Raw genomic sequence first — 288358 nt, forward strand, 5'->3', positions numbered from 1 at the left:
ATCCATAAATTGGAAATAACCATTTACTAACTTTCTTATCTCAAGGAGTTATTGTCAGGCTTGTGGGTAAACATTCCTTGTAAATTGTAAAGTGCTTTATAAATATGAGTTATTTTAATGTGCTGGTATTAAAACACTGGCTTAGGTTGGCTTTTTTTTGGCTCTTAATTGGCAATTGGCAGTTAGCACATAAAAAGCCCTTGAGTAGTTTACATTTAGGAGAAGGAAAATTGATCCCTTTCTACTTTAGCTCTCTCAGTAGACACAGAAAAGCAAGTCGGGGGTGGGAGGGGTCTCCCGTGAAATAACTGCTTTCTGCCAGAGTCCCAGCAGCACAGCAAAATGCCTACAGCCTTTTTCTTAATTGGGAAAAGAAAAGCGTGAAACAGTCCCAAAGAGTGAATATGTACAACAGTTGCATAAACGATGACAAAGCATTTTTTAGTAAAGTCTTAAACGAAAAGCCTTTTTCTATGTTAACTCTTAAATCATGTTATCTATTTTTATTAATAAAGATATCAATTGACCAGCGGTTATGTCTTAAATATTTAGCAATGACTAGATAAGGAGCAAGGATCCGCTGTAGTGTACTTCATTTATTTCAGGCTTGCTTTAAATTTGTTTTATGAGTCTGATAACATTAAAATAACTTGAACACGAACGTTTTAAAACACATTAAAAGCTCGATGAAGAAATCTGTAAACAGAGATAAATAAATATGTGAAGATCTTGTGAGCGGCTCCTCTGTCATTTATAGTTCTATACTCAAAAAAAAGGACACTCTTTGCAGTTGTGCCAGTGCCCTCTAGCGGTCAGTGTGATGTCTACAGTTTTTTTTAAGTCACTCCCGGCCTTCAAAACGTGCTGACCACTTCCCATTCTACCAGCCAGCCAAGAGGAAAAAAAAAATCAGCCAACCAATAGAATAGTCAATCTTTTATAATGCTAGAGACTTAGAAAAAAACACACAGAATAAAATAAAGAAAAATCATACATCATGGTTAGAAATACAGCTTTGTAAGTTAATGGAATCTCAACGTTTTGAAGAAAGAAGATTCCATCTCGTGGTTCTTTCCTTTTATGGTCAAAGATGGAGTTGAGAATTTTATAAAAGCTGTGGACTTTCTTCTCAGAAAAAAAAAAAAATGTGCCACCTGTAATCTCAGCACTTTGGGAGGCCAAGGCACGAGGTCAGGAGTTTGAGACCAGCCTGACCAACACGGTGAAACCCCCATCTCTACTAAAAAATACAAAAATTAGCTGGGCATAGTGGTGCATGCCTGTAATCCCACCTACTCAGGAGGCTGAGGCAGGAGAATCGCTTGAACCCAGGAGGCAGAGGTTGCAGTGAGCTGAGATCGCACCACTGCACTCCAGCCTGGGCAACAGAGTGAGACTCCATCTCAAAAAAAAAAAAAAAAAAGTGCATGTACCTATAATTTCAGTGGTTCATGTAACACCTGAAGGACTTGCATCCCAAATTAAAGGCTTGGGGTTTTATATACCTCTACACATCCCAGGTTCCATAGGTTAAAAATCCTGTCTGAAATGGTGAGTTTAAAAATCAATTGGGAGAAGGACGTGTACAGAATGACTGTATGCAAAATAATACTGTATAGTTTCTATGTATATATAGTAAAAATATGCAAACTATGGAATAATGAACATTGAATTCATGAGAGTTGTTACCCCTCAGAGCAAGAAAGGGTAATGAGATGGGGAAAAATGAAGGTGGCCTCAGTTATGCTTATACTGCATCATTTATTCAAAAACTATTGAAGCATATACGGCATATTATTTTAATAAAGCTTGGAGGCAGATGTATAATGAATTTTCATTATTTTATTTTCCATTCTTATCTATAAAGTTGGTATATGCCCCAATATTAAAAGGTTTTATTCAAAAAAGTGAAATTATTATAAGATCCAATTCCATTGTCATGTAAAAAAGGTTATTTTTCCAAAACATCCAAATGTAAGTTCATGTTCGGAGAAACATATTTAATTCTCTTGTATAAAATCACCCAAGCTTATTTTCAAATACAAGCTAAAATATTAAAAAGCAAACCATTGTTCTCTTCACAGAGTCCTCAAGTAGAAAAGCCTTTATTTTTATGGCCATAATTTGATTTCTTGATAGGGAAAGAAGAAAAGGAGAAAATTCTTCTGAAACTAATGTTATATTGGAACAAAATTTATTATCGATCCATATTCATTCTACTACCAGATATAATGAAAGTTTGGATAAGGTATTATTCTTTCTGGGGATTTTATGTATAGCAAAGTCAGTGTGAAGCCGACTATGTCATTGCTTGAGAGTCTGAACCTAATCGCCACTTAATTGATTCATGCTTGTAGCTGCACTGCTGCATAGCATCCCAGAGTGCTCAGATGCTACCTGTCAGATGCGTCCCATCACAATGCAAAGCAGCAGGTCTTGTGCCTGCCTTGATTTAAATGGAATGCTGGAGGAATGAGGCAGCCCAGCCAATCTGGAAGGCTGGTAGGGAAGAGGATCAGCTTCTGTTTCACCTCCCCATTGATAAAACTGACAGATCCCAGACAGGCCTGAGGAGGTAAATTATGACCATAACATTAGCTAACTGTGGGGTAATATACACTGCTGGCCTATGGGGTCAGATCAAAGCTCCAGTCCTCCCTGTCCTCGACACCTAAGGAGAAGCAGCATTAATATCTGAGGATATTTATTGGGCCACAGTGTGGAGGCAGAGCATGGAACTTTTAATGTCATGGTAAGAAAAGGAGGCAAAAGCTTATTCTCTGGCTATGCTCTCCATTTGGATTAGGGATTTTAGAGACTCTGCAGTTTTGGACTTGTCTTATTAAAATGATGTCTCCACCAGCTGCCGCTCTAGCAATTAAGACAGGCCTGCTTTCCACCTAGTAATGAACTACTCCAACGGCCTTTTCTCACCAACCACCCACACCCCACTTCCTATTGCCACAGGAAGGCCTAGCCTGGGGTTGAGTGTCTAGGTTTTGGGGGTGGGGAACCATCCCACCCATATTCTTTTTTTCTCTGGATTTCTCTTTTTTTTTTTTTTTTGCCACTAGAGTGAGATCTGGAGGAACTTCATTTAGGCCTTTGACAAAAGACACATAAGAATGTTTTCAGCCCTATGTAGTCCAGCACAATTTGCCAGGTCTAGGAATTCCAAAAAGGATTTTGGCACCAAACCCAAACAAGTAATAAGCAGTGTGCACAGGCCAGGCCTCACCATCAAGGCATGTATTGTGTCTCTTATGGGGAATCTAGTAGACATGGTTGTGACTATAAGTGTTTTTTTAGGGATTTGGTGATCTTGAGTCCTGGCCTAATATCAATTCAGAAATGACTGGCATATACCCTTGGAACAGTGTAGAACTGGGGGAAGGATAATAGGCAAAATGAAGATGGAGACATCTTGTATGAATCACCATCTCACGGCGTAGAACTATCAAGTTGGCTTTTCCAAATACATGATGTTTCTGAAACCTCTGAGTTACATCTCTGAATATTTGGATATTTAAGCTATTTTTATGCCTTGCTTACATTTAAGCTACCTTTCAAAGCAAATTCTATCCATCCTAATTTCTTTCAAACCAATCTTGTCTTAAAAATATTCCCACAAATCAACTGGTGTTGAATATTGATATAAGTAAATACTCTCCTTTAGACTAGAAAACCAGCATGTTTCATCACCAAATTTTTAAAAAGCAAATAATCTTCTCTTACCCATATTGAATAAGAATTCACTTTAGAATTTCCTTCTCATGAGGCAGAGCTTGACATTTAACAATTCTCACATTTCATTTTCAGAAGTAAATGAGTATGCTGCAGCTAACCTGAGAGTTGATTCGTAGTTAGGAATACAGGGAGTAACATGGGGGAAATACCTCCTTTCTTTAGCTCAGGGGAACACACTGAGTGGCTGTAAAGTTACCCACAGTGCCATCCATATCAACTAGATTGTCTTTAGTCAAGTAAGGGCATACGATCAAGGTGCCATCAGGGCCTAAGCAATATTCATGATCTCTGACAATATGGATCATGCACTGAAATTCTACAGTTGTCCTTAGAGAAAATCAAAAGTTTATAGCACCACTTTTACCATAGAACATTTTTTCTTTTGGAATGGGGACAAAAAAAAAAAAGATTCGTGAAAAGGATTTGGTCTCTGAATGCAGGTGAACCTGAATTTGAATCCTAGTGTTTGTAAGCCCTGACTATGTAATTTTGCGCATGGCCTGGTGCCTAGCAGGTGCTCAACAAGTCTTTGTTTTCTCTGAAACAGATCTGTATTCGTATCCTTTTTTTTTTTTTTTTTTTTGAGATGGAGTCTCACTCTGTTGCCCAGGCTGGAGTGCAATAGCATGGTCTTGGCTCATTGCAACCTCCGCCTCCCTGGTTCAAGGGATTCTCCTGCCTCAGCCTCCCAAGCAGCTGGGATTACAGGTGTCCGCCACCGTGCCTGGCTTTTTTTTTAATTTTATTTTTAGTAGAAACAGGGTTTTACCATGTTGGCCAGGCTGGTCTTGAACTCCTGACCTCAGGTGATCTGCCTGCCTTGGCCTCCCAAAGTGCTGGGATTACAGGTGTGAGCCACCGCACCTGGCCTATATTCAGGGCCTATTGTGGCTGTAACAAATTACCAAAAGCTTCAAGGCTTAAAACAACACAGATTTATTACATTTCTGAAGGTCAGAATTCCTTCAGCATCTTGAGCAAGACTGCGTTTCCTCTGGGCACTCCAGAGGAGAATGTTTCCTTGCCACGGCATGGCCCCACTACTATAGCATTTTGGACGCTATAAAAAGGAAAATCTCCTAGGCCAAATTGCCTCTACATTTCATTGTAAACACAATTAACTAAATTTAAAATTCTACAGCAGTGATTTTCAAACTTTTTGGTCTCAAAACCCCTTTATACTCTTAAAAAGTATTAAAGACTCCGAACGGCTATAGTTTACGCAGGCTATATCTGTCAATATTTATCATATTTGAAATTAAGACTGGTATTACAAGAATACACGAAGAGCACAGAAGCACACATTCCATTAAGCATCGGAACAATGATATCATTACACGTTATGGAGCCACTGTAAACCCCATTCGTGAAAGAATGGGACTGAAAAAAGCAAATAACGTTAGTACTACTATGAAAAGATTTTTTTACCTTGCAGACCTCCTGAAATCATTGTAGGAGTCTCTGGGCCACATTTTAAGAACTGTTGTTCAGCTGGTGTGAGAGAAGGCGCAACAGCTACAGAAATGCCAATTCTCAAAGCAATCATCATGCTGACTAAGCCCAGAACAGCACAGCAGCCACTGTTGCCTTCTGCTGATAGAAAAGACTGAGCAGTCAGACTCTATCCTTTCCCTAAAGACTCTGGCTATGGGCAGCCTCCATTCCCCGTGGTGTTGGAATCAACCAACGAGGAGGGGAGAAAACGCTTAGAAATAGAGTTTGTACAAAACTCAGTGTCAGCAGTTATAGTTGGTTCTAACATATTTTTAAAACTCCATTGTTATGATTCTGATGATCATACACAGTGCGGGAACTACTAGCTATTTCACCTATATATGAGTAAAACATTTGGGGAAATTTCCCTCTGGTTCAGCTGGGTATGCTGTTCACGGACGGCCTTGACATTTGCCCAGTGGAGTCATCACCTGAAACCATGGGCAGCTGAACCCTGGGAACTCGCCTCGGTGTTTATAAATACTGCAGTTGCATCAGGACCCTACAGGTGAAAGATCTTGATACCACACAGGTATAATTACAATCTGCAAACCTACTCAAGGGGAGTTGCAGGTGAAGATAATGAAGTCAGCCTCATTCCATTCCCTAATCAGATTCTCAGCCAAAGACAAACAGCAACATATGGGACTTTAAGGTGAGCAGGGAGCCGACAGCAGGGCTACTCAAAATGTGGTCCGTGATCTGCATGGCTCTGAGAATTGTTTGTTATTGGTTCATGGCAAGTAAAGCACAGAAAATGAGAGTAAGGATTTAAAACATTTGGAAAAGTTTGACAATAGTTGTATATCTGTTGAAACTAATCATTTATAAATGTGTTTCTATTTTGCATGACTTTTTCATTTTCCATTGTTCTGCTTCTTCAGTTTTATCAAAGTATTGGTCTGCAACAAATTGTGTGTGTTTTGTCGGAGACTGATCCATCAGTAATTTGTCTAGCACTGATTTAGAGGTTAAGGCCCTTTGGTCTGTTGGTTGAAATGTAATAACTAATTTTTTTAGACAAAAGAACTGATTTTACCTGGATATGATCTTTCTTAAAGTTTATTTCAAGTTTGATTAATCTCAATGAAACTCTGAAGTCTAAATTTAATGTCAAGATTTAGATTTGGGCCGGGAGTGGTGGCTCACGTCTGTAATCCCAGCAGTTTGGGAGGCTGAGGCGGGTGGATCATTTGAGGTCAGGAGTTCGAGACCAGCCTGGCCAACGTAGTGAAATCCCGTCATCTACCAAAAATACAAAAAATTAACCAAGCATGGTGGCACACACCTGTAATCCCAGCTACTCAGGAGGCTAAGGCGGGAGAATTGCTTGAACCCGGGAGACGGCGGTTCCAGTGAGCCGAGATCGCACCAATGCTTGGGAGACAGAGACTCTGTCCCCTGTCAAAATACACACACACACACACACACACACATACATATATATACATATTTAACTGGGCATGGTGGCATACACTCATAGTCCCAGCTACTCAGAAGGTTGAAGTGGGAGGATTGCTTAATACTGGAAGTTTGAAGCCACAGTAAGCTATGATTGAGCTACTGCACTCCAGCATGGGTGACAGAGCAAGACCCTGTCTCAAAAAAAAAAAAAGCAGATTTAGGTTTGACAATTTCAGGGCTAAATAATAAATTAATTAGCAGTTATTATGTTCATCAGACATAAGGCCATTTAACATCATTTCTTTTGCCTGATTCAAGGTTTCCAGGCTTTCAGGAAGCAGTACTATTTAATCAAATACCAACGGCATACTTGTTTCATGCAATGTTACGTTCCATAGGCAATAATAAAAATGCTATCAAGGCAAAAGTCAAGAGAAGTGGCTGTGGTCTAGATAAATGAAATACAATGTAATTAAGAATATGGATCAGAAAACTTAATTTTAAAAAAGCAATTTTCTCCTTTAGGTTTGTCCTATCTTTATAGTTCTATGTAAATTTTTAACATCCAATACAGATCTCATAGTGTTATTATCGAAGCTCACAGTTGAAAGTGCTTGTTTACAAGTGTTTATCTTGCCAAACAGATAAACATTAAGGTGCCCTGTAATGGGTTTTTGTTTTGAGTTCATTCATTGATTTGTAAAATTCTGAGTGAGTAGATCCCCTGTGTAAAAGGCTTTTAAATTTGCAAGCACAGGAGTTCAATCAATTCCAATTGTTGGAGTGGGACTAACATCCTTAGGTGAAAGAAAACATTACTTGGTAACTCCTTTTATCTTTTTTAAGCTGAGAAAAGTGGCAGTCTCATTCAAATGCCAACTTCCCAATGAGAAACACACACTTTCTACTTTATCTCCAACATAAGGCAGAAAGAATAAGAGAATTCAGCAAGCAAGAGAATATTACTTTGTATCTGAGTATCTGATAGCCATCATGTCAGAAACAGATAGCAAATTGAAGGTTTTGCACCTTGTTCACGGATACAGCAGTTATTAAATGGACTTATTCCTCTAATCATAAAAACCAAGTCTTTATATTTCCTCCGTCATATTGTAAGTATTAAAGATTTCTGTTATCTTTTCCCTGATTATAAAAGTAATACATGTTCATTACAGAAATATGTAATAAGAAATATGTAAAATCATTCATAGTCATACCACATTTAAATATAAGCAATCCTAATATTTGTATATACTATTTCCCATTTTTTCTATGGGTATTCATATATGTTTATATTTCTTTTTTTTTTTTTTTTTTTTTGAGACAGAGTCTCACTGTGTTGCCCAGGCTGGAGTGCAGTGGCGCAATCTCAGCTCACTGCAAGCTCCACCTCCTGGGTTCACACCATTCTCCTGCCTCAGCCTCCTGAGTAGCTGGGACTACAGGTGCCTGCCACCACGCCTGGCTAATTTTTTGTATTTTTAGTAGAGATGGGGTTTCACCATTTTAGCCAGGATGGTCTCGATCTCCTGACCTCGTGATCTGCCTGCCTTGGCCTCCCAAAGTGCTGGAATTACAGGCATGAGCCACCGCACCCGGCTCATAAATGTTTATATTTCTACATAGCTGAGATAATAATGTATGCATTAGTGTGAATCTTATTTTTTTGTTTGTTTGCTTTTGAGACAGGGTCTCGCTCTGTCACCCAGGCTGGAGTTCACTGGCATGATCATGGCTCACTGCATCCTCCATCTCCCGGACTCAGGTGATCCTCCCACCTCACCCTCTGGAATAGCTGGGACTTCAGGCATGTACCACTACGCCCAGCTAATTTTTTTTATCTTTTGTAGAGACAGAGCTTCACCGTGTTGCCCAGTCTGGTCTTGAACATCTGGACTCAAGTTATCTGTCACCTTGGCCTCCCAAAGTGCTGGGATTACAGGCATGAGCCAAAGCACCTTGCTTATTCTTTTGTTTACTATTAAAATATAAGCATTTTCTAGTCAATAAAAATTAACCAAGAACATAATTTGCAATGGCTGCATAATATTCTGTTATATTGAAGTTATAATAGATGTGAGGAGTTTCCTATTGTTGAATATTTACTTTTTCTAGAGGTTAAGAAGAGCTTTTAGAGTCAGAAAGACTTGACTTGTTGACTCTAAAGTCCTGGCTGGGGGTGGGTGCAGTGACTCACGCCTGTAATCCCAACACTTTGGGAGGTCGAGGTGGGTAGATCACTTGAGGTCAGGAGTTTGAGACAAGCCTGGTCAACATGGCGAAACCCTGTCTCTGCTAAAAATATAAAAATTCTGGGTGTGGTAGTGCATGCCTGTAGTCCTAGCTACTTGGGAGGCTGAGGTATGAGAATTGCTTGAACCCAGGAGGCAGAGGTTGCAGTGAGGCAAGACTGCACCACTGCACTCCAGCCTGGGAGACAGAATGAGTCTTTGTCTTAAAAAAAAAAAAAAATCTATCTATCTATCTATCTATCTATCTATCTATCTATCTATCTATCTATCAAGTCCTGGGCCAGGCGCAGTGGCTCATGCCTGTAATCCCAGTACTTTGGGAGGCCGAGGCAGGTGGATCACTTGAGGTCAGGGGTTTGAAACCAGCCTGACCAACATGGTGAAATCCTGTCTCTACTAAAAATACAAAAAAAAAAAAAAAAAATTAGCTGGGCGTGGTGGCGTGTGTCTGTAATCCCAGCCACTCCGGAGGCTGAGGCAGGGGAATCGCTTGAACCTAGGAGGCAGAGGTTGCAGTGAGCAGAGATTGTGCCACTGCACTCCAGTCTGAGCCACAGAACAAGACCCTGTCTCAAACAAACAAACAAAAGAAAAAGAGTCCTGGCTGGCTCTGCCACTTATTAGCTGCGTGACTTTAGTCAAGTTACGTACTCTCTCTAAAGTGCAATTTTCTCATCTGTAAAAATTGGGATTATAATACAAGCTACTTCATAGGGTTGTTGTGATAGTAAATAAAGATTATGCATATAAAACAGTGCATCACAGTGTCTGACTTTTCTCAGTAAATGTTAATTATTTTGATACTGTGATAAATATCTTAGCTCACACAGCTTTGGTCTAGTTTTATGAAATTATTTAATTTAGACAAATGCCAAGAAGACTTGAAATAAACATAGAGATCTATATTTTAAAGATTATTTTTCAGCTTTCAGTTTGACCAAGAGAATAACGACTGTTAGATTCCTGTAAGCGAACTATTAGGTTGGTGCAAAAGTAATTGCGGTTTTTGACATTGAAAGTTATGGCAAAAACCGCAATTACTTTTGCACCAACATAATAAGACAACATGGAAAAGTTTGGATTTAAATGACGGAAGAACAAAAACATTTTATGAATGTCTACGTCACTTGGAATTATTCATATTCCTCAGATGTGTTAAAAATTGAAAGATGAGGCCAGCGCGGGAGGCTCAAGCCTGTAATCCCGGCACTTTGGGAGGCCGAGGCGGGCGGATCACGAGGTCCGGAAATCGAGACCATCCTGGCTAACATGGTGAAACCCCGTCTCTACTAAAAATACAAAAAAAATTAGCCAGGCGTGTTGGCGGGCCCCTGTAGTCCCAGCTACTCAGGAGGCTGAGGCAGGAGAATGGCGTGAACCCGGGAGGCGGAGCTTGCAGTGAGCCTAGATCGCACCACTGCACTCCAGCCTGGGCGACAGAGCGAGACTCCGTCTCAAAAGAAAAAAAAAAAACAAAACTGAAAGATGACTGGTTCACTTGGTAAAAGATAGAAGAAAGGAAGGAGGGGAAGGAGGGAAGGAAAAAGGGAGGAAGGGAGGGAAGGAAAAAGGGAGGAAGGGAGGGAAGGAAGGAAGGAGGGAAGAAGGGAGGGAGGGAAGAAAAGAAGGAAGGAGGGAAGGAGGGACGGAGGGAGGGAGGGAGGGGAGGAGAAGGGAAGGGAGGTGGGAAGGGAAGGGAGGAAAGGAAAGGAAAGGAGGAAGGAAAGGGAAGGAAGGAAGAAGGGAAGGGAAGGAGGGAAGGAAGAAAAGGGAAGGGAGGGAGGGAAGGAAGGAAGGAGGGAAGGAGGGACGGAGGGAAGGAGGGAGGGAGGGGAGGGGAGGGGAAGGGAAGGGAGGTGGGAAGGGAAGGGAGGAAAGGAAAGGAAAAGAGGAAGGAAAGGGAAGGAAGGAAGAAGGAAAGGGAAGGAAGGAAGAAAAGGGAAGGGAAGGAGGGAAGGAAGGAAGAAAAGGGAAGGGAGGGAGGGAGTAAGGAGGGAAGGAGGGAAGGAAAGAAGGAAGGAAGGGAAGGAAGGAGGGACGGAAGGAAAAAAGAAAGGAAAGGAAAAGGAAGAAAGAAAGGCAAGGAAAGAAGGAAACACTTTGCACATGTCTTCCAAGAAATTAAACCTTTAGTATGCATTGCTCTGACCTGCCCAGGTTCACCATCCATTTTGACCTTTTCCCCTTTGTTCATCTGTTACTCCACAACTAACCTAGAAAAGTAGCTGCTGATGGCCAGTCTTCTGTAGAGGTGATGACTATACTGAAAAATACTTTCATATTCACAAATCTGGTTGTTCCTTATATCACCAAAGATGAGAGAGAGGAAAAGAGAGGAGATGAGAACCTGAGACATGCTTATGCGTGCTATGGACTGAATCATGTCCCCTCAAAATCTCTGTGTCGAAGCCCTAACCCCCAACATGACTGTATTTAGAGACAGGGTTTTTAGAAGGTAATTAAGGCTAAAGGAGGTCATATAGGCTCCTAATCCCATAGAACTTATAGCTTTATAAGAAGAGAAAGAGAGAGGAAAGAGTTCTTATTCTCTCTCTTCATACATGTGCACCAAGGAAAGGCCAATATGGGGCATAGCGAGAAGCTGGCTGGCTGCAAGCCGGGAAGAGAGTCCTCACCAAAACTCAATCATGCTGGCATCCTGTTCTCAGACTTGCAACTTTCAGAACTGTGAGAAAATAAATTTATGTTGTTTTAGGAACCTAGTCTGTGGTATTTTGTTATGGCAGCCCAAGCAGACTAAAACAACATATGCAGCCACTTTTACAATCTTAAATACATGACTTCTGAAGTTCTAATCAATATTCTTATAAGTATATTTAAGAAGGCACTCATATAGAGACAGGGGTAAAACAAACTATGATAATTATCCAAATCCATTTACTTCCAAAAACATCTGAAACACTGGTAAGCAATACAAGTTGCCGATCCTAAAATCAATTAATTACATTTTCCATTATTCCTAGTAATAAACTACTAAGAATTTATATGAATAAACTAGGAATAAACTAATAAATATACCTAGGAGTAAACTAGGAATTTATTATTCCTAATATTAAACCTAACACAAATGTATACATATGTGCACCCAAAAAAATGAACAAAAATATTGATAACCAAAAACAGAGAATGTATTCCATTAGAATACACATGTATTAAATGAATAATCTTTCTTCAAGCTCATTCTTGATGGTAAAGAATTTTTAGGCTGGGTGCAGTGGCTCACGCCTATATTCTCAGCACTTTGGGAGGCTGAGGTGGGCAGATCACTTGAGGTTAGGAGTTCGAGACCAGCCTGGCCAACATGGTGAAACTTTGTCTCTACTAAAAATACAAAAATTAGCCAGGTATGGTGGTATGCACCTGTAATCCCAGCTACTTGGGAGGCTGAGGCAGGTGAATCGCTTGAACCCAGGAGGTGGAGGTTTCAGCGAGCTGGGATCGTGCCACTGCACTCTAGCCTGGCCAACAGACTGATTGAGACTGTCTCAAAAAACATAATTTTTAAAAAGTGTAATTTTCCTTCTATTTACATTTTTAAAAGAGCTTGGGCAATGAAGTTTATAATGACAATTGTAGCAGCTAATCCCCAACATGGCCCTTGTGTAGTTTTCTTCCCATATTCAGTAAGGTTAACCTGTGTAGCCAATGGGATACTGGGAAAATGATGTAGTATGGCCTCTAAGGCTAGGTCATAAAATGCATTGCAGCTGCTACCTTGCTCTCTCTTGGGTCACTCACTCTAGTGGACGCCTACCACCGTGTCATGAGGACACTCAAGCAGCTCTGTGGAGAGAGCCATGTGGTAAGAAGCAGAGGCTTCCTGCCAACAGCCAGCATCAACTTACCAGCCATGTGAGTTGGCCATCTTGAAGCAAGTCCTCCAGCCCCTCTCAAATGTCCCAGCTGGCATCTTGACTGTTAACCTCATGAGAGATCCTGAGCCAGAATGACCTAACTAACGTGCCCCCAAATTCTTCACCTTCAGGAAATTTGTGCTATCATAAATGTTTATTATTGTTTGAAGCCAGTAAGTTTTGGAGTAATTTGTTCTGTGTGCAGTGATAAATAGATAACTAAAACAACTGATGCTGGTACAGTTACAGCATAGTTCATCTCTCCCAAGTAAAACTTTATTTATTTCATGATGTATATGAAGAATTTAGAATAATAAATTTAAAAAATTAACTCTGGGGCCAAGTAAGGATATTTAAAATCTAGCACTTCACAAGCACGTCCCAAAAGAGGATATTCAAGTAGTGCGTAAGTATATAAAAGGATACTCAACCTCATTAGCCATAGGGTATTCAAATTAAAACAACAATGAGGCTGGGCATGGTGGCTCAAGCCTGTAATCCCAGCACTTTTGGAGGCTGAGGCAGGTGGATCACCTGAGGTCAGGAGTTCAAGACCAGTCAATGTGGTGAAACCCTGTCTCTACTAAAATACAAAAATTAGCTGGGCATGATGGTGGGTGCCTGTAATCCCAGCTACTCGGGAGGCTGAGATGGGGGAATCACTTGAACCCGGGAGATGGTGGTTGCAGTGAGCCAAGACTGAGCCACTGCACTCCAGCCTGGGCAGCTGAGCGAGACTCTTGTCTCAAAAAAAAAAAAAAAAAAAGAAAAGAAAATAAAAGAAAAAAGAAAACAACAAGAAAAACTGTTCGCCCACCAGAGGGCTAGAATAAAAAATAATGATAACATTTAGTGCTGGTAAAGATACGAGGCAAATGAAACTCTCATATACTGCTGAAGATCGTGTACAATCACTTTGGGGAATTATTTGGCAGTACAGGAGGTACTAAAGCTAAACTGCATATACCTTGTCACATAACCATTCCACTTCTAGTAATAAACCCAACAAAAATGTATACACATGTGCACCAAAAAAGTACAAAAATATTGATAGCCAAAAACAGAAAATGATCCATATGTCCAATAGCAGTAGAAAGGATAAATTGGGATGTGTTCACACAAGAAATACTATATAGCAATGAAAAATAAACAAATTACAGATATTTCCAGCAATAATAATAGATCTCACATATGTAATATTGAGTGGAAAAAACTGTTTTTTAAAGCAAAAAGGGGGGGCCGGGCATGGTGGCTCATGCCTGTAATCCCAGCAATTTGGGAGGCTGAGGTGGGCAGATCACCTGAGGTTGGGAGTTCGAGACCAGCCTGACCAACATGGAGAAACCCCATCTCTACTAAAAATACAAAATTAGCCAGGCGTGGTGGCACATGCCTGTAATCCCAGCTACTCAGGAGGCTGAGGCAGGAGAATGGCTTGAACCCGGGAGGCAAGCCGAGATGGTGCCATTGCACTGCAGCCTGGGCAACAAGAGCGAAACGCCATCTAAAAAAAAAGGGGGGGGTACATAGTATGTAATTCCATTCATATAAAGTTCAAAAGCAGGCAACGCTAATTTATGGTGATGGAAATCAGGATAAAGGTCACCTCTGAAGAGGAGGAGGAAGCAACTAAGATGGGACATAGGGTGGGGAGCTTTTGGGTATTGATAATAATCTATTTCCTCATTTGTCTGCTGGTTACGCAAGTGTGTTCACTTGCTGGATATTCCTTCAGATGTATACTTATGATTTGTGCACTTGTCTGTATGTATGTTATTCTCAGATAAAAATTTACAAAAAAAAACACCCAACATGGTAAGGTATAAACCCCAATTTTCTCATTTTCATGGTTGAACTCTCATTAGGTGGGAGAGTACTCTTGTTGTTAGAAGCTACATACTGAATTATCAAAAGGTAATAGGGCATGTTTGTAATTCTCAAATGGCTTAGGGGTAAAAATATAAAATATGTGTTATATATGAATATACAGTATATATGATACATCTATGAAATGAATATATATGTATATGTGTGTATATGTGTGTGTGTGTGTGTGTGTATATATATATATAGAGAGAGAGAGAGAGAGTGCCAATGATGAAGCAAATATGTTTTTTTTTTTTTTAAATTGCCAGATGCAGTGGCATGCACCTGTAATCTCAGCTACTTAGGAGGCTAAGGCAGGAGGATCACTTGAGTCCAGGAGTTTGAGACCAGCCTAGGCAACACAGTGAGATGCTGTCACACACACACAAACAAAACCCAAACAGGTCAGGTGCAGTGGCTCATGCCTGTAGTGCTTGTAATCCCAGCAATTTGGGAGGCCGAGGTGGGTGGATCACCTGAGGTCAGGAGTTCGAGACCAGCCTGGCCAATGTAGGGAAATGCTGTCTCTACTAAAAATACAAAAATTAGCCAGGTGTGGTGGTGCGTGCCTGTAGTCCAGCTAACTGGGAGGCTGAGGCACGAGAATCGCTTGAATCCAGGAGGCAGAGGTTGCAGTGAGCCAAGATCATGCCAATTTGATCGTTTCAAAACAATTGGGGAGTTTGAGTGAAGGGTATGTGAGAGTTAATTGTGTTTTTCTTGTATTTTTTCTGAAAATTTGAAACTCTTTCAAAATAATTAAAACATTTTAAAAGCACCTGTTAGCTGGATGTGGTGGCACACAACTGTAGTCTTAGCTACTCAGGAGGCTGAGGCAGGAGGATTACTTGAGTCCAGAAGTTGGAGGGTTTAAAAAAAAAATCCAACTGTTCCACTTACTAACTGTATTTCCATGGGCAAACGGTGAACTTCTCTATGTCTCAGAAGACTCTTGTCTTAAGTGGGGATATTAGGCCAGGAATGCTGGCTCACACCTATAATCTGAGCACTTTGAGAGGCCAAGGTTGGGGGATCACTTGAGCCCAGGAGTTTGAGGTTACAATGAGCTATGGTTGCACCACTGCACTCCAACCTCAGTGACACAGCAAGACCTCGTCTCCAAAACAAAACAAAAAAAAAAGAGTGGGGATATTAATATCTACCTTTCAGGACTATTCTAATGATTTGACAAAATAATCAAAATAATAGGTAACAGTTATATAACTTGCCCTAGGTCACACACCTAGTTTTTTGTTGTTGTTGTTAGTTAGTTAGATTTTGTTTTTGTTTTTGTTTTGAGACAGAGTCTCACTGTGTCACCCAGGCTAGAGTGTAGTAGTGTGATCTCGGCTCACTGCAACCTCCCCCTTACCAGTCAAGCAACTCTCCTGCCTCACCCTCTTAAGTTGCTGGGACTGCAGGCGTACACCACCACACCCAGCTAATTTTTGTATTTTTAGTAGAGAAGGGGTTTTGCCATGTTGGCCAGGCTGGTCTCGAACTCCTGACCTCAGGTGATTCACCCGCCTTGGCCTCCTAACCTGCTGCAATTATAAGCGTGAGTCACCGTGCCCGGCCCACAGGCCTAGCTTTTATGAGCCAGGATTTAAACCCAGGAATTCTGACTCCAAAACCTACACTTTCATCTAATGCACAAATCAATCAAGTGAATGTCATGTAGCAGGCCATTAGTGGTACCTAGAATGATGACAATGTTTGTATTAGTTTCCCAGGGTTGCTGTGACAAAATATCACAAACTGGCTGGCTTAAAACAATAGTATTTTATTCCTTTTCCTCCTCCTTCTCATCCTAATAACACTAGTGTTATCCTCACCTGACCTCCTAAGCGACCCAGACAACTATACCCTGACTAACCCCCTAAACACCCCACCCCACATTAAACCCGAAGGATACTTCCTATTTGCCTATGCAATTCTACGATCCATCCCCAACAAGCTAGGAGGCGTCCTAGCCCTCCTACTATCTATCCTTATCCTAGCGGCAATTCCCACACTCCACATGTCCAAGCAACAAAGCATAATATTCCACCCACTGAGCCAATCCCTATATTGACTCCTAATCGCGGATCTCCTCATTCTCACATGAATTGGAGGACAGCCGGTAAGTTACTCCTTCATTACTATTGGACAAGTAGCATCCATATTATACTTCACTACAATTCCAATCCTCATACCAATCGCCTCCTTGATCGAAAATAAGATACTCAAATGAACATAGTCTGCAGGGCAGAAGTACAAAATCAAGGTGCTGCCCACGGTATCCAGCCTTTGATGCATCTTGGGAAGGCTCTTTCCTTGCCTCCTACACCTTATTGTAGTCTCAGGTGTGCCTTGGCTTGATGGCAACATAATTCCATTCTGTGCCTCTGCCTTAATGTGGCTTTCTTGTGTGTGTGTGTGTGTGTGTGTGTGTGTGTGTGTGTCTCCGTGTCTCTTCTCCGCTTCTTACAAGGACACCAGTCATATTGGATTCCGGCCCTCTGTAATTCAGTATGACCTTGTCTTAATTTGGTTACATCTGCAAACACCTTATTTTTAAATAAAGTCACATTCAAGGGTACTGGGGATTAGGACGTCAACATATCTTTTGGGGGAACACAATTCAACCGGTACCAATGCTTATGAACTTTCTGTCCTTTTCTTGCCAAATAGAATAAGTTTAACTGGAAGGACTCCCCCTGGGAAGAGAAGAGACGAAGCTTGGACATGAAAAAAAAAAAAAGAAAAAAAATCACTTCACGGCTTGTCCCTCTGCTTAAAGATGGGGAAATGAAGATGCTGCATTTTGTTCTCAGAAACATGGTCATTTCAAAGTTCATCCAGATCCTTCAGTGTTAAAGGGTACTGACCAAGGGTAGATGGCTCAACAGTGCTTGAAAAAGGCCCAGGTTAGAGGAATAATGAAGGGTTATCAGTGACCACTCAGGGTAATAAATGTAAAGTGTCACATACACCTGAGCAGGGGACCCTGGAAAATTGTTATATCTAGGTAAAAGTTTCTCTTCCTCTCTGAAAAGTATCTTTGCTCGGGGGGAATATAATTATCTATGTAAGTATTGGATTTGAGAGTTGGAAGTTTCTAATGAGAGAGTATATCGCCAGTTAACATTGGAGCAGGGGTGGGAAAGACAGAATCAAGATTTGACTTGGAGTCTAGTGTTCATCTTACACCATCATGTGGAAGCCCTCAGGGATGATATTCTACCTTCAATAACTTAGATTTTCAGAAATGTCATGCTGTGAATTATTATGTCTAGAGGAAGATCAGACGTATCCCTGTGAATAGGGAAGTGATTTTCCCAAAAGAGAATTCGAGGCTCAGTGTGGGTATGAGTAAGAAAGCAATTACTGAGAAATGCAGGATTGAGGGCAGGAGATCAAGGAAAGAAACTGAGTTTTATACACGAAGGGAATTATTCTCAAAGGTTCTAACTTTTGGGAGCTTTCCCTTTGGGCAATGGGAGTAATGACATGTAGCATGCAGTTTATTATTTTTTGCATGTCATAATTCTATTTACTCTCAGCATGGTCGGTGAATCAGATACATCTGCACAGTCTAGTGTGGGACGGGCATGGAATTAAAGGACGGAGTAACAAAGGGAAATGTGGTTGGATGTTGCTTCCTCCGCATCCGATCACGGGAAGCCTCTTTTCCGGGATAGGTAAGTATTGTTAGCATCAAAAAAAGCAGTGATCAGTCCCAAAGCAGAACAACACGAGATAGGGAAGAGCACAAGGCCAGAAAGGCAACACTCATGGGGATTACCCAGGAGCTGGTGTAAAATAAACCCATTTCCTTAATATTCTATGAAAAAGTGATTTTAGGAGATCCATGTATAGGGAAAGGGAGTTTGATGACATAAACAAGTGTAAAAGCTTAGCCAAGAAAACCCCACCACTTCACCATTTACCATTTCATAGCATATATTCACATTTTTATAACTTGTATTAAGAAAAATTACCAGGCCGGGCACAGTGGCTCATGCCTATAATCCCAGCACTTTGGGAGGCTGGGGCAGGTGGATCACCTGAGGTCAGGAGTTCGAGACCAGCCTGACCAACATGGAGAAACCTCATCTCTACTAAAAATACAAAATCAGCTGGGCGTGGTGGCAAGTGCCTGTAATCCTAGCTACTTGGGAGGCTGAGGCAGGAGAATTGCTTGAACCCAGGAGGCGGAGGTTTCAGTGAGCCGAGATCACGCCATTGCACTACAGCCTGGGCAACAGAGAGAGACTCCATCTCAAAAAAAAGAAAGAAAAATTACCAGAAATTTTGAGAAAAGGAAAAACAATGATTCTGTTATTTTTAAATATTATAAAAATAAATTCACCTTGGGGCTATCTGACTTACTATTCACTACCAATTAGGATGTGAAGTCTGTGAAGTTGGATGTTTAACTTGGAGAAACTGATAACTGCAAATGATTTGAAAGAAAGAAGAGTCCACCTTTCTTTCCTTTCTTTATTCTTCAACTTTTCACTTCTCAAAGAAGGAGAGACAGACATATACTTATAATGTCTGTCCAAAAGAGAAACTAACTGAAGGTTATGGTTTATTGCCATGTAGAAACATTAATTAGATTTGCAAATAATTTAACAATCTAATTTCTGTTTTTATTTATTGTTTTACTTACCGTATATATCAGTCTGATATTCTTACTTGCACTGGTTTTATTAACCTCCTGGTTAAATAAAAGTTTAATTCATGCTAACATCTCGTATACAAATTACACTTATATTTTGAAATTATACATTAATGCCTGCATAACTTGTAGGAAATCATATCAAAGGACATATGCTTTCCATTTTTAGCCTGGTTTGTTTCAGATTGAGTGGGAAAAAGGAGAAGGGCAGGAAGAAAACATTTCAGGAAGTATATTTGTAGTTTGAAGAAGCAAACTTAATATTATAATATTTTAAATTTGACTGCCATGAATAAGCTTCATAGATTTACTTTAGCTGCTGGGAATATGTAGGTGACAGCAATGATTTTCAGTAGGAGCAGGAGAATTTTATGTTTATTAAAAAAGCAGTTATGGATTCAAAAAAATTGCAAAACATTCCTTTAGGAAATTGTTCAGTATTGTAAACCTGAAAGCATGATGCAATGTTCTGTTTATATTTGCTTTATTTTTAAAATGTAAATAAAACAAAATGTCCTTGCCACAAATATACTTCAAGACTTTATCTTTTGGTGTACTATAAATGAGAATTTTGTAGTTACTGTGATGTGTGACCAATTAACTCAGCTTGTTATTTACTGTTCTCATGAGGCCAAAGCCTTGGATCTGATCCCCAAATGATCAAGCTAGTCTTGCAAATTCATGCTGTGTCATTAGTCATAAGAGGGACCTGATAAGTGAGAATCTCGATGAAATAGCACAAATCCATTGGCCCCAAAGTAACTGCAGTTGAATACCCCAAAGTTCAAACGTTGATCACATTCTTTATCATGGTACGGCAGCTACGGAAACATGTTAAACCTGTAGCTGATGATAACCAATGATTTCTTTCTTGTGCTTTTTATTCTTTTTTTAAAAAAAGAATGAAAGATAAGAATGTTCATCATCAATTTCATAGAATACTTTAGTTTTAATAATCCATTCACCAGGATACAAGGAATCAGAGGTGTGGGAAAATTTAAAATAGGATGATCAGGCCCGGCGCAGTGGCTCAAACCAGTAATCCCAGCACTTTGGGAGGCCAAGCAGGGGTGGATCACCTGAGGTCAGGAGTTCGAGCCCAGCCTGGCCAACATGACGAAACCCTGTCTCTACTAAAAACACAAAACTAGCAGGGCATGGTGGCGAATGCCTGTAGTTCCAGCTACTTGAGAGGCTGAGGCAAGAGAATTGCTTGGACCTGGGAGGTGGAGGTTGCAGTGAGCTGAGATCAGGCTACTGCATTCCAGCCTGGAAGACAGAGTGAGACCCCATCTCAAACAAAACAAAACAAAACAAAAAAACAACAACGAAAAAACCAGAAATAGGATGGTCAGAGCAGACATCACCAAGAAAGTACCATTTAAAGAAAGCAAGTGAATTAGCCATGCAAGTGTCTGGAGAAAGCACTGTTTGACCAGAAGGGGCAGTCACTGTGTAGTTTTTAGGTGGGTGTGAGCACAGAGAGTCCCTTCCTTCCTTCCTTCCTTCCTTCCTTCCTTCCTTCCTTCCTTCCTTCCTTCCTTCCTTTCTTCCTTTCTTTCTTCTTTCTCTCTCTCTCTCTTTCTTCCTTTCCTTTCTTTCTCTCTTTTCCTTCCTTCCTTTCTCTCTCTCTTTCTTTCTCTTTTTTTTGAGACGCAGTCTCCCTCTGTCGCCCAGGCTGGAGTGCAGTGGCGCCATCTCGGCTCACTGCAAGCTCTGCCTCCCGGGTTTGCGCCATTCTCCTGCCTCAGCCTGCCTGCCTTCCTGCCTTCCTTCCTTCGTTCCTTTCTTCCTTTCTTCCTTTCTTTCTCTCTCTCTCTCTCTCTGTCACACACACACACTCTCTTTTTCTTTCTTTCTTTCTCTCTCTCTTTCTTTCTTTCCTTTTCTTTCCGATGGAGTCTTGCTCTGTTGCCCACACTAGAGTGCATTGACATGATCTCGGCTCACTGACCTCACTCCTAACCTCAGGTTGTCCGCCCACCTCAGCCTCTCAAAGTGCTGGGATTACAGGTGTGAGCCACTGTGCCTGGCCTATAAATCTTAAATTGTGCTTTTTGTCCTTTTTTACTCATCTTTAGGAAGGTATAATTGACAAACATTGTATATACTTGTGGTATAAAATAAGTAAATAAAATTACAAAAACAATTCACCAAAATATTAATTATTAATATCAGGTAAGCTAGATCTTCTCTTGTATAGAAAAATTGTTTGTGCTCTGTCACTTGTTATAAATTGTAGCTTTATCTGACACTGACCTACCCTCAGGCTTCTTTTTAACTCACTCTGACTTATTTGTCTTATCCAGAGATTGTGGATTCCCTGTCATCAAAGCAGTCTAAAGGGTGTTGAAACACCTGTGGCCCTTATTTCTTTGCCATAGGCTTTAGGTGACTTAAAAAAAAATGTACTGTCCTCTCACTATCTAAGAACTACCTTCCTTAGTATCTTTACGTAAGGAAGAAATTGGTTTTTCTGTTTTATCTGACAAGAGAGAGATATGAGGGAGAGACTGAATTCTTTCTTGAAACAGAAATATTCCTATCTCTTATCAAGTATTTTGATTGTTTAATTTCCTACACTAAGTCCAACAGGATTTTATACCAAAAGCAGTAGCTTCCCTAAAGTTTACTTGGTACTTGTTTTTTGCCAAAGTCTATTCTCTCTTAAAGAGATCATATTTTTTCAAGCAACATTTTATACACATTCAAATGAGAGAAACTTCTCTCAGAGGCTTTGCGCATGTATCAGGCAATTTTCTCACTCATGATATGTGCTTCTGTGTGATACATGAAGCAAAAAACTAATGTTATTCTTTTATTCTATTTTTTTGCAGTGCTTCCATGATTTTTATTTTTTTATTTCTTCTTTCTATAACTAGACTCAGATTCCAGAATGTCTATTTTTAAATTCATGCTTGCTACATGCTTTCATGGTAGATTATTTGCATATCCCCAGGAAGATTTTGTCAAGGGATCATTTCAGTCATTTGTTTTAGAAAACAATAGGAATACTGCATTTAAAAAAATGTGTTGCCAAACTTTACCATCAGTACACCCACAGGATAAACACACTCTGTGTCACCTGGACATGCCCCTTGAAAATCTACACTCCAAATGAGTACATTACAACTATGGTGCAATGAGTGATTTTCCCCAAGGTACCATGCTCATTGGTTTCCACAGGACAGGCAACCTAGCAGGGCATTCCCTCCATGAGGTTATGAAAACACGCTGTGCTCCTGTAGACCCACACACAGCACCCTCCCCCATTGTACTTATTGCCAAACACTGGGCTTCCTAATCGCTTTGTGTTCAGTCAGAGATCCAGGAAATCCAAACCCAGCCAGAAAAATGCACAACAGCTCAGCAGAAGCAGCTTTAATAGGAGCTGAGGGAATCTTCCATTGCTCCCATCCTGGAAAAGCATGTGTTGTAGCAGAAAGAGCACAAGCTCTAGCAATGGACAGGCCTCAGGTCATATCCTGGATCTGGCTGGGTTGCTGGGTTACGTGCTGGGTTGTCTCAGATAAGGTCAAGTCTGAGCTTCATTTCCATATTTTCTTCTCTTCGTAAAATGGAAATCATCATCATACTGTCTACAGTGGAATCCACTGGCCAAAAGCCATTGCCAGGTCTGCCAGTGTTAATTTCAAGTGGAAAGTCTGAAAGATTACTGCAGACAGTTTATGTACTGGAATCTTTTTGGCTTAAGCCACCTCCCCAGTGGTTATTAACATTATGCCCTTTTTTCCTCTCTAGCTACAATCTAGAACCCAGGAACCTAGTTCTGCATCCTCTCCACCAAAGCATGTTGAGAATCCTTTTGTATTTAGCTGCTTGGATACTAGAAGAGGATTGAAATTCTAGCCCAGTAATTCTTTTCCTAGTTCTTCCTTCAATATCATCAAAGCGGATTCAACATGCAACAGAATGTTCAACTCTGTTATTTTATTAGAGAAGATATAATAAGTTAAAATCACCTCACATATAAAATTTATGGTATGTTAGATGGTGATAAGGCTTTCTATAGAGGAAATTGTGCAAGGAAGGGAAAGAAAATGCAGGAGAATGTAAAGCAGTTTTGCAAATACTTTAATAACTAGCTCTCTTCTTCAAGTCTTTCTTTAAATATCATCTTAATGAGGTCACCCTGATAACCAGATTTTTTTTTGAGATGGAATCTTGCTCTTTCGCCCAGGCTGGAGTGCAGTGGTGTGATCTTGGCTCACTGCACCCTCTGCCTCCCAGGTTCAGGCCCTTCTCCTGCCTCAGTGTCCCGAGTAGCTGGGACTACAGGCGCCCGCCACCACGCCCGGCTAATTTTTTGTATTTTTAGTACAGACAGGTTTTCACCTTGTTAGCCAGGATGGTCTTGATCTCCTGACCTCGTGATCCAGCCGCCTCGGCCTCCCTAATTGCTGGGATTACAGGTGTGAGCCACCAAGCCCGGCCAACCAGATTTATATCAAAAACCATTACTTGTGCAGTGACTCCGCCTGTAATATCAGCACTTTGGGAGGCCGAGGTGAGTGAATCATTTAAGGTCAGGGGGTTCAAGACCAGCCTGGCCAACATGTTGAAACACCACCTCTACTAAAAATACAAAAATTAGCCAGGCATAATGGCAAGTGCCTGTAATCCCAGCAACTTGGGAGACTGAGGTGGAAGAATCGCTTGAACCTGGGAGGCAGTGGTTGCAGTGAGCCAAGATGACACCACTGCACTCCAGCCTGGGCAATTAAAAGAGACACCATCCGTCTTAATAATAATAATAAAAGCATTACTTCTGGTCCTCCATAATGTGCTCTACTTTTTCTTTTCTCCTTATTACTTAGGGCCAAATTTATGTCTTTATGATGTTTATTGCCTATTCTCTGTCTCCACTTGCTCCATGAGGACAGGAATATTTGTCTGTTTATTCCTAAGTTTCTAGAATATTGCATGGCACAGAGTACTCAATAAATATATATGGAATGAGTGAAAAGTGTAGTTGAGGACAGCCTCTCTGAAAAGCTGACAGTGAGGAAAGATGTGAAGTTGGTGAGGGAGTCAGCCCTGAAGGAGGAAACATGGCCAGGCTGTGCAGGCAGCAAAGAGTCTACTATGGTCGCAGTGGGACCAACAAGATGGTGAATCATAGAAGAGGGCAGTGTTCTGTAGGTTATTATCAATACCAGTACTTTGGCTTTACTGGGAATGAGAGGGGAAGTCACTGGAAGTTTTAGAGCAGAGGTGTATTATGATGGAATATGTTTTTAAAAGGATCACACTGGCTTCTCTGTTTAAAATAGACTGTAGTGAGTAAGGATAGAAATAGAAAAGCCAGGCCAGGCACAGTGGCTCATGCCTGTAATCCCAGCACTTTGGGAGGCCGAGGCAGGCAGACCACCTGAGATTGGGAGTTAGAGACCAGTCTGACCAACATGGAGAAACCCCATCTGTACTAAAAATAGAAAATTAGCCAGGCGTGGTGGTGCATGCCTATAATCCCAGCTACTCAGGAGGCTGAGGCAGGAGAATCGCTTGAACCTGGGAGGCGGAGGTTGTGGTAAGCCTAGATCGCACCATTGCACTCCAGCCTGGGCAACAAGAGCAAAACTCCATCTTGAAAAAAGAAAAGAAAAGAAATAGGAAAGCCATTTAAGAGGCCTTGCAATAACCCAGGAGGGAGATGCCAATTACTTGGCCAGGTTGATGGCAGTACATAGTGGCCAGAGTCTGTACACATGCTAAAGGTAGAGTTGATGAGATTTGCTGACAGATTAGACATGGAGTATGACAGAAAGATGTTTAGGGTGACTTCAAGGTATTTCACAGAAGCAATGGTTGAATATAGGTCCCATCAACTAGATGTAATGGCTGTGGGAGGCATTCTTGAGGGAATAGAACTAAGTGTTGGGAATCAACACATTTCTTCCAAATTCCCCCAACACACACACACACACACACACACACACACACACACCCCCACACACACACATCCCACATCACCTCTGTCGAGGAGTGAAGCTGCAAAGGTAAGGATTAAATTCTAGACCCCAATATTTAACCATCCTTTGAACTCAGGCTGCTTGGCAATAGCATTTCTCCACTTTTTTCTATGTGCTTGTTTCCCTAGAATAATAACATTGAGGACCTACAGCAGTAACAGATATTTAGAGCTAAATGACCCTTTATAAATCATTCTAGCATGGTACTTACCACACAAAATTGAATTTCCACATCCAATCAAAGATGCCATTGATTGTAATATGAACCATTATTTTTTGCATTGCTAAGAAAGAAAAAGCAACCAATTGAAATATGATTGATATTTTCTTATTTATCTATGACTTACTTGGACATAGATTTTTAAAAATTCATATACTCTTATGCATATGTAAAAAGGAAAATATAAGCAAAGTATTTCTAAAATGTTTTCCTTTATTAGGTTATTAATTACATTTTATTCAATGTTATAAAGTCCTCACTTACACAACTAGAGTTAGAACATTATGCCCCTAATTACTATTAGTTCATCAATTTTATCAGTAAATTACAGGAAACATGGATTAGACAAACTAGTTCAACCATTGTGGAAGACAGTGTGGCGATTCCTCAGGGATCTAGAACTAGAAATACCATTTGACCCAGCCATCCCATTACTGGGTATATACCCAAAGGATTATAAATCATGCTACTATAAAGACACATGCACACGTATGTTTATTGCGGCACTATTCACAATAGCAAAGACTTGGAACCAACCCAAATGTCCAACAATGATAGACTGGATTAAGAAAATGTGGCACATACACACCATGGAATACTATGCAGCCATAAAAAATGATGAGTTCATGTCCTTTGTAGGGACATGGATGAAGCTGGAAACCATCATTCTCAGCAAACTATTGCAAGGACAAAAAACCAAACACCGCATGTTCTCACCCATAGGTGGGAATTGAACAATGAGAACACTTGGACACAGGAAGGGGAACATCACACACTGGGGCCTGTTGTGGGGTTGGGGGAGGGGGGAGGGATAGCATTAGGAGATATACCTAATGTAAATGATGAGTTAATGGGTGCAGCACACCGACGTGGCACATATATACATATGTAACAAACCTGCACGTTGTGCACATGTACCCTAACACTTAAAATATAATAAAAAAAAAAAAAGAAAAGAGAAAGTAGAAAATAGGCAAGAAATTAAGGAGAGAAAATAGAAAATAGGTTTTGCCTCTCCTGCTACCAAATTGTGTTTAAGTCTAACACCTATTTTAGATCCACCATTAAAACTAGATAGGCTAGCTTTAGTCAGTTTGGGTTGTAAATAAAGCATGCATAATTGTATGAATGCCTTTGGGCCCTGCAACTTCCTTGTATTCGGAGTCCGACTCCTCTGAAACACATTTCATTTCAAACCTATATTAGCTGTATAACAAAGTACTCTCAAGTTCAGAAGCTTAAAACCACAAACATTGATTATCTATTTCTGTGGGTTCCAAGTCCGGGAGTAGTTTACCTGGCTGGTTCTGGCTGGGGGCCTCTCGTGAGGCTGTGTCTCACTGTTAGCTGAGGGTGCAGTCTTCTGCAGGATTGACCAGGGCTGGGGAATCACTTTCCCAACTCACCCACATAGCTGTTAGCCGGCCTCAGGTCCTTGCTGGCTGTTGGCTGGAAACCAGTTCCTGGCTACTTGGGCTTCTTCAGAGAGCTGTTCACAAAATGACAGCTGGCTTCTCCCGAGCCAGTGACCCAAGAAAGAGGGAAAGCAAGTGAGAGCCTGAGATGGAAGCTGCCCCATCATTTTCACAGTATGTTACAGGGCCCACCAACCAACGCTGCTACAACATGAGATAGAACCACCCAAAGGTGAGAAGATGGAAGATAAGCATTATTGGGGACTATTTTGGAGGCTGGCTCCCACAAATTTAGATTTTTCAATTTCCATGTTTCTCTGCACAATAACTCCCAGTGTACCATCAAGAGAATTGACAATAAGGGTGGTGGGGGGGCGGGGGCGCGGTGGCTCACACCTGTAATCCCAGAACTTTGGGAGGCCGAGGCGGGTGGATCATGAGGTCAGGAGCTCGAGACCAGCCTGGCCAACATGGTGAAAACCCACCTCTACTAAAAAAAATATATATATATACAAAAATTAGCTGGGCATGGTGGCATGCATCTCTAATCCCAGCTACTCAGGAGGCTGAGACAGGAGAATTGCTTGAACCTGGGAGACAGAGGTTGCAGTGAGCGGAGATCATGCCACTGCACGTTAGCCTGGGCAACAGAGCAAGTCTCCACGTCGGAGAAAAAAGAAAAAAAAAGAGAGAGAGAGAAAATTGACAATGCAATATTTGCTAAAAGGGTGTTTCACTAATGCTTCCTTCTGTAACGAAGCTGGGAGAAAGGATTTCTCCTAAGCTACTGACAGCCATTTTGCATTTAATGTTGGCACTGTCTTGATCCTGGCAGATATCATTGGAAAGTTTTTTTTTTTTTTGTCTGAAAACTATTTATTTACCTTAATGTTCCCAGAGCCAATCTATGTGCAAGACACATGGTAGGTATTGTATAAATATTTGTTGAATGAATGAACTTTTCAGATGATCTAATCTAATTTCTTCATTTCAATATTAGCCCATGGTTTCTCAACCCTTCAAAAACCCTGGCTATCAAAGCAATCATAATTCCTACTTACTAGAATTGCCTGGTCATCATCAGCAGGGGGAAAAATATGTAAGGCAAGAAAGAGGTAGGCGTAAGGATGCAACATAATAAGGGTGGAGAACATATCCATCCCCATAGCATTATTGAAAGGTGTTGCAAAGTCCACCTCCACCTTAATATCTTCTCTTCTGATACCAACTACCACTACGACCTGATCTAAAAATGGACATTGCATTTTAAAAGGAATAAGTACTTTTGAGAAGGGAAGGAAATGAAAGGATTCTACCCTAGCTTTGCTAATGAATTAGGACTGATCTGACAAGCATCACTTTGAAATTTCGAATGAGTATTGGCCTTAGGGCAATGAGATTAAAATGAACACATTTCAATAAGAACCAAAAAGAGAGAGCATTAGGAAGACACGAGGCCAAGGATGACAGGACCATAGACTCACGGTCCCACTGTGCTGCTTTCTCTAAAAGATTGTCAACACATGCTAAAAAAGGATATTTGAATGGTTTATAGATACTATATTCTGAAGTTTATAGCACATTTTTTATTTTTTATATTTCAATTTTCTAAAATTAGAATGCACCTTAATGTGCAATGTTATACTTCTCAAAAATAAGAAAGGAATACCTATCCTCAGCAACAACAAAGGCAGAAAAGCAATGGTACACATTAGAATTCCAAAATTCAGTGGTTTCTCCTTTTCAGGCTGAAATTTATGCTCCAGGAAGGTGTCTTTTATTTATTTAGTGACACAGTGTTGCTCTGTTGCCCAGGCTGGAGTGCAGTGGTGCGATCTGGGCTCACTGCAACCTCCACCCTCCGGGTTCAAGTGATTCTCATGCCTCAGCCTCCCAAATAGCTGAGATTACAGGCACGCGCCACCACGTCCAGCTAATTTTTGTATTTTTAGTAGAGGTGGGGTTTCGCCACACTGGCCAGGCTGGTCTTGATCTCCTGAACTGAAGTGATCCTCCTGCCTTGGTCTCCCAAAGTGCTGAGATTATAGGCATGAGCCACCACACCCAGCCCAGGAGGGTGTCTTTTAATCATTAGTTCTCTATACCTAATTAGCCCAAGCATCAGCCTTCAGAGTAAGAAAAAGCAGTTTCAACTCTACCATTTCCTAGCACTGTGACCTTAGAGCTTCTTCAGGTCTTCATTTTCTGCATCTCAAAAATAGGAGTAGGAATAGAATGTCCGTCTTTGGGTTATAATGAAAATGATTGATAAGAGCACTTCATTAACTGAAAGTCATTGTGCAAATGTAGTTGGTTGTCCTTGTCTTTGAAATTCTGAGTTGCTACTGATGCCCCAGGGAACAACCTTTGCCGCTCCCTAGTGGTGGTGTGTTCTCCTGGGAGCACAGCTCCTAGAAAATAAATCAACCTCCTTCATTACCCATGAGGAGATGCTTCTCTGTGGATTCGCTTAATATGTCGTGTGGAACAACTGCATGAACGCATTGCATAAAGAACACGTGGAGGCCGCGCGCGGTGGCTCACGCCTGTAATCTCAGCACTTTGGGAGGCCGAGGCGGGCGGATCACGAGGTCAGGAGATCGAGACCATCCTGGCTAACATGGTGAAACCCTGTCTCTACTAAAAATACAAAAAATTAGCCGGGCATGGTGGCCGGCGCCTGTAGTCCCAGCTACTCGGGAGGCTGAGGCAGGAGAATGGCGTGAACCCGGGAGGCGGAGCTTGCAGTGAGCGGAGATCGCGCCACTGCACTCCAGCCTGGGCGACAAAGACTCCGTCTCAAAAAAAAAAAAAAAAAAGAATACGTGGAGAATAATCTAAGCAAGGAAAGGTTGGAAGGTTGGAGTGTTCTTCTGTGCTTGCACCTTCTTAACTTTCTCCATTTCTCCACCCTTGTTAAGCCTAAATGTCCTCAATGCCCTCCTTGCCTCCATTTCCATTGCCTTGTCTTTAACATCTTTGCAAACATAAAGTTTTGGTGAGAAGGAGCAAGTCTATAAATGAATTTGTGCTATGGACACTTTGATAACTCACATTTATGTTCTGTTAACTGTAGATCCTCTCTCCTTTCTAGCTTGCACCACCCTTAAAAATGAAAGTATTTTTTAAATACAAAATGTTTATTTAAATGTAGCTCTTTCTAGATTCCTTTCCCTTTAGTCAACACAAAAGTTTTTCCTGAGGGCAAGAATCATGTTTATTCTCTCTCTTTCTTTTTTTTTTTTTAGATAGGGTCTTGCTTTGTAGTCCAGGCTGAATGAAGTACAGTGGCTTACTGCAGCCTCAACCTGGGCTCAAGCAATGCCCCCACCTCAGCCACCTGAGTAACTGGGATTACAGGTGTGCACCCACCAAGCCCAGCTAATTTTTTTTTCCTTAGGGACAGGTCTCACTGTGTTGCCCAGGCTGGTCTTGAACTCTTGGGCTCAAGGGATCCTCCCACCTCAGCCTCTCAAAGTACTAGGATTATAGGCCTGAGCCATGGCACCCTGCCTGTTTATTCTTTATTATGTTGATTTAAGAACCCAGTCCTTGCCCCTGTACTCTCCTGCTATTCATATCAATCTGCTACTCATATCCATGCTGAATCAACTCCAAAAGCAAATAAAGGAAACACATTCTTAAACGCTGATTGAAAACCTAGCATTGGCCGGGTGCAGTGGCTCACGCCTGTAATCCCAACACTTTGGGAGGCTGAGGCGGGCGGATCAACTGAGGTTGGGAGTTCACGACCAGCCAGACCAACATGGAGAAACTACATCTCTACTAAAAATACAAAATTAGCCGGGTGTGGTGGTGCATGCCTGTAATCCCAGCTACTCAGGAGGCTGAGGTGGAGAATCGCTTGAACCCAGGAGGCGGAGGTTGTGGTGAGCTAAGATTGTGTCATTGCAATTCAACCTGGACAACAAGAGCGAAACTCCGTCTCAAAAAAAAAAAAAGAAAAGAAAAGAAAACCTAGCATTAAAGAGCTGAAGTAAATTATGTTTTATTCCTTCAGAGTAGATGAGGGGAAATAAAAGAAAAAAATACATATTTTTTAAAAGTATAAAATTATGTTAGGGGTTTCACAATACTTGAACTTAAAATTTGTATTTATTTATGGTTGACATCCTTTACCATTTATTGATAAAAAATGTGATAATAAATTATACTGATGCTATTCCCAAGTTTTGCTTCTGCTTGAAAGGTCTTCTGACATCCGGGTTTGATAACAAATAGATGCAACGTGTGGTCTCTTGGGTCTGATATTTAATCTTAATCCTAAACTAGATTGTTGAAAGGAAAGAAGACATATGACAGATGACAATTGTGTTTCATCTTATAATTGAGCATATGGAGTCTTTCTTCTTACTCCTGAAGGGTGACACATTTTCTGCCCCAAGAAAAACATCCAAGTATTTTATTATGCTCTTATTGTTCCAAGTGATCCAAAATATTTTTCTTTTGCTATTGATTTTTATATGCAGCTTTTCCAGATATTAGATTGAAGATTTTAGTTTAACCTTGTAGACTGAACTTTTCTTTTGAAATGCTTAGGATAGTGGTTCCAAGTTCCGAAAATATGATGTATTATTAAAGGTTTCATTTTTTATAAATAAATTCTAAGAAAGTACATCTGATTAAATGAATTCATCTATGTAAAGTGGAGAGAACAGTGTGTGGCATGTAGTAGTGATACATAACTGTTAGCTATGTATTTATAACAAACATTATCATAGCCATACATTTGTAATGGGCATATATACATTGCTAGACATCAGTATATTTTATTCAATAAAGTTGTATAAATAAATCCATACAAATTATTTTCCTTAAAACTTAATGCAAATGAGGTTTTTTGAAAATCCTTAAAATGTGGAAATTTACTTTCCCAGGTATTCAGCCATGATATATACTTTTAAATCTATGTGTATATTCAATTATTTTACTTTGAAAATTACAAAAGCGACATATTGGCAAGGAACCCTAAGATAAAACAACACTTTCACATGGCGATCACTTTTCAGCCCTCAAGCATGTAGGAAAGGACACAGTTTGCCCACCTCCTCAGAGTCCTTTATGGAAATACAAGGATAGTCTGTATCAGGCTGGAGGTTACTAAGGCTTTACTGCGGCCGCCATAGTTTACTAGGGCTGCCATAACATAATACTATATACTGACTGGCTTAAAGCAGAGAAATGATTTTCTTACAGTTCTGGAGGCTAGAATTTAAAAATGAAGGTAATGGAAGGTTTGGTTTCTTCTGGCTTCTCTCCTTGGCTGGCAGATGGCTGCCTTCCTGCTGTGTCCTCACATAACCTTTCCTCCGTGGGGGCGCATCCCCAGTGGCTCTCCCTTTTCTCATAAGGACACCAGTCGCTTTGAATTAGGGCCCACCCTCATGACCCAATGTAAACTTAAGTATCTCTTTAAAGTTCCCGTCTCTAAATATAGTCACATTATCTCTCCACATAGTACTGGGGGTTAGTATTCAACATGTAAATTTGGAGGGACACAATGTAGCCCATAACACAGGCCCTGGTCTACTTTTTACTAATGTTATTTACACTTTTATTCTTTTGGGGCTTTTTTAATTACACTTTTCTTTTTTTTTTTTCTTTTTTTTTTTTTTTTTTGAGACGGAGTCTCCCTCTGTTGCCCAGGCTGGAGTGCAGTGGCACAATCTTGGCTCACTGCAACCTCCACCTCCCAGGTTCAAGCGATTCTCCTGCCTCAGCCTCCCAAGTAGCTGGGATTACAGGCACCTGCCACCATGCCCGGCTAATTTTTATTTTTAGTAGGGACGGGGTTTCACCATGTTGGACAGGCTGGTCTCGAACTCCTGACCTTAGGTGATCTGCCCACCTCAGTCTCCCAAAGTGCTGGGATTACAGGCGTTAGCCACTGTGCCCGGCCAAATTACACTTTTAAAATAAAGTTTTAATTTGGCTTTTCTTGTTATTAGAAACATAGCCAATCATAGAACTCAAAATCTAGGATTTTTAGAATCAAAGGAACTTACATTTCTGATCTAAAGATCCCTGTATATTACTTAGTAACATTTTTCCCTGTATATTACTTAGTAACTTAGACACAGGAGTAAGATATGAAGAATATGTCTATAAGGGTCTGGTACCAAAATCCTGAATTTATGCAAACTAGATTCTATATAATCAGTTCTAAGTCTCTGGATTTTTTTTTTATGAATTCTGGCAAAACCAAGTATACATTGGTTATCACTTTTTCAATTTCAGGTAATTACCAAAATTTGTAACTTACAGTTGAATCATGCTATATAAATAATATTTAAAAAGTGTTAATGTAAACCTTTTCAAGAAATTCTATGCCTTATCTCAGCTAGCAACTGACAGACAATTCTTAGATTCCATCTAGATCAGTGGTGTCCACTAGAAATATAATGGGGGTGACATATGTAATTTCATTTTATTATTTATCTATTTGAGACAGAGTCTACTCTGTCACCCAGGCTGGAGTGCGGTGGCACCATCTCGGCTCACTGCAACCTCCGCCTCCTGGGTTCAAGCGATTCTCCTGTCTCAGCCTCCCGAGTATCTGGGATTTCAGGCATGTGCCACCATGCCCAGCCAATTTTTGTATTTTTAGTAGAGACAGGGTTTTACCACATTGGCCAGGCTGGTCTTGAACTCCTGACCTCAGATGATCTGCCTGCCTCAGCTTCCCAAAGTGCTGGGATTACAGGCATAAGCCACCGCGCCTGGCCAACATATGTAATTTTAAATGTTCTAGTGGCCACATTTAAAAACTAAAGAGAAAAAAGTAAATTAATTTTATTAATATATTGCATTTAACCCAATATATCTTAAATATTGTCATTTTAACATGTAATCAATTAAAATTATTAGAAATATTTTATATTATTACTGTTCTTGTCTAAGTCTTCAGAATGTGGTGTTTGTTTTATACTTACAGAACTTCTCAATTCAGGTTAGCCATGTTTCACAGTGCTCAATAATCTCATGTGGCTCACGGCTACTATAATACAATGCAGGTCTAGATAGTTAGTTCAATGGTCAGCAACACATTATATTAGGTGCAGGTCCATGCTATCCTTTGCTAGTGTGTTTCTGAAACAAGTATATTCATTTATTTTTAAAAATCTTTTAGGGTGTTTTAAGTTACTTCTATAGATTTCAAATCAACTGCCTTCCACAAAAATGACATTGCTTACTCAAATAATAATGTTTGAAAGTAGGATGGCCCAAGAGTTGGTTAATTCAAAGCCTTCATAATGGCATAAAAATCCCCAGGCTCCTCTCATCTTTCTTAAACCTCAAGATTCTCTCTCTTGAGGTCTCTACTAAAAATACAAAAATAGTCAAAGGATGGCTGTGACGATTACTATAACCACTTCCATAGAGGAAAAGGCATTGCATCTTCCTTAAGCTTCTTTCTAAGAGATAGGAAAAATTTTCCCAAAATATCCACCTAATACAAAAAAAGACATTAAAGAAGAAACAGAGGAACAAAAAAAGTTAGACATATAGAAAACAAATAGCAAAATGGCATAATTAAATATATCAATAACAACATTAAATGTGGGCCAGGTACAGTGGCTCATGCCTGTAATTCCAGCCCTTTGGAAGGCTGAGGTGGGAAGACTGCTTGAGCCCAGGAGTTTGAGAATTAGCCTGGTCAACATACCAAGAACTTGTCTCTACAAAGAATAAAAAATTTAAAAATTAGCTAGGTTGAGGTGGGAGGATTGCTTAAGCTTAGGAATTCGAGTGTGCAGTAAGTTATGATTGTGCCACTGCACTCTAGCCTGAGTGACAGAGCGATATCCTGTCTCAAAACACCACCACCACCAACAAAAAACATTAAATGTAAATGGACTAAACAATCAAACTAAGAGGCAGAGATTGTAAAATTTGTTCTGGTTTGGACAATAAATTATGGTTCACCTAAAAATAATATATTTTTATTTGGTTTTAATGTCATTAATAGGTAAAAACTCATATTGAAATTATAATTATAATAACATAATTATAGGACTTTCTCAAGGATAGTTCTAAGGAATTAACACCCACACATTGGTATTGATGTAAAGTAGTTAGGGTATCTTTCTCATTCTTGGAATCAGAGAATTGAAATGCAAGGATATTCAATGAGCCATTGATGGGGATATTGACCTTACCAAAATAATGTAGGAGTTGAGGTAGAACACAAAGACTGTGAACCAGGTCCCCAAATCTCTGTGAATGAATGTCTGTGTCCATGAACTGGAGGTGACGGAGACTAACAGCAGATAGTAGAGACAGATCTTTTAAGTGTCTATAGTTAGTGTGTTATCTACTAGTTATTTTATTAGGCACTCAGATAAGCACAGAGAAATAAAATGTAGTCCTTGCCCATAAAGAGGGGTTCAGCGTGAAGGTGCAGACAGCTTAAAAAGAAACGAGTGTGATCCTTTTGCAGTTCATAAGCATGAAGTTTGGGTTTTCACATGCATCTGTGAGAAGTACCTTCCCCAAACCCTGTTACAAGGGTGGCTCACATCTGTAATCCCAGCACTTTGGGAGGCCAAGATGGGTGGATTTCTTAAGGCCAGCAGTTCGAGACCAGCCTGGCCAACATAGTGAAACTCATCTCTACTAAAAATACAAAAATTAGCCAGCCATAGTGGCCTGCACCAGCAATCCCAGCTACTTGGGAGGCTGAGGCACAAGAATCACTTGAACCCAGGAGACTGAAGTTGTAGTGAGCCGAGATTGTGTCACTGCACTGCAGTCTGGGCAACAGAGGAAGTCTCTGTCTCTAAAACAACAACAAACAAACAAAAAACAACCTTGTTACAACATCAGGACATCGGCACATTATCTGTTTAACGTCAAAAAAAGAAAGAAAGGGGCCGGGTGCAGTGGCTCACGCCTGTAATCCCAGCACTTTGGGAGGCCGAGTTGGGCAGATCACGAGGTCAGGAGATCGAGACCATCCTGGCTAACATGGTGAAACCCCGTCTCTACTGAAAATACAAAAAATTAGCCTGGCGTGGTGGTGGGCGCCTGTAGTCCCAGCTACTCGCGAGGCTGAGGCAGGAGAATGGCATGAACCCGGGAGGCGGAGCTTGCAGCGAGCTGAGATCGTGCTACTGCACTCCAGCCTGGGTGACAGAGTGAGACGCCGTCTCAAAAAAGAAAAAAAAGAAAAAAAAAGAAAGAAAGGAAGAAAGGAAACAGACAAATGAGTGAAATTCAATGATACAGGTGTTACAATTAAATAAGCTCCTGGATCAAAAAAGGGGAAACAATCAGTCCACCACATGGAGGATACAGCAATCAAGAAAGCCTTTAGAGACAGAGGTAACATAAGATCTATTTGTTCTTGGATTCATTCTGACACTTTATTTGTAGAAACATTGGTAGCAGGAGTCCAGGTGCTGAGAGAGCTGTAACAACTATTAATGCTGATGGTGGCTATTCAGCCAAGTGTGAGATATGATAGAGACTGGAGTTAAGTAGTTGACATAAGCAATCTAAAATAAGAGGCAGAGGCCGGGTGCTGTGGCTCACGCCTGTAATCCCGGCACTTTGGGAGGCTGAGGTGGGTGGATCACTTGACGACAGGAGTTCGAGACCAGCCTGGCCACCATGGATAAACTCTGTCTCTACTAAAAATACACAAATTAGCTGGGTGTGATGGTGCACATCTGTACTCCCTGCTACTTGGGAGGCTGAGGTGGGAGAATCACTTGAACCCGGTAGGTGAAGGTTGCAGTGAGCCGAGATTGCGCCACTGCATCCAGCCTGGGCAACAGGGTGAAACTTTGTCTAAAAAAAGAAAAAATTATTTCCTTGAAGAAGCTTTTCTCTCCCCACTCACAGTCCCTAGGTAGATCCCTCTACAATAAGACTTGCTTCTGTCTTGCATTATCAGATTTCCCTCTTCACTACTGAATTGATCAGTGTTATGGACATACAAATGTGATTATTCTTTCAGATTAAGAAAAAACAAGGCTGAGTGTGGTGACTCACACCTGTTATCCAAACATTTTGGGAGGCCGAAAGCAGGAGGCTCACTTAAGCCCAGAGTAACATAGTGAGACCTAGTCTTTACAAAAAATTAGCCAGATGTGACGGCGTGCATCTGTAGTTCCAACTACTTGCTAGGCTGAGGCAGGAGGATCTTGAGTACAGGAGGTCGAGGCTGCAGTGAGCTGTGATGGCACCACTGCACTCCAGCCTGGGCAACAGAGTGAGACCCTATATCAAAAAAAACAAAAACAAAATATCAATAAGCCCCCTGGACCCACTTGTACCACCAGCTACCACCCTATTCCTCTACTCTCCTTTTAGAGTAGTGGCTCTCATCTGGGGGCAATTTTTCCCACAGGAGACATTTGGCAATGTCTGGAGACACTTCTGGTTGTCACAACTGGAGTAGGGGTGCTACTGGTGTCTAGTGGTAGAAGCCTTGGATACTACTAAACATCCTCAAATGCACACGACACACCCCCCATTCCCCCCCCACACACACCATAAAACATTATCTGCTCCAAAATGTCTAGTGCTGAGGCTGACAAACCCTGTTTAAGAGCAAAACTCCTTAAAAGTGTCACCTTTATTCCACATCTCCAATTCCTTCCCTCTTTCTGTCTAATTTTTTTTTTTGAGATAGAGTCTTGCTCTGTTGTTGCCCAGGCTGGAGTGCAATGGCTCACTGCAACCTCAGTCTCCCAGATGCAAATGATTCTCGTGCCTCAGTCTCCCAAGTAGCTGGGATTACAGGCACGCCCCACCACACCCAGGTAATTTTTGTATTTTTAGTAGAGACGGTTTTCATCATGTTGGCTAGGCTGGTCTCAAACTCCTGACCTCAATGATCCGCCCGCCTCGGCCTCTCAAAGTGCTGGGATTACAGGTGTGAGCCACCATGCTCAGCCCCCTCATTCTCTCTTGAATCTACTCCAGCCAGACCCTCATCTCTACCACTTCCCCAAATGTGTCCTTGTCAGGATAATCCAACATCTAATGGTCACTCTCAGTCCTCATCAGACTTGACCTGCTGGCAGTATTTGACACACAGTATCATAGCTATCCAGTGTCCTACACTTAACTCTGTTCTTCCCCCCAAGGCTACTACATTTGTATCCTTCCCAATTTCAGCTGATGTCAACTTTATTCTTCCAGTTGTACAAGTGATCATCAATGCTCCTTCACTTCCTCTCACACTTGGCATCCAATTTGTCAACAAATCTTATTGGCTCTTCCTTCAAAATATATCTGGGATTTAATTACTTCCTCCAACGTCCACTGCTGCCACTCTGGGCTGTGCCACCCTCAGCTTTCACCTCGTGTCAAGGTCCTGGATCATTGCGAGAGCTTTCACAGGGATCCCCCTGCTTCCACCTTTGCTCTCATACAACCAGAGTGAGTGTGTGAAAGAGGTCAATTAGATGTCACTCCTTCCCAAAACTCTCCAAGGGCTTCCTTTCTCATTCAGAATAAAAGCCGAAGTCTTTACGATGTGCCCACACGGCCTTATCCAACCTGATTGCTGACATTGTGTCCTCCTTCTCCTAGTGAAGTTCCCTCTGTTGCTACCCTACCACCCTTCCCGACATTCCTTAGACGCTACAGCCACACTCCCTATGCACGGCCTTTGCACTTGTTCCCACTGCCTGGAACTTTCTCCTTCAAATGCCCTGTGGCTTGTTATCCCCCACCCAGCCCTCCAGTCCTCACTCAAATGTACCTTGTCAGTAAGAAATTCTCTGCCAAGCCTTCCTAAAGGTGCAGCTACCTCTGCCCTGTCCCTCTTCTCTGCTTTATTTTATCCAAAAGGATAAAGTGTCTCTTCACCTGTCGGCTGCAGTGGCTCATGCCTGTAATACCAGTACTTTGGGAGGCTGAGATGGGTAGATTGCTTGAGGTCAGGAGTTCAAGACCAGCCTGGCCAACATGGTGAAACCCTGTCTCTACTGAAAATACAAAAATTAGCCGGGTGTGGTGGCATGCACCTGTAATCCCAGCTACTCGGCAGGAGAATTGCTTGAACCCGGGAGGCAGAGGTTGCAGTGAGCCGAGATCGCGTCACTGCACTCCAGCCTAGGTGACAGAGCAAGACTCAGTCTCAAAAAACCAAAAAACATTAAACGCCTTCCTGAATGAATTTTCTTTCTTTTGCTTTTTTTGTCACTCAGGTTATCTACTAGACCTAATCAAGCAAGCTTATCTTCTTCCAGGCTTCAACTACTACTTGAATTTCATTAACTTTCCACATTTATTTATCTTTAACCTCACTTTTATTCCTGAATTTCATTTGTATTTCCAACAATTTGCTGTATGATTTTCACTGTGTCCACCAATTATCTAGACTTTAAAATCAATATTTAGAAACTCAAACATATTTACCCAACCACTCACACTGACCTTAAATTAAAATAAACACATGACACAACTGTTCTTTGTCTTACATATATTTTTATATTTTGGGTATTGCCTCACCAGCTACTCATATGATGAAGCTAGAAATGATGGAATCATCCCTAGTTTTTTGTGTCTAACATTTCCTATATCTCATTGATCCCTGCATGCTGCTAATTTTACCTATTTTGAATCGTCTCACATAGATCACCTCTTTTCCACCTTCTTATGTGTGAGTGGATGCAAAACCTTCCTAACCAGTTTCTCTACTTCCTACTATTCCAATTCATTCTTTGTATTATTGTCAGCTTTATATTTCCAAACATCTCCAGGACTTTCAAGAAAAATGTTTGAATTTCATAATAGGTCATAAATTAGCTTAATGTTCTGAACTACAGTAGAGAGGAATTTTATACCAAGCTCCTGGGAATCCCTTTATATGATAAACTACATCCACTTGAGTGGAAAAACCCTTGGAGCAAGTCAGCCCAAGATGATGCAGCTTTATTAATCGTTAGAGTCCAATAGGAGATCCAACATTTGGAAGGGAGATGGAGGTTTTTCAAAGAAAGTGATGAGCTTGGCCAGGCACGGTGACTCACGCCTGTAATCCCAGCACTTTGGGAGGCCGAGACAGGCGAATCACGAGGTCAGGAGATCAAGACCATCCTGGCTAACATGGTGAAACCCTGTCTCTACTAAAAATACAAAAAAATTAGCTGGACATGGTGGCAGGCGCCTGTAGTCCCAGCTACTTGGGAGGCTGAGGCAGGAGAATGGCGTGAACCCAGGAGGCGGAGCTTGCAGTGAGCCAAGATTGCTTCACTGCACTCCAGCCTGGGTGACAGAGCGAGAGCGAGACTACGTCTCAAAAAAAAAAAAAAAAAAGTGATGAGTTTACATAAGAAACAAACAACATAGGGGCAAAACCACATTATAACACCTTCAAAGAACTGAAACAATTCATGTACATTAAATATTTTAAGGTATATTACTATGATTTTAGGGTCTTCAAGCTTCTCTTTGGAGGTATGTGAAGTAAGAAGAAATGAAAATGTAATCAGTATAGTGTATACACGCCCTTTCTGTCTTTCTGAAACAATAATCCTGCGATAAACCATTGGTAAAACACGCATTCTCATCTTTATGAGAACGTCTCCCTTTTCTAAGACACTAGCTTGCTAGTGACTAGATCTTTGAAGACATACCTTGGTGCCCAGAAAGATATCTGATTAGCCAGACCAAGGGAACCAAGAAGATTACACCTCTATTTTACTCTTATTAGTCTTTTTGCAGTTTGTACTTTCAGTAGACTACCTGTACTTAATTTGCTTCTTAAAATATGATGAGGACTGCAGAAAAAATATTATGTCCATATTACAGGTAAAGCAACAAAGGTCCCCAAAAGATGGAGTGACTTGGCCAGGATCACAAACTAGTAAAAAAACTCATTTACTCTTTTTGTCATTAACATATTAAGTCCTATCAAGTCGGGATGCTAAAACTATGGGAGAATTAATCAGAGTAAATATCTTTATTTTTATTTTTTGAGACAGAGTCTCGCTCTATAGTGCAGGCTTAAGTGCAGTGGCACTATCTTGGCTCACTGCAACCTCTACCTCCTGGTTCAAGCGATTCTCCCACCTCAGCCTTTCAAGTAGTTGGGATTACAGGCACCGCCACCATGCCCGGCTAATTTTTTGTATTTTTTTAGTAGAGACGGTGTTTCATTATGTTGTCTAGGCTGGTCTTGAACTCCTGAGCTCAGGCAATCCACCCGCCTTGGCCTCCCAAAGTGTTAGGATTACAGATGTGAGCCACTGTACCCAACTTACTTTTTGTATTTTTAGTAGAGATGGGGTTTCACCTGTTGGCCAGGCTGGTCTCAAACTCCTAACCTCAAGTGATCCATCTGCTTCAGCTTGCCCAAGTGCTGGGATTACAGACATGAGCCACCACTCCCAGCCTGTTATTATTTTTTTTTAATTTTATTTAAGAGACAGGGTCTTGCTCTGTAGCCCAGGCTGAAATGCAGCCGTGCAACCTTAGCTCACTGTAACCTTGAACTCCTCCCACCTCAGCCTCTCAAGTAGTTAGGACTGCAGGCATGCACTATGTTGCCCAGGCTGGTCTCAAACTCCTGGCCTCAAGTGATTCTCCTACCTCTGCCTCCCAAAGCACTGGGATTACAGGCATGAGACACCACACCAGGCCCCAGAGTAAACATCTTTAAATGGAAGAGTCTGTAATGAAAAAGGCTGTACAAAATCAGTTTAATGCCGTGTTTTCTCTGTTATTATTATTTATTTATTTTTTCTTCTTTTTTTTTTTTTTTGAGATGGAGTCTCGCTGTCGCCCAGGCTGGAGTGCAGTGGCCCGATCTCGGCTCACTGCAGGCTCCGCCCCCCCGGGGTTCAAGCCATTCTCCTGCCTCAGCCTCCCGAGTAGCTGGGACTACAGGCGCCCGCCACCTCGCCCGGCTAATTTTTTGTATTTTTAGTAGAGACAGGGTTTCCCCCTTGTTAGCCAGGAGCCACCGCACCCGGCCTCTATTAATATTTTTTAGTTATACTTCATGTGTCTACATTTTCATTCCATCATGAGCTCCTTGAGGATAGTGCTTAGGTGATATTTATCTGTCTTCTGACACTGAGTTTCTGCCATCCAGGCAGAAAAGGCTCAATAAAAATGTATTGAATCGAATAAAGATTTGTAATTCACATGACAGACAAATGCGTAATGCCTAAGCAACTGTTTATTTCCCCTTATCAATAAATGTCAGCATTGTTTTCTCCTTTCCCTGCTTTCAATTTCCTGTAAAAACCTAATGGTGACTAGCCAAGGAAATTTCCTTTTTAAATTCAAATTTGGCAAACACACTGAAGACATGTGATAATCTTAATATATTCCTCGTAGGAATGTGAGAAGTGTTCAGAGCAAAGGGTTAACATATTTAGAGGTAAAAAAATTGATTCTAGGCTGGACGCGGTGGCTCACTCCTGCGATCCCAGCCCTTTGGGAGGCCAAGGCAGGTGGATCACCTGAGGTCAGGAGTTCAAGATCAGCGTGGCCAACATGGCGAAACCCCATTTCTACTAAAAATACAAAAATTAGCCAGGCATGGTGGCTCACGCCTATAGTGCCAGATACTCGGGAGGCTGAGGCAGAAGAATCGCTTGAACCTGGGAGGCAGAGGTTGCAGTGAGCCGAGATCGTGCTACTGCACTCCAGTCTGGGTGACAGAGCAAGACTCTGTCTCAAAAAAAAAAAAAAATTGATTCTAGTCAATAGGCATTTATTTTGGGGAGTAAAGAGATGGGAAGAATTAGAGAAAGGAAGAGGAAAAACAAAAATAAGTAGCATGCAGATAATGAGAAAATAGACTCATTTTTACAGCTGCGAGCTCAGACTAAAAGATAAACAATGCTATTACTTTGGAATATAATTCTAATAAAGAACATTAAAAAAGACTCGTAGACCACAATATGTATTTATTTTGTTGCAAAGGTGTCATTTTTAGAAAGAAACAAATGTGTTCAATTTTGCTTTCCCTGTTTTTAATGAATTAAGAAAGGTCTTCTCTTATCCTCTTTTAACTGTCATCATTCCTCTCATCCAGACTTGGGGCAAAGTAATATTTACAGGTTTGCAATAAGACACCATCTTTAAGCAGTTTTTAGGCACTTTTACAATACTGACTAAATTTTATAAAATAGTATTATAAATTAATATTTAAATTATAATTTTATAACGTGAAAATCAACAACGAATGTCAATTTCACTTCGTTTTGACTGTCATCTGTGGCCTCTGGAGTCCCTCACTTAAATCATTGGGCCTTGGTTTTATTTTTTAAGCCTATTAAAAAGGAGGATGAGGCCGGGCACGGTGGCTCACACCTGTAATCCCAGCACTTTGGGAGGTTGAGGTGGATGGATCACTTGAGGTCAGGAGTTGAAGACCAGCCTGGCCAACACGGTGAAACTCCGTCTCTACTAAAAATACTAAAAAAAAAAAAAAAAAAAATACAACAACAACAAAAAATTAGATGGGTGTGGAGGCTGAGGCAGGAGAATTTCTTGAACCTGGGAGGCAGAGGTTGCAGTGAGCCGAGATGGTGCCACTGCACTCCAGTCTGGGAGACAGGGCGAGACCCTGTCTCAAAACAAACAAGCAAACAAGCAAGCAAACAAACAAACAAAAAACAAGTTGGGTGTGGTGGCTCACCCCTGTAATCCCAGCATTTTGGCAAGCCGAAGCAAGCGGATCACCTGAGGTCAGGAGTTTGAGACCAGCTTGGCCAACATGGCGAAACCCCATGTCTACTAAAAATACAAAAATTAGCCTGGCATCGTGGCGCCTGCCTATAATTCCAGCTACTCAGGAGGCTGAGGCAGGAGAAGCTCTTGAACCCGGGATGCGGAAGTTGCAGGTTGCACGTGACATAGCCGAGATCGCGCCATTGCACTCCAGCCTGGGCAACAAAAGCGAAACTCCATCTCAAAAAAAAAAAAAACAAAAAAAACAGAAAAACAAAAAAACAACAAACAAAAAGGGAGGATGGTAGATAACTGTCCAGATACTTTCCAGCTTTGCCGCTATATGAACTATTTCTTTTGTTTAGTTTTCAGCATGGGTGCTTCTGGCACTTTTAGGTACATTCCAGCTTCTGGGGACCGGCTGCCTAGAATAACAGGCATTTGCCCCAGAAGCCGTGGAGTGGCCTCACTTTGGGGTCGTGGGCAGATCGCTGGCTCCCACGCCTGGACTTTGGGATCGCAGGCAGGATCCCTTCCAGCCCAAGCACTCCGCCCAGGCGCGCCAGGCAGAGCCCCACCCCATCCCGCCGTTCCCTTCCGCCCCGGGGCGCGGCTCTTGCATCTGATACTGAGCAGAGTAGAGCGCCAGGCAGGGCCGGCGGGCCACGTGACAAGCCCGGAGACAGCTCCGCCCCCCGCTTCCTGAGCCTCCACATCCCGGCCGCCCTCCTACTTGCGCACGTGGTTCCGCCGCTGCTGCCTCCCGCTCGCCCTGAACCTAGTACCTGCAGCCATGGCTCCCGGCCACCTCGGTGAGGCCCTAGCGGAGCGGCGCGGTCTGCGTCCTCGCCTGCGGGACCCGGCACGGCAGGGGCGGCGCTGCGGGACTGAAAGCCAGCGTCCCCGCTCCCCGGCCGGGCCGCAGCCTGCATGGGGCCCGCCTTAGAGCAGCTCGCGGGTGTAGGACCTGGGGAGGCCCAGACCAGGCCTGCGAACGCAGGGTCCAGGTGCTGGCCTTGCGATTCGAGAATCTCCTCCCCTAGACCCTTCCAAGGCCTTGCAGAACACAGTGCAATGTGCTGCGAGTCATGAGAAAAAATGTCTTCTCTTTCAGCCTTATTTAGTGTCTCTGACAAAACTGGCCTTGTGGAATTTGCAAGAAACCTGACCGCTCTTGGTTTGAATCTGGTCGCTTCCGGAGGGACTGCAAAAGCTCTCAGGGATGCTGGTCTGGCAGTCAGGTAAGGCATAGCTAGTTCCATCAGAAAGGAGTGTGATCACATTAACCCGGAAGTATTGTATTCCAGGCACCAGAAGCAAAATGCCTTATTTACTCCTCCCAGTAGCGCTGTGAGGTTGGTGTAATACTTCCCCACTTTATGGGGAAAAAAAGTGAGGCTCAGAGAGATTTAGTAACTTTTAAGACCCTGGACGGCCGGGCTAGGTGGCACACGCCTGTAATCCCAGCTACTGGGAAGGCTGAGGCAGGAGAATCGCTTGAACCTGGGAGGCGGAGGTTGTGGTGAGCCGAGATGGCGCCACTGCACTCCATCCTGGGCGACAGAGAAAGACCCTGGACAACACACTGGAAGATTTAGCAACTTCTGCACAAGTTTAAAGAGTTGAGTAAGGGAGAAGTAGGATTGGAACCCGGGCTGTTCCTGATTTTAGGACCCTAGTCTTAGCCCCTTCCTTAAACAGATTAACTTAGGTGGGCCACTTGTTATGCAAGGAAAACTTCAGTTACTTTGACTGGTGATTTAATAAAACTTGACATCATGAAGATTCCAATTTACCTGCCTTCCCTTAGAATCTCTGGTAACCGTATGAAGGTGCAAATCATTCATTCCCACGTTCACAAGCCCTTCATTAGCTGACTAGGCCATGGAAAGAAGGGACTTAGAAATGATTAACCAGGATGCCATTGCTGATGTCAAGGAGTGGCATTCTGGGAGGAGAGGGAAGAGGTCTACTGAAAGGTAGAAAAATGAAAAAAACTATAGGATAGCTATTTAATAAACGGCAGTGAGAGTTGGGAGGAACGAGATGACCACCCCTGAAACATATTTTAAAATGAAAGAGATGAAGGATATCTGTCTGCTTTTTGTTGCCATGTGGAAAATTTGCTTCTTGGTTTCTAGATCCATGTAGAGGTAGGTTATTACCTTTTCTTTGTGCAATTCTCAGCTATGTGAGCAGTACACAGCTTCCCTAAATTTAACAAGTTCAGATGGTAAGAATGCCTTCCTTTATTAACAAATACATAACTGTATTTTCGGATGTCTTTTTGCATCTTGTCTGTGTGGTTTTCATGGGAAACCTGTGAGAATTGTGGCAGGCAAGTTGGCTCTTTGCTCATCAGCAACCAAATGAGAATTCAAAGTCCAGACCTGCGTGCTTTCCATTGGGCCAAGTTGGGTCCTCCTATGGTAATGGAACCTTCGTAAAGCAAAATCCTCATCTGTAGTCTCTTTTTTTTTCCCACCAAATTTTGTATTATGGAAACATTTCGGACACAATCAAAAGTAGAAGAGTATAATGATCCCTTGGGTCCTATATCTGTCACCCACTTTAGGTACTTATCAACTGATTAGTCTTGTTTCTGTACCTCTACCCACTCCTCACTTATCTTCATTATGGTCATATCTTCTTTAAAAACTGGAAATGTAAATGTGTTTCTCTTCTATGAAAGGATAAGAAGTTCACCATGAGTGATTTATTTAGAGCCCAGCACAGTAAAGTTCACTGAATGAAGTGTAAACAACTTGGAGCATTTGTTTTTTCTGCAACAAAGGCCACATTCAGTTGCAGTGGTATTTTATTCAGTTGCAGTGGTATTTTATTCAGTTGCAGTGGTATTTTACATATATAAACTCTTACAGTCCTTATAACGACTTTTTAGTGTAGGTAGTGTTATCCTCATTTTATAGGTAAGGAAACTAAGCACAATGTACTTAAGTAACTTGCTCGAGATTACACAGCTAGTAAGAGGCCAAGATTTTTTTTTTTTTTTTTTTCTGAGATGGAGTTTCACTCCTGTTGCTCAGGCTGGAGTGCAATGGCACTGTCTCAGTTCACTGCAACCTCTGCCTCCCAGGTTCAAACGATTCTCCTGCCTCAGCCTCCCAAGTAGCTAGGATTATAGGCGCCCGCCACCACGCCTGGCTAATTTTGTTGTATTTTTGGTAGAGACAGGGTTTCACCATGTTGGCCAGGCTGATCTCGAACTCCTGACCTCAAGTGATCGCCCGCCTTGGCCTGCTGGGATTACAGGTGTGAGCCACCGCACCCGAGGCCAAGATTTTGTAGGGGTGGAAAGGTGTGATCCTTTGCTCTCCATTGTAAACGTCACGGCCAATATTTTTATAAGAGAAGACAGGTTATAGTAAGAGAAAAGCATAACAAATTTATTTAACAAAGTTTTACATGACATGAGAGCCTTCAGAATGAAGACCCAAAGATAGAGGAAAAACCATCCATTTTTATGTTTAGGTTCAACAAAGAGTGGACAGAAAGATGGAAGTATGATTGGACAGCAAGGATATGGTGTATGCTAGCAGACTGAGGTGGAGAAAGCCAGGAAAGCCTCTGTCCAGATTCTTCTTGGCTTCTCTAAAATTCTTTCTCCACCCCCCGAGGGTCTCTTGACCTACTATTGGGCAAGGAGATGAGAGGATTTCTTTATGGCCAGCTCCTAGACAGAAAGCCAGCGAAAAGTTAGAATCATAAGCTTAATTCTTATGACTGGCTTTGGGGAAAAAGAGTTCTAGTTTCTGTAAATTGCCCTGGGGAAGAGAAATTCTCATTTCTGTGACTTGAGGGAAGAATGAAGGGTGAGAGGCAAGAGGGCAGGAGAAAGCTAGAATTTTTTTTTTTTTTTGGAGAGGATCTTGCTCTGTCACCCAGGCTGGAGTGCAGTGGCACAGTCATGGCTAATTGTAGCCTCGATCTCCCAGGCTCAGGCAATCCTTCCACCTCAGCCTCCTGAGTATCTGGGACTACAGGTGTACACCAGCATGCCTGACTAATTTTTGTATTTTTGATAGAGATGGTTTCACCATGTTGTCCGTCTGGTCTTGAACTCCAGGGCTTAAGCAATTTTGCCTGCCTTGGCCTCCCAAAGTGCTGGGATTACAGTTTGTGATCCACCATGCCTGGACAAGGTCTTGGTTCTGGCTGGGCGCAGTGGCTCACGCCTGTAATCCCAGCACTTTGGGAGGCCGAGGCTGGCGGATCATCTGAGGTCAGGAGTTTGAGCCCAGCCTGGCCAACATGGTGAAACTCCATCTCTGCTAAAAATACAAAAAAGAATCAGCCAGGTGTGGTGGCGTGCACCTGTAATCCCAGCTACTCAGGAGGCTGAGGCAGGAGAATTGCTTGAACCCGGGAGGTGGAGGTTGCAGTGAGTTGAGATTCCACCGCTACACTCCAGCCTGGGTGACAGAGAGAAACACTGTCTCAAAAAAAAAAAGATCTTGGTTCTGAGGCTGCTTCTGAGCATATTTTTGGGTGTTGTTATCTGCAATAATTTTATCCCAGGAAGTTAACCATTACCTTGTCATGAGGTAAACTGATGGATTTTAATTAGTGAGTATACAGCAGTGAGCATACGTAGAATTATTTCCCAAGACTACAGCCATTATGTATAAATTCTTCAGTTCAAAGGAGTAGCAAGCTTTTTAATTACCCCAAATGTTTAATTCTAGAAACAAATCTGCCTTCTCTAGGTTTTAAGTGACTGTCTTCATTTGGAGGAAATGGATTTTATTTCCTGAACCCCAGGAAAAGAAATTTTGAATTTGAAAACATTTATGTCACCAGTTTGTGGATGTTGGAACTGTGTGTGTCGTTGGTCAAACACCAGTCATTTGCAAATGGTTCCCCTTAATAGGAGAATCTACCCAGGAAATTCCGTATCTTACTGGCAGAACTTGGTGCTTCAAAGTATTTATTATAGTCTCAGCTACTTGGAGGATTACTTAATAAGCCCAGGAGTTCTAGGCTGCCATGCACTGTAATCTTGCCTGTGAATAATCACTGTACTCCAGGCTGGGCAACATAGTGAGATCCCATCTCAAAAACTATATATGTTGATTGTAGAAAATTCGAAAATATGGACAACTATAAAGAAGGTAGTGAAAATAGATTGTAATACTTAACATGTTAGTATATTTTTCTTCTAGCATTTTTATAAGCATGTACTTTATTTCATAGCTTACACAGAAGGTAGATGCAGTTTTGCTTCCTGCTTTATTTATTTATTTCTTTTTATTTATTTATTTTTTGAGACAGTTTCGCTGTTGTTGCCCAGGTTGAAATGCAGTGGCACGATCTTGGCTCACTGCAACCTCCGCCTCCCAGGTTCAAGCAATTCTCCTGCCTCAGCCTACTGAGTAGCTGGGATTACAGGCATGCCCCACCATGCCTGGCTAATTTTGTATTTTTAGTAGAGGCGGAGTTTCACCATGTTGGCCAGGCTGGTCTCGAACTCCCTTACCTCAGGTGATCCATTCACCTTGGCCTCCTACAGTGCTGGGATTACAGGTGTGAGCCACCCCACCCGGCCCCTGCTTTATTTTTTCTTATATATTGTGGCATTTTTACACACCATTATAACTTACAAAGTCTGCCAGAGTGTTCATGGTTACAACTTTCTAGGGGTCTGCTTTTTGATATGGATTAATATTTACCGTCCTTCACTTGACCCTTTGTCACATTGTGTGATTATTTTTTCTAGTTTACTTTTTTTTCCCCCATGTAAAACTTTTTATTTAACATTTCTGTAATCAGACCTCTCAATCTTTTGTTTAAAACTTGGAAAGCATTCCTTACATATTTAATTTTGCTACATGCATGATTTTTTAAATGCTAAACCTTTGATTCATAAGGAATGTATTTTTGTGTAGGTTTAACCAGTTATTCCAATAGCAATACCACTTTATTAAACAGTCTTTTATGTCTTCACTCACTTGATATGCCATCTTCATGTGTTGTTGTTGTTGTTGTCTTTTGAGATGGAGTCTTGCTCTGTCGCCCAGACTGGAGTGCAGTGGCATGATCTCAGCTCACTGCGACCTCCATCTCCTGGGTTCAAGTGATTCTCCTGCCTCAGCCTTCCGAGTAGCTGGGATTACAGGTGCCTGCCATCCCGCTTGGCTAATTTTTTGTATTTTTTTAGTAGAGATGGGGTTTCATCATGTTGGCCAGGCTGGTCTCAAACTCCCCTCCTCAGGTGATCCACCTGCCTCGGCCTTCCAAAGTGCTGGGTGTTTACAGCCATGAGCCACCGTGCCCGGCCAGGGATATTTTTAATGCTTTTTGTTACATACTGCCAAATTCTCAGTTGTACGTCTTAGTAATATTTAATGAGTATGGCTTATGATTCAGTTTCTAAATTCTCTGAAAATTATAAAACCAATGCTGTAATAGTTACCAATTATCCGTGAACATACACAACAGTTAGGAAATACATTAAATAAACTTTTTTTCAAAAGTAAATAGAATTTTACTTAAGAAATCAAGTATAGTGAAATACTTTAAAAAATCAGAATTTTCTCATTGTTGAATTCAGGCTCAAAATCTCTTGAAATGAAAACAGTAGATGCTTTGAATAGTGAAAATCACAATTCAGCCACACCAGTAGTACCATTCTGTTTATCTGTTTTTCAGAGATGTCTCTGAGTTGACAGGATTTCCCGAAATGTTGGGGGGACGTGTGAAAACTTTGCATCCTGCAGTCCATGCTGGTAAGTGGTTGGTATCTTTACTGTAAAACAGTCAGTGGTTTCCAGGAATATTTTAGTTGATAGCAACCGAAAATGAAGAAAAAGGCTCAAGAGAAATTTGCATATAAAGTTAACGTCATGAAGTTGCTGCCAGATTTCATAATACGTTAGAACTGGTTTAAAATCTGGCTTGTCTTACTACGTGATGAATTCAGATTGTTTTCCTCTGCTTGCTATTAGTCCTGACCTGATACCTAATTTAGAGTCTGGTGTTTCCTGCTCGAGTTGCTGAAGATATTTAGATTTCATAGTATGAAAATACTTTTAAAATAGTTCAAACTTAGAATGAAGCATCACAGTGTAACTGACTTGCAAAAGAATTTTTTTTCAAAGTGCTTTGCATTTGTTCGTTCACCTGAGAATGACTTGTATATAAACCAAAATGGCAAGAAACTGGTATCCTCCTAGTTTGTCAGTTGTGGTACAATTTGGTGAATAAAGCTGAATGGCTACAGATCATCAGACAAGCCATTGACTTACAGGAACACAGACTGTTCTGGAACTAGCAACAGTTGTGTAAAATTCCTTTTACCTTTTTTACGTTTTATTGCTCAAGAAACTGGGATCAAGAACTGAAGAAAAAGATTTTTAAATGCATCTTTTTTTTTTTTTTGAGACAGGATCATACTCTTGCCCAGGCTGGAGTGCAGTGGTGCGATCATGGCTCGCTGCAGCCTCAGTCTGCCTCCCAGGCTCAAGCAGTTCTCCCATCTCAGCCTCCCAGGTAGCTGGGACTATAGGCATGTGCCACCACGCCCAGCTAATTTTTGTATTTTTTATAGAGACGGGGTCTCACCTTGTTGCCCAGGCTGGTCTCGAACACCTGGGCTCAAGCGATCCTCCACCTTAGCCTCCCAAAGTGCTGGTATTAGAGACATGAGCCACTGTGGCCAGCCAGATATATCTGTTAATCCTAATTTTTTTGTTTGATAACTCCCCAACTACATGTTTGATATTCTTTAATTAAGAATATTATGCTGGGCATGGTGGCTCTTGCCTGTAGTCCCAGCACTTTGAGAGCTGAGACAGGAGAATTGCTTGAGCCCAGGAGTTTAAGATCACCCTGAGCAACATGGCAACACCCCTCTTCTCTTTAAAAAATTGAAAAGACCAGCTGGGTGTGGTGATGCATTCCTGTAGTCCCAGCTACTTGGGAGGCTGAGGTAGGAGGATCACTTGAGCCCTGGAGGTCAGGGCTATAATGAGTTGTGATTAAGCCACTGCAATCCAGCCTGGGCGATAGAGCGAGACCATCTCAAGAAAAAAATTTTTTTTTACTCAATAGGATTTAATTTGATTGAAGACACTACGTTGAAAGAAATTCCTTAATCTGACTTGTTTTTTGAAGCTAATGACTTTGTTTAACTTTGTTAAATTAGGAATCCTGGCTCGTAATATTCCAGAAGATAATGCTGACATGGCCAGACTTGATTTCAATCTTATAAGGTAAAAACCTGAAATTGAACTTTTAACACATTAAGGACCAACGACAAAGACTATGCCAAACCTGGTGTCCCTGTTTTTTCTTAGTCACTATAAACCTTTACTGCGCACCTTCTGTGTGACTTTGTATGTGTGTAAGCATTTTGGTTTGGCCAGATTTATATACCAAAATACATACTTAAGTAAGTTTTTTAGGAAGTTACAATCTAAATCTTAGTATGTATAGGTTGAGTATCCCTTATCTGAAATGCTTGGGACCCAGAAGTGTCTTGGATTTCAGATTTCTTCGGATTTTGGAATATTTGCAGGTAACATACCAGTTGAGCATCCCTCAGAAATCCGAAATACCCCAGTCAGCATTTCCTCCAAGTGTCATGTTGATGCTCAGAAAGTTTCACATTTTGGAGCATTTCAGATTTCAGGTTTTCATATTAGGAATTATCAGCTTGCACAACTAACTGAGTTATTTGCATAAAGATACTGGCTGTTTCTCTTAAATGTACGTAACAGCTTTATTGAGATCTAATCCACATACCATATAACTCACCAATTTAAAATGTACAAATCAGTGGTTCACAGAAGTTGTGCAACCATTACTGTGTTAGTCTATTCTGCATTGCTATAAAGGAATACTAGAAGCTGGGTAATTTATGAAAATAGGTTTCTTTTGGCTCATGATTCTGCAGACAGTACAAGAAGCATGGTGCCAGCATCAGCTTCTGGTGAGGGCCTCTGGAACTTTATAATCACAGTGGAAAGCAGAGGGGGAGCTGACATATCCCATGAGGGAAGAAGCAAGAGAGAGGGAGAGGAGGAGTTGCCCGGCTCTTTTAAATTTTATTCTCAATTTAATTTAGTTTTATTTTGAGACAGGGTCTCGCTCTGTTGCTCAGGTTGGAGTTCAGTGGCATGACCTTGGCTCGCTGCAACCTCTGTCTCCCGCGTTCAAGTGATTCTCCTGCCTCAGCCTCCTGAGTAGCTGAGATTACAGGCGTTTGTCACCACGCCCAGCTCACTTTTACTATTTTTAGTAGAGGTGGGGTTTCACCATGTTGGTCAGGCTGGTCTCGGAACTCCTGACCTCAAATGATCCACCCACCTTGGCCTCCCAAAGTGCTGGGATTAGGTGTGAGCCACCATGCCCGGCCTGCCCGGCTCTGTTAAACAACCAGCTCTACATGAATTCAGAGTGAGGACTCATTATGGGGAGGGCACCAAGCCACTCATAAGGGATCTCCCCCGTGACCCAATCATCTCCCACCAGGACCCACCTCCAACATTGGGGATCACATTTCAAAATGAGATTTGGAGAGGACACACATCCAAACCATATTAATTGCCACATCCAATATTAAAACATATTCATCACCCCCACCCTAAACCCTATACCCATATGCATTTATTCTCCATTTCCCCAACGTCCTCCAGCCTCGGCAACCACCAATTGTTATGTCTCTGATTTGCCTGTAGTGGACATTTTCATACAAATGGAATCTAACAATATATGGTTTTTTTGTTCCTGGCTTCTTTCACTTAGCATGTTTTCAAGGTTTATCCATGTTATAGCATAGTATCAATAGTTCATTTCCTTTTTAGTGCTGAAAAATAATCCATTGTGTGGTCATACCCTGTTTTGTTTATCAGTTCATTTGTTGATGGACATTTGGGTTGTTTCTACTTTTTGAATATTATGAATAATGCAGCTATAAATATTTGTGTATAAGTTTTTGTGTGGACATACATATTCATTTCATTGGGGTATATACCTAGGAGTGGAATTCCTTGGTCATATGGTAACTATGTTTAGCTTTTGAGGAACTGCGACCCTGTATTTCAGAGTGCTGCACCATTTTACATTTCCAGCAGCAGTGTGCTGGATGGGGTTCCGGTTTCTCCACATCCTCATCAACGTTACTATCTGTCTTTTTGATTCTAGTCATTCTAGGGGTTCTGAAGTGGCATCTCATTGTGGTTATAATTTGCTTTCCAAATAATGTGGAACACCATTGCATGTGCTTCCTAGCCAGTTGTGTACCTTCTTTGGAGAAATGTCTGTTGAGACCTTTTGTCCATTTTTAGTTGAGGTATTTATCTGTTTATTATTGAGTTGTAAGTTTATTTCCTCTCATTCGATGGATTGTGTTAGCCTTTCTTGATGATGTCCTTTGAGCATCACAAGTTTTTTCTTTTTTTTGAGACGCAGTCTTACTCTCACCCAGGCTGGAGTACAGTGGCATGATCTTGGCTCACTGCAACCTCCACCTCCCAGGTTCAAGCGATTCTGCCTCAGTCTCCTGAGTAGCTGGGGTTACAGGTGCCAGCCACCACACTTGGCTAATTTTTTTGGATTTTTAGTAGAGATAGGGTTTCACCATGTTGGCCAGGCTGGTCTTGAATTCCTGACCTCAGGTTATCCTCAGGCCGCCTTGGCCTCCCAAAGTGCTGGGATTACAGGCGTGAGCCACCATGCCCGGCCCACAAAAGTTTTTAATTTTGATGATGTTGAATTTATTTTTTCTTTTGTTGCTTGTGTTAATGGTGTCATATCTAAGAAAACATTGCCTGATCCTCAGTGATGAAGATTTTTGTGTATATTTTCTTTCTTTTTTTTTTTTTGAGATGGAGTTTCACTCTTGTTGCCCAGGCTGGAGTGCAGGCGTGATCTCGGCTCACTGCAACCTTCGCCTCCTGGGTTCAAGCAATTCTCATGTCTCAGCCTCGCAAGTAGCTGGGATTACAGGCGCCCGCTACCACGCTCAGCTAATTTTTTTGTGTTTTTAGTAGAGGCGGGGTTTCTCCATGTTGGCCAGGCTGGTCTTGAACTCCTGACCTCAGGTGATCCACCCGCCTCGGCCTCCCAAAGTGCTGGGATTGCAAGCGTGAGCCACTGCACCCGGCGTGTGTACATTTCTTTTATTTTAGTGTTAGCTCTTATATTTCAGTCTTTGGTTCATTTTAAGTTAATTTTTATATGCAGACATGAAATAGAAGTCTTATTTTATTTTGTATGTGGCTGTCTAGTTGTCTCAGCATCATTTGTTGAAAAGACTGTTCTTTGCCCAATTGAATGGTCTTGGCACCCTTGGTCTGTGTGCCTGCAGTTATGCCAGTACTGCACTATTACTATAGGCTGGTAACAAATTTTGAAATCAGCAAGTGTGAGTCCTCCAACTTCGTTTTTCTGTTTTTGTTTTTTATTTTTATTTATTTATTTATTTGTTTTTGAGACGGAGTCTGGCTCTGTTGCTCAGGCTGGAGTGCAGTGGCGCTATCTTGGCTCACTGCAAGCTCCACCTCCCGGGTTCACGCCCTTCTCCTGCCTCAGCCTCCCAAGTAGCTGGGACTACAGGCACCCGCTACCACGCCCAGCTAATTTTTTTGTATTTTTAGTAGAGACGGGGTTTCACCGTGTTTGCCAGGATGGTCTTGATCTCCTGACCTTGTGATCCGCCCACCTCGGCCTCCCAAAGTGCTAGGATTACAGGCGTGAGCCACTGCACCTGGCCCTAACTTCGTTTTTCTTGTTCAAGATGGCTTTGACTCTTCAGGGTCCCTTGCATTTCCACATGATTTTTAGAATCAGCTTGTCCATTTCTACAAAACAACGCAGTTGGAATTTTCATAGGGATTGTGTTGAATCTGTAGATCAATTTGGGAAATGTTGCCATCCTAAGAATATTAAATCTTCCAGTCCGTGAACATGGGGTGTCTTTAATTTCTTTTAACATTGTCTTGTGAAGTAGAATTGTTTTCTAAATTTTTTCCCATTCATTGCTAATGTATATTTTAATACAATTGATTTTTATATATTGATCATATATCTTGTGGCTTTGCTGAACTCATTTATTAGTGCTGAAAGGTTATTTTTGTGAATTTGGGATTTTCTGTATACTAGATGGTATCATCTGCAAATAGACGTAACTTCACTGCTTTCTTTCCAGTCCTGATGCCTTTTCTTTTCTTTTCTTTGTTAATTGCTCTGGCTAGAACTTCTAGTACAGTGTTCAGTAGAAGTGGTAAGAATGGACATTATTGTTTTGTTTCTTTTTTTGATGATGGAGTTTTGCTCTTGTTGCCCAAGCCGGAGTGCAGTTGCATGATCTTGGCTCACTGTGACCTCCACCTCCCGGGTTCAAGTGATTTTCCTGCTTCAGCCTCCCAAGTAACTGGGATTACAGGCATGTGCCACCTTGCCTGGCTAATTTTGTATTTTTAGTAGAGATGGGGTTTCTCCATGTTGGTCCGGCTGGTCTTGAACTCCCAACCTCAGGTGATCCGTCCTCCTCAGCCTCCCAAGGTGCTGGGATTACAGGCGTGCGCCACCTTGCCCGGCTAATTTTTGTATTTTTAGTAGAGATGGAGTTTTACTATATTGGCCAGGCTGGTCTTGAACTTCTGACCTCAGGTGATTTGCCCGGCTTAGCCTCCCAAAGTCCTGGGATTATAGGCGTGAGCCACTGCGCCCGGCCTCTTGTCTTGTTTCTGAGTTTAGTAGGCAAGTATTTTAGTCTTTCACCATCAAGTATGATGTTAGCTGTGGATTTTTCTTACACTTTGTCATGTTCAGTAAGTTCCCTTCTATTTTTAATTTGCTGAGTGTTTTTATATGAATAGCTGTTGAATTGTGTCAGATCCTTTTTGTACATCTATTGAGATGATCAGGTGGTTTTTGCATTTTTCTGGATTGAGTTTATTAGTGTTTTGTTGAGAGTTTTTGTGTGAAGATGCCTAAGAGATACTGGTCTCTAGTTTTCTTGTGACATTTGTCTGGTTTCAGTAGGAGGGCAGTAGACTTAATAAAGATGAGCTGTAAAGTGTTTCCCCTCCTATTCTGTTCTTCTGTTGTTGTTTTTTTTTAAATTAGTTTTCAGCAGTTAGGCTTGTTTGGAGCCTGCCCCTAGAGCTCCTCGCACTACAGGCCTAGGAGTGGAACTGTACTTCACTGATTGTTAATTTTAGATTACTTCTGTATTATAAATTATTCTTTTGGCATTCCTATTACCATCATTTTTATGACCTCTCTGAAGGCAAAACAAATGTTTCACTCTTAGAATGCGCTGATATTTTTCATCATTGTGCCAATCCATTGGAAAAAGAATCTAAATTCTAATATTCTGGATAATAGTGATCACATTCCAAAATGAGAATGTTATCTGTAATCTTATACTTTATACTTCTATTAAAATGTTCTATAAATTTTTGATGGCTTGGTGGTTCTGGGTAGCTAAGGTTATGCAGGCAGCAGCGTTGCAGTGTGACGTGGAGGGAGCACTGTGTATTCAGATCCGGGGAGCACCTGCTGACTAAATTACCTCTGCTCAACCCCAGCAGGACACCCTGACTTTTTAACACACTTGTTAGAATTCTAAAATGTCAGGCTCACAATTTATATATTAGTTCTGTATGGCTTTTGGTTACGTTAATAGTACTGACTTGTTTTTTTCCTGGATAGCTGTAAACCACGAGTGGACTTTTTAATGACAGCCAGATTTGTCTTTGTTTTATAGAGTTGTTGCCTGCAATCTCTATCCCTTTGTGAAGACAGTGGCTTCTCCAGGTGTAACTGTTGAGGAGGCTGTGGAGCAAATTGACATTGGTAAGTCAGAAAAACCATTTTAGAAGACTGAGAGGAGAGGATTATTTAAATTTGAGTGAGATTTCATTTTGAATTTTATTACTGAGGAAATAGAAAATAGCTACTTCTGGATTGTGTTTGGGGATTACTATAATTCATTTATATTTTCTTTTTTTTATTTATATTTTCTAAGCTTTTTTGTGTGTGCAGAGATTCATCTGAGTTATTTTCCTGATTTATTTATTTATTTATTTATTTATTTTATTTATTTATTTTTTTGAGACGAAGTCTTGCTGTGTCACCCAGGCTGGAGTGCAGTGGCGCAATTTTGGCTGACTGCAACCTCTGCCTCCTGGGCTCAAGTGATTCTCTTGCCTCAGCCTCCTGAGTAGCTGGGATTACAGGTGCACACCACCACGCCTGGCTAATTTTTTTTTGTATTTTTTGTAGAGATGGAATTTCGCTGTGTTGGCCAGCGTGGTCTCAAACTCCTGACCTCAGGTGATCCACCTGCCTCACCCTCCCAAAGTGCTGGGATTCCAGGCATGAGCCACCGCGCCCAGCTTATTTTCCTGATTTTTAAGTCAGGAATTCAAGTGGAAGTACATGCACAATGAGTTTATTTGAAAGAGGTTCATAAGCTGATAGGGACATACAAAAATCAATACGTCTTTTGTTCTTCAAAGGTGGAGTAACCTTACTGAGAGCTGCAGCCAAAAACCACGCTCGAGTGACAGTGGTGTGTGAACCAGAGGACTATGTGGTGGTGTCCACGGAGATGAAGAGCTCCGAGATTAAGGACACCTCCTTGGAGACTAGACGCCAGTTAGCCTTGAAGGTGGGATGCACTTTTGTGATACTGTAAGTTACATCCATGGAGTGCAGTGTTTGCCAGACCAAGCAGTATTCAATTCTTGGTAGATTGCATCACCTACCAAAGCTCTGCTTGGAGCTGCTATCCTTTTGTGAAAAATGGAGAGACCAGCTATTACAGGGGATTCTGTCAAAAAGATTGAAAGAGGGCCAGGCGCGGTGGCTCACACCTGTAATCCCAGCACTTTGGGAGACCGAGGCAGGCGGATCACCTGAGGTTAGGGGTTCGAGACCAGCCTGGCCAATATGGTGAAACCCTGTCTCTACTGAAAATACAAAAATTAGCCGAGTGTGGTGTGGTACGCCTGTAATCCCAGCTACTTGGGAGACTGAGGCAGGAGAATCGCTTGAACCCATTAGGTGGAAGTTGCAGTGAGCCGAGATCACACCACTGCACTCTAGCCTAGGTGGCAGAGTGAGACTTCATCTCAAAAAAAAAAAAAAAAAAAAAAAAAATTGAAAGAGAATTGGAAAGGAATTGGAAAGGGGTAATTTGTTGGGCCATTGAGTGCTTTGCTATCATTCATGGTGTCATCATCTTGTGCAGCCACCACATAGCACTGAATAGTGAGGAGATCTTGTTTGCTGTGGACCTAGAAAACCATCTTGTCCCCACTTTGGAAAGTGCTGCTAGTGTCTCACAAAACTTACGCTTTTTGTAGGCATTCACTCATACGGCACAATATGATGAAGCAATTTCAGATTATTTCAGGAAACAGTACAGCAAAGGCATATCTCAGATGCCCTTGCGGTATGGAATGAACCCTCATCAGACCCCTGCCCAGCTGTACACACTGAAGCCCAAGCTTCCCATCACAGGTAAAGCCCGAGCGTTCTGTAGCATGGTTTGCTGTGCCTGGAGAGTGTATGTTTCTCTGTATTGCATCTGATGTGGTTCACATTCAGAAGATGATACATTCCATAATGCCTCTTGTAGCCATCTGATAACCATCTGGTTTGAGATGCCATTTGGACTGAAGAGCACAGAAGTTGAGTAGTCTGGAGTTCTGAAAAGATGTCATGGGGGAGATGGAGATTGGAATGTCTCTGCCATGTAGATCTTTTTGAAGACATGAGACAGGGTGGGATGGCCTGGATTTTATAGAGAAGAGGGTCAAGAAAGCCTTGGGGTAAAGGCTTGGTAGGTATACTGTGGAGGAACCAGCAGAAGAAAAGTTGTGAAATTCCAACCTTTTTGAATGCATTTGAGAACAGAAAAGGGACTGTTTGTTTTGCAAATGTTGTAAGAAGCAGCTGCCTTGGAATGTTGGATCTAGAAGCCCAACTGAAGTAGGCCAAAGTAGAAATGTGATGTTAAGAACTAACAATGATAAAGAGGTTTCTTTGAACAGAGAAAGTAGGACTTCCCCTGGGTTTGTAGAGTTTAGAGAGGGTTTTTAAATGTGTGTCCTGTTCTGTTCCAAAGGTAGGCTGTGAGAGCCTGTCCTGCTCTGGTACAAGGAAGAGTAGGGGCAGGGACAGAGGCGAGAGTCCCAGGCATGGAGGCCTTGGAATCCCAAGCACTGCCAGGGCAGCTGGCCTTGGCTGAGAGCAAGGGCAGCCTCCTTCCTGCCTGGGGCGGTCAGCATTTGGTGGGGGAATGAGCCTGGGCTTCCTTTCCGTGTCACCAGCTGAGAGAACGATGGCGGGGGGAGCAGCGTGCCAGGTGGGAGGGGAATCTGAAAGTCTTCATGTTTGCTGCGTTCTATTGTTCTGCCTCAGATAGATTTTTTTTTTTTTTTTTTAATTAAGACAGCGGAGTCTCGCTCTATCACCCAGGCTGGAGTGCAGTGGTGCAATCCCTGGTTCGAGCAATTCTCCTGCCTCAGCCTCCTGAGTAGCTGGGATTACAGGTGCACACCACCATGCCTGGCTAGTTTTTCTGTTTTTAGTAGAGATGGGGTTTCACCGTGTTGGCCAGGCTGGTCTCAAACTCCTGACCTCAAGTTAGCTGCCCGCCTCAGCCTCCCAGAGTGCTGGGATTACAGGCGTGAGCCACCACACCTGGCCTCAGATCTCAGATACATTTTGACACTAACACTTCCCAAGTCCCCACAGACACCCTGTGAAGTCCTCTAGGCTGAAGTAATCTAAGTAATTTGTTTTCTCTCGGCCTTCCTGGGCTTCACAGCACAGTAATCTTTTAAAAATGGAAATCGGATGATGTCAGACCCTACTTAAAACCATTCCTTGGCTTTTCTTAAGCACTTTGCCCTGCCCCACAAACCCTGTGCTGCCTGCCTGCCTCCTATCTGCCCCGTCTGAAGCTCTCCCTGCCCCTGCTCCTAGCCCCTCCGCCCTGTGCCTCCAGTGGGCCCAGCTCCTTCCACTCCAGCGCCTCTGGCTCCTTGTCCCCTTCACCCAGAATTCTTCCGTCTGCCCTTCACAATCCTGGTTTCTTGTTATTCAGGCCTCACCTCCTCAGAGAAGCCTTCCCTGACCGCCTAGACCAAAGTAGCTGCCCATCATGCTTTCATCCCATCACCCTGTATTGCTGCACGTGTTTCTGTTCAATCTGTTCAAGTTGTCTTCCCCCATTAGGATGGCAGCTTCCTTTTTTTTTTTTTTTTTTTTTTTTTGAGATGGAGTTTCACTCTTTTTGCCCAGGCTGGAGTGCAGTGGTGCCATCTTGGCTCACTGCAAACTCCGCCTCCCGGGTTCAAGTGATTCTCCTGCCTCGGCCTCTCAATTAGCTGGGAATACACGCGCCTGCCACCACACCTGGCTAATTTTGTATTTTTAGTAGAGATAGGGTTTCACCATGTTGGCCAGGCTGGTCTTGAACTCTTGACCTCAGGTGATCTGCCTGCCTCGGCCTCCCAAAGTGCTGGATTACAGGCGTGAGCCACAGCGACGGGCCAAGATGTCAGCTTTTGAGAGCAGAAGCTGCATCTGTTTTTGTTTGTCGCTGAATCCCCAGGGCTTAGAAGACTGTTTGGCACATTCCCTAAATGTTTATTGAATGAATAATTAGCAGCCTGACATTTTGCACAAATTTTTCCTTGTAGGACTTCTTGAAACTGATTTGTCTGCTGTTATATCTGACCTATTTCCTGCTTATAGTTTATATTCTCCATTAAGATTCTGAGGCAAAAAAAAAATCCCCATGTACTGTCAGTTCTTACACTTTTCATTTTCCAAAGCATTTTCATTGGACTATATAAAAGCCTTCATTGTTCCTTAGACTGTGTGTGCATTTCTTTTGAAGTTTAAAGTATTATTTGTGGTAAACATGGCAGAGGCGACCCTGGACACATAAATAAGTGTTTCTTGTGCGAGATTCCCAGGGTTTCTCCCCAACCTGGGCTTATTTCCACAACAGAAAAGGCATTTTGCCTTTTCATGTGGTTTGAGTATTTGGCAGTGATGTTATTACAAAGTGTACGGTTGCGATTGTATCTAAAACAAAATTGAAGCAAGAACAAAGATGAGGTTGTGTGAGTGTGTGTATGTGTCTGAGATTTTAATGACTGATTTGCTTATGATTGGAAACAAGATTCCTATTTATTTCATCTATTTACTAGATTAAGCAACTTTCAACATTTCTCTGGCACTTTCTATTTCAGTTATTAATGTCTTTGAAAATTTGGTATTTGAAGGGGAATCGGATACTCTTTTATTTTTTTTTTTGAGGCAGAGTCTTGCTCTGTCACCCAGGCTGGAGTGCAGTGGCATGATCTCGGCTCACCACAACCTCCGCCTCCCAGGTTCAAGTGATTCTCCTGCCTCAGCCTCCTGAGTAGTTGGGATTACAGGCATGTACCACCAAGCCCAGCTAATTTTTGTATTTTTAGTAGAGACAGGGTTTCACCATATTGGCCAGACCAGTCTCAAACTCCCAACCTCAGGTGATCCACCCACCTTGGCCTCCCAAAATGTTGGGATTACAGGCATGAGCCACCGCACCCATCCAGATACTCTTAACTATGAGATGTTTCAGAAACCAAAAGTTTTCTCCCACTTTTAGGCTAAGGTTCAGCCTTAGCCTAAACCCTCTATGAGGAGTGGGAGGGAGATGGGGGAGTTGTACATATGGTGTTTTGTTTTATTATGCCTGTTGTATGCCTTAGGGGATATTTTACTTCTATTGTTTACTATTTATTGCCTAGTTTGTTTCTTCTGTGCCTCTCCCATAAATTTCATGAGGACAGTGATTTTATTTGACTTGATTTTTGGTTGGGGGAATTATTTTTTCAAGTTCTTTTTAAAATGGGCTTTATTCTTTTAGAGTAGTTACAGGTTTACAGAAAAAATACACAGTGATTATAGGGAATTTCCATATACCCCCGCTTCCCCACAGTTTCTCCTGTTAACATCATGCATTAGTGTGGTATATTTGTTACGACTGATAAACTGATTGTGATTCATTATTAACCAAGGTTCATAGTTTAACATTCATCCTTTGTGTTGTACATTCTCTGTATTTGGAAAAATGCACAGTGGTATGTATCCCCCATTACAGTATCACGCAGAATAGTTTCAATGCCCTAAAACTCCCTTGTGCTCCTCTGCCTCATCCCTCCTTTCCCTTCTCCCCAACGCTTTGCAACCACTGTTACCTTTTTCTCTTTTCTTTTTTTTTTTTGGAATGGAGTCTTGCTATGTTGTCTGAGCTGGTTTAGATATCCTGGGACTCAAGCAATCCTTCCGCCTTGGCCTCTCAAGTAGCTGGGATTACAGGCATGCACCACCATGCTCAGCTATTTTTACTGACTCTGTACCCATTTCCAGAATGTCAGATAGTTGGGATCATACAGTATGGAGCCCTTTCAGGCACTTTCACTTAACAACGTGCATTAAGTTTCTTCCACATCTTTTTGTGGGTTGGTAGCTTATTTCTTAATGCTGAATAATATTTCATTGTGTATGAATGTACCACAGTTTATCCATGGACATGTTGAAGGGCATCAGAACTTCAAGGACAGTTTTTGGTAGTTTATGAACAAAATTGCTATAATCATTTGTGTGCAAGTTTTCAACTCATTTTGATAAATACCTAATATTTTCTTTTATTGTATACTGTTTATTGCCTATTTTTTATTTGCCTCCCCAGTAAGCTCCATAAGGACAGTGACTTTTTTTTAAGAGGGTTGCAGGGACGGTTTTTTTCACTGATGTATCCTGAATACCTAGAGCAGTGCTTAACATCATAGTAGCCACTCAATAAATATTTGGCAAGGTCTTTAAAAACTATCTTAACCCATGAAGGACATGAAATTGCACGTTTTTGTGTTTTGTGGTTTTTTTTTTTTTTTTTTTTTTTGAGACGGAGTCTCGCTCTTGTTGCCCAGGCTGGAGTGCAGTGGCGCAATTTCGGCTCACTACAACCTCCACCTTCCAGGTTCAAGCGATTCTCCTGCCTCAGCTTCCCTAGTAGCTGGGATTACAGGCACCCGCCACCACACCCAGCTAATTTTTGTATTTTTAGTAGAGATGGGGGTTTCACCATGTTGACCAGGCTGGTCTCGAACTCCTGACCTCATGATCCACCCACCTTGGCCTCCCAAGGTGCTGGGGTTATAGGCGTGAGCCATTGTACCTGGCTCATTTTTGTTTTTAATTAGTGCTGGTCCACCATTTCTTTCTGTGTGCTGAACTTATGTTTATTCACAAGAGATACTAGCTCCTAAAAATATCTGCCAATGTTAAGAAACTAGGTAATGGAAAACTCTGAAGTTGCAGTCTCCTTTTAACTACAGTTCTGCTTTAGGCAGTCTGTTGAGTTTGCCATCAAAGAAGAAAAAAAAACCACATTATTTCTTCTTCTCTTCTTCCACCCACAGCTGTTGCTTTAGCTTGTAATATAATTTCTTAAATCGATAGGGTTTATAACTTCAATTTTGTACTATCTGTGATTACAATTGTTTAATCTTAGTTCTGTATTTAAATGAATTCCTGACTGATCACTAGTCTTGTCATAGTTTCTCCCATCCCTAAATCTCTATTGCGGATTTATTTCTAGACTGGCTGGTTCTGGTCCTCCAGTTTGTGTGTGTGTGTGTGTGTGTGTGTGTGTGTGTGTTCATGTACATCTGCATTTTCTTTTTAAAGATAGGCTCAGGCTCAGTTGCTTTGTTCTTTATCATCAAGATTTTATGTTTGTGTGTATCTGTTTGGCTCTTAATTATACTTAAAACATTTGTTTAGTCATGTTATTTTTTTGAGAAGTGTGCATACATCTGACCTTACTGATCCTGCTTAGTAATGTGCATATATATTTTTACATTTAGTTCTAAATGGAGCCCCTGGATTTATAAACTTATGCGATGCTTTGAACGCCTGGCAGCTGGTGAAGGAACTCAAGGAGGCGTTAGGTATTCCAGCCGCTGCCTCTTTCAAACATGTCAGCCCAGCAGGTAAAGCTCTGTGCTCTGGAAAGCTCCAGGACTGTTTGAAAGGCATTTCTTCTAAATTTTTTTGAATATTAACAAGTTCTAATGTGAATATAGACATGCTATGAAATCTGAAAGTCATCTGTTGATAAAACAGTATCAATGTAATAATATAAAATCTGATATACACACACACACACAGAGAATTGTGTAATATTGTCAGCTGGGAAAATGAGGCAGGAATTTATTTGTGGGGTGGAACCATAAAAGTTTAGAAAGTAAAAGTGAAATGTCCTAATGCAATAGACTAAGTCTTTTCCCACATCTTTGAAAATGTAACTGAGTAAGCATAAAGAAGAAGTTCTTCTTAGGACTCTTTATCTGAAACTTCTTTTAGTTATTGTATGAGATACTTTGCTTCTGTGTTTAAATCATTAATTCCACAATTAAGTTGTCTGTACACCACATCTTGCTGACAGTCCTCCAGCATATGATTTGTTCTCAGATGTTTATTGGATGTTAAAGTGATGTGAGTGGGGAAGAAATAAATGATGTGTGATATCAAAGTGATATCAAGCAGAACAGAGAGAAAGAGTGAGTCAGTAATGAAGTAAACCAGCTTCACCTACACGCTGGGTACTGTCAGGCTTCAGTGGCTCTGTGGTTTCGGAGGGCAGAGAGGAGATTTCCCTCACACTGCTCCCATAACCATATTTTTAGTGTTTAATTATCTGGCTAAATAGATTTCTGTTTAATTTAGCACAGGCACTAGAAAATGTGCTGTATAGACTGGATGTTAAGAAAACTGTCTTGATTTAGGAGTTGACAGGTAGTAACTTTAGCTTTCTTTGTTTATGATTTTACTATTTTCTAACCAGGTGCTGCTGTTGGAATTCCACTCAGTGAAGATGAGGCCAAAGTCTGCATGGTTTATGATCTCTATAAAACCCTCACACCTATCTCAGCGGCATATGCAAGAGCAAGAGGTCAGACTCATAGGGCTTTTTGATTTGGGGGAGAAAGAAAAAGCAATATTTTATCCTAAATAGAATAAAAAGGGTAGAATGAAGAAAAAATATATAGATATTCTGTATAATATATAGATGAAATTAAGGACTTCTATCTCTATATAAATATACTGTTATTCTATATAATATAGTTTGATTAAAGTAAAATACCCTTTGTTTCATTATAGGATTTCCTATTTAATTTGTTTTATTAATATTTGAGATTGATTCTGTGAGTACCTCAAAATACATTTCTTCATAAAAGTATATGTTAGTATTTTAGGCCGGGCGCAGTGTCTCACGCCTGTAGTACCAGGACTTTGGGAGGCCGGGGGGGGGCGGGGGGGGGGCGGATCACGAGGTCAGGAGATCGAGACCATCCTGGCTAACACGGTGAAACCCTGTCTCTACTAAAAATACAAAAAAGTAGCTGGGCATGGTGGCGGGTACCTGTAGTCCCAGCTACTCGGGAGGCTGAGGCAGGAGAATGGTGTGAACCCGGCAGGCGGAACTCGCAGTGAACCGAGATGGTGCCAGTGCACTCCAGCCTGGGTGACAGAGCGATACTCCGTCTCAAAAAAAAAAAAAAAAAAAAAGTATTGGTTAGTATTTTAGTGTAATAAATGGAAACACAATTGGAATTTGGTCAATGTAATTTTGCTAATTTAGGCTATTGAATGCATTTGTTATTGTTTAATATGTGACCAAAATTGAAATTACAAAAAGCTATTCTTTTTTTTTTTTTTTTTTGAGACAGCTTCTTGCTCTGTTGCCCAGGCTGGAGTGCAGTGGTGCCGTCTCAGCTCACTGCAACCTCCACCTTCTGGGTTCAAGTGATTCTCCTGCCTCAGCGTCCTGAGTAGCTGAGATTACAGGTGCGTGCCACCACACCTGGCTAATTTTTTTGTATTTTTAGTAGAGACATGGTTTCACCATGTTGGCCAGGCTGGTCTCAAGCTCCTGACCTCAAGTGATTCACCTGCCTCAGCCTCCCAGAGGGCTGGGATTTTGGGCGTGATTTATGGCTCTTCTAACTTTACTAAATTTGGTTAGAGTCATGTTTTATCAGAGACATTTACTTGTTGAATTTAATAACCCGTGAATATTCCTTTAATATTTCTGAAAGTTCTTGAGAAACTATTACCATAGTTTATTATCTACAGCAGTGGTGAGCAACTTCAGCTGAATCCAGCCTGCCACCTGTTTTTGTGAATATAGTATATATAAATTGGTCCTTCACAGAAAAAGTTTTCTGAGTGTCACTCTAGAGGGTAAAATTGAAGAATACTTTCTTACTGGTTACTTCAGTTAAATGACTTATTGATCTGTTAAAATCTTATGTAAACAGTAAGGTTAGCTTTAGAGAAATGAATTTTATATGACAGTGGAGAATTTTATTACTTTTTCTGTATCAGGATACTTTGTGATAAATATCTCATTTTAATTTTATTTACAGGGGCTGATAGGATGTCTTCATTTGGTGATTTTGTTGCATTGTCCGATGTTTGTGATGTACCAACTGCAAAAATTATTTCCAGAGAAGTTAGTGGACATTCATGTATCTTAATCTGTGTGTTGAATAAAGCTTTATTTGTTCATAATGTTAATTGAAACCATAACCTATAATATTTATATTTATAATATCTTTAAATTAGGTAAGTTTATCATTTAATGTTCATATTTAAGATAGAACATGAATCTTAAATTGTTAATTTTGAAATGTAGTGAATTATTGTTTCAGATGGATATTTGGCTGTTATGATGTTTTTTACTTATATATTTATTTTAAATTCTTTGTTGTGTTCATGCCAAAGTTATTGTTTCTGAAGAGCAGAAGTTGTAATTTTAGGTGGTGATGCGATATAATGCATCTTACTGTATAATGGGAAAAAAACAGAAACTACATTAATAAACTTACCCCATCAGTTGAATACCAAACAGGTATTCTAGACAGGTGGGGGTACTGTTGGTAGTAGGAAGACAGGAAGAAAAGAGAAAAAGGTTAAATAGCTCAGAAAGGGAAAAAAAATAGGCAGAGGTGAAGGCTGAAGGAGCATGTGGCTTGGCACTATTTTGTTGCTTTAGGATTCTTTCCATGGCCACTGCCATCCCTGGGTTACAGGTTACAGGAGGCCTGTGGCATTTGTATCTTTCGTCATGTTAAATCTCTGATTTAATCTGGTCTTGCTGTTAAGGAAAACGCCTTGCTGGAAGAGGTCATTTAACCATGGACTAGGAGAGTCAGGACTAGAATGTGCTCTTGCTCATTCAAAACACTCCCTGAAGAAATATTTTCTCCTGAGGTACATGTGTTAGAGCAGATCAGTCATATTTTCTTAGTTGAAACTGAGACGAACAAAAACTTGGAGAGGACAGAAAGTTAGGATCTGCTATACAGAAAGCTGTATTCTAATAGATTTCTCTTTTTCAAGTATAGCGTTAACATTGTTTGTTGGAGGCAGAAACCAGAATATACTGCCACATTATTTAAGACTGATAATTGCTGCTAGATTTTTTTTAAGAGGTGTTCTCTGATTTTTAAAAATAGAAATTAAAATTTAATATTTTTGCAGGTATCTGATGGTATAATTGCCCCAGGATATGAAGAAGAAGCCTTGACAATACTTTCCAAAAAGAAAAATGGAAACTATTGTGTCCTTCAGGTGAGTGCAATTCATGTTTGAAGTGGTAATTTGCTCTTTTATTCTGTGTCTCTTTCTCCCTTGTTTAATCTTTCCTTTATACTCATACCCTTCTAGTTTATCCTTATTATAGTTTATTTTCCCCTAATCCTTCACTTAAAAAAATACTATTAACTTGGGGTTTTGAGATGAGGGTAGCTTTCTTACCCTCAATTTTAATTTTTTGCTGGTTGTGATGGCTCATGCCTATAATTTCAGCCACTTGAGAGGCTGATGTGGGAGGATGGCTTGAGGCCAAGAATTGGAGGCTATATTGTGGTACTATGATGCCTGTGAATAACGACTGCACTCCAGCCTTGGCAGTGTAGTAAGACCATGTCTCTAAAATACTAATAATAATAACAATATTTAATGGAAAGTCTCTCCATCCTTCTGTTATCTTTTGAAAAGATAACTATTTTAAATTTCTTGCTTATCTTTCCTGAAATAGTCTATATATTCAGCAAATATTTGCATGTGCATTTCTTTTTCTATTTTCCTATTGACACAAGTGCACCCTGCTTCACCTTCTTGGAAGTTTGTCCTGTATCTGTGTATTTTAACTTACCTAGACAGTCACCAATCTTTAGCTACCACAAATACCCCTGTAGTGAATAACCTAGAAAAGTCCTGAGAGTGAAATTAAGGCTTAATAACAAGCTATATGTGTATTGGTAATCTTAATTGATACTGCCCCTTTTAGATGTTGTAGGCAAATTCATTGTCCTAACTGAAATATATAAGGATGCCTGTTTCCCAACACTTTTGTCACCATTGTGGTTTTATACTTTAAAAAGTCTCTGCAATTAGAAAATGGCATCTCAATGTAGTTTTAACATTGTGTAGTGTGAGCATCTTTTCATATTTGAATGTTTTTATTCCTTTTTATGAACTGTCTTTCCACATTCTTTGATGATTTTTCTACTAAGTTGTTTTTTTTTTTTTAACTGATTTTTATGAGCTGTTCTGTATTGGGAAAACTAGCTCATGGTCTAAGATTATGCATTGGTAAAGCAAAGAGTTATTTCAATTTAAAGTAAAAATTCCTAATGCTACTTTTCATAGTATTGATATCAGAACTCTGTGGAATCCCAATTCCTTATAAGGAAAGTTATTAAGTATATTCTTTTGATTGTAAGATACCAATAATTTTATAGTTAACCATAGATTCCATGTCAGCTATTCAAGGAAAGAAGAGAATACCACATTAAAGATACATACTTATTTTTTTTTAGCCACTTGACAGTCTGTTGCCCAGGCTAGAGTGCAGTGGCGCGATCTTGGCTCACTGCAACCTCTGCCTCCTGAGTTCAAGCGATTCTCCTGCCTCACCCTCCCAAGTACCTGGGACTACAGGCATGCACTACCAGGCCTGGCTGATTTTTGTATTTTTAGTAGAGACAGGGTTTCACCATGTTGGCCAGGCTAATCTCAAACTCCTGATGTCAAGGGATCCGCCTGCCTCAGCCTCCCAAAATGTTGGGATTACAGGCGTGAGCCACTGTGCCTGGCCCCCAGTTTCTTAATCAAGTTTGTTGTTGTTGTTGTTGTTGTTAAGAGTGTTATGTACTTAACAACCATTAGCATTTTCTTGTAGCATCATGAAAAATATTTTCCAAAACCTGAGTCATTGTCTTGATCTCTTTAACAACTGATAGTTGGAGAGCGTCAAAGGAATATCAGGACTTCATTGGTATTTTACTTATTTGAGAATTTGGCTTAGTTTGCACATTGGACACATGATTATAAGCATGAGACAACTTATCCCTCTACCTGACTAATGATAAGTTTCTCCTAGCATCAGTTAATAGGAGAGCATATCAATTTTAGAAATTTTATAATGCATAATACAAAGGAACATTTTAGAATTCAAGAAAATGTAGATTAAACAGAACTAATATTTATGGGGTCTTGCTTATAAATTATATGTCACTGCTTTCTAAATCAAAGATCGTCCAAAGCATAAAGACGAAATAGTGTCAAGTTTAAAAAAGTATCCAGGGAGAGAGTAGTGTTACACGTATTGTTCCACACACCTTAATGTTCTTTCAGCTCAAAATTTGGGAGAGGAAGATGGCAGTAAATGATACAAATTCCTTCCAAATAGCAAAGACACAGATTACAAATCCTGTTTTCTCACTTTTAGCTTTTAATTCATGGGTTAGCTGGGTATTTTGTAACAGATTTTTAGAAAGGAAAATTAGAATTTAATTTTTGTGCCATGGCTTATTTAATTAGCACATCTGTTTTATCTGCTGACCTTCCAAAAGAACCATATAGATAGTGACTTAACCAAAAATACACTCTCTGAAATCATTGTTTTTTAACATGTTGTATATAGGTTGTAAAATCTATAAAATGCTACTGGGTAGTAAAACCTATAAAAGACTTTGGAGAAAAATATTAGCGCCTGGCTATTGTATTGTGTCATACCAGAATGTTGAATTGTATCATACCCGAATGATTTATCACATTTGTTGTGTGAGAAAAATTAGAAAATTAGAAAAATGTGTAAAAAATTAGAAACATGCATATAACTTTACTTATAATGAAATCTTTTGTATATAAATTAAATGAAAAATTTGAGGGAAGTAGAGAGATTAACTTTAACTTTTAAAATTTGTATTTTAGATGGACCAGTCTTACAAACCAGATGAAAATGAAGTTCGAACTCTCTTTGGTCTTCATTTAAGCCAGAAGAGAAATAATGGTGTCGTCGACAAGTCATTATTTAGCAATGTTGTTACCAAGAATAAAGATGTAAGTTGGGAAGTATCTGAACTGATTGCTAGTAACTTCCATTGGTCTGTTTTCAGTACTTAATGAGCTTTACATTTATTAAGGTCTGGATTTAGAACTGGTCTATATGCACACAGCTAGCTAGCTTATCTTTGAGTCTTCAGATAAGCTTTGGAGTTTAAGAAATGAATCAAAGGCCATGTTAGAAGCTTCTGTGCGTATGTACATACTAGAGATAAGTAGCTTTAATTGTACATAAATGGGATCATGTCTTCCATAATCTGGCTCCTGTAACTTGCCTTTTTTCCATGTGCTAGGCTACAAATGTGTTTTTATATCAATAAATATAGATGCTGGGTGCAGTAGCTGACATCTGTAATCCCAACACTTTGGTAGGCCAAGGGGCAGATCTCTTGATCTCAGGAGTTTAAGACAAGCCTGGCCAATGTGGTGAAACCTTGTCTCTAGAAAAAGTACAAAAATTAGCCTGGCGTGGTAGCTGCGCCTGTAGGTCCAGCTACTCAAGAAGCTGAGGTGAGAGGATTGCATGAGCCTGGGAGATCGAGGCTGCAGTGAGCTGTGTTTGTGCCACTGCACTCCAATCTGGGTGACAGAACAAGATCCTATCTCAAAAATAAATGCATATTCATATCTTTATCTGAAAGTCCATGTGGCAATCAGTCCATGTGTAGATGTACTACGATGGATATTTATTTTTCTTATTTTTACTTTGATTGATTGATTGATTTTTTATGTTATTTTATTTTATTTTATTTTGAGACGGAGTCTCGCTCTCCCCCCCAGGCTGGAGTGCAGTGGCGCGATCTCGGGTCACTGCAAGCTCCACCTCCTGGTTTCACGGCATTCTCCTGCTTCAGCCTCCCAAGTAGCTGGGACTACAGGTGCCCGCCACAACGCCTGGCTAATTTTTTTTGTATTTTTAGTAGAGATGGGGTTTCACTGTGTTAGCCAGGATGGTCTCGATCTCCTGGCCTCGTGATCTGCCCACCTCGGCCTCCCAAAGTGCTGGGATTACAGGCGTGAGCCACCACGCCTGGCCTTTATTAATTTTTTTTAAGAGACTTTTGAATGTTTTATCCCTTTGAAGCTCGCTCTGTTTGAATGTTTTTATTCCTTTGAAGCTCGCTCTGTTGCCCAGGCTGGAGTGCAGTGGTGCGGTTATAGCTCACTGCAACGTGGATATTTAGATTGCTTACATTTTCAGTGCTGTGATCAATGTTTTTATATAGACAAGGTTTTGGACTTGTGCTCTTTGTTATCTTGTAGTAAGGACGTGTTCCTAGGACAATAATGGTGATTTTTGTGTTTTGGATATATTATCTCATTTAACACTGAGGTCACTCTACAGGGGTGACCACCATCGTGTCGATTGTGAAGCTCACAAAATTGTACCATAGAGGACAGTTAAGAAATTTGACCGGAGTTACACAATAAAGAACGGACAAGCTGACATTTATTTTCTGGAGTATCTTAATTGGGCCTTCAGTTTGAAGGATGTTTTTCCTAGGTCTAAAGTAGGCTGTGCTTGTTTTTCAGTACTTTGCAGGAATCATTCCATTGCTTTCTGGTCTGTCTGGCTGATGGCCTGAAATTTTTTATTGAGTGCTAGGCATTGGGTGTGAAAAAACTGTAGCGATATTTTGAGGGCTGGATGGTGTTATTTTTCTCTCCAGAGTTGACTTGTCCTTCTTTTGGGCAGATAAGGTGTAGGAGATATCTTCATTCTGTCAGGAATTGTTGAGCTTCCTAAAGGCTAAATAGGAATTTAGCCTTCAGTCTTTGTGAGGACTGGTCTGTTTATGGTTCATTCCTGCTCCTGAATCCCTAGGTATCTACTGCTGTACGCTGAACTCGGCTTTTGTCCCTTAGTCCTCTAAGACTGCCAAAAGTTGTGCTCAGCCAATTTACCTTTAGTTTATTGCGTGCAACTTGGAAAATGCCTTGAGGAGAAAAGCATAGACTGTCAGGCCCATTGCTTCCTGCTTCCATTTTCTCTGGGATCTTTGTTAGCACTTGCTGTCTGTCCGCTCTGCCCAGCTTTTCTGTTTGTTACTAAAAGAGGATTGGTCTCTTAACAAGCTATTTGCTATAACAGAAGAAGATGAGGGGCTGCAGCTTGCTCCCAGGTCTGAATCCTGAGGCCTTTTCAGTAGAATTGCTGGAAATAAGCCTTAAAATCTTTATCCAGAGAGTTCTGTCTGTTGATAAGCATACGACGATTAACATATCTTTTTTGTTTGATTTAATGGATATTCTTTCATTTCTATCTTTGACAATTAATGGTGCCCTGAAGTAAAGAAACATGTAGGCATTATACATAGAAATATCTTTCAGCCCTTTGGAATCCACTCTGGTTGGTTCATGTACTTTGAAAAATACTGAATGGATATTGACCTAGATTCCATGGTACCATGTTGAGAATTGTGCCTAGCTACTGAGAGTCTTTTTTCTCAGGTTTGTAGATATTGGATTCATTAATAATTTAGTGATCTTGATAGGTTTTGTGCCTCTGGATATTTTTTATAAGAGTGGTTGGTATGATCTTCATCGTTTATCTAAACTCTCTCCTTGCTTCGTATGGATTCTTAGTAGAAATTTGGAAACTTAAGGATGAGAGAATGATAGCTTTGTTCTCCTTTCTGTTTTACCCCTGTCTTTTTAAGTGGATTTTTGTTAACATTCCAGCCTCAGAATTATTAGGTCTGAAACCATTTCAGTCCTGAGAGAGCCAGACAGGTGGACGGAATGTATATTAATACTGAACATGTTTGAATTATTTCCTCTTCTCCCATTTTTCTTGAATAGTGCTTTAATTGTGTTAACTATTTGTAGCATGTTTCTGAGACTGGATTCCCTTACTCCCAGTCCACTGGCATTTCTCGTATGCCTTGATCCCAACCCAGGATGCCAAGTGTATTAGTTTTTATCACGCTGCTATGAAGAAATTTCCTGAGACTGGGCAATTTATAAAGAAAAGAGGTTTAATTGACTCACAGTTCCACACGGTTGGGGAGCGCCTCAGGAATCTTATAATCATGGCAGAAGGCACCTCTTCACAGGGCGGCAGGAGAGGGAATGAGTGCAAGCGAGAGAAATGCCAGACGCTTACTGTCAGATCTCATGAGACTTACTCATTATCACAAGAACTACATGGGGGAAACTGCTTCCGTGATCCAGTTACCTCCACCTAGTCCCACCTGTTGACACATGGGGATTATTATAATTCAGGGTGGGATTTAGGTGGGGGACACAGCCAAACCATATCACCCAGATTATCTTTGAAGGTCTAGACATCTGTGAAGCTGGCTTTTGCTACTAAGTTTTCTGGGAACCAAAGGAATCAGATTTATGGTTGATGACTCAAATAGCAGGTAAAGATAAAAGATATATGACAATAATACCTTAGAGTAATAAATTCTTAAGAAATCCTAATAGGTTTTTTAAATTAAACTTTTAATTTTGAGATAAAAGTTGTAGATTCACATACAGTTGTAAGAGTTCCCATGTAAGTGTTACCCTATTTCTCCTAATGCTAGCATTTGTCACACTACAGTACAGTTCCACAACCATGCCATTGACATTGATAACAGTTAAAGACACAGGGCATTTCCAACACTGCAGTGATCCATCATGTTCTTCTGTAGCCAGGCTCACTTGATACTGCTTCCACCCTCTCCTTACCCTTGGGCAACCACAAATCTGTTTTTCCTTTCTGTAATTTTCATTCATCGTGCATTCATGTAGTTTTTTTGTGAGTGTGTGTGAACATAAGGTTTTTGTTTTTTGGAGAAACAGGGTCTAACTCTGTTGTCCAGGCTGGAATGCAGTGGCGCGATCTTGGCTCACTGCAATCTCCGCCTCCCGGGTTCAAGTGATTCTCCTGCCTCAGCCTCCCAAGGAGCTGGGATTACAGGCATGCGCCACCATACCTGGCTAATCTTTGTATTTTCAGTAGAGACGGGATTTCACCATGTTGGTCAGGCTGGTCTTGAACTCCTGACTCAGGTGATCCACCTGCCTTGGCCTCACAAAGTGCTGGGATTACAGGCGTGAGCCACTGTGCCCAGCCTAAACATAAGTTTTTATTTCTCTTTGATAAATGCCCAGGGTTGTTAACTGCTTTGTGGTATGGTAGTTGCATGTTTAGATTACTAAGAAACTGTTGAATTGTTTTCCAGAGTGGCTTGTACCATTTTGTATTCCCACCAGCAATGGGTGAGTGATCCAGTGTCTCTGCATCCTTACTAGCTTTTGGTATTGCCACTTTTTTTTTTTTTAAAGACATTTGATAGGTGTGTAGCAATATCTCACTGATTTTAATTTGCATAATGGCTCATGATGTTGAACATTTTTTTGTGTACTTATTTGCTACCTGTGTATCCTTTTTGGTGAAATGTCTCTATGTCTTCCGCCCATTTTCTAATTAGATTGTTACTGAGTTTTTTTTTTTTTGAGATGAAGTCTCACTCTGTCACCTAGACTGGAGTGCAGTGGCATGATCTTGTCTCACTGCAGCCTCCACCTCCCAGGTTCAAGTGAGTCTCCTGCCTCAGCTTCCTGAGTAGCTGGGATTACAGGAATGCGCCACCACACCTGGCAAATTTTTATATTTTTAGTAGAGATGGGGTTTCACCATGTTGGTCAGGCTGGCCTGGAACTCCTGACCTCAGGTGGTCCACCCGCCTTGGCCTCCCAAAGTGCTGGGATTACAGGCATGAGCCACTGCGCCTGGCCTGTTACTGAGTTTTTAAAGTTTTTTTATGTTTTAGGTGCTAGTTTGTTGTTGGATATGAGGTTTGTTAATAATTTTCTCCTAGTTTGTAGCTTGTCTTTTCATCCTCTTTAATGAGGAATCTTTTGCAGAGTAAAAGTTCTTAATTTTACTTAAGTCAAATTTGTCAACTTATCTGTTGGCTATAGCGAATATCCTCTGTCCACTTAGCATACAGACGTGGACTATCATCCTTCTTTTCCATTTGTATTCATGCCTTATACTAAAGATAGTGATATTTTTGGGTGTTATTCTTGTTGTTCTATTTGGACTGGTGATTCCTAATGGTTTTTGAACAGTTTCTACTTAAATTATTCTAAACAAAAGAGAAAATGATCGTAATTTGATTTTTCCAAACAGTCTTGGCTGTCTGCGTGCATCAGAATGATTTGTGATGTCTGTGAAACAATTCTCCGCATTGGTTCTGAACATAAATTTTACCATGTCTCCAGATATTTAAAAGTACTATGGTCAAGAAAATATTGTTTGTCAGTTTTGGAATGGATATGGTAGTTCTTACCTCGTGTGATATAAAAAGGCTTAATCCACAATTGCTGCAAAATAACATTAGTTTGTGTCTATGGATGCATTGTGCTAAGTTCCACCACAAATGTGTTAAATATTTAAGTAAATCATGGTAGCGTGTAGGAGGAACAGTTAATTTCCCGCAGTCATTTGAGTGGTATAACTATGTCGTAGGTCTTTTACATTAAATAGAACTAAAAAGCTTAAAATTGGCCAGGCGTGGTGGCTCACACCTGTTGTAATCCTGGCACTCTGGGAGGCCGAGGCAGGTAGATGACTTGAGCTCAGGAGTTCGAGACCGGCCTGGCCAACATGGTGAAACCCCATCTCTACTAAAAATACAAAAATTAGCCAGGCATGGTGGTGCATGCGCCTGTAATTGAAGCATGAGAATCTCTTGCACCCGGGAGGTGGAAGTTACAGTGAGTCGAGATTGTGCCGTTGGAGATTGTCCCATTGTGCCTGGGAGACAGAGTGAGACTCTGACTCAAAAAAACCACAAAAAATAATATTTAAAAAAAGAAGCTTAAAGTTAAATGAGTTTAAAAGGCCCCATGCAATTTACCATTGTGTATGTGTTTCAGTTGCCAGAGTCTGCCCTCCGAGACCTCATTGTAGCCACCATTGCTGTCAAGTACACTCAGTCTAACTCTGTGTGCTATGCCAAGAACGGGCAGGTAAGTGGGCTGTTGGACTCGCCTTCGGGGGATTGTTGTTTTACGAAATGATATGTAAACATTGTCTGCCTTAGATATTGGACAGCTTGAAAGGGAATATTTGGCAAGTGTTTCTCTTTTGTGTTTGTCAGTGTTTCCTCAGTACCCTGGTGGGCTGTTAAAACTAATGATGATCAGAAAATATCTTTGGAACCAGGTACTCAAATTAGTTGTGCCGCTTCTTGCCTTGAATAGGTTGGCACATTTTGGATTAGTGAGACTCTAATAGCTGTTACAAAACTGGATTATTTACTCTCCTTTTCCCCCATGGTATTATTTCCAGGGAAGAGGAGGTAAGTTACGGTGCTGCCACCCGCCAGCCTATATTTTTGCAGCCTGCAGGGTATTTTCACATTATTTCTTACATTGTCTTATCAAGAATCTGCTGAGTAGAAAGACTGCTAGACAGGAGTTAACCTCATCTTTAAAAAATCAGGTTTATTGAGGCATAATTTGTATACAATAGAATTCACCTTTTTAAATGTACAGTTTGGCCAGTTTTCACAAATTTCACGGTATGTGACCGCTGCCACAATTAAATATCGAACATTTCTCACTGTGTGATGTCAAGCAAGATATTGCACTTCTTTCCTAGTGTCCCAAACCTCAAAATACAAGATTGAGCTGGTTCATCTCTGAAGTCTCTGCTAGCCTTTTCTTCACACGGTGTCCTGATGAGCTTATCTCTTGGCATTTGTTAAATTATTTGTCCCACAAGTGACAGAGAGGCAGGTGGATATGAATTAGCCTATGGCCTGGAAGACCCCAGATTGCCAGTCTCTGTAGTAACAAATTCCTGGGAGATTGTGTCTACTGGTGTCAGGTTCTAAGAATTCTAAGAAGTTCTGTAAGTCCATGTAGAATGAGTGCTTCATTCCTGATGTCCAGGAGGAGGCGGCTACACAGGTATTTGTGGTCTCTTTTATTCTCTTGTAGCTGTGGGCAGGGTTGCCAGCAGCTGTGCTTAGAAAGGGATGGACTGTTGGGCAGACAGCTTAGGGGTTGTTCATTATAGGAACTAAAACCAGAAAACATACCTGTGCATTTAAGTCCTTGGTGCTTAGAATTCAACCCATAGAAATAGAGGAAGCAAGGAAGAACATTTGTACCTGGTGGAATTGTTTCTACTTTTAGCTACCCATGTCAGATCCTTATCTCAATTTCTGAGAGTTGGTATTTTAACTGTAATTTATACACTGGGGCAAACAAAGACTTTCAAGTAACCATAGTTATTTTTGTGGTCATTAGTTTTATTTATTTTTTTATTTTTTATAGAGACAGGGCCTTGCCCTGTTGCCCAGGCCAGAGTACAATGACATGATCATAGCTCACTGTAGCCTTTGACTCCTGGCCTCAAGCGATTCGACCGCTTCAGCCTCCTGAGTAGCTGGGACTACAGGTGTGCGCCACTACCCTTAGCTATTTTTTTATTCTTATTTGTTGTAGAGATGAGATGTTGCCATCTTGCCCAGGCTGGTCTCCTGAGCTCAAGCAGTCCTTCTGTCCTGACCTCCGAAAGTGCTGGGATTACAGGCATGAGCCAGTGCCCCCAGCAATGGTCATTTATTTTAACTTTTTTTTTTTTTGCCCTCAAACCATCAATTTTATTGAATTGTAGAATATTAATAGTCATATGTCACATATCACTGAAGAGGTATAAATAGTAGTTATAAACAAACCTCTTATTCCACCCTTTTTAATAACTTAAAAATTATTTATATTTCTCTTATTTTGGCCTGATATATTCTTCCACAAAACTAATAAATAGGTTTTGGAGAATGTGCACAAAAGATCCTTTTGAGAAGAAAGTGTCGTTGGAAGAGGTGTTCACTTTAATGTCTGTGTTCCTCAGGTTATCGGCATTGGAGCAGGACAGCAGTCTCGTATACACTGCACTCGCCTTGCAGGAGATAAGGCAAACTATTGGTGGCTTAGACACCATCCACAAGTGCTTTCGATGAAGTTTAAAACAGGAGTGAAGAGAGCAGAAATCTCCAATGCCATCGATCAGTACGTGACTGGAACCATTGGCGAGGTGAAAGACTTGGCATTGGGTTCTGGGCTGTGTTAATATTCAGTTCATCCCTTTATGTGTAACAGATTTTAACTTCATCACCACACAGAGAAAAAGATACTTTCATTGAAATTCTATGTTGTCTAAAATTGATCATTGAAACTTCTTACACATTTCTCACGTTCTTCTGTCTCATGTAACTTTCTTCCTTGTTTTTGACCCCTTTCTGAAACCACAGACCTCTGTCTTTTTAAGTTGCAGCCTTGGTGTAGGTTTGCATGTTTGTACTTCCCCTGTTGATTATAAGCTTTTGATGACAAGGACTGCTTTTCACCTACATCGAGGTGCCTGCCACCACGTCAGGCATGGTGCTTGCTGTCCGACGGGTCTATATTCAACATTAAATACAAATTGCCTCACGGCAGGTAACCCTGGGGTCTTCTCCCACCACATTTTCTACGTCTGCCATTAATAACTTGATATATTTTGTTACATTTCATGTTCTTCTGTTTGAAGAAGGTATGTGGGAACATTACAATCGCAAACGTTGGGTAGGTAGCCTGCCAGAAGAAAAGATCTAGCCCAGTTTCTGGCCATATTGCGTGCCTAACAAAATGCTGGATGGAAAACAGAAGCCTGCTAATCAAATACTAGATGGTCTTTTGAAGAGCCAATTGACTACCCTCAGTTTTTTATTCAGGAGCAGGAATCAACATAAGTGTCATTGAAGAGTGAGGCTGCAGAATGTAACTGAAGTCCTTAAGATATCTTTTTATTTTAACTTTGATACTTGGATTTTTCTGTTTGATATTACCAGTCAACCCCTGCTACTGGTCCTGAAAGAGTCCTGGAAGTGAACAAGAGTAAAAGTATGTCAAAGCTAAAACATCACCCAAGATAGAAGCCCCTTGTAAAATATGATTAACTGTCTGTTCCACTAGGACACAATACTGCAGGCTGGTAACTTATAAACCACAGACATTTATTTTTCATAGTTCTGGAGGCTGTGAAGTCCCACATCAAGGTACTGGCGGGCTGAGAGTCTGGGGAGGCCTATCTTCTGCTTCCAAGATGGCACAGCCCTCTCTGGAAAGGACAAACACTGTGTCCTTACTTCACAGAAGGGGCAAACTTCCCGGAAGCCCTTTTATAAGTCTGTAATCCATTCATGAGGGCCCCACCCTCATCGCCTAATAACCTTCTAAAGACCTTACTTCTTAATACTGTTGCATTGGGGATTAAGTTTCAACATGAATTTTGGAGTGGATACACACACTCAAACTATAGCAAATATTATGAATTGTGTTTTGTCTACAACTGCTTTTATATTTAGAATAATTTTTGTATAAATGTAGTTATAGAACATTCATCCTCATCTCTTTCCTAGATTGGATATAGAGGGTTTTTTTGAAAACCCTTGGAATGCAATTTATTTGCCTTCTTTGCTACAGTAGTACCAAAGCGGTAGATTTAAATTAGACGGTAGTCTAATAGACATAAAGTAGTAGATATGAAGTAGATTTAAATTAGAAATTTTAAAACTGTATTTTTATGTAAGTAGCTTAGCCAAAAATAAAAAAATTACATATATACTTGGAATAAACTGATTTAGAAAGTAAAATGGTATTATCTTTATTTGGTAAACTTAGAATCACTTTTTTTCCTTAACGAAAATATTTCTAAAAGCATCAAAGAGATTCTAGATATGTGGACTTCCATGTAAATAATGGTCATTATTTACAATTAAGAAATCCTGGCTGGGTACGGTGGCTCGTGCCTGTAATCCCAGCACTTTGGGAGGCCAAGGTGAGTGGATCACGAGGTCAAGAGATTGAGACCCTCCTGGCCAACATGGTGAAACTCTGTCTCCAAAAATACAAAAATTAGCTGGGTGTGGTGGTGTGCACTTGTAGTCCCAGCTACTTGGGAGGCTGAGGCAGGAGAATTGCTTGAACCTGGGAAGTGGAGGTTGCGGTGAGCCGAGATCGCACCACTGCACTCCAGCTTGGTGATAGTGCAAAACTCCGTCTAAAAAAATAATAATAATAAAAAGAAGTCCTAAGAAAAATGCCCAGGTGCTTTCTGGCATGGTGATTTGCACCACAAAGAACTAAAGATGATGTCAGACCAAGCTTCTTCCTTTCTCTCTCCCCACATAGGATGAAGATTTGATAAAGTGGGAGGCACTATTTGAGGAAGTCCCTGAGTTACTCACTGAGGCAGAGAAGAAGGAATGGGTTGAGAAACTGACTGAAGTTTCTATCAGCTCTGATGCCTTCTTCCCTTTCCGAGATAATGTAGACAGAGCTAAAAGGGTAAGTATGGAATTGGGTGCATTTGCCTAGAGTTGAGCATTATGTAGAAACTGTTTCAGAAATCCTGCTTTTGATTTTTAAAAGGTGTGGCAAAGTGATGCAGATCAGTAATATTCAGAGAACAATTTGACTTTTCCATTGGGTGGATGGAGAACCCAAATCCTGTTACTTTGCCTTTTTGATTGAGTGTATCTTTGTGAGCGTGTGCTTTTTAGAGGGGGATTTTGAGTTTTGCAGGTTTTTACATAAAATCGCGTTTTGAAAATCAATATACTTCCCCCAGAGTGGTGTGGCGTACATTGCGGCTCCCTCCGGTTCGGCTGCTGACAAAGTTGTGATTGAGGCCTGTGACGAACTGGGAATCATCCTCGCTCATACGAACCTTCGGCTCTTCCACCACTGATTTTACCACACACTGTTTTTTGGCTTGCTTATGTGTAGGTGAACAGTCATGCCTGAAACTTTGAGAATAACTTTTTAAAAAAATAAAACAGTATCTCTTAATCACTGGATCCATAGTTTTTGGTAGCTGTGTTTTATGTTAAAGATTCAGGCTCTTTGAACTGACACATGACACATAAATGAGGAATTCCAGAGCACCCCTGCCTGCTGGAGCTCAGCCCATCCCACAGCACTGCCCGTGTGAAACATAAACATTAACAGGAACCAAACGAGCTGAGCAACCAGAGGACGTGGCACAAGTCACTGTGTACAGGCCACACTTGAGGACTGGGAGTTATACCCATCTTAAAGGTGGAGTATTGATGTCAATTACCTAGAATTCTTCTGCATGGGAGTTGTATATTAAAGCTCCATGTTTCCTCCTAGGGGAGTCTTCTCATGCCATTTTGTTTGTTTGTTTGTTTTTCTTTTTTTTTAATTTATTTTTTTGAGATGGAGTCTCAAAAAAAATAGCTCTGTCACTCAGGCTAGTCAGTGGCACGATCTCGGCTCGCTGCAACCTCCGCCTTCCGGGTTCAAGCAATTCTCCTGCCTCAGCCTCCCGAGTATCTGGGACTACAGGTGTGCGCCACCACGCCTGGCTAATTTTTGTATTTAGTAGAGACGGGGTTTCACCATGTTGGTCAGGCTGGTCTCAACTCCTGACCTCGTGATCCACCCACCTTGGCCTCCCAAAGTGCTGGGATTACAGGCGTGAGCCACTGCGCCCGGCCCTCATGCCATTTAATTTTAATCACACTTCTGAGAAGCTTGGTTGTCTACTTTCCAAACAAACAGCAGATTGGCACCTGTGAACTGGAACTTTAGAGGGGATTGGTAAGTCTTGTTGACCCCCTCTATGGATAATCTGCTGTATATTTTTCTTAGTGCTAAGTGAAATGTTTCCCAGAATTTCAGCAGCCCTAGATTCACCCTCCGGAGCTGCATGCAAATGTCAATATTTGGTGCTCAGAAATTGTACCCAATATTCCAATTACAGGCTTATCACTGCAGTGGGCACAGTGGGAGGGCAGTGCCTTCCTTTGTCAGGAGAGACCTGTCATCTGTGTGTCCTGCCTGTGTGCTCCTGACCATTCCCGTGCATTGCACCTGTGTTCAACTAAAACCCTTTGCCATTGTTCACCTTTACCAATGAGTCCTACCCTCTTCCCAAGTCTTTAACCTATCCCCTTGCTGAATAAAAATTTCTGAAGTTAATGGTCATCTTTCTAAGTAATTTCTGGTTCAGCTAATCTTCCAGCCCCGGCATAGGACCTGCCCACATTGAAACAAGGCTGACTCGTGTGATCAGTAAAATACTGCAGAAAAAATAAGACTTTTGAGGCTAGGTCCTAATGCATTGCAACTTCAGCCTTAGTTTCTTGGATTACTTCCTCTGGGATAAGCCAAGACCACGTTGTAAGATTTAAGCAACCCTCCACAAGGAGAGAAGCCATCTTGCTTACACTAGTTGCCAGCCACATGAGTGAGCCACCTCAGAGGTGGATCCTCCAGCTTCAGTCCCAGGCAACATCTGGCTTCAACCTCTCAGAGACCTGAGCCAGAACTGCCCAAAAGAGCTCTTGAATTCCTGACCCACAGATACAGAGAGATGCATACTGTTGTAAGCCACTAAGTTCTGGGGTAATTATGTAGCGGTAAATAGCTAATACAGATTTTGGCTTGTAAATTAAGTGTGCATTGTATTTTTCATGGTTCTTTGGCTTGACCAAAGGTTAACATTAAGGGTATGATACTAGGAACAGACTGGGCACTGTGTCTCCTTTCTATAATCCCAGCACTTTGGGAGGATTGCTTGAGGCCAGGAGTTCAAGACCAGCCTGGGCAACATAGCGACATCCTCATCTCTAAAAAAAGAGAAAATTTTAATTAGCTGGGTGTGGTGGCTCCTGTTTGTAGTATTCTTCACATAGATGAAGAATAAATAAGTGGAGAATATACAACTCCCATGCAGAAGAATTCTAGGTAATTTACATCAATACTTTACTGATGGGTATAACTCCCAGTCCTTAAGTGTGGCCTGTACACAGTGACTTGCTTTCAAAGAGGAGAGTATAGAAATGGGAATAAAATAGTAACTACAGTGGAGAAAACTGACACTTTCTCAGCCAGATGATCAAGGTCAACATCGATAATGTCATGTTGCTAGGAAATACCTCAAAAAAGGAGAATGGCACTTTACCTTCTTGGTCTTCTTTCCAAAACCCTGTACTCTCAGCTTAATCATGAGAAAAACATCAGATATAACCTAGCTGAAGGACTTTACAAAATACCTTCCTACTGTCAAGATCATCAAAAAGAGAAGCATGAGAAACCTTCATGCTTAGAAGGGCCTAAAGAGATGTGATGACTAAATGCAGTGTGGTGTCCTGGATAGCATCCTGGAACAGAATAAGGACATTAGGTAAAAACTAAGAAAATCTAAAGTGTTTAGTTCATATGTGTCAATATTGGTTCACTAATTGTAATAAATGTACCTTGCTAATGTAAAATACTAATAAAAGGGGAAATTAGGTGTGATGTATCCTCACAATTTTTTCTATAAATCTAAAACTTAGAAAATAGGCCAGGCGTGGTGGCTCACACCCGTAATCCCAGCACTTTGGGAGGCCGAGGTGGGTGGATCACCTGAGGTCAGGAGTTCGAGACCAGCATGACCAACATAGTGAAACCCCGTCTCTACCAAAATTACAAAAATTAGCCAGGTGTGGGGGTGTGTACCTGTAATTCCAGCTACTTGGGAAGCTGAGGCAGGAGAATTGCTTGAACCCGGGAGGCAGAGCTTGCAGTGAGCTGAGATCACTCCACTGCACTTCAGCCTGGGCAACAGAGCAAGACTCCATCTCAAGAAAAATAAAAAATAAAAACAATTAAACTATTAGAAAATAAAAAGCCTATTTTAAAAAGTAGATAACCACATTCGAGTATCATACTAAAAGGATAAGTCGTTTTGAATATCAAATACCCAGTCACCTTTAGATCTCCCGCAATGGCTAATTTTTTTTTTTTTTTTTCAGCTTTTTGATTGTGCAACCCAAGCCTGGTATATCCATTGCATTTGATTGGCGTGTCTCAAGTGTCTTCAACACCTCGTTTCTCCTTTTTAGATTTTTTTCTTGCAGTCAATTGACTGAAGATTTTTGGTCTCATAGTTTCCCACATGCTGGGCTGTGCCATTGCACTCCTGTGATGTCGTTTAGTTTGTGCCTCTGCTCCTTTCTTACACATTGATAGCCATAGTTATGTAAATTTTTTAAGTTTGATTTATTGAGAATTTAGAAAAAGGTTTTGAGACTTCCCTCCATGAGGATGAGTTTTCCATTTTCTTCCTGCAGGTTTATAAATGTTCACTTTATATATATTTGAGGCTAAAAACATGGACACTTGTTTAAAGTTATTATTGCTTTTGGTTTTGAGTTTTCTTTAATGCATTTTGTCAGCCTTTCCCTTTGCACTCAGCCTATTTGTATTCAATTATTGATACATTTGAGGCCTATTTTTACTATCCTGTAAAGTTTGACCCACTTTTAATTCCTTTCTTAACATTGTTTTGAATGTAGGGTTGTATTCCCCCCAATAAGCTAAAAGCTTTAACTCCCAGTTTCTCCCCCATCACCCCTACCTACCCCACCCCATTCCAAACTCCTGTTGATTCCTGGACTTGGGGTTACATTTTCACTTAGCCTGTTTTTTAAGACCAGACTTTCTAAGGTTTGTATTTACCTTCACTTCATCTATCTATTGCAGTGCCTCCAGTTTCTCCTCTTGTGTTAACTGTGTGCAGTGTCTGTGTGGTGAAGCTTCTGAGATCTTATATGTCTAAGGTTTTGTTGTTGTTGTTGTTGCTGTTTTGTTTTTTGAGACATTTTCACTCATGTGGCCCAGGCTGGAGTGCAATGGCACGCTCTCAGCTCACTGCAACCTCCACCTCCCAGGTTCAATTGATTCTCCTGCCTCAACCTCTTGAGTAGCTGGGATTGTAGGTGCATACCACCACACCCAGCTAATTTTTGTACTTCTAGTAGAGATGGGGTTTCACAATGTTAGCCAGGCTGGTCTCGAACTCCTGACCTCAAGTGATCTGCCCGCCTCGGCCTTCCAAAGTGCTGGGATTACAGGCATGAGCCACTGCACCTGGCCAACTAAGGATATTTTTATCATGCTTGTATATTTGAATTGATTTTGGCTATGCTTACAATTCTGGGTTTTAAATTCTTTAATACTTTGAAAACACTGTTTGGTTTTTTATTGCATCCATTGTTTATTTAAAATCTGATGTCAGTCTGGTTCTTGTTCCTTGTCAGGAAACTTTTTTTTGGAGACAGAGTCGTTCCCTGTTGCTGATGCCCAGGCTGGAGTGCAGTGGTGTGATCTCTGCTCACCACAGCCTCCACCTCCGTGGTTCAGGCGATTCTCATGCCTCAGCCTCCTGAGTAGCTGGGACCACGGGTGTGCACCATCACACCCAGCCAACTTTTGTATTTTTAGTAGAGATGGGGGTTTCACCATGTTGTCCAGGCTGGTCTTGAACTCCTGGCCTCAGGTGATTTACCCGCCTCAGCCTCCCAAAGTGCTGGGATTACAGGTGTGAGCCACCATGCCTTCTCAGGAAACTTTAATTTTTTCCTGGGTATTTTCAAGCTTCTATAGTGTGTCTAGGTGTGGGTGTTATTCATATTTCCCTTTGTTGGCACTCTGGGTTTTTCATTCTAGGAAATTTATTCCTGTTATTTGTGCTAATATTTCCTCCCTCCCATTTCTTCTTTCTGTGGTGTTTTATCCGAATGTTAGCATTTCTAAGTAATTCCTATATCTCTTAGCCTTTCTTTTATATTTTATATTTCATTTTCTTTTATTTGTCGCTCCAGATTTCTTTAGTCTGGTCTTCTAATTTTCTCATGAATTCCTACAGTGTATCCATTCTGCTGTGCGTCCTGTCTATTGAGCCCTTTATTTCAGGAGTTATATTTTTCACTTCAAATATTTCTGGGTTTCTTTTCCAATTGTTGGTATCATCTTTCTAGCTTTGTTTTACTATTTCTACTTCTGTTAGAATCTGTAATCTAGTATGTTACTGTTCTTTTAAAATCTCTTTACTCAAGTGTTGTGGTATGTTGGCCTGTGAGCTCATTTTCCCTGACTAACATTGGGTACCCAGAAGGGTGTGCTTGAGACAGACCAACTGATGCACTCCTCGCCAGCCCCAAGGGGTTCAGGAAGGACAGGTTTGAATGAACCCTGGGGAGGAGCACCCAAGCAGCAAAAACAACCATTCTTCACTCTAGAAAACGACTCAGTTTAGGGCTGTCAACAGCTCCTTTCTCATTTTACTGTCTCACTTCCCTGCATTATGCCAAAAAAAGCGGTGTCCTGCCTTAAGCCAAAGTGCCACCCCTCACACACGAGCTCACTCCTGGGTTCCTCATATTTTGCTCTGTGAGGTGGTATTTTCCTTTATATGTACTCAAGTTAATCTTGGTGGAGGTAGCCAGTAACCAAGAAAGTTGAACACTTTGGGAGGGTCTGGAACTGGAACTCCATTAACGTATCTGTGTCTAGTACAATTCAATCATTTGAAACGTCAAGACTGAAGTTTCACTGGTGTTTAAGTGAAATGCATGATGATCTTATGTTTGTTGTTTCCATGACACGGAAGGACAGATGATCTGTAATGTAACAACACCCTGACCAATACTGAGTGTATTTCTATCAGGGGATCCCCTGGGCACAGGGAGAAAACAGTCCACAAAAGGGATCCTCCACTCTTCCTCCTGTTGCCTTGCCCTTTGACACCTGCTTCTCTCCAGGCCACCTTTCTAAAGCCCAGCCTATGTCCCTCCTTTCTCAGAGCACAGAACCCTGCAGGTCTTTTTTTCTTTTTCTTTTTTTTTTTTTTTTTTTTTGAGACGGAGTCTCGCTCTTGCCCAGGCTGGAGTGCAGTGGTGTGACCTTGGCTCACTGCAAGCTCCGCCTCCCGGGTTCACGCCATTCTCCTGCCTCAGCCTCCCGAGTAGCTGGGACTGCAGGTTCCCACCACCACGTCCGGCTGATTTTTGTGTGTGTTTTTAGTAGAGACGGGGTTTCACTGTGTTAGCCAGGATGGTCTCCATCTCCTGACCTCGTGATCCGCCCGCCTCGGCCTCCCAAAGTGCTGGGATTACAGGCGTGAGCCACCGTGCCCGGCTGAACCCTGCAGGTCTTTAAGCTCACAGTACCTTCCATTCTTGGACATTTTTATACCTTATTTTTGCCAAACACTGTGCCAGGCACAAATTTATCTTTAAAAGAAATTGTAATGAAGTATGCATATAGAAAAGTGCATGAAACTTTTACTATTTAAAGTATAATTTTTAAGCAAACACCTATGTCACCACCAACCAGGTCAAGAAGGAGATTTTGCTAGAAGGCCCACACATTCCTGTGCTTGATCATGACTCCCATCTTTCCCTCGAGGAAATTGTCTTTGTGCCTCTTAGGATAATCACTACCTTGTTTTGCCAGTCAGTAGGTGGGCAATCTTGGGCACATAGCTTAACCCTCTTGGAGTTTGATTCTTCTGTAAAATGGGGATGGATTCATTCCTCCAAAAGGCTGAATAGCTTCTGGCTGAAAGCACATATTCCGGTGCTAGTCTATCAGGTTCGAGTCCCGGTTCTACTTACAAGCTATGTGATGTTTAGTGATTCACTTTGCCTTTCCCTCACTTTCAATTTGTAGAATGAGATGAGAACAATACTGACGTCTTAGAGTTGCTCTGAAGAGCAAATGAGACAAAATATTGCGGGCACTTAAAATACCACCTGAGTCATGATAAATACTGTTTCAAAAAGATGCTAATTCTTTTCATAATGCTTTTGTGTATATGGAAGCATAGGAACAAGTGGAAGATAACCTATGGAAATTACTATGAAAAATAATAAGTCTATTTATGGATAATTTTGTTTCAGTTTCCAAATTGGTAGCCACAAAGTTTCTGAGTTCCTTCAGCCTTCATCTACTCTTACCCCACATCTCTTCCTCATGAAGGAGCAAAAATTAGATTTTCTATAACTGAAGTGGCATTTTTTAAGATAAAATTTACGTAATGTAAAATTCACCATCTTAACCATTTTAAAGTGTATTTGTTCAGCGGTTTTCAGTATATTCACAAAATTGTGCAATAATCACCATTATCTAGTTCCATAAAGTTTTCATCACTCCAAAAGGTAACTCTTAGTCATCACTGTTCATTTCCCCTTCGCCCCAGCCCCTGGCAACCATAAATCTACCTTTTGTTTCTATGGATTTGCCCATTCTGGACATTTTGCATAAATTGGATCACATAATATGTGCTCTTTTGTGTCTGGCTTCAACTTAGCATAATATTTTAAAGGTTTATGTTGCAGCATGTACATTCCTTTTATGGTCAAATATTTCATTATATGGATATACCACATTTTGTTGATCCATTCGTCAGTTGATGGACATTGGGTTGTTTCCATGGTTGGCTACTGTGAATGATGCTGCTATGAACATCTGTGTGCAAGTTTTTGTATGAACATATGTTTTCTGTTCTCTCGAGTTATATCTAGGAATGGAACTGTGAAGTCGTATGGTGACTGTTTAACGTTTTGAAGAGCTGCCAGGCTGTTTCCCACAGCAGCCGCACTGTTTTACATTTCCACCAGCAATGAATGAGGGTTCCAGTTCCTCCACCATCGCCGTACATTTTTGAGTAAAAAATAGCTTTCCAGCACTTGGCTCAGCATCTTACATCTGAAGCTGAATTACAGAGATGGGCAGGTTTCATTGTAAAGTCTTGTCCAGCAGTCTCCTGGCAAAGGCAGTGCTTCATTCTAGAATGAAATGGCCATTTACAATATACCAAGCTGCAAAGGGCTCAATGGGAGACTCCTTGGCCTTTGATGTATTTTGCCTAAGGGAGCCTGCTCTGCTGGGTAGCTTCAGGGCAGTTGATGCCAAGGCCCAGTCCATCACCCTGGGCTGGCTGCCTTGTACAGCTTCAACCAATGCTAGTTTCAGTCCTTTGGGGGCTCCACACGAGCTGTTTTGGAGATAAATTTGGCTCCTGAGATTGTTAAAACCTGTATGTCTCTAAAGAGTAAGTAAAAAGGAATTCAAGGAAATGTAAAACATGCTTTAATATCTCATACCTGACTCTGCTGAGGAATGTTAAAAAAGGAATTTCCCGTTTGGGACTTTCAGCTGAAGCCCTGTTTCTCTTGCTCTTTTACTACATATTTTCTTCTCTTCATTTGTAATTTATATAGGTTTCTGTTTGCAGTTCAAATTGAATCTTTTATTTTAATGAGGATATGGAGTGAGACGATGTGATAATGAAAACAACGTGCATTTCAAGTATAAGTGCCATATATTTTTGAAAAAACTTTCTTAGTTTCTGCAAGGTCATCTTTGTGTTTCTTCTGCTTTATCAGCCTTAATGGTAATCTTTAAATGTTTCCAAACATGGGAAGTCCCAACAGCGGTCTTTTCTTTTTTTTTTTCTTGAGAGTTGAATTGTCTCCCTTGAAAATGGGATTTTTAAATTGTAACCTGCCACATTCCCTACCACAGTAATGGGAACTTACTAAATAGGAAGTAATTTCAGCACTTAAACGTGCTGATGTGATGTTTCTTAATCACTTTAATGAGTTTCATACCACCAAACCACTAGAAATGGAATAGAAGTTTCAATGGAAATATAATTAAATAGAAAAGTCATTTCCTGTACTTTTAATTTCCCCCTGATGATTTCTTTATTCACCTCCATAGAAAGGGTGCCCTACAGGTGTATAGCGATGTTATTATACAGACTTATTTGCATAATTCACTTAGATTATTAGAGCTGAAAACAATATAAAACGTAACAATACGTTTTATTACAAATCAAGTGTAGCAAGGCAATGTAAAACTTTAAAACGATGATATTTCTTTTTAAAGTCTGATTAATATTTACTAGTTTTACCTAATTTTTCTTGAATTGTTGATTTCTTGCCTAAATATAGATTTTTCTTTTAGTAATGCCTTTTCAGTCTTGCCTGCTTAAAACAGTTCTTGGGGGAAGTAATAACCAGAATCAATAAAAACGGCAAAAGATCTTTGGAAATAGTTGGTTCTCCTGTTTGAGATCAGGAGTAAACAAACTGTTTAAGCTGGGAGCTTATCAAGCCATGCTAAAAGTGTCAGCTGACACAAAGTAAGACACGTTAGATTGGGGTTATCATACTATGGGGTTTTCCCAAGACAAAACTCTATACTACACTATTTGCTGAGAAATAGTCAGTACAAAAGAAAGTTTTATTATTCTTGCATTGTGATGCTAAAAGAAAAGACCATGTAAATGTGTTTAATTTGCTATTCGTTTACTTCATAAATTTAATGTATTACTTTGGAGAATCCAACAGACATTTTGGAAAAGGTGGCATTTTTCCTGACCTTAAGTGGGGAACTTGAGGTTTTTTACATTTCAACATAAAAGTAAAGGGGCTTGCTATCCATTTAGTTAATACAGTCCAACTGTATTTGCCTAAACTGCATTTTTTTTTTATTTTTATTTTTGAGACGAAGTCTCACTCTGTCGCCCAGGCTGGAGTGCAATAGCACAATCTTGGCTCACTGCAACCTCTGCCTCCTGGGTTCAAACGATTCTCCTGTCTCAGCCTCCCAAGTTATGGGGACCACAGGCATGTGCCACTATGCCTGGCTAATTGTTTTATTTTTTGTAGAGACAGGGGTCTCGCTGTGTTACCCAGACTGGCCTTGAACTCCTGAGTTCAAGCAACCCTCCCACCTCGGCCTCTCAAAGTACTGGGATTACAGGTGTGAACCATCATTCCCGGCCCTTACACTGCATTTTAGGGTAAATATTTTTAGGTTTGTAGTTAGGCAAGTGGTTTGAAGCATCATCAGTCTCAACCCAAAGCTGCTCTTTCCTTATGTTTTTAGATATCAAGGCTTTAAGCAAGATTCAGATGAAGGGCCTGCTCTACCAGCTCACCTGTGAATATGGAGGCATCAGCTTACTTTTTGCAGCACATGTGTCTCGGGGTTGTCCCTTCCCACAGTGTGTAGATTGGCATCAAGATGACGTTCTCTTTCCAGGGTGCAGTGATGACCGACATATGTGAGACAGTCATTTAATATCACCTTTATTTTGTACTTTCTGTGATTTTTAAAAAACATGCAGAGCAGCTCTTGGTGACTATTGGGCTGATAAAGCTTAAAGATCAGTAATAAATAGAAGTCCAGGGGCTGGGTCTGTATTTTGCTAAGGAAACCTCATCTGAGCTTCATTCCCTGTAAAATTAAGCTCTAAAACCTCCCTCTAAATGAGATAGCTAAATGTCAGAGCATTTTATAAACTGTAAATCAATTCAAATGGGAGTATTTTTTTTTCAAATGAACATGAGGAAGTATCTTTCTGTAGTTTTAATATTCTTTGCCAGGTATTTATTGAAATACCTTCTTTCACTGTACAATAGTATATTTTAAAAGTGCTTTGCATGTTTTATTATGAACTAATTTTTTACTAATTAATAATTATTTGCATTTCCACTATTTACTATTCTGAATGTCACATGTATTTATTTATTTATTTATGTTTTTTGAGATGGAGTCTTGCTCTGTGCCCCATGCTGGAGTTCAATGGCACAATCTCAGCTCACTGCAACCTCCGCCTTCTGGGTTCAAGCCATTCTCCTACCTCAGCCTCCTGAGTAGCTGGGACCAAAGGCGCCCACCGCCACGCCTGGTAATATTTGTATTTTTAATAGAGACAGGGTTTCACCATGTTGGCCAGGCTGGTCTCAAACTCCTGACCTTGGGTGATCCACCTGCCTCAGCCTCCCAGAGTGCTGGGATTAGAGGTGTGAGCCACTGCGCCTGGCCTGAATGTCAAATTTAATCCCAAAGTTTGTTTCCTCAATGTTAAATTGAAAAAGAAATGACCCTTACAGATCAGGAGTAAACAAACTGTTTAGCTGGGAGTTTATCAAGCCATGCTAAAAGTGTCAGCTGACCCAAAGTAAGACATGTTAGATGGGGGTTATCATACCATGGGGTTTCCCTAAGATAAAACTCCTCCATATTATACTATTCAAATACTTTTAATGTCTTAGTCATTTTTATTTTCCTTGCAGACAATCTCTTTGAACAGAGGTTTATTCAATAAAGGAAGGAATGGTGGAGGGAGGAAGGGAAGAATTACAATGGTTAGAAAAGAGCAACTAAAGATTATTTCTATTATACTTCTGAAGGGTAAACTAGCAATTTTAATAAATATTTGGGTCCACTTAAATCTATTAAAGCAGAAAGTGTAAAGCTATCTCCATTAGTGAAGAGATGAAGAAGTGACAAAAATGAATCAGTTTTTGTAGCAACTGACTTAGAAAATCTTGTACTGAAGTCAACAATTAGACTTGCACATCATAGATTTTCAAATGTTTGCTGAATTGAAAAAGAACATTCACAAGAATTATTTCCCCCAAAGGTGTCTTATATCAAATAGATGAACTTCAAGTTGTGGAATGTAAATCTTTTATTAAAACAGTTGTCGTTCCACAGTAGTAAAGCTTTGGCACATACAGTATAAAAAATAATCACCCACCATAATTATACCAAATTCCTCTTATCAACTGCATACTAAGTGTTTTCAATACAATTTTTTCCGTAGAAAAATACTGGGAAAAATTGATAAATAACAGGTAAGAGAAAGATATTTCTAGGCAATTACTAGAATCATTTGGAAAAAGTGAGTACTGTGGATATTTAAAATATCACAGTAACAAGATCATGCTTGTTCCTACAGTATTGCGGGCCAGACACTTAAGTGAAAGCAGAAGTGTTTGGGTGACTTTCCTACTTAAAATTTTGGTCATATCATTTCAAAACATTTGCATCTTGGTTGGCTGCATATGCTTTCCTATTGATCCCAAACCAAATCACAAGTTAGAATCACTTCATTTAAAATACTGAGCGGTATTGAATACTTTGAAGCAGAACAGGCAATGTGCAGCCCTCATTTATGAGAAAACTCTCAGGACACTCCCAGGGTGATGCTTGGAGAAGCTGTGAGTTGAGCTGAAGCTGGAGAACTTCCTCCAGAGCAAAGGGCTTAAGAAAGAAACAAGAACTCTAAGATGGGTCTGCTAACATCACTCCAGTTTAGATGGATCTTGGCAGAGAGACATGCTTGTTCCTCTGGATTGGAAAGATTTACTCTCGGGAATCTTCTCTGTCAGCCTGTACATCTAAAGGCATGAAGCATTCAATTGGGCAATTAACATTCTGTTAAAAAAGAAGGAAAAAAAAATGAGTGGCAAATACTGTGAAGTGTACAGAAAAAAAAATGCATAGAGGTGGGGACTCATGACAGCTGCTTATAGATAGGATAATATTTCTTCCTACTTTCAAGAACCTAGTAGCATACTGGGCAATAGGAGATGTTCAAGAGTTAAATAAATTATAACTTAAACTATATTATGGAATACAGTGTTTCACTTAAGTCATTTATGAGTTCTTTTTTTTTTTTTAAATTAAAACACTTGGTTCATTCTGAAGAAAGATACCTATAGAAAGAGACTGTCTAGTATGAGGGAACACACTCGTGGTGCTAATGCACTTACAGTGTTTGTTCTCTGATGGTATCTCTGAGAATACTGGTTGTAGGACTGGCCAGTAGTGCCTTCGGGACTGGGTTCACCGCCAGGTCTGCGGCAGTTGTCACAGCGCCAGCCCTGAGAGAGTAGAGGCATGAAGTCAAATGGGGTTTATGATAACCTGAGGACATCGTAATTTAGTGTTTGAGTTAAAGAAAAATTTCACATCATATGCACTGGCAAAATATAAGCAGTTAATCACTAAGGAAGCTTTGATGATGATTTCATGCATTTATAACTCTTAGAATACATTTTGGCTTATTACCATATCTTATACCTACATCTGTTTCTCTATGTTGTTTCTTTCTCCTGAAATGTCTCTTCTCTTCCTATTCAAACCTTGCCCATCTGCTGAGGCTCATTCCAATCCCAACTTCCTCAACAAGTTCTCTGCACTAGATGATAGAAAAGGTTTTCAAAGAATCCTAGCGATTTTAAAAGGGACTTGAGATCACATGAAGAAACATTCTCATTTTATAGGTAAGGAAACAGAGACCCAGAGGAGAGGAGTGACTTGCTTAGAGGGAGCAGGGAAGTCACACAGTGGACCACTGGTGGAGTTGGGCCTGCTGCCCAGGAGGTGGGGTGACCCCGGCCATGTTCTTTCTAATGCACCACTTTGCCACTCTCTTCCTAAACTTCCCTAGGCAGTGACATGGTAGCCTGTCACCTGGCCAGAGATGGCATGGGAGATGGAAATGGGACCAAGCTGAGCCAGTGAGGCTCCTGCCTGAAGTTTTTGCTGGAAATGGGAGGAGACACATGTTCTCTTTCACTACTGTTCTTAAGCTGGGAGGGGGTAAAGCAAGCTCATGGAGGTCAGTCATCAATGGCACCATCAGCAGAGACCCCACTGAAGCATGAAGCCAGTGCATGGGAAGGCATGCGGAGCAAGAGAGACTCCGGGCGCCATTGCTGGAGCAGCCCCTGAAGCCAGTGGGTCCTGGGACTGTTCCATTATGTGGGCCATTTTTGCTTGAGTTGGAATTTTTTCTTACAACTAAAATGCAGCCCTAAATAATACAATCACTTTCTTTTTTATATTAGAATTTAAATATTTTAGACATATTTCTCTATTTAAGCGCACATGCCCCTTAATACCTAACGCAATGCCAGCGACTACCTCCTTACAGAATCATTGAATCTTGCTTTCATATGAGAAAGTGAACAGTTTCCACTCCTGTCTTAAATGTTTCATTTAGCACTTTACTTGAGAATAGAATAAGTGTCACATGTGAAAGGTTTCATGTGCATAAATAATGAGAAGATGCTGAAGTGAGACCAAAATCAACTTCCCAGCAAATTCATTCTCCATCACACAATTTTATACCAGAATGATTGAGTTCTAAGGTCATACGATCACAGTTGTTGTAAGTGTTAATGGGAGAGAGAGAGAGAGAGAGACAGAGAGAGAGAGATACTGAATTCAGTCTAAATTCCAATCTCCAGTTCTCCTCTATCAGAATTGGGAGCTCCTCCCTCCCCATGTAATCATTGGAGGTGAAACAAGATCATAGTAGTTTCCATGGGCTGCCCCTGGTGGGGCCAAGGCAGGCCCCTGAACACCCCTGCTGCCAGATTAATTTTCCTAAAGATTAATTTTCCCAAAGACTATTTTCCGTCATGTTTCTTTGCATCTTGGATACCTGTAATTGGTTAATGCATTTGGCATTAACCTATGAGTCTCACCCTTGAGTGTGAAGCACACCTGTCACCCACCAGGATTTGGGGAGTTGCTGGGTGGGCATGTCTTCATTGAAAACAAAGGGCTGTCACATTCCATTGCTTTTGAGTTACACATAATTTCATTTTGAAATTTCAAATCGTATTAGAGAAAGGCTTATTATTTTTTGTTATACTGGGCATATTTTAGAAATGGTTGAGAAGTACTGGCTTAAATAATGGGTTGCCAAGGCCCTCCATAAGCCACTTCTTCCCATCTAATTTCTTACCAGAAGACAGCAGGCAGAGGTTTGGCTCACCAAAGCCCACCTGGGCCAGCTCGTTTCTATCCCAGGGGGTGTGCTTTCTGTCTCTCTGCTTTCTCTCCTCCCAACTAAACCTTAGCCATCGTAAACCTCAGCCAGTTCATGCTTCTCTTTCTTGCTAATTCCAGCCTACCCAGAACTGTATTTGTCAGACTCACTTAGAACTTAATTAGCTTGACTTCGAAATGTATGCTAATTTAACATCTTCAACTATATCATTAAGAGCCAAGCCATTTCTCATTTCCTCTGTTTTTCCTATACTACTTACCACAGTGCTAGACCTATAACAAGGATCTGTTCTGAATCAAGAGAGAGGGTAAAAGAAGTGGCATTTTCTTACATCTGAGATATTATTCAAAATATTTAACAACGTTGCCATGGGGACACCTGTCCATCAGAATGGAGCTGGAGGCCTAGAGCTACACTGCACTTAACACTTTGCTGAAAAATAGAAGCAGCCTGAGAATAGTAGGGGAGGGGAGGGTCTCAGGCTGCCCAGGTTGGGGAGAACTGGCTGAAATGAAACACATTCTATTTACCACTAATTAATTTGAATAGTATCTCTGCTTCACTTTTTTTCAGTGTAAATAGTATCTCTGACATGCTAGGGAGCTTAGGAAAATGATTCTAACATCGTATAAATGACAGGTATTGCTATTAAGAATGACTCAAGACTTGTGTTTTTGGTACTCTACATGCCATTCATTCTTTCTACTAAGAGTAATAGAATGAATGGCATATAAGGTAGACATAGAGCTACTCTAGAGCTCTATGTCAGCAGCTGTATGCCAACAGGAAATGTGGTATTTTAATACTTCAGAAGGGTCTCTGCCACTCCTGTGTGTACGACACATCCTCGCAGGAGCCCACCCTTTATCTTATCTAACTTGTAGGGAGCCTGGCACATGCGGTCTTACCCGCTGGCCTCCAAAGCATGTGCAGGAGCAAATGGCACCGAGATATTCCTTCTGCCACTGTTCTCCTACGTGGTACGTCTTCCCATCATCATAACACGTTGCCTCATCTGCATATAGACACAAGACAGATGCACGCGTAAGCTGAGAACAATACTGCAGACTTGATCTAGGAGTGGGTTCTATTTCTGTCCTAAATTTGTATCATCACAGCACAAATTCCACATATTTATGTGAATCATCCATAAGAGAAGTACTGCTATACAGATCTTAGGGTGGCATTTCCAAAAATTAGACCTAATACACTGGAAAGGGTCCAACGGGAAGATGGAAATCATATTTTAAAAGTGGAATCTACAGACCAATAAAGCTTCTTTGTAGCATTTTACTGCAGATAATGGTCAAAATACTCAGGTTGGAAAAGGGCTAAAGTGTCTTGTAATAACATTAAATCATGACTCATTTTTGAACCTTGTCTCCACTTTCCCAAATCAAAAGATTAAGAAACCCACTGTTCACTCCTCAAGGAGATGTAAAGTCTCCAGTCATTTCTGTGAATGAGAGTTACAGCCTGATAATGAAAGTGAGAATGCTTAATAAGGCACTAAAAATGATCTGTGATGACATACGAGGGTCACACTTGAATTCTCCTTTTCCGTTCCCAAGACACGTGCAGCTCATCATCTGGCCATTTTCTCCCTGACGGTCCCACTTCTCTCCAATCTTGTAGTTCACACCATTGTCATGGCACCATCCTGTAGGGGTGGGGAAAGTCAGGACCAAAAAGTTATTTGTATATTCTGACTCATAAGACAGTAGGTGAACTGGGATGTGTCACAGGGTCTTCAGAACCACGATCTGGAAGAAATAGCAAGTTAAAGATAAAAACCCCTATAATGGGCCATTTATTTTATTTTATTTATTTATTTACTTTTTATTTTTTTTTGAGACAAAGTCTTGCTCTGTCACCCAGGCTGGAGTGAAGTAGTGCAATCTCAGCTCACTGCAACCTCCATCTCCTGGGTTCATGCAGTTATCCTGCCTCAGCCTCCTGAGTAGCTGGGATTACAGGCACTCCCCACAATGCTAATTTTTTTTTTTTTTTTTTTTTTTTGGTATTTTTTGTAGAGATGGGGTTTTACCATGTTGGGTAGGCTGGTCTCAAACTCCTGAGCTCAGGTGATCCACCTGCGTCAGCCTCCCAAAGTGCTGGGATTATAGGTGTGAGCCACCACGTCTGGACAATGGGCCATTTCTTTGGTTGAATTTTAAAATATTTTTTATCTTTTACCATTTTCTAGGACATTTTAAGACCCAATTTATTCTGCCACAATCATGTCATCAGAATAGTCAAATGAAATGACTTTCATTTGAATTCTCACTGTTAAGATTTAAAACTGTGGAAAACTAAAGTGGGATTGGAGTAGACTGTTAGGAATAGATCCTAGATGAAAAATGACTTTTGGATTTGCAGAAACCCTGGATACAAAGTAGTTCAATTAACCATAAAACAAGGACCAGCTGATCTCTACATGCCACCACCTGTTTCGTGTACATGGGAAGAGTAAAAAAAATGAACCTGGCTAAAACAAAACAAAAGCAAACAAAATGCTAAATCATTGGTTATTATCCACATCAAATAAGTCTGGTTCCGTGGAATATCTAAAAGTCACAGTTACATGCCTTTAACTACTATACATAAGAGATGACTTTTTAACCTCCAGGGCTTATACAACAAAACACACCTCAGAAGCTTATATAACAATATACTACTTTTTCGATTTTATCAACAATAAAATTACTGCCTTAAGCTACAAAGTAAAATAATTAGAAAACTATGACATCAAAACAAAGATTATGTAAGTTGAGCCAAAGAGTCACATAAATGAACTTGACATCCCTGCTCCCACAATTGCACCTAAATGCTCAAACAGGTAATAAACATACGAACTTAAACATAGTTCAATTTCAGGAGTTAAAAACCACCTACTTGAAGGCAAATATTAAAATTTCCAGCTCCTAAACAGCATGTGATGTTTTTAGTGTTTTTCATTTTCAGATGGTCAAACATGGAAGTCTATATTGAAAACACTGGCTGGCTTTTACAACTTCAGTCTGGATTAAATGATTTCAAGTATACAAGTTAAGTAAAATAACTTTGAAAATCTTTTTTACCAAGTCTTATATTCTAATTCCACAGGATATGATTTCTGTTATGTCTATAGGAGGCTTATTTATAGGCATAACGGTCAACACCTATAAAAATGAACCAATTGTCAATAATCATCACATCTCCTAAACACAAAGAATAAATGAAAGGTTTATAAATTCTAATCCTAAATCTCAAAGCATAATAGATATTTCCTGGGCACATTTTAACTTAAAAAATTTGGAAAATTAAAACCTATTAGAATTTGAAAATCAAACATTTATCAATTCAAGTTGATTTTTAATGATCTAAAAGCAGATTATCTGTTTTTTCTTTTATATTTCTAGCAACATTCAAGCTACCTGGGCTATGTGTGTGATGCAAAAGTGTGTGCATGGGTACTATGATATGTGCATGTTTGGTTTATGTTGAAGGAGACAGTGTTTTTGAGTCTAAATGTTCACCTCTGATCTCATTCAACACTGAAGATTAAAAGAGATTTGAGGTTTTTCTGTGTCTCTAATACTCTTAATTAGACCTGGTTCCAAAAGTCTTTATCAATTTGTTTTCATAGAAAATTTCAAAAATCAAATTAGCACCATAATCTTATGTTTAATTAATAGTTGTATTGGCATACAACCCTTGAAATGAAGCAATGTCCAACAAGTAAAATTTCCCATCATTTTTCTATGATGCAAAATATTACTTCGAGTCAAACAGTATTCCCTTGTTTGCTTCATGTTTGGAAGAACCTGTGTCTTCCAAACATGCTTCCTTGGCACATGAGTGCATGCATGGAACTTGAGACGAACACGCAAGTGGATGGACAAAGCAGCTACTCACTAGATGAATCACATCTGAAATGACCACTTCCAAAGCCTAAGCACTGGCACAACAGTTTAAAGCCTGATTCAGACATTCGTTCCCACTCATCTCCAACGGCATAATGGGAAACTGTGTAGGGGTCAAAGCACGAGTCATCCGTAGGTTGGTTCAAGCCTTCGTTGACTATGAAGAAAAGGAAAGGAAGAAAAAGCAAAAAGAGACATCTTATTAATTGATTTGGACCATCAGAAGAAAACCGAATGATTGTATACAATGACTTAATCTAAAACAAAAATTCCAGGAGGATTAAGAGGCATTCATCTGTTCTATCAAAGCATTAACTGCTCTAAAAAACCATGGGTAGATGTAGTCAGTGGACACCTGTCACAGGCATCCGACAGGAAGCTCATCTTTTATTTTTCCCTTCTAAAATAATTGCCGTTTCTGTTGAAACTGCTTTATAGAACATGGAACAGATCTTGAGGCAATTTAAGCTAGTTGAGAATTTTAGTGGGATGCAAAGACTAGTGATGCCTCTCCATTGGTACCTGAGTGACCTTGGGCTAGCTATTTAACATCACTCTGCCTTGCTTCCCTCATCTGCAATACTAGGGTAATAATAAAAATATCTATACCTCCTGGGGAATCTTGTGAAGATTATATAAGGTCATGAATTCAAAACACTGACCCTTTTCCAAGACTTAGAAAGTGTTCACTAAATAAAGAATAATTATTAAAGGCTGTCTTTTGCTTATAATGCAAAAGTCTTAGCATTTTAATATACTATTATAATGTAATTTTCACTTTTATTATTGTAATTTTTGCATAATAGTGCAGAAAGCCTAGATTTTGGACATTGTTATTATAGTGGTGAGACCGCTTTATCAGTGAGGTCAACTGTTCCAAATAAGAAAATGCCCTTGGAATACAGATGATTTAGGAATAAGTAAGGGAGTCTCTTCATGTTACCTAAGATCTTATCTCTTTATGATTTGGAAAACCTTATTTTAAAAAAACTATGCAAACAAAGCATGCTTCAAATTACTACCTAAAAATTAAATAAACTAATTTACTTTGACTTAAAATCCCACTGTGTATTTTTCTTTTTACAGTGCAAAACTTAAAAGCTCAAAAGCAGTAGATATTTGAGGTGCCTAATTTTTAAAAGGTGTCACCCTTGAAGAAAATAGCATTTTGGAGAGCTGGTAAGTCTGAGACGTCTCAAAGCTAGGAGAACCTGGTTAGAATGTAGAATACTGCTGCTGGGAATAAGGAGTTTAAAAGAAAAATGGAAGGAACTTAAATTGTTACTAGGTGTTTCTATACTCAGAAGAGCCAGGAGTTCAAATTCCATCCTAACTAAAGTTAAAGAGATGGAATCTTTTTAAAAAAAAAAAAAATGACTTAGAAAAGCACAAAGACCTTTTTGCTCTTGAAAATTTTGTTCACATGGCATTCTACTAGTAAAACCACAAAAGGCAAAGATAAGCATTACTGTGGATATGTAATACAACAAACACAAAATAATCTCCTCCCAACCTCTCTCCAGCCAAATGCTCAACTGCTTAATTCACAGGAATTTATACATGTAAAGTAGCACAGTCTTCTATCAGATGAGGGAAGAGGCTAAAATTAAGCAACTGGCCTTAGGAATAAAATCTGTCACTTGGCAAAGACAGGACTTAGCACTCTCTGTTGGTATGGAGTAGAGAACTCCCCTGTTGGAAGATTCGGGATTCACGGTTTTGATTATCCCCTATCTCATGTGCCTTGGTGAATCTTCAGCTGCTGCAAATTGAGCAGCCAGGTGGCACACTATTGATTTAAAAGGATTTCCCAGGTGCTACAAAGAAGAGTCAATGATCTTTTAACCTCTATAGAAGCTTTTGACCTATATAGTCAGAAAAAAAATGGAAATAACATTGGAAAAATGGATTAACATTGGAATAACATTCTCTGCAGACAGACATGCACAATGTTGGTGGCATTTTACGTCAGGAGCAAAAGCCAACTGTCCCCATGTCTGCAGAAGGGGTATTTTCTTTATAGGTAATCGTTTCAGTATTTAAGAATCACTGAAGAGGACAGCAGCATGGTGAGATGGAGAAGGTCTGGGAAAAGACATCAGGAAACCTGTGCCCTGTATCAACTCAGATACTCACAAGTAAGGACTCAGAGTGTTGTACTAAATAATATTTGAAGTCCCTTCCAGATCTATAATCATATCACCATTTGGGAGTCTGTCAATTATGTATGCATTTTGTGAAGACAACAAGATATGGCAGAAGTTGGGGGAGAGATTAATTTAATATAAAGTTGCTCATTTATTTCATGTTGATGTGTTGCATTATTTCCCAAAGATAACAAGACAATGGCAACAAAGGTACAGTCAACAGAAAAGCCCATCTCTGGTGTAGAGCAGAGGGGAGCCAGTATCTAAATAATACATGTTTACATACCAGAGTTGCCCACGGTAACAACCTCTTCCCGAACCTTATGCCTCTGCTGGTCTTTCAGTGCCTCCACTATGATGTTGTAGGTGGCACCTCTGGTGAGGCCTGTCAGAGTGGCACTGGTAGAAGTTCCAGGAACCCTGAACTGCAATTATCGGTACATCCAAAGCAGAGAGAAAGCATTATAGTGAGGAATGACACGGGCTCTCCTCTTACCAATAACCCTCACTGTTTAAACAAAGCGAAGGAAGACAAAAAATAAAAAACAAAAAAAGGAAGGAGGGTATAGTGGTCCTAAACAGCTGAGGAGAGAAATGGAACAAGGATAGGGGCTATCATTCCTGACAGATTTTCCTGCCAACAATCTACCTATGTGCTCCGTAGTTACCAGGAGCCCTCGACAATACTAGAGACGGCCTGCCCTTGATCTTGCTTCAGTCGCAGGTCTGCATAAGCCCTCTGGAAGCACTGGCCATGTTTGCTTCACATAAAACCTGGACACTACACTATATGGGAGACACAGTCATGCTCCTCCAGGTGACATCTGACCCCAGTGTGGAGTCCTTAAAACAGTTGGGCAAATCCTCAAACTCGTGTTTCTAAGCTCATAAATTTCCTACAGTGTTGTCAGTTTTTAAATTCTGTCACTTTTTAAAAGTAACAACACAATAAAAATTGATACTGTCAGTGGGCCGGGTGTAGTGGGTCGCTCATGCTTGTAGTCCCAGCATTTGGGAGGCCAAGGCAGGCGGATCACAAGGTCAGGAGATCGAGACCGTCCTGGCCAACATCGTGAAACCCCGTCTCTACTAAAAATACAAAAATTAGCTGGGTGTGGTGGTACATGCCTGTAATCCCAGCTATTTGGGAGGCTGAGGCAGGAGAATCACTTGAACCTGGGAGGCAGAGGTTGCAGTGAGCCAAGATCATGCCACTGCACCCCAGCCTGGGCGACAGAGCAAGACTCCGTCTCGGGGGAAAAAAAAATTGATACTGTCAACACAAAGAATATACGTTTTAGAGAATCAATCACTTATCAGCTGCTATGCACAGCTTCACCTGTTTTATGTTCTTTAGACATATTGTAGATAGTGGGGTTCTTCAAGGACAAATCGTAAAGGTAGTGTTTTAGACTTCTGCACACAAATGAAATTCAAGTAGAATATTTTTCTTTCTTTTCTAGAATCATCTCTTTGTCTATCTTACTCAAAAAGGAACCTCAAATGTGTGAGAATGATAGAAATAGTTTCATTTTCTCTATGAAATAAAAGCTAGTGACTCTCTGGCATGTCCTCCAAAGTAAAGCCATATTGGGATTTAAAAAAAAAAAAGCAGGGCTTAAATGTGCCATCTTCTAAGAGGTTCTAGAAGCGAAGCCACTTTTTTTTTTTTTTTCAAGAGACGAGGTTTCACCATGTTGGCCAGGCTGGTGTTGAACTCCTGACCTCAAATGATCCACCTGCCTCGGCCTCCCAAAGTGCTGGGATTACAGGCGTGAGCCATCACGCCTGGCCATGAAGCCACTTTTTATCCAAGGGCTGGTCACTTCAGTTACCTAACTTATTCCTTTCTGTGCTGCCCCATGAGAAGTGAAGAGAAAAATTAATTACCTGTAAGGGTTCTTCATCGGTGCCAACAGGATGACATGAAATGATGTACTCAGAAGTGTCCTGGAATGGGGCCCATGAGATGGTTGTCTGAGAGAGAGCTTCTTGTCCTGTAGAGGCATTTGGATTGAGTCCCGGACCATGTGGGTAGAGGTGATAGTCTACATCTTCCCTGGGGATGTGACCAATTTGGATCTCCTCACCTACATTCGGCGGGTATGGTCTTGGCCTATGCCTTATGGGGGTGGCCGTTGTGGGCGGTGTGGTCCGCCTAAAACCATGTTCCTCAAAGATCATTTGTTGCCCAACACTGGGTTGCTGACCAGAAGTGCCAGGAAGCTGAATACCATTTCCAGTGTCATACCCAGGGTGGGTGACGAAAGGGGTCTTTTGAACTGTGGAAGGAACATCCAAGATCTCTGGTCCATGAAGATTGGGGTGTGGAAGGGTTACCAGTTGGGGAAGCTCGTCTAGCCAAGAGAGGTTAGAGCCAAAAAAGCAAAGCGCATTAAGCTCCAGGAAGTAGCAGCAATGATAATAATCGATTCAGGCGACAATGACTGTTCATCAATTTGATAAAAGCCACCAGAAAATGAGCAGTTTTGGGATCACAAAACACTTTTTCCAGAAAGAAATCTTTAGGATTTTTCTCAAAGGTTTCTTTATAGTTTAGAAAGAAAAAAGTGTTAGTATGAATTTATCATACACACAGCTTTAAACCACTGAGCCCCATAGAAGCTGCCTCTGCTCAGATTAAACCTAATGGAACTGAAATGTGCAGTCTTTTTCTTTCTTTCTTTTTTAAATCTGAGAAGCAAGTTGTAGGAAGTAGAATCCAGACTAATCATATCAGTGTCATAAGTATGAGAATTACAGAGGTTTGGCTCAACAGTTTTTCATGGTTTGAAATGGTAAAAATAGATAAAACACACATGTTCATTTTTGAAATTTTCCTATCATCACGAATACAGCATTTTCTTGAAATTAACTGAAACTGGATGCAAAAGTAAGACATTATTTAGCTCTAAGTGGTAGAAACCAAATAAAGATAAATGTGAGAGGTTTCTCTCCCTCCTTTAAAAAAGGAAACATTTTAAAATTCAACAGAAGGTATAAAAGGAGCAATGATAGCAACTTGGTTTTACATTTTAACATCTTGTTTGAATTTTTAAAAGGCGAATCACAAGGCTTTATATTGAGTGGCTGTAGTAAAGAAAAAAAAATAAAACCAAACTCTGCAGTGCATGTTAAATTATTCCTCCTATTAAAGAATACAATATAACACACTATGCTGTTAGAAAAAAAATCACAAGAAATGTATCAAAACATGGAGAACCTTTTCATATTGCAAGATTGCTCATTTGTTATTAGTTTTGTCCTAACTTTCTGCTTGTTACCTGCAAGATACTCTTACCTGTCTTTTTCCTTCCAATCAGGGGCTCGCTCTTCTGATTATTCTTCAGGGCAATGACATAAATTGTATATTCGGTTCCCGGTTCCAGGCCTGAAGGGAGAATAGAACCGTTACATTATGTCAATGGGCTCAGCTAGTCAAGTGGAAGTCGGTCTCACCAGCAGACGCTACTGGGAGCAGGCACTTCCTCTCCAGCTGGCTGCTGGCCTCCTGAAGGTAAAATCGACTTCACTTTTCCTCCATAAACACCCAAATATCCTGCATATAAAGTCCACATCGCAAATTAATTACCTTACTGTCATATCTGACACCTGAATAGACACTTTTTGGCTAACTAACTTTTTCAGGGTATTCTTTTTTTTTTTTTGAGACGGAGTCTTGCTCTGTTGCCCAGGCTGGAGTGCAGTGGTGTGATCTTGACTCACTGCAAGCTCCACTTCCCGGGTTCAGCCATTCTCCTGCCTCAGCCACCCGAGTAGCTGGGACTACAGGCGCCCATCACCGTGCCTGGCTAATTTTTTTTTTTTTTGTATTTTTAGTAGAAATGGGGATTCACCGTGTTAGCCAGGATGGTCTCGATCTCCTGACCTTGTGATCTGCCCACCTCGGCCTCCCAAAGTGCTGGGATCACAGGCGTGAGCCACCACACCTGGCCTTTCCAGGGTATTCTTTTAACATGTGGTCTTATTTGCCTTTTTGAACTTAAGAGAATCTGTCAGCATCATATACCACCACTGGAATATAAATTTGAAAGAGAGTCCTGCAGATTATATACGTGAATCTGCTTAGGCCTAATAACCAAGCAGTCCTCAGTGGCAGATCAATGAAAAGTGAAACTAAAGGCAAGTGAAAGGTAGGAGACATTGGCCAGTGTTTGTGCAGCCTCTGTGGGAAGTGTCTAGTTCAATTCCTCTCATGTCTGCTTCTATTTTCCTGTTCTCCCCAATTCTAAAAAGCCAGTGTCTCCTTCTAATGTCTGTATGTTCTGTGGGAATTTTAAAGTCCAGGTGATACTCTATACAGATTGATATGGTTTGGCTCTGTGTCTGCATCCAAATCTCATCTGGAATTTTAATCCCCATGTATAGAGGAGAGGAGGTGATTGGATCATGGGGTGGTTCCCCCAGGCTGTTCTCATGATAGTGAGTTCTCACAAGATCTGATAGTTTTGAAAGTATCTGGAAGTTCCTCCTTTGTGCTTCTCTCTCCTGCTGCCATGTAAGACATGCCTGCTTTCCATTCCACCATGATTGTACATTTTCTGAGGCCTCCCCAGCCATGCGGAACTGTGAGTCAATTAAACCTCTTTATAGCTGTATGAAAACAGACTAATACAGATAGTTTAAATATTTCATCTCTTGGGCAAAAATAATACTAGAGGCTTAGTCTTTCCCACCGAGGTGGCCAACTCTTATTCCCCATTCCAGGCATTCTTCCAACGTGGGTGGTTGGGATTGCTCTGCCTCAAGACCTATCCTGTGATAGTGGTCAACAAGGTCAATGGCAGGTGGTGCTCTGGCAAGTCCTGCAAGATTGCCATATCTGTAGAGAGCTGAGTGTAATGACAGAATCACAATCAGCTAGTGTGCTTTGAAAAATATCTTTCTCCAGGACTGAATTGACAGGTATCTGGCAAACTTGCAGCAAAAGGAAAACATGAGTCTAGTCATGCCATTAGGACAGTCTTGAAATTGCATTTTTCTTCACTCATGCCTTTTGGGATGTATTAAGCTCTACCACTCCTATACAGAGAATGCTTTTTGAGGTTATCAGGAGCAGAGTTTTGCATTCTCATGACACAGTATCAAAGACGCTGTGGGAGTTTGCTAAGGACTTCATGTGTCCTGGGTAGTAAGAAGGAAAATGACAGCATGGAAGCAGCAATACCAGTAATAGTAGCCTCTGTGACACCAGGGCGGGGCCGAGGGACCACTTCTCTGGGAGAAGACCCAGGCTTCTCATACTTGATGATGTAGCCGGTAATCCTGGCACGTGGCGGCTGCCATGATACCAGCAAGGAATTGGGTGTGGTGGCCAGGAAACGCAGGTTGGATGGCGCATCAATGGCTGAAAGAAAACAAAATTAAGTCTCTAAGAAGGCAAATAACCAAAAAAATTACTCCCACACTTTTCTCCGGAGCCCTTCTAAACACACTTAAAGAATCTGAGAATACTGTAAACCGGAAACAGGATTCTCTGGAATCTATAATACAAAAATATCCACCCCACATTTGTTTTTTGAGTTCATGAGACTGACTGCATACAAGTCAGTGGCATTTCCTCAGTAGAAGGTATAGTTACCAGTGGAGGCGTCGATGACCACAGGGGAGCTCCGGGCATTGTCGTTCAAGGTGTACAGGTAGATCTTGTAGTCAGTGCCTGGTTGTAAACCTGGGATTTGAGAAGAGATGATTTTTACCAGTTCTTGCTTTTTACTAGGAGAATTCTCAAGCTAGTCTGCAATTTTCCTGGGTTCTTCTGTCATCCCATATTTATACAGACTACCAAAGTGGTCCACATTTGAACAGTAAAGTAGAGCATGGTATGGATGTTAACTGTTAACAAGAAACATATCTCGAAAGTGAATCACTGATGCAGACAAGGACACTGGCTAAAGTAAATTCTGGAAAGCAAAAATGCTATGTTGGAAGAGGCCCTCTTGTGGAATGGGGGGCAGCCACTTATTGAGGTTTTCTCTTTACCATAATCAGATGGTCAATAGTTGAGCCTTGGAATCACAATTTTAAAAAGCTAAAAAAGACCTCAGATATTGAATATTCTTTGGTTACAATTTTGACCTTTATTAAGTAGTATTGTTTACTGTTATATTAACTATGCTTTTTAATCTATACTAATGCTAAGATCTATACATCACTATTTTTTATTTATTTTAGTTTTAAACCTTATAATTTTTTAAATAAGAAAGGGCACAATGATGAAAGATCAAACTTGTTGATTGAAACTTATGCCATTTCCATGACAAATATTACACAAAATCAGGCATTCAAGGGACAAAACTATTTCTGATCATAGCGTGAAAATAACGTTCTAAAACTGGGTTATTATGATAACACTGAAAATAAATTTTATCATTGTCAGTCGTAGAACAATTAATAAGCCCGTTTACATTGTGGATATTTGTTAACAAATGTGGTTAGTGCAGTGAGTTGCCTGACCTGTGATGGTGTAGCTTCTGACATCTGGCTTGATGGTTCTCTGGATAGGAGTCTGGCCATTGGATGGAACAGCATCAACTTGGAAGCCAGTGATCGTCTCGGTCTTGGTTCTCCAGCTAATGGTGATGGTGGTCTCAGTAGCATCTGTCACACGAGCCCTTCTTGGTGGGCTGACATCTGCACAGGAGCATAGCTAGAGATTAGTGCCTGCTTGGCTCATCCATGTAGTTTTGGTATTTTAAAACATTTCCTTAGTATATATCAAATTCTTCAATTTCAAGAAATATATAACTAGTAATGTGTAGATTATCTCCTTTGGCATTCAGAGAGAAAGGTCAACTATAATTAGAAAATATGAAAATATCTACCTCTCAGACATTTTATTTTGAAGAACTGAAAAGCTTTATAGATACTACCAGTGGTTCCCAGGGCTGGCTTTATAGTATCTACAAATACTTCAATAAATATTAAAATTATTAATGTATTATAATGTAAAAATATGTGTGGTAGGAGTTATAATAACATGGCCAGCTAACAATTATGTGTGTGTGTATGTGTGTGTGTGTGTGTGTGTGTGTGTGTGAGAGAGAGAGAGTGTGTGTGTGTCTAATATTACGGCAAGTATTTTGTATTTTCTCTCAACAGGTACAATGCCATCCCTCTTTTATAAACGATAAAACTTTGACACTTTACCTGACTTTTGAAAAGGCATACATCAAGGTATTGATATAACAGAAGACTAGAATCTAAGCCTGTTTTTGTCCAATGGTTACTGTGCTGTGATATAATTTGGATATTTGTCCCTGTCCAAATCTCTGTTGAATTGTAATCTCCAATGCTGGAGGTGGGGCCTGGTGAGAGATGTTTGGATCATGGGGGCAGATCCCTTGTGGCTTGGTGCCCTCTTTATGACAGTGAGTTCTCAAGAGATTCGGTCATTTAAATATGTGAGGTCCTCCCCCACAACTCTCTCTCTCTCGGTCTTGCTTTTGCCACAGTCGTGTGATGTGCCTGCTCCCCCTTGGCCTTCCACTATGAATAAGCTTCCCAAGGCCTCCCTAGAAGCCAAGAAGATACCAGCACCATGCTTCCTGTAAAGCCTGCAGGCCTGTGGGCCAATTAAGCCTCTTTTCTTTAGAAATTACCCGGTCTCAGGTATTTCTTTATAGTAATACAAGAATGGCCTAATATGCATTGTTAAGATATAGCAGAAGCCAGTGGGGTCTCCTCAAGCTTAGCTCTATGAAAACAAATTCTAACAAGTAGAGCATAAACTAGATGTCAGTCCTAGTCCATAGTATCAACATTATAAGCTTATGAAGTGATTCCATTTTATGGGTCAGTAGACCCCTTTCTGAAGGGGTATAAAAGATGACAGTCATGCGTCAAAAAGGCAATCAAATCGATTTTCAAATTAGGACTTATTCTATTGTTAACATATAAATCTAAAAAATCATTTATTTATTTTATTTTTTTTAAGAGACAGGGCCTTGCTATGTTGCCCGGGTAGGTCTCAAACTCCTGGCCTCGAGTGACGCTCCCGCCTCAGCTTCCCAAAGTGCTTGGATTTTAGACATGAGCCACTGAAACCCGCTGATTTACCATTCTTTAATTTTTGTCTATACAGAAGGTTTGTCCATATGAAGACATTTTGTTACTTACTCTCCAGAGTGGTGACAACTCCCTGAGCTGGTCTGCTTGTCAAAGTGTCCTTAAGAGCATAGACACTCACTTCATATTTGGTGGCCACCTAGAGAAATAAGGGCGTGGTGAGCTTTAGCAATGTCCGCAACTGAAACCCAGGGAGTTTCACTACAGCATTAGGTAAATGCAATGGTTAGAAAATAAAAAATAAACAAACCAACAAAACTCACAACCTTGAAAATTCCTAGATTAATTTCATTCCTACAGTGCAGGTGATAAACATATTTATCAATTTTAAAATGCTCTTAGCGGTTAAGCTTAGGTAAGCCATAGATTGCATACTTAAACTAAGCTGGTAAAAAAATGAGAAAAGTGGGTATTAGCGTATTTTTCTTTTTTATGATCTGACAGGTGCAAATCATAATTTTTTCCTTATCATAGAGAGGCAAAGAGAATGTTCCATTTTGTCTCTGAACCCTCTTTCTGTAGTTTCCCCTGAAATTGGCCTTATGTTAAGAGGTACATCAGTCCCCTAGGTTCCTAGTAGTTTTCTGCCTGTATGTCTGGAAGGATTTTAAAATATTTTAATGAGGGTAGGCTCAAGGTAGACTGGTACAAACTGTAAAATATTCTTTACCAAGGTAACAGAGCTCAGAAAATGCATAACTAAGTCGATTTATGCATTCAACCAGTGGATATGTAAATTGCCCCCCACAACCTTTTAAAATAAGCACAATACATCTAAAAGAGCTGCACAAAATCCAAAGCTATTTATAAAATTCTGTCCCAATAGTCATCTGGAAAACTTAGGTCAACATAAAGGAATTCTGTTGATATAAAATTACAATAAGATTATTTGATGCAGAGGAAAAGAACAGTTAGATTTATTATGATATTATATTTTCGCCACCTTAGAAACTGTGTTAGAGATGATCTCCATCTTTATTCCAATGAACAACGGTCATGTCTTACCATAAGTCCTGATACAACCACGGATGAGCTGTCAGGAGCAAGGTTGATTTCTTTCATTGGTCCGGTCTTCTCCTTGGGGGTCACCCGCACTCTATATCCAGTGAGCTGAACATTGGGTGGTGTCCACTGGGCGCTCAGGCTTGTGGGTGTGACCTGAGTGAACTTCAGGTCAGTTGGTGCAGGAATAGCTGTTGGGATTGTCATTGGTTAGAGGTTATCTTATAGGAAATGGGGAAAAAGGAAAATAAAGTGAGTTCCAAGAAGTAGAATGGATTGTTCTTGTTGGGTTAGGTGGGTTCCCTGGTCAAGCAAAGATTCAGTACAAGAAAGTACAATAAGGGATGCAAAATGAAGAAAGTGTTTGCTGAGAAATGTGTTTTATATCCACCAATTCTCAGAATCACTGAAAACATTTGGGTAAATGCCAAAACTCTAAGAGATTTTAGGTCTTAGAAGTTTTTTTTGCTTTCCCTTAAAAAAAAAAAGTTATATTGCCTTATTGGCCATTATGATTTATTTTACTTTTGTATGGAAAAATAAGCAATGGCCCTTTTTCTGCCTTAAAATTTTTAATTAATTAATTTAGAAATGGTCTCGCTCTGTCATCCAGGCGGCAGTGCAGTGGAGTTATCATAGCTCACTGCAGCCTTGAACTCGTAGGCTCAAGCGATCCTCTACCTCAGCCTCTTGAGTAGCTGGGACTACAGGCATGTGTCACCACACCTCGCTAATTTTTTCATATTTTTTTGTAGAGACGGGGTCTCACTTCATTGCCCAGGCTGATCATGAACTCCTGGCCTCAATCAACGCTCCCACCTTGGCCTCCCAAAGCACTAGGATTACATGTGTGAGCCACGGCACCCGGCCTCCTTTTTCTACATAAAGTATCTTTGTATGGATAACCATTTTACACAGTATTCCATCCAAAAAAGAGAGAATAATGTTTTTATTGTCTCTTTATTTAGACCCTATGGCAGATATGGCTGCTAAATTTGACGTTCTCTCTGTAATGCGGCATAAGAAGAAAACTGGCTCCCAACAGAAGCAGAAAAGAGAAGCGAAAAGCAATAATACAGACTGTCACCTCTAGGGTTTATGCTGTCACTAGGATACATCTTTAGCATTCTACTCTGCTTCAGAAATAAAGCACAAGAAGATAAAGTATTATGGAAAGCAATTGCCCTATTGATTGTTTCCTGTATGTCTGAATCACAATCATTTAAGCTAATTGTACATCAGCATATGATATCTAACCAGAGAAGAAAGGTCTTACCCATGTGTGCTCAGAATCATGCTGCTATGAAATGCCCAAGTTTGGGTTCCTTTTTATAAGTAAGCTCTATGATGCCAAACTTCCTTCCTTTATACATAGTGAGGGTAATCACAGGGAGTCAGAGCTTAGGAAATAATCCACAATTTTCGTATCCTCTTCAAATGTCTTGCTTTATGGTCTTGTGTATAAGCCAGGATACTCCAAAATTTCTTTTTATCAGACTTGTTTCCTTAAATATCACCTAAGTTTTACTGTTTCTTACCATTCCTCTTTAAAGAGGATCTTTCCTAATAATTTTTTTTCACCCTTACAGGGGAATCAATAGCCCAGTGAAGTATAATTCATTCAGTAGGGCATAAAGCCGCTGCTCCCATGGGCACCTGGTGGTGCAATTAACCATATACCTGTGGACTGGGTTCCAATCAGGGGCTGGCTCTCCATATCATCGTGCAAGGCAACCACACTGACTGTGTACTCAGAACCCGGTCTGAGGCCTTGCAGCTCTGCAGTGTCTTCTTCACCATCAGGTGCAGGGAATAGCTCATGGATTCCATCCTCAGGGCTCGAGTAGGTCACCCTGTACCTGGAAACTTGCCCCTGTGGGCTTTCCCAAGCAATTTTGATGGAATCGACATCCACATCAGTGAATGCCAGTCCTTTAGGGCGATCAATGTCTGTTAGGCAAATTAATGGTAAGAGGTTATGTGAAAAGCAAGTTGTGAAATAAGCATTTTTATAACATGCAAAGCAGTTTTGCAGATAACCATTTTCTTTGATGAAGTCCAATTAACCCACTATCAAAAGGAAAAATCACTTAAACACTTGCTTAATTTTTCTTGGTTTAGAAAATATGCAATGTTGCATCACTTATTAAAACATAGGTGTATGTGAGATAAGAAGATACCCTGCAAAATGCCCCACAATGGGGAGGTATTTATATTAATTTTAAAATATTCTACCACGATTTGATTTTTACAATGTGATGTTAGTCTCATAGACCTGGATTTTCTATACCTTGGGAGTGGTAAAGTTGATTTGCAATGTCAGATTCAAATTGTTATAATTGGTTTTTTTTTTTTTTTTTTTTTTGAGGTAGAGTCTCACTCTGTCACCTAGGCTGGGGTGCAGTGGCGTGATCTCGGCTCACTGCAACTTCTGCCTCCCGGGTCCAAGTGATTCTTCTGCCTCAGCCTCCTGAGTAGCTGGGATTACAGGCACGTGCCACCGCGACTGGCTAATTTTTGTATTTTTAGTAGAGATGGGGTTTCACCATGTTGGTCAGGCTGGTCTCGAACTCCTGACCTCGTGATCCGCCTGCCTCAGCCTCCCAAAATGCTGGGATTACAGGCATGAGCCCAGCCCTATAATTGTTCTTACACTCTTCTTTTCCCATCTCTATTAAGCATTTATATTACACTCTGGTCCAGCCATAGCCCTTCAAATGCCCCAAACATAACAGCTACATGAGGCACACTTCAATCAACTTTACCATCCAGTTGTAGAAAAGACGGTCTAGGAAAATTTTCTGTAGATTTGCTATAGGCAAATAAGATTTCGCTGAGGCCATTTGAGCAAAAGAAATTCAAAGCACAGCAACTAACTATGGTAGTTTCACAACTTCTTTCTCTGTAAATTCCTTGCTTGGCACTGAGAAGGAAAAAAGATGTTCGTAAAGGGCTCAGCTCAAGACATAAACTAACCAACAAGTTCACTTTCCCTATGTGTAATTGCAAAAGACATGTGGTGGGCATTCAGACACCCAAGAACAAAATTGGACTTTGAAAATGGAAACCAAGCAGTGGTTACGTACTGGTTACTGCAGTCTGAACCAGAGGCTGACTCTCTCCGCTTGGATTCTGAGCATAGACACTAACCACATACTCCACTGTGGGCTGCAAGCCTTCAATAGTCATTTCTGTTTGATCTGCAAAGGGAGTGAAAAGCAAATGCAACATCCACATCATCCACTGTAAAGTCCTCCAAGTGGTGTCTAGAGTTTGGTAGTAAACATATGGTGGCCTAGAATTTTCATTTGCAGAATTGTAACAAAAATATGGAGAGTCAGACTTTGATCTCCTCTTGGACAAACCTGTTCATTGCTAATACAAATTACCATATGGGAGTGAAGTCACACTCAAGGATAAGTTCTAAAACTTAATATGATGTCCCCAACAATTAGTGATACTGCTCTCAGAAAAAATGAAAATTAACTTGACTTTAATAAATTGCCTTAAGATCCTAATTTCACAAGTATTCTATTTAAAAACAAAGATAACATAGCTAAAAGGATCTGAAAAAGTCATTTAGGGCATTTATCTCTTCTTAGTGTGAATGATAAACAAAATCAGAAGGGTGAATCTAATAATTTAAGATGTCCATATCACTAAATAGAACTATCCATGTAAAAACAGAAATGCACTTAAGACTTCTACTGTGAAAAGGGTTGATAATGATCTTGAGCCCTGAACTCACAAATGGAGACAATGATGACATAGGACAAAAAAATACATAGTACTCACAACAAGGTAGCCATTTATATAAAAAAGAATATTAGGTGGTCCTACCCCATCTGTCCTGTTGTATATGAGATGCAGTTTCTTTTTTTTTTTTTCCTGAGATGGAGTCTCTCACTCTGTCACCCAGGCTGGAGTGCAGTGGTGCTATCTTGGCTCACTGCAACCTCTGCCTCCAGGGTTCAAGCCATTCTCCTGCCTCAGCCTCCTGAGTAGCTGGGATTACAGGCACGAGCCACCATGCCCAGCTAATTTTTTTGTATTTTTTAGTAGAGATGGGGTTTCGCCATGTTGGCCAGGCTGGTCTCGAACTCCTGACCTCAAGTGATCTGCCCGCATCAGCCTCCCAAAGTGCTGGGATTATAGGAGTGAGCCACCGCACCTGGCCGAGATGCAGATGATTCTTACCTGGACCTGCAGTTTTAGTTTTTGTTGGTCCTGGTCCATTTTTGGGAGTGGTGGTTACTCTGTAACCAGTAACAGGGGAACTTGAAGGCAGCCACTTGACACTAATGCTGTTGTCCTGAACATCGGTCACTTGCATCTGGGATGGTTTGTCAATTTCTACAAATAAAAGCAGGGAGAAACCAGTGAAGCCCCCTTGGAGACAAGATTGGACAAGTCCTCCTCTCTAGGTCTGGTACATATTCAAATGATCTCTTACATGAGAAAGGTATTTCTTCTTGAAAGAATACGGAGAGAGCTTTTAGAGGGATGGGGCAGGCATCTCAATACTATTTCCTATTTTTGAGATGGCTGCTTCATTCACAAAGAAGCTACATTCCACAAGCAAGTGTCTGTCTTCCTACTTTATGAACTCATCCATTCTTTTCCAACAAATACTTATTGAACACTCTCTATGCCTGTCTTATTGCAGACATGCGGAATATATCAACAAAACTGACTGAACTTCCTGCCCTTGGGGTGCTTCCTTCTTTATCTGGCTCAAAACTCTGTTCGCTGCAGGCGCTAGCTGCAGGTTGTTGTCTCATTAAAAAGGAAAATCTATTCTACAATGAGAAAAATACCTTGGGAGAACATTGTAAAAAACTATCTGAATAAATAAGCTGGTGTCACCCCAGAGTAGAAGTTTGTACCTGTTCGGTAATTAATGGAAATTGGCTTGCTGCTCGCAGGGCTGTCTCCACGGCCAGTGACAGCATACACAGTGATGGTATAATCAACTCCAGGTTTAAGGCCACTGATGGTAGCTGTAGACTTGCTCCCAGGCACAGTGAACTCCTGGACAGGGCTATTTCCTCCTGTATGAAAAAGGGTTAGTTCAGAGCGTGAGGGGCTTAGAGCTACTTGGGTATTACTGATTAATTGAATTACCACATTTATAGCAGCATGTAAATCACATCTTCTTGCTTATTCCCTTTTAAAGAGCACTATCTTGAACAGAAAGGGGTATTTATGCATGTAGCAAACTTTGGTAAGTGTATAAACATTGAGAGAAAATTACAGTTAGCGCTATTTTAACATTTCAGCTTTAAAATGTCACTGAGTAGTAGAGTAGCATTAAAAGTGGGAGAAGGTAAGCCCTCAACCCAGGATTGCACACATTGTGTCCTTTTTAAAAATTTTACAGAATACATTCCTGTTAAATAAAATTTGGAAAATACAGAAAAGTAAAGAGAAGAAAAAATAAAAATCACTTATTTCCACCACTGATAATATGTTTGTGAATTTACAATGCTTTTATTTCCTCAGCTCTGCCGTTCCCCCTCTAGTTGTAGTATATAAACAACTTTTTATTTGGGTTTTAGAACAAATTATATCATCTATATCTTACATATTTTCTTGGAAAAAACAAGGGCTCCGTTGAATGGACTTGCCAAAGTTTCTTTAATTCTTTGTTCACTGTTGGGCTTTCAGGTTATCCACAACAGAATCTGATTTAATCAGAGTGTAAAATAGCATTTTACTGCTGTACCTGTTTCTCCATAAGTGATCCTGTAATATCTCACTGTGACAGCAGGAGCATCCCAGCTGATCAGTAGGCTGGTGGGGGTTGCAGCAACAACTTCCAGGTCCCTTGGAACATCAGAAACTAGAAAAAAAAAAAAAAGGGAAACTTTTCACATCCATAATTTTCAAACAATACTCAGATTTACTCTTTGTTCATTTTCCAGATAATTGTCTTAATGATTCCTTCATACAATAATGTAAATACTATGTGTAATTAGCAGAATTTAATATTATGATGAATTCAAGATAAGGGGTTACAGAGCCCATTCAAATTGTGATAAAATGATTATTTCGAATTTAGGGAAGAGTTTTTTTCCCTCAACATTTTATTTGGAAAAATTTCAAAACTACAGAAAAGTTAAAAAAAAAAAAAAAGTAATACAAGGCTGGGCGTGGTGGCTCATGCCTGTAATCCCAGCACTTTGGGAGGCCGAGGCGGGTGGATCATTTGAGGTGAGGAGTTCAAAACCAGCCTGGCCAACATGGTAAAATCCCATCTCCACTAAAAATACAAAAATTAGCTGGGCATGGTGGTGGGTGGGTGCCTGTAATCCCAGCTACTTGGGAGGCTGAGGCAGGAGAATTGCTCGAGCCTGGGAGGCAGAGGTTGCAGTGAGCCAAGATCCTGCCATTGCACTCCAGCCTGGGCGACAGAGCAAGACTCCATCTCAGGAAAAAAAAAAAAAGTAATACAGTGAACACCTATATACCCTTCCCTTAGGTATTTGTCTCTGGCTTGATGACTTGAGACTAAAATACAGATAACATGATGCTACCGTTCCCCTAAGTACTTCAGCCTCTGTCTGCTAAGAACAATGACACTATTACCCTAAAATTATATTTTTAAAGGTACTTGGAAACAGTGTTCAGTTTTCCACTTTTTTTTTTTTTTTTTTTTTTTTTTGAGACAGAGTCTTGCTCTGTCACCAGGCTGGAGTGCAGTGGCACAATCTCGGCTTACTGCAACCTCCGCCTCCTGGGTTCAAGCGATTCTCCTGCCTCAGCCTCCTGAGTAGCTGGGACTACAGATGCATGCCACCACGCCCAGCTAATTTTTGTATTTTTAGTAGAGACAAGGTTTTATCATGTTGGCCAGGATGGTCTCAATCTCTTGACCTCGTGATCTGCCTGCCTTGGCCTCCCAAAGTGCTGGGATTACAAGCGTGAGCCATTGCGCCTGGCCCCCTTTTTTTTTGAGATAGGGTCTTGCCCTGTCACCCAGGTTGGAGTGCAATGGCCCGATCTCAGCTCACTGCAACCTTCGCCTCCCAGGTTCAAAGATCTTCCTGCCTCAGCCTCCCAAGTAGCTGGGATTACAGGTGCATGCCACCACACCTTGCTAATTTTTATATATTTAGTAGAGCTGGGGTTTCACTATGTTGGCCAGGCTGGTCTTGAACTTCTGACCTCAAGTGATCTGCCCACTTCGGCCTCCCAAAGTGCTGAGATTACAGGCGTGAGCCACCCTGTCTGGCCAATTTTCTATATTTTCAATAAAACTTGTGTTATTAGAAATGCATAAATACCCAAATCAGGTGAGAAATTTCTTGAGAGGAAAAAAATTATCTTCTTTACTGCCACCACGCCTGGGCTTCTTTACCATATTCTAAGGAAGATGTTTCTCCACACATTCTCTCACTTCCCTCTCCATGTCCCATGACAACGAGATATATATATATATATATATATATATATATATATATATATATATTTTTTTTTTTTTTGAGAGCTGATGACAGACAACAGCAAGCTACTTTACAGAATGTATGTACCAACTGGGTAGGAAAGTCTTTTGAGTTTCTTTGCAGACCAGAAAACAAGTTACCTGTTGATTGTTGGCCAATCAATAAGGGACTTTCCTCTCTGCCATTAAGAGCAACGATGCTGACCACATACTCTGTGCCCGGAGTGAGGTTGGTGAGGGTGATGGAATTCCGAGAGGGGGGCACCCGATCTTCTCGAGGTCTCCCACTAAGGTGCTCGGGATGATGGCGGATCCTGTAACCAGTGATGGTGGCTCGAGGAGCAATCCAGTGCACAGTAAAAGAGTTGGCGGTAATATCAGAAAAGTCAATACCAGTTGGGGAATCAAGACCTGTTTTTCCCACCCAGGGGAGGAAGAGAAAAAAGAAGAAAAGACACCACCAGTTTAGGAAGTGACGAAGGTGTAGGGGAAATTAATGTTCATCCAACATTTTGTTCCTGTCTCATCAATACCATGATTTGCCATAAACCTCAGAGTAAGATGTACTGATTCTAAGCTACATATGAATTTTAAAATCTTAAATTGACTCACTTCAAAATAGCCAGCTCAAGCATTCATTTTTTTCTTTTGCTAAGTAATTCAAGCAAATTTTAGGGGTTATTACAGTAGGTTTCTGTGTCACATTTGGAGATAAGTGTTCAAGATCTTCTGAGAATTGACATTTTCAAATTCTTTAGTGTTCAAGTATTCTATGTTTCTATCCTGTAAGTGTATGCTTCCAAGTAAAGCAAGATCTGCCTACTCTTAAGGTAAATGTTTGACTCTCAGAGAAGCCTCCTAAGCTCAAGAGGAAATTTATATGTCAACGATTTGGTAATGATGCCAAACACAAAACTTTCTGAAACTAAAGACATTATCCCAGACAAATTACAATGCTGATAATTCCTCATGAATTGACAGTTTTGAAAAATGCATTTTGAAAAATGCACAAAAATTCAGAGTTTGTTGCAAATTCAAATCACTTAGTCTCTGGGACTTCCAGCCAATTTCTGTTTCAGTTACAGCATTTACTAGTTCTTTTCAATAAGAAACCAAACTAAGATATCATAAATCCTTTTTGGAAGCAAGTGGACTATAAATAAATTAATGAATACACTAAAGTGTACCTTTTTAAAGAAAAAATTAAAAGAAGCATTCATATTTAAGTACATAATATTTATGAGATTCAATTCAACTTCTAGTAAATGCATATTTTATTAAGTAAAAAAAATGTAAACTTGCTGGCTTAGTAAAGGAAGAAAAATAGATGATAATGAGTGTTGGGTCAGCCATTAGACAGAGCTGCCTAATGAAAAGGAATGTCTGCTAAATCTAAATAACAAAGATCTTCTTAGAAAATGTTTTTTAAAAGGACAGACAACAAATTTCTTAATTTGTTAGTGACTGAAAGTCTAGGTGATTGTTGAGTAAGGTATCTTTTAGTTTTTGAGACCAGCGATAAAATCATACCGTGATGACAAAGGTACACACACCACGACGACAAAAAATGGAGATGTATTTTTAGAAGTAGCATTTCATTTGTTATACAGAGTTGGTAGGCAAAAGCTACTGGATAGTCATACTGCCAACACCACTCACCTGTTTTCTGTCTTCCTCTAAGAGGTGTGCTCTCGTGTTGTTCATAGACACTGGAGACACTCACTACATATTCTGTACCAGGCAGGAGATCTGTAGGGGCAAATGGGGCTTATTTTAAAACTCTGCTCAAAAGCATGAGAAACTAAAGCATGCCCAGGACTATTTGAACTGATGAAATATCCAAATGTCCAGTCCTATAGCCTACTTACACCTAAGTGAACACTAAGGCGAAGTGCGAAGTGGTCAGTGAACAGACCTGGAGAAGGTCTGTAATTAGATGATAAGGAAGGGTCACCTTGCCCCATGGCCTCTCGAAGCCCTCCATTCCACCTGTGAGTGTGACTCAGCTGGATTTCGAGTGGGATGAAGTTGCTGCAACAGCTGGATATTTCTCGCATCCACCTGAGAGTGTGTCTCTGGAGGGCACATGATAATCCTTGCTGTGGTGCTGTGGATTGCCATTTATGCCTCACAACAACCCTGAGAGGTAGTTTGCTACTTTTAAAAGCAATTTCTTGCCATACAATGTACTGCATATATTTAAAGTGATTTGATGGGTTTTTACATATGTGTGACTTGGGAGACCATCACCGCATTCAAGAAATGAACAAACCTATCACCTCTAAAAATTTGATTTACTACAATTATCTCCATTTTGTAAATGAAAAAACAAAAAACAAAACAAAAAAAACTGAGGCACAGAGAAGTTATCTTCTTTAATTTACTTGCCCAGGATCATACAGGGATTGACCCAGGCCAGGACTAGTGGTCTCAGCAATTAACTTTTACTGGAAAAAAGCCACACTTAAAAGAGAAAGCAATCGGTTCTGCCATATTAAAATGAGAGCAGAATATTTTTTAAATATACATCCCTGAGTATCTTCTTCCTTTTTTTTTTTAAACGGGGTTTTACTCTGTTACCCAGGCCGGAGTGCAGTGGTGTGATCTTGGCTCACTGAAACCTCTGCCTCCTGGGTTCAAGTGATTCTCCTGCCTCAGACTCATGAGTAGCTGAGATTACAGGTGCCTGCCACCATGCCTGGCTATTTTTTGTATTTTTAATAGAGATGGGGCTTCACTGTGTTGGCCAGGCTTGGACTGGAAATCCTGAGCTTGTGATCTGCCCGCCTTGGCCTCTCAAAGTGCTGGGATTACAGGTGTGAGCCACCGTGCCCAGCTTCTTCTTCCATTCTGATACACAGTCGTGCACAGCTTAATGATGGAGATACATTTTGATAAGTGCGTGATTTGGTGATTTTATTGTGTAAGCATCATAGAGTGTACCTACACAAACCTAGATGGGCTTGTAATCCCAGCACTTTGGGAGGCCGAGGAGGGTGGATCACTTGAGGTCAGGAGTTTGAAACCAGCCTGGCCAACATGGTGAAACCACCCCCTCTACTAAAAATACAAAAAAATTAGCCAGGCGTGGTGGCTCACGCCTGTAATCCCGGCTACTCGGGAGGCTGAGGCAGGAGAATCACTTGAGCCTTGGAGGTGGAGGTTGCAGTGAGCCCAGATCGTGCCACTGCACTCCATCCTGGGCAACAGAGGAAGACTCCATCTCAAAAACAAAACAAAACAAAACACAAAACAAAAAACCTAGATGGTAGAGCCTATGACACACCTAAGCTATAAGCTATATGGTCTAGCCTATTGCTCCTAGGCTATGAGCCTGTGCAGCATGTTACGGTACTGAACACTAGAGGCAACTGTAATATATGGTAAATATTTGTATATCTAAAAGATAGAGAGAGTAAGGTTTCTAAATCTGGAACTCCTACTCACTAAACCCTCATTCCCCTGCACACCATTTGCCCTTCAGCGTTTCTGTAAAGCCGCCTGCAAAGTTTGGAAAAGTGCCAGACTGGAGGACCAGATGCTTGGATTCCATTTCCACCATACTAGCTGGCCAGTGGCAATTTACTTAACCGCTGGGGACCTCAACAGTTTCATGTTTATTAGTTAATTTTTTTGAGACAGGGTCTCACTCTGTCACCCAGGTTGGAGTGCAGTGGCATGATCATGGCTTGCTGCAGCCTCAACCTCCCCAGGCTCAGGTGATTCTTCTACCTCAACTTCCTACATAGCTGAGACCACAGGTGTGTGCCACCATACCCGGCTAATTTTTGTATTTTTTGTAAAGACTTGGTCTCACTGTGTTGCCCAGGCTGCTCTCGAACTCCTGGGCTCAAGCAATTGGCCCACCTCAGCCTCCCAAAGTGCTAGGATTATACAGGCGAGAGCCACTGCACTGGCTTGCTTCATCTTTAAAAGAGGATAATAATGACTTTGCTAGGAGAGACAGAGGCTACCTTGAGGTCATTTGTAGCATTAGGATTATAATAAGGTTTTAGAACACATGATTAATATGTGACAGGTCTATGGCTAAGGGACAGACATTGTGATGCAGGGGCTTGTATACTGGGTGATACTGTAATTAGTGATTCCAGGGTGCTCTAGAACAGAAGCAATAGCCCTGGAGTGGTGGATATGCCAATATAAAGATATTCTTGCCCTCAGCCACAAAGTAAGAAACCAAGATTATGGTCACGCTGAGCTGCTCTTCTTTGTGTTTCATTATCTAAATTATGTTTGAAAGGTAGATGTTTTCAGACTAATACTTGGTAATGTACCTAAATGTAAGCTATTTTTCCCTCATGTAGAATCTTTTGCTGTTATGTATTTGACTATTACAGTGAAAATAATAAAAAGCACTGTTTATGTGAAACACAGCACCATCTTGCAGCCTACTGTTTCATTCTTTAACAAAAGATGTCTATTCTATAATGGTTGGGACTAGAAAGAGACAATTTCCATAAATTGTTGTTGTTTATTTAATGTCAGGTTTTTTTCTAAGCTCTCAGTCTTCTGAGAAATCCTTCTAACAGATTCTTTTTGAAGTACAAATTAAACTTCTGAATCTCTTCACAACAACATTCTAATCTAGACCAAACAATCAGTCACTTTTCTAAGTATTCAAATCCTAAATCAATCAACTGCTGACACTTTTTTTATAAAAATGAGAATAAAGCACATATGGTGACACTATTTTCAGTTCTCATTTTTTTCTCTAAAGATTTAGATTTAGTCATGTAATTTCTCTTGATATTCACTTATTTTTACATGCTTATTTGGAAGCAGAATTTGTTTGAAGTCATGGAACTTTCCTGCAGGTGTTTTTCCACTACGATTTTTTAAAAGCTGTAGATATCAAAAGTATATTAAGATAGCAACAAACATTACATCTTTCAAAATTAATGGAGCTGTGCATTGAATTTGGAGTTTAGTTTGTAGCTTGGTTGCAGCTCTCTTCCTCTTAGCTTCTCCTACTTGAGAACTTAGAATTCATTTGCTATGCTCTGGGTTAATATTTATGGAATAGATACATTCAACTGCTTACTTGTTAAGACCACTGCATTGTCTGAAGGAGAAATTGACAACTCTGCAACATCTTCCTCATTTTTCACAGGTGAGTAACGCACCAGGAAGTTGGTCAAATCAATGGATGGGGGTGGAGCCCAGGTGACACGCATGGTGTCTGGACCAATGTTGGTGAATCGCAGGTCAGTGGGAGGAGGAACAGCTGGTTTCGAACAAGAGGGAAGACTCAGTTAATGTAATTTTAAAATTAAAGCTAACGAAGTAGCTGGAAAGGTAAAACCAATATTTCATGCATAAAGGAAACAGAATCATAATCATGCAAACAGTCTAATCTAAATCTATTTTAAGTTATAGTGTACTACTGTTAAAAATAAAACACTACACACAGTACTGTTAGGCCCCCTTTAACCTTTTTGCCATCATCGATATATTTAAAAAAATTTTTAATCTACTTTCAAATATGTTGACTTTATGTACATTATTAATACCACTGCAGATTATTTTATCCCAGGCCGAAGAGGCTTAAGTTGCCACACAGCAAAGAGAAACATAGCAGTACTTTACAAAGAAATACATGCACACAGACAAAAAGACAAGAGGGTCCTAAACTTCCCCCCATGTGAGATATCTAGAGCTACAGTTCCATTCAGTGAATTCTACTTACAAGTGAAAATGTTCATGCAAATTGGTTCTCAGCATGTTTCTTTTCCCATGCACAGCAGAGAACCTTTAAAATGTTGCATGCTTGTCCCCAGACTGTGGTTAAAGAGGTGTTTCTTTACCTAGTGACAACAACAAAACCTAGAATGCTCCCACGTTTACTTTTCTCCTACCTCAAAACAATGCCCATCCACTCTACTCTAAATTTTGATGGGTTTTTAGCTACAAAGAAGGAGCATGGTAGAGTTTATCAAACGGTAGAAGGAAGAGCATGATAGTACATTTTGGGGACATATTTCTTATAATTAACTGACACTTATACAATTTGGTATTCATGTTTGGTATTTAAGAAGAAAAATTCTAGGTCTCCAAATTGAATGAACATTTGCTATTTTATATTTAACAGAGCAGACATCTGTATTTCTCTAGCTTTATATATACTTGTGGTTTAAATGAGAGTGTACTAAAGAATACTTGCATATGTTTTTCTCCAATCAGTTTAGCAGATGCATTTGATTCCTTATCCCCCCAATCCACCCTGTCTTAATCTTTGGCCAATTGCTGACTTCCCCTTTGAAACATCCATATTTAACCAGAGTAACTGGTGGCAGCATGCAACACCATCTATGTCTCAAACACAGAAGTTTTCAAAATTCACCCGTTTGTTGTGTCAGTGTAGTAGGGGCACTCTCGCCGCCATTAATGAGAGTGATAACGCTGATATCATAGTCAATGCCCGGCTCCAGCCCTGTGACTGTGTAGTATCCTACTGAGGAGTCCACAAAATCTTCAAAAATAGGGATACCTTCTCCTGCCGCAACTACTGTGATGCGGTACCCAATAATGGTGGAAGAGTTTAGCGGGGTCCACCTCAGGCCGATGCTTGAATCGGTTATATCAACAAAGCTTAGGTCAGTGAGTTGGGGCACCTCTATTGAGTTACAAAGCAAAGAGGGGGGCAAAAGGAAAATAGAGGCAAAAAAAGAGGAAAAAATAAAGCAGTGTATATCAGGTTACCAGTAGTAAAATTGATGGAATGTTAAAGCAATGATGGTAATATGCAATCTGTTTTAAATTCTCTGAAAAGACTTCCTAAGTATTATGAACAGTTTGCTTCCCTAGAAGAATAAACAGGAATATTCTTTTAGGGGTTTTTTTTTTTTTTTTTTTTTTGCATTTTGAAAACATCCTTAAAGGGTACAATTTGAACTGTTCAGATTCCTAAAAATCATATGCCTGTTTAGGATGTCAAAACCATACTTAGAGCCTAGACATAATATCTGAAGTAAGTATCAGCAATGCTTTTAATAATTCCAAAACTGTTTTAGTAGAAAATAAGCTTGCGTGAAGAAGGTTAAAAAATAATAATAATAAATGGGTGATAAATTGATTTTTTTTCTCCCATACAAAACTCATGACAACACCATGGCCATAACGCTAATGCATTATGAATGTATGGTGTGAAATGTGCCATTCAAAAGCACATTCAGGCTGAGGAAAGACAGGCCTAAGGTCAAGGCCATTGCCATTTTAGTTCATTCATAATCAAAACATGTAATTAGCGTTAGTAAAAGCATTCTACTGAAGAGTCCAAAGGGGGACACGATCTGTCCAGTGCTTTCATTCTGTTATAACCCAATGGACAAACAAGCCTATCCTTAGACAGGCCTTTGCAATGTTGTCTTTCAAGCCACAAGAAAGAACACCCTGAAGGTGTGGCTTTTACTTCTTTTTTTTTATAATCCAGTTTTCAAAAAGAAGGATTTGAAACTGCAAGATGAAAAACTGGATGTGTCAATCAAATGCTGTTTCAGTGCTCACATACGGGGACAAAACTATTTTATAGGCAGCTGTTGGAAATTGATATGGACTGTAAAATCAGGCAGAAATGTACTGATGGGATGCATTTACCATATTACTTTGAGCCTATCAATACTGATTACAGACACGTGACAGTGTTTTAGTCATACTTCCATGTGAGCGGACAATACAGAGTTAAAGCCATGGCTGCCACTCCATTACATACTCGCTGCAACACACAGCATCCCAGTGAAGCACAGACAGTAAAGCAGTGTTAACAGCAAGCATTTGTCCAAATTGCTGCTTTGACTTCTTGATTTTGGAGAGTGCAGCTGGGAGATCGGAATTAAATCCCAAATATAGTTGACACCCTTAACCATCTGGGGATTAAGATGCTAATCCCCATTCTTATTGGAAGTGCCACTCACAGGATAGCAGCTTATTTTTCTATTACCTGGGATGATGGTATCAGAGATAGGGACACTTTCCTTGTCATCCTTGACAGTGTAAACACTGACATTGTACTCCAGGCCGGGACTCAGGTTATCAAAAGTGCAGGAGCTCTGATCAGCATGGACCACTTCTTCCAAAGAATATCCCTGCTGGCCGTTTGTAGGGGTTGTGGTAATTCTATAACCAGTAATGTCTGGAGAAAAAAGAAAAGAGGAAGTTATTGCACAGAGCATCTGTGAGCCACAGCATATTTAACTAGACTCCAATGATGGACTCACAGGGCGGAATGCAGAAGGACTTGGCATTTACTGAGGACTCCACTGTCACTGTCATTCAATGCTTGCAACAATCATTTCAGGCAGTACTAAGATCCTCACTTTATTTTTTTATTTTTATTTTTTAAGACAGAGTCTCTCTCTATCACCCAGGCTAGAGTGCAGCGGCACGATCTTGGCTCACTTCAACCTCCGCCAAGATCCTCACTTTAAAGGAAATCTTGAACCAGGGGAGTGATTCCCCAAAGCTTTCTTTGTTTCCAAATCCCATGGTCCTACCACTGTACCCTGCTTTTCCTTAATGAATCATTTGAAGACAGCTGAGGAATATTCCTTTCTACCTGCCTAGTATAGAATCGCTCTCAACCTTAAGCACATTCCCCAGAGAGCTCTCCTAATTTAAAAGGTCTGAAACTATGGGATTTATAAGAAGAGAAGCAAGAAAGGAGAAAAGGTGAGAAACAAAAGTGGTGATACTTATTCTAGAAAGAGTGTTGATTGGGAGGTTGAGGCAGGCAGATCACCTGAGGTTGGGAGTTCGAGACCAGCCAGCCAACATGGTAAAACCCCGTCTCTACTAAAAATACAAAAATTAGCTGGGCGTGGTGGCGCATGTCTGTAGTCGCAGCTACTTGGGAGGCTAGGGCACAAGAATCGCTTGAGCCCAGGAGGCGGCGGTTGCAGTGAGTCGAGATGGCGCCACTGCACTCCAAGCCTGGGTGACAGAGCGAGACACTGTCTCAAAAAAAAAACAAAACAAACAAAAAAAGAGAGTATTGACTGTTGAAGTCTTCAGGAATCATAGAAATTGGGCAGTAAAAGAGTTGAGAGGGATGAGAGACATCCAAATAAAAACAGTGATGACTAGAGATCTGTGAGGCCAGATTAAAAGTAAAATGAGAAAGTATATTAAACTTTATAAAAGGCAAGGAGATGACAGAATATTTTGCCATTAGGAACAGGGTAAACACTAATGTGGCAAATACGAGGAAACCCAACTGAATGAGAAATAAATATTGAGATCATTACGCTTGCTAGTGATCATCCAAATGTGTGGGCTGGGCCATTGAGATGAGGTATTAATGATCCTGCTGCTAACAAGCACGAAGCTTGTCAACTTAAAGTTTCAAATTCAGAGCAACTCAGCTGGAAATTATATAGCTTTGGCTTAAATGATGTTTCCGCAGATAATGAAAACTTTACCAAAATCACTCTACTTCAGAGGGAGATTAAAAGAGATATTCTGAACTAGTTTCATTCTGTGTGGTTGCATACATTAATCAGATTTAGAGATGATAGCCTTAGCTCTGTGCCCCAGCAAAGATAAGAACTATATAATACTTTTTTTTAACAAAAACTTCACAATAATTTAACAGTGAAATTAGAAATAGCTAAATAATAACCTAAACATAACCCTTAAATTAACAAGTATATGAGGTAAGAATGCAATCAACATTAATTGGAACTTTTATTTTTGTTTAAGATTTTTCTCCATAGGTTTTGCTGAGACTTCCATGTGGTTTTGGCAAAAGTAATGAGTATCTAAAATTTCCTGTTATTGCTATAGTACATCATGCTATTTGAATATTGTTACAACTATCTTTATACATTTTAGCATTTTATAAATAATTTTCAAATATATGTGAACAAGGAATTTAGACAAATGCTTCATTTAAAGCTTTAAAAATAGTCAGGAAACCCCTTAATCAGAATTTTCAGTTTGCACAGAATATAATAAAAAAAAAATTACATTCCAAATATGTGATGTTGGGTGTGAGAAGGAGTCTACAAACTTAAGTTACAGTCCCAGTTTTGTAACATTTAAAATGTGTGACTATGAGTAGGCCAATTTTTTCTAAGTCTCAGTTTTCTTATTCTGTAAAATGAAGGTATTTCTGCCTTTCATCACCCTTAAATATTTGTGGTGCAACTCATGACAAAACATTCATAAAACTTCAGGGAATAATAAACTTAGGCTCTGTAACAACTCACAAAAGGGAAATTACATAATATGACTTCAGCCATTTGTTTGGCAATTTTTAATGCACTCAGCAAAAGGCACCTTCCACAGTGCTTTTCTTCAGCCCTACAGCTGTGTGAGGATCTGTCTTGTCCCCCTAGACTAGTGTAAGATTGTTCTGTTTCCTGTGATTGAAGTCAATGTGCATTAAAGCATCCTGCAGGCTGCTCCATGATGTACGTCATGTACTGCTATAGTTTTTATGGAGAGCTGAGCATTTGTAATTTGAATCCCTTCTTTCTCTGAAAGAAACACAGTTTCTAAAATCTTTGTCTTGGGAAGGTATGGTGTATACTTGCCGTCTGATCCATCCCAAACTTACCTGGGGTGGTGCTCCTCTCCCAGGAGACTGTGAGCACTCCAGTGTCAGGGTTTGCCTCCAGATGCAAGTTTGTTGGTGGAGACAATGCTATGCAGAAAGAACATTTTAAAAGTTAAAGCTGACACAAAGCTCTTGACCTATGTAATCTTTCCTCCTTCCCTACCTCCCTCTCTTCCATGCTTCTTCCCTCCCTCCCTCCCTCCCATAAAAATATAGGTTACATTATGAAAATATGATGGACAGCAGTAATTCTCTGACAAAGACTTTTTTTATAATTAATGATTTTGCAACACTATTGAAATTATTTTCATCTTGCCAATTCATAAATATTCTTGACATGGAAAGAACATTTCTGATGCCATAAAATATAAAGCATGAATTGAACCTGCTACTCCAAATTCAGGAATAGCATTAATAATATAAGTAAGGACAAGATATCTCCCCTGTGCCATTCTCATAAGTAAAAAGTGATATTGACACTAGCTTTTTTCGAAAAGTAGAACAGTTTTAAAAACTAATAGAAAAGGGAAAAAGAATTCTTCTTACGTGTTACCACTTTGTTTACAATTGGCGCATCTCTTTCCTGTCCGTCTCTCAGGACTTGGATGGTGTAGACGTATTCCACTCCTGGAGTCAAGCCAGACACAACGATGCTCCCTGAGTCTGAAGTCACTTCTCTTGGTGCCTCTCCTCCCTGGCTTGGTCGTACACCCAGCTAGAGGAAGGAATGCAAGATAAACACCAAGGACAAATATTTCCAGAGGCCTGTTACTGCTGTGAGGCTGTGATTATGCTTTAAATAGTATAAACTCTTCAGAAACTGCACAATGTACTTTTATTAGGAAATGATTTGGGGACTCTTTTATACACTTTAGCTGGAAATTCCCCAAGGTAGGGGAGGTATCTTCCAAACTGCATTAAGGTGGCTTGTAATGGAAGGTTCCAGAGAAATGTCATTACATACTGTTTTGCTTGATAAAGAATCTCTTGTTACAAACCAGATGTACACAGGGACTGTGGGTCACATAGTAGTTCATTTCTATTTTTCTGTGTGTGTGCTAGAAGGAATGTCTGAGCTCTCCCTTTAACGAGTTATTCACATTCAATTCACCTTTTAGTTGCCATTTAAAGGCACCAGCCTCTGTAGCAACTGTATTGCAAAAACACACCTTTTGAAGAGATAATGTTCATAGCTTCAACTGCAGGATGATACATTACAAGAATTAGAATAACTATGCCCATAATTTAAAATCCTTTTAAGATTCTATTTCAAAAACTTAGGTAACACTGTGTTATCAAATAGTGTTCAACTCTAGAGAGATCCTTCACACATCATAAGGCTTCTGAAAGTCAGCATGACATTATTAAGGGAATTTAAAAGGTATACAGGCAATCTTCAGAAAGTTCTTCTATATTTGAGTAGCATAATCATAAATATGGCCATTTATAAACTTTATCTTTGCTGTATTTTTTTAAACAATCAAGGGGATTGAGTCATGATTTCCAGTGATAACAAATATTTCTGTCTTCACATTAAATGCCAAAGAATGGAATTCTTTTAAACATATTCATTTGTATTCATCCCTTCCCTAATACCATTACTTTAAAGAAGATGAATCCAGATATTCACAGGGAAACCTTAATCTTAACTTCTATTAAGAGATTCACCCGCAGCGCTTTGAACAGTTGGAGATGAAACTGATTGGATGAAAATGCGATTTTTAAGTGACTCTGAGTTTAATTGGTCTCCCTAAATTGGCTTTTGTGAACTTGTTCACACCCATTTAGAACAACACATCAAATAAAGTTTTCCTATGTTTTTTTGAAATGTAATTCCCTGCGGGAAAGGATAGAGAAAATAAGATAACAACAAGCAGCAGCTTCATGCTAATGTTTTATCCTTTGCAAAGCACTTTCGCAGCCTCCGTCCATCCTTCCAACAATTCAGTGAGGTAGGCGGGGAAGGAATGCTAGGCCCTGACAATGTAGTCAAAAATGTATGGACAGAAGCAGGTGACAAAACCCAGGTCTCCTTACTCCTGAGCACCCTGTTTCCACTACATGGGAAACACAAGGACACCTCAGGGCTATATCACAGAGATTAGGAACATCTGCAGTTTACCTTAAAACCAATTCTTGGAGCAGGCGTCCATGTGATCACAATGGTGGTCTCAGTCACCTCGGTGTTGTAAGGTGGAATAGAGCTCCCAGGCTGCACTGTGAGAGAGAATCAATGCACATATTCAAAACTCAAACTCACAGATGATTGCATAGCATATAGATAACAAGTATTTTTATGGAGAACCTCAGTTTAACCAAGCAGTGGATAGAGAATGTAACATATTTTTTCATTGGGTGAGAACTGGGAGAGGATCAGGCTTCTCAATCTTTAATGTGCCACACACATCATCTGGGGTCTGGCTAAAATGCAGATTCTGTTTCTGGAGGTCCAACAAAGAACTAGGGAGTTTGCATTTCTGACAAACACAGATAATACCAATTCTGCTGGCCCGTGAATTATACCTGAGTAACAAGGGGTTAGATGTTCACTAAGGTGGTCTTTTCAAAGAAATTACATAATCTAATTCATGTCTTTTCATCATTGTTGGGATTTGAGTTTGATGACAATAAATTTGCCTATATCGTCAGTGTAAAATCCCTTATAAAATGTAAAACTGGCCACCACAAACTGATTATCATATTGTTTCTTAATCATTAAGAACAATGGTAAATTATAGAAGGTGATCTAAAAACAGCTTTATGCTGGGCGGGGATCGGTGGCTCATGCCTGTAATCCCAGCACTTTGGGAAGCCGAGGTGGGTGGATCACTTGAGGTCAGGAGTTCGAGATCAGGCTGGCAAACATGGTGAAACTCTGTCTCTACTAAAAATATGAAAAATTAGCCGTCATGGTGGCTCATGCCTGTAGTCCCAGCTTCTTGGGAGGCTGAGACACAAGAATTGCTTGAATCCTGTAGGTAGAAGTTGCAGTGAGCTGAGATCATGCCATTGCACTCCAGCCTGGGTGACAGAATGAGACTCTGTCTCAAAAAAAGAAAAAAAAAAAGCTTTATGCCGAATTATTCCACAATAATGGTCAGCTATTTTGGGTTGCAATAAAAGATGCTATATAAGTTAAACAAAATCTGCCACCATGGATGCACTTTGAAGTCTAAAGATTTGTACTTTAAATATGTGATTATTCTTTTTCAGAATAATAATACTGCAAAAATTTAGTATTTTATCACCAGAATCAGGAATTATAACAGATTTATTTTGCGTTTTCTAGCATCCTGACATCATTGTTATTTTTCTTATTGAAAATATTACTTTGGCCAGGCGCAGTGGCTCATGCCTGTAATCCCAGCACTTTGGGAGGCTGATGTGGGCGGATCACTGGAGGCCAGGAGTTCAAGACCAACCTGGCCAACATGGCGAAACCTTGTCTCTGCTAAAAATATAAAAATTAGCCAGGTGTAGTGGTGGATGCCTGTAATCCTAGATGCTTGGGAAGCTGAGGCAGGAGAATCACTTGAACCTGGGAAATGGAGGTTGCAGTGAGCCGAGATCACACCACCGCACTCTAGCCAGGGCGAGAGAGCAAGACTCCGTCTCAAAAAAAAAAAAAAAAAGAAAGAAAATAAAATATTACTTAAACAATTTTTTTTTTTTTGAGATGGACTCTTGCTCTGTCACCCAGGCTGGAGTGCAGTGGTGCAATCTCATCTCACTGTAACCTCAGCCTCCTGGGTTGAAGTGATTCTCCTGCCTCAGACTCCCAAGTAGCTGGGACTACAGTTGCACACCACCACACCCAGCTAATTTTTGTATTTTTAGTAAAGACGGGGTTTCACTATGTTGGCCAGGCCAGTCTCGAACTCCTGACCTCAGGTGATCTGCCCACCTCGGCCTCCCAGTGCTGGAATTACAGGCATGAGCCATCACATCTGGCCAAAAAAAAAAAAAAAAATCTTATTTTTAAATAAAAGATTTGTTTTGGGTTTTAGCACCAAAAATAAAGAAAGAAAGAAAGAGAAAGAACGGAAGGAAGGAAAGAAAAGAAAAGAAAGAAAGAGAGAAAGAAAGGAAGAAAGGAAAGGAAAGGAAAGAAAAAGAAAGAAAGAAAGAAAGAAAGAAAAGAAAAAGAGGCATGTATATATAAGGTTAAGATAGAGATTTCCAACAACCTTGCAAATCTTATTATAAATGTAGAAAGGTAAGTCCACAGAAGGCCAGATATTTTGAGTTGGGTAAATTAAGTTCAAGCGTATCAAGTGTGTTAATAGCCCTGATCACACGTTTGACATCTCCACAATTCTTCCTCTCTTTACATCTCAATCAAATTTTGTTCCCATTGGGAAAAAACTTCTGAATGCATTTATACTAAATTATGAATGGCTGGCGAGACAAAGAATTAGTCTCCAGAGTTATACAAACAGGAATTAAAAAGTGTTCAGACTCCAGTCTCAACTTGACTCCAGTCTCAACTCAACTCCAGTCAATTTTTTTTTCTTTGCCATGTGGGAATTTAGAATCAACATCGCAAATCTCGCATTTTTTTTTCAGTCTGGATTCCAAGGAGCCATTTTTTATTTTTATTTTAAAAATATTGTGTGAGAAAAAGCCAAATATATGTGTGGGCCACTTCGTAATGATAGCTCTAATGGCTGAATTGAGGTACTACTGGTTTAGTAGGCTGTTTCATCTATGTATGTTATTATTTTGATGGTGTTTGGTGGGGGATGGGGGGACATGACTGGGATGGGTGACCCCTGATGCCTTTTAGTACCTCTGAAATGATACACCACTTGGCTGCTGGTGACTCTGCCAAAATGCCATGGCCAGCCCTGTGTGACCATTTTTAATGGCCCACAAAAAGCAATTCAGAGAACAGTCAGTTTCTTTCACTGAACATCTGTGAAAACCACAACTTTTTTTACAAATTATATTCGCCTCAACTGTCCTGGGCTTTAAGACTAGGTATTTTCTATTGCTTGAGCCAGCCACCTAGAGTCTTCCCAAGTTTAAGAAGATGCTCTCTGCCTGGGAAGGCCATTATGGGAAAATCACCAAACCACAAACCCACAAGCGATGTCAAACAAAGGATGTGATTCTAAGTGTGAGCTATGGGTTCTGGCAGGTCTTGCTAGGGAAGAACAGCCCAGCTGTTAAAGAAATAAAATTTGCCCTATCAATATAGGAGTAAGCTGAATTTTCCCCAGAAACAGCTTTTTCCCCTAACTTTTCTCACATTTGCTCTTAAGAATTTAGCACAAGTTATAAAACTCAGAAAAGTTACTCCCAGAATTCAGCTTAGTATGATAGTAAAAAACTACAGAAACTTAGTAATTTCAAAAACATGCAAGCCTTGTGGATGTTTACAGCCTTAGGGAGTACTTAAAGTTCAAATGGAGTTGTAGAATATCCTGCTTACATTAGTTTATTTAAATATAAGCTTCGTTTAGCTGTTTTTGTTATGATTCCTTTCTCAATTATCTATTCACCAAATAGTTTTTGAAAGCATACAATGTTCCAGACACTATGTTAACCTTTATCTAATAAAATTAGTTTTGGCTATCAGTACTTCAATTAAAATCATTATATTTTATGTGAATGTATTATGCAAAGCATAAAATAATATATCCAGTATATCAAAGTCTTCAGAAGTACTTGAAATATCTTGATCCACCACCTTCCCTTAATTATTGTTCGCATCATTAAAAATGCTTTTTCTTTTATAAGCACTGTGTTCAACAAAAGAAACTACATAAAATATGTCTTATGTTAAGGAATGAACAAGACAACTATAGAATTCTACATTTTAGTAAAAGACAACATCTACTGAAAGGGCACATTCACTGAAATCTCCATTCTAATTCACTGAAGGACATTCATAAGAAATGAATATTTACAAGAAATATAAAGACATTAATTTCATGAGAGTAGATCTTAGACTATCTTAGAACCGTGTAAAATTTTAGCCAAATTTTCAAGTAAGCTTATTTGCAAATTGAAAGTGAATTTTACTTACTTACGATTAACTATTATTTAGGAAAAAGCCTTCATGGGCCAAACTTCATACAGTAAATTTAAATGGAAGTAAGTTTTTCTTAAAGTATGAATTCTTATGGGGAAAAGTTTATATTTTCTTTGGGAAATCAATTCCATAGTTATTTACAAACTAGGCTTGTATTGACTTTTTGAATGCTTTTTAACATCCATACTTTTAAATTAGTCGAAGAGTAACATCTGTTGAAAGCTCTTAGAAAATTGCAAACTAGTCCATGGTTACAATATATGCTGAAAAAGTGCTTATGTTAGGTGCTTCCATAATTCAAAATGTCAAGTTGAAAATAACAAATAATGTTCAGCTAGAAATAAGGAGTCTCATAATTCTCTGTAATGTAAATGGAAATGTATTTAATAGAAATCAGTTTGTGAATAGAGGTCGTTAATGTGATGTAGATATGTGGGAGATTTAAAACCACTTCCTTTAAAATGTTGAGCAAAAGGACAGACATGACCAAAAATTATTGTTAGTATTTTTCTCCTCTGAGGAATTTCAAGAGTAATTTAGGAAAAAAGTGATTCTGTCTGCAAAAGTACTTTAATCTTCTGCAGCCAACACTCATAAAGAAATTATGTCCTTGGCTTCATGTTCAATTAGTTGGTTCCCATTCAATCCGTAGATATTTTTATTCTGCATTTATACTTACTATTCAATGCCCAAAGTAATAGAATGTAGACATAGATGCTAATTTTTTCTTGCCTTAACTAGTATTTGGTAAATTCATTTAATGTAATAGAATTTAATTTTTCTAATAACAGAGTGCTTTAAACCCATGTTACTCAAAGTGCTGGCCCTAGAGGAAAGAGGAAGCTTGGCAATGTGTGCAAATTAACACACTGCTTCCTTCATCAAGAAAATCTGGCTTCAGAAAAATTCTCAGCTGTACTAAGCAGTGTGCTTTGTGATTTACATTCTGGCCCAACCCTTTTTCTTGTTGCAGACTAGCAGCAAACAATTAACGGGCCAGCAGCCAGTCTAGGGAGCACATTTGTAGTATCACTGATTTGAATTATATACTAATTTTTTAATGGTTTTTTTTGTTTTTTTTTTTTTTTAAAGCATGAAGAATAGAGAATGTAAATATAGTTAAGAAAAGACATTTAATTTTCGGCTTACGTGTGGTAAAGATTCCAGTGGCTTTGGGGCTCTCTTGGTTGCCCTTTATGGCCACGAGGGATACGGTGTACTCAGATCCAGGCTGCAGATTCCTCAGTGGGTACTTGGAGACAGAGGGACCCACATTGTACTGCCTGGGCTGGCCTCTTCGGGTCAGGCCCACGGTCAGTCGGTATCCTGTTATCTGGGCCCGAGGTGGAGTCCATCTCACCAGGACAGTAGAATCAGTTTCATTGACAAACTGGAGGTTAGTGGGAGCATCCAGTTCTAGGAAAAAAGACGAAAAATGCCAAGAAATATTTAGATCAGTAATGATCATAACTCAAGTCCTGAAGTTTGATTGAATGTCTACGTTTTCTCTCCTCAAGGTTGCAACTATGTGAAAGTCAAAACCCTGGAAAAACTGAGCCAGTGAGAGACTGAATGCTACACAAAACTTTGCCAAAACTCTGCCAGTCATGAGAAATTGTGGAACCATTTTGCTTGACTGTGATCCTTTGGGAAGTCTAATTTTCCAGCACGACTTTCCCATCAGTCTCAGAAATTATAGTTACATTAAAGCAATGGTATTTTTTAAAAGGTAAAACAAACACTTCTGAACTTCACAGTTAGCTCTGAGCCAAACAGATTAAGGAAAAAGGAATATGCCTCCTAAAATGACAGCAAGAAGCAGCTCTCTATGGGTCAAAAGCAATATTCTGTGAATAGCCCTTTGCTAGAGAAATAAAAGTTATTTTCACATGGTTCAGATTAGACAGTAATTACAGTAATGATAACATATCCTCAGATTCATGGTAGGATACTGGTGAGTTTGCACTATCAGAATCACATAAGTTGTGGAGTTTATTCTTGAGAATAATAACCAGCAGTTTTCCCACCGAAATTTAAATTACCTTTCAAATAGAGGAAATCTTTAAGAGGCAGTCAAGTATAATAATTGAGAGCATGGGCTTCAGACATAGGTTATAGAGTCAGCTCTATCCCTTCCTATGTCTGTGACCCTACAAGTTGCAGAACTTTTTTAAAGCCGCAGTTTCTTTAAGTATTCAATACGGGTACTAGTAAGACCTTCTGGCTGGGCACGATGGCTCACACCTGTAATCCCAGCACTTTGGGAGGCCAAAGTGGGGGGATCACTTGAGGTCAGGAGTCTCAGACCAGCCTGGCTAACATAGTGAAACCCATTTCTACTAAAAACACAAAAATTAGCAGGGCATGGTGGCGCACGCCTGTAGTCCCAGCTACTTGGGAGGCTGAGGCAGGAGAATTGCTTGAACCCAGGTGGTGGAGGTTGCAGTGAGCTGAGATGGTGCCACTGCACTCCAGTCCTGGTGACAGAGTGAGACTTCGTCTCAAAAAAATAAATAAATAAAATAATAATAATAAGACCTTCCTTCCTAAGGTCAAAACAGAGTAAATATGAGAATAATGCTTGTAAAAACTGAGCAGAAAAGCTGGTGGCCAGTAATACTAGACACTTGACAACTGCTATTCTTAAATGAATTCTACTGTAAGTGTTATGATTGTGCATTTTAACTTTGATCTAGATATATTTAGTTACATGAAAAATGCACTCAAATTAGATTCTCTTCAGTTCTCCCCTCTTAGTACCCTTCAGCTGGTACATGTATTTTAGAAATGGGTTACCACTTAGCATCCATGGAGCTTGTCTGAGTTTTGTTTTCAAGTTTAATGTGCTTTGTGTTCACTATGCATCCCCTTGCTGACTGGGTATTTCCCTCACTCTAAGCCATACACCTCTGAGTGAATGGTTTACTGCACTTTCTCACAGGCTGCAAGTGAGAGTGGAGAATTTGGAGGGGAGGTAAAGATAGGAGAAGACATACTGGTTGTCTGTTGAGCAGTCAGAGGCTTGCTCTCCCTCCCGTGGTTCACTGCAAAGACTTTGAAGTAATAGGTGACCCCAGGGGACAGCCCGGTGACTTCTGCAAAGGTGTTCCTGCTGATGGGCAGCCTCTGCCCGTGCTCGCCAGGCAGGTTGACAGGGATGACATCCACGCGGTAGCCGGTCACTGCACTCTCAGGCGGTGTCCACATGATGGTGACCTTCACATCTGTCACTTCCACAAACTGCAGGTCCCTGGGAGAGGGCACTGTATCTGACAGACAAGAGTCAACTGGTCATTCACATTTTCTGCTGAAGATTACTTTTAAGAAGCCAGTTTCTTGGATATGTTAGGCAGTTCATTGAGTGTCTCATTGGAGAGTTTTGCTAAGTTTTGTCTCTTAATCAGATCACATTTTCATGGTCCAGTCATAGTGCTTAAATTATGACATTTGGACCTTTTATCTAAAATAGGTAATAAATGAGTTACCAGCATATGAAGTGTCATATGGTGGTGGGGGAAGAGATTTATAAGAAAAGATACTAAAAAAAAAAAAAAAAAAAAAGCCTTTGAAATAATTGCAGAAAATAATATAATGGTTTTTGTTTTACTGAATCATTGTATAATACTTAAGAATCAAAGATGAAACGACCCTTAAGCTTCTGGGGGAAAATTTGTAGACGGACGTTATGGTGTCAGTTTTTAATCAGAAAGGCCAGTAGCCAGCTTTGATAAGTTACTTATGACATTTCAGCTAAATATCAGAAGTTTAGGGAAAAACTAATATATAAGATTACTTGAATGTGGGAACTGTTGACAGAGACAAAACAACCCTCCTTCAGGAACAATCCTGATAAGATAACATAGGAAGCGTCTTCTTAAAAAAGTTACCTGAGCGTGGGGTGCCAGTGGTTTCTTGTTGAATGACAACAGGTGTACTTTCTTGATTTTCTTCCACAGCATAGATAGTGATGTTATACTGAACACCAGGTTGCAAATCACTGAGGGTGACGGAGTTTGCAGTTTCAGGAAGGTTGAGTTCTGTGCTGCTACCTTCTACTGATGGTGAATAGACTATTCTGTACCCTGCAGATTCATGAGCAAAAGTAAGATGCACTGTTTTCTTTGAGACAGAGGCTTAGAAACACCATAAATCCTCCCTTTTCTAATATCCCTTAGCATCTTGCTTGATTAGTGAAGAGCCAGTGATTCTTTTTGACTCTTTGAATATTGCCACTTCTTATAATAATGACTATTCAGCACGAAGATAAAATAATAACAGTCATGCGAACCTTTTTAATAATAAATGTCATCCTTGAAGACCTGAGATCCTTAATAAATGTCAATTAGAGATGCCATTAGGTGAAAATATTCATGTTAAGCTGATTTTTCCTCTTTGAGCTCCAGACGAGGGAAGCAATTAATGAACCTGCCTGAGCAGAGTTGTCTAGCACTGTGTGTGTCTTTTTGGAACTTCAGTGATGAGGCAGTTGAATCACCTAATGAGCTAAGAAGGCAGCTCAGCTTTCTCCTTAAGGATAAATCTTAGAGCAAGATTTTCAGGAAAATTACACCTCTTCAACCCTGGGAACACTTGCTTTAATAAGCCAATGAGCTGGCTTTACAGGTTGTGTGTATGTTGTGGTGTGTGTATATAAGGGAGTTGGTAAAATGGTTTCAAGGGGAAATGTGCCATAGAAAATAACTCCCCACCGCCACACACACACACACACACACACACACACACACCCCTCTCCCATAAATTATATTGGAGATTTAAAATGATATGCAGGTCCGCAGTCAGAATCTGCGCCCTCCCTACTGATTTCATTAAGATTAACATAGCAGCCAGAGAGGGGGAGGCTTAGCTGACCTGTGATGGGAGCCTGGGGTCTGCTCCAGCGAACAACAATTGAGGTGTCATCAACTTGGTCCACAGTCGGGTCAGGAGGGGCATCGGGCGCTAATAAAGAAAGAAAGAAAGAAAGAAAGAAAGAAAGAAAGAAAGTGGGGCAAACAGTCAGGAAGTGCTACTACAGGCCTGTGTTTTACAGAAAAAGATTCTTTTAACACTATGTAGCACACATGTACCTGTTGTTTGTGAAGTAGACAGGATCAAACTCTGCTCCCCATCCTCAGATATCTGATAGACATTTACAATGTATTTTCGGCCAGGAAGCAGGTCAGGGATGTTCACGGAAGTGGCTGTGCTTGGAAGATCTTTGAAATGAAAAGAAAAGGTAACTAATCAGAGCAAACTAGTCCCTGAAATGACTCTACAGCTTATAAGAAGGATATTTTAAGAACTATATATTCATAGGGAAAAACGACTAGAAGGTAATGTGCTAATAGCTAATCAGTGATTACTATTATTATTATTTTTACACAGAATCTTGCTGTGTTGCCCAGGCTGGAGTGCAGTGGCACAATCTTGGCTTACTGCATCCTCCACCTTTCGGGTTCAAGCAATTCTTCTGCCTCAGCCTCCCGAGTAGCTGGGATTACAGGTGCACACCACCACACCCGGCTATTTTTTTTTTTTGCATTTTTATTAGAGATGGAGGTTCACCATGTTGGCCAGGCTGATCTCGAACTCCTGGCCTCAAGTGATCCACCAGCCTTGGCTTCCCAAAGTGCTGAGATTATAGGAGTGAGCCACTGCACCCCACCTAATCTGTGATTATTAATGTACTATGGGAAAACCCCACTCCTTGTCTTTCTCCTTTCTCCTCCTCCTCCTTCTTCCTTTCATTTTTCCAACTTTTTCTCTAAAGATGTATAATTTTTGTAATCGAATGCCAAATTTTTAAAAATAGCTCTCTGCAGTAAGCGTCAGGGTAGTGATTATTGGCGGAAGATGATGGGGTGAGGGTAGAGAAATATTCTTTTTCTTGATCTGGGTGCTGGTCTTGTGGTGTATTCACTTTATAAGAATTCAAATTCACTGAACTCACTGCTTATGATTGGCATACACTTCAGCGTGCCCATAAAGTTATTTAAAGGCCCCTCACCATAACAATTTGAAAAGTATGAGTGACGATACTGTGCTAACATTGTCAGCTGCAGTCCTGGTAATTACTTCCACCAAGAACACAGCTTTTGCTGTAGGAACTTGTGCACAGCTAGGCGCATGGTGCAGCTGGCATCAGGGACCAGGAACATGTGAGGGTGTGGCTTGGGAAAAACCCAGCCACTTCCTAGAAAGAGTCAGTCCTTCCCTTCCTCATGCCAGAGGGTGGTTTGTTCAGTCTGAGCTGTCAACCAGTTTCAAACCACAGACACCACCTACCTAGAGGCCACCCACCCCCACAGGGAGAGTTTTCCAGCGGCTGCCCTGAACCTGTCTTGAGTGACATATTGAGCTTACCCAGGTACTGTGGCTCATCTCCCTCCTCACTCAGCTCATATTCCACCCGGAATCCCGACACGGTGTCAGAAGCTGAGACCCAGGAGACCACAAAGCTGCTGGCTGTGATTTCGGTCACAGATTCAGAAGTGGCCACAACGGGAGAAAAGGGAGTTGTCTCTCCTGTCACGGTGTTGCCTGGAGAGTCAGAGAAAGGGGAAAGTCAGCCTTCAGTCATCTAGAAAATTTACCGTCCTCGTCGCCAACATCATTTTAAAACCTGTTGGTGCCCCTCACGGAAGAATATGAACTGAGAAGGAAAGCACTGTCTCAGGAGAGCCTAGTTCTAGGAACCTCAGGGGTAGGAGGAATGGGGGTGGTTGTGTACGTACTGGTCACAGGTGTGCTGGTGCTGGTGGTGGTGAAGTCAAAGCGAGTCACTTCTCGGTGGCCGTACTGCTGGATGCTGATGAGCTGGCCCTCGTATACCACACCAGGCTTCAGGCCTTTGATGGTGTAGGAGTTTAAGTGGCCTGGTATGGTAGCTTCCTTCCAACGGCCTACAGAATTTTTCTGAAAATTTAAATTAACACACACACACACGTGTTCAAAAGGAACATTTGAAGATGATGTTCAGTAATCTTCAAAGAAGAATGACTTAGGCAGGACTTAGGCAGCTCCATTCTAGAGGAAAATCATAGAAAACTAGATTCCCAATGGTTATATTGTTAGATGTAGTTAGATATAATGCTAACTATTGTTAACATAGTTAACATGTAATGCTGACTATTGTTAACATAGTTAACATGTAATGCTGACTATTGTTAACATAGTTAACATGTAATGCTGACTATTGTTAACATAGTTAACATGTAATGCTGACTATTGTTAACATAGTTAACATGTAATGCTGACTATTGTTAACATCAACAAACTGCTGCAGTTTACTTACTAATACCCATGCTCTGTGCTGTTTACCTACATTCTCCCATTTAGTCTCCATATCCTTCTGATGATAAGGCAATGGCGTTGTTGCTCCCATTTTACAGACGGAGAAACAGTGATATGTGATATGCCCGGGGTGACATAGTTGCAGACACTGGGCACCTTCACATTTTTTTTTTTTTTTTTTTGAGACAGAGTTTCGCTCTTGTTGCCCAGACTAGAGTGTAATGGCTCAATCTCAGCTCACTGCAACCTCCACCTCCCAGGTTTAAGCACTTCTCCTGCCTCAGCCTCCCGAGTAGCTGGGATTAGAGGCGTGTGCCACCACACCCGGCTAATTTTATATTTTTAGTAGAGATCAGGTTTCTCCGTGTTGGTCAGGCTGGTCTCAAACTCCCGACCTCAGGTGATCCGCCTGCCTTGGACTCCCAAAGTGCTGGGATTACAGGCGTGAGCCACCACGCCCGCCCACACCTTCACTTTTACCAAGTTAATTGTGTTATATCAGTAACATAATATGATGAACCTAAGCTTTGCCTCTCCCATTTATTTTTTATTCCTACCACAAACAGATATATTCCTCTCTGAAGTACAGAAATGCCAATGCCATATATTTTATCTTTTAACTCAGTGGGATACAATTCAAGTTTCTTGTCCTGAAAAAACAAAGGCAGAATGTTGCTTTGTGACTCAGTTCCTGGGGCCATCACATACCAGGTTCAACGAGTCTGGTTTTGTGACTCATTCTTGGATATGAGCTACCCTATCCGAAGTGGTTACCCAATTTTGGACAAGACTGCAGAAAAAATGCAATTTTGGTTTATGTAATCTTTTGCTTCCAGTTTATATTTCACATCCTGTTCAGCTTCATTAATATGCCATGGGTCACAAAATTCAGTGCAACAAAATGTGTACGAAAGAAACACCCTTACTTCAGAAAAGATGAGACACTTTCAAGTGTAAATATTCTAAACTAATATAAGTCAAAATATATTTTTTATGCCCAGTGATTTTTAAAAATTACCCAGTCAACAAGTTCCTCAATAATTCAAATACTCAAGTGTCCATTTATATTTTTGGAATAAGTGAGAGTGATCGTAGTACTCTTCACAGTGAAATTTTAACTCAAATACACTGTGGAAAAATTTTGAAACCAGTCATTGCAATTAGCTCAAATTTAGTAATAAACCATTTTTCAACATGAGCTTGTTTGGTTAGTTATTAGAAGAAAATAACAGAAAATAAAGTCTCAGGTGGCATTCATCAAAAAAAACCCTGAATCTTTGTAATTGTTAAAAATCCCAAAAAATTCATCACTGCTGCTCTTTGAAGACTTTCCAATTCAATGTACACTTTTTTTTTTTTTTTTTTTGAGATGGAGTTTCTTTCTTGTTGCCCAGGCTGGAGTGCAGTGGCGTGATCTTGGCTGACTGCAACCTCCGCCTTCTGGTTTCAAGCGATTCTCTTGCCTCAGCTTCCCGAGTAGCTGGGATTATAGGCATGCGCCACCACGCCCAGCTAATTTTTTTGTATGTTTAACAGAGATGGGGTTTCACCATGTTGGCCAGGATGGTCTTGATCTCTTGACCTCGTGATCCGCCCACCTCGGCCTCCCAAAGTCCTGGGATTACAGGTGTGAGCCACTGCGCCCAGCCCAAAGTACATTTTATACCACTTTTAAGTCTCCCATTGCAATGGTCTCACATAATACGTCAGATATCCTTAATTTTAAAGTAAATAAAATTAATGATGTAATAAGAAGATGAGAGACTAGAAGGTGTTGGATGCACTGATGCTGTTGACTTAGATCACTGGATATCAAGTTCTGCAAATGGCCAGGTTATGGACATAGGGTGAAAGAAGAAAAAGAATGACTTTTCTTTTTTTTCATTCACCATTTGTTAAACAGTGTGCCAGGTGCTGAACCATTCTAGACTCTAAAGAGACTACATTGAGCCAATGAGAAAGACACGATTCCCCTCTTTAAGAGAATCTGTTTCTATTTTCTATTCTTCTGGTCTTGCCTCCATGTAGACAACATGCTTACACCTCTATTTGTTTCATTTGTCAACAATAAGTCATATTTACAGACTCTTTAATATGAGACTTGATGACTTATTTATATATGTATTTATGTTGACACAGGGTCTTGCTCTGTCTCCCAGGCTGGAGTGCAGTAGTGCCATCTTGGCCTACTGCAACTTCCGCCTCTCAAGCTCAAGCGATCCTCCCGCCTCAGCCTCCCAAGTAGCTGGGACTACAGGTGCATGCCACCACGCCAGGCTAATTTTTATATTTTTTTGTAGAGCCGGGGTATGGGCATGTTGCTCAGGCTAGTCTCGAACTCCTGGGCTCAAGTAATCCACTGGCTTCAGCCTCCTAAAGTGCTGGGATTATAGGTGTGAGCCACTGTGCCCAGACAAAGCTGAGGATTTAGCTCAATAATACCACCATTTCCTTCCAGAATCTTGGACATTCCCAGCGTCTGACATTTGTATCATTATATTTGTTCTTCTTGTGTTTATATTTGTAATTTAAAGTATTATATTATCTTTTTTTTTTTTTACTTCATCAGCTTTTGGTACCGTCTCTCTTGATTCTCTACTTTGAAAGATAAAGCTATTATCCTCTCTTCTTCACCTTCCATATCCACCATTTTTCATGTAAATGTTTACTTTTTATTTTGTCTTGAAGTTGCAACCAAGTTTCCATGATGCATCTATAGACCAATCGCATCATGCATTACAAATACATTCTTTTTAATGAGTCTAACATCATGACTGCTGGGTGGATCAAAGTTTCCAGAATCAAGTTTCAATGGAATTTTTCCTTTCTTTGTTTTTATACCTTAATATTGCTGCATTTTAGTTTGCTTCATATAGGAATTATTGCCTTATAATACATTTCGGGGTTTTTTGAAACAGAATCTCGCTCTGTCGCCCAGGCTAGGTTGCAATGGCACAAGCTCGGCACAACTCCCTGCAGCCTTTGCCTCCCGGGTTCAAGCGATTCTTCTACCTCAGCTCCTGAGGAGCTGGGACTACAGGCGTGCGCCCCAGTGCCTGGCTAATTTTTGTATTTTTCGTAGAGACGGGGTTTTGCCATGTTGGTCAAGCTGGTCTCAAACTCCTGACCTCAGGTAATCTGCCCGCCTTGGCCTCCCAAAGTGCTGGGATTACAGGTAGTGAGCCACTGCACCCAGCCACATTTGGGTTTATTTATTATACATTCCTCTACCTGATTGTCATGTTGTTATTTTAACTGCATTATTTGCCCCTGTGATTAATTATCCCCAAATCTACTTTTACTATGAAGTCCCTCTTTATTCTTGGAGACCTCAATCCCTGATCCCTCAATCCCATCCCCATCTTTCTGTTCCATCTGTATTGGTTGTCCTCTAAGCCAGCTACGCAGTTGTTGCATTGCAAAGTTTTCCACCGCTATTAGGGGTCTGATTTGGAAGCACTGTTTGCTGGACCCCACAACTTCCTTCTTATTTCACTCTTGTTTTTCTGGAGTGTATCTACAAATACCCTTAAAGAAAAGGATATATGGAAGATAAACTGCCTAAAATCTGTCTGAAAATATTATTTTGCCCTCATATTTGATTGATAACCTGGCTGAGTATAGAAGACTTTAAAAGTTTATTTTTATCCTTGGAACTCTGACACATCAAAGATGTGTCTACACGTGTTTCTTTCCACTAATTTTCTGGGCACCTAGGAGGCCCTTTTAAATGTGAAAAATTCTGTCCCTCCGCTTTAGAAATTTAGAAAAAGAATAATTTTAACAGCTTAAATTTTTCCTAAAGAGTTTAAATTTAACTGCCTGGGTTGGTCAAATTTTGTTTTTAATTGTAGAATTCAATAGCTGTGATTTAAAATGGACATTTTTTTTCTCCTGTGTTTAAAACAGTGTTTTTGAAATTATGAGCCATGAACTTTGGAGTTAAACAGGGCAGGCTTGAGAGAGTAAGAGAAACTAAAGCTAAATAGACCAATATCCTCCTTATTTGGTTTCTTCAATTTCTAGTCACTTCTCATTAGGAAATCACAGGGCTATTGTTTAAATAAACCAACTGTCATCCTTCCTCTAAACTTCCCTCCCATCATCTCTTTTCCTTCTACCTAAATAAATTCAGTGGATCAAAAGTAACATTTTAAAAATGATCACTTAAAAAGTGCATCAAAAGAGAAATATATTAATTTGGCTTTTTTTTTCAAATTATGAAAATGATGCCAGGAATTTTCCTTTGATGAGGTTGCAAGACATACAAAAACGTTAGATTCTCTTCCCATATTGGGCAAGAACAATCTGAAGCATTATCATTTCTAAGTCCTTGCAAAAAAGATTTCTGTAACATAAAGAGCTAAATTCTTCCAAATACCAGCCCCCCCACCGCAAACAAACAAAACCCAAAACCAAAACCAAAATCCCCTCAGTCTACAAGTCAATTTAATTGACCACATATTGTTTGTTCACTAAACAAATATAGTAAATGCTATAGGAATAGTTAATCAGAGTTGTTGGCTCAAAAGCTGGGAAAAAAAGAAACCATCAGAATTGATAAGGTTAGGAGACTCAGTGTCCAAGGTTTCTGGGTGGGATACTCACAGGTCTCCACCTGAGAATGTACTTGGAAATGTGAGATGGCTGTGGTGCATTCCACTGGATGGGGTGGGAGTTGGGCTGACTCGGAGTTTCAGTGATAAATACTTCGACAGGACCACCTGAGCCTGAAAATGAAAATGTAACATTTAATTATCTTGGATATTCACTCACTTCAACTTAAAACTGTGTACATGGACAGTCATCATTATAAATAGCTTTGCTTGTCATTATATGTGAGTATAATAAAATTATCTGGGATTAATCTTTTAAATATTTACATTGAAAATCAATGCAGCAAATCCATTTTTAGCTGATAATTATTATTCTTCATATGAGAAATGCAAATCGTAGTTGTTTATAGCAAATAAAATATATTTTTTTAAAAAGTCTCTTGGCTTGCTTTTATTTTCTCTATTATCAAAGTAAGAATTGTGAGAAAATTGTAAAACGATCCTACAAAAATAATGTAATACAGAACACAAACTCCATTTACTTATTGTATTGAGCCTCTTTTAAAGCAAATTTCAATTTTGGAAGGTTTTCATCAAGAATGAATCTACTACCTAAGAAGGAAACAACATTCCAAAGGCCATATGAGATGATGTAAAACAAACACATTTCTAAATGGGGGTAGAATCTTAGACAAATAGCAAAGGTAATAATTAAAGACCTAGTTTTATTTCTCATCAGTCTAAGCAATCTATCAGTTTGGAAAAAACATCAAGTTTTATTTTTATTCAAGAAGTATACTCCCAAATCACACCATTGATCCATCAAATTATTAAGTGATTAAATTTATTTTTTTTCCAAAATCAGTTGTCAACAGAAATGACTTTATGAAGTGTATACTAAATTCAGTGTTTCTACACCTTGATGTATATCACCGTTATCAACAAAATTTAAAGTATGGTTTTGGTTCTTTTGTTTAAAATAAAAGGAAAATAAGGGAAGTAGCATCAATTTCTAAATAGTGTTAACTCCATTCAAGATAATAATGAAATAGCTAGAAAATTTATGCTTGCAGAACAGAAAACTGTCTTTTCTTAAAACACTATCTGTATGATGTCAGTCAATGTTTAAATTACTAGAAATAAAAATTGTGTCTTATAGTAACCTTTTCAAGAATTTCTAACTGACACTCTGTCAAACAGAGCAAAATTTTGCATGTGTAATAAAGCACTTCACCAGAGTATTAACAGATTTAAGTTTTCTGAAAGCTTCTAGGAAAAAAAATACATTGATTTTCAAACTGTATTATCTAAGCTATTAAATTCTCTTTGAAAACAAAGCTTTCTGTAGCAGAAAAAATATATAACTTGGATATCCATATAGATTCAGAAATTCTAGAACAATATGCTCACTTCCGTACCAGTAACAATTCAAAGTTGGTTGAAGATTAGCAAATACTTTGAATCTTAATTCCATTTAATGCACATATTTCCAAGCCACATGAACACCAAAATTCATGCATAAAATTATGAGTTTTTCATTTTAAAGTTGTATGTATTTCACAGAACACACAGGATGTTTGTTTTAATCAATTGGCATAAGTCAATTCCATGCCCCTCTTTGAATTACCCCTTCTGTTTATGAAGATCCTTACAAATGTAAACACATTTTTAAAGACAACTATTCAAGAAAAATTTTGGAGATGTGACTATTTAACGTACTTCCATGTAAATCAGGAAAGCTAGGAATATCATGTCCTTAATCATTTATGATAATTGGCATAGGGTTATTTAAATATTGATCCTTTAAAGAAATCCTACTACAATTTCCTCCATAAAGAGATACCTGATATACATTTTATTTAGTCTTGTCAATCATGATTTTGAGGGGGGACAAGCTTATGATGGTTAAATGTCTATTAAGTTTTGAAAAGATAACATAAATGACCTTTACTGTTCACCTCTAAGCCTAATCATATTTCTACGTCCACAAGGACACAAGGAGGAGGATAAAAACGGGCAGGGAAAGGAAAGAAAAAGGGTACAGCAATGGTTTTTACTCAAGCCAAAGTGGAGTACAACTACAGAGGTCCCTTTTGCTTTCATAAGATTTCGAGCACTGGTCTGAAATTCTACGTTTTAAAATCTAGCCTTGTGGCATAGCCCACCTTTAAAGGAAATGGACTGAACAGCAATGGAATTTAGCATGTTTTTGTTCAGGAAGTAAAGAGACTTTGTGTCAGTTATTTCTTAGATCAATTAAATTCCTATATTCTAGCTTATACTACGTATAATTACTCTAGCTTATACTATGTATCCTTTGAAGACAGAAAAGTTAAAAATTATGACATCTTTTACATTATTTAGATTTAAACTTTTGACAGTCCTTTTGCTACTGGTAGTTGGTATAACTTTTTAAATTAACTTAATTGGCATATACTAGCTATTGCCATTGTGAAATCTTTACTCCCTCTCTTATTCAATATGAATAACAATAAAATAGTTGAGATGATACCAAAAAAAGGAGATAGTACAATGTCTACACTTTTAAAATTAGTTTAAAGTAAAGTCTAAATGAGTAATTTCCAATAGTAGTGTCCTTGGAGAAGTTAAACATTTATGATTTTTCGACTCAGTCCTTTTTTTCTCTATTTATTTTGCTGAGATCTGTGCTTTTCTAGTTGCTTATTGACAAACCAAATGCCTCTTTATCTTTTGCTAGTTTGAACAAATCTACCAAATTCTCCGTAGGAGGAACAAACAGGGCAGGACTCAGAGACAATCTGTTGGTAATCTGCTGTTCCCTTATTCTCACCACACTCTTAAAGCCCTACCTGATAGGCCACGGAGCAAACCAGACATACAGATAAGCACCAAAGAATGTATCTGAGGTCAAATTCCAATCTCTTCCCTCCGAAATCACCTCTATGCTCAGTGGGCTCTTGCTGTTCTCCTTTTTAAAGAGTGGGCTCTTGCTGTTCTCCTTTTTAAAGAGTAGGAGTAAGGTCAACATGTAAAACTCCAATACTCAAGGATTCCTTCCTTTCCGGATTTTATCTCTAACATGTCCACCTAAATGCTTCTAGCAGGCAGCTATATGGACAGCCTTATGTTTAGAGAGATGAAGATCTCTCTCAATCATTCAGGAGGAAATCATTTTCAGCAAATTGCAACATCAATAACAATCATAAATATAGAAACCACAGAGCATTTTTTTTTTAGAAGTTTCTACCATTTAAGTATCATTTGCATCATGTAAACAAACCATTCATATACTTATAGTACTTCCACAATCAGATTTAAATATATATTAAGTTACAAAAAATTAAGTGATTCCTACACCCAAATCCTCCAAGAAATGCAATTTAGGAGGTTGGTCAATCTGTGCTATAAGCCTTCAAAACCAAAGTCACCTTCCCCAGCACTGACAGTGTCTGAGGGTTGGGAAAAGCAGAATCTTCCAAGTTCCTAGAAAAGGTGCATCTGGGTGTTTAGTATTTAGGATGGAACATTAAAGGTAATCAGCTACAATCTTCCTATATTACAGATGAGGAAATGGAGGAACGAGGCTTGGCTAACACTACCTTTGGCCAAGTTGTTCCCATAGCTTGTTCTCTGTCACAGTGAATCTTTTATCACAGAGTTAATTTAATCTTAATTTCTGTCGCATGCAGATTCTGACACCCTGAAACTCTTTTGTTTCTGAACGTAGGCCATATTTTAAGTCAAACGTTAGTGAAGACTTTGGAGACTTTGCACCTCAGCAGTTGCTCAAATAACTGATGCCTTTTAATTAGCCTTTCATGTTTTATTAACATGTTTTATGTTAATATTTAAGTGAATATTTAAATGCAATTTTCCCCCCAAATGAACTAATTACACCTACAGCTAGGCATGATGTCTTTGTGACCTGGAAAAACCCAGCAATAAACATTTGAGAGTGTTCGAACTGTGTGGGCAGAGAGTTGACCAAGTTACTCAACCTTTGGCCCAACATACGGTGTTCCTGGTGGCAACTGCTCAAACACATGAAAAGTTTGATACAAACGGAGCTTAAATGACATGTTGAATGAACACGTACCCTATGCTGCATTTCATGCCATCTCTCTACGCAGCTTCTCTGTTAAGAATCATAATATAAAGCCCCAAACCTTTACTCCCAGCATAACTCACTTGATGGTTTTTATTTCCATGTATGGATATAAGATGAAATTAGCCAGAGTGTCTTAACCTAATGGAATATTTTACAGTGTTAAGAAGTAAAATTATAAATAGGCACATTTTCATAGACTTCTCTACCTTTTACTTGATAGAGGAAGAGAGAAAAAATTATTTTAATCAAAAATTCAATTGATGATTAGATAATAATAAGAGAAAAGGGTGGGAAAGAGGGGAGACCCCCAACTTAGGCATGAGAGCAATAATAATCACTGCCCTGTTGTTATAACCCAATTGGCAAGTTCTCAACTTGCAGTAATAGAGCTACTTACTTGGATAGGTCTGTAAAGGTTGGCAATGCCACTCCCCAATGCCACGGCCATAGCAGTAGCACTGGTATCTGACACCATGCACATACTTCTCCCATGAATCTCCAATTTGATAAAACGTCCCAGTCTCTGAATCCTGGCATTGGTCTAAAATACACACAAGGAAAAGATAAACAGCCTTGAAGACTTACAACTATGAATTTAATTTCAGGGTGCTAGAGCATACATTTAGTTTAAATAGAAATTTGCAATTGTCCTTACAAATATATGCAGTTAAAAAATATTTTGTTCACATTCTTTACCTTACAGGACAGTTTGTAGTAAAAAAAAACCCAAAGTACCTATTAGGAGGAATATTTAGTTTTCTAAAGGGTAATATTTCTAAATAAAAATGTAAAGATTTAGATTTCAGTGTATATTGATAATCTATATATTAAGTTTAAATATTAGTTATTATTTTTACCCATATTAATGTAACTGGCTTAACATTTAAATAGCAAGAAAAAAATCTGCAATAATTTCATTTTCCTTACTTCTTCAAAATTTAAAGAAACTATTTGACATTTAAATGAATGAACTAGACTTTATGAGTATACCTGCTGAGCAGCTTCTAAGAAAACCTCTCAGGCTTCTCTCTCAGTTCTGGTAATCTCATGTCAAACAAACAGATGTTATCAGTTTGTTTTCTCAGTGAGCAACCTGTCTCTTTTGGTAAAGAAATAGTAATGGATCACCTTAAACTTTGTAGTGCTGGTAACACAGCTCTTTTAAGGCTCAACCTTCACTATTTGCTTAGTTCTATTTTGAAGGGCAGTCAAAAAAAACCTAGAGTATTTTGGTGGGTGATATTTACACCCTTTGCTCATGCTGTTACACAGCTGGTAAGGAAAAGAGTTTGAGACCAGCCTGACCCACATGGAGAAACCCCGTCTCTACTAAAAGTACAAAATTAGCTGGGCCTGGTGGCGCATGCCTATAATCCCAGCTACTCGGGAGGCTGAGGCAGGAGAATTGCTTGAACCCAGGAAGCAGAGGTTGCGGTGAGCCGAGATTGCACCATTGCACTCCAGCCTGGGCAACAAGAGCAAAACTCTCTCTCTCAAAAAAAAAAAAAAAAAAAAAAAAAAAAAAAGGAAACAATACTCTTAATAGCATGGATTATCTTTATGATCCTAAACCAAAGAATAAATTCCATTCAATTAAAATAAGCCTAAATTTGTCACCAAATTCAGCAAAAAACAGATGACTACCAATATCGAGATATTTTGGTCCAGTATTAGAGAGAAGACTTTGCAAAGTTCTTTGCAAGCAACTGATCAAAGTCTGGAGCCAACTTCAGTCACGTGATTTCACATGGCTTTTCTTATCTGAAACTTGCTAACCATTCCCCCTGTGCAAACTCATCTAGGGAAATGGGGCTACTCACCGACGGGATCACACTTCCATCTTCCCCGACCCTGACCGAAGCATGTACAGTTCAGCATGTGCCCCTCTTCATGACGCTTGTGGAATGTGTCATTCACATTGTAAGTGATGTCATCAACAATGCACTGATCTGTTTAGGAAACGGGTGAGTGAGAAACTTTTTCAAGTTCCATTGATGAAAGAAAAAAGGTATGCTTCTCAAAGCATACAGCTACTTCTACTTAATTATCAACACCTTCCACTAAAATAACTTTTCTATAAGCATAGAATAACATTTTTTTCAAAGCTTGGTCAGTAATACAATTTTTGCCAAAAAAATTTTTTTCTCCCCAAAATGTGTAACTTTTGCAGAGGTTACAGTATGCTCAAGTAAAGAATGTGGTAAAATACACTTTCCTGTGAAAAGCCAGTATTTGAACAAATACACGTCTTACTTTCTGAAAATTTCTTGCTTAGTTGATAATTTCCTTTAAATATCTGCTTGTTAGGATAAATAAGAAGAAGATTAAACATATTTATCTAACACCCAGCATGATGTGGTGGTCTGGTCTCTGGAATAGGGGGAAGGGGGGGAAATATTTAGATTTGGGAAATAAAATGTCAACAGTATTCACAATGCTAAAATAAATTAGGCCAATTCTGTTGCTCACTCTTCGAGAGATCCTGAGAAAATTACTTTTTCCTTTTCAGGTCTCAGCTCCTTGATCTGTAGAGTGAGGTCTGTATGTGTTATTAAGGTCTCTTTCAGTTCTGCAACATCACATGTAATTATTACTCCTGGATGCTGTTACCCACTGGACACCACAAAAGGAGAACAAATTCAGACCAATATCTATGCACTAGCCACATAGAATATTAATAGCTCAGAGTTCTCCCTAAATATTACTTTTCATATCAAAGAAATGGAAAACTAAAACACTTTAAATAAGTCAATACCTCCTCATATTATATAGCTGGGTGCAAAGGAGAAAAACTAACCTGAACAAGGAAAGTTAGTCCCCTATGTATTTGTTTCCTGCAATTTGGATCTGTAAGGATCTGATTTTAGAATAACAAGGTCTTCATTTCTTTACAGAAATTATCCTGTCTTTTCTAGACATGAATCCAGTGGCATAGCCTAAAGCTGAATGGATCAAATGTTTCATTCTTACTTTTGAAGTCATCTTTTTGGCTCAGCCTAAGTACTTACATCCTAGGAGTGTTTCAGAACATTAGCACTGCTATGCTGCTTGTCTTAGCAGGCTGCCTGAAAGGCTTATCTTACCAAGCACAGTAGACTAATGAATGACGTGGCATTGCATATTTCTTCCCCTGCTTTTGGTGTAGCGCAAATTTTCATTAAAAAAGTGTCCCTTTCTGTACCTTTTGCCATCTCAAATGTTTTCATTAATCAGCCAGCATACCTCGAAGCTGCGAGTAGGCAATGCATGTCCATTCCCCACGACCGTTCCCAACACACGTGCACCTCATCATGTGACCCATGTCATGCTGCTTATCCCACTGATCTCCAATGCGGTACATGACCCCTTCATTGGTTGTGCAGATTTCCTCATGGGCTGTTTGGAAATGGATGAGAAATACACTTGATAAATGATCACCAGGTCTAAACAGGTATGTGTGCAATAGGATCAGTTCAGTTTGGTCATCCTAAGAATTCTCACTTGGGAAGAAGCTTTGTGTGCGTCAAAGAAATCTAAGTGCTGTCAGGTGAAGGGGGAGAATTTTTGAGCCCTGGAGGCAGAAAACGTAGTCCAAACGTGAAGTATGTCATAGAAAATAGTTACAGGTAGGGTTAGGGGATGTTAAACTAAGATAACACCTACACATCCACACAAAGGGTTCATGCTGTTCTCGAAGCCTGGATTTAACTACTGCTTCATAACTTTTCCAGTTCCAGTTTACTCTGGATCAAATAAAAACTATGTGTTTGGATATAGAATTACAAGCAAAAGTGGGTTTTTTTCTTCTAAACTCAGCATCTTCTTTTGTTGAAAGAAATAAAAGTATAAGCAGTTTCTTTGTCTCATAGTCACACTTGGCAGTGCCTACCACACAGGCTCTTGTTTCTACAACTGGAAAATTAAAGGGAATCTATGGGGTTCTTGAAATCTGAAAACAAGTAAAAGGTATTGGTTTCCATTTGTTCACCATCTATACATACTGGAGACCTTTAAAAAAAGAGTGAGATTCCCTACCTGTTAGAAAACATTGAATTTTAGTCACTTTGGCACTTATTAATAAGTGATAGAGCTTATGCCCATCAAACCACAACCATGTGTCAATATTGTAGCTCTGTGACTAAAACCATCATATATATATTAAATGTTGTAAGCTACTCAGTTGTGTGCTCTTTACAAAGACAAACCTGTGCAAATTCATATTTCCAGACTTACAAATAGGTAATTATATTTTTGACATTAAATCATGTCAATGAGGTTTAAAAATTATATAAATAATTATCTAATTATTCTTCCCAATCCTTATGTATATGATGTAACATCACACACACACACACACACACACACACATTTCACACGAAGTTTTCTGTTGTCTCAAAATTGTCTTAATGAATGAAATAGGAGTAAACTGGACACTAGTCTCTAGTCTCTACTCCCTAAATAGTTGTCAAACAAGACAACCCACAAGGGCTTCATCTTACCAGCCATGGGGCAGAACCCAAACTTCTGGTCGGCATCATAGTTCTGTGTGGTCCCACACCACTTCATGTTGTCTCTTCTGCCCTCAGAAGTGCAATCAGTGTAATTGTGGTTGTTGTATAGGAAGGGGAAGTGACACAAGGCACCATTGGAATTTCCTCCTCGAGTCTGAACCAAAACTGCCAGGAACAATACACAACAAGGAAGGAAAAGATGAGCTTTCCAATGTACACAGAATTACTGGTCTGAGAGAGCCAGGTTTCTGCAGCTAATTCACAGACGGTCTATCTCAGAATAAAAAATGTCCGATAATATAGTTCTAAGCTTCTTAGCATATTTACCTTCACCTTCAAAACAGGTTTAAATCCCATTTTCACTGTCATTTCCCCAGCACCCCCCGCAAAAGATTAAATAATAGCTTTGAATAAAACATTGTTTTAACCGGAAAATAAGCTAAGGCACTAAAACATTCATCCTTTGTATTCCTCAGCCCTGTGGGATCATCTACTGATTCCAAAATACAAGTATCTTTAATCACATCATAATCCCAATGTGTTAAATCAAATGAACTGGAAGGCTATTCCCTTGGTGTCATTTCCCAACAGTACTGGGGAAGATGGAAGAATCCTCAGCTGTTATGTGAGCTCCGTGATCTCTTGAGTCCAAACTGAACAAAAGCGATGCTTCTTGGGCGGGTTCAAAATAAATGGCTAGAATGCTGGCAAATAAAAATATGGCATTGAAGTGAGTTTTTCTCACTTCTGTGGCTCCCCCTTGGGACACTCACCAGTGTGGTCTGTGCAGAAAGAATATTTCTGGTCCTGCTCATAATTCGAAGTTGTGCTGCACCAAAGATGTCCATCCTGTCGCCCTTCTGTGGTGCAGGAGTAGAACGTCCTGCCATTGTAGGTGAATGGTAAGACACATGGCTCTCCATTTGAGTTGCCACCATAAGTCTGGGTTACAGCTACAATCACAATCAAAAGAGTGTCAGTAAACAGAGATGCTTTGTCTCCCACCAGCAGCTGCTTATTTATGGCTTCAATGAGATACTGAGCTTGTGCCCTCAAAGGAAGAAGCTGTGAGTATAGATGATCATCTCGTTAATTTCAGTCAAAATGCATTACTCAGGAATCCACGTCTACTGTGGATAGAACGACACCTGAGTTCTGCTGATGTCCTTCACGACCACTTCTGCTGCCATGCCTCAGTTTCTCTATTTGTAAAGCTATATTTATACAGGTCAATTAAGCATGCTGCTTAAGGATGTTGGGATAATATTTATGACTATATCTATGCCATAAAATTAATATATGAGACTATTCTGGGGGAGAATTGTGTAGCAATTGTTATTGCCATAGTTACTACCACGTTTGTAGCGCAGAATACATATATTAGGTTATTGGAAGATGTTTACATCACAAAGCTGCTGAAATTTGAGATTTAGAATATAAAACATTGATGATTATTCAGAAAGTAGCTCTCTTGTAGCAACACTTTAGACAAATAAATATAATAAAATTTTTACCCATGATATCCATGACCAGAAAGAAAATACATAAATTAAAAAGATTGGAAGAAAATATTTCAAATGCCAACCCTGATTGTTATCACAGGGTGGTAAGATTACAGGCTTCTCGTTTGTTTTATTCTTTCACATTGAAAATGTATTGTCCTTCAAAAACTAAATAATAAAGTCATCAGTCCTGTTCTTCAAAAAGATAATGCATACCTGTCTCTTGGCAGCTGACTCCGTTGCCCAGGCACATGCAAAGCATTTGCTTATTTCCTTGTGTCTTCAGCCACTGCATCCCCACAGAGTAGACCACACCACTGTCTGTGACACAGTGACCATAGGGAGGAGGCTGGGGGTGAGGCTGCGGTTGGTAAACAGCTGCACGAACATCGGTGAAGGGGCCAGATCCTAATGGCATGAGAAGGGAATGTCACAAAACTGGGTGAGAGAAGACAATTCACTACTTTCTGCAGTCAGGATCTTTAGGATCTCACAGAGATCACTCTGAAATCCATGTTGTTACTGGCCTGGGACTGGAAAAAAATGTCCCTTATTCAGCAGTAGCTTTTGCATTTAGCCTAGGAAATAATCCACAAGTGTCTACCAAGTGGTCTCCATCCTCCAGCTCAGCTGGGGCTACTGGGATTATATTTCTTTTTGTTTGTTTGTTTTTTGTTTTTTTTTTTGAGATGGGGTCTCACTCTGTTGCCCAGGCTGGAGTGCAGCGGCACAGTCTCGGCTCACTGCAACCTCTGCCTCCTGGGTTCAAGCTATTCTCCTGCCTCAGCCTCTCAAGTAGCTGGAATTACAGGCACGCACCACCATGGCCAGCTGATTTTTTTTTGTATTTTTTAGTAGAGACAGGGTTTTGCCATGTTGGCCAGGCTGTCTCAAACTCCTGACCTCAGGTGATCCACCCGCTTCGGCCTCCCAAAGTGCTGGGATTACAGGCGTGAGCCACCTCGCCTGGCCGAGATTATATTTCTAAATCACAGACATCATCCTGCCACTCCATACAGCAGATACCTTCAACACATCCTCGCTCTTCTGTGTAACCGAGCTCATCAGAGGGTGCCTTCGGCAGCTGTCCTAGACTCTCTCCTGGATTCTCTGGAGGTCACCTCCACCTTCCACATTTTATTTCTCCTCAGGATTATTTGTGATTCTATTGTGTTTTTTCTAAAACCAATCAATCCTCTTAAGACAGCTTTCCTTTCAGAATAACACAACAGGATGTGTTGATCTTTTCTTTCTTTCTTTTTTTTTTTTTTTTTGAGACAGAGTCTGGCTCTGTCGCCCAGGCTGGAGTGCAGTGGCGCAATCTCGGCTCACTGCAAGCTCCGCCTCCCGGGTTCACGCCATTCTCCTGCCTCAGCCTCCGGAGTAGCTGGGATTACAGGCACCCGCCACCATGCCTGGCTAATTTTTTGTATTTTTAGTAGAGATGGGGTTTCACCATTTTAGCCAGGATGGTCTCGATCTCCTGACCTTGTGATCCACCCACCTTGGCCTCCCAAAGTGCTGGGATTACAGGCGTGAGCCACCGCGCCCGGCCGATCTTTTCTTTCAACTTTTAGATATCTGTTCTCTTGAAGGCCAGGGCCCACCGCAGAACAGAATCAGGGCTGATGCTAGACCAAAGGTACACTGAATTTAGTGCCTCCCTAAGTGCTGCTGAACACTAGAACCCAAAGATGTTCACAGACAAAGAATCCCAAGGTCGAACGTACTAGGGAGACATGGCGCCCATCCCCTACACTCCACCATGGAGAGTATGATGTAAAGGAACACACAGATTCTGCAGAGCAGGTTCCATTTTGTTTAACCCAATGCTTCTCAAACTTTTTTGAACAATGGAATCTTTTCAGTATTGGCAATATGCATAAAAATAGCTAACATTTATTGAGTGTTTATCCCCATTTAATTCCCACCTACACTTTTAATCTATTTTGGAATACTGACATTTATTATTTTATTTTATTTATTTTTTTTTGAGATGGGGTCTTGCTCTATCGCCCAGGCTAGAGTGCAGTGGTGCAATCTCGGGTCACTGCAAACTCCACCTCCTGGGTTCATGCCATTCTCCTGCCTCAGTCTCCCGAGTAGCTGGGACTACAGGTGCCCGCCACAACGCCTGGCTACTTTTTTGTATTTTTAGTAGAGACGGGGTTTCACCATGTTAGCCAGGATGGTCTTGATCTCCTGACCTCGAGATCCACCCACCTCGGCCTCCCAAAGTGCTGGGATTACAGGCGTGAGCCACCACGCCCAGCCGACGTTTATAATTTTTTTTTTGGCCAGTAGCAATTTTATTAATGATAATAAAATAACTCAAAGATATTATCAAATCTAATCTTGTTCACCTTCATAAGTGCTCAAAGCAAGACAAAAACTCATCAAAAGAAGAAAAATTAGAACAATTAATATTTTTAACTGAAGGATGGCTGAGACACTACATAATGATGTTGGCACATCATATAGCAAAAAGTTGATCAAAACATATTAAAAATAATAAAAGAGGAGTGCACATCCTTGTTGGCCATATTTCTCTCTTCAGATTTTTATGAAACATTTATGATGTAAAAATCTTTTTCTCATGCCAAAAATGATTAAAACTTGTTTTTTAAAAAGAATGCTTACATATCATGTCTTTCATGGCCATCTCTAAGTCCTCTCTGAATTTCTAAAATTTTGAATGCCAATACATGAAGAAAATAATTGTGCATTACTTTATAGAATGTAACAAAGTTTGCCAGAGCATAGAAACCACATACAAAGGATGGTTTCCACTACAAAAAGAGCTCAATGTCGGGATAGGGAAGTATATTTCATTCAAAAACAAACAAATAAACAAAAAACTCAAATGCACTTTTTTTGTTCTTTCCTAGCAGAAGAACCAAGTAGTCATATAATTCATTATAACTCTCATTTCCTTTCAAATGAACTTTAGATATTCAAAATACGTGTGTGTGTGTGTGTGTGTGTGTGTGTGTGTGTGTGTGTGTGTGATCTATCCACGGTAGGTTTTATGATGCTAGCATTCTTTAAAACTCAGTTTTATCTTTTGGAGATAAATCTGGCTTTTTTCCCCCTAAGGTTTATTTGCATGTCATTTTCGTTTTTTTCTGAAAAATTTAAAACTTGACATTAAAAAAATTTTAACAACAAATAATGTGTAAATTATCTTAGGTTATTAGCTGAAACACTGCAAATTATCCTCAAATGGCATGTCAAAGGAAAGATGGATTTGTGGAAATATTTCTTGACCTGCTTCCCCATTTCCCGCCCCTGCTCGTCCTGTGCCTCACCGCTTGATGTGGTCTGCACAGAGGTGTGCCTTTCACACTTCCACTCTCCTCGGCCGTTGCCTGTGCAGATGCACTGGAGCAGGTTTCCTCGATTATCCTTCTTGCTCCAGGTGTCTCCAATTCTATAGGATGTCCTTGTGTCCTGATCGTTGCATCTATCTGTGTCACAAAGCAAGCACATACATACATACATACATCAGGTCGAGAGTCGCAAGTGGTCAATTCAAACTTAAAAAAGGAATGCTATCTATGCCTGGTAATCTATTTTTGGTAATATGTTGATATTCAGCTCTGGTGCTGCAAGGTATTACACTTCTGAAAGATGAAATTACATTTGTTACAGTGGAAACGGAGCTGAATGGTTTAGTCTAGTTTCATCTCTCTGTCAAATAACATTTTCATTTATCTATTTATTTATTGTTTTCACACTGTTCCTTTGACTAACTTCATTCTCTGGCATTATATTTCATCTTTTTCCTTCTCAGGCTCTTCCAGGATTTTTCTTAGTCATCACTGTTTATGGCCTGCCTTTCAATAGGGAACTTGCTTTAGAAAACTAAAAACAGGCTAAGTGCGGTGGCTCACGCCTGTAATCCTAGTACTTTAGGAGGGTGGATCACCTGCAGTCAGGAGTTCAAGACCAGCCTGGGCAACATGGTGAAACCCTGTCTCTACTAAAAATACCAAAAAAAATTAGCTGGGTGTGGTGGTGGGCGCCTGTAATCCAAGCTACTTGGGAAGCTGAGGCAGGAGAATCGCTTGAACCCGGGAGGTGGAGGTTGCAATGAGCTGAGATCACACCATTGCACTCCAGCCTGGGCGACAGGGCGAGACTGTCTCAAAAACAAAACAAAACAAAAAACAAGCAAACAAAAAAAAACTTATAACAATGGGGAGGCAAGCAGGTATCAAAGGGTCTTCACCAATGGCTACAAAGAAGCTATAAAAAGGTGGTAGTATCTCTTTCTTCATTTGTTATGTAAAAAATTTAGAGGATACACAATTTCTTTGACTAAAATATTATTTTCCCTTCCCCTATACCCAAACATCTACAGTATTTAAAAATCACTAGCAAAATAGCCCCAAATTATTCAGTGTTAGCCTTCCAATGGAAGAGTGGGATCAACATAAAATGATAATTTGTAACTAAGTGACCATTAGTCTATGTGTTCATTTATCTGGTAAATAGATTATTTAAATTATAATGCAAATTTGCTCTGTGCCGAGATGTGAGTATAGAGGATCTGATGTCTTTGTGAATTGGATATTGTTGCAACTCCTGGGTTAGAGAAAAAAAATTAACAGTTGATGTAGGTTCAAACAAATACACTCCCACATCCATCTACCACAAGAACAGAAGTTTGCATGAAGGTATAATTACTGATTAGAGCTTTTTCCCAAATCCCCAGCTAAAAGTATTATCATCTCCTGAACCTCCATAGCACTACTTTCGGTATTTCTGTTGAAACCTTTAATATTGTGTTTTGCAGATGATAAATATATATAAGACTTTCTCATCTCTCTGACCCCCTAAGTACTCTTTGAATGCTGGGCTAATGTTCAATTCATATCTGCACCCCTATAATACCTTGAACAAAGTAAGTCCTTATAAAATTTTCTGGAATAAATGACTTCTCTTTGAGAAACTTTTCCTAACTTGCTATTTAAAGAGTTCTAAATAATAGATAAGGTTTGAATCGGACATCTAATTTGTCTTAAGCTAAAATATTGCCACAAAGACCTTGGAAGTCTGATGATCACAGTAACATTTTAAATGCAAAATATCTAATAAACCAGCAAGTTTCTGGGAAAGCTTTGGTCAAAATGGTTACCACTTTTCATGAGAGACCTATTTTTTGTTAGCAAAGAATTTGAATTTGGATAATGGCTATGTTAAGGTAGTTAAGTGTTTTCAGCTAGATAAATAAAATAGGTTTAAATTATTTGGATTTGATTTTAAACTTATTTACAACACCAGTAGTTAATGGCTGTTTTACTTCAACAAACTCTCTAGTTGCTATTAGTTTAAAATATCAAAAAAGGAGCCTTGAAACCCAAAGGCAACAATTAAGACCCCAAGACAATCTTAGAAGGAGCAGTGAAGACGCCAGAGGCCAGCTTCTTTACAGCACTAATAAAATGCGTTAGGTCAGAGACACTATCCTTAACTCCAGAGTAGATAAATCATTTTAATTTATGGGATAAATTTATTAATTTTATCAATTTAGCCTATGAATGTGCCTTTTTAAATTTTAAACACAGAAGGAAACCTAAACCTTTTGTTCAACTCTATGTCAGTGGCAGTGAGCTGAGATTGAACCTTATCGAAGTGATATGTTTTTCTATTTATGTAGTCTTCTCTGAAGATGCAGAATAAGTTGGTTATAAAAGTTTTCTTGACATCCAGAAGTTACCAAAGCATGCTGGTATACTGGATGTGTTCTGAGTAACATAGTATTACCCTTCTCTCTAGGAATCCAGAAAACAATACCTGGCTTAATCTTTAACATAAAGACGTAAAACATACTTCTAGAGGTGCAAGTGATGCGTCCGCTGCCTTCTCCCAGACAAGTACAATCCACCATCATCCAGCCTTGGTAGGGCTTCTCCCAGGTTTCTCCAACCACATAGGAAGTCCCAGCAGCATGATCAAAACACTTCTCAGCTGTAGGGAAATTTGGAAGAAAAACAGGGAAAAAAGGTTATTTTGAATTGTGCAAGCTCCCTGTAATTTAAAGTGTAGTGTGTAAGCAAAAATTCAGCCACATTTTTTTTTAAGTGGCACTCTGTTCAGAAAGAATGACACACCCAGCATCTAAGCACACAGTAAGTAGCCAAGGCAAAGGAAAACTCAAGCCAAGCTGGCAGGCAAAAATTCCATCCTCCTAATAAGTACATGAACTACATATTTTCAGCGAGCCCCAAACTTCCCACCAGCATTTCTAGTAGCAAGGATCTATGTATGTATCTAGTCTGTGGGAGACTACATATGCAAAATTCCAATCTTAATTATAAATGACCAATTATGAATTTTGAGTGGCCTAAATACAATGACAAAAAAAGCTATTTTTAAATATTGGAAAGCAAAATAATATAAAACAAGACAAAAACCTCTAAATTAGAAGATAAATAAACAGAGTAAAATTTATAGCTGAAACTTACAGGCTTGAACTTACAGAATTCAGCTGAGGATTGAGATGCAAAGAAGCTCAACAATTTTTAATTTGAAAAGAAATGACCAGAGTGTGACAAGCACACACTATTTCATGTTTCAGGCCAGGACATTCCATATAGAAATGTGTCCAAAGTGTCATTTTTTTTTCTTTTAAATAAATTATATCTTGACCAAGGAGGAATCTGAGATCAGCTATTAGGTAAAATAAATGACTTCATTCTAAATCTTTCAATTCTACCTTATGCTTTTGAAGCAAAGTTAAGACTTTTATGTGTAGTCAGTACTGTTTGATCTGATTCCTGTAAGAAGACTATGGATTATACAATAATTCATTATTTCAAATAAAATTCCCATTTCTTTATTGGTTTTCACTGGAATTCAGGTCTATGACCTATGTAGATGTGATTCTGGTCCAACCCCACATTAGAACTAAGCATCCCAGCTCTTGCTCAGCCCTAAGACTCACACACCTATGGGCTTGCAGGTCCATTCTCCTTTTCCATTACCAAGACACACACACTCTAACATGTAACCACCAGTCTCATGTGGTCTCCTCCAGGTGTCACCAATCTTGTAGGACTGACCCCCTTCATGGCAGCGGTCTGTTGAAGATACAACGAAAATGTTAGGAGAGGGCAGAGCAGATTTTTTTTTTTTTTTTTGGTCTCATGTTCCACCCATGGTAGTTACTTAGGTTGGCTAAAGTAGAGACACAGACAACAGCTTTCCCATCAGAGAGAGGGGAAACATTAACGTGTCTGGTCACTTGGAGTCAGTTCAATTAAGTGTCTTGCTTAGAACACAATGGAAAACCACAGAGAAATCTGGATGGCAAGGAAGAGGTCATAAATCCTGCTTTCCCAGACAGATCACAGGAAATTGGGTCCTAAGCAGAAAAGAAAGGCTGGGAGGCTTGGTCTTCACTCACACACAGCAGGCTAAGACTGAGACTAATTCAGTGAAAAGGCCACATCAGGCATAGCACTCCAGCTTTTGGGAGCATGGAGAGCCTGTATTTTTAACCATAGGTTAGAAATGTCATTTTGGTGGAAAGCAAACAGACATATGCATATAAAGTGTGGAAATCCTGGTAGTTTTCTAAGTTGTTAAGCCCAATGGCACATTCAAATGCTGAACTAGATTGTAAACACTATGGACCCTTGCCTCTTGCGATTTGCCTGTGAACTTGGATAAACCCTAACATGAAGTATGGGGAAAGTTGATTGGGCCTATTCACACGGGACTTATTCTTTTGAATAGAAGTCTTTAAGATGACTTATATTTAAAGAATGGATTAAAACACTTAAATACTATGTTCATAGAATCTATTGGTAACCCAGTGAATCATACTGGAAAGAGTGCCTTAGCTAAACTAGAGTTGATGAGAATCAGCCCGGTTCCCAAAGTTCCTTAGCAAACACTATTGGGTTAATAATTTTGTATTATTCCTAGGAATAGTGACATCTGCTTCCTGGGTATAACCTACTGGTCACCAAAAAACCAGACTGTTTCTGTGAGGTGCAAGAGGTCTCTGCATTGCAAACAAGAAGACCAGACAACACATGGCTGGTTCACTCTTCATGAATACCTTCCCAGTCACCGCAGAAAAGTCTCATGATTTGTCTAGCTTGAGGATATCCAGGTGATTTAAAATGGGCAACTCCCCTAAGCATGTCTTACTGAAATGGAACCCAAGAGGTCTCTTGGTTCTACTATGTACACAAACACACACACTCATAAATGCACACACACTCATAAATGCACACACATCAAACACTGATTCCATCTGTGCTCATACCCGTCTTTAAGAAACATAGGAACCAGTTGGGTGACCACTTAAGAGTACCTGGTCACCAGGGGCAAATCCCAAAGTTAGGAACATCCAGTCATGGATAACAGAAAATGACAGTGATGGTAACAGAGAAATTCATATTTGATATTTTGGTGTCATTTTACACAATGTCTTCCTTACTTGCGATGGTACAGCTTATTCTCCCTCGCCCAGCCCCGATGCAGGTACAGTCCCAGATCATGGAGTCTTTAGGACGCTCATAAGTGTCACCCACTCGGTAAGTGTTCCCAGTGTACTTGTCAAAGCAAGTCTCTTCAGCTGAGGGGAAAAGGAAAGCCCATGTGAGCCTCACTTAGGTACAAGCTTTTCTAGTTCACTAATCCCCTCTAAAGGAAAACCCACTTTTCTATTCCACAAGTAACATGGTACAACTCAAAGAATAAAATGAAGTGAGAGATACAGATTTTTATCTTAAGCTCTAATAAGGCCATGGTTTTTGACATATTGTCAAATTTTCTGAGAATTATTCGTATTGTAAAGAAATCTCAGGCTCTTAGGAAAAGGCCATATAAAGTACTAACTTATGATAGAGCTAGATTTGTGAAGGGTTTCAGATTCCAATCTCTGACTCAGAAAGTCAAAGCAAGGTTCACATAAAAAGCAAACGATTGGCTGGGTGCAGTGGCTCACGCCTGTAATCCCAGCACTTTGGGAGGCTGAGGTGGGTGGATCACCTGAGGTCAGGAATTCGAGACCACTCTGACCAATATGGTGAAACCCCGTCTCAACTAAAAATACGAAAATTAGCTGGGTGTGGTGGCATGTGCCTGTAGTCCCAGCTACTCAGGAGGCTGAGGCAGGAGAATTGCTTGAACCCAGGAGGCAGAGGTTGCAGTGAGCTGAGATAGCACTACTGCCCTCCAGCCTGGTGACACAGCAAGACTCTGTCTCAAAAACAAAACAAAACAAAAACAAACAAACAATTCGAAGATCCCCACCTCCCACCAGGCCTTGACATTTGTTAATCCTATGATTTCCATTTTCCACTCATCAGTGCTTCTCTGACAGAGTTGCTATAATTTATGAGAAAAATATCATTGGTCCTAAAGGAATGAGAACTTTGAAGTGGCTAGTGGCTTTGTGTTAACTGCCGCTGACAAATCATTTTACAATATAAGTCCCCAAAGTGTTTTCTGGCTCATAAACTAACAGTTTAAGATTTGAGACTGCTTTCTAATAAATTAAAATTTTATAAGCAATTTTTTTTTGTCAGAGGACACACAAAATCTTTCATTTTCTCATCAAAAACTTTGGGAGAGTAAAGCAAAAAGAAGACTCTAGGAACTAATTTGGGAAAGATTCGTTTCTTTGTTTTAAAGGTAAAAGCATGTGAAAAGCAAACATAAGCAGTTTTTAAACGTTTATTAAGAGGAAATGACGGGTAATTCTATTAGAAAAATGGTGTATGTATTTTTACTTACTAATGCAAAGTTTAACAATTACCACTTCATGTATTAAAAGATACTAACTATGGGGCTTGTTTTCACTTACCTTCAGGTTTACTCTCGCAGTTAAAACCTCGGCTTCCTCCATAACAAGTACAAACCAAGGCATTGCCCAGGTAGGTCCGCTCCCACTGTTGATTTATCTGATAGTGTTTTCCATTGTCATAACAACCGGCTGCAAATAATTGAAGGAAAACGTTACTACATTTACATTTCTCCTTTTCTCAAAATTATGGAATTTTGTTCATGTGAATATTTAGGTATATTTTTTTTCCTTTTAACTTTGCTAAAAGTTATATACAATGATGTCGTTTCCATCTGGCCAGGGATCTACATAAAAAAAGTTGGAAACATTTTGGAAGGCAGACAGTTGAAATCACATTTTTAAAACATGCAAGGAACTTAAATATTCTTTTGGAGTAATAGTCAAAAAGGACAACTTTAAGCAGGTTTCTCAAAGCAAAAGGAGGGTGTGTCTTTGAAAAACGGAAAGAATTTCAACCTCTGTTCTTGGTGGAGTATCCTGAGCGGCCCTAAAGAGGTCGGAACCAATTATATCTCTTCCAAGTTAGTTAGAAACAAGACAGCTAATTCAATACCCCCTTTCCACCCCATGTTGAAAATATTTGACCAATTATTTAACTGAAGGAAATAAGTAGCAGTAAGGACCACACTAATCCCAGACGGAAAATTTATAGACATGCATCATTTTTCTCTTTAAAGGCAAGTTTTGGTTAATTCCTAGAAGGACAATCTGAACGTGCAGAATTTATTAGAACACGGGAAAGTCGCAGAGTCCTCGTCCTCCAATGCATGGTCTTATCATCCCAGGCCCTCAGAAGCAGCCTGCTCAAAACTCGATCCTTTTGTGTGCACAGCTGGTTTCTCTCAGTAAAGCGCGCACACACTCGCAAACACGCGCGCGCACAAAACTTCAGCCCCAACTTTGGTCGGCTTTAGGGTCCCATCCCTGAGGTAGCCTGTTTCAGCCCACGGTCAGTACTCACGCTTGCTTTGACTGACAGCCACCGGGGACTGGGGCTGAACCATTTGCTGAGCCTGCCTCTTGCTCTTCGAGGCTGCCGTGGAGGGCACCGCTGTCCCCAGGCACAGGACGGCCAGCAGCAGCAGCCCGGGCCCCGGACCCCTGAGCATGTTGAGACGGTGGGGGAGAGACGCCCGCACCGGGAGGCAAGTTGCCACCAAGTTTGCTTCCCTTCGCAACCTGCGGGAAAAATCCCTTCTAATGCCTCCTGGGGGTTGTCGCCTCCAAGAAGGTGGGTGCCAGAGGGTGGGGAAGGGGACGGGTGGAGGGACAGAGGGGATGCAGAAGACCAGAGAAGTTGTGGCTGCAGGTCCCCTCTTCCTGCTCGCGCCTGGGGTTCCCTCTCCTCCCCCTGTGCAGCACAGCCGGCGCGGGCGTCCGAGCCCCCGGAGCCGGGGCTTATATGGGACGGTCCCCTCCCGCCCCGCTGGAGGCCCGGGGCGCGGGGGAGGAGAGACCCGCCGGGCTGTCCCCGCCCCGCCAGCCGCCGCAGCCGCAGCCGACCGCGCGCCGATTGGCCCGGGCTCCGGGTGACGTCACGGGAGACTGTGGGTTCGCAGCGAACAAAAGAGATGCTGATGGCCCGCCAGGACTGGGGCAAGACAACTTTTTTTTCGGTTTCCTTTGCGGTCATCAAACTTTTTAGGGGATGGGGGAAGGGATGGGAAGCGGCTGGGAGGAAAGGGAGTGGCTGGACTTGTGTGAAGCGAAGGGATTGCAAGACGCTCCCCCTTCCCTTTTCTTTTTTATTGGGGGTGGTGGTAGTGTTTGAGGACATTGCGTCACCTCTCATCGGGGTGGAGGTGGGGGAATCTCTGCTTATAGGAGTGTATTTTGTGGGGAAGAAAACCCATAAAATATCCACCACCTTGCAGCTGTAAGAATCCAGACTTTTCAGTCCCAGGGCGGGGCTGCCTTTCCCCCCACCCCGCTCCCTTTCTTTGGACTAAAGGGTACTGACTCGGGACTCCCTTATTTTGTCTTCACAGCTCCCTGTTCGGACTTCTCCCCTTCTCAGCGCTATGCCTGTCTGGCTCTGAGAAAGGGCCAGAGGGCGAACGGGGAGCAAAGGGGAACAGAGACATTTAATGAGCTTCTACTAAGTACCGGGGGTTCCGCAGGGCGCTTTGCAGATCCCGGGGAAGTTCAGATAATGAAGTTTTCTTTTGCAAGGACAAAGTAACCGTTTACTTTTTTTACATACGCAGGAAAGCCTTCCTTTCCTGGGGATGGGACGCCCGTTTCCACCGAAAGTGAAATGACTGTGAACAACCTGAAAACTGGAAAGTTGGACCAGCTGTGGGGAGAGAAAGGTCTTCGTGTCCTTTCCCACGTTCACCGTGCCAGTTACACACAAAGCAGAGATTTTTTTGCTTGAATCATTAAAAGCCGGGTGGGTGGGGGGCACCCTATGTACTGTCTTGTCCTCCTTCGGCCCCTTTCTCACATTTATTTGCCATTTTCTTTTTGCTGACAAGTTCCATTACAGAATGCCCCCTCCATCCCCCGCCGCCAGATTTTTTATATTTCAATTGTTATTTACTCCAAGAGTGTGGAAAGTTCTCCTTTAAGATTTCCCCGCCTTGAACTCTAAACTCAAGAGTGGAAAGGGAATCTGAAAAGTCTCTCATTTAGCAACTCATCACATCAGTCCTTTTTGTCAGACAAACACAAGCACAATTGCTTTTAAAGATCTTCAGAAGGAGGAGTCCACCACTTCCACAGTAGATCCAGAGAGACCCAAACTGAATGCTTTGCGTTCTCCTTGTGTTAGGAGTTCAGAGGTTCCATTTGCTTTAAAACACAAGAAGCTACTAATAAAATATATTTATTTCGGCAAGGTACCTATTTTCTCCAAAAGTTTGACCTTCAGTAATTGCCACAGGAGTAATTAGAACTCTGTGTTCTATAAAATGCCTGACACATTAACGACACAAAATTAGCATTTGCTTTTATTCATGCAAGGATTTAAAACCAAACCAAAACAAAGCAAAACACCCAGCAAATATCAGTTTCCTACAAATAGTGTAAAAAAACCTCTTGAGGAATCTTTGTGACCCACACTCCAAGTGGAAAGAGTGCCATGGATTTCCCCAAATTTAGAATCCTGTCTGGGTTAGAGGATTTTTTTGGAATTTCTCATCACTTGACAAAACAGTTTTCTCTTTTCAAATATAAAAGAGCTCCTTGTAAAACGCTTGGTAAATTTCTGGGAAGCCGAGTGTTTCTTCCAGAAGAAAGGATACCTGGAAATCCGGATGTAAGCAAGATAAACCTGTAGCTAAAGCTTTCTTAAAATCCGTTGATTCTGGGGGAAGGAAATAAGTGATTAGAAAAGTATTTGCTCAGCCAAAACCATGATAGTTTGATATATTTACTGTACTGAAAATACACTAGAATCATATGCATAGTGGAGCTTGAAGTGAAAAGCCCACCTTACATTTTGGAAGAAACTTTTGTATTTCAATCCCATAGATATCTAATTTATTTAAGGAAACAGGATATCTCTGTGTCATAAGAAAAAAAAAATAACATCTGACTGATTTTTATAGGAATGCTTGGGAGTTTACTCTTTTACTTGAAAGTTGTTTTTTGTTTTTTTTTTTTGCCTTTTTTTTAAACTTTAGAGACAGACTTTTCTTAGTTAAGATAACAGGGCTTACTACAGTATTCTTTAATTATCAAGATCCCTTGTAACTCTAAGTCTGTTATCTCTAAGTGGAGAGATAATTAAATCTTAAAGACCACTCTGACTCTAATTCAACCAAGGTGTGTGGTGTCCAGGATCCTTGGACTTCCTTAAGAATTCTATTTTATCAAGGTGGGTTCTTCCTCAGTAAATTGTATTCTCCTATTGGTAGAAAATACTCTTGGATTTCTTTCTTTCTTTCTCTTTCTTTCTTTTTTCCTTCCTTTCTTTCTTTCTCTTTCCTTCTTCTTTCTTTCTAAAACTGTATTCAGAGAGGGAAATGTGAAAAAAAAAAGGGAAATCAATAGAGACAGAAAGTAGATTCATGGATACCCAAGTTCATGGGCTGGGAACAGGAATTAACTGTAAAAGGGCACAGGGAATCTTATTGAGGTGATGGAAATCTGTGTTCTAAAACTACATTGCAGTGATGACTGTACAATTTGGTAAAAGTTTCAAAATTCTGGGGATTATACACAAAATGAGTGAATTTTACGGTATGTAAATTATGCTTCAACAAAGTTGTTTTTTTCAAAAGTTGATTTTAAAAATTAGTATTTGTTCTTTTTTACTCTCATCTCCTGATTTTAGTTTCAAAGATTTGCTCTCAAGTAGCAGCAACATACACAAGGCCTCCTCATTTCTTCATTTTTCTAAGAGGAAGTTTGCCTTGAATATAGTAGTGGATTTCTTCTTCTATACTAGTAACTCCTGAAACCTACTATTTGTGTGAAGGCATATATGTGGTAGAGACAGAACAAATCTTCATTTAGGACTGTGCCTTGTTTCTTCTTGGAATTGCCATAGTGATAGAATTTTCCCAGAGCCTCAGGCAATTTAAACTTTTTGTAACAAAAAGAAGCACATATATTTTCGGGAAGTAGGGGGGTGCGGGTGGTGGGGGGCAATGGTATTGGGAAATTTTATTATTCTAGAAGGTTAAGGAGGAGCATGAGCAATTATGGAAATCTGAATTAAATAGATTTCACTTGTTTTGAAGATTAGCAATGGAGACATTTGATTAAGCACAAAAAACATTTATCAGATCCAGTCATTTAGAAGGACTGAAATAAAAACAGGCTAGGTGTGGTGATTTATACCTGTAATCTCAGCACTTTGGGAGGCCAGTGTGGGAGGGTCACTTAAGCCCAGGAGTTCAAGTCCAGCCTGGGCAATATAGTGAGACACTCTTAATAATAATAATAATAATAATAATAATAATAATAACCAGATATGGTGACAGGCACCTCTTGTCCCAGCTACTCAGGAGTCTGACTTGAGTCCTGGGGGATGACTTGAGCCCAGAAGATCGAGAGATCAAAGCTGCAGTGAGCCGTGATCACACCACTGCACTCCAGACCCAGCCTAGATGACAGAGCAAGATCCTGTCTCAAAAATTTAACATTTAACATTGAAATGTTAAATGTTAAAAGTTACATTTAAATATGTCACATTTAGGTGTTACATTTAATTGATGGGCTGTTTTTCCTGAAACCCTTTGGCTTTTATCCTGTTATTAATTTCTTTCAGTTCTGCTAGAGAGGAGGCCATTGACTCTGGAGAGCTCGAACTTTCATTTCATCTTCTTCTATAGGTAGATTAGAGGGAGATAAATTAGGGTAGTTTTTTTTTTTTCTTATTTTGAATTTTTTTTTTTTTTTTTGGCATAAAATGCTTCCCTTCTTCCTTGAAAATGGCCGAGTTTACAAAAATGTTACTCATTAACCACAGGTGTGAGAAGTTAAAAATAAACTTCCCTGCGGGCAGCCCTTCAGTAGAATGTCTGAAAAGTTTGTCAAGAATTGACAGGGTGCCTGCAGCCAGGGAGAAAATACTGGATAAGGATTTTAAATTATGCCATGAAAGCTAATCAGTTTTCACTTAATAGGCATTTTGTTTATATTTTAAGTGACTTTATTTTTTAATCAGCACTTTTTAAAAGCCTTAATCTATGTTTTTTGCTTTTTAACAGGAATATTCTTTTCTCATTAGGGTGATGTAACTCCAACAGGCATGGCAAAGGCGTTTAACTTATCCAGTAAAATGGGAACTAACTACTGTGTAGCTGGAACATGTAACCAAAACTGTCTTGGAGAACATTTCATCTTTCCAAGCAAAGTAGCAGCTTCTTGTAAAAATTTTAATTTTGTATGTTATTTCATGTTGCTGGCATTAAAGAGTTTTTGTTGTTGAAAGGCTGAATTTAAAAAAAATTAGAAGGTTTGCCATATTTAAATTATTTTCTATCCTTTTTGCATTAACATACTTTAAACATGTCATATGCAGCTAATCACAAAAGTTAGTTGAGCCAAATGCTTAAAAATAACCACAAACATTATCTAGTAAATAACAATTTATGCCAACAATAGACTATTGTGATATAAGCAGTCGATATTTATGCCTACCTGTCTAATTAGTGAATTAATTATTTAAGATAAATTAAGAATATATTCAATCGAATTGTAAAAATGCCATATACATGTTATTGTAAATTTATATTGAACCATTTTCTAGATAAGTTTGATATATTCTTTCAGTAAGTATGACCATTTTACTGAGATACAATGGACATTTAAAATCATTACTATTTTAAACATTAAAAACTAAGGCACTGCTGGCCGCGCGTGGTGGCTCACGCCTGTAATCCCAGCACTTTGGGAGACGGAGGCAGGCGGATCACGACGTCAGGAGATTGCGACCATCCTGGCTAACATGGTGAAACCCCATCTCTACTAAAAATACAAAAAAAAAAAAAAAAATTAGCTGGGCGTGGTGGCGGGTGCCTGTAGTCCAAGCTACTCAGGAGGCTGAGGCAGGAGAATGGCATGAACCCGGGAGGCGGAGCTTGCAGTGATCTGAGATGGCCCCACTGCACTCCAGCCTGGGTGACAGAGCGAGACTCTGTCTCAAAAAAAAAAAAAAAAAAAAAAGCTAAGAAAACTAAGGCACTGCTTACATGCATGTACATTTAAGTAGTCATGAAGTCACAAAGATTTCAGCACCTAAATAGAAATAATTAAATAGCTACATTTTATTAAACACTCTAAACCAGATCCAGTACTAAGTGTTTCATATGCATTTTTTTCATCTAACCATCAACAAACTTTTAAGGTAAGCACTATCATCCTCTCCTCTTACAGATGAGGATATACAGCTTAGAAAAACAATGTGCAAAAATGCTACTCATTAAGCAAAGATGTGAAAAGGAAAAATAAAATGCCCTGCAGGCAGCTCTCATGAGTATAATGTCTGAGAAGTTTGTTGATAATTGACAAAGAATGAAGTTTTCTGAATCACAAGCCTTGTAGAAATTGTGGCGTCAAGTTGTGTCACTGTCAATACCAGGTGATTAGTCAAGTGATTACATAATGGTCTCCCTCAGAAACAAAGGTATGGGCAAGACAACTGGCTAAACAATTTTGTGGGTGACTTCTTTCACATGAGATTAATTTATCAAAAGATGTCACACAGGACTCTGCTAACTGACATGCTACCAGTTTCCATCTGTTGTAGCCAAGGCCATTCTTCTGGGAACCAATTTCCTTCAAACAGCCTGGCTGTGTTTTAGCATTTTAAATCAAGTGTGGAAGATTGTTACCACTGAGTCTCCACTGGGCTGGAAGTTTGCTGGGGGCAGAGGCTCTGTCTTATTTCCTCTATATGCCCAGCACTAGGTACCAGGCACCCTTGGATAAGTACTCGGCAAATGTCAAATGAATGAATGGAAGGAAAGAAGGGCAGATGACAAACACTCTGAGATTCACATTCAGTGACTATCCAGCCAGGCACAGTGCCAAGTGCTCTGCATATGCTATTTTATTTTATCTTCAAAGAAACTGCCAGAAGTAGATATTAATAGTGCCATTTTACTCTCTGAAGCTCAGAGCTGAAAGATGGTCCTAGAGCTTATGCTGTAAGATAGGGACAGAGCTGAAATTGAAATCATGGTCCTCCTGACACAAAATTCTTGCTCTTACCCAAGACATACATGGCTTTCCCCAAAGAGACTTTGCCCTATATGTTAAAAGAACGTTGGAAACATTCTCTGGTGGTTACTTTTATCTTCCTCTAGATTGTTCTGCCTTGCTTCTGGGCCCTGGGCCTGACCCTGTGGACTGCGGGGCTGGTTCCTCTGCTTGCTGGAGGACAGAGGACGAGAGATGAGAGTTGTTCCTCCCCACTCCCTCCTTGCTTCTGGCTTCAGTGCCAGAGTTCTGGTGGCAGCTGCCTTTCCCTAGGACCTGCATTATCAATGAGTCAACATTGCCCCAAGAGGGTAAAAGTGCGTTCTTGGGGTAGAAGGGGAGTGGTTAAAAAATTTCAACCCTACCTAAGAAAAATTTTATTCCTTAGTTATGAACTTATCATTTTTTTTTTTGATAGAGTCTTGCTCTGTTGCCCAGGCTGGAGTGCAGGGACAAGATTTTGGCTCACTGCAACCTCTGCCTCCCGGGTTCAAGCGATTCTCCTGCCTCAGCTCCCCAAGTAGCTGGAACTACAGACATGAGCCACCATGCTGGGCTAATTTTGTATTTTTAGTAGAGACAAGGTTTCATTATGTTGGCCGGGCTGGTCTTGAACTCCTGACCTCAGGTGATCCGCCTGCCTCGGCCTCCCAAAGAGCTGGGATTACAAGCATGAGCCACCACGCGTGGCCATGAATTTATCATATTAGACAGACTTTAAATTTCATTTCTTTCCTGGAGGGTTATATAGGGTAGGGCATTAATACATAAAAAGAAAAAGGGAGAAACATTGCTCTAGGACAGCAGTCCTCCCCAGGCTTTGGTCCTCCGAGGCTCCAGCTGTCGCCGGCTCCTTCCCCATGATGGCAGCCCTAGGAGTGACAAACTGCCTACATTACTAGTGCCTGGGAACCTCAGCATCCCTTCTTTATCCCTTGGTCATGCCCACGCTGGGGTAACAGTGCTTTCACCAAATTCTCCCAGTGGAAATCATTTTAATTCCATTTTCTGCTAAAATCCTGGCAATCCAGATTCTTTTTTTTTTTTTTTTTTTTTTTTTTTTTTTTTTTTAGATGGAGTTTCCCTCTTGTTGCCCAGGCTGGAGTGCAATGACATGACTTGGCTCACCGCAAATTCCACCTCCCGGGTTCAAGCGATTCTCCTGCCTCAGCCTTACAGGTATGCGCCACCACGCCCAGCTAATTTTTGTATTTTTAGTAGAGATGAGGTTTCACCACGTTAACCAGGCTGGTCTTGAACACCTGACCTCAGGTGATTCACCCACCTCGGCCTCCCAAGCTGCTGGGATTATAGGCATGAGCCACTGTGCCCAGCGACGATCCAGATTCTAATCGTCCGATGATGACATGAGCAGTCCACCCCATAGTTTTAAGTCTTAAATTATAGCAGAATAGACTCAGGACACATGAATTCTTTTCCAAACTTAGCAACTAGTATTAATCATGCTGTGATTTCTTTGTATTTCCCATGACTTACATGGTCTTATTTTTTTCTCTCTACTGAACGCATGCGCTTTTAACACTGTATCTTTCCCAAAGTAAAATGCTCAGATGATAGAAGCAAATGACATAGTGATCATACAATGATGGAGAAAAGAAACCAGAATTTTATACTTAAATTTATGATATTTTAGACAGGGTCTCACTTTGTTGCCCAGATTGTAGTGCAGTGGCAAGATCTTGGCTCACTGCAAACTCTACCTCTCAGGCTCAGTCAATCCTCCTACCTCAGCCTCCTGAGTAGGTGGGATTACAGGAGGTGTACACCACCATGCCCGGCAAAGTTTTGGTATTTTTTGTAGAGATGGGGTTTTGCCATGTTGCACAGGCTGGTCTCAAACTCCTGGGCTTGAGTGATCCTTCTGCCTTGGCCTCCCAAAGTGTTGGGATTACAGGTGTGAGCCACCACGCATGGTCATGTCTTGATGTCTTAACTGTCTTGGAAATAATTTGATTTTGTCCAAGTAATTTGGTTCACGCAAAGAAGTTGAGATTAGGGGCACATCAGAAAGAGATTCATCTTTTAAAGTGCTTCTTAAATCTACAAATGCAATATATGTAAAAGCTAAAGGTTTTTATATGTTTTTCACACATGTAAAAATGCAAGTTTTGCCTTTAAATTCATTTTAGATTGAAATAATCTAGCTGAGAGCATGTAAAGTCAAGGAAAGCTTATTCAGATCTGCTCTACTTCAGCATGTGGTAAATTCCTAGGTGTTCACAATATTAGTGTAGACAAATTCCTTCTCGAGAAAGAAAACCTTGGACAGACCTGGTAGACTAGTATCACTTATGCCTTATAGAGACTTTCTGTCAAAACCAAACAAATATCTGTCATATCTTTATTCATAGAATAAAATGTGATATTAGGGAACACAACTGTTCCTGGAATGCATTGAAACTGAGAGTATTCTATAGATTTTTCTACTTACATTACTTATTATTGTTATTATTATTATTATTATCGTTATTATTATTGTTGTTGTTGTTGAGACTGAGTCTCACTCTATCACCCAGGCTGGAGTGCAGTGGCATGATCTGAGCTCACTGCAGCCTGCACCTCCCGGGCTCAAGCAATTCTCCTGCCTCAGCCTCCCCAGTAGCTGGGATTACAAGTGCCTACCTCCACGCCCAGCTAATTTTTGTATTTTTAGTAGAGATGGGTTTCACCATGTTGGCCAGGCTGGTCTCGAACTCTTGACCTAAGTGATCTGCCCGCCTTGGCCTCCGAAAGTGCGGGATTACAAGTGTGAGCCACTGCACCTGGCCTCAACTTACATTACTTATTTTTCAAAAACTAGAGAATCCATTAATTTTGGCTTGTTTGAATTTAAAAGTGATTATAATGTTTTTGTTAGTTATGTACGAGCAGTATTTCACTACAGCTCATCTTAAAGATATTTGATAATTTATCTTCTATTTTTACAGCAAAATGGTCACATTTTTGTCAGTTGACAATAAATACTTTTTTTTTTTTTTTTTTTTTTGTAGAGTTGGAGTTTTGCTATGTTTGGCCAGGCTGGTCTTGAACTCCTGGCCTCAAGTGACCCGCCCAGCTCAGCCTCTCAAAGTGCTGGGATTACAGATGTGAGCCACCACACCTGGCAGACAATAAATTCTTGAAAGATTCCTGATACTTTACCAACTTACACATTAAGTTAATCTTCCCATTTTCTTTGTCCAATTAAGTTTTAAAGCAAAATAATATAAATATTTATAGATCAAATTGTAAACACATTTCAGTTTTGAAGAACAATATAAAGTAAATATACTATGGAATTACAATTAGAAAACCAAGTTGGCACTGATATTTTTAAAACTTCTCTGGGGAACTGAGTTTTTCAACTTAAGGACACAAAGTATTAAATTAGAAGGTATTTTCCTTCACTAATGAAATTTTTGTTTTTTAATGATCTATTCTTGTCTTTCAAATTTGAGTTTTAATGGTGGACCAATTAATGTTGCTTAAAGTTACAACTTAAACAGTTAAAATAGCTTAGCAAATTGTGGTTCTGGTTGTTCTCCTATAGGTAATTAAGAGGGCGATGACTCAAGATTTAAAAAATTAAATAACGTGTCCACACAATTTTCTCTGAAATGTTCCTTTCAGATTTTTAAAACAGGTTTATTGAGATATAATTGCCATATCATAAGCCCCACATACCTGTATACAATTTGATAAGTATTGACGTACTTTTGACAATTTTCTATTACATACATTTTATCTTTTCTTTTTTTCTTTTTTTTACACCACCCCTCTCCACTTATTACATATATTTTGACTATTGTTTTAGTATTTCCTTTTAGCTTATGTAGCATTAAATCCTTTTCCATCGGTCTGAGTTTTGGAAACAAATTTTATTTTTTTGGAACAAGATATCAAAGAGTAAAATTGAAGAAAAGTTTAATCTCAAACTCATGGGGGAAAAGACATCACAGGAAATAAATGCTAAAATCATGGCTTTTTTACATGTAGAATTAAATACTTATTAAGTTAATTGGTAGATAATTATGAGATCTATTATCATTTAATATAATTAGTATGTAAATAAGGTGATATAAATTATGTTCTGTGAGAAGTTGTCACTGATGGTCATTGTTATCTCTGTGTAAAAGTGAGAAAACCAACAGAAAGATGATGACTATTAGTGGCAACACTAATGATCATGGGCCTTTTCTAATTATTATGGCCCAATCTGGTATTTTTCTTCTCTTCATTTTGACTTTACCTATATTTTTTTTTTTCCACACAGGCCAGCATATTATTATAGCTCTTTCAAAAATTTTATATTGATTCTTTTTTCCCCAACAGTACTGTAAACTCTTTGATTGTAGGCACTAAATTAATTCCTTTTAGAGAGACTTTTTTTTTTCTTTCTACCATTTGAAGTTTTTTAAGTTGTGTGGTGGAGACTGCTAGTTGTCCACACAGATCCATTCTCTTCTTTCAGTTAGTCCCATCGTACACAGTTAGGCTAAATTTTACAGTCTCCCTTGTAGTTAGGCATGGCAATAGAAATAGTTCCTCATCAGTGGAATGTGAGAAGAAGCGATCTATCCCAACTCTGGTTCTGGGCCTTAATTTATTAACGTCACTCCTCCAGATTCCCTTGTTCATTCCCACTAGCTGAAATACACAACACAGAAGACACCCAGCTTCTAACCATGTAGATGATCAAAATGTCTTGGAAAAATTTGGGACCTGAATTACCATGAAGAGCAGACCTTGACTATTGACACGAGCCATTCACTTTGAGACTGTTGCATGAGAAATAGACACCCTCCTTTATTGTAGAGGGCCCTGTGTTACTAAGCAGCTTTGTTACAGCAGCCCAGCTTTCATAGTAACCAGTATGATGCACTACCTTCCTTACATGCCTAGTTGCTCAGCTGTTCTGTTCCTGCTGACTGCATGTGATTTGTTTACTAGCTTTGCCCTGGTATTTGCAATTCTACTTTCAAGTTTCCTCTCTTTTCCTAGTTTTCCATAAACTCCACGCAGAATTTTAGCTTCTATGCTAAACTCCCATAATATTTTACCATTTGTTTTTAAATAATAAATTCAAGTCTTCCATTAAATATTCTTGAGCACCTGCTAAGAGAACTGTTATGGTTTGAATGATGTCCCTCCCGAATTCAGACTGGACTCCCAGTCTTTCAGAATGTAACCTGATTTGGAAATAGGATCTTTAAAGAGGTCATCAAGTTAAAACACGTACATCAGGGTGGATCCCAATCCAATATGACTGCTGTCCTATAAGAGGGGGAAACAGACACACCGGCAGGGAGAATGCCAGGAAAGATGAAGATAAGGATCAGGGTGAGGCAGCTACAGGCCAAGGGGAAACAAAGATTTACCGCAAACCACCAGAAGCTAGAGGAGAGGCACAGAATAGATTCTTCCTCACAACCTTCAGAAGGAACCCATCCTGCTGACATCTTGATTTTGGACTTCTAGTTTCGAGAAGTGTAAGACAACGCATTTCTGTGGTTTAAGGCCTCCATTCTATGGTACTTTGTATTACAACCCTAGCAAATGAATCCAAGCACCTGGAGTATTAATGATAACAAGAGAATGAGTGATAAATTTAGGTTCATAGATAGAACTCCAGAGGCATGACATAATATGCCCAAAGGCAAATGCCTGGTTAACCGAAGGGCTGAATTTGTTGATGCTTGCTCTTTCTTACAGATGTTTTTGTGTCAATCATTGTGTGTAGGAGATGTTGATAGATAAGATGTAGGCTCTAGTTTTAAGGAATGTAAAATGTACTAGTCAACTGGCAGAGATAAAAAGGTTGATTTTTGTACACTATTGGCAAGTGTGTCAGTTGGAAAAAGGTATACATGTGCACAGATTTTAGGAGTGAAAATTGAGGTAATCTTTTAAAAGGACATTTTGGCAATATTTAAAATGCACGAACCTAAGACACAGTAGACTGAACACGTGCATTTCCTCTACACCCTCCTGAAATCATCAGAGATGAAAACAATGTAAACCCACAAGAATAAAGAGAATAAGAAAGGAGACAGTAGATGAGAGACAACAACATTTTGGAAAAAGGAACACAGGTGGAGAAGTGATAACTAAGGTCACAGAATTAATGCCTGCAAGCCAAAAAAAAAAGGAAGCTGATTGATATTCAAGAAGCCCGGAAAGTCTCAATCATGGAAGGCATCAGGTACCTCTGAAGGGAGGGAACGAAAGTGGGACTGAGAGGTGTTTGAAAGTCTCTGCATAAAGAATAACTGGATGCCCTCTTTACTCCTGCCCCTATTCTACCCAGCCACGGACTGATCCACTCCTCTTGCCCAAGTAGGACCCAGGAAATTTGCTGTGTGGATAGATTGAACGAGAAAAACCCCAAATTCAGTGGCAGGGAGGGTGATAGTGGTGAAGCACACGGCTAAAAAAAATGGAGAGTTAAGTGAAGGTATACATGCTTACTCTCCATGTGGTGGATTGAAAATGTTCTCTCTGGACTTAGTCTCTTTGGAGACAATAATCTGTAGATCTGACACTGGGGAGTCCTGCAGTGAAACAGCCAGATTCTAACCCCATCACCTACGGTGTCGCCAATCAGTCACTAAGCTCCACTCCTCTGCGCAGTTTCCAATCAGATCTTTAGTGTCCCGATTCTAAACATGAATGGATGTCAAAGGATCAGTCACCAAACCTTTGAGAAAAGCCTCTGACACAAAAGGTTAAAGTGAATTTATAGAATACAAAACAAAAGAATAAGAGGCAATGCAAAAAATAGAAGAAAGTGAAAAATAAAAACAAACTAAAACCTAAAATTGTGACTGTAGAAAGAGAAGATATTGTCAGAAGGAAACAAGAATCGTGATCTATACATGTATGAATATTCAGAGACCAAGACCCTGATCCTATAAGATTAGCATCCTTATTAGAAGAGACACCAGAGACATCTCCCCAACCCTGTATGCCTTCCTGACCCCAGGCAAGCACAGAGAAAAAGGAAGGTAACAGGAAAAGAGCCTGCACCAGAAACAAACCCTGCCAGACCTTGATCTTGGACTTCCAGCCTCCAGAACTGTGAGAAAATCAATTTCCATTATTTAAGCCCCCTAATTTGTGGTATTTGTTATGGCAGCCCAAGGAGACTAGCATAATGTATCACATTTAATAAAATTAAATGAATACTAAAAACAGAATGCATTTGCCTTTTGAGGCAGCAATTCCAAATTTCTCTTTGTTCTTTGAGATATGTAACTTAACCTAGGAGTCAGCAAACCCAGGGGCCAAATCCAGCCTACCCTTTGTTTTTGTGCAGCCTGTGAGCTAAGAATGATTTTTAGAATTTATGCAGTTGAAAAATTTTAAAATAATAATTTATGACACAAGAATGTTATATGAAATTCAAATTTCAGTGTTCATAAATGAAGTTTAAAAATATATAGCCACATCTATTTTTTAAAATGTATTGTCCCTGTGTTCATTTAGGAAAAAGTTTGCTGACTGCTGGTGTAGACCATCTGAGTGAAATTTCCTTCCAGATTCTTATAATATTTTCTCCAATCTTTTATAGTTGTCTTGCCCAAACTTAATTAACAGCAATATTTTAAATATCTCAATTTTATTGAGTCTGTCCAAAGTAATTCAAATTGGTTTTCTTAGGAATTGCTCTCTTTTAACATTTTGATTTTAAAGATAATATGGTTTGGATATTTACCCCCTCCAAATCTCATGTTGAAATGTGATCCCCAATTGTATTAGTCCATTGTCATACTGCTATGAAGAAATACCTGAGACTGGGTAATTTATAAAGAAAAAGAGATTTAATGGCTGGGAAGGCCTCACAGTCATGAAGGAAGGTGAAGGAGGAGCAAAGGCACATTTTACATGGCAGCAGGCAAGACAGCATGTACAGGGGAACTGCTGTTTATAAAATCATCAGATCTCATGAGACTCACTCGCTATCACAAGAACAGCACAGGAAAGCCCACCTCCATGATTCAATTATCTCAAACTTGGTCTCTCTCATGACACATGGGGATAATGGGAGCTACAATTCAAGATGAGATTTGGGTGGGGACACAGCCAAACCATGTCACCAATGTTGGAGGTGTGGTCTAGCGGAGGTGTTTTGGTAATAGGGAAGATCCCTCATCAGTAGCCTGGTGCCATCCTCATGGTAATGAGTGAGTTCTCACTCTATTAGTTCTTGGGAGAGTTGGTTGTTAAAAGGAGTCTGGCACTTCCTCCCTTTTCTCTCTTTCCCCCTTTCTCTCTCCCTGTGACATACCTGCTCCCCCTTCACCTTCTGCCATCAGTAAAAGCTTCCTGAGGCCTCCCCAGAAGCCAAGCAGATGCTGTATATTGCCATGCTTGTACAGCCTGCAGAACCGTGTGCCAAATAAACCTCTTTTCTTTACCAATTGCCCAGCCTCAAGTATTTCTTTATAGCAATGAAAAAACAGACAAATACAAAAGGCAAAAACAGCTTAACTTAATTACATAATTATCAAATCCATTACAATGGCAATAAACAGTTTGGTACCCAACAACTGACCTCTGTTAAACATATAACTCAAATTATAAGAGCACAAGAGCAGTGACCTGCTAGGGTGGAATCATGAGCTTTGAGTATACCTTGGACATCACCAGTACATTTTATGGAGGGAAAGCAGAGCACAGTTGGGAAGTGGGTTGAGTGGAAGTTGCTTAAGAAATTTTATGTTGTAATTAGCCTAGTTATTTCAGGTATCTGATTTTCTCATCCCAATTAAAGAATAAATCTCCTAAGAGCAGGGATAATATTTTGATTTCTTTTGTATTCTTCTTTCGAGCATGGAGCACCAAGTTGGGCACATGACAAATGTTCAATAAATCCCTCTTGAAAGGTTAGATGGTGAAGCTTCTACATGCCAGAGATGACAATTCTTGGGGTAAGTCAGCTCTCAGCCACGTAGAAAGGTTTTCTCAACTGCCGATTTTAGACTCTCAATCTGTTTTGATTTGCGATGCTGTATTCTTCTTTGCCATTCTCCCAAATGACATGTCAGCTTTCATGATTCATTTTTATGTTTCCTTGTCTGTCGCCTCAATATTGGATTTCTGCCTAAGCAGCAAAATTCAAAGAAATCTCTTCTGTTGGAATTGCTGATGTGAAAGAAGCCCATGAGGTTCAAATGCCCTCATAGTGCATAAAACAATGTGAGTGAATATGGGGAGTACTATTTATTGTTCAAGACAAAAATGAGTATGTTGTGAAAAGCTAGCTCAGTTTTTGGTAAGATGAAATTGCTGGCTGAAGACTGCCTAAAACTCAAGTTCTGAAATGTCATTAATATTGACAACAAAAAGAAACTGTCTTAGAAAGTTAATTGTTACACATAATGTAAATAATTCTTATAATTCTTGCATTAACTATTTCGATTTTTAGCTACCCAGGAGTATGATCAAGAATCTGTAGTAGTACAGCCTAGTCTAAGTTGCCTTGTTAGTTCTAAGAGAAAAATTCTTTGGGGTTGAAAATTAGCCCATTTCGTAACACATCTCTGTGTACAATTACTGTTAAAAGTTGAATATGTGAAATCTGGTGGCAGAGTAAGCACCGATAGAAATTAGGTTATTTATTAATTTATTATTGATTTGCCTTATGATTGTAGAAAAGGTACGTATGTGTATAATTTAATGACTTAATTACTCTCATTGTAAAAGCTGGATAAAATTATATTTGGTCTATTCACATCATTAGTATATTGCAAAGATGCTTGACAGTGGCATTGATGGCTTTGGGTGGTATGATATTTATCAATTACAATTTTTATATAATTGACATTCCAGTTCCTGTTCTGTCAGTATATATCTGTGTGAACTTGATAATACTTAAATCTTTGTGCCTCAGTTTCCCTATTTGTAAAACAAATATGTTGAATTAGATTAATTCTTATTCCTTGGGTTCAAAAATTACATAACTGTAAAAAAGCTTTTGTCCATTATAATTTTTTAACTTCACCTAAAATTGCCCAAATATAAAATAATGAGGTAGGTGCACTTCCTAAACATTCATGTGCACATTTTGCATGTACCCAGAATATTGGAGCACACATCTTAGCAGGGAATATAGATTTATGTCCTAAATTTGCTTTTGTTTCTAAGAGAAGAGATGAAGAGCTCATACCTTACCACTAGTAAGAATAAAAGCTTTGTTTCTCTCCTCTGTTTAAGTAATTAAAATATCTTTGCTCCTGTACTTTATGATTTCCCATTTTGAGGGTCCCTAGGAGTAAGAGGAGCGCTCATTAAACAGCTCATCTCTTTCCTGCCTGAATTCCACATAGAGAACTGATGGGGGCTAAGGTGAAGGAAGTGGCTCAGGAAGAGAGTGAAGGAGACCTGCCTAGTGTACCCAGAGTTAGGGAGTCTTCTCTATCCTCTGCAGTCCCTGCTGGCCAGGAGTGGCCCACACAGGGCACATTGCCGTTCCAGTAAAGCCAACTGCATGGACAAACAGAGGAGCAGCAAAGATTGCAGTGAGCAGCCTCCCTACCCAGGAGAGAAAAGGAGAGCAGAGTTGATCAGGCTGGTCTGGATAATTTCCCCAAATTTACAAAGCCAGTGCATCACTTCACTTCTCCAGAGGAGAAACAAAATGGGAAAATTGGCCCAGAGGAGCACAAAGACTGTGCTTACGGAAAATCACCAGGAAGTGGGAAAATGTGTTCCCTCTAAACCTAGAATCATCATCACTAATAGCTATGTTCTCTATAAATAAACTTCTGAAAATTAAAAAAGTGTAAAATGCCAAGATATGTCGTGTAAAACAATTTAATGTAACTTTTCAAGTAGACTTGTCTGTAATGAAACCACTCTTGGTTTTAAATTTGTAGATGCTCTTTGCAAAGAAAGTAGCATGTATTTAACATTTACCTTCAGTATTAACTGTGTTAATAGCACCATTGCTTATTTTGACATTTTAGTTTTTAACATTTATATTTGGAGAAATTAAAAAACGACTTCAAAGAAGGTATAACTCATTTTCACAATCTGAGTTCATGTGAATGTTTTAGAAGAAATTTCAGAAATGGCTTTGAAGTTATCTGAGAAAATGTTTACAATTATGCCATTTGGGAATTACAATTCTAAGTGTAGGAATTGTTTCTATGGAGATACAAATTGCTGTACAATGTAGAATGTAGTTTGATAGAATGAGAATGTTAGAATTTTCATAGTGCTTAAAGACTGGTAATTAAACTATAACTAGCAAGATAAGAACAAAATAACCACATCTTAAGTACAGTTTGACTTTCATGACTAAAGATAAAAATTACAGGGAGGTAGGATTTTATTTCACCATAAAGATGAACTTCCTAACGGTAAGAGCTATCTAAGATTGAAATGGGCTGCCATAGTTGAACAAAAAACATAAAATTACTTGGGGATGGTATTTGAAGGGGAGTCACTCATGCTTGTATTGTACTGCATGCCTTCCAAGATCTCTTCCAATTCTAATACTTGTATTCTATAAGAGCAACAGAATCATGCAATGATGAAAACCTTTTCACCAATTTTTTCTTTTGTATTAGTTAATTGACTATACTAAGAGTACACAGCATGCCTCTGCTTACAATAATAGAAAAGAACCAAGAACATTTAAAATGGGCTATTGAAGGAGACCATCTGAAATAAATTTTTACAAATTAAGGTATTAAACCATATCTATTTTCTAAGCAGATTTTAAAAAAGATCCTTGCAGGATCTTTTTTACTGCTAGTATTCCTTTGTTAGTTCTGAAAATAGATTCTGTTCATTACTCTGTAAATAGTACTGTATATTACTAAAATTTTATTGGTAAAATTATTTGGCTGATTCTAAAGTTTAGAAGAAAAACACTGAACAAAATTTCCCAAAGAACGGACCGTATTAATTTGAAAGCACAGTCCTGAGGAGTTCCCAAGTGGATGGGTTCTAGTGACCTGGCAATTATTCATCAATTAACCACAGCCACTTATTATCTGTATGAATGGAACAAAGTTGATACACAGACTTTGAGGCAACAATGATCAGGATACATGACTAGTTTTCTTATTCCATCTCAGAGTTACACTTCAGAAACAAATTTCCTTAGTATTTGATAATAAGTGTCATGCCCTCAATGACAACTAGGAGGAGCTGTTTGGTCTCGACTCTGTCTCAGAACTCTTTCCATGGGATCAAACATTTCACCTTGTACTGAATTAACCTTTTGTGTCTTTTGACCACATACGTAAAAGGTAAATAAAAATATATGTATTTTAAGCTCTGTTAAAAAAAAACACAATTGCTGGCCTCTTGGATAATTAAGAGTTTATAACAATGAAGATTGCTTTGTCCTTTGTTCTCAAGATGCCCTCATGGGCTGTTTTAGAAGGATGAGCTGTTCAATTTTCACCTCGGTCATCATCTCTGAGTCCTGTTTTTGCACATGGGGACTTTCAGTGCTCCTTACCTCTTCTTTTAGTTTGAAAATAAAGGGTTTTAAAGTCTCAATCTAGGGTCTGCACTGAAAAACGTCTTTTCTCTCTAGTGGTTATGCTAATGCAAATTCTCCAATGTTACTTTGCATAATTGAATCACTAACTCTGCATTTCAAAGTGCCAACACTGGTAAACCTGAAAATTTATTAATGTAACAAACATTGTGCTGGAAACAAAAATATGGTTTCTGATCTCAAACATTTTAAGATCACATTGGAGAAAAGACACAAACTGTAATATCTTCACAATTGGTAATAGCAGCAGTTAGAAACAACAGGATAGGCAGTAGAGGACATTTTCTCTGTCATAGAACTGAGAAATTGTCAACATATATACTTTTTTTTTGGTGTGTGCATTTTGGGGAGTAAAGAACATGGGGATGAGTAAAATTTATAAACCTTTATTTTTTTGTGTCTTCCTAAAATGTCAAGTCTTTAAGAACCCATCAGCAAATAATATTAGCTTGATCATCCTCAAATAATGTTAGATTGAGTCAAATGAAGTAATTATTTCTGTAGGTCACAACAGTCAATATTGGCAATTTCATATGGTTCACCTAATTTAAAAAAAGTGTGCATTAGTTTTCTTTTTTTGAGACAGAGTCTCACTCTGTCACCCAGGCTGGAGTGCAATGGCACAATCTCGACTCACTGCAACCTCTGCTTCCCGGGTTCAAGTGATTCTCCTGTTTCAGCCTCCCGAGTAGCTGGGATTACAGGCGCACACCACCATGCTCGGCTAATTCTTGTACTTTTAGTAGAGATGGGGTTTTGCCATGTTGGCCAGGCCTCTGCCACCATGTCTGGTTAATTTTTGTATTTTTGGTAGAGACGAGGGTTCACCATGTTGGCCAGGCTGGTCTCAAACTCCTAACCTCAGGTGATCCGCCCTGCTTAGCCTCCCAAAGTGCTGGGATTATAGGTGTGAGCCACTGCATCTGGCCTTGGGTTAGTTTTCTGCTGCTGTAGAGCAAATGACCACAAATCTAGCCCATTAAAACAACACTCATTTATTATCTCACAGTTCAGTAGGTCAGAAGTCTGGGTGGGCTTGACTGGGTTTTCTGCTTAGGGTCTCATGAGGCTGAAATCAAGGCTGGGCTCTTATCTGAAGGCTCTGGAGAAGAGTCTGCCTCCAAACTCAGATGGATTGTTGGCAGAATTCAGTTCCTGGTGGTTGTTGCCAGCGGTTGTTCTCAGAAACTAGAAGCAGCTCTTCAGTCCTTGCATGTGTTCCCCTCCACCTTCAGGTAGCAGTGGCCTTGTGCTTTGAATCTCTCTGAGGTTTCCTCTGTCACCAGTCTGAGAAAGCTCTTTGCTTTTAAAAGGTTCATGTGATTAGATTAGGCCCACCAGATAATCTTCTTTTAATTAACACAAAGTTAACTGATTAATAACCTTAATTACATCTGCAAAATCCCTTTTGCCACATAACATAACATAATCAAAAGTGTGATGAGAGGTTGTGTAGCAAGGTGGCTAAGGGCATGGGCTTGAGAATCAGACTATCTGGGTTCAAAGTCATGCTCTATCACTAAATTAGGTGACACTGGACAAAGCTTTTTAGCTTCTCTGTGCTTCTTCAAAACAAGCATCATCTTTAATAACCTACCTTGTTGGTTGGATTTTAAAGGGATCATTCTTAACAAATATTTAGCAGAGTGCCTGGCACATAATAGTTGCTCAATGAGTAACATTTAGTATTATTATTGTAGAAAAAGAAAATGAGAAAGAAAAAGTGAAAGAAAAGAAAGAAGTGAAAGAAAATTGTTGCAGACAGAGTGATCAAGGAAGGATTTATAAAGGAGGTGAGGCTTGAGTTGGAATGAGGTTAACTGAATTTTTGTAAGCATGAAGAGGGGCAATGTATTCATTCTAAATTACAACAAATTTACCAATAAAAGGTTTGTATTTTGTAGAAATGAGAAACTGATTACATCTGCTTATTTGGACAGTGAATGGAACCACATATTCTGCCTGTTGGCAGACACCAAATCTGTATAGTTTATTTTCTTCAAAGGTAAGTAATGAGAAAATTAACTGACAAGGCACACTGGATCAACAGGTTACTATGCTATGTTTGATAATGGGCTTATTCCTGATACCTCAGACTTACTCCAGGATTTTTTTTTTTTTTTAATAGAGTCTCACTCTGTTGCCCAGGCTGGAGTGCAGTGGCATGATCTGGGCTCACTGCAACCTCTGCCTTCCGGGTTTAAGTGGTTCTACTACTTCAGCCTCCCAAGTAGCTGGGATTACAGGTGCCTGCTACCTCACCTGGCTAATTTTTGTATTTTTAGTAGAGACAGTGTTTTGCCATGTTGGCCAGACTGGTCTTGAACTTCTGACCTCAAGTGATCTTTCCGCCTTGGCTTCCCAAAGTGCTGAAATTACAGTCATGAACCACCGTGCCTGGCCAGGAATTTGGTAAGCCATGTTTACATATACAGCGGACCAGGTAGGAACCCTAAATATGCTTTTCCTTGGATTGGTCCAAATGCATTGGTCATCGTCTCCCAGCATAATGCAAGCAAAGATAAACAATGACCAATGAATAAGGCTCAATAGTCAATCAGTTGAATGGGAAAGCACTACAGCCACTTAGATCATAAAAAGCCCAAGTCTGTAGCCACTCAGTCAGTCCATTCTGCTAGCAACTTTCTGTTTATATATCTTTTCTCCAAGAAGAGGCTCTTCCAAAGCTGGCCCTAGATAGTTCCTCAGCCGATCGGTGAATTAATAGTCAATTAACTAAGTATTAGGTTGATGTGAAAGTAATCACGGCTTTGCCATTGAATATATTACGTTGAATATAAAGGCAAAAATTGCAATCACTTTCACACCAATCTAATATTATCACCTCTTTTTCTAATATGTGACCCTGTGATACCAGAAAACACCCCGATTTTCCTCTAAAGACCCATTCATTCTCCACTTTCAGTGCATGCTTTTCAGGTCCTGCTGATCTCAGGGTGGGATTTTGATTCAGGTCCCAGTAATCAGAGCACTGCAGTACCTGATTACCAACAGCCTTTACTATTGGTTCATGGCTGGGCTTGCAGTCCAAACTAGGCCAATGGAAACCCTTCCTGAGAACTTTTAAAGAATTAATTAATAATCACACTTCCGTTTGGAATTGCTAAAATGGTAGAATGTAGGTGTGATGCTACTGGTGATTACTCTGCCTCTGTGTGGGAACAGCCTTCCTGAGAATGAAGGCACCCCAAAGAAAAGTGAGCTCTGAGATGGAAGGGATCAGCTCTGAAGATGTCATTTGAGCATCTATACCGTGCTGCATTGTACATATCATGCTTCTGGACTTCTAAGTTATTGAGCCAATAAGTTATTATATTTTGTTTAAGCACATTTGAGTTTGCATTTCTGTCATTGTCAACCAAGAGTTCTAACAGTCAGCTCACAGAGCCTCCGATTTAACATTCCCACTTTAAACATTCAGATTGATTAATTAATTGGAATCCCAGCTATAGAACCCTGATAGAGAGAATCTCTACCCTCTGATCCAATCAGACAGGCTCACAGAGCACAAACATACCTATTGTACTCTGGTGGGTGGGTGAGGGGGGATAGTGATCATGGAAGAGGAACAGAGATACATAACCAAAGCCATTTGGTTTAAATGTGTGTGACTTTTATAATCAGACAATAAGAATATTTATTTATTTTGAATAATCACTTAAAACAATTTAAGTAGATTTAAATAATCTATTAACAAATTTTTGCTCTTTTGTTACATTCAATGGCTGCCAAGAGTTTTTAATCACTCAAGTGATTTTAATTAACAATTAATAATGAAAATCTAAGCAACAAAAATGCTCACTCTAAGTCATTTGAAATAAGAGAACTGTGCTCAGAATGTACATGGAGAACCCGTTTTTCATTTCCAAGCTTCACAATCTCACACCCTTTTGCCAAATTCCTACAACCAGTCCCTAATAACCCAGCCTCAGTCTCAAAGTACCTCTCTCCCTAAGGCATCCTGTCTCCACAGAAACAGGAATGTATTGCTAAGTGGACCTTACAGAAACAGGAATGTATTGCTAAGTGGACCTTACAGAAACAGGAATGTATTGTTAAGTGGACCTTACAGAAACAGGAATGTATTGCTAAGTGGACCTTACAGAAACAGGAATGTATTGCTAAGTGGACCTTACAGATTATTTAGGCCAGCTTTCATTTGAGATGAAAAGTTTCAAAGAAGTCAATAATAGTGAATTTTTTTTTAAAGGCGGGGGAGGGGAATCTAATTTTATTGAAATCCCCCAAAGAACTTGATATTACAGGTGACATCAGTTCCAGCTCAGGCTGTAGCTAGTTGAGTCCTCTGTTCCACAGATTTTATTCCTAAGTAGATCTTTGCCTTTAGAAGTGAGTGTCAAGCCTCATTCAGTAATTTCAAGCTGGGAGAGACTTTGGGAATTTTCTAGTCCATACCTGTAATTTTATTTTTATTTTTATTTTTTTTGAGACTGGGTCTTGTTCTGTCACCCAAGCGGGAGTGCAGTGGTGCTATCTCGGCTCACTGCAGCCTCTGCCTTCTGGGTTAAAGGCATTCTCCTGCCTCAGCCTCCCGAGTAGCTGGGATTACAGGCATGTGCCACCATGCCTGACTGATTTTTGTATTTTTAGTAGAGATGGGTTTTCACTGTGTTGGTCAGGCTGGTCTCGACTCCTGACCTCTGGCAATCCACCCACCTTGGCTTCCCAAAGTGCTGGGATTACAGGCATGAGCCACTGCACCCAGCCCGTACCCATCATTTTAAAGAGGAGAAAACTCAGGCTCAGAAAATATGGACCAATAATCAAAGCAGGGAGACATGTACATTCCAGGAAGGAAAAATGGCTGGAACAAAGGCACCGAGTCAAGAAAAGATATGCTCAGGGACAAAATTTTGACAATGAATTTGGATGTGACTTTAGGTGCTTGAGGGGTTGACTGTAAACTTGAAAGGTAAATTATTAGGTCCAAATTATAGAAGGTTTTGAATGTTAAGGTGAAGGGTTGTTGTTTTGTTTTTAACTTTATAAACACATAAAAGTAGGGAAAGTTGAATAATGAATGCCATGGGGTTACCACCCATTTTCTACAACGATAAACTCGTGACCACTTATAGTCCATCTATGACTCTACTTCCTCCCTCCTTCTCTTCTGTCTCCCAGATTATTTTGAAGCAAATCTTTATCATAATATAATTTTATAAATATTTCGGCATATTTCAAGCCCCAAACTGAAGACTTAGAGTGTTTTTAAATATTCTGTAGATAAGAAGAAGCCTTTGAATATTTTCAACCCAGGGAGCAACATGTTCAGAATTGCAGAAGGCTCTTCTGGCAGTTCCATATAGGATGGATTGAAGTAGGAAGTGGCAGGGTAGTGTAAGCACTTGATATGCCACATTGACCTTGTCACAGAAGCGTTGTTTCCTATTTTCCAAGTTTAACGTATGCTCTATAGTTTCCCATGCTGGCATTTAAGGGTAGAAATAATTTATAGATTCTTGGCCAATGGAGATATTTCCGTTTTAGAGGTTTTGTCATTTTGACATTTCAGTTTCACGCTTTGTAGTTCTTTTACGCATTGAGGTGTATGGCAATACTGTAAGTGTGAATTTTTCTATTTTTCCTTATGTATTAAATATTCATCTTTTATTTTATTATATTGCTTATGAGGAGGTTCTGGGTACTAGCTTGATGTTTATGGAAGAAAAAAAAAGCTTCCCTAGCTCTAAAAAATTGCCTTTTAAGTTCCTCATCTCTATAAGTAGCAAAACATAACACATAAATTATTCAGGCAATACAAAATGAAAATAAATACATTTCAAGTGGCTATCTAAGAGATTATTTCTTTGTGCATTGAGTCTTCTTTTATATAGTCACTGCAAAACCATGAAAGATTGAAATATTTTCTGAATGAGAAAACTTTCAGCATGAAGCAGCGCACACAGCACTGTGAACAGAAACTAAAACAAACCCTGTCTGGCCTCAAGGTTCGTGTTGCATATTTAGAGTTGGAAATACTCATTTCAGGGTACATTTTTCTTTAACCCAGTCATCCCAGAGTGGAACAACAACACTAGAGAATAGATAAGAGTGTCTGTCTGGCTAGCTGAACACACTGTCCTTCACACTGCTGAGAAATTTACAGAGTATAGTAGAGGTTTTTAGATCTTGAAACTGTACAAGGCACTCTTCTGCTTTTAATTTATGCTTTGAAGATTTATACAAAATAGAAGGACCAAATAACTCACTTTCCATTTAAAGTGCTCACATTTTCCATCTGGTACATTGTTATGAATAACATGTCTGCATTACATAACAGTAAATTTTTCATACCAGTGCGGGCCTGCCATCAATTTATAATCAGAAATGTCACATGACGTATTGAAAAGAAATCAGAATTACACATGGTTGCTGCATTTGCCTTCTTATATTTCTTACCAGAAGCCCTTTTCCTTCTTTTCAGCTGCCTCTGTGAATTGTGTGGAATCATTAGAGAAAAACCCAAGTAGAGAGCTAGCAATTTTACGAAATTGTAAAAAATTTCTTTGAATAACCATAACAATGGTATATTTTCAGTGCTTTTCTTGTTATCTTTTTGGTTGCATTTTTAAATCAAAACACAAAATTGATAGATGACAGATAATAAAAAATTTTTATAACCAGATCTCTTCTAATGCTTGAAATTTCAGGCGAATCAGCAGAAAGCAATATGAGCATGATTATGCTGCTATAATGGGTCAGACCAGTACCTCATGCTAACTAAAAGTCTGTCTATGACTGTGGCAGTCATGCGTATTTTCTGAAAAAGAATTCTAGCTTCTCTACAGGATTTCAGACTTAGAAAGTCAGAGACCTGACCAAAGCTTTCCCAAACTTCTAATTAACAGAGCGGCCAAGGCAGAGAACCTGAGTTCTCATTACTGATCTCCCATTAGTGGGATGTGCCACCTTAGGTGTATTGTTAATTTCTGTTTACAGTGTTTCACTTTCTTTATTTCCAGATAAGAAAGGATTCTAATTACAAAGATAATTTTAAAAGAGTCTACACATAGAAGATAATAATTGCTATTATTTTTACTTATCTAAATCTAGGGAATCATGATTGCCAACAATCACTCAGCACCAACAATTTATTGAATGTTTATCTGCCTGCATTCTTCTTGTGGCTGGAAATGTAGCACTGAACCAGACCGAGACCCTGATCCACTGGGTATATAGTTGGGGGAGTCAGACATTCATGAAAATGACTTATATAGTGCCACAGATATTTCAAAAGATGGAGTAAAGAGTTCTGTGGGTCTGAATGATAGGGTGTGCTAACCAAATATGGGAAGTTGGCGAAGGTCTCCTAGAAGAATTGGTGCAAAACTTGAGTCTCAAAGGATAAGCTGGGTGAGGAGTTGGGCACAGTATTCTGGGCAGTGGGAACATCATGGATAGAAGCCTGGATGCAGAGGAGAGACTGATGCACTTGTGGACATGAAGGGGATCAGCGTGACTGGACTGGAGCTCACTTCCTGGTATTTTTCACCTCATTGCATATAAGCATCAATGGACCTACCCCTGCTTCTGGCCATATCAAGCAGTTCAATAGTTTGGCATCTTTGTGATCAGCTTACAGAAGTGCTGTGGGCTTTGTCAAACCAGTTAGGAAGCTCTAGCTTACTGGTCGAGAGAACTTGGCATGAGAGGATGCTGACGAGTTAGACAGAGGTCTGATTGGAAGGGGTTGGGTGCTGAGCGAGAGTTGGGAAAGGAAGTTAGTGCAGGCAACACATTCAAGATCATTGAAGGTTAGTGATATGGTTTGGCTGTGTTCTTATGCAAATATCATCTCAAATTATAATCCCCATAAACCCCACGTATCGAGGGAGAAACTTGGTAGGAGGTGACTGGATCATGAGGCCGGTTTCCCTCATGCAGTTCTCGTGAAAGTGAATAAGTTCGGATGAGATCTGATGGTTTTATAAGTGTGTGACAGTTCCTCCTTCATGTGGTGTCTCTCTCTCTCTCACCTGCTGCGATATAAGTCATGCCTGCTTCTCCTTCTGCCGTGATTGTAAGTTTCCTGAGACCTCCCAGCCATGTGGAATTGAGTCAATTAAACCTCTTTTCCTTATAAATTACCCAGTCTTGGGAAGTTCTTTAAAGAAGTGTGAGAACAGGTTAATACAGTCAGAGGGGACTTTCTGAGCATAAGTTCTTGACTATACTAAGGGCAATGGAGAGCCGTGGAAAATGTTTAAGCAGGAGAAAAGTTTGTCTGAGAAGGGGAGGAAGAGATCCTGAGGTGCCTTTAAGAAATCCACTTGTAGGGGCCAGGTGCAGTGGCTCACACCTGTAATCCCAGCACTTTGGGAGGCTGAGGCAGCGGATCACTAGGTCAGGAGATCGAGAACATCCTGGCTAAAACGGTGAAACCCCATCTCTACTAAAAATAGAAAAAATTAGCCAGGTATGGTGGCGGGTGCCTGTAGTCCCAGCTACTCGGGAGGCTGAGGCAGGAGAATGGCGTGAATACGGGAGGCGGAGGTTGCAGTGAGCTGAGATTGCGCCACTGCACTCCAGTCTGGGCCACAGAGAGAGACTACATCTGAAAAAAAAAAAAAAAAAAAGAAAAAGAAAAAAGAAATCCACTTGTAGTTGCTAAGGTCTGGAGCTCAGAGAAGAGTCTGACCCTAAGCCGAGTTCTCCAGAGTCATTTTGATTCTAGGAAACCCTGATATTCTTTCAATACATTCCTTTTTTTTGTCCACCATAGCCCTGGTTGGTTTCTGTTGCTTGCAATGGAAGAACCCTAACAAATGCAATAATGCAGAAGTAACAATGAAGATGACACTGATTCACACAAGATTTAATTTGTTACATGAGTAAATAAACAAAGCAAAATGAACAGAATTTACCATACTGCATCCCTGCTGGGAGTGTGTTGAGTTATCTGGACTGGAAGGGCTTTGTGACCTGTTGAAAGAATATACATGGATTTACTTCAGGAGAAAAATAAATATAAAGTGTTATTTAAAAAATGGATCATATTCATTGTAATTAAGAATAAAGGTTGTAGAAATTATGGATTGTGGCTGGGCATGGTGGCTCACGCCTGTAATCCCAGCACTTTGGGAGGCCGAGGCAGGTGAATCACCTGAGGTCAGGAGTTCAAGACCAGCCTGACCAACATGGTGAAACCCCGTCTCTACCAAAAATACAAAAATTAGCTGAGCATGGTGGTGGGCACCTGTAATCCCAGCTACTTGGGAGGCTGAGGCAGCAGAATTGCTTGAACCTGGGAGGCAGAGGTTGCAGTGAGCCGAGATCGCACCACTGTACTCCAGCCTGGGCAACAGAGGTAAACTTTGTCTCAAAGAATAGTAATAAAAAAAATTGTGGGTTGTATAGAAAAAAATTACAGTGGAAGCATTATATGTGAACTTCATTGGAGAAATATTTATTATGACATATAGAGTTATGTATATGAGACATAAGGTTAAAAAGGTACCTTACTTTTTGTCATATTTGTATAGTCAGTGAAAGGCTTTTTTCTGTATACATTGGAAAACTAATTTTTAAATTTAATATTTAAAGCATGGCCGGGCGCGGTGGCTCACGCCTGTAATCCCAGCACTTTGGGAGGCCATGGTGGGTGGATCACAAGGTCAGGAGATCAAGACCATCCTAGCTAACACGGTGAAACCCTGTCTCTTCTAAAAATACAAAAAATTAGCCAGGCATGGTGGCGGGCGCCTATAGTCCCAGCTCCTCGGGAGGCTGAGGCAGGAGAATGGCATGAACCTGGGAGGCGGAGCTTGCAGTAAGCCAAGATTGGGCCACCGCACTCCAGCCTGGGCGACAGAGCAAGACTCTGTCTCAAATAAATAAATAAATAAATAAAGCAGACAGCAGCTGATATATATGAATTGGGCACAAATTAGCTAGACTATCTTCCTAGGGCAAATTATTTGACTCCTTTTCTGTTCTAGCTGAGTTTTTTCCAGCTACTTTAATAAAGAACTAAGGATAAATTTTTTCTCAACTTGTATTACTTCAGCACATTAATTTTCCATTTTGTCCACGTTGAGATTAAGATGGTAGCATCCCTATACAAAATCTTACTAGCCATATTCACTTGGAAAAATGTCATGAAAAGGTTTTACTAAAATGAATGAGGTGAAGCCATTCAGTTTTGACAGTAAGTTTCAGAGGTCGTTTCATCAATGCGTAAGTAGCCTAAAGACTTCACTGGACTTTTATAAGAATGCAAAAGAGAAAAGCAAACCTACGAAGATGCATAAAAATTATGAACTCTGGGAGTTATCTAATTTACACATGGTTTCTTTTCATAAATTCAGGCAGAAGCGTAACCTATTTCTCACCCCTAGTTTTTGGAACTTCTTCCTGTTCCTATGCTTGGTTACGTGTGGATTCGGTCTAGACATACCATCCATTAAGCAACCAATTTCACAGTTAAGTGAGTTGTCTGTGTTTAGATTTCCTGTTGCCCTCTTAAACCCTATTGTGTTCATCCCTTGTGATCATCAAATTATATACATCATGGGTATCCTATTTCAGAGATATGACCCAGTGGCTCTCATCTTAGCTCTCATCTTAGTGGCATCTCATCTTCATTCCTGGTAGAATTCCCACCCTTTGCTGTTCCACATGATTTTCTTTTGCCCTAGAGCAATTGTCTCAATGTACAATTGAGCCTTGATAAGGAAGTCTTCAGGAAATTCTTTGATGATGACAGGCATGTTTGTATTCCTGCCCATGTTAATGAGACAAACATGAAATCAGCTTGAAAACCTTAATGCTGTTAAATTTTAATTAATGTAACTTTTCTTCTGATGCCTCCTTCAAGGAAGCATAGTTAATTCTTCTCTCACATTTCCTTCATTTCTCATTAACCTCCTCCCCAAAAGAAGTGCCACTTTTTCTAAAATTTCAAATATGAACTACTGAAGTTATTGTCGTAAGAGATTTTTAAATCAAATATATATTCAAGTGTGAAGAAAATTAACTCGCTATCAAAATCTCAGAAACAAGAGATAACATGATGTAGTTATCTACCAAGCAGCACTTCTCTTATGTAGGAAAGTAACATTCTATTCCTCAGTCACACCCATCCATCTGCCCCCTCCAGGTGTCTGACAAGAGCATCTCTAAAGGTAGTGGGGCTGGGAGGAGCTACTAACTTTTTCTGAACCAGGCAACTAAAGTTATAGGCTCATGCCAGTGGTTTACAACTTTTTAAACTTACATTTTATCTAATTGAGAAACAAATTAAAAAGCCAGATGTTTCTGTGACTGAGGTTCAAAAAATTAGCCCATCCCTAAACAATACTGGTCAAGTCTCTTTCAATTGCAAGCATCCAAAATCTCACTCTAACTGGACTGAGCAAATGAGTTAACATTTTGGCTCCTATAATTGAAAAGTTCACAGGCATCAGACACAGCTGGATGCAGATGTTTAATATGTGTCATCAGAACTTGGACTCTTTTCAATACTCCCGGCCCTGCCTTCTCCACATTGGCTTGTTTTCAGGCAGGACTCCACCCATCCACAAATATACAGTGATAAGATGTCTAGCAGCAGTTCCAGGCTTTTCTTCTACTAATTTAGCAGAGGGAAGAATGCCTCTTTCTCCATTGATGCACTCTTTCAGAGACTCAGTAAACAGCATCTGTCTTTGCTGCCTAGATTTGGAACCATTGAGAAATAAGAAAATAAGGAGCCCAAATACCACCCATATTACTGATAAAGTTGGCCTTAGATGTCAGTTGGCCTCAGATGGACTTCTTAATATGAACCATATAACCAGGCAGACTTTCTACTCAGTCCTGGACTGGGCCTCCCAAAAGGGCCTCTGTGAGCAAGCTGGCCTAGTGAACGTGCCCTATTTATTCTTTTCAAATTTACCAATTAGATAAGTCATTCTTCCTTGAAGACTGGGAGGAGGGGTTGAGAAAGGCCAGAGCTGTTGCATCTAGCGAAGCTGGAGATGTCATGAATGTGGAGAAAGTTCTGACCTAGTATCTCCTGGCTCTTTTTTTTTCTTAACCCACTGAATTAACTATTAAACCCATGAGCAGCCAGAAATGTGGCTGCCTCCCTCCAAGGACGGTTCTATTCCCTCCTTTATAGGGCCACCCCCAATAGTGAAAACCACTTCATTGAGGATCCCTCTCGATCTTCAGTGGTCACCCAGAGCTCTGAAGTGGGTTAGAGCAAAACAGGAATAACTCAGAGATATTGTGGGTTTAATTCTAGATGACCCTAATAAAGCCAAGATTGCAATATAGCAAGTCGCACAAACTTTTTGGTTTCTCAGTGCATACAAAAATGATATTTCTACTACACTGTAGTCTATTAAGTGTGCAATAGCATTCTGTCTAAAGAAACAATGTACATACCTTAATTAAAAATGCCTTATTGCGGCCAGGCGTGGTGGCTCACGCCTGTGATCTCAGCACTTTGGGAGGCCGAGGTGGGCGGATCATGAGGTGAGGAGTTCAAGACCAGCCTGACCAACATGGTGAAACCCCACCTCTACTAAAAATACAAAAATTAGCCAGGCATGGTGGTGTGCGCCTGTAATCCCAGCTACTCAGGAGGCTGACACAGGAGAATCGCTTGAACCTGGGAGGTGGAGGTTGCAGTGAGCTGAGATCGTGCCACTGCACTCTAACCTGGGTGACAGAGGGAGACTCCATCTCAAAAAACAAATAAAAAACAAAAAAACCCAATCTTATTGTTAATAAATGCCAATTATGATCATCTGAGCCTTTAACATGTTGTAATATTTTTGCTGGTGGAGGGTCTTCCCTCCATGTTAATGACTGCTGACTGATCAGGGTGGTGGTTGCTGAAGTTTCTTAGAATAAGACATCAATGAAGTCTGCCACATCAATTGACTTTTCCTTTCACAAAAGTTTTCTCTGTAGCCTGTGATGCTGTTTGAAAGCATTTTACCCACAGTAGAATTTCTTTCAAAATTGGAATAAATCCTCTGAAACTCTACCACTGTTTTATCTGCTATGTTTGTGGAATAGTCTAATGAAGTTGTCATTTCAACATGTTCACAGCATCTTCATAAGGTGTAGATTCCATCTCAAGAAACCACTTTCTTTGTTCTTCCATAAGAAGCAACTCCTCATCTGTTAAAGTTTGATTAAGAGATTGCAGCAATCCAGTTACATCTTCAGGATCCACTTCTAATTCTAGTTCCCTGGCTATTTCTACCATATCTGCAGTGACTTCCTTCACTGAAGCTTTGGATCCCTCAAAGTCATCCATGAAAATTAGAATCAATTTCTTCCAAACTTCTGTTAATGTTGAAAATTTGATCTCCTCCCATGAATCATGATTGCTCTTAATGGCATCTGGAATGGTAAAACCTTTCCAGGTTTTCAATGTACTTTGCCCAGATCCATCAAAGGAAATCACTATCTATGGCAGCTATAGCCTTACCAAATGTATTTCTTTAACCATAAGACTTGTGACTGGGCGCCGTGGCTCACGCCTGTAATCCCAGCACTTTGGGAGGCCAAGGTGGGCAGATCACGAGGTCAGGAAATCAAGACCATCCTGGCTAACATTGTGAAACCCCGTCTCTACTAAAAATACAAAAAATTAACCAGGCATTGTGGCTTTCGCCTGTAGTCCCAGCTACTTGGGAGGCTGAGGCAGGAGAATCTCTTGAACCCGGGAGGTGGAGGTTGCAGTGAGCCGAGATCATGCCACTGCACTCCAGCCTGGCAACAGAGCAATACTCCGTCTCAAAAAAAACCAAACAAACAAACAAAAAACCTTGAAAGTCAAACTTAGTCCTTGATCCATTTGCTGCAGAATGAATGCTGTGTTAGCAAACATGACAATAACATTCATCTCCTTGTACATCACTAGAGCTCTTGGGTGACGAGGTGCATTGTTAATGAGCAGTAATATTTTGAAAAAAACAAACAAAAAAACTTTTGCTTTGAGCAGTAGTTCTCAACAGTGCACTTAAAATGGTCAGTAAACCATGCCATGCTGTAAATAGATGTGCTGTCACCCAGGCCTTGTTGTCCTACAACCAGAGTAGATTTAGCATAATTCTTAAGGGCCCTAGGATTTTCAGAGTATAAATGAGCATTGGCTTCAACTTAAGTAATCAATTGCATTAGCACCTAACAAGAAAGTCAGCCTGCCCTTTGAAGCTTTGAAGCCAGGCATTGACTTCTCCTTTCTAGCTATGAAGGTCTTCAATGGCATCTTCTTCCAATAGAAGACTGCTTCATCCACATGGAAAATCTGTGGCTTACTGCAGCAACTTTTTTTTTTTTTTGGTGAGGCAGTCTCACTCTGTCACCTAGGCTAGAGTGCAGCGGCACCATCTTGGCTCACTGCAACCTCTGCCTGCTGGGTTCAAGCAATTCTCTTGCCTCAGCCTCCTGAGTAGCTGGGACTACAGGCGCTTGCAGCCACGCCGAGCTAATTTTTGTATTTTTAGTAGAGATGGGGTTTCGCTATGTTGGCCAGGCTGGTCTTGAATTCCTGATCTCAGGTGATCCACCCACCTCGGCCTCCCGAAGTGCTGGGATTACAGGTGTGAGCCACCATGCCCGGTCTACTGCAGCGACTTTATCAATTATCTTAGGAATAGATTTTTTCTGGATAATTTTCTACATCAGCACTTGCTGCTTCATCTTGCTCTTTTATGTAATGAAGATGGCTTCTTTCCTTAAACCTCATGAACCAACCTCTGTTAGCTTCCAAGTTTTCTTCCACAGCTGCTTCACCTCTCTCAGCTTTCACAGAATTGAAGAGAGTTAGGACCTACTCTGGATTAGACTTTGGCTTGTGGGAATGTTGTAGCCGGTTTGATCTCTCTAGATGGCTAAAACTTTATATCAGCAAGAAAGCAGTTTTGCCTTCTTATCATTCGTGTGTTCACTGGAGTAGCATTTTTCATTTCCTTCGAGAACTTTTCCATTGCTTTACAACCTGGATAACTGGCATAGGAGGCCTAGCATTCAGCTTATCTTGGCTTTTTTCATGCCTTTCTCACCAAGCTTAATCATTTATAGCTTTTGATTTGAAGTGGGAGATGTGTAACTCTTTCTTCACTTAAACGCTTACAGGCCATTGTAGGGTTATAAATTGGCTTGATTTCAATATTGTTGTGTCTCAGGGAATGGGAAGGCCCAAGAAAAGAGAGAGAGAGAGAGAAAGAAAGAAACAACTGGTCAGTGGAGCAGTCAGAACACACAACATTTATCAGGTTCTTCTCCATCTTGTACGGGCACAGTTTGTGTTGCTCCCAAACAGTTAGAATAGTAACATCAAAGATCACTGATCACAGATCACCATAAGAGATATAATAATAATAAAGTTTAAAATATGAGAATTGCCAAAATGTGACACAAAGACAAAAAGTGAGCACATACTGTTGAAAAATAGTGCCAATAGATTTGTTCAATGCAGAGTTGCCACAAATCTGCAATTTGTAAAAAATGCAGTATCTGTGAAGTGCAATAAAACAAAACACAATAAAACAAGTTATGGGCCTGGCGTGGTGGCTCACGCCTGTAATCCCAGCACTTTGGGAGGCCAAGGCCACCAGATCACCTGAGGTCGGGAGTTCAAGACCAGCCTGACCAACATGGAGAAACTCCATCTCTATTAAAAATACAAAATTAGCTGAGCCTGGTGGCACATGCCTGTAATTCCAGCTACTCGGGAGCCTGAGGCAGGAGAACCGCTTGAACCCAGGAGGCAGAGGTTGTGGTGAGTCGAGATCATGCCATCGCACTCCAGCCTGGGCAATAAGAACAAAACTCCATCTCAAAAACAAACAAAAACAAAAACAAACAACCGCCCCTCCCCCAAAAAAACAAGTTATGCCTGGACGTTAATTCAACCAACTTCAAAGCCAGTTTGTATCAAAGGCTGAATATTCATTTCCTATTCTCTTTCCCATCCCACCTGATGTCCTGGGTTATCCATTATAGTCTTTCAGCGGTCAAATGAAATCATAAAAACACTCCACTAATGAAATGCATAGAAACTTCAGTCATACATTCCAACAATTTAGAGATCCCCCAAATGTAACCATAACAGTTTTTTAATGATCAAAGTCCTGGGAAGAAATTATAAAGTCCATAAAAAAGCTCCCTTTTAAATTATAAGCCACAGATATTAAAGTCTAGAGAATATTATATTCTATAAATAAATGTCACCATTTTTGCGCACGGAAAGGTCAAAGTCCAAATGTCTGATGTTAAAATTAAAGTTCAAAAGCCATTCTCCAAAATGTACTATTCAGCAGCTCAGTCTTAGTGCGTGAAGCTGTGGGTTTGTTGGAAGAGGGAAGGGGGTGGTTCTTTCTGGACCTCAGAAATTATACTAGTTCCACACCAAATCTCTCACTTTCTAAAGAACCCAGAGAGTTAACAGGACACACAGATTTCTGTAGCACTGGCGTCACACTCCTCATTTTTAGAAAACAAGTTAATACCCAGCCTTCTAAAGCAGCCATCCTTGGCAAAATTATGTACCAAGAACTAAGTATTTTATGCTGCCAAAAAGCATTACAGACATATGGAGGTGTTTGAAGAAAGGATAGTAGGTGAAAATCTGTTTTTTTTAATCTACCAATTCTTTTTTTTTACAATTGGGGTCTTACAGCCTGGTGCGGTGGCTCACACCTGTAATCCCAGCACTTTGGGATGCTGAGGTGGGTGGATCACCTGAGGTCAGGCGTTCAAGACCAGCTTGGCCAGCATGGTGAAACCCTGGCTCTACTAAAAATACAAAAATTAGCTGGGTGTGGTGGTACACACCTGTAATCCCAGTGACTTGGGAGGCTAGGGCAGAAGAATCGCTTGAACCCGGGAGGCAGAGATTGCAGTGAGCTGAGATCGTGCCATTGCACTCCAGCCTGGGTGACGAGAGCAAAACTCCTTCTCAAAAAAAAAAAAAAATAATAATAATAATAAAATGGGGTCTTGCTATGTTGTCCAAGCTTGTTGTGAACTCCTGGGCTCAAGCAATCCTCCTGCTTCAGCCTCCCAAAATGCTGGGACTACAGGCATGGGCCACTGTGCCTGGCCTCCCCCAATGCTAGTTGCCTGGACTCCATGGCCTATAAACAGATATTCAAGTGGAAGAAGATTCTCAGAAAGAAAGAAGTTCATTTTGGCACTTTGTATTTACCATAATTTGAGAGAAACATCCATTTCTGCCCACTCTTTCCATTCCTGGAGAGTGGCATTTGAGACATTGCTGTCTTTCTTGCACAGTTTGCAAAGTGGCAACAACAGCCGCAGTCACCAAGTCTTGTTTAAGGTTCCTGTTTTTCTTCTCATACTGGAAAACTCTTAATTGCTGTTTTCTCTTGATCTTGTTTTTCTGGCACTCTGGGGCTGCCTTCAGGGTAGGCACAGCCTAATGAGATAGAATCTACCCTTTCTGGGAACAGGCATATAGATTCCTGAGGAACAAGAAATCTGCCTTCTTAGAGAAATACTATTTCCAATTCAGAGCCAAATTTTGACTAGATTTTCAGGTGTGGGGTTGGGGACCATTGGGGGAAGGAGTTATGGAAAGTTCTTGAGCCTGTGGATAAGCCCTGCAAATTTTTCTCCCATCACTGCTCTCTCCCTGAAAAAGCAGAGTGGAATTTGCATTTGTGCACACCTAGCACACCAGACCTAGGCCCAAAGGAAACACATTAAATCTAAAACTCCCCAGGGCTCTGTAGTGCCTCAGACTGAGTTGCCTGGTGATTTAAAAGAAGACAAATATTATTTTGTCTATCAATGCTCAATGGTCCTTAAAGACACCTTTTCCCTGTCATCAATTCCTGGGATGAGTTGTTCCTACTTAGGAAAAGGTGCTTCCACTTGCAGAATTAGTTCTGGATTTCCCATCAGCCAAGCAAGATTGGAACTTAGACCTGGTGTACATTAAATTATTCAGAAATTATGTCCTTATCTAATACAAAAAAAAAGCAATCTTTAAATTTGTGGCCAAATATCAATTTCCTGAAGTCACGTAACTCCAAATCTAAGGATCTCAAATCGTCTAGTGAGAATTCCAAAATATGTTTCTTATAAATTAGAGGAAGTAAATCATCTTAGTATAACTGCCTCCCTTCCTCCCTCTCTCCCTGGTACCACATAGTCTTTTCTCCATTGCAAATAGAGGAAATGACAAAATGTGCTATGTTCTAATTTTTATGAAATCTGCCATGATGTATTTCATTATTATGACCCTGAGTCCCAGGTTGGGTTTATGGTATGCTACTTTCTGCCTATGCAACTGACAAGTATTATGTTTCCTCTCTCTTTTGGAAAGTGATATGTTTTGGCTGTGTCCCCACCCAAATCTCATCTTGAATTGTAGTTCCCACAATCCCCACGTGTTGTGGAAGGGACCCGGTGGGAGGTAATTGAATCATGAGGGCAGGTTTTTCCCATACTGTTCTCGTAGTAGTGAATAAGTCTCAAAAGATCTGATGGTTTTATAAATGGGAGTTCCTCTGAACAAGTTCTCTTACCTGATGCCATGTAAGATATGACTTTACTCCCCCCTCATCTTCCAACATGATTGTGAGGCCTCCCCAGCCATGTGGATCTGTGAGTCAATTAAACCTCTTTCCTTTATAAATTACTCAGTCTCAGGTATATTTTTATTAGCAGCATGAGAATGAACTAATACATAAAGTTTGTAAGTAACGCTATGTGCTATGTGGTCATTCTACTCCAAGGCTCGTGGGTTTGTCATGAACCCTGCATGTTACACAATGCTAAAGAAGCAATTGTCTGCACAGGTATCTCTTAAATTAACTTAAGAATATCTATCAAGCACCTATTTTGTGCAAGGTGGTAGGGACACAAAGACCACAGTCTCTAATTATCTCGAGCTTTTAGTCTAGTGAATATCTTCCCTCTTACTTTTAAGGTGCCAAGTGTCAGAGCTTGTTGCTGTTTGATGAATTCCAAGAGGCAATGGAGAAAATGTAGGAATAAACTACATTTTCTTCTACATTTAAGATGTAAAGGAAACATTTTCTTAGTAGAAAATCCTTATTTTTCAGAAATAACTTCTTAGGTAAAGCATATCATTTTAACCCTTTTTGCAGAAAAAAAAATACAATGCTTCTGGTTCAAGGTGGCAATTTGAGCACATATGTTTGAATCCTCCTCTTTCCCAAATAACCATGAAAATGCAGGAGACACTTTTTAGCATTGCTGAAACCACAACAGGGTGACATCCACATGTTCAAACTGAGTGGAATTCATGGAGGATATATGCAGATAGAAGAAGTTGAGTGATGGGCAAGACGACCAATAGTTTTCTGCACAAGAAGAAGCCAGTCAGAGAAGTAGGTGGAAGCACCTTCTACCCCAGAGAGGGAGCTGGAGGAAAGGGTGGGCTTTGGGAGGCCTTTGAGGTGCAAATTTCTGTGACATTGGTCATGGCTCACATAGAGCGCGATTGCTGACATGGCTCTTAAATTATTTGAACTCACACATTATGTAGTTGGTCATTCCTAGGCAAAAAGCCAGGGCTTCCTTTGCTGAATCCTAATGAGGCAGTTATGCCAGGCAGGAAAGGGAAGTGCTGCCCCAGCTAGCTAGACGCCACAACAGAGGAGGCAAGGAATTCCTCCAAAGAGAGAGGCACACTTGGGTGTGATGGTCTTTGGTTTGAAGCTGGAGTTCCTTCTTACTCCCCAAGTTCATGGGCCACCAGCCTGAGAAAGCAGTGAAAATGCTTTCCTTTGTCTGTTTTCTTGTTTTTGTTTTTATCAAAGATTTGAACAGGTACACTTGAAATTTCCTGATGAAAGCATTTTAACCAACATAGATACACCTCTATCTGCTTTTGCAAGGGTGGGTAAATAGAGGTGAATGGCAGGACAGATAAGTGAGAACCCCCAGCTGTCAAAAGGAGAGGACCATTATAAGAAAAGGTGTTCTTGTTACACAGTGATTATAAAAGAGGATTAAAAGGTCTAAAAGCTCATCTTCCACAGTGGATTAAATAAAGTGCCTCATCACCATAAAATGGCAGCCATTAGAATGATATGGTAAGAAACATTTATTGCATGAAAAGATTTTCACAATATATTGCAAAGCTTAAAAAAAGAGAGCAAGAAAACAAATGAAATAATAGCAAAATGAATGCATTGTGTGTATGGATGGGAGGAAGGCGGGAGTGAGAGTTGGCAATAATAGGAAGATCAATACAAAAAATTATATACCAAAATAGTTAATAAGGCAAAAAGTTAATATACAGTCTGGAATTTGATTTCAATGATTTTATAATCTTTTTGATGATGTATTTTTAATTTTTTCACACCAAATGAACATAAAGGGATATGTTTTTCTTAAACTAAATATTGTTTCTCAGAAAGCTTACTTCCCAAAAAGACACTAGACTGAAACAATGTTATGGATGCGTTCTTAACACTTAATAAAGAGAGGGGTAATTTCGATCCTATTTAAAATATTCTTCAACACAGGAAGAAATGGAAAGTATACCAATTCATTTTAGGAAACTATCATATCTCTGGATATCAAAGCCTAACAAAGGGAGTTGGAAAAAAATCAAGCAGGAGCCAATTTCAGTTGTGAATATGATGCAAATTTTTGAAAATGATAATAGAATTGTTTTTAGTATTTTGGTAAGTAATAACGCTATGGCCAAGTAGTGTTTCATCTCAAAGTGCGAACATATTTTAATACTAGCAAGTTTATTAACAAAATTGTTAAACACATCAGAAAGATAAGCTAAGGCTCTAAAGATGCTTATATTTGTGACACACAAAGCAAGAGAAAATGGCTTTCATTTCAATCTGGCACTTTGCTGTGACTGTACATTCAACAGAGAAAGAGGGCCCTGTCACAGCTGACCCCCAACAAGGATAGCCTTGCCAGTTACAGGTGGCAGGCTGGGAGGTTGCCAAAACCTACCAAGGAGAAGACTGATGGCTCAGAATGTCGTACTCACTCTCTATTGAAGAAGTTTGGTTCTCTAAAACGACTAAACAAAGCAACAACAACAACTACAACAACCTAAGTTTTACTCCACTCTCCCCTTCGGACCCTGAAAGACTTGTGCAGGGATTTAAACCATCTCTGACAAAATCCCCTATCAAACAGACAATGAAGAAAACTTTAAAAAATAGGTCATTCATTTTATTCTTCGGTAATTATATAAATAGGTAATTCATTTTATTCTTCAGTAATAAAATGAATTACCTATTTATATAATTCAATAATAAATTACCTATTCAAAGAAACAGAAGCAAACTTAAACAATAGGTAGTTCATTATATCACTGAAAATTGTGAGGACATTTGATTTAGATCAAGGTGTGAGGTCAGGAAACGCTTCCTAGAGGTGAAAACATGTTATTTTAAAAATGTGATGGCAGCAGTAAATTGCAGATTTAAGAGGCAGAAATAAAATCAGCGAATTGGAAGACAACTTGGAATTCTCCCAGCATTAAAAGAAAAATAAAGGAATCAATATGATGAGAAGAAACAACAGACATGAATGAGAGATCCAGATAGTTCAGTTTTTGCATGAAGACTTTTAGAAGACGACAGAGACAGATTTGAGTCAGTGAAGATGTGATCTTCATAGCAAAAGGGCTAAGAAAATATTAGGCGCATTAACAAACACATTCCATACATAGTCATAAACATAAAGTTTCTGAATTTCAGAGACAAAGGAGATTCTTTAACTGGAAAGGTAAAGGTATCCTGACATACAGCTGCGGAGACAGACACTGTATTGCCTCCGGGAGAACTCCAGCACCAAAGGTGAGTAGGTGATGGAGAAGAAGCAGAGTTTGACATGTACAAAACTGAAGTGAGTCTCTAAATATTTCAAATATTCCAAATATTCCACTCTCTGTGAAAGAAACTAGATAGTGCTTTTCCAAAATATGACAAGGATCCAAAAGAATTATGTTTCATTACCAATAACAAGGGGTGAAATGAAAAGTAGTTTTTGGAACTGTCAATAATAAAAAACACATTTTGATCACTAGGCTATAGAAATTCTCTTACACGTCTCTGTATAGATAAAGGCATTACAAAATTTTTGTCATTTGGAGAGGCGATTAAAGAATATGCAACAAAAAAAGTAGAAAAATATGTATAATATTGCAGAAGTATACCAGACAATTAATTAATATAAATACTACATGGTTTTTCTGGACTTTCTGAGTTTCGTCATATGTTCTGATATTTGAAGATTGTGTTGGCCAGGTGTGGTGGCTCGTGCATGTAATCCCAGGACTTTGGGAGGCCAAGGCAAGTGGATCCCTTGAGCTCAAGAGTTTGAGACCAGACTGGGCAACATGGTTGAGCTCAAGAGCTTGAGACCAGACTGGGCAACATGGTGAAACCTCATCTCTTCGAAAATAAAATAAAAATAAAATCCAAATCTCATACTCCTTCTGCACACTCCATTGACACATAATATCTTGTATTTGGGAGGGGTACTCTTGAGGTTTTCAGTTTCAAGGGCTCAATTGAATATCCCTCACAAGGGCCTAGTGCTCTTAGAACTTGGAAGTTTCAAAAACAAAAAATAAAAAAAGAAGGAAAATATTTTAAAAATTAGAAAAAAAGAAATTAAATATTTAAAAAGACTGTATTTGTTGTTCTTTCTCCTTTTAAATGCAAATTCATATTCATACCTAATTTTAAAATCAAAGTATGGTTTATATACAGTAAAATAAGTCATTATAATTGTTTTTTTCTTAAATGTAACTCCTAAAATTGTCTAAGTTTCAGGCATCCAAAACCAGGATCCCTCTCTTGTACAAAACCCAGGTACCCTTTCTGCATTTCTTTATCCAACCAAGAAATAAATCAACATAAGGAAGTAAAAACTTGAAAAGGGGAAGATTAAGAACTAAAAGGATTCTGGGTGATATCACAATTGGAAAATATTTTTAATGTCTACATAATTTTTTTTTTTTTTTCTGAGATGGAGTCTTGCTCTGTCTCCCAGGCTGGAGTCCAGTGGCCAATCTCGGCTCACTGCAAGCTCCGCCTCTTGGGTTCAAGCCTTTTTCTTGCCTCAGCCTCTGGAGTAGCTGGGACCACAGGCACCCACCACCACGCCCGGCTAATTTTTTGTAGTTTTAGTAGAGATGGGGTTTCACCGTGTTAGCCAGGATGATCTCGATCTCCTGACCTCGTGATCCGCCCGCCTCGGCCTCCCAAAGTGCTGGGATTACAGAAGTGAGACACCGCGCCTGGCCTACATAATTGTTAATATAGTTATAAAACCTAGTGTAAGTGTAAAAAGTAATTTTTGAAAGAGAAAAATAATATAAAAATTAATTATTGTATATCCGAAATATTGGATCATTTTATAAGATGTGGTATGGAGTTGGGGGAGATATGAAGAGGACTATATTTCCCATAGTCATTAAGCTTTGTATTTAGAATCTGTTGAGGATGGTATGTGGTTTTGTCATTTAACCTAACATTGGTGTAATATTCTACATGTGATAACTTGTGTATCATGGGTACTCACAATCAGAATGGACACTGTTATTGGAACAACCCACATAGCCATCCTAGAGCATACTGAAACAAAACATTATCTTAGATGTAAATAATCACTGGTAGAAAATTGCAATTCTAAATCATTAGATTTTTTTTAAAAAGTAAATTCTAAAATCTTCAATTAATATCCAGTTATTCTTCAGTGAGAATGTTGGATTTGGGAAAACAGTAACTATTCAGTGGATCAAAATCTTCCTATCTTATCCTTGACATCATTAAGCCAAGGCAAATAGAGATACAGGGACACATTAGCTCCTATACTAGATCGTTAGAATACCAGTGGTCAAAACATAACAGCCACAAAGCTTTTGGTGCCTTCATTGTTGGTTTCAAAGAGAGCAATTGCAGTAAATGTCTGTGAACTTTTGAAGGGCTGATCTCACTTTCTTTTCTCCACTCCAGGAATGAAAGCAAAGCCCTTTTGAAAAAATCATATTCATCATCTATCAGTGCCTTGACTTTGTTCTTCCCATTACAGGTTCATTGGTTTAAAAAGTATTTGCTAAAATAGGCAAAGGCCCTCTTTCCCCCTCAAAAGCAAATAAAAACCCCCAAACCCAAAACAACAATAAAATTTTCTGTGAAGTGTTAACTAATTTCTGCATTTGATATATAGAAAATGTTGAAATTATAATTGGAAAAGTAGTGAAACTCAGACTTGGGACTTTGAAACAGTGATTCTTTCCTGTACAAGGTGGATATTTTTAATAGGACTTTTAAGTTCTATATAATATTTTTTTGTTAGTTGTTATAGAAAACACAACTCTAGAAATACATCCTACCTTCCACTTATCCTGAAATTTCAGGTCAATACTTGATCACTTGTGGGTTATGGCATAGAGATGGCATTCCAGTTATTCATCCACCTGAACATGGCAGGAGTATTGTTCCCACCCCCTTTTTTTTACGTTACTATAAACTGTTGCTACTATGTTTCAATTCATTTCCTGGCTATAAATGTGTATGTGTGTGTGTATGTGTGTCCTATCTGTTCCTGTATACAAAATTTTCTAGTAACTCAAGATTGTGATACCAAGGCAAATGTTTCCAGCGTCAAAAATGAATATTTCATGGGCCTGTCATTTTTAATTTTTATTCTTTTGGCTTTTGTTTACGAATAGTTTAGTTCAGTTGCTTGGGTACAGTTGATTGAATACAGTTGCAGCAACTAATTAAAATCTGTTATAAGTTAAGGGCACTTTAAATTTGTACTCTTTTGTCTCCACTATGATGCATTATTTTAAGCCCAGAGTTTAGCGCCTGTACAAATTCCCTCTCAGTCTGAAGCTTTGATGAATGATGAAGAGGATGCGGTATTACTCACTTTGAACTGAAAAAAGTTTATTAAAATATAATGTTCTATAAAAAGGTGGCAGAAACAGATTCTTTCTCTTTTCTTGTTGAAAATAGGTAAGGCTCCCTTGCCATTGGGTTTCCTGTTTAATGCTTGGGTTTTTCCAGTAAAGGTTTCTCCCTGCAGGAAGTTGGAGGCTCAGAGGAGTGCGAGGTCAGGGTGTTTGTTATCCCACCTGCCTGTCTGTCAAGTTGCTGAGGATTGGCTTTGTTCCTCTACCAAAGACCACAGCCCCTGCCAGGGAACCTCTCATCCAGCCTGCCGTCTGGATCTATTCTCTCCTCCCTGTATGTTTCCAGAGCTAGGGCTGGCAGCAGCTCCCTTCTATTGGTACCCTCGAGGTACTGTACCATGCCTTCTTGCTTCATCTAAACCCTGCACATTCCTTTGTAAAAAGTAGTTTTAATTAAACTCACCTCAAATTTTCCAGTGTAAGTGTGCCTTCTGTTTTGTTTTCAGGTCCTTGGGTAAGGCAGTCATTTTAAGTAAATTAGGCATTTTGGGCAATGTTTATTATAAGGGAGAGAGAATAGGGAGCCACAGAGTCCTGCGTGAAATTCCCGGGCAATTCCTTCCCTTTCAACTCCATTGATCGTCCTAACTGGCTCTTCCTCCTTCTGGCCCCCATTTTCCTCATGTCTGACTAAAGCCTTTCATTTCCCTTCTCCATGGTATCATCTCTACTTCAGATTAAGTCCAGTACTCTAGATATAATGCTCTCTCTTGTCTCCTGAACTTCTCATAAACTTTTTGTCTCCTATGCCTCATTCTCTCGAACACCGATGTCAATTACTTGTTAAGTAGGAAAGCAATTTTGACATACTAACCTATGTTAAGGCACAAAGGTCTACTAATGCCTTAATCATGTGTAGCACACCATGGAGTACTGACTTCTGAAGATAAAAATGACTTATCCCAGGTTACATAGCATAAAAAATAGGGTGACTCTCTAATGATGAAAATATCACCCATAAAGGCAGGGAGTTTTATTAGAAAGATATTATGAAGCAACAAGTGTAACCTAAAGTCACACAATAGGAGTCTGTCAGCTCTACTTAAAAGTAAGGTTTGTACTGAGACCTCAGTGGTGAGTTTAATATTCAAGACTATGCCAAAATGAGATAATTTCTCTTCCTAGTAATAAGAACAAAAGTAGAATGGATATTGGAAAACTTGATACAAGAAATGAGCACCTACTATAATAATTATGTCTAGATGTGAGCAATCTCCATTTAGGTATGGGGTGGGTACGACTTAATGTGTTAAAACTTAAGTAGAAATCTGAAAAGTAAGGAATTGGATATACTTTGGATAAAGTTAAGAACTTCTGAAGGATAAGAACCATTTTCAGAGCCATGTTGCTTTTTATTCCTCTGATATAAAAATTTTGGGGTGTCATTAATACCTGTAGTCAAATTTCTGATGGTTTGCATTACTATGTATTTGATGCCATTAACGTCAGCACTCAGATATGCTTTACATACCATATCTTAAGAGCTTCTGTTGGTAGTGCCATCCAATGTAGCCCAGAAATGAATGAACAAATCTCACTTTGTCATATGCACTTTATGCAGTTTGATTAGGGCATGCATGTATGTTGCATAGCAGGATTTTATTAAAATACTGCATATCAATTCATTTGCATGGGGGAGGCCAGTAATATCCCTCCAGCATCTACATATGATTTCTAGCACCCCAAACCCTAAGTCTGTCAGTTGGCTGAGAAATAGAACTTGGAGAACAGCTAGGTTTCAACATCAGAGACAGAGACCTGGGGATAGGAGAGTGTGAACCAGAGGGAGGTTTGCAGGAGAGAATCTTTTAGAAAGTTCAATCCTTTGAAAACTCTCCCTAAACCTTCCCTAAAGCCCTCATATACTGACCATTGAGGTTTCCATTGAATATTTTACACTGTTTCTTTTACCATTCACCATTCATCCAGAAGATGCCTACCAAGTACCAGATACCACTCTGGGTGCTGCGGATGCATTGGTGAGAAAAAAATAGATAAACTATTTCTACCTTATAGGGAGTGAGGGGCAGGGAAATAGACCATAAGCAATAAATATAATAAATCATTACGCCATATAGTGGGCTAGAAGATGATAAGTGTTGGCTAAAAAGAAATAGAGCTGGGTAAGGGGGTCAGGAATTTGGGAAGTTATAATTTTTCAAGTGACCTTATTGAGCAGGTGACATTTGAGCCAAGACTTGAAGGAGGTTAGAAAATGAGCCACACAGCTACCTCTTTAACACTAACTGTTAAATCAGCCTGTTAAAGCAGCTCTGGGCCTGGCGCGGTGGCTCATGCCTGTAATCCCAGCACTTTGGGAGGCCAAGGTGGGTGGATTGCCTGAGCTCAGGAGTTCGTGACCAGCCTGGGCAACACGGTAAAACCCCGTCTCTACTAAAATACAAAAAATCAGCCAGGTGTGGTGGCATACTCCTGTAGTCCCAGCTATTTGGGAGGCTGAGGCAGGAGAATCGCTTGAACCCAGGAGGCAGAGGTTGCAGTGAGCCGAGATCACACCATTGCACTCCAGCCTGGGTGACAGAGTGAGACTCCATTAAAAAAAAAAAAAAAAAAGCAGTTCTGTCTGGTTGAAACAGAATGCAAATAGCATAGGTCATTTAAGATTTTACAGTAGTCACATTTTAAAAAGTAAAAAGAAATAAGTAAATTTCTTTTAACAAAATATCTTATCTAACCTATTATATTCAAAATATTTCAGCATGAAATCAAAATTGTAGAAAAAAATAGATTTTTGCATTTTGTTTTTCATACTAAGTCTTAGACATGTGATGTGTATCTTCTGATTACAGCACATCTCAATTTGGACTAGCCACATATCACATGCTCAGTAGCCACATATGGTCAGTGGCTACCATATTGGGTGGTATAGCCTTAAAGAGTGTTGAAAAAGTGTCGCTTTTGAAGAACATACTCAAAAGGAGTGAGTGATTCCTCTGCTCTCCCATCCCTCCAGGCTAGGCAGGGGGTGCTTGTGGGCAGTGGAGAGGAGGCAAGCTTAATTTGGGGAGGGATGAATTTCCTGCGAACAAAGCATTAGGGAGTTTTCTTTCTATTTTAGATCAATAAGGGTAACTATCCCATATCATCCCCTTTGAATCAGCAGTGTGATATGAAGGGTCATGTTCAATTCTCAGACCTTTGTCTACATCTTCCACCAAAGCCTTCCTCTCCTTTAGGAATTGTCTCACCGAGAGACTGGTTTGGCTGAATTATCCATTCAAGATCAAGCCTTTATTTGTGGTATTTTGTATGTTTGTTGGAGATGGAGACGATAGCCTTAAACTAGAGGTTAAGAATATAAAATAGTGGCTTTGAAGGATGCAATTGTTCTGTGGATGCCAGAGTTCTAATATTACGACCATTTATAAGGTATCAAGTTCAGCAAGAATGAGGAAGAAACAAACCATATATTATAGCCATTTTTGTAGTTCCTAGCAATCAACTATGAAGAACAGCTGTTACTAGTTTTTCCTTTCCCAACTAGATTATAAAACCACAAAAATAGGAGCCATGTATTCATGACTTTCTCTTTTCTTTTGTATCCTCCATAAAGGGTAGTGCTGAGTTGCTATTTAATAAATATTTATAGATCCCTCCAGGTGTTGGCAAACCTTTTCTGTAAGGACCAGATAATAAATATTTCAGTCTTTGAGAACTATACTGTTTCTGTCACAACTACCCTACTTTGCTGTTGTAGCACAAAATCAAGCACAGATAATATATAACTGATGGGCATAGATGCATGCCAATAAAACTTTATTTATATATACAAGTTTAAACGTCATGCAATTTTTACATGTTAAGATATTGTTCTGCTTTTGTTTTTTTCAATTGTTTAAAAACGTAAAAAAACACTGTTAGCTCAGCTGTGCAAAAACAGGCAATGAGCTGGATTTGGTCTAAGAGTTATCGTGTACCAATGCCTGGTTTCCATTATTCTCATTTTTTGCTCAGCCATTTTTGTTTCTTTTTTTCTTGTGCCTCTTTATTACCTAATTCTCTCTCCCTCCTTTCTTTTTGACCTTCCTTCATCTCACTGCTGATTCTCCTATATCTTCCTTCTTCCCCATTCTTCCTTATCTTTCTTTTCTTCTTTCTTCAAACCCCATAGCCATTTTCTTCTATTTGCCTAAGCACTGTCATCTTAGGTGGAGGGGTTTCCAGAAACACAGCTTCACTTTCAGGAAGAAATAGATGGGATTAAAATAATATTTAAAACATGGAGTCCTAAAGTTATTATATTATGCCTTCCCATTTCCCTTCTTCTCCTCCTTCTCTTCTTTCTATTTCTCCATATACCAAGTACAATGGTAAAAGAATAAAAGTGACTTACATGTGTATATGGACAGAAGTCTCATTACTAACGTGCATGTATGTGAGTGGGTAATGGTTATGTCAGTTGTGCTATTTGTTTTGTGTTAACTTGTAGTAATTGAGCCTTTTGGCTGTTCATGTTTTCACATTTTTCTGCAAAATCAGGCACTTATTGAGAAAATTTTCTTGACCCGCTAACATATTTAGTTTGGCTGAAAGTAATTTTTATTATTCCCAACCACTTTTAATTCATAGCTACTAATTATAAATACAACCTTATTCAAGTCTTTTTTTTTTACAACACTTTCACAAGCAATTTGCCTCAAATCTATCAGGTTTGATAAATAGTCTTTATAATTCAGTTACCAGGGAATTTCTGAAAGTATAGACACACAAAGCAAAAAGCAAACAAAACAACCTCCACAAAAACAATAACAACAAAATCCCTTTGGTTCTTGTCAACACTGTTCAGAGCATGTCTCCTTGAAACAAGATCATTTCAGCAATTAAAAAAAAATATAGCAGATTTTCCCTTCTTGCTTTTTTCCCCTTTTTTTATAAAATTGCCAACTTAAAAATATTATAACATTTTACCATTGTCAGCAGTTATACAGAATTTCGCTCATAAATCCAAGATGGTTTCACCTTTCCTTATTTTTTTTAAGGACACTCTGATTAGGTATTAGAATCAATACCCCCCTTCCTTTGATAGAATTCTTTTTTCTTTTACAAGTAATCTCTGAATTAAAGGTTAGGCAATTGATTTCTTCAGCTATTTTTGCCATTGTCTTAGTCACAGAGATCTGATCTAAGACAGACCAAAATTTTTCCCCTTAATTCAGAATATTCGATAGAATATGATAGTACAATTAGCATAATCTAGACTGAAGCAAATTGCTTACAAAAGGTGTGAAAGCTTCATAATCGTTCTGTCTTCAAATGAACACAGAGTATTGATTTGAAATGTTGTTCCAGCTCCTGTCCTCTTGAGGAGTATACTGACAATTCACTGAATATTACAAAAGCATCTCAGTTGTGTGGATTGCAGAAAAATGCCGACTATGATAACATCTGTGATTTGTTATTACAAATTGAAAGATAATAAGATAATTATCTTTAGTTGCATAGTTACTGTTTTTAGCATTGCAACCATATTGCACTTAATACCTTGATAATGTTTATAACATCCCACAGATATGAGTGAAAAATACAAATACCAGTATTTTAAACAGAAAGCATAGGTATTCAGCAAGTGTTTTGTAATAAAATTTGTACGATATTACAAAGCTAATCATAAATATTAAAGTTTAGTTTACATACTGTTTACATTTCCTCATTTGTTCATTAACAAAAATTAATCTGAAGGCTACAAACACAAAAAGGTTACTGTCTATAAAACACATAACTTTGCCATTCAGATGTCGTAAAGTCTTTCATATACTTTATATGTAGTTTTACCAATGTTAGAACAAGAGAAAAAGACAAACTTCTCTTTAAATCCAAAAAAGAGCAAGAAAAATAGTTTTGTGGGCATACTCAAAGAAACAGAGGCGGTAATTACGGCAGCCCACTACAAGAGTGACATTTCTTTGTTTCAGCCCACTAAAAAAATGTGCAAAGAAACAAGTAGGCCATTGTGGCTGTATTTTCTTTTTCTTTTTTTTTTTTTGAGATGGAGTCTCACACTGTTGCTCAGGCTGGAGTGCAGTGGCACGTTCTTGCAATCTCCACCTCCCGGGTTCAAGTGATTCTCCTGCCTCAACCTCCTGAGTAGCTGAGATTACAGGTGCACGCCACCACACCCAGCTAATTTTTGTATCTTTAGTAGAGTTTCACCATGTTGGCCAGGCTGGTCTCGAACTCCTGACCTCAAGTGATCCACCCGCCTTGGCATCCCAAAATGCTGAGATTACAGGTGTGAGCCACCGCGCCTAGCCTGTGGCTGTATTTTCTAAAGCTTGTTGCACCAATACATATCTCATTCCACATGCTCTTGTTACAGTGTTGCATCAACATGCCTCCATTGAGCTGTGGGGTCTGTTTTCTCCCCTTGAACCTGGGTGGAGCTTTCTAACAGCCTCAAGCAATAGAATGTGATGAATGTGACATTGCAGGACTTATGAGACTAGGACATAAAGGGACATATAATTTCTATCTGGCTCTTTCTTTCTCACTCAGGGCACTTGACCCTTTGGAGTCAGCCACCATGTTATAAGGAAGTCTGGGACACATGAAGAGGCCACATGCACTTATTCTGTCTAAAAGCCCCAGCTAATTGTAAGGCTGACAGCCAGCAGCAACGATCATTTTTGTGAATAAATAAGTCTTCAGATGATTCCAAATCCCAGCCTTTGAGTCACCCCAGCTGATGTCAAGTAGAGCAAAGATGAGCTATCCTCACCGAACTCCATCTAAATTGCAGATTCCTGAGCAAAATAAATGTCATTGTTCTAAGTCTCTAAATCTTGGAGTCATTTATTATGTAGCCATAGATAACAGGAATGGCCTTCAACAAGATAGTTCTTTAACACTGTAAAAATTACCTTGCTCATGTAGTAGGAGTTCCACTGGATCTCAGAAACCAATGCTGAACCGTATCAATTCCTGGCATACTTAACTCATTTCCCCATTTGTTGAGTATAGAGTTCCCTTTTGTGATTGCCTTGGGAATGGAAACAAGAGAGATCACTTCAGAACAGAAAGAGACCAGGGAATTACCGCTCTATGGTTTCTGTGAGTCCCCAGAGCTAGAAAAAAAAATTAATTGGCTTGCACTAAAATGCTTAACCTAGTTCTGTTCTTGGAGGAACACCTTTACGGCTAGTGACATGATAGACATTGCCACTCTTGTGTACTTATTATGAAACAAGAATGATCTATCTCCTTAATTGTAACAAAAAATAACTTTTGAGATGCGGATAAGTAAGCAGTACGGACGGGCAGAGCAGTAACTAAGTTGTGTTCACAGGTATTGTGCAAGTTCTTAAGTAGGCTGGAAGCACATGGTTATAGCAAGTGTGGAGTTATTTCCCCATTTTTAACTCAGCAGGATGACTCTTGTTGTTGACATAAGAATCACAAGATGAGATGGAGAAACCTGCCAAGGCATGTCGGTCAACTCCTCAGACAAATACTACAGTTAACTTAGAGGTCAGTGTCACCATTTCAGCATGGCTTTTTAAAATGTTGGCACCTTTCAAAGATTCCTGTCAACAAAACTCTTAAACTTTATTAACGTAAGTTGTTTACAGCATCTATATGATGCGACTAGCTGATGTGGCTGAAAAGTTTATATTTGGGGTTAATTCCAGGTGTTTTAAGGACTCCATGTCAATAACATAGTTCTTCCCTGGATGTGATCCCAAGAAATTCGTATGGATTATTGGGCAAACGTAATCTTTATAGAACAGCAAGAGGCTTCTATGCAGCCATGTAATATACTATGGTAACATCTGAATCAATTGCAGTTCAGTAGACAAAACTTTGAGTCAAAGCTTTTATGCAAATATTTAAAATTGCCATGATGAGGTGGCCAAGACAATGTAAAATCCATTTCCTAGAAGAATAAAAAGGTAGAGAGTAGAGTATTTAATAGTATAGACTCTGGAGCCAGACTGTCTGGGTTCAAATTCTGTCTCTGACACTGGTTTCATGATCCTAGGTGGAGGTATGTAGTCTTTCTTTGCCTCAGTTCACTCATTTACAAAATGAAAATGATGGAGTTGTAGGCAGAAAGAAATTGATACATGCACAGAACATACAACAGTGCTTGCTTTGCGGTAAGTGCTCAGTAATTGTTACCTATTATTATTGTGAGTGAACTATAGAGTATTGTGAATAACTCAAAAATATCCCCTCTCTTGCCATTATGGAGTATTTTAGCGTTCTGGGCAGTTAATTATTCAGCTTCTTTGGCCAGGAAAAGATACGCTCCAAGCACATTCTATAACATCGACACTTTCTCTGGAAGTGGCTCAGTCTCTCTAGGAATCTGCTGTAATAACTCTGAACACCAACATTAGATACTATTCTTTTAATTTCACCCTTGGTAAGTAGAGAGCACATCATGACCAGTGAGTGTGTGGTTTCAATGCTGCATAGTGAGATAATGAGAAAGCCTTGCAAAAAGAGAAAACAAGGCTTGTATTGTAGTTGTGAAAATTGAGAAAGGAGGTGGGAGACTCCTGGCTTCAAAAGGAATTCAGGCTATAGATGATATTCTTGAAGCACTTAATGTTTCAGAGCTAGCCATCATTATTTTTCTCACTATGTATAGCTCCCTTCCTATAAGCTTAAGAATAAATGGTAGGAAATTGTGGTTTATTCTCCTTGAATGCCCATCAAAGATCGACTGGATAAAGAAAATGTGGTACATATACACCATGGAATACTATGCAGCCATAAAAAAGAATGAGATCATGTCCTTTGCAGGAACATGGGTGGAGCTGGAGGCCATTATACTGAGCAAACTAATGCAGGAAGAGAAAACCAAATACCACATGTTCTCACTTATAAGTGAGAGCTAGATGGTGAGAACACATGGACACATAGAGGGGAACGACACACACTGGGGCCTATTGGAGGGTGGAGGCTGGAAGGAGGGAAACGATCAGGAAAAATAACTAATGAGTACTAGACTTAATACGGGGAGAAAATAATTTGTACAACAAACCCCCATGACACAGTTTTACCTATATAACAAACTCGCACATGTACACTTAAACTAAAAAGTTAAAACAAAACAAAAAATTTCATATTTTAATTGTTTGCTGCTAATTTGTGGAAATACAATTGATTTTTAAAAATAAAAACCCTACACTCAGAAAAAAATATGGTTTATTCTCAACATAAGAAAGTCATTTTGACGGAGAAGCAAATGACCATGTAACATCCCAGAAAGTAACATAATGCTGAGATCAGCTCCATTGAATGGTTTTTCCAGTAAAATGTGAAGTAAGCTGACAATGGCAGACTTTTGAGGCAGAAAAACAGTAGGAAGTGCAGAGCCCCAAGATAGTTCAGTTTTCCTTCACTTTAGATCATATCCGGTGTTGCACATATGTATCTCAGTTGGCTAAATGCTGATAGCAGAGATAGAGAAACCCAAGAAGGTGCCAGTGGAAGTTCTCATTCCAAAACTTCCCTCATCATTTGGATGCCCACTATATTCTTCTTTTATGAGACTGTCAAGTTTTTTTTCCTTCCTTGAAAAGACATTAGTGTTTTACCATTATCAGCAGTTATGAGAAACTTTGTGAAGACGCGATTTTTCCTCTCTCCATAGTTCTGAGTTTTTCTGTGAATTCAGCGTTTTTACGGATGCCATAATGAACGGATTGTTGAAGTATGAGCACGTTTTGTCAGTCACTTCTCAGTTTTGGTGTCAGATCCAGTCTCTGCCCTTCTCAATAATGGGAGAGCAACATTTCCCTGTTTCCCCTGCACTCTGACTTTTGGATCACTCTGACCAATAGAAGGCACAAGTGAGACACTGGAGGGCAGAAGGAGGGGAGAAGATAAACTAATTCTCTCTCTCTGCTTTGGTCAATATCTCTAACAGATGTGTCTCCTCTGTGGCTCCAGCCCTCATTGGGCAGGTGGAAATGGTTCCACTCTGCATTGGGCTTGGGCTTTAGAACTTCTGTAACATCTACTTAACACATTTTCTGTATTAAGGTCCTTCTATGGAAAACATAGACTTATTTCTGTTTTCTGACTGGACTCTGACCGATACACACTTGTAGAATCCTATGAATATCTCTGAAAGAAAACATTAGAATTCTGGAAAATTCTAAGATTGTAGGGGTAATAGAAATTCTAAATAATATAACTAAAACTGTTTCTGGATCATTGATGATGCTTTGGGTATCGACAATCATGCCATTAATGATCAGATATTATTAGGCATAGACAAGCTAATCTTTGTGAAGACCTTATCCTAGGTAAGGATAGTGAGAAGTTTATTAACTCTAAATACTACATATGGGGATCTCTTAAGGGCTTTCTTCAGAGTCTTTTTATAGTCTCTATGGAGTTTTAACAAAAGCATCAGTCACAGTATGATTAGCTTAGTCCTTAGCACGCATAATTTATTCAATAGTACCTTAGTTGCCTAGAAGCTCAAATATCTCCTATATATTTTTTCCTTAAAATAAAAAGCTTATTTCTGACTTGCAGCAAATTGCCGCAATAGCTGGATGTAGACAGAATGATATAGGCATTTTTTTCTGCAGTTTTAGGTTTACAGAATAATTAAGCAAAAAGTATAGATAACTTACATATACCCCCTCACTCTACCCCATTCCCCACACCTCAGTTTCCCCTAGTATTAACATCTTGCATCAGTGTGGTACATTTATTAGAATGGATGAGCCAATATTCATACATTATTATTAAGTAAAGTCTATAGTTTACATTGGGGTTCACTCTGTGTGCACATTCTATGAGTTCTGACAAATTTATGATGATACGTATTCACTATTACAGTATTATAGAAAATAGTTCCACAGTCCCCCAAAATCCCATGCTCTACCTCCTCATCCCTCTGTGTTGAACCCCTGACAATAATAGCTCTACTGTCTGCAAATTTTTTCCTTTTCCAGAATGTCATATAGTTAGGATCACACAGTATGTGGCCTTTTTAGATTGGCTTCTTCCACTTAGAAATATGCATTTAAGTTTCCTCCATGTATTTTCAAGTTTTGATAATTTACTTCTTTTTATCACTGAATACCATTCAGTGATATGGAATACCACTGTATGGATGTATCACATTTGTTTACCCATTAACCTGTTGCAAGACATCTGGTTTGCTTCCAGGTTTTGGCAATTATGAATAAAGCTGTTATAAGCATTTGTGTGCAGGTTTTTGTGTAGATGTAAGTCTTTAGCTCATTTGAGTATATACCAAGGACCACATTGTAAGAGAATGTTTAGTTTTGTAAGAAATTGCTAAAATGTCTTCAAAAGTGACTGGATCATCTTGCCTGCCCACCAGCAATGAACGAGATTCCTGTTGTTCCACATCCTGGCCAGCCTCCGGTGTTGTCAATGTTTTGGATTTTAGCCATTCTAATAGGTGTACAGTGGTACCACATTGTTGTTTTAATCTGTGATTCCCTAATGTGACATATAATGTTGAGTATCTTGTCATATACTTATTTGCCATCTGTATATCTTCTCTTTTGAGGTGTCTGGTCATATCTTTTACCCACTTTTTAACGGGACTGTTTGCTTTCTTACTGTTGAGTTCTAAGAGTTCTTTATATATTTTGTATATCACACCATTACCAGATATGTGTTTTGCAAATATTTTCTCCCAGTAGTCTGTGGCTTGTCTTTTGATTCTCTTAACAGGCAGACTTTTTAGTGCAATTTTTTCCAATGTCTCTGGAAATTTATTACCATCTTGTTGAAGCTAGGATATTTCTATGGTTTTGAATACCTGGGAAATTAATTCCTAATGTTTTGAGATAGTAACTCCCCTCCAAGATATTTTTATGATCAATGGAAATGTATTTTATAGCCCACAACATAACTTTTAGTATCAGTTGTGTGATCATTATAACCTTGAAGAATTATGATTAGTGGTCATAGCAGTTGTATGAAAGGGCTTGGAGAAAATATCACTGAATGGTCTCAATCATACTTTCAGACCATTTCTACAGTTCACTTCCCATTTACTCTGCAAGCAGTAAAGCAATCTGGCTCCCAGCCCTCTACTCCCACCCTTTAACCTCTCTATTGGAAGTGTCTTGAGAAACCAATCAGTGACCTGCGATGTTAACTCCAATCCCTTTTTCTTGCAAATCTCTTTACTATAATCTTGGCCTTCGTAACACTACTTTATCCTAGAGACAGGTAGGTAGGAATTTTACTATCTTTTTTTCTGAACTTTGTAATGGCCTCCTAAGTTGTTTCATTACCTCTTTCTTTTCCAATATATCCTTCACATTGTCACAGCACAGAAGGCAACATGGTACAATGAGAAGATCACAGCCCTTGAAGCCAATAAGACCTAGGTTTACATCTCAGCTTTGCCACATACGTGACTGAATGCTGACCGTCAAGTTCAACATGACATCCCTTAACTATGGTAATTTATGACTGGAGTTGTTTTTAAAATCAAACATAATAATACCTATAAAGTGGCCTGAACATGGTATAAAGTCATTTCAATTTCTGAAGAATGAACCCAGTTATGAACACATCTCTCTTCCATTAGTTATACAATAAATTCCAGACTTCTCAGCCTGGTATGCCTGGTCCTGCACAGGTGACTGCTTCTTTTCAGTCTTAGCTTCTATGCCATCATACATGCTCTGAAAACACAGATGGGCTTGTTTTCTTCCACATGTGGGCTCTCAGCTATGCCTATGTGTGTGTATATAGTTCTCTCACTGTAATATATTCTGTCCTCCTGTCTGAATGGCAGGCTTCCAATTTATTCTTCAGGGCCCTATTCTAATATTACCTCCCAGTCCTTTGCCCTCATTCTAATAGATTTTGAACAACTTATGCTATTGAAGTGATTTCCTATCCTTGATGATTTGGCCCTTCACATCCTGGAATTTGCCAACACAGTGAATCTGTGGCTCCATTTCTCAAGAAGTAGATAAACTACAGGACCAGCTCACGTTCCTTAGGGGCTGTTTACTCTGCTTTCAAAGGCATGATATTTCATTTTAAGAACATAAACTTCAGTTAAAACTTATTGTGATAATTCTTGGTACTGGTGAAGATGTGGTAAGATAAGCATTCCATAGCACTTACGATGGAAATGCAAATTTTAGTATCTTTGGGGAATGCAGTCTGTCAATATATATCTGAGTTGATACTTAAAATACTTATACCTTTTGATCCAGTGATTTTATTTTTAAAAATAAACTTAAAGAAAATATATTTATATATAAACATGTTTATCATGTACAGTAAAAAATTGAATGGAATTTAATAATCAAAACAGTTTTTTAGTTACATAAATTATATCCATACCATAGAATAATAAACAGTGATTAAAATGTACATGTATAAAGAGTTTTTAATGAGCGAAAAACCTTATAATATTAAATAAAAAATTCGAATACAAAGACATACTTTCAATATGACCATTACTGTATTCAATATGTACCTAGAAAAGAGACTGAAAAAAATATACTGAAATGTTTGTGATTCTATTAGTCAGGGTTGACTACCTGCTTAATAAACAACCTCTGAGTCTCTGTGGCTTAACACTGAAGGTTAATTTCTTGTTCATGTCACAGTACAATGCAAGGTTGGAAGGTGGCTCTTCATATAATTATCTGAGGACCTAGACTCCTTCCTTCTTTTAAAGACTAACTTACTTTTTGTATTCACTGGGCAAGTGAAGGAAGGAGGTTTCAGAGGCATAGCCTGGAATTGAGACACATCACTTCCATCCGCATACCACTGGGCAGCAGAGCTCAGTCACATGAACCCAACTAACTGCAAAATATTGAGAACTATATTCCCAACAGAAAGAAAAGGAACTTGAGTGTTGACAGCACTAGCATTGTCTTCCTTATCTCTAAGAGGAAATCTAATAATTACTATTTATTTTCATTTTTCTGCATTTTCCAATTTTTCCCCAGTACTATGTATTACAAGAGAAAAATGTATATCTAGAAGCCCTCAAAGTTTTAAAAGAGGGAACTCCTTTAATTTCCACCATGTAAATTTATACTGCCTAAAGTAGTTCCTTGGACATTCAAAAGGTTAAATTTGGTTCAAGCAAGAGTTGCTGTTGTAAGATTTCATCAACACTGCAAAAAGAAATTCAATGCAGTATGAACAGCCTTTTGATTCAGCTAATGATATTAAAATATGTAAATACACGGAGAAGTACATTGATCATCCCCACATTCATCAAATGTTTTTAATAAAATAGGGTGTTGTAAATCTAACTTTAAATTATCTTTTTAGTAGAAAGAGATGAGAGGTGGAGAAGTCTGAGATCCAGATTGGTGGACTTTAAACTCTTTCCTGTCAGCACCATTTCTTTAGTTTATAGCTCCCAAATTGTCTTTATCGTTGATCATATCAGTACTCTTCTTGGCTGTGGATAGAGAATAAGTAGAGAGAGAGGATGTTGGAGACCTACATTGGCCACTTTCTTCAGCCCTTTCCTTCAATGTCCTGAGGCCAGCATATGTTCTGGATAGTATTAAAAATCTTGTTGCCCAGACTGTCAGGGTGCTGGCAATATTTCTTTCCTTCCTTCCTTCCTTCCTTCCTTCCTTCCCTCCTTCCTTCCTTCCTTCCTTCCCTCCTTCCTTCCTTCCTCACTTCCCTCCCTCCCTCCCTCTTTCCTTCCTTCCTTCCACCCAATCGCCTATGCAAGAGACATTGATTAAAAATCTACAGTGACCCAGGAACTACACAATGTAACTCTATTTTTTGTTCTCTATTTTTATTTGCTACCTGATGAATGAAAGTCTTTTTTGATATGTATATCAGAGAGCCACTATGGGGACAAAAATTCTTCCTATTTGCTCTAGAACAGCCACATTGGGGAAAGTTGCACTAAAAAGTTTGCCTGTTAAAAGAATGAAATGATGAGCCACAGACTGGGAGAAAATATTTGCAAAACACATATCTGATAATGGTTTGATATACAAAATATATAAAGAACTCTTAAAACTCAACAGTAAGAAAGCAAACAGTCCCGTTAAAAAGTGGGTAAAAGATATGACCAGACACCTCACAAGAGAAGATATACAGATTGCAAACAAGTATATGACAAGATACTCAACATTGTATGTCACATTAGGGAATCACAGATTAAAACAATGTGGTACCACTGTGCACCTATTAGAATGGCTAAAATCTAAAACATTGACAACACCAAAGGCTGGCCAGGATGTGGAACAACAGGAATCTCATTCATTGCTGGTGGGGATGCAAAATGGTACAGTCACTTTTGAAGACACTTTAGCTAAATTTCTTACAAAACTAAACATTGTTGATCACATCAGCCCTCTTCTGATCCTGCTCAGACTGCCGAGTGGAAGTAACATTCTTTTGCTTATTATTTTATAGTATTTGAGGCTAGACCTGCTCTGACAGATGGTTGCTTTCCCTTTTATGCACACATCTGCCTCAAACCTCTTATTCTCAGGGCTGAAAAAAACTGTAGCATAGTAGTTTTTAAAAAAATCAAGCTAAAAGTAGCAGGTCTAACACAAGGTAATTACTTCTCAAAACAACACACCTTGCAACCAGAAAGTCTCAGAAAGACTCCAAATAGCCATAGCCAGCCCATTACCCTCAATGTATTTGGGGATAAAAGAGCCTCAGTGAATACAGGGCATATGAGCCATTGACTTTGCCATCCCATGCCTGTCAGGCTGGTGGAGTATTGGCAGAGGAGCTGCAGCCAGTGATGGTGTTGTGCTAGCAGAAGAACTGGTCATGTCCTTATGCTGACCCAAGCATGACCTTTCTACACTTATTAGAATCTGCTTTCACAGTAGTTCACAAGTATCCTTCAGTCCCAGATTGTTGAAGGAAAATATGTCTAGAACAAAAGTCCTAAAGAAGAAATTGAATTAACAACTCATTTTATTCTATAATACTTTAGTTAAAATTAGGAAAGTCTCATTTTTTTTTTGCCCTTCTCAGTTTATCAGATTGAGAAATACAGATTGCTAGTCTATACCAACCATGGATTATTAGCATTTCACAATCATTAACATTTCATTACCCTTTTTTCTTCTCGGTACAAAATGTCACTGGAAACATATGTGAAATATTTAGGAATCTTGTATAAAATATATAAAAGAACATGAAAAATATGAACATTTAAGGATAAGAGGAGAAAAGCATTTCTCAAGATGTCTTGTTAGTTTCCTATTTGAATTCTAAACTCTTGGTTAGATGCTTGAGTCAATCCTGCCTAACTGAATGCGATTTGCCACCTCTCCATCCCCGCCCAGTCTTGCATATCTATCTACATTCACATATTTATGTAGTTGGCTGTGTCTGCAGAACCTGGAGATTCTGGACATAGGATTTTATTATATGTGTTTGGGATTATTGGATCACCCACTCCACATTATATTAAAGTCAAGAACATTGGATTTTCTAAATTGGTTTTGAAATAGATAAAATTTTCTAGGTATTTCGACGACCCTCTTGTCTAGGAGACTTAGGGATTTGCTCACTAGTTATGCTGATGGCTTTATTGAGTGCACACAAGTTAAGTTATGCACTATATGAAAAAGTTACTTTAGATTCAGTCCCTGACCAGCAGTCTCATAGCCTTTATTTAATACTGGCACTTAAAAGCAAACAAAATTAACTGCACTTTTACTGAAATATAATTGCTATTGTATAATGGAAAGGAAATTAAGTTTTTTTCCTTTTCTATCAGCATTGCTTGGTGGTGATAATTTTGACCATGCAGTGAGAGAAATAAAAGATTCCTATTTTATGAAAGCATTTTTCAGTAATACAAGTATGTCCATTTTAAGTGAGAAAGTGCTTTTTGGGACTAGAATTAACCACATGATATTTGAGTTGAGTATCAATGCCCACTATTTGAGGCTACTGCTTTGTTGTGGGAAGTCAGGGACTCTGAATGGAGGGACCAGCTGAAGCCATGGTGGAAGAACATAAATTGTGAAGATTTCATGGACATTTATTAGATCCCCAAATTAATACTTTTATAATTTCTTATGCCTGTCTTTACTGTAATCTCTGAACATAAATTGTGACAATTTCATGGACACTTATCACTTCCCCAATCAATACCCTTGTGATTTCCTATGCCTGTCTTTACTTTAATCTCTTAATCCCGTCATCTTCGTAAGCTGAGGAGGATGTATGTCACCTCAGGACCCTGTGATGATTGTGTTAACTGCACAAATTGTTTCTAGAGCATGTGTGTTTGAACAATATGAAATCTGGGCACCTTGAAAAAAGAACAGGATAACAGCAATGTTCAGGAAGCAAGAGAGATAACCTTAAACTCTGACTGCTGGTGAGCCGGGCGGAACAGAGCTATATTTCTCTTCTTTCAAAAGCAAATGGGAGAAATATCGCTGAATTCTTTTTCTCAGCAAGGAACATCCCTGAGAAAGAGAATGCATCCCTGAGGGTAGGCCTCTAAAATGGCCCCCTTGGGTGCAGCCGTCTTTTATGGTCAAGCTGTAGGGATGAAATAAGCCCCAGTCTCCCATAGTGCTCCCAGGCTTATTAGGACAAGGAAATTCCTGCCTTATAAATTTTGGTCAGACCGGTTGTCTGCTCTCAAACCCTGTCTCCTGATAAGATGTTATCAATGACAATGTGTGCCTGAAACTTCATTAGCAATTTTAATTTCGCCCCGGTCCTGTGGTCCTGTGATCTCGCCCTGCCTCCATTTGCCTTGTGATATTCTATTACCTTGTGAAGCCCGTGATCTCTGTGACCCACACCCTATTCGTACACTCCCTCCCCTTTTGAAATCACTAATCAAAACTTGCTGGTTTTGTGGCTTGTGGGGCATCCCGGAACCTACCAACATGTCATGTCTCCCCCGGATGCCCAGCTTTAAAATTTCTCTCTTTTGTACTCTGTCCCTTTATTTCTCAAACCGGCCAACACTTAGGGAAAATAGAAAAGAACCTACGTCAAATATCAGGGGTGAATTTTGCCTGATATCTGGCTGAATTTCCCCCAATACTGCTTCTCAGTGAGAGTCAAGTTATGTGGGAGACCAACATCCAATCATTTACTCCAAAAAAGTCTCTGATCTGCTCATAGCATCATTTTCTAATAACAATGCAGGAGATAGTTTTATAAACTGTTCAGGAAAACTAACACGAGTCCCTGTTGGAGCTGAGAGACTGGGATAGGAATAACTGGCACTTTTTTTTAAGCAATGTTTTAGGTTAAAGGGCAATATTAATCCTCCTTTAGAATCAGGTGGATCATTTGAGGACAGGAGTTCAAGACCAGCCTGGCCAACATGATGAAACCCGTCTCTACTAAAAATACAAAAATTAGCCAGGTGTGGTGGTTCACGCCTGTAGTCCTAGCTACTTAGGAGGCTGAGGCATGAGAATCACTGGAGCCTGGGAGTAAGAGGTTGCAGTGAGCTGAAATCATGCCATTGTACTCCAGTCTGGGTGACAAAGTGAGATTCTGTCTAAAAAAAAATTATGCATTTTCTTATTTTCTCCATATTCCCTTGAGAAGACAGCTGTAGTCATTAGAAAATGTAAACTCAGCTTTCCTTTTTACCTTTGGTTAAAAAAAAAAAGTATTCACAATTCTCTCCAGAACTAGGCTGGCTTACTTTGGCCTGTGTTTTTATTTGCTCTTTTCTCCCCTATGTTGCCTTCTTTGTGCCCTGTTTTTCCCTTTCCGCTTCTTCTGAGTCACGTGTTGACGTAACTCAGTGTGAAGCCTGGGGTTTGAGAAGATGCAGACGCCAAGTCCAGGTACACAGAGATTTTTGTCTGATAACACCACAAACACTCCGCCCGCAGACATCCTACACTCGAAACATCGTATTTTCAAACACCAATTTGCCAAGCAGGTTGGCTGTGAATGTGCCTGCCTGCTGCTGCTTGTCGATGTGAGGCTGACTCACTCCATTCCTCTAACTCTTGGGCTTCATTCGTGATTTAGCCACACTGATAAATATAGCTTCTTTTTGAAGTAGAGAGTCTAGATTTTTTTCCCTCAGGCTTTAAAAAATGGACTGCTTTATTCCAAAATTTATTTTTGATGAAATACAACTCACAACTCATCTTGGAAAAAAAAGCTTTTCAAATTTTGAACTGTTGAAAGTTTGAGTCCGAGGTGCTATGACATCTTTTTGATCATTCAATAACTATTTCCTTTCTTCTCAATTGCTTCACAAGTTGGAAGTTACATGCACCTAATGCCACTGTTCCTATTTGATGTTTTCAGATGTGAACAGGGGTGACGCTTCAATCCTTAATTAAATCTCCTCTTCCCCAAGCTCACTTCTACGTTTTTACTAAGTTCTTTTCTATTCTATTTATAGTTGATGTATGTCCAAATTACACAGAATGTACGAGAGGGAAAGAAACATAATAGAGAAAATAAAGAGATACAAAGGAAAGAATAAAGTGAATGAAAAGACAATTCAAAGGGGGTGAGAATCTGAGCAATGGGTAGAAAATTTTAAGAAGAAATGGAATAGGGTTTCTACCTACAAATATGAAATATTTCACTAGGTGTAGTTAGACAACTTGGCTTCTTTCATGAAACGAAACATAAAACTGGTATGTTTTCATAAAGAAATGTTCCATATTTTAAGACTGCCAAAAGATGACACCCACACATGCCGGTGGAATTTGGTAACATTTAACTGTGTAAAAACAGGAGGTCTCAAAAATAATGATTCAGAGTCGGCAGAGTGTTTATTTGTCTTTGATTTAGAAAAGACATTGTCTGTTATTTGGCTGTAGATATGTCTTAAGAACTCTTTTAGGTGTGGTCTTGCTGAAACCAAGAGCTTAAGGCAAAAACAGACATGCTTTCCCCTTCATGCTGCACCAAAATACACCTAACATCTATGGTCTATGCTGGGAGACCCTCCGTGATCACTTAACTTTAAATAGACAGATGGATAAATAGATGGTACTTGCTCTTACTCAGCACTGGTCAAATTTTTACAAGAATGTACTTTCCAGCTTGGAGCTCCACATCTTAAGAGAACTCTAACATTTGGGAAAGATTCAGAAGAGACTGTGAATGTTGATGAGAGGGTTGGAAAATGGAACTTATAAGAAAGAGTTAAAGAAATTGGAATTGCTTTTCTTGGAGAAGAGAAGTAACCTAATAACAGTCTTCCCATTTTTGAAGGTACATAATATACATGATGATTACCAAGTGTTTTCCTTCTCCATCAAAGAACATCAGAGGTCAAGTGCTCACACTGCATATATCACATATAAGGAAAATTTGTTGCTTGTGGTGGTGGTAGTGTTAAAAAGATAAACTGGTAACCATTGGCTTTGTAAAAACTTTTCTGGAATTACTTAAATATTGGATAGATTTTTGGTCTCATATTTTCTGAGGACTGGAAGATAATACTTATGTCATAGTTCTTAATGCATCATGATTTATAAGTCTATAAGAACAAAAATGTATTTTAAAGAAATAAGTGTAGATAATGGCCCAAGATTCATAGAATCTATAATTTACTTTCTGTTAAATAAGTGAAACCAAGATAGGAGATGTGGTTTCCACAGTGACTTTAGGAGTAAACATTTTAGTGTGATACTCCGATTTCTTACAAAAACACTGCTGCTAATTGACATAAGGAAAGGTAAAATCAAGCGTGTGTGTGTGTGTATGTAAAATATACAATAGATACTATGTATAATAATACAATATACAATAGATATATGTATACTAAATTATATGGGCATCTAAGAACCTCAGTTAGAATTTTATTTAAAAAAAAAAAAGAGAAAAATCCCAGAGCTCTTTCTTTTCTTTCTTTTTCTCTTTCTCGCTTTCTCTCTCTTTCTCTTTCTCTCTCTCTTCCTTCCTCTTCCTTCCTTTCTTTTTTCTCTTTCTTTCTCTCTCCCTTTTCCTTCCTTCCTTCCTTTCTTTCCTTCTTTCCTTCTTCCAACTGACTGAGTTTATTCTTCTAGTGATCCCCAAGTAGATTTGCTGCTATGCAAAACTCCTTGTGTGAACCAATATACTTTAAATATTCCTCATGTTCCCAGGTTGTAAAATAAGCTGATCAATTCAATAATAAAACAATTTGAATGTCTATCTACTCTATAGTCACTGGTGATATTGGTTATTTGGTTACCTCAATGAAGAAATAAAACTCATTGAATTCTTTGGCAAATTTCTACTTTTTGTAGTGCTAGGATCATAGAAACATAGTCTCATGATTCATCTGCATTTTAAACTCTAATAGAACACATCAAATGATTTTAGGGGGAAAATCAATTTTCACCTAATGTTAGCAAAAATGAGATTAAATATTGCACTTATCAAAAACAGCATTATGTGTTTTCCATGATGCAGGGCTATATTTATGTTTTGGTTTTTAATCATACAAATGCATTGTATTCTGTTTTCAGTTCCACTCTTATCACTAGAAGCATTTCTCTGTGCTGAGTAGAACTACAAATATACACATAATTCTCTATGAGTAGGCACAAACAGCTTTGCTTTTAAAATTTAGGCAGCAAACAAATCATCTGCTATGAAAACATGGTTTAATAATTTCTGGTGGAAATATATTAATACCACAGGCTTTCAGATTAAGTCATAAAAAGAAAGGTTTAGAGTTTTGTCTTTCACATTTTATTTTAGAAAAAAGACATACTGGCCGGGCATGGTGGCTCACACCTGTAATCCCAGCACTTTGGGAGGCCAAGGCAGGTGGATCACAAGGTCAGGAGATCGAGACTATCCTGGCCAACATGGTGAAAACCCGTCTCTACTAAAAATACAATAATTAGCTGGGCGTGGTGGTGTACACCTGTGGTCCTAGCTACTCGGGAGGCTGAAGCAGGAGAATGGCATGAACCCGGGAGGCAGAGCTTGCAGTGAGCCGAGATTGCACCACTGCACTCCAGCCTCATGACAGAGTGAGACTCCATCTCACACACACACACAAAAAGACATACAGTGTTTATTTAATATAGTGGTTTTGCTTAGATGCTCACTTTTGAAAGTTATTTAATTGGGAGGAATGAAAAATGTTTTAAAACTTTATTGTGGACATTTTCAAACATTCAGAAAAGCAGATAGGATGGTGTAATGAACGCTCATCACCCATCATTCAACATTTATCAACACTCTGCATTCCCACTTTACTTACCCCTACCTCTCTCCCTTAAAACAAACAAACATACAAACAAACAAACAAACAATAACTTTATTGGAGCTTAAATGCAGTTAAACTTCCTTGGGAATTAGTGATATTTTTGTCAATGTCTAAAATGTAAGCATTTTTATTAGTCAATTTATTCATAATTTTATACTAATATTTTGCTACAGAATACTGAGTATATTAATTTCCTGTGACTGCTGTAACAAATGACCACAAACCTAGTTGCTTACACCACCACCAACTTATTACCTTATAGTTCTGGAGGTCAGAAGTCTGAAATGAGTCTCACTGGGCTAAAATCAAGGTGTCAACGCAATGTGTTACCTTTTGGAGGCTCTAGGGAGAATCTCTTTTCTTGCCTTTTCTGGCTTGTAAAGGCTGCCTGAACTTCATGGTCTCCTCCATCTTCAAAACCAGCAATTGTCAGTTAAGTCTTTCTCACATAGCATTACTTTAACTCTTCCTTTTCTGCCTTTCTTTTTCTCTTATAAAGACCCTTCTGATTACATTGGGCCCAACTGGAAAATCTTATCTTTAGGTCAGCTAATGAGCAACATTAATTCCATCTGTAACTATCATTTACTTTTGCCAAGTAACCTAACATATTCATAGGTTCTGAGCATTAGGATACGGACATCTTTGGGGGCCATTATTTTCCCTACCACGTAGGGCATATTTTATATTGATTTGCAAATATACAGTTATGTCTTTCATGTGAAACATATAATATAGATTTAACAGTCATAGAGAAATAGCAAAGAAGTATTTTACCATATTCTTTGGGTTGGGTCCACATCTAATTATGTGGCCTGATTATTCTTTAACTCACTGTTCAATCTGAACACACACAGTAGTAATTATCATCTCATATTTGGGAGAGTAAAGTAAAAAAACAGCAACAGTAACAAAAATAGGCCAGGTGCGGTGGCTCACACCTGTAATCCCAGCACTTTGGGAGGCATGCAGATCACCTGAGGTCAGGAGTTTGAAACAAGACAGGCCAACATGGTGAAACCCTGTCTCTACTAAAAATACAAAAATTAGCCAGGTGTGGTGGTGCACACCTGTAATCCCAGCTACTCGGGAGGCTGAGGCAGGAGAATTGCTTGAACCCAGGAGGCGGAGGTTGCAATGAGCTGAGATGGCACCACTGCACTCCAGCCTGGGGGACAGAGTGAGACTGTCTCAAAAAAACAAAGCAAAACAAAACAAAACAAAACAAAAATGACCACAGAACAGATCAATTACAGTAGAATAGTTTACACAGGTGGAAGGGCCTTCTGACCAGGAATCTTAATGTCACAATCTATACATTTATTTATCCTAGAGTATGTCTGTAGCTCTGTTACCTAGGATGCCTCAGCCAACTGAAATGATAGGTACTTTCTCTCTGGCTTCACAACTTTGTCTTCCACAGACTGCCCTAGGCCCCCATGTCATGGCCAGACACTCATTTTCCCTTCATTGTGTTCCCTAACGTTACAGTCAGTGGGGAGGTCTCTTAGATTTGCCTTACAGCGAAGAGGGATGGTGTAATTTCACTGTTGCCACTAGCCATAAAGTTGCAGACAGAGAGGCTACAGATGTGGAGCAGATGTACATAATGATCATTTCAAAAATTCTTTGTATAGCTCTCATAAAAAAGTGACTGTGATAAATGTTTGTGTGTTTGGTGCTCACATTCTATTCTATTATTTAAACAGAATCATTAACTTATTTGTACTTTACAATCTATTTTTATTTGCACTAAAAACTAATTATTACTACATTATTTCTCTTGAGCTTGGGAGGATGACAGCTTTGCCCTCCCTCCCAATTTAGGATGAATTCATTTACCTTTTTCTTTTTCTGTTCTAGACGGAGTTGTTCCAAAGGATGGGAAACACCTTCCTTGAAAGGAGCATATCTCATGGAGGCTGCATCAGCATTAGAACCAGGTGAAATCTGAGCCCAGCCACTCGATCTAGTTAATTTCTCTGAGCCTTCATTTCTTATTTGCAAAATGGGACTAACAATATAATCCATAAAGTTTCTGTGAGAAAATGCAGGGATAATTATAGAAAGCAGGTAGTGCTGTATCTGGTGGATTAAAGGTCTGTTCCCTTCCCTTTCCTATGGAGGAGGCCATGCCACTAGAAAAACACTTTTAGGCCCACAAACTTTTGCTTTTAAATAAAATTAGTTTCCTATTTGTGGGTATCATGAAAATTCTTAGATAGACTTCCACAAAATTTGGAAGGTATTGTTTAGGAAGATCTGATTTAGAATTTGGGTTATGTGGCATATGATAAGAATTACTTTAGGAGATCCTGGGAAGCCTCAAAGAAGTAGGCAGTCATCATACAGGGGCTGAAAGTAGGGTTGAACAAGGGGTATGAATAAACGTTATTGAGGAGAGGCCTGTCATATTCAGTAACATGCCCATAGATGGAACAAAATGGAACATTGGTTTCCAATAGCTCCTTAAATTGAAAGCCATAAGGGTAGGTGCTTTGCAAAGCAGGTATGATTTGTAACCAAATTACGTCTCACATGGGCACCTTGTGGATTTCTCTGGACAGAAGTGCAGCAGGAACCTACTTTTTAATGAATAATGGTTACTGAGTCATTCAAACATCCCAGAATAGCCAGTGGGAGCTGGGTGTTCTCCCTTCAAGTTCTTTGCCACCTGTAAGTCGCAGATCCACAGCTGTGGTTCTTCTGCAGAGGCCACAGAGCCCTTCCTCTGCACTCGGGAAAAAATGTTATGTGCTGACTCCAAGAGTGAGTCTTCTGGGGGTACAGGAGACACAGAAACAGAAACTTTCCAAGAAAAACACACTGACTAAACCAAATGACAAAGCAGAAAACATTTTCTGATAAGGCAAAGGGTAATAACTTGGTGAGAATTACACACGTAATTAAATAGTTGTTTCCAAGGGCTGGGAAAAGACAGGCATTGTCTGTGTTGGACAGAAGGGGAGTTTGGGATTTATTAACATGGATATGAGGGTTTAGGGTTATTTGTGTTCATGGTAAAGAGCTCAGACAAGAAGTCCTTGTTTACTGCCTAAAGGTATAGTAAGTCAATTTGTTTCCTGCCTTCTATCTCATCCACAGACAGTATCTTTTTAAATAGGATACTAGACTGCATGCATGATGTTAAACAAACGTGGAGTAGGAAAATCACCTTATTGAAATAGCTCTTGAGGTGTCCTTAACTCACAAGAACATTGGGAAATTTTCAGACTTTCTCACCAACAGAGGACATAAATACCGAAGGCAAGATGTAAAGCTACGCAAACCTCTGTGGCTGGAATACATATTTTGTACTTATGGAAAGTCCACTAGAAGACCACTTCCCAATTCAGATCTGTATCAATTAATGGAAGAAAAAAATGGGTTGGATGAGCCAAATAGGGAATGTTACAAGACATATTAATGTATAATCAAAATTTAGAAATAGAGGTGGTTCTGAATTGGAATTGGCTTCGGATAAAATACAAAACAGGAAAGAATGGGAGTCCTCTGTTCTAGAAGGGTAGGCTGGCTACCATTGGGTGAATCAGACAATTTCATAAGAAAACGTTTTGAAAGAATATGAGAGGAAACTGCAAGAGCAGAAGAAAGTAATAAACGCATTGCACAAGAATTTCAGAAGAACTAGGGTCAAAAATACAGTCACAATCTGGCAGCTTTCAGGAGGAGGTGGGGAGTAGATAAGGACAAAGAGGTGGGAAGGGAGATAGGGCCAAGTCCAAGGTGCCTTTCAGACTCTCCCTGAGTCAGCAAACCTTGCTTCTTTTTACTTTTACTTTTTCTGTGGGCTCTGAATGGTTCTTTTAATCTATATTCAGGCAGAGTAACAGGCGTGAGGAATTTATGATATAAAAGGTACACTTGGGGAGGCTGAGGCAGGTGGATCATGAGGTCAGGAGATCGAGACCATCCTGGCTAACACGGTGAAACCCCGCCTCTACTAAAGATACAAAAAATTAGCCGGGCATGGTAGCGGGCGCCTGTAGTCCCAGCTACTCGGGAGGCTGAGGCAGGAGAATGGCATGAACCCGGGAGGCAGAGGTTGCAGTGAGCCGAGATCACGCCACTGCACTCCAGCCTGGGTGACAGAGTGAGACTCCGTCTCAAAAAAAAAAAAAAAAAAAAAAAAAAAAAGCCAGAAACGCTCACTAGGCAAAAAAACTTCTCTTCGAGCAGCCTGGGTAGGGCTTCTAGCTGGAGAATATTCAGTTGTGTTAAGGCATCTTAGTAGACCACCAGTGGTATCTGGAAGAAGGTGCCCCCAAAAGCCTCTATCACTGATTAGCAGGTTTACACAATTCATCGAACAGATTTAATAGTTTAACAGATTACTCCGTTAACTAGATTTTGAGAAAACAGTGCAGAGTGTTAGCAGAGCAAAGAGAGAAAATCAAATTCTGGAGTGTGGAATGTTTACTCAAAAGAAATGGGAGTAGCAGGAACTAGGAGCCTGAAGGGGGTGCCTTTGTGTAAAAATGTTTTTTATTTCTGATGTGTACAGCTGGATTTTTAACGTAGCTCAAGTCAGAGAATGCAGGTAGGAAAAAGAAAGCAGCAATGAATTGTTTGCCTCTTCTTTAAACTCTGTTTCTGAAAATAAAATTTATTTGTTAGTATTTTAAACTTAAACCCCTTCGCGATTACTATATCCTTAGTTCTTATGTGCCACTGATATACTAAAATAGGTTGCGAATATGGTAGAAAGTGGGATGAAAGAGAGAGAGTGTTGTAAGGCTGTGGGTCTGTGAAACTCCAAGGCCAGATGCTGCTCACCTTATTACGGAACAGGTATGTTGATTCAAGCACAGGGTCAAAGGAATGGGCCAGGGTGACTCTTTTTGGAATAATAGTGAACATGTGTTACTCACTCATAGACTCAACCTGCTGATTAATGTGTGTTATCTCTTTAATTTGAGAATGAAGTAGTGCAATTCCCATTTATAGTTGTGGAAGCTAAGGCTTGGAGATAATAGTAACTTGCTGTGTAGCCAGTTGTGGCAAAAAAAAAAAAAAAAAAGAATTTGTATTTAGTTCTATCTGATCCAAAATAGGTGTTTTCCAGGTATGCACCCTTCTTGCTCACATTTTGATCGGTTCTGAATTCTTGTATATTATTGACTGTCTACTTCACCAACATCAAGTATAAAACAAAAAATGTATTGCAGCCTAATGTTTAGCTTCTCTACTCTTTTATATTGCCTATATTTCCAGTTCCTTAGATTTGCAAAAGTTATGAAGTTAAATATAAATCATAGCTGCAATTGCATTAGTATGTTGGTATAGTGCCCTTTCCTTGAGTTTGCAGGAGGTGAGCTGTCTTTAGGAATATCCAGTTGTAGGAAGTTCCACTTTTTATTTTTTTGTTACTCTCAAAAAGTCTTTGGTCTTTCCTTATAGTAAATTACTAAGCACTCTAGTTCGGCTGATTTCTAGATTGAATATTAAAGAATTCTATGATAAAGCAAACTTTAAAAAATTACAAACACTGAATATTTTTAAAGTCAAAGAATAAAATCTGCAGAGGCTGTTCATTGGATGTGATTCAGCCACATGTGTTTTTGGTGCAGATTTTTCTCCCTTTCAGTGAAAATGTCTTTCTATTTTCTTGACTTTGATCACTTTGGTGTCAGGGTGCTTTATACTCAGTGGTCATCTGTCAGCCTTTTCATAAGTCAGTTTCTTGCATCCATCTGGTGAATGGCAAAAGATTTTGGTTTAGGCAATTGCATGCATTACTTAAAAGACTGTGGAGACTTTGAGAAGGAAAGAAGGAAAATCTCCATTACATACTTTTTACTTTTTTAAAATTAACTTCCCATCAGAGTGCTTGAAAAAATATTTTGATATGGCATGTGAAATGAGAACAAGAGGAGGTGAGGGACCTTTGATCTGTGTGCTCTCCTGAAATATGCATGACCAGCTCTAGGATAAAGAGGGTGAGAGGTTTGTGTTTTGCACCCACCTCTCTCTTTCCATCAGTTCCTCCTACCCAGCTGCATGGTCTTCTTGTTGCTCAGAGCCCTACCTTTTGGTCTGGCTGCCAGAGCTGCATTTCTTTTGGGTAAACGTTCCACACCCCAGAATTTGATTTTCTCTGTTTGCTCTGCCAACACATAACTGCCCTGTTCTCCCAAAATCTAATTAATGGAGTAATCTGTTAAATTATTCAACCTGTTCAATGAATTGTGTAAACCTGCTAATGAGTGATAGAGGCTTTTGGGGGCTCCTTCTTCCAGATACCACTGGTGGTCTACTAAGATGCCCTAACACAACTGAATATTCTCCAGCTAGAAGCCCCCACCCAGGCTGCTGGAAGAGAAGTTTTTTTTTTTTTTTTTTTTGCATAGTGTTTGTTTTTGGCACCTTTTACGTCATACATTCCTCATGCCTGTTACTCTGCCTGAATATAGATTAAAACAACCATTCAGAGCCCACAGAAAAAGTAGACAAGCAACTCTGAAATTAGGGTATAGGGCTGGAATATGGAGGATACAAAAGAATCTACATTAGCCCCAAATCTGGCCATCACATGGGAGAGGCAGCTGACACAGATATCTAGAAAGCAAAGCAGAGGCTCATAACTCCTGCAGATTTGGGGAGTGTAGTCTGGCAGCCTGACTTCCAGGACCAGTTTATTCATTTACTCATTATTTTATTCTTTCATTCTTTCACATTTCTTGTACAACTATTACGGGTCAGTCATATGTGGTTAAACGCGCTAACAGCTCTGTCATTTTCCTGGTTGGAAAAGTAGAGTCAATTTACAAAAAAGAACAAAAATAGAGTTTCTGAAATACAGATTTCTAATTGGCTTTTTTCATGCAGGTGCAAATTATCTTAAACTGATATAAAAGAGAAGAAACAGAAATTTTAAAATATATGTTTTTTATAAATGTGTACCATCTAATTATCACCTAGAAGTCTTATTCTGTGAAGAGCTAACACAGGTTCTAGTGTAATAATAATAATCAGCATAACATTTATTGAGTACTTACTATACATGCCAAACAACTGTGCTGTGTGTTTAACATGAATTTTTGAATTTAATCCTTAGGAAAAATTATATGAGACAAGTTTGTCATTACCTTCCTTTCCCAGATAAGCAAGCAGATCAAGAAATGTTGATCGCATAGCTGGAATTTAGAGCCTGAAATTGAACCCAGGCAGTCTGACTCCAGAGTCTGCAGTCTTTTGTTGATGTTACCTGTCTCTACTCCAGCCACAGGTGGTTCATGACCTATGATGGTTCAACTTAATGATTTTTTGACTTTACAATGGTACGAAAGCATTTGGTAGAAACTGTACGTCAAGTACTCGTACAACCATTCTGTTTTTCACTTTCAGTATAGCATTCAATAAATTACATAAGATATTCAACACCTTATTATGAAATAGGCTTTGTGTTAGATGACTTTGCCCAACTGTAGGCTAATAACATAGTTGTTCTGAGTATGTTTAAGGTAGACTAGGCTAAGCTATGGTGTTTTGGTAGGTTAGGTGTATTAAATGGATTTTTGACTTAAGATTTTTTCAACTTCCAGTGGATTTATCAGGATGTAACCCCATCATAAGTTGAGGAGCATCTGTTTTTTTAAACCCATAGAATCAGCTGTGCATGGTGGTAGGCACCTGTAATCCCAGCTCCTTGGGAGGCTGAGGCAGGAGACTTGTTTGAACCCGGAAGGTGGAGGTTGCAGGGAGCTGAGATCGTGCCACTGCACTCCAACCTGGGTGGCAGAGCAAGACTCTGTCTCAAAAAAAAAAAAAAGAAAACAAAAGAAAAGAAAAGTCGAAAGAATAGTACAATGTAAGAGTGAAGCGATAAAGATACGTGCACATGTATGTTTATTGCAGTACTATTCACAATAGCAAAGACTCAGAACCAACCCAAGTGCCTATCAATGATAGACTGGGTAAAGAAAATTTGGCACATATACACCATGGAATACTATGCAGCCATAAAAAAGAATGAGTTCATGTTCTTTGCAGGAACATGGATGAAGCTGGAAACCATCATTCTCAGCAAACTAACACAGGAACAGAAAATCAAACACCAGATGTTCTCACTCATAAGTGGGAGTTGAACAATGGGAACATATGGGCACAGGGAGGGGAACATTACACACTGGGGCCTGTCAGGGGGGTGGAAGGCAAGGGGAGGGATAGCATTAGGAGAAATACCTAATGTAGATAATGGGTTGATAGGTGCAGCAAACCACCATGGCACGTGTATACCTATGTAACAAACCTGCACATTCTGGACATGTATCCCAGAACTTAAGTATAATAATAAAAAAAAGAAAAGAACAGTACAATGAGCACCTGCTCATCCTTTGCCTAAATTCACTGAATGTTAATATTTTGTCATGTTATCTTTCTATTTAGGTATATGTGTATCCCTATGTGTATGTGTGTGTGTCTAAAACAATTTAGAAGTACATTTTAGACAAACTGTATCTTTAAGAACACTTATATTCTTCTATCAAGGGACAGACATTGCATTTGATTGTCATATTGCTTTAGTTCCTGTAATCTAGAAAGTCCTCCTACCTTTTTTTTCTGTTATTTGTGACTGATATTTTTGAAGAAATGAGGTCAGTGTTCTTAGAATATCATACAATCTAGATTTGCCTGGTTGTTTCCTTATGATCAGATTCAGTTAAACTTTTTTTTTTTATCAAGAATACGACAAAAATGATGGGCAATTCTCATTATTTCCTATTAAAAAACAATCTCAACTTGTCTGGCTAACCACAGGATCTATTATGAAGGTACCTTTTTCCTCTTTCTTTGATGTTCAAATTGCACCAAATTTACCCAGTGAAAACTTCCAAGCCAGCCTCTGTATTCATTTGAAACATATTCTTTAGTGTTTAGCATTTCTTTAGTTTTTTTTTCTCAATAATTTTTTTGTACTTTTCCTGCCTTAGACCTGGAATCATTCATTTCTCAAAAAGCTTCGGTGCCTTTTAATCAGGAATGATATTTAGAAACTAAAGGTCTGGGCACTAGTGTATTCACTGAAAAAGGATTTTCATTGTTTTGATTTATTTTGTTTTCCTACTTATTTATTATGGTAAAAAAACACAACAAAGAATTTACTACCTTAACCATTTTTGAGTGTACAGTTAGGGCTGTTATTGCTTTTAGGCCTTTTGAAAGGGGCCTAAAATACATATGAATAGAAACAGAAATACAAGTTCATAACTGTTATTATTTCTATCACATTAAATTATAAGTTTCTATGATATCACAGGGCTTTTTTCACCTCCTCTCATTTCATATTTGTAACTGCCTTTTCCTATAATGTAAATTTATTTATTAATTGCTTTATTATACACAAAATAGTTTGTTAAACAACACAAATATCATTACCAATAAAAACTTACTCAGGTCAAGATTTCTTTGTATTTGTTTTATTTTTAGACTATATCTTACCGAGAGTATATTGTCAGAGTACTGCATTATAAAGTTATTTGAATTACCTTTTCTGACTTATTATGAATTTCAGCTATTCATTTTCTTTGTTTTTAAATTTTATTTTCTGAACTGAAAAGTATTTGTTTGGTCCTTCCCACAGAACCTGTATTCTCGACCTACATTTTTTTCATTTATTCATTCATTCATTAATTCATTCATTCATTCACCGTGAGAACCTGGTTCAGTTTTAGGCATTGAAATATAACAGTGAGCTGGAAAGCGAAGTCTCTCACTCCTTAGGGAAATGAACCAATAACGATAGTAATTTCAGTGGTTCATAAATTCTGTGGAGAAAACTTAAGTAAGACAAAGACTAAAAACAGGGGCAGAAAGAGCTACTTGGGACTGGAAAATCAGAGCTGGCCTTTTAGATGTGGGGCTTGAACTGAGACCTCGGTACAGAAAAGAGAGTCAGTTGGCTGGCAGAGTGAGCCAGGCCCGAGGCACCGGCCGTGAATGAGAGGCATAGTACTGGGAGGTGAGAGCAGGGAGACCATTCTGACATCCAGAGAGGGACCCTCAGGCCGCAGTAAGGAGTTCAGATTTTATTCTAGGTTATAGGAGACCAGAGGGGTTTTACTAGCAGAGAAGTGTGAGATCTGGCTTGTATTTTTCAGAGATCACTCTGGTTGCTGTGTGGAAACTGGGTCACAGGCGGACACAGGTGAAGGTAATAGGTCCAAGTTCAACAGCAGGAGTCCACAAAACACACTGGTGAGAGAGGATCTGGCTGAGAGTGAAGCAGTAACAGAAGGGGTGAAAGAGAAGTGAGTCAATTCAGGATATGTCAAAAGGCATCCTAAAAAATTATTTTTGAAATTTTATCAGAGGGTTCTAGTTATCATAAAATTAAATTTTCTTTTGTATGAAAATTCATGAGAGATAAATTTTTAAAAATTTTCTGACTTTAAATCAATCTTGAATTTACAGAAAAATTGTAAGTACACTACAAAGAACTCTTTTTTTTTTTTTAACACCATTTTGGAATAAGTTGGTGGCAGGATTTTCTGTCCCATCCTAAACTTTATAGTGTACTTCTTCTTTTTTGAAACGGAGTCTTGCTGTGTCACCCAGGCTGGAGTATAGTGGCCTGATCTTGGCTCACTGCAACCTCCAGTTCAAGTGATTCTCCTGCCTTGGCTTACCAGGTAGCTGGGATTACAGGCACCTGCCACCACGCCCAGCTAATTTTTGTATTTTTAGTAGAGATGGGGTTTCACTGTGTTGGCCAGGCTGGTCTTGAACTCCTGACCTCAAGTGATCTGCCAGACTAGGCCTCCCAAAGTTCTGGGATTACATGCATAAGCCACTGCACCCAGCCCTTACAGTGTATTTCTTACCAACAAAAGCATTCTCTTCTATAACTGCAGGTTAACCATCAAAATTAGGAAACTAATATTGCTTGATGACTATGCTTTGAATCTCAGATCCCATTGACGTTCTGCGAGTTGTCCCAATAATTTTCTGTATAGAAAATTCAAGTCAGAATCACATGTTGCATTTAATTGTCATGTCTCCATAGACCATGTCAAATCAGAAGAGTTTCTTGGTATTTCCTTGACTGCACGATCTAGACACGTTTGATGATGACAGATCAATTATTTTGTAAGTCCCTCAAAGGTTTGTCTGGAGTTTTCTCATGATTAGGTTTTCATTTTGCACATCCTTGGCAGTAGTATCATGGAAGAGATGCTGTGTTCTTATCGCATTGCATCAGGTGGTGCATGATTTTTATTTCTTTTATATCTGATGCTGTTCACTTTAATCCTTTACTTAAGGTAGGGTCTGCCAGGCTTATATACTGTAAATGACTGCTTTTTCCTTTGAAGCTAGTATTTTGTTAGGAGGTACTTTGAAACTATATAAACATCTTGATCCATATCAAACTCTCCATTTATTAATTTCTGCATTTATATGAGTATGGATTCATGGTTTCCCATTTTATTCAGTAGATTATAACCCACTACTATCATTATTTATGTTTATATAAATAATTCCAGATTTGGTCAGTAAAAGCCCCTTCAAGCTGGTTTCTGTGTTCTTTTGACATGTTTCCATCCTTACTTTCTGGCACAAAAAGATATTTCAAGCTCATCTTGTATTTTCATTGCTCCAGCCCTAAGATCAGCCATTTCTCCAGGGAGCTTTAGTTTATTTGGATGGAGAAAGGGAGTTAGAAATCAAGATCTAAGTGCTGGTTTGTTCATTATTATATTTATATAGTTTCAAAGGACTACCCAACAAAATGCATATTAACTGCAAAGGGGAAAGAAAGCAGTAATTTACAATAAATAAGCCCAGCAGATACCACCTTAACAATGTCGTCGTTATCCACCCAATGAATGAAGCTAGAGAAGATGTGTACATGTGCACACACACACATACATACACACATTTACATCTGTCTACCAACCTATCTGTCTACAAAACCACTGTTTTATACTGATACCTCCAATTCTATTCCAACATGACAGGATTCAGTCTAGCTTTTCTGACTTTTTATATTTTCAACCACCTTCTCCAAAAGTGAGAAATCTGACTCCAGTTATCTTTAATGTATTGATTTTCTCAATTGCCCTGTCTGTAACCAATCTGCTGCCTCCTGCCCTATGGAGATAACCCCCTCAACCCACTTGCATTTGTTTCAGGCATCCCCTAACCCACCTCCTGTCCCATCTCATCACCAGGCTATGTAGGTGCCCTTTTTCTTATCTGGTTGGATTCCAATGCCCTGTAACAGGTTATCCTGTGTGGACACCAGCTCAGACTTAGGGAGTCCAGACCAAACCATTGCTCAGGACCCTCACCACTCCGCCAACTGTGGCCACCATGTCTACCTTGTCCAGGCTCTAACACTGAGTGCTGGTCATTCTTAGTCTCCAAACAGTGTAGATGCTCTCCTCACCTGGACCCCCACATTGGGCCAACTACTGCATGAACATCCTTTTGACTCAGCTTAAACTTCAATACCTGACTCTAGGCCATCATTCCCCAAGAAAATGTCAGGCATGAACACCCCATGGAGGACTCTCCACGTGCACAGGTGCTCCTTATCCCATCCAGGGTTCATCACCCACAGTGAGCGGCTGTGTGTGTCCAAAATCCACTGTGAGTGGCTGTACGTGTTCATCACCCACTATGAGTGTACCTGTCCATTACCCACTATGAGTGGCTGTGCGTGTCCGTCACCAGCCGTGGGTGGCTGTGCGTGTCTGTCACCTGCCGTGGGTGGCTGTGCGTGTCTGTCACCTGCCGTGGGTGACTGTGCACGTTTTGTCCTCATCATCATCTTGGGCTTCAGCACTTTGCTCTGGGTCACGGTGGCTGACTCTTCCCCCAGAACATGTGGATCCTTTGCTCAGCTTCACCTCATAGCATTCAGTCAGAAATGTTCATGAGGGGAAGAGGAGTAGAGGGAAGGGAAGGGGAAGAAGAAGAGGAAGAGGAAGCGGAAGAGAGAAGGAACTTAATAAAAGATCTGAGGCTAGATAAATCATATAGAGAAAGGCAGTTTGAGAAATCATATTATACAACAACCAGATTGAACAATACTTCCAAGGCCAACAAAATAAAATAAAACTTACAAAACTGAAGAGGACCACGATTTAACTGAGAAAAACCCTTAAAATTAAAACAAAAATTTTCAGAGAAAACATACCTACTGCTTTCACCTAAAGTTTAAAGAAATATTTTCCCTCCTGCTCTCTCTGTCTCAAAGGAATTTTATAGTTTTTAAAACACCATTTACAAAATCTTTCAAAATAGTGAATATTAAACATCGACCATCTTTATTTTCCAAGCAATGTGTTATGGTTTTAAGAAAAAGTAGGAACACTTTTGGGATAGTTGCATTTTTCTGGAGGAAATCTTAGAGGAAAATAAATGTCAGCCTAATATAAAAAACTAAGTAGTTTGGGCACTGTTGTGGAGAAAAACACCAACACCTATTACTTTTATTACCAATAAAATGAAACTTCATGTTCAGCATTAGAATTTTTCTCCCTCTTTTCCTCAGAGTAAGCACCACTGTTTTCTTTGCTGTGTGCTCTGTGTTTGTACAAAGCCATTTGTAATGGCAGAAGGAGTCCTTTCCATCTGTCCCAACAGTTCCAAGCACAAGCATAACAGGATATATTTAAGAAAAGAACTTCTCCCTGTATTCCAGAGTTTTCTCTCATTCTGTGAAATTATTAAGATTTGGGATATGATGAAGGTATCAAAGTGAAGACAGGAGAAAAAAGTCATAATTTGAAAGTTATTTAACAGCTGACATAGAAAAGTTATATTAATAGTTATTACTTGGAAAACCCTTGTTTGATAATTAAACTCATATTCTTCAGGTCTTTTAGGTTCTGAAAAAAACTTATTATACAAAAAACATTACCATAAATTTCAAAAGGTTCTTATTTCAGATCCATATAGCAATGTGAAGTGGCAAATGTAAGAAGTGATTTAAATAATTTAAAACACGTCTGCATCAGTTCTTTGGTATTTATTTAGAACACATTCAGGCCCCTTGATAATTAGTCTCACCATTTTCTTCACTTTGCTAGCATTAGAAATAACTCTGTTCCTGCAGATTTCTAGAACTCATAGGGCCTTCAGAACATGCAGGTACCTCAGGGCTCAAAGGCAACAGCCTCACTGGCACTAAGGGGCCAGTCCCTCCACCAGATGTCTATAAGATCATACTCTCATACTCTCAGCAAACTGGCATGAACATCCTTACAGTGTTAGCTGAGAGATGGGAAGTTTTAATTTATATCAGAGAAATGGATAATAATTTTTTTTTTAGACAAGGTCTTGCTGTCACCCAGGCTGGAGTTCAGTGGCGCAATCTCTGCTTACTGCAAACTTTGCCTCCCAGGTTCAAGTCATTCTCCTGCCTCAGCCTCCAAGGTAGCTGGGATTACAGGCATGCACCACCATACCTGGCTAATTTTTGTATTTTTAGTAGAGACAGGGTTTCACCATGTTGGCCAGTCTTGTCTCGAGCTCCTGGCCTCAAGTGATTGGTCCGCCTTGGCCTCCCAAAGTGCTGGGATTACAGGTGTGAGCCACTGCACCCGGCCTAAAGAGACAATAATTTAGGGTAAAAGGTTGTCTTAGGACAACCTAGAAAAGAGCCTGAGGTGGGGATCCTTGAACAAGGGATTTTTGAAGGCCGTGCTCTCAGGAGACATCTGTAAGGGAGTGAAGGAAGGAGGACAAGGAAGGGGGAAAACTAAGCAAAGATGTTGTGATGGTTAATACTAAGTGTCAACTTGATTAGGTGGAAGGATACAAAATGTTGATCCTGGATGTGCCTGTGAGGGTGTTGCCAAAGGAGATTAACATTTGAGTCAGTGGGCTGGGAAAGACAGACCCACCCTTAATATGGGTGGGCACAATCTAATTAGCCGCCAGCATGGCTAGAATATAAGCAGGCAGAAAAATGTGAAAAAAGAGACTGGCCTAGCCTCTCAGCCTACATCTTTCTCCCATGATGGATGCTTCCTGCCCTCGAACATTAGACTCCAAGTTCTTCAGTTTTGGAATTTGGACTGGCTCTCCTTGCTCCTCAGCCTGCAGACATGCAACAGCCTATTTTGGGACCCTGTGATCGTGTGAGTTAATACTTACTAAACTCATATATATATGATAGTATATATCTTAATAAACTCATATATATAATCTTATATATATCTTAATAAACTCATATATACATATACATATATATATATATTCCATTATCTCTATCCCTCTAGAGAATGCTAATACAGAAGTGGTTTCAGGTTTAGCCCCCTCCTGACCCAGAGAGGAGTTCTAGACTGCACTCCACAGTCTGTGTCTCCATGCCATTCAGTTGTTGGCTCTGGGATGTCCAGGATGTGAGGATGTCACTTTCAGGTACTTCTCAGAAGGCTGTTCCCATCATCCAAGGGCAAATCTTAGGGAGGGTTACAAGTGTGACTCATCAGTGGCAGCATCACAGCAACTGGTAAAAGGGATACTGGGATCTGAATGGGGCATTAGCAGAAACTACAACAGTCCATTCTCTGTGTTGCTCAATTCTATTTGTTTCTCACTCCAACCTATTACAGCTTTTCAACGCTTCTGGACCTCTGGGAAAACTTGAAAGAAGGGTGTGTGGAATGGGCTAGCGTACCCAATGCTACAAACGGTTCATGGACTCTAACGAATGTTCATCATCTCCCTCCTTTACCACCCATTCTTGATTCATTTAACCCACAGTCTGCTGGTGACCTGCCTAGAGAGGAGAAGTTTTATTAATAATATAATATCAGGGGTAGGGACAATAATTTGGGGTAGAAGATTGTCTTAGTACAACCTAGAAAAAGAGCCTGAAATGAGAATCCTTATGCAGGAGAAATCTATAGAAGACCCAGAACCTCCTTCCTGCATGTCTTGAGCTTCTACCACGCCTTTGTGTGGTCACGGTCCTGGTGGCTAGCCAAAGAAAATTAAGCCCTGAGAGTAACAAAAGATGGCCCATGTCCATCAAAACGCTGCACAAATTCCTGCTTGCCCCCATGACATACCAGCAGTCCTGTCTCCTTGTAATGGTCAGGGCCAAGTTCTCCTGCAGTGTGGGAACTCCTTTCTTTGCCTACTGATCTTCTAATGCAAGAAGTGACCAGATGGTAGCCAAAGCTTTAGGTGAGTGTGACTTTTACTGGAGATGACGGTGAATGGGGTCATTTCTAGTTCTAGCCCTTGGGTACTAGATCCATATAGTCTAGCTACTGGGGACATAAGACCAATAAAATAGCCACTGGTAAAAATTCAGTGTGGCATCCTAAAGAATTGCTCCTTATCTTCAAAGCTGTGTCTTTTAAGAGGTCATTCTAATTATTTGTCATGCCAGTAGCTTCTGGATGGTGTGGTATTGGTATGACCAGTAGATTGCATGGTCATGCGCCCATAGTTACACATTTTTTGCCAAAAAGTGGGTCTCTTGATCCAAAGTAATGTTATGCAGGGTACTAAGTCGGTGGTGAATCAGACAGTGGGGCTGGCTGAGGCACTGTAAGAGCAGTAAAGTTGAACTCATCTCTACAAGACACATCAGTTCTGGTCAGGATAAGTGATTGCTCCCTCCAGGATGTGGGGGTCTATCTTAGAATGCATTGCTGCTGGTTTTGCCTTGGGAAGTTAGCAAATTCTTAGGCACTTCCAAGCAAAGTGATTTCAATCGCCCAAGGACTGAGGTAATGCTCCAGAAATAGTTGCAGTGTGAACTATTACCAGGAACACCTACAGCATTCAGTAAAAGGGATTTCCAAGCATCTGGCCTTTTTAGTTCTTCATACCATCTCAGGAGGAAAAGGGACAATATTCTTAGATGGCCAGGGAAGCCAGCCTGGTAAAGTAATTGAGCGAAGCATGCCAAGTTGGAGTTATGGCCAGCTTGAGAGCTAACGCCCAGTCTAAAGGGAAGTACCAATTTATTATTGCCGGCATTGTCCGGTCTTACAATTTCTCATGAGACTCTGACAATCTAGATTTATTTTCATGTAAACTCTCTCAATTTTTAAAATACTGACAATTATATTATCAGGCTTTTAAAAATAGAAAACAGATGAAATTCCCAAATTAGGGTAGATGGAGGAGGAAGGACAGCAGAGAGTGGATCTGCAGGAGTAGATGGAAGATATCCAGCACAATGATCGATTCAGAGTTTTCAAAAACACTCTGGGCCAATAGCTTCCAGGCATTATATTAGTCTTCCTGGGCTGCCATAACAAAATACCATAGACTGGTGGGTTTAAACAGCAGAGATTTATTTTCTCCCAGTTCTGGGAGCTGGAGGTCCAAGATCAGGGTGCTAGCATGGTCAATTTCTGGCAAGAGCTCTTCTCCTGGCTTGCAGACAGCTGCCTTATTGCTGTATACTCACATCGCCTTGGCTCAGTGTGTGCACATGGAGAGGAGAGAGAGCTCACTGGCATCTCTTCTTATAAGGATACTAGTCTTATCAGATCAGGGCCCTACCATTATGACCTCATTTCAGCTTAATTACTTCCTTAGAAGCCCCATCTCCAAATACAGTCACATGAAGGTAAGGGCTTCAACATATGAATTCTGGGAGGACTTAAACACCCAGGCCCCTGCAGGCATCAAATAAAAAAACCTTAGATAAAACAAAGGAGACGTGTCCCACAGCTAGCATTAAAACACCAGTGTTTGACCTCTGATACAAACAGCAACTACCTGCCTGCATATAAGTTTGACCCTATATAAATGTGCTGTATTTATGTGTCCCAAACTGTGACTCAGTTAGACAGTATTTGGGTCACGATATTTGATTTACTGTTTAATTGATTACCCTGAGTTTTCACCTGTAAAAAGGAATAATGAGAAATATGGAAAAATTATAGAACTAGAAAATATGTTGCTGAGATTTTCACTTGAGATGCATTGTCTGGTTCATTGAGTATTGACCTAGTAATGTAATTGTTCTTTTTGACTTCACACGGAGCTATGTAGTTTAAAGCAGTAGGCAGAGGAACAGAAAACTAAAAACAATGTAGAATTGAAAATGGAAATCAGGCATATTGTTACTCTTAGTGTCAGAGTAAATTTAGATGTCCCAGCTGATTATGAATTTTAATAGGACCTTCCATCAGAAACCAAAAAGGGGCTCAAGGAGCTTAAGACCATATTCCTCCGGCAACCAAAGTAATTGCTCTATATCTGTATTAACACCAAAGTGTAGTCACAAACAACTTCAGTACCACCTGAGAACTTGTTAGAAATGCGAAATTTTGAGCCCCACCCCAGATCCACTGAATCAGAAACTCTGGGAATAAGGCCCAACAACCCATTTTACCAAGCCCTCTGGGTGATTCTGGTGCATATTATGGTTTGAGAACCATTGCTGTATATTAACACGTTGATAGAAAGAGATGAACTCATGAGAAGAAGGGGAAGGAACTACCTTTTACCGAGCTGCTACAATGTCCCAGGCACCCTTTTAGGAGACTCATCAGCATCAGGGTATGAACCCAAATCTATCTAACTCTGAAGACCATGTGTTCATTCCATTTAGTCAAATTTCCTCACCTTCAAATATATATGAAGTATCTCAATTGGACCGAGTGCTTCTTATATGTTATCCTATTTAATCTTTACACAGATATTAGGAAGTAGGCTACATTATTTCTATTTCACAGATGAAGTTCAGATTTATAGAAGCTAAGTCACTTTCTCATGTGGCATAGACAGTAAGTAGAATAGCTGGGTTGATACAAAGCCCATGATATCACCTTGCCTCCCTACACCAAACCTTTCCCTTAATTTTTAAAATCTTCTACCTCTGGTTGCCATTCCCTGCCTACTGCTAATCTGTTTTCCATATTAGAGGATTTCATCTTTCTCATCTTGCATCCTTCACCTGAACCACAGAACACAGGAAATGATTCGAATGACGATTCTCCCAGTTCTCCCACGGGTGGTTCTTAGCTAGTTCCAGGATAGCTGTGTGGTAGTGGGAGCTAATTCATTACACGCAGTGGAAGCCTTGAGCATCAGGGCTCACCACTCTCACAGAACCCCCATCAAGAAAGCCTAGAAGACATATGAGAAATTCTTCTTATTCACCCATCTGGCAATTCACTCTGCTGTTTTCTTTCCAAGTTCCTCTTTGAATATCTTCCTTCAGTCAGAAAATTTGGCAAGAGAAAGCATGGTGTAACTGAGAAGACACTGAGCCAGGGCTCAGGAGATTTAAACCAAACACCTCTGCTAGGCAGATGTGCCTCACATGATAATTCATTTCAATTTCCTGTTTTTTTCTCTTCACGGGGAAAATGTGGTCTGGATTAATGAATGCTGAGGGCCACTATGTCCAGCTCCAGCACGCTACTCTTTATGAAAAGAAATTAAGCACGGCTGTCAAATTCCCCTTCTTCATCCCAAAAAAGCATTGAAAAGGGAAATATACATAACTCATTATTGTGTGTATGTATGTCTTATTTGGGACCCTTTGAATATTACACTATGTGGTTTTCTTGGTAGTCACAATTATTTCTTCAGATATATATTTGGAGGGATCTTTGTTCACAAAGTATTTTCATTTAGGACTCAAGCTAGGATAACGAGTAAGGCTTGTGGTTATCCTAACCGTTCTTAAGAAGTCTTTATGATGTCCTGAATCTAACCTACTGTGGCATGTAATTTTTTTCAGTTCAATTCAATTCAACCAATTTTACTGTGCAGTATTTTATCATGGGCACACCCAGTAAACATTATATTAACTCAAAAGCTAGTTAGAAATTCTATTCCAGTGGAAAAAGTTAATACCATGAGTGACTAGGCCTGCTAATTCATGCTTGTAGAGGTTATGGTAGAATATTCCCCAGTGAAAATTTCATTTTGGAGGAGTAGAGTCCATTTTTATTCTTGTCTGGAGTGCATAATATGAAGCTTTTCATATCTCTGAAGCTTTACATTAGCCATTTTGGGTTAGCTTTTTAAAAGACTCTCCTAGAAAGAGAACAGTAAAAACTCTTGCCTTTTATAATCATGCACCATCTTTCAGTCTACGTACATCTATCAAGTTAAAAAAATTCATAAAGAAAATCTAAAATATACTACTCAAGCAAACTTAGACAAGTGTTGCATATTTTTGTAGAAAATCAAATTAGTCAAAATAAGATTTAGAGAATGTTCCAAATCTCTATCAACTGGATTGTTTGTAGGTTAATCAGAGGAGATTTTAAATGACCAAAGGGAGGTGTGGGGAAGAAAGACTCTCCTAACACTTAACTGGTTGCAGCTGCTATTTCAGCCTCCAGCCAATAAAGATTTATAAACAATCCATTCTTTGTTTCATGCTGAGGTCCTTCAGTACACAGAAACCAGGATGAAATTCAGCATGGTTACTTTTGGCATAGGACTACTGGGCCCAAATCTACAGTTTATGCAAAACAAAGAATGAGAAAATAGAAGTATGAGAAAATAATTGGTATCAAGAATTGAATGATATGATCACTTATAACCATCCCCAGCCTAACCAGCTGTAATATTTACACACTAATAAATACTTCTGCTTAGGCATTTAATCTCTACAGATATTAGGTCAATAAGAGTGTAAGATTTTTGCAAGTGTACAAATTTGCTGAAATCATCTAAAACTCTCCCAAATAAAATTAGTGTTCTTTCTCTTTTTAAGAATTGGGAGCTATATACATGATTGACTAACTGTGAGAGTTAGACTATAAGACATGAACACAGGCTGGGCAGTGGATCATGCCTATCAACTCCGCACTCTGGGAGGCCAAAGTGGGTGGATCTCTTGAGTCCGGGAGTTCGATACCAGCCTGGGCAATATGGCAAACCCTGTTTCTACAAAAAATGCAAAAATCAGCCTGGTGTGATGGCACGCACCTTTAGTCTCAGCTACTTGGGAGCCTGAAGTGAGAGGATCACCTGAACCTGGGGAGATTGAGGCTGCAGTGAGCTGTGATCACATCACTGCCCTCCAGCCTGGGTGACAGGGTGGAATCCTGCCCTCCTCACTCCCCAAAAAAGACATGAATACTAAGCATATGTATGTCATATGTATATAGAGTGTTCTATTGTGATTAGGTAAAATTAACAACAATGTTTGTCTTGCATGTTGAAAATTAAAGGTATTTATACTTGGGCTAAAGATAGGTAGACATAATTACCTGTTAACATTAACATTAACAATTTTTGGTTTTTACTATTGCTATACATATAATCAACTTTTCCACATATTGTAAATAATTTTGACACTCATTCTTTTATTCATTAATTGATCCATTTAATAAGCATTTATTGAATACTTACCATGTGCTATGCACCCTGATAGGCAAGGAGAATACAAGTAATAGGACAGTTAGGATCCCTGACCACTGCATCTCAGTGGTGAAAAAAACAGTAAACAAACAACTAAAACTAACGACATTAAAACTGAGACTCAAATGATAAGAAGGAGCCAGCCATATGACTCCTTCCAGGCAACCAGGAATGACAGGAGCTGGTGTGACTGGAGTTAGGTGAGGGAGGGAGGTGCAGCAAGGGAGGTGGGAGGGCCCTGGCCATGGGTGATTTGTATGATATGGGAAAATGTTTGGAATTTATTCTGATACAAAGGAAGTCATTAAAAGTTTTTAATCAAGAGAGTAACATGAGAGCATCTTTGTTTAAAAATAATCGTGCCGGGTGCGATGGCTCATGCCTGTAGTCCCAACACTTTGGGAGGCTGAGGCGAGAGGATGGCTTGAGGTCAGAAGTTTGAGACCAGCTTGGCCAACATGCTGAAACCCCATCTTTACAAAAATTTCAGAAATTAGCCAGACATGGTGGCACATACTTGTAATCCCAGCTACTTGGGAGGCTGAGACATGAGAATTGGTTGAACCTGCAAGGCAAAAGTTGCATTGAGCCAAGATTGCTCCAATGCACTCCAGCCTGGGCAACAGAGTGAGACTTTGTCTAAAAAACAAAATAAAAAATAATCATTGCTATGGTTTTCATGTGTTCTTCAAACTTTATGTGTTGGAAACTTGATCCCCAATGTGGCAGTGTTGGGACATGGGGCCTAATGGAAGGTGTTTGAGTCATGGGGGCACTACCCTCAGGAATGGATTAATGACATAATTGCAGGAGTGGGTTTGTTATCATTTGAGTGGGTTCCACATGAAAGTATGAGTTTGGCCCCCTCTTGCTCTCTCTTTGTCCTTCACCTGTCACCATAAGATGATGCAGCAAGAAGGCCCTAACCAGATGCTGGTGCCTTGATCTTGGACTTCCCATTCTCTGGAACTGTGAGAAAATAAATTTCTGTTCTTTATAAATTACCCAGTCTCAGGTATTATGTTATAGCAGCACAAAACATACTAAGACAATCACCCTAGAGACTATGTAAAGAATGAATTTGAGGGGACCTCCAAATGAAGAAATAGGTATGCAGATTAGGTGAATATTTTAGTTATCCAGGTGGAAAATGATGAACAAAGATATATTTTGTAGGTAGAATCATTGGTATTTACTCAGATGACTCCCAGGTTTCTGACTTTAGTAATTGAACAGAAAATGACCGTGTCATTTCCTAAGATAGAAACTATTGAGTGAAGTTCAGGTCTGTGGGAGTGGGCATGTGGGTAATTGAGAGTTTCATTTTGAGGCCAGGCGCGGTGGCTCATATCTGTAATCCCAACACTCTAGGAGGCCAAGGTGGGTGGATCACTTAAGGTCAGGAGTTTGAGACCAGCCTTGCCAATATGGTGAAACCCTGTCTCTACTAAAAATACAAAAATTATCCAGGTGTGGTGGCAGGTACCTGTAATCCCAGCTACTCCAGAGGCTGAGACAGGAGAATTACTTGAACCTGGGAGGCAGAAGTTGCAGTGAGCTGATATCATGCAACTGCGCTACAGATTGGGTGACAGAGTGAGACTCTATCTCAAAAAAAAAAAAAAAGAGTTCCATTTTGGATGAGTTATCTAACTGGGGATAACAGTAGGCCATTAGATATTCAAGTTTGAAGCTCAAAAGCAAAGTCTGGACTGGAGATAAAAATTTAGGAATTGTCAGTATATAAATTATATTTAAATTCATGTAAATAGAAAATATCATCTAGGGTCTTATAACAAAGAGGGAAGAGGGACCAGAACAGAATCCTAAGAAATCCCAACATTTATAGGCTGAGAGAGGAGGAGCTAGGAAATTAGAGCAAGCAGGTAAGATAGAAGAAATATAGAACAGCAGGATTTGTGAAGAAGGTTTTAGGAAGGAGGGTGTTCACTTAATTAATATTAAACATACTGAAAATTCTAATGTAGCAGATACAATTAGTACTGACAAGGCCAAATAAAAAATTTAAGCTTTTTATTCCCACTTATCCATTAATTATAATCAATATTAATGTTAATAGCTTTCTCTGTTTTTATAGACTAATAAATTACCTGTGTTGTCACCCCACTTACCCACATTCCTGCATATTCACACAGATTCTGGACCTTGCAATAAGATTCCTGTTGCCTCCTCTTTACTTATCTTCTACAAATGACTAGTTCTCTGCTCTATTTGTGTGCCCTACCAGTCAATCTATTTCTTATTTCAACCATGACTCCAAGTTTTCAGAACTTGAACCCTGTGGTTGTAGATTGCTTGAGGAGGAAGATGTCATGGCCATTTTTGCTGACTGAAGAGACCTAGGAAGTTAAGAAACAGGGTAAGCTTTGGGAGGCCAAGTCGGGCAGATCACCTACAGTCAGGAGATCGAGACCAGTCTGGCCAACATGGCAAACCCCCATCTCTACTAAAAATACAAAAAGTAACTGGACGTGCTGGGTGCCTGTAATCCCAGCTACTCGGGAGGCTGAGGCATGAGAATTGCTTGAACCCAGGAGGTGGAAGTTGCAGTGTGAGCCGAGATGGTGCCACTGGGGGATAGAGCAAGACTCTGTCTCCAAAGCAAAAAGAAAGAGGCTAAGGTTGGTGGCACAGAAAATGGACACAGGGTACAGAACTCAGAAGGACTTTGTATTTCAAGCTCCTTAGGACAACAGGATGAGAGGGAAAAGACATGAGTGAAGGAAAGGGGCTGGCTGAGTTTCCTAAAAATATTTAAAGTAGGGTTTATCTTTTTGAGCCAACTAAAACTAAAGCTTAGTAATCAAGCATAGTACACTGTGGACAAGAATCAGTTAAACGGCAACCCCTTAGAAAAACAGCACACCCAAACATTGCTAGGGAACAGCTGGAGAGAGACCATTTTAGGGAATATTTCGGTCTAGAAGTTGTTCTCTCCCCACCATGGGTTAGACAGGCCTGTAAGACTGCTTCCAGCACATCAGACAAGATAAATAAAGCATTTTCACAGATGAGAAGATTGTGATACCTTCTGCTTTTGCAAGGATAAGTGAAGTAGCAAATGGATGGGGGGCGGGGGGTGGGGGCAACTGGTACTTATAGAAACACGGTTGATGAAATGTTGAATGTTTATGTCTGAAATTTGAACAGCTGGTTCCAGACTGAGAATTCATGTCTGTAACATGTCTGCTGCTGGACAGGAAAGTGATTATTCTTCCATGGATTATCATGGGATGCAGAAGAAATCAAAAGATGCCACAGGCCTGGAATGACCTTGCAAGAAGATGAGCTGAATAGGAGTCAAACAGCCGCACTGCCTTGACCATACCCTGACAAGGGTCTCATCAGGTCCTCAGTGAGAAGGAATAGGCACTGGACTCCAAAAATGGTGGGAAAAGAGTTCTAAAAACGTAAGGCCCTGGAGCCTAAAGAATCGTGAATGAGGATGGAGGAGCAGACAGAGGAGGCTGAAGATGCAAATGACAAACTTCAAAATTTTCCTTCTTAACATAATTCTTATATGCTGTTGTTTTGTGCATTACCTTTGTTTTAGTCCCAAAGAGGTATGTAGGTCTTTTCAAATTTGAGGTAATACTTGCTGCATATTTGCTTCTCCCCCATATAACCTGTCCCATAAATCTTCCAAGGTCAAGGAAACCTGAGAAACTATGTCATGGAATTCTTGATTCGGGGAAAAAATATGATTTATCACTACAGCTAGATGTTTATAATCCAGGCAGTCATGTTAATCACATAATTTGTTGATACTGATGACTTGGCTGGAAGCTTCTCTCCAAGTTTTTGTAGCCACCATTATGACTGTGCAGTGGACAGAGAATCCACGCTCTGGCTGGCTAGGGTGTCCTGTTTGAGTGTTCTCATGATTGGGTATTGGCTCCAGCTTATTAGCTGGTAGGATGTTGGCAATATTAAGCTACCCATGGGGTTCTTTATCAATCTTATTTCTTGAAACAGGAATCAAATACATATACACTGGCCGGGCGTGGTGGCTCACGCCTGTAGTCCCAGCACTTTGGGAGGCCAAGGTGGGCGGATCACTTGAGGTCAGGAGTTCAAGACCAGCCTGGCCAACATGGTGAAATCCCATCTTTACTGAAAATACAAAAATTAGCCGGGCATGGTGTTGTGTGCCTGTAATCTCAGCAATTGGCAAGGCTGAGGCAGGAGAAATTGCTTGAACCCTGGAGGTGGAGGTTGCAGTGAGCCGAGATCATGCCACTGTACAGAGAGAGACTCCATCTCAAAAACAAAAAGGAAAACAAAACAAAACAAAAAAACCCAAAACCCCAAAACACATATACAGGAGAATGTGGGGACTCTGAAATGTGTGAATGAACCAAAGCTAAAACCCTCCCATAATGTCCCTGGTTCCACAGAAAGAAAGTGGCTGCCATGTCTACATTGGAAACTAGATCAGTGCATGACTGAAAATAATGATGTGTGGGCATGAGGTTACATACTTAACCAAAGAAAGCTTTTCTTAAATAAAGGGTGAAGAATGACATCAACTATTTGGGTTATCTAGCCACATTGCTTCAAGTTGGGCTTGTTTCCTGAAATCTTTTCCAAATCCTTTCGGATTAATTTTTATTGTATTAATAAATATTCTACAATAAACTAGTTTAGTAAGACAATTTAGACCATTAGGACAAAAACAAACAAAAAACACGCTAATCTTTTTGTTAGCTACATAATTTTGTTGACATTCCTCTTGATTTTAGAAGGCTCTTAGTAATTGATAGCTTAGATCAAGTCTACATTGAAAAAAGAAAAACAGAATGAAAAAATGTCTTATGAAGTTTACCAGTGTAGATAGTTTAGATTTCAAAGAAAATTTCTTAATTGTGTGTCTATACTATCTGAATGCCTTGATTATTGACTAGATTTTTACCATGTTTTGTGATATCTGTGTGTGTCTGTGTATGTGTCTATCCATCTAATCTATCCATTTCTATTATCTATAACATTTGAGTCAAAGTTCTTGCACTCTTTCTATATTTGCCAAAAGTATGAAAAGGGAAATGCCCTAAAAGTATATACATTTTTATATATAAGTGGTTTTTTTTTTTTCCCTAATGGCTCAAAAAGTATGTAGGTGGAGGATTTGGCTTTATCTTGAATGAATCATCTTTAGAATCAATACTGATTCAGGGTGAAAATGATCGTGGGGGATTGTTCTCATTTTTCCATGTTGAACATACCATTCCAGAAGTCCTGTGTCAATTCCCAGCTTAGCCGCTGACTCACTCAGCCATATTTCCCTCCACAGGATGTGAGGAGGTGTTATGTCTGGGGACCATAAACATCCCTAAGGCATCACCCCCACCTAACCCTGGGGCTTGACTGAGTTTTATGAAATACAGGGCCAGGCTCAGCCCTTGTGTTTCTACATTGTCTTCAGAAGCCTGAACAATAAACCATAAACTGTAGGAAAGATGGGTGTAATTAATTCCTTTTCTACACAGTTGTACACTCTGCTGCTAAGTATTCTAGTCCTCCTATCTTTTCTGCAATGTGAGTATTTCTAAACTTTTACATGTAGTGTGGAAAACATGTTGGAATTATGCACACATATAGATTGAGAAGCTTACAGTCCTTGAAACAGGTAAAAACCTGAACTGAAGAAAGTCTGTAAAATATCTGTATCATGACCTTGTAGGGTAGTTGTTATATGGTGGGCACAAATCGAATCTAAGTGCTATCCTCATTAGAAGAGAGAATTTGGATACACGAAGAGACACCAGGGATGCATGGACACAGAGAAAAGGCCAGGTGAGGATGCAATGAGAGTGTGGCCACCTGCAAGTTAAGGCAGGGGGGCTTGGGAGAATTTAAACCTGCCTGCACCTTGATCTTGGGCTGCCAGCCTCCAGAACTGTGAAAATAATTTCTATTGTTTAAACACCCTGTCTGTGGTATTTTGTTATGGCAACTCTAGCAAACTAACACAGTGGTGTAGTAGGAAAAGCTCAGTTTTGAAATACAGTCAGGAGTTGCTTAACAATGGGGCTATGTTCCAAATTATGTGTTGTTAGGTGACTTTATCACTATGCAAACATCGTAATGTGTGCTTACATAAATCTAGATGGTATAGCCTACTACACACCTAGGCTACATGGTATAGCCTATTTCTCCTAGGCTACAAGCGTGCATAGTATGTTACTGTATTGAATACTGTGGGCAATTGTAACATAATGGAAAGCATTTGTGTATCTAAACATAGAAAAGGTGCAGTAAAAATGTGGCATAAAAGATATACAAGTGGTACATAAGACAGCTTCATTATAATCATGCAAGACCACCATCATATTTGTGGTCCACCATAGATTCAAATGTCCTTATGTATAACCTGACTGTAGATGAATCTGAGTACAGCTTGGAGCATTAGTGTAATCTTGGAAAAATTGTTTAAACACTCTGAACACCAGTTTCCCCATTTGTAAACTGAGGATAACAATAACTACCTATCAAGGTTATCTTAAGGAACAAATGAATCTATATAGATAGTGTCTGATATAAAGTAGGTACTCAAGAAATATTTTAGAGATTTTACTCTCTGGTGGGGGAAAGGCACAGAATTTTGCAATTAATCAGATTTGGATTTGAATCCACATTTCGTCACTTAGCTGAGTGACCTTGGGCACATAACTTAAAATCTGCAACCACCAATCCTACATATAAAACACTAGGAATATATTACGTTAGGTGCTCAGTACATCTTAGTTCTCCTTGGAGATTCTGGTTACAGACACAGTTCCAATTCTTTCTGAATATCAAAGTAATATATAAACAATGTGTTTGCTAGGGAGAGGTGTGTTTGCTAGGGAGGGTCTAACCGAGAGGATGAGGCTCTAATTACAATATTTATAGTACTTGTATTTTGATTGCTTATGCTTACCACATGATGAGTAAATGGGACGGTCTTTCTGAAGGAAAAGCAACTATACAAAGGATTCAAAGAGAAAGCTTTACCATCAGGCTGACACAAAGGCTATTAATAATCCTGTCCTCAAAGTGCCATGTGAAATCTTGATTCCTAAATGAGAAAATAAGTACATGTAGAGTTGAAATAAGTAAAAATCTATTCATGCAAGAGAAAAATCACCATTAATTTGCTGCAACATTCCAGACATTTGTAACTTTGTGTGTATTTATATTTATATAATTACTTTCTATGCACACCATTTGATAACTGCCTTTCCCCCTACTTCACAATAGTTTATGGACCTTTTTCCATATTTCCACATCATTAAATAGTCCACTCAGCATTATTCTAAATGACTGAAAGGCATTGCATTGTTAGAATGTACCACGATTTTAAAACAAATACTTTTTGTTGGACATTTAGGTTCAACAAACTTTGTTTTTAAAAATCAAGAGGTTAATGCTCTGGTTGCCCATCTGATTGATGACTTAGAGGTGCATAGAATGAGTTGAGATAAACTGAGTGTGCGAATGTGAACTTGCAGGAGTGGGTGAAGACAGAATGCCTATCCTGGCACTGCAGAAAAAAAGTAGGGAAAGTGCAGCATCATGAGAAATGCATTTCTGCCTTAAGTTTACTGGGAAAAATCAATTTTAGGGCCTAATAGAGCATCACTTATCTATATGTCACTTGGAATCAGTGTGTTTTCACCATCAACTAAGGTCTACTATCTTGGACTGTGTCTCAAGAGAAATGGAGTAGAATCTCCAGATAACCTTTTTCAGCCTTAGCAACAGGAAAGACAGAAATGACTTGGATATGTACAAACCTTCATAGATGATTGTGTGAAACTTGAGCTTTAAGAAAAAAGATGACAATTCTAAATATGCATGTTCTTGTGAAAGTCATAGAGATATTTTGAGGCGATTCATATTTTTAGATATAGTAGTTATTATTCCCTTCATGAAGAGATAAGATAGGCATTTCATTCCTCTCCCCTTTAGATTCATAAAACAAAGGTATCTTTCATGGAATCAACTACCCAGCTAGGAAAATGTGTCAGGCTTACCAGTCAAGCTCAAAAACATGAAAAAGGTGACGTCTGTTTAGTTTTTCACAATTTTTTCCTTTTCCCCGATCCCAGATCTGTGAGTCACCATTCTGTGAGAAAAATATTTAGAGTGAGAATTATTCCTTGACAAGTTATGTTGTTAGACAAACTTCCCTATCACTCAAATAAATGACCCTTATCTCTTTCTTTACTTGAAGAATATCTTGCAAAAGCATTTAATCTAGTCCAGAATAATTTCAGGGGTTGACAACACTGCTCTCAAGCCATTTTGTAAATACCACTGCCTCATTTTAAAGAAAAGAACTTCTGCTTTCTTTTCTTGGTTAGTGGATTCTGCTAAGTCCCACCAGTTTGGTTCTATAAACAGAGGCCCTGACAATTTTATTAAGAGCACTGGTTTAATGTAATGATTCATGAAAAAAGTCTAGATCAGAATATTAAAATATTAATTAAGTAGATAACATGCAATTCTACCAGGAGGTATAAGGATGGAATATCACAATTGCATCTCTTGGATCTATTATGAACATTAAAACCCTCAGCCTGAGAACTTACTAGATTTTTTAACTATGTGACTTGTAGGTTTTTTAAAAAATATTTTTACATAAATATGCCCTCCTGTGGCCACTCACCTTTCCCCATTCACATCACCCTTTCCCTTACCTTCCAATAAACAAATATATCTTAACTAATGTCAGGCCTTAAGAGATGTTTGTATTGACATTCTATTTGACTTGAAGGTAAAACTAGACATTTTTAGGAGTCACCAGTCACTTGACTGGTGAAATCACTCTCACTCTTTTTTTATGATTTAATGTTTTTATTGTCACTGTTAACTAGCATGAAATGGGGAAATTTTATTATATATCTGATAAAGGATTAATATCCAGAATATATAGGGAATTCTAAAATTCTACAACAATTACAATAAACATGCTGATTCAAAAGTGGCAAAGGATTTGAAAAGACACTTCTCCAAATAAGTTATACAAATGGCCAATAGGCCTGTGAAAAATGTTCAAACTCACTAATCTTTAGGAAAATGCAAATGAAAACTACAATGACATCTCACCTCACATTTAGGATGACTATTGTAAGTAAAAACACAAACAAAAAATAACAAGTGTTGGTGAGGATGTGGAGAAATTGAAACCCTTCTGCACTGATGGTGAGGATGTAAAATGGCATGTCCACTATGGAAAACAGTATGGTTGTCCCTCAAAAATTTTAAAGTAAAATTACTATATGATTCATCAATTCTACTTCTAGGTATATACCCCAAATAATTGAAAGCAGAGCCTTGACATATCTCGAAATTCAATTGAAATATCTCAAAATGGAATTGAAAGAAAGATCTTGAAATATCTCTGGAAGAGATTTTGTGATAGGTTTGGCTCTGTGTCCCCACCCAAATCTCATGTTGAATTGCAATCCCCAGTGTTGCGCGAGGGACCTGGTGGGAGATGATTAGATCATATGGAGCAGATTTCCCACTTGCTGTTCTCCTGATAGTTAGTGAGTGAGCTATTGCAAGATCTGGTTGTTTACATGTGTGTAGCACTTCCCCTTTGCTCTCTCACTTTCTCCCACTCCACTATTTGAAGAAGGTGCTTGCTTTCCCTTCTCTCTTTTGCCATGATTGAAAGTTTCCTGAAGCCTCCCAAGCTATGCTTCCTGTACAACCTGTGGAACTGTGAGTCAATTAAACCTCTTTTCTTCATGTATTACCCAGTCTTGGGTAGTTTCTGATAGCAGTATGAGAATAAACCAATACAGAAAATTGGTACCCGAGAAGTGGGGCATTGCTATAAAGATATCTGAGAATGTGAAAGTGACTTTGGGACTGGGTAATGGGCAGAGGTTAGAAAAGTTTGGGAGGTTAAGAAGATGACAGGAGGATGAGGGAAGGTTTGGAACTTCCCAGATTCTTGAATGGTTTTGTCTAAAATGCTGATAGTAATATGGACAATGAAGTCCAGGCTGAGGTGGTCTCAGATGGAGATGAGAAACTTCTTGGGAAATGGAGCCAAGGTCACTCTTGCAATGCGTTAGGAAAGAGACTGGAAGCACTGTGCCCCTCAGGATCTTTGGAACTTTGAACTTGAGGGAGATGATTTAGGGTACCTGGTGGAAGGAATTTCTAAGCAGAAAATCATTCAAGAAGTGACCTGGCTGCTTCTAAAAGCCTATGCTCATTTGCATAAGCAAAGAGAATATTTTAAAGAGAAGCAGAGCTTAAATGTTTTAAAAATTTGTAGCCTGACTATGTGGCAGGAAAAAAAAAACGTTTTCTGGAGAGAAATTCAAGTTGGTTGCAGAAATTTGCACAAGTAAAGAGGAGCCGAATGTTAATAGCCAAGACAATGGGGAACAAACCCTCCAGGGCACTTCAGAGACCTTCACAGCAGCCCCTCCCATCACAAGCCTGGAGGCCAAGGAGGGAAAAATGGTTTTGTGAGCCAGGGCCAGGGCCCTGCTACTTTATGCAGCCTCAGGACATGGTGCCCTGCATCCCAGCCACTCCAGCTCCAGCCATGGCTAAAAGGGGCGAAGGTACAACTTGGGCCATTCCTTCAGTGGGTGCAAGCCCCAAGCCTTGATGGCTTCCATGTGGTGTTGAGCTCGCCGGTGCACAGAAGGCAGGAGTTGGGGTTTGCGAGCCTCTGCCTGCATTTCAGAGGATGCATAGAAACACTTGGATGTTCAGGCAGAAGTCTGATGCAGGGGCAGAGCCCTCATGGAGAACCTCTACTAGGGCAATGCAGAGGGGAAATGTGGGTTTGGAGCTCCCACACAGAGTTCTAACTGAGGCACTGTCTAGTGTAGCTATGAGAAGAGGGCCACCATCCTTCAGACCCCAGAATGGTAGATCCACCAGGAGTTTGCACCGTGCACCTGGAAAAGCTGCAGGCACTCAACATCAGCCTGTGAAAACAGCCTTGGGGGCTGTACCCTGCAGAGCCACAGGGGCAGAGCTGCCCCAGGCCTTGGGAGTCCACCCCTTGCTTGCATCAGTGTGGCTTGGATATGAGACATAGAGTCAAAGGAGATTATTTGGGAGCCTTAAGGCTTAATGACTGTCCTGCTGGGTTTTGGACTGGCATGGTGCCTGTAGCCTCTTTGTTTTGGCCAATTTCTCCCTTGTGGAATGGGAACATTTAGCCACTGTTTGTACCCCCATTGTATCTTGGAAATAACTGACTTGTTTTTAGTTTTACAGACTCATAGGCAGAAGGGACTTACCTTGTTTCAGATGAGATTTTGGACTTGGACTTTTTGGAATAAGTTAAGACTTTGGGGGACTATTGGAAAGGCATGATTGGTTTTGAAATGTGAGAAGGACATGAGATTTGGGAGAGGCCAAGGGCCGAATGATATGGTTTGGCTCTGTATTTCCTCTCAAATCTCATGTTGAATTGTAATCCCAGGTGTTGGGGGAGGAACCTGATGGGAGGTGATTGGCTCATGAGGGTAGATTTCCCCCTTGCTGTTCTTGTGATAGTGAGTGAGTTCTCATGAGATCTAGTTGTTTTAAAGTGTGTAGCACTTCCCCTTTGCTCTGTCTCTTCCTCCTGCCCTGCATGTGAAGAAGTGCTTGCTTCCCCTTCACTCTTCCACCATGATTGTAAGTTTCCTGAGGCTTCTCTAGCTATGCTTCCTGTGCAGCCCGCAGAACTATGAGTCAAGTAAATCTCTTTTCTTTATAAATTACTCAGTCTCAGGTAGTTCTTTATAGCAGTGTGAGAACAAACATTATCCAAAATAGCTAAAAGATGGAAGCAACCCGAGTGTCCATAGACTAGATGAAAGGATATGCAAAATGTGTGTAAAATAAGCCAGTCATTAAAAAGAAAAATACTGTGTGTTTCCACTTATATGAGGTACCTAGAGTAGACAAAGATTACAGAGATAGGAAGTAGAATGCGGTTGCCAGGGACTACATGGAGAGAGGAATGAAGAGTTATTGCAGTTTTATAAGATGAAAAGAATTCTGGAGATGGATGGTGATGATGATTGCACAACAATATGAATGTACTTAATGCTACAGAACTGTACACTTTAAAATTGTTAAGATAGTAAGTGTTATATGTATTTTACTTAGATTTAAAATTTTAAATTAGAAAAAATGAGAGATTTTATACTCTTTTTAAGAAACATTTTTGTTCAATTTCTGTTAATGTTAATAGTAGTTGTTATTTTTCATTTGACCTGACTTATCCAGTAGATGTGTTTGATAGTTGCTTTGCGTTATGTAACATTTCAGTAATAAATCTCTAGAGGAAAATATTTCATTTTCATGATGTTTACATATGATGGGGTGATGATAAAATTATCATAGCTGCTCCTAGAATCTGTTAACAATGTTTCATTGATAAGTGTGGGCAAACTAGACCTGGAGTCCTCTAATTAGCTATGATGACTAGTTAACAGGCAGACAAGGTCAGGCAAACAGACATTTATGTCCACATGCTTGCATGAGGAAGTGGCTGAAGGGTGGAGTGTGTATTTTGGTCAAAAGAATGTTTAGTGATGTTTTCTTTTCCATGTTGGTTATAATTCAGCCATCCCAGAAATCTAAATATATTCAAGTTCAGAAGCATTGTTGGCTTTGAAAACACTGATTATTTTTGTTCATATATCTAATAAACATTACATGGCCCTTCTTGTCTATAGAAAAAAACCTAACTTTGCCAAAAAAGAGCCCTAACTGGAATGATTTATATGCACTCAATATCAGGAATAAAAGCTTTATTAGTTTTAGTTAGTAAAATAATTTTGTGTTGTGGGAATCATTTTTCAAAATGCTTTATTTTCTAAACACATTACCCAAAAATACTGGAGATGGGTTATTGAAATTTCAATAATTATCATTGTATTTCTCTATTTTGGCTAAATAGAAACAAAGACAATACATAAAAACCTATAGTGGAGCTTGAGAATTTAAAACCAATTCCTACAGTTCATGATGCTTTAATTTTAGGTATAGTGCTAAAAACACCTCTGCCACTTCACCGAAAATTTGTTCTCAAGTCCTATAGAATGTCTTTACGTGAATTGATGCACACCCCTCAGCTGATAATTCCCTCAATGACTACCTGAAATCACTGATTTTCAGATAGTCACGTAATACACAGACATCTCCACATTCCACAGAACGATTAGAAGAATCCTCAGGGGACATAGCTGAAGGGGAAAAATAATTCTTCCTTTTAGATGACACATATGAAAGCATTGCCAATCCTAGTGTCATTATGTTTTGAGAGGAAAAAACAGACACAGACTGCTTTGTTGTTTTAAAAAGTTATAATAGATGTTTATAAATTCAAACAATTAGAAATCGAAAGTAGAAAGTGCAAGCCCTCTTTGATCAATCCCATGCTCTAAAAGTAATCACTTTGAGTTTGGCAAAGGCTGGAAGCAGTGGCTCAGGTCTGTAATTCCAGCACTTTGGGAGGCCGAGGTGGGCAGATCACCTGAGGTTGGGAGTATGAGACCCGCCTGACCAATGTGGAGAAACCTCGTTTCTACTAAAAATACAAAATTAGCCGGGCATGGTGGCGCATGCCTGTAATCCCAGCTACTCAGGAGGCTGAGGCAGGAGAATAGCTTGAACCCGGGACGCAGAGGTTGTGGTGAGCCAAGATTGCACCACTGCACTCCAGCGTGGGCAACAAGGCAAAACTCCATCTCAAAAGAAAAAAAAAGGAGTTTGGCATATATATTTTTCTAAATATTTAGTTTGGCTTCTGAAAAAAAGTATATGTATTTATACAGTTTTTACAAAAATAGAATTAAAAACTCATACTTTTCTGTAACTTACTCTTTACTTACTTTTTTTCATTTAATAATGATACAAAGAAACCTGCACAGATCTGCATCATTCATTTTCATGTATGCATGATAATTCATTTTAATGAATGTCCTACAATGTGTATAACTCATTCCTTCTTGATGGATATTGAATAACATGCTGGTTATTGTCTGCTTGCCTGCTTCACAGCTTGTTCTCTGCTTTAACCTATAGTTCTTTATGCTCTAGGATGCTGAACCTTGGCCTCTGGTCAGGTTTAGCCAATAGAAAGCATGGTGGATTTGGGGTTGGGGGAAAGAGGTCATGATATTTCTTCCATTTCCTTCCTCACTGAGCTGCATTTTCTGGAAGTGATGGAGCTGTTCTAAATATAATTCCTTCACCATGCCTCCATTCTGGTTCTGTTAACATAGTTCCTTTCTTTGCCTAGAGGTGGTGATGGCTTCCACCTGTTGCTAATCTGCATGACTTACTGTCTCTTACAAAGTCCTATAACCAGTAAATGTTTAGGATTTGGCAATTTCTGTGGGTATAAATACTTTTGCAGTTTCTGATTTCAAGATACCAACTTAAGGTCACCAAATATAACGATGGGAAGAATTGTGCACCAGAACACCACCACCCTTATCCATGCTAGCACCTCATAAATTAGTCACTTTATTAACTTGAACTGAGTTGATTGTTTCCTGTCAGAATTCTGATTGCCATAAATGATTTCCTTTTCCCCTTCCTTCCTTCTACCGTCCTTCCTTCCCTCCCTCCCTCCTCTGTCTCTCTTTCTTTCCTATTACAAGTAATAGTAAAGCAGCAAGCTTTCTTATGAACAAGTATTGCTAGAGGTTAAATTCTGAGAACTGGGCAAAAGGTATGTCAATTCAATATTTTCATAAATATCACCTAATTGCTTAATAAAAAGTTGTATCAATTTATAGGTCCTCAAAAAGTTCCAAAAATGCATCTTTCTGCATAACCTCATCAACAACAGATATTTTTAACTTTTTAAAATTATTGTTAATAGATTAGTAAAAATTATACCTTATTTGTATTTACTTGTACAATATTATTTTTGTGGCTGAAAATCATTGTATAATTTTGCATTTAATAAATTTTTGCTGTGCGTATGTGAATCGGGGGATACAATAGGCAGGTGTCTGAATTCTCTTGGAAATTTAATGAAGGGCCAGTGGCTGCTCCGCTGTCAGGAGTAAAGGAGAGATGGTCATTAGTTTGTTTAGGAAATGGATGTGTGAGTGTTTCCCATTGCTGTGGTCTGAATTGGTGTTCCCCCCAAATTAATATGTCGAAGCCCTAATTCCTAGTGTGGCTGGAGATAGGGTCTGTAGGATGCAAGGTTAAATGAAGTCATAAGAGTGGGCCCTTCATCCAATAGGACTGTGGTCTTGTAAAGAAGAGAAATCTCTCTCTCTCTCTCTCTCTCCCTCTCTCTCTTTCTCTCTCTGTCATGTTGTCATGTGAGGACACAGAGAGAAAGCAATCATCCAGCAAGGAAGACAAGTCCTCACTAGAACCCAACTGTGCTGACACCTGAAGAAGGAAGTGACAATTCAGGGATAGGAAGTTCCCAGTAATGAGCGCTCTTGAAAGAATCCATGAAAGTACCCAAAGAAGAGTCAGTTTCAAACATCTTTTATGTCTAGAAAAGCACAAAGATATCTTACGATGGTAGTGGTCCATGTTTTCATCTACAGATGGAGAACTTCACTCACCGAATATATTTTGGTGGGACAGTGAAAGACAAAATTAGTACTTTAATTCCATGGCATAGGTCCAAAATGCTCGAATGAGTGACTCCCAAATGGAACTCCCTAGCCCAGAGTTTCTTGTGAATTCCTCACCCATCATTTTGAAGCCTAGGCTTCCTACCTCTCTTCTCACTGTTTAAGACATGTTTCCAAATGCAAACATTTAACATCAGAATTAACTTTCCCTATTCCCCTTCAACCAAGTTCCCATCAAAGTTGAAGAAAGAGAACGCTTTTCATGCTGTTGCTTATTTCATAAACTTGGGAGCCAGAGTCATCTTTGTGCTTTCTTCTCACTTACCTCCTCTCTACCCCCAAATAAGTTCTATGAATAAATATACTTCACACCACCCACTTCTCTTTATCATCCCTGAGTCCCAGCCACCTTTATCTTCCATCTGGTCTATTGCATTAACATATTCACTGGTCTCCTGCGTCGTCTTTGGCTGCTTCAAGTTTATTCTCTTACATAGTAGCCAGAGTGATCACAAAATAACAATCTGGTCATGCCTCCTCCTTAAAGCCCTTCATTGTCTCTAAATTGGTCTTGAGATAAAGATCCAAATCCTGAACATCATCTGTGAAGCCCTTAATATCTGACACTTGCCAACATTGCCAGCACCACTTTCCCATTTTCCCATCACTTACTACCCAATGGCCTTCAGTTTAATTTCTTTCCTGATCCCCCAAATGAAACTACATTCCTCTTCTATGCACTCTACTAGTATTTTATTTCCCCTCCTTTTTTTTTTTTTTTTTTTTTTGAGACGGAGTCTCGCTCTGTCGCCCAGGCTGGAGTGCAGTGGTGCGATCTCGGCTCACCGCAAGCTCCGCCTCCCGGGTTCACACCATTCTCCTGCCTCAGCCTCTCGAGTAGCTGGGACTACAGGCGCCCGCCACCACGCCTGGCTAATTCTTTGTATTTTTTAGTAGAGATGGGGTATTTCCCCTACTTTTATAACCATTTTGTAATTGTAATTAAATAGATATTTATGTAATTGTTTATTTAATGTTAAGTACATATTTACGTAATTATTTCTTTAATGTTTAATGTTAGTCTCTGTCACTACACTATAAACTCCATGAGGGCAGGGATGATACTTATCTGTTTTCCACTGTATCTCCAACACCCATTTGAGTACCTGGCACATAGAAGGGACTCAATAAATATTTGTCACATAATTGACAAAGAAAAATCTGATACTAAAGTCATATCAGACGAGGTTCAGGGAGTATATTCCTAAGCCATGGGCATAAAAGGTACTCAACTTCTGTGCCTCATGTGTTTCCTGAAAGAGCCAATTTAACGTTGAGCCTATATGTCTATCCTAAGAGTTAGGACTCAAATATTAATAGGGTATCAAAATAGAGATAGAATTATTTCCACCATTAACTCAATATAAGCAAAAGGATGCCCACCTTCACCTAAGATCCAGTGTAGATCTTGGGTCACTTATGCTAAGAACATCAATGAGGGATGGGGTTGGGGGAAGGCAACATACAGATTTTAACATCATCAGTTTTTTAAGTCTCTTAACTCTAATATATGAGGACATTAAAATTAACTTGTTTATTTCATGTGTGGCATCCAAAACATGGTGATTTAACTTTGTATAAAGAGAAAAAAAAATTTTGCTTCAACTTTTCACTTTTCTAGAAGCTTATATTAGAACCACTCCAGTCCTTGCCCAAATATGGTGACATAACACTGTAGATTGAAGAAACTGGCTTGAATATATAGTTTGAAATCCAGACTGGATGTTACAAGACCCCAGTGAGTCAGTATGTGATTGTTCCAAAAGTTTGGATGAAGGCCAATCATTCATAGCTTGCCATTTCCAATGAGATTTCAAAACATGAATACTTTTAGAATCATTATTAAATAACAACAATCAAAATATCTGAAATAACAGTAGCAAATTCTAGTAAAAGATGTAAAATATACATTCAGATTGCTTAAAATAGCCATTGTAATACCATTTACATCTACCAAGATTATTGATTATTTCTAATAGCAAAGCCCCATATTCTAAGTTTGACAAGACAGGGATTTAAAAGAAAGTGTTGACTGTTGAGTATAGGATATAGAGTCAAAGAAATTTGTCAACACACTCAAAATTAGAATTTATATAGTCACCATTTATTTTTGGACTTTTTCTCAAATGCCTGGCCAATATTTATAGAACCTGGGCTGAGCCGAGTGGCAGCCAGCATCATGTGGCATGTGGCTACCTTGGATGGTGTTTCCTGGATGATCTCCACCCTCCTCCATCCCTCCCAGCCAAAAGTATCCTTTATACCTGCACAGGTTCTGGAATTTTACCATTTGACATCTTTAAATTTCTTAGGGTTAGAGCATCCTGCCTGCCATGAAAATTCAGACATGGCTGGGAAAGGTAAGTAATAAAGATGCGTTATCATCACTGCCAACTTATCTAGAAATAAAAGGCCAGACCATTATCCATTATCAATATGTTAATTCATGCTTACCTCTTCAAATTAAATTGTTGGTTGTTTTAAAATAAGTATCTGATTTAGCCTCCTTGAGGCTGCACAAACTGCAAAGGTCCTTGTAAAGTGACTTGTAGTTTGTAAAGCACTTTTGTACACACTGTCTCCTGATACAAAACACAGGAGTATTCTGAACGAAAGGACAGAGGCTTGGAAAGAGCTGGCAGCAGTGAGGAACTGAATATATTAGTCTGTTCTCATACAGAAAATAAACACATACCCAAGACTGGGTAATTTATAAAGGAAAGAGGTTTAATGGGCTCACCAGTTCCACCTGGCTGGGGAGGCCTCACCATCATGGTGGAAGGCAAAGGAGAAGCAAAGATATATCTTACATGGTACCAGGCAGCAGAGGTTACACAGGGGAACTCCCATTTTTAAACCATCAGATCTTGTGTGACTTATTCACTACCACGAGAACAGTATGGGGGAAACCACCCCCATGATTCAATTATCTCTACCTGGCCCTGCCCTAGACACTTGGGGATTATTACAATTCAAGGTGAGATTTGGGTGGGGACACAGCCAAACCATATCACTGAACATGAGGACCTTGTGTGGCAGTCGGGTGGGACCAGAGAGTCAAGAAGAGAATAAGAAAGGAGTGCGGGTATAGAGGCCCTGAAGTGACCTTTGTTCACATTTAGTTTTTCCCAAGAATGGTCCTGATGTTGGGTTTGCATATGCTTATTGGTTCAACAGAAAGAGAATTAAAGTGATTTTGAAGGGCTAGGGGAAAAATCTACCTTTCAGGGCTCTCTCTAAATGATACCACTGGAACCAATAGAAAAGAAGTCAAAAGTTGAGTAACCAATTAAAAGGCCCATACCATATTTCTAAAGTCAAATAAAATAAAATAAAACCCGTTCCTGTTTTTCATGTTTGAATCGATAAAAGTTGTGGCTTCTTTTCGCATCCAATATATTCAGCTTAAATCAGAAAGCCTTAGTACCAAACTGTAGTTTTCAAGGGTTTGTGTTATTTAACAGAGTGTACAAAAATTTCACCAAGATACACATTGGAGATTGGCCAGTCACTCAGTTAGCGTATGCGCTCCTTAATGACCGGTAGTATTTTTACTTTGAATTATCCTTGCACAAAATAAAAGTAATATATCTGCGTTTTTTTCTAATAATGTTTTGGTCCAACACATCTATATTTTGATCATGCAGCAATTTTCTAAATTAAAGTTGACAACCCTCTTTAGTTTCTGCTTATAAACTTTTATGTGATAGATCTGAAAAAAATCTTATGCAATGATGTCATGGTGTCTGTCTGGTTGAATAATGCATTGCCTCATGTGGTGCTGCTTTTTGACATTTCCTACAGCATCTGGGCAGCTCCTTAAAGTAGTAGATCTAAAGACATTCACATCATGAAGCTGGATGACACCAGGCCATTTTGGTAAACTCTAGAAAATTTTATTTGTGGTAAAATAATTTAGTTATTAATGTGATGAACAGGTTTATGCTATCTGACTGAAAAATATCATTAAGATCAAAGTAGTTAAAATTGTATTATTATATAAGCTCAACTTTATTCAACTTTTTAAACATTATAACATCAGTAATGTAGTCATTCGCTTTGCCTATTTTGATGGCACATATGATTTGCAGCCTATACTACAGCTTTTCTACTTAAAGATTTTTTTTCTTTTATATGCAGAGTTGAGTTAATCATGATGGCTTACTGTTGTCAACAATCTGTCAACTTTCTTCCCTTATTTTGTTGGTATTACCGTTTTTCTTTTTTTCCTAATCTCCACTCCATTGTTCCTCTCTTACTCCAAAGGCCCCTACTTTAGTGTGTTTGGTTTATAAATCAGTATCCGTATATGTTTTTGAAAAAAAAATGCAGTGTTGTTTTTATGATGCATTTTAAATTACATAAATAGTATTACATCATAGAATGTGTTCAGTTTCTTACTTTTCGCACTCAACACAGTGTTTTTGAGATCTATCCATGTTGTATGTAGCTGTCATTCATGGCTTTTGAGGCTGTGTAGTAGTCCACAGTATAGTAGTGCCATATTTAACCTAGCGATTGGCATATGGGTTGCCTCCAATCCCCAGGTCTCCAGCATGGATCACTAGGTGGATGGGAGTGTCATTCTTTACACAGGAAGTCCAAAAGGAGGAGTAGGCATTATGGGAAAGAGAGTGGTTTGTTTTAGTGCCGAGTTTAAGTTGCCTATAGATCATCTCAGTGGGTGTATAGAGGAGGCATTTGGCTCTATGTGTGCACCTATAGGCAAATAGCCCAGCTCTCAAGAGACTGTTTGTAGAGAGCGTGATTTAGAGTCATCAGCATACATGCTCACATAGATGAGATTACTGGAAGAAGGCATGGTGTGTGAAGATTCAAGGGCCGCTGACAGAGATCTAGGCCACATCAACATGTAAGGGAGGGTAGAGGTAAGCCCTTCTAAGGCATGTGAGTTGTGGTTATTCATAGAAATGATGCTCTAGGCCAAGGGTCAGTGAATACTCTCATGTGAGCCAACTCTGGCCAACTACTGTTTTCTGTACTAATAAAAATGTTTTTTATTAGAACACAACCTCACTCATCTGTTTAGGTATCACCTGTGGCTGCTTTTGTGCCACAATGGCAGAGTTATGTAGTATTAAAAAAAATTGTATGATCTACAGAGCAGAAAATGTTTACTATCTGCCTTTTCTGCAGAAAATGCTCGCTGACCCCTGAACTAGACAATGAAATTAAAGTGTAAAGCGAGTGACTCTGGGATTCTTAATATTTCATCTTTGTATCACAAACAGGTTATATAATCATAAGTGTATCCTGTATGCTTGATAAGCACACATATTATAATTCTATAAAAATGTTTTGTGTTCCCTTACTTCTTTTGAATGTATCAGTTTCCTAATACAAATCCATGGGAGTCAGATTTGCTTTTCTGTGGAAAACATTACTTCTGTTTGCCTGTTATTCTCTGCATGGTGTGATTAAGGTTAAAGAGCTTCTGTGTTTATGTATTTCAGTTCCTCTGGGCATGATTACCCATGATTTTATGCAGTGTAAATGCATTAGTAAGAAGGAAAGCTCTTTTTCATTATGTATTTTAAAAATGCATCTTAAATGCGACAGAAGCCTCAGTAGTGTTGGAAAGTAGCTGTGTCAACCTCAGATGAACAACTGTTGCTTTCTATTTCATGTTTGAGAATCTATTCTCATATAAGCTGATTACTCTGCTTTATTTTACATTCTTCGCAAGGAACTTTTACATGATAGCACTCAGCTTTTGGAGACCCTCCTTTGAAGCTAATCTGTATCAGAAACAAGTTGCAAATATATGAGACTATAAAATTGTGTTTCTATTAACATGTTTTTATTTCTCCTCCTTCAATACTGATCTTTACTAAAAAAAAAATCATATGTTCAGCAAGCCACCGTCATCAAGATAAAGCATCGTCAACTTTTGTCAATATTCAATTCCAAGAAAAGAAACATTTTGTTTAGTCATTTTCTTTGCCTGAACGAGTATATAATTTTTTTTAATGTGTTTGGTGGATTAAAAAGTATTTGATGCACAAGTGTTTATGTAACCAGATCTTCAATTGAATTCCCAAACTTAATAAAGATGTTAAAATAAGATGCGTACACACACACACATATAGATGTTCTGAACCCTGACTACACATTGCAATCACTTAGGAGCTCTAAATGAGAAAAAAAAAATACCGATGCCTGGATTCCATCTCCAGACATTTGTATTTAGTTACTCTGGCGTACCTTTTCAGTCATTGGACTTTAAAAAGAAAAGCTCCTAGGCTGGGCGTGGTGGCTCACGCCTGTAATCCCAGCACTTTGGGAGGCCGAGGCAGGCGGATCACGAGGTCAGGAGATCGAGACCATTCTGGATAACACGGTGAAACCCTGTCTCTACTAAAAATACAAAAAAATTAGCCGGGCAAGATGGCGGGCGCCTGTAGTCCCAGCTACTCGGGAGGCTGAGGCAGGAGAATGGCGTGAACCCGGGAGGCGGAGCTTGCAGCAAGCCGAGATCGCACCACTGCACTTCCGCCTGGGCGACAGAGCGAGACTCCGTCTCAAAAAAAAAAAGAAAAAACAAAAGCTCCTCTAGGTGATTCCAGTATGATGCCCACATTGAGAACCATTGTTGTAAATAATTATTTAATGAAATCAATGGGAGGTGTAATAAAAGAAAGTTTAGAGACCATAATAGGAATGTTAATCAATGAATTTGTTACTGAAAAGAGGATAATAAAATTATTTTGAATTGGAGGAGGGCAATTATTATCAGAGCTAGTTATGAAATACGGAATGTGTGGAGTCTTTGAGCTCAGCGAAGTACCTACATGTCATCAAAATCTTGCGCAGAAACCAAGGAAGTAGAGAGAAATAGCAGAATGTTTACATTTTGCAACCTTTAAGATCTAAAAGCGATTGGACTGTGAGCCCCTCTAGATGACCTGGGGAGTGGGCCCCGCCCCCGATGCTACTTACAGAATGAGAAAATCCTAAATGCAAATGAAGCAAATTGTTATTCAGGTGAGAGCAATACATGCAGTACTGTCAGCACTGTCGTTCTTCAACTTTAGCAAACATCAGAATCACCTGGCGGTCTTGATTAAACACAGCTGCTGAGCTTTACTCCAGAATTTCTGGTTCAGTAGGTCTGGAGTAGGACCTGAAATTTTATATTTCTAACAAGTTTTCAGGAGCTGCTGATGCCGCTAGTACAGGGCTCACATTTTGAGAACCTCTGGTCTAGCAAGTTGCCACCAAGAATGAAGATTGGGCCAGAGAACAGGGTAAGAGGTTTTTGTTTTTTTTTTTTTGCGGGGGGGGTGTGGGGGAGGTGGCGGATGGTAAAATGCTAGCATATACGTTGTATTGCCTGTAGATGACAATATGATGAACTTGTTGGTTCATTCTGGGTTTGTATACAGCAGTGAAGTGCTAGTTTGGGTCTGTTATCATCTCAACATGTTAAGGTCGTGTTCTTACCTTTGAATAAGCATTTTGATAGTTGTAAGGGCCTTTCCATTTTCATATTGTAACACAAATTCTAAGTACTTTTCCTTTGTTGTATTAGAAAAGAAGTGACATTTGACTCAATCATTTCATTCTCTCTAAGCTGAATTAACAAACCACCTAAAGGCATTTTCTTGGTTTTAGATAATGACTACCAACCGGTACGTGGTAATTTACCTGTGACAGCTATCTTCATACTTGTAAAGCTCCTTTTGCCAAGTTTCACACCTGATTGGGAGGCAGAGATGTGCTAATATAACTAAGACTGTGTCCACACTTTCAGAAAAGTGTTAGCTAAGACTGGCACCCATTCTATGTGTATACTTTTGGAAAAAGGAGATTTTCTCATTCCAAGCATTCGTGGGGCTAGAAAAGTATGCAGTTCCATCAAGGCTGTGTCTCCTACAAAGAAAGCTCTTGTGCGAGTCCTCAGAATTGTTTCCTCAAGGGAGACTTTTAGAAAATTCCAATGGGCTTGACAGATATTGGTAAGACATAGTTCAAAACTATAAATTTTACAAAAGGTTATACTGTATTTTTTTTTAATGTGGAGATAAATAGTAACGTTTAAGCCTTCTCTAAGTACAATAGACATTTGGATGAATGTGGCTTTGAGGTTCATTTTTTGCCACTGCTTTTGAAATATATAACACAACATGTTACTCTAAGATAAAGAATTCATTAAAATGTAAAGAGTTCTCCTATGCAATCGGAATCAATTGCTTCATTTAAGATTTGGGAAGGACAAAAATTATTTTAGCCTTTAAATGAGGGAAAGTATGATGGATGAAAACAACCTTTTCAAAAAAACAAAACAAAAACAGACATACTGTTGAAATATAGCAAAACAAGTAAATGGGAATGGAATACTGCATTGAATTTACTTTCTATAAAGCCGTCCGTGCTGGAAATTCACTGCTAGCAAGTGGGAACAAGGTGTTACTTGACTTGGTTTGGCTAATAACCAGCATTTTCAGGAGCACAAATTATAAGCAATATGTTTTTTTTAAAAAAACCTCCATCTTTCATAATTCAAATTCAATAAATGAAACACTTTCCCCCTCTCCAGATGTCTAACAAAACGAGTCAACATTTTGCCTATTACAGCTATCTGATTATGAAGTATCTAGTTCACAATCTGACAAAAATAAACAAATGCACCAAATTAGAAAAAGAAGCTCAGAGACAAAATTAGTAGGCCATTTAAATGAATCCGATGTGCCTGGAAAACAGGTGAGAATGGTCCTTCAGTCATGCTTGCAGCAATTCTGGGGAAAGTGTTCCAGCTGGGAACGCAATGATTAATTAGAGGTGTGCTTTTCACATCAAACATACACACTTGGCACTGAACAATTTGTCCCAGGTGCTGCGTGAATGATGAGATGAACTCCGTGTCTGTCCCAAAAGACTGAGAATTCTAGAATCTCAAGCATAGCTTTTTGTTAGAACTCATGCTATCTTAAAGTAAAATAGATGAATAGAAGTAACACACTGTGAAATCAAGTCTACAATGCATTCAGCATTGCGTGAAGTCTTGTCTTTCTCTGATGGCATTTGCTTTCGAATTGTGGGCACCAAATAACATTTGGGACTCTAAGTTGCAGATTTAAAATGTACACTTCCCTTGAAGCATAAATGCTATTAAATAAAAGAACAGGGTAGCAGTGGGTTTTCAAATTCTAGTGTGCTTAAGAGTCCCCTGGAGTATGTGTTAAAAGGGTAGATTACTGGGCCACACTCCCTAAAGGCTCTGATTCAGAGCCCAAGACTCTGTTGTTTATCAAGCAACCTAAGTGATTCTGATTCTGATGGTGCAGGACTATTTGTGGAGCAAAGTTAAAAATTTCTGCTTTCATGCTCTTCTCCGAAAGAGACCCTGCCCACTTTGGAATGTAGACATTCATTTCATTCGTTCAACAATATTTATTGAGCACTTAAACCCATGCTAGGCCATAGGGATACAATGGTGAGCAGAACAGCCGACAAATAACAGCTTAGTCAGGCAGCTGATGGTCTTGTAGGGGGATACAGACATTCATCCCTGCATCACACAAATAATTATGAAATTACATCTTTGGTAAGTGTACACGGTAATATGAGAGTGGAGGAATCAATATGACAGCATGCATCTCATGAACTCTGCAAGGGTGAACAAAACTAGCTCTTAAATTTAAATTCTGCAGGGTTCCATTACATGCGTTCCTCCTAGGCAAGCCCATTTGCCAGTATGCTACTCATGCCCTGCTGTGTTGCAGAATGCTGGAAATGGTATCTATGTTCCACATATCTGTGATGCGATAACATGTAAGGCTCTAAACCACAGGCTGAAATCAGAAACATTTTCTTTAAAATGAATCATGCAATCAAATGAAAGAGCCCAGTGTTAGAGTCTGTGAGGCCTCCAGCAAAAGCTCACATCTTGATCTAGAGGTGCAATTTTCATGAAGATTACAAAAAGTGATTTAAGAATTAGAAGACTTTATAGGCTAGATACTGATGATCCAACAACTCATTCTTTAAACATTGTCTTGGCATCTCAGGTCCTGGGCTAGCTGCTGGGAATGCAGTGGAAAGATTAGACTTAAATGTAAGCTTGGAAACTATGAAACTACTAGAAGAAAACATGGGGGAAACACTCTAGAACACTGGTCTGGCCAAAGATTTCTTGAGTAAGACCTCACAAAGCACAGGCAACCAAAGCAAAAGCTGGACAATGGGATTTCATCAAGCTAAAAAGTTTCTACACAGCAAAGGAAACAATCAACAAAGCAAAGAGACAACCCACAGCATGGGAGAAAATATTTGCAAACTACCTGCATGACAAGAGACTAATATTCAGAATGTTACAGGAAAGGTGTCCTGATCCAGACACCAAGAGAGGGTTCTTGGATCTCATGCAAGAAAGAATTCAGGGTGAGTCCACAGAATAAAGCAAAAGCAAGTTTATTAAGAAAGTAAAGTGGTGAAAGCACAGCTACTCCATAGACAGAGTAAGGCATTCCCGAAAGCAAGAGGAGGAACGCGTCCACCCTAGGTATAATGCTTGTTTATATACAGGATTAAAAAAAAAGATTATGGGGAGATGTATTCTGCTGCAAGAGTTTGTGATAAAGGATTAATTTTCTTAATTACTATATTTTGCAAGAATCAATATTATTATCTTCAAGCAAAATTAGGAATGTCTTTGTTCTCAAGATATTGGGATATTAGGACATTCCCAAGACTGGGTCTGTTTAGTAAACATTATCAATCTGTACCCTTAACCATAAACATCTAGATGCCAGGAATACCTTTCTTTCTGGGAATGCAGCTCAGCAAATCCCAGCCTCCTTGTCCTAGCCCCCACTCAAGATGGAGTAGCTCTGGTTCGAAGACCTCTGACAAGAAGGTATAAGGAGCTCAAACAACTCAATAGGAAAAACCCAAATAATCCAATTTAAAAATGGGCAAAATATCTGAATAGAGACTTCTCAAAAGAAGACATGCAAATAGTCAACAGGTATATAAAATACACTCAACATCACTAATCATTAGATAAATGCAAATCAAAACTACAATGAGATATCATCTCACTCCAGTTAAATGGCTGTTATCAAAAAGATAGGCAATAGCAGATGCTGGTGAGGCCTGGGGAGAAAGGGGAAACCTTATACACTGTTGGTGGAAACGTAAATTAGTACAGCCACTATAAAGAACAGTGTAGAGGTTCCTCAAAAACACTGAAAACACAGCTATCATATGATCCAGCAATCCCACTGTTGGGCATGTATCCAAAAGAAAGGAAATCAGTGTATCAAAGAGATATCTGCACTCCCACATTTATTGCAGCACTATGCACGATAGCCAAGATTTGGAATCACCCTAAGTGTCCATCAATAGATGAATGCAAAAAGAAAATTTTGGTACATATACACAACAGAATATTAGCCATAAAAAGAATGAAATCCTGTTCTTTGCGACAACATAAATGTAACTGGAGGACAGTGTGTTAAATGAAATAAGCCAGGCACACAATGACAAATATCACATGTTCTCACTCATATGGGGGAGCTAAAACAAAAATTGAACTCATAGAGATAGCCAGTAGATTGATGGTTACCAGAGGCTGGAAAGGATAGTGGGGAGAATGGGATAAAGAGGAGATGGTTAATGGGCATACAAAAATGCAGTTAGAGAGAAGGAATAAGATCTAGTGTGTGGCAGCACAATAGGGCAACTATAGTTAGCAATAACTTATTGTACATTTCAAAATAACTAAAAGAGTAGAATTAAACTTTCTCTAATGCAAAGGAATGGTACATGCTTGAGGTGATGGATACCCCAATTACACTGATTTGATCATTACACACTGTATGCGTGTATCAAAACATCACATGTACCCCATAAATATTACAACTATTATGTATCCATAATAATTAAAAATTTAAAAAATTTAAAAAGCAGAAGAGCAGGCAGCCTGCCCTCAGGGAGTTCACAGTCTAATGCAGCCATAATCAGTGCACCTACAACCAGTGACAGATGCTTTAATCAACACTGCCCATGTGCTGGGTACTATTAGGATTTGGGAAGCAGAAGATGAGTTAGCCTTAAGTGCTCAGTCTAGAGGAGAGTGCCTCTCAGTATGTGATGAATAATCAGCAGAAGGACATGGACCTTGAAGCTAGAGAGACTTTGATTCAAATCCCAACTCTACTGTTTTATCAAAGTGACCTTGAGAATATCACTTAGCCTTTCTGAGAACTAGATCCCTCCTGTATGATACCAGGTCAATACTTGGCTTCAGGCATGTTATACTGTAGTTCATATGTAGCAGTCCCTCTGTGCATCATCTGTTTTGACCAGGGTACCAACTCAACACATCTTCACATTCACTATGAAGACTCCACTCTGACCCTACCATTTTAGCAGGATGATTTCACTCAATATTTGTATGGAAAATAATAGGAGGTGCTTATATTTCAGTCTCCTCTGTATTTTGTTCCCAAACTGCCCATGTTTTTCCAAAATCTTCTTTCTCCTCTTTGTCCCTCGCCAGTTATGGCCTTGTAAATCTTTTTAGCTTTTTACCATAGTTCTTGATCTCTTCCTTTTAAATGCAGAATTATTTAACCTGGTCTGAATTCCTCCAAGCTTGCCCATCCACATCCTTCCAGTATCATATTCTAGCATCCTTAGAAAAGAAATATATAAACACAAATGTAAATATAAAGAACAATAATTTTTTGTCCCAGAATGTTTAGAAATAATATAGAGTCTGCCCTTCGTGTATGTAGGTTCTACGTCTATGGATTCAACCAATCTTGGACTGAAAATATTCAAGAAAAGAAAGGATGGTTGTATCTGTACTGAACATGTATAGACTTTTTTCTTTGTCATTATTCCCTAAACAATACAGTATAACAATGGTTTACATAGCATTTATATCGTATTAGGTATTATAAGTAATCTAGAGATTATTTAAAGTGTATGAGAAGATGTGTGTAGGTTACATGTAAATACTTTGCTATTTTATATAAGGAAATTGAGCACCTGTGGATTTTGGTATCCATGGGGATCCTAGAACCAGTCCCCCATGGATACAGAGGATGCCTGTAGAGAAAAAACCAGAGCACAAAGGTGAAGTTGGATGAATGGTCTACAAACACCAACAGGACCTTGACTGATTGTGCCTCTTTGTTCTGATGTTCTGTGATAACAATCATGTATTTAGGAAATCGTTTCCATCTGAACAGTTCAAAGCAATGTGTAACCTTTACCATTTATCATATAAGATAGGGAACAGAGATAATTGTCTTATGGATGAAAAGATTGTAGCACAGAAATATTCCAATGCTCAAAGTCTAGTAATTAGCTAACTCCAAGAAGAAGAATAGAATACCGGTTAGGCATCTGAGGAGGGTGTTGCATAGAGGATGATATATTTCTAAATGAAAAATGAAATGCGTGTTAACTTTAAGGTGTTAAATCCACATGATGTTAAATATGCAGATATTTGGCTTTCTGAATTCACAGCCCAGATCTTTAATTTAAACAGTCATTGAAATGATTTAATATTTTGAAGAGGCCAATTATCTTCTTTCCACCTGAAATTTAGCTTTTAATTGATTACTACACAGGATCTACTTAACATTCTGTTTATAAAAATTTCAGCGATATAGTCCTTATACCCTCAGTATATTCAGCACCAAATCCACTTTGGAAAAGTAATTATAACTGTGCTTTCTGTAAAAAGTGTGAAGAAGGAGAGCTAATTTTTAAAATCCTCTTTTTGATTTGATCTGTTTGAGAGGTTCGAAATGCAAGTGCTTGGTAAAGCAAATGCAAAAACAGAAAAAGAAAGAAGTTGTTTAAGTTGAACCTTCAATCCTGTGACTGTTTTTATAGGCCTTGATTAGCAGCAAATTCTAGGATTTTATTTAATAAAAACAAGTCCTCTTTGATTTGATTCCCCTTTGCGATAGACTTAAAAATAATAAATATGCACTTTGTGATTTCTCTAATTTTATGAATCAAGGCCATTCCTAAATGTATTTTTCAAAACATTGGTATTTATTCAATATTGTTAGCCCCCATGTCCCCATGGAACTTTCTTTGCAGTGACTGGCTTTGTGAAGCCCGTATTTGAGAAGTCTGCTGTGCCCTAGAACCCATGGAGGTGCAGTGGGAGGTGACTGTACACATAGACCCCTGGAGATTGTTGGTAGCTACTGACAAATGCTGTCGTTAATTGTTTTTATTTCCCTTAACTCTACCTTCCTCTACCCAACTCTGTAACTGCTAGAACCCCAATAATGCCACCCCATATAGTTTTTGCAACTTTAAAAATATGTTGTATATCATTGGGAAGGCCAGATGTAGAATATTAGAGCATGATATATTATTTTAATCTATAAATTGGCTGGGCATGGTGGCTCACGCCTGTAATCCCAGCACTTTGGGAGGCCATGATGGGTGGATCAAATGAGGTCAGGAATTCGAGACCAGCCTGACCAACATGGTGAAACCTCGTCTCTACTAAAAATACAAAAATTAGGCGTGGTGGCGGGTACCTGTAATCGTAGCTACTAGGGAGGCTGAGGCAGGAGAATTGCTTGAACCGTAGGAGGTGGAGGTTGTAGTGAGCTGAGATCATGCCACTGCACTCCAGCCTGGGCAACGGAGTGAGACTCTACCTCAAAAAAAAAAAAAAAAATGATCTGTAATTAATTTCAGCCCATGTGAAGATAATTTGTAGTCTATATATAATTTCACATTAATGCATGAGAAAATAATAAGATACTAAGATGGTTCATTAAAGCTCAGATGTAGGCTATCCAGTAGATTAATTATATCAGTTAAGTTTGTGTATGTATAGTGCTTACTGTGTACCAGGTAAGCCATGGTACCTGCTCTAATACCATGTTCTAAACACTATTCATGTATTCACTTCATGAATCCTCACACCCACAAAAAAGAAGGTATTATCTCCATTTTACAGATGAGAAAACTGAAACACAGAGAAGTTAGATAAGCAAATAAGTGGCAGGACTTGCTCCAGGGGGTCTGCCTATAGAGGGCACTCTCTCAATCACCATAAGACATCACCTCTATGGTTACTTGGTAATTTGTAGGCAAATATAACTAGGATTGCATAATGTTAAGAAAAATATCCAAAGGAATGGATTTTCATAGGTGAATCAGGTTCATTTTGCATTGTGTTTTTACTGTACTAAATATCTCTCCTTGTATTAAAACTTAGACTTTTCAGGTAGACAGTCCATAGACTTAACTTCAAATCAGTGGGGTATAATCCATAGCCTTTTACAGATAGGCTGTGAAGAGCAAAGCCAATGGCCTAAACTGAGTGTATTCCAGCAAGTGGCACTTATTCTCTGCTCAGCCTGCTAGCTCCGAGCACAAGCCTGAACATTGCCATATTTCATCAGTGGGAAAGTACGAAAGTCTTACTAGAGAGCTTTAAGGTGAGATATATTATTATTAGCCATTTGAATTTCTTATTCTCAGAATATCTTTTTTATGCCAAAGATTCACTTCCTGATAAATGACCCGAACAAATGTCTGCATGGTTTTCATGAGAAATTTAGATTGACTCCCATACCAGGACTCATTGAAGTAAGTCTGCCCCAAATCCATGCCCACATTTAGATCTTTGGGAAGGTAGCTTCAAGATTCTAATGTTTCAGTATAATTCAAGCATAGCTTGAATTAAAGCCAAATTCAGCTTTTGGCATGACTAAGAGGAAATAATGTATATGTCAAACACAAGATTGAAGCTAGCTGAATTTTTAAGCAATGAACCATGAATTCATTAAGGTATTTATATCTGGCAGTGACTGTGTGTTGTAGCAATCTAATGATTTTATGTTCAGTTCTCAGCTGCCTCTCCTGTACTTGGTTATTGGCTGAAACCAAAGGATAGAGAATCCAGAGGGTAATTGTTGGGTTAGGGCCATAGGGTTGGGAGGAACTGGGATAATGTTACAAATGAAAAAAAGAAGAAATAAAATTAGCAAGTATGAAAACCTAAAACTAAGGTGTATCGTTTTCCATTTTTGCTTGAAAAATGTATTCAGAATTAAAGAATGTAAAGAAGTATCTTCAGCCAGAAATCCTTGGCTTCCTCCCATGTGCTGTACTGGTTGATTAAAAATTGCCTCCCTTTGGATTCTCATATCACAGTAGGGTCACAGGACAGTCTATATTGGAAGAAAGAGTCTCAGGACAAAGCACTGCTCAGAAGCTCAGGGAAATAGAGAAACACCAGGGAAACACACAGTGTTCAAGGGGTTTAAGTGCAGGCAATTAGTTAGGGACTAAATTATCCTTAGAAACTGAAGAAACAGGGAAACAAACAGGATAACAGATGCAAAGCATTGTAGTCAAGGAAAGACCTTGACGATAGAGCCATGCATGGTTTTCTTAGGGCTACCAGGGAAACACTGTGTGATCATCCTGCACAAGGGGTTGGTGGGAGTGAGTGATGGAGAGTTAATGAGTAGCCAGAGAGGACACTGTACAGACTGGCTGCCCCTGACATGGGCAGAGCCTGGCAAAATAGTGGGACTCTATGTTTAATACCACATATACATAATATAATTATATTGTTGTGTTATTATAAATACATATACTGTATATATTCTA

General features: G+C 39.6%; 2 protein-coding genes, 1 long non-coding RNA gene and 1 other non-coding gene across 26 annotated transcripts; 3 read left to right on the top strand and 1 right to left on the bottom strand.

Moving 5' to 3' along the window:
* Window positions 1-5745: 5745 nt before the first annotated feature.
* On the top strand, window positions 5746-8674 carry LOC129031301 (uncharacterized). Its single transcript, XR_008501005.1, has 3 exons — window positions 5746-5896; window positions 8335-8410; window positions 8496-8674. It is a non-coding gene; the product is annotated as an uncharacterized LOC129031301 (long non-coding RNA).
* A 26707-nt stretch (window positions 8675-35381) lies between these two features.
* LOC129032308 (small nucleolar RNA U13) lies at window positions 35382-35480 on the top strand. Its single transcript, XR_008501315.1, has one exon. It is a non-coding gene; the product is annotated as a small nucleolar RNA U13 (small nucleolar RNA).
* An 8565-nt stretch (window positions 35481-44045) lies between these two features.
* ATIC (5-aminoimidazole-4-carboxamide ribonucleotide formyltransferase/IMP cyclohydrolase) lies at window positions 44046-112824 on the top strand. Of its 4 annotated transcripts, XM_054477459.2 has the most exons (17): window positions 44258-44409; window positions 44712-44838; window positions 50267-50343; window positions 51762-51828; window positions 57333-57421; window positions 58087-58238; window positions 58936-59092; window positions 64504-64629; window positions 65484-65591; window positions 67069-67154; window positions 68186-68275; window positions 70925-71053; window positions 76934-77026; window positions 78918-79100; window positions 81239-81394; window positions 112407-112501; window positions 112620-112824. In XM_054477459.2, exons 1-17 carry the CDS (start codon window positions 44391-44393, stop codon window positions 112642-112644), a joined length of 1779 nt encoding a protein of 592 aa, XP_054333434.1. In that variant the 5' UTR covers window positions 44258-44390; the 3' UTR covers window positions 112645-112824. The 4 variants fall into 4 exon arrangements, with proteins under 4 accessions (XP_054333433.1, XP_063503997.1, XP_054333434.1 ...); XM_054477458.2 differs by lacking the exons at window positions 112407-112501; window positions 112620-112824 and adding an exon at window positions 81678-81906 and having other exon boundaries at window positions 44046-44409; XM_063647927.1 differs by lacking the exons at window positions 112407-112501; window positions 112620-112824 and adding an exon at window positions 89418-90214 and having other exon boundaries at window positions 44192-44409.
* FN1 (fibronectin 1) lies at window positions 93375-168964 on the bottom strand. 20 transcript variants are annotated; one of them, XM_063647924.1, is made up of 47 exons: window positions 168424-168884; window positions 167463-167591; window positions 166092-166229; window positions 164590-164721; window positions 163472-163609; window positions 160945-161103; window positions 157853-158044; window positions 156908-157087; window positions 156123-156299; window positions 154867-155019; window positions 153465-153593; window positions 152042-152185; window positions 147607-147728; window positions 142440-142620; window positions 142069-142245; window positions 140793-140921; window positions 140575-140664; window positions 139593-139787; window positions 138702-138974; window positions 136855-137121; window positions 131791-131885; window positions 130215-130383; window positions 129669-129755; window positions 127053-127244; window positions 125457-125729; window positions 124158-124340; window positions 120755-120844; window positions 119237-119506; window positions 117377-117493; window positions 116538-116702; window positions 115849-116004; window positions 114738-114851; window positions 113332-113601; window positions 111655-111842; window positions 110701-110788; window positions 109039-109215; window positions 108164-108253; window positions 107750-107929; window positions 105863-105952; window positions 104652-104843; window positions 104452-104558; window positions 102848-102986; window positions 100407-100571; window positions 98044-98169; window positions 97418-97524; window positions 94480-94590; window positions 93375-94141 (listed from the first exon to the last, which is right to left on the bottom strand). In XM_063647924.1, the coding sequence occupies exons 1-47, from the start codon at window positions 168569-168571 to the stop codon at window positions 94070-94072; spliced, it is 7266 nt and encodes a 2421-aa protein (XP_063503994.1). In that variant the 5' UTR covers window positions 168572-168884; the 3' UTR covers window positions 93375-94069. The 20 variants fall into 20 exon arrangements, with proteins under 20 accessions (XP_063503994.1, XP_054333426.1, XP_054333421.1 ...); XM_054477451.2 differs by having other exon boundaries at window positions 104652-104918; XM_054477446.2 differs by lacking the exon at window positions 125457-125729 and having other exon boundaries at window positions 104652-104918; window positions 168424-168964.
* Between the last annotated feature and the right edge of the window lie 119394 nt (window positions 168965-288358).

This window comes from Pongo pygmaeus, chromosome 11 (genome assembly GCF_028885625.2).
Source record: "Pongo pygmaeus isolate AG05252 chromosome 11, NHGRI_mPonPyg2-v2.0_pri, whole genome shotgun sequence".
Lineage (NCBI taxonomy): Eukaryota > Metazoa > Chordata > Mammalia > Primates > Hominidae > Pongo > Pongo pygmaeus.

What these genes read in the sequence shown, in the direction of transcription:
- ATIC (XM_054477458.2), top strand. An exon ending in GACGCCAGTTAGCCTTGAAG is followed by an intron (nt 58,239 to 58,935) that starts GTGGGATGCACT and finishes CGCTTTTTGTAG; the next exon opens with GCATTCACTCATACGGCACA. An exon ending in TGACTGGAACCATTGGCGAG is followed by an intron (nt 79,101 to 81,238) that starts GTGAAAGACTTG and finishes CTCCCCACATAG; the next exon opens with GATGAAGATTTGATAAAGTG.
- FN1 (XM_054477450.2), bottom strand. Translation starts at nt 168,571, where the DNA reads ATGCTCAGGGGTCCGGGGCCCGGGCTGCTGCTGCTGGCCGTCCTGTGC. An exon ending in CTGCGAGAGTAAACCTGAAG is followed by an intron (nt 166,230 to 167,462) that starts GTAAGTGAAAAC and finishes TTTTCCCCTCAG; the next exon opens with CTGAAGAGACTTGCTTTGAC. An exon ending in TGTAAACAAAGTGGTAACAC is followed by an intron (nt 129,756 to 130,214) that starts GTAAGAAGAATT and finishes CTTTCTGCATAG; the next exon opens with CATTGTCTCCACCAACAAAC.